The sequence below is a fragment of the Dermacentor variabilis genome, chromosome 11 (genome assembly GCF_050947875.1).
Source record: "Dermacentor variabilis isolate Ectoservices chromosome 11, ASM5094787v1, whole genome shotgun sequence".
Taxonomy (NCBI): Eukaryota; Metazoa; Arthropoda; class Arachnida; order Ixodida; family Ixodidae; genus Dermacentor; species Dermacentor variabilis.
In genome coordinates, this window is record NC_134578.1 from 15,238,785 (window position 1) to 15,527,142 (window position 288,358).

At 45.7% G+C, this 288,358-nt stretch overlaps 3 protein-coding genes across 9 annotated transcripts in view; 2 read left to right on the top strand and 1 right to left on the bottom strand.

Moving 5' to 3' along the window:
* Positions 1-59,033: 59,033 nt before the first annotated feature.
* Positions 59,034-160,879, bottom strand: Mbs (Myosin binding subunit). Of its 4 annotated transcripts, XM_075673587.1 has the most exons (19): positions 160,533-160,879; positions 132,615-132,745; positions 130,942-131,060; positions 127,462-127,621; positions 123,510-123,729; positions 121,698-121,887; positions 119,821-120,137; positions 115,232-115,362; positions 110,791-110,881; positions 109,249-109,452; positions 107,570-107,762; positions 102,279-102,400; positions 97,853-97,933; positions 79,011-79,145; positions 77,729-77,833; positions 73,928-73,963; positions 70,689-70,739; positions 69,672-69,763; positions 63,583-63,671 (listed from the first exon to the last, which is right to left on the bottom strand). In XM_075673587.1, the coding sequence occupies exons 1-18, from the start codon at positions 160,782-160,784 to the stop codon at positions 69,677-69,679; spliced, it is 2,625 nt and encodes an 874-aa protein (XP_075529702.1). In that variant the 5' UTR covers positions 160,785-160,879; the 3' UTR covers positions 63,583-63,671; positions 69,672-69,676. The 4 variants fall into 4 exon arrangements, with proteins under 4 accessions (XP_075529703.1, XP_075529705.1, XP_075529702.1 ...); XM_075673588.1 differs by lacking the exon at positions 69,672-69,763 and having other exon boundaries at positions 59,034-63,671; positions 160,533-160,878; XM_075673589.1 differs by lacking the exon at positions 73,928-73,963.
* A 346-nt stretch (positions 160,880-161,225) lies between these two features.
* Positions 161,226-190,002, top strand: LOC142564318 (CCR4-NOT transcription complex subunit 2-like). Of its 4 annotated transcripts, none has more exons than XM_075675271.1 (14): positions 161,226-161,375; positions 168,081-168,141; positions 171,586-171,847; positions 172,231-172,332; positions 172,443-172,469; positions 173,388-173,515; positions 174,290-174,400; positions 175,742-175,825; positions 177,394-177,428; positions 177,570-177,672; positions 179,141-179,297; positions 184,294-184,355; positions 186,050-186,200; positions 187,236-190,002. In XM_075675271.1, the coding sequence occupies exons 2-14, from the start codon at positions 168,084-168,086 to the stop codon at positions 187,435-187,437; spliced, it is 1,482 nt and encodes a 493-aa protein (XP_075531386.1). In that variant the 5' UTR covers positions 161,226-161,375; positions 168,081-168,083; the 3' UTR covers positions 187,438-190,002. The 4 variants fall into 4 exon arrangements, with proteins under 4 accessions (XP_075531386.1, XP_075531387.1, XP_075531388.1 ...); XM_075675272.1 differs by having other exon boundaries at positions 172,231-172,299; XM_075675273.1 differs by lacking the exon at positions 171,586-171,847 and having other exon boundaries at positions 161,237-161,375.
* Positions 190,003-199,040: 9,038 nt separating this feature from the next.
* Positions 199,041-288,358, top strand: part of LOC142563107 (large neutral amino acids transporter small subunit 2) — a 144,413-nt gene continuing 55,095 nt past the window's right edge. Inside the window, exons 1-2 of the mRNA XM_075673633.1 lie at positions 199,041-199,781; positions 219,936-220,138. Coding sequence (XP_075529748.1) covers positions 199,489-199,781; positions 219,936-220,138 — 496 coding nt within the window. The 5' untranslated portion in view covers positions 199,041-199,488. The remainder of the gene's footprint in view (positions 199,782-219,935; positions 220,139-288,358) is intronic.

Here is a 288,358-nt window from a genome sequence, read left to right on the forward strand (position 1 = left end):
AAACGTCGCTGCGCAGTTGGAAAGCTCTCCGACGTTTCGCCGTGCATTTGCATCGGATTCTTTTTTTCTTTTACCTTGCAGCCGCCAGCGCGACACTCGAACGGTGTGCATTACCACCTCGGATCGCGTAGTTTGCGAGTATGCACCATCGATCCGAGCGTTGTAACGGCGGTCGATTTGGTCGAGTTCTCGCAGCCAAAATTAGTCAGAGTTCAGGTGAGTTCACCGCTTTCTGCGAACCGAAACTGGCGCGATGAGATCGCGTCAACAGCGCCGCAGTGGTGTCAAGCAAGTTTGTATTTATACCGCGTAGCCTTGCTTCCGTAAACGTAGATATCATTTCTGTATATCGAAAATTGCTGCGCTGATGCACTCAAAATCTGCAAAAGGGGAGGCAGATGCTGCGAAACTTTTACACAATGTGGTTAAAAATTTTAACGCCATTAAGAAGCTTTAGCTCGGGCTCAACTCCGACACAGCCTATTCAAATAAACGCAACACGCAAAAACGTTTTTCTGAGATAACCCCTGGACTGATTTTAATTCCCTTTGTTGCATTTGAGATAGAAAGTTAACTTCTAGTGATTGTTGAAAGCGGAATTTCGAGTTAGGGCGTCAATTTTGCTAAAGAGAGTTTCAAAAATTCGAAAGTTTGAAAAAAAAATAGAAGCCCGAATTCATAAATTAATAGCTCTACATCAAGAACAGATATAGCGGTTTTGTAAACGGAATCCTCTAGATCATTGAAATCAGACAATTTGATGTCGTTTGATATCTTACGTGAATTTCTTACGTTGTGTACAACGGTTCCGCAAAAGCTGTATTTTTTGAGATTCATGTGTAACATATCAATTTTGTTCGCTTTACATGTATTATTAGATGCAATTCACATATTTGTTACATCATTTTTCTTTGCTGAGTTACAGCGTTGTAAACTTGATAGTTTCGTTTTCTGAAAACTTTCGATTTTTGCCACTTTTTAATAAAAAAATTGACAACCTAAATAAAAAATTTGAAACCAACAGTCACTAAAGCTTCCTGGAAGCTTTAGCTCGGGGACTCCTATCTAAATACATGTAAAAGGAGAATTCGTTTTTCTCGGTAACCACTGCACCAAATTTGGCGAAGTTTGTTGCATTTAAAAGAAAGATTTAAATCTAATGAATGTTGGTTTAGAATTTTCGATTTCGGTCGTCAATTTTTTATTAAAATTCGGCAAAAATCACAAATTTTCAGAAAACGATACTATCAAATTTAAAACTCTGTAACTCAACAATAAAGAATGATACCATCTAAAGCGGACAAAATTGACATGTTTCACATGAATCTCGAAAAATTTAGTAATATGGGAATAGAGCTTTTGCAGAACCCTCGTACACAACGTAACAAATTCACGTAAGATATAACTTGACATATCAAATTTTTCCGCTTTGAATGTTCTTATAGATACCGTATACAGAACCGCGATATCTGTTTTTGATGCAAAGTTATTGATGTGTAAACTTCGTGCTGCTATCTTTTCGAAGCTTTCGAATTTCCGAAAGCCTTCTTAACAAAATTCAGCCCCTAAATCGAAATTCCGCTTCCAACAGTCACTAGAATGTAACTTTATCTCTGAAATACAACTTAGTTAAATTCGGTCCAGGGGCCATCTCATAAAAACGTTTTTGCGTTTTGCATGTATTTGGATAGTCCGCGTCGGAGTTGGGCCCGAGCTAAAGCGCCAGTGTCACAGAAAATCTGGCATTGGCGTCCCGCGTCGACATCGGACGTCGCTTCGGCAAAAAGAATGTCGAACCTAATTCCGAACCACTTCTCTACCGCCAAAGTTGCTCTTACCTTGTCTTTGATTCTTTACAAAGTTATTCCTCGGAATTTTGAGAACGGAAAAATAAAACACCGACAGCGCATGTCCTTCATGATAGCTCTTCTCAGACTGAAATATTAGAAGTGCGAAACAATATCAGGAGATCGACCCACGCAAGAGGCCGCGTTTCTACCAGAAAGCTCGCCTTCGTGCGTAGCGTTCGCAGCCAGCGATTCCCGATAAACGTTACGGTTACATAATTGCTGCAGTTGCCGGGAATCATGAAAAGCAGTAAGAGGTTTTTTAAACGCTATCGCGATCCACTCTTAAAGGCGAAGCTTAAGCGTCCTCCAATTTCTTAAAATTTTTATTTGGAACACACTTCAGTAAGAAGACGAAGCAGGGGTGACATAATACAAAGAAAACTAACAAATAAATTCAGACAATATACAAAAATAGAAGTGAAAATACGGTTCAGTAGTAGAGCACACTGTAGTAACTATATATACAGGTAAAAGTCATGCAACACAGCAAAGCACTAATTTGACAGCCATATAGTTTGAATTCTGTCGTCACAAAGAAAAAGATACATAATCTGCAAAGTCACAGCCTTGTAAAGATTTGCTCACGAAGTACGGTTCAAGGGAGTGAGGATGTGTATGTCTGGTTTGTGTAGGATGTCGGCGTCTTACGTAGTTTTCAGGACTAATAGCAAATTTACGGAAGTATAGCGAGTGAAAAAACTTTAGTTGTAGCTCTTCGGTACTGTAAGACAGGAATGTTGTCAGTACAGCCATGAACGTTGTTGGTAAATCATTCCTCTGATAGGCATTAAAGATGAAACGAATCGCTTTTCGTTGCACCATTTCAAGTTTCTTAATGTCTTTCCTTAGATGTGAGTCCCATTTGCATATTCTAATTTGGGTCGTATAAAAGCATTTTAGGCCACTAGTTTGATGTCGGATGGTGGTGTTTTTAGCCTGTGCCACACAAAAAAATATGAAACCCATGTATTTTCGGCGCAGATGAGCAGGTTTTATTATTATGGCTGGACCATGTCAGGCGATGTGTAATTGTGGTACAAAAATGTGTGTACTGATCGGGCCCGAGTCGAGGGACAGTTGTCAACACACGTCAGCAATTCGCGACAGTGACACTGACAGGAGAAATGAAGGCAGAGTTCTCAAAAGCTAGTAATCGGAACATACTACAAAAAGTCCATATTGCACACAACAGTTAATGAACAGTCCAGGAATAACATGTCCAAGGGCAAACACAGGATTCGCAGAAACACCGAAATTCTTGCGGCCGCATCTAATCGTAGTTCCGCCACCCGACGAAGCTCTGACCACATATGCGACGAGGCACATCGCCTCATGGATAGAAAGGTGACGCCCGGAACTTTCAGTCCGTCTACCCACTGAACGCGTCCTGCAGGGAGGCTCGCGCCGTAAGCCCCAAAAGGGCATCGCTTTACTCTTGTCTGCATTCAGTCGAGCACCGGAAAGGGATCCATGCTCATCGAATAACCTCCCTCCCCCCCCAAAAAAAAAGAAGAAAAAGAAGAAGAGAGACGTCATCTACGTATGCTGATACGCAGATGACGTCTATATAGACCCGGAAGCGTGAAACTCGACGACGCTCCACGATGCGTCGTAAGAGGGAATCGAGATACAAGGTGAAAATGATATGTGATAGCGTACATCCTTGTGTATTTTCACGGGTAAGGGTTTAAAAGACGAGCTCAGTTTGACCATTCACGTGTGGCCGTGCAGACGACACACTGTCATATATACGGGCGTTCTATCATGGACGCAATACTGGGAGAAAAAAAAAAAACTAAGCAATGCAGGAAGCAATGTAGAGCCCTAAAAAAGGTAACATCTGTTCCACACGATCAAGTGTCTTTGAGTGGTCCAGAGAAATGAACCATCCGGTGATACCAGTTCGAAAAGCGTATGCGTGAATAGATCTCTATAGTCAGTGAGAGGGACGTAAAAATTGTACTGCCAACGACACTGCAAATGTTTGGGCTAAACTTACAATCTCCGGCAACACCGTGTTTAATCGTTTCGCAAGTCTGGGGGTGACTCATTTGTAGCCTGTATTCAGAGCGTTATCGGGAGCATTTAGTACGCAGATGTGATGCAACACCGCCAGGCTTCGACAGCAGTATGACGCGACCTTCCCTGAAGGAATCAGGCCGGAGTCCATCTACCAGGAAGGCGTTTACCACGGAGAACTGGGGCACCTTTAATCGCAGCAAAGAAAGTGCGATAGCAGCTTGCTGTACCAGCAGCATTCATGCCTCGCACGTTGTCGCATAAAGCTCCTCAACAGAGGCTCAAGAGCATAGCAACCAGTGAAATTCTTCAGACACAACTGGAAGACCTTCACAGAAGGACTGTCCTCGCGCGTCAAACTCCACGTCTCCGCTTACAAGACCCGTCAGAGGAATCAGCGAGCGAGAAAAACGTCCCTTAAATACTGAGAGGATATCGTCTGCCCTCGCACTCTCAGCACACGGCAAAATCACTGTCTCCGAGCTGAGCAGGTATTCTATAAGAGTCCACCTATAGTGGACATATGTCCATTTTGTCTGCTCTTGAAGTCCCGCCTCGCTTCCAGATGCGCCAGCCCAACGCAGCCATTCAGAACTTCAACAGCAGACGAAATGGACATGTGCACTAGGTGGATTCTCACAGAATACCTTCCCTGGTAGCCTCCAAGTGGCCGGTCACGTTCACGTCTAAGTACGAAATTATCGGCAAGCGGTCGACCTCGTAACAGAGCAATGCTCACCGCTCGAGACGACTGCCGTATAACAGCAATGGCGTCGCGCCCTCAACTGATTCACACATATAGTCCTGCATGGCGAACGTGAGCGGCTCCGTCACCTTTAACAACGCGAAGTCGGCGGAGCGCATTGAGCAGTTTTTTTTTGTTCCGTGAGGCGAACGTCTCGTGTGCGTCCCCTCGTGGACTGAGAGCTCGCGCCATCGGGTTTTGAGTACGCGTCCCAAGCCACGGGCACTGACGCATAAGCAAAAGTTTCGTCAAGTATGTACACGGAGGGCAAAGACACTCTCAGGATCACGCGACGGTGCAGAGGGCCACAACGCATATTTCTATTTTGCCGGACAGAGACAGGGTATGCGGTCAGACACGTGGGCCGTGACAGGGAGGGAGAATGAGCACTACACTATAAGCATCTTTTTGGATAATTTGCTTCGCGGATATTTAGGAGCGTATCCTTATCGGACCGCCAGGAAAATGCCATTCTACTAAACCTACAAAGCTGCCCTGGTCATTGCAGTATATATTCAAGTATATATATATTCCTGCGCAAAAATAAACGGTCGACCAATATAAAAGCATGCTACAATTATTCGCAGCGTAACTTTTTTAAACTAGTATCTCTAACTGAAACAAACAAAAAATGTAAAATGCGATTACGTGGTCTCCATTATCGTACGTTGTAGGGGAGGCCTGCAAGTTGTCTGAGGCGAACGGAGGTCGCGGAAACTCGAGGCGATGACATTTGCGAACGCTTGCGCATATTAACGCGACGCAGAAAATCCGGTGTCGGTTTCGGCGTCCCCGTGAGCGAAAATTCCCTTATATATTTAGGCATACGTATGTACCACGCCTTGCTACGTGAGGTGCGTGGTATATGCGTGTTGCAGCACCATTCTATCGCTAAAGTTGCTCATACCTTGTCTCGCATAGTTCTTGACACAGCTATTTCTTGGAATATTCAAAATGACAGCCCGCAAGACATGTACATTTATGCAAATGTGTGTTTAGAAAAAGTTTATTTAAACAAGGGACGATACGAACACTGAGTCACAATCACGGCACAATTCCACCAGGACGATAACATATTCAAGAAACGAAGGATCGACTGTATACATGACACGTTCTCAAAGCAGTGTACAAGTCCTCACTCATTGACATATAACATAGACCCACGGAAAAGCAGTTAAACATGAACTAATTGTCACATGTATAAAATGATGTTCAATATATACAGTGTACACACACAATGGTTATGTGCATGTTAGCGCAAGCGAACATGCAGCGTACCATGCAGCGTATCCGTGTATATATATATATATATATATATATATATATATATATATGTGTGTGTGTGTGTGTGTGTGTGTGTTTGTGTGTGCAAGATGTACTATTCAACCACCAAAGTTGCTCGAAACGAGTTCTTAAGTTCTTGACGGAACTATTCCTCAGAATTTTCTTAAAAGGACAGCCCGCGCACAAGTAACGACACGTCGCATTCAGAACGCACGTCTCTTATCTTAAATCTTATCAAACTCTTAAATATCAGAAGCGCAAAACAATATTAGCGCTCAAACCACGAATGTGACGCAATTTTGACTGGCGCCGCTCCTTATACGGGCAGCGCATCGGTGCCTCTGCGACGCCATTGCACAGGCCCTACACACACGGCGTGTTGAAGCGTTTAAGCATGTGCTATAAATTTTGGTGCATCTGCGTATAGTTTAAACAATGTCGTCCGAGAAGTTCCAGCGCAACGCTAAACCTTGCCATCGCAAGTCTGTGCTTCGCTCTTCGGGCGAAACTGTCGATTTTGTTTCATCACTCTCCTTTACCACGGTGACAACGCATACGATCACCTTTGAGTCAGCTTTTACCGGTTACGCTCGCGATAGTTCGTTCAGCGGCTCGCAGTGCTTGCGTCGCGCATGCTGGACAAAAAAACGATTATGCGTTATAGGCGCTGTCGTCACCATCGCATCTGTATGAGTCACGCGGAAATATATCCCGCGATGTTAGCGAGGCGTCGCAAGCGAGCGCGTGCGTGTGATCAGCTATAGCTAGGCCATGCGCGCGGGCTGAATGAATGTTAGTCGTGAATTCCTAACGTATTCTCGTATGCGCCCCACGCTGGGCTCTCTAAGTTACATTATCCTTGTGCTCACATGTTTGCGTTAAGCTCCTCATTATTATTATTTTTTTCCTTGTTCGTGCTTCTCTTTTAGTAGGAACTTTCTTATTCGTCACAGATTGAGAACTGTCTTCATTTCTGGCTGGAAGCCAAGGCCTGTCTACGAGACGAAATATAACCTGCCTCCCGCACGAAGGATATGCGCGAATGCGTCTTTGTTCTTACAGGCCTTTGTGCAGTGCAGATGGTCATAGAGAGTTTGCCGCGAAAATTGTACGCTATAGGGGAAACTCTGGCGCTAGTGTCTGTGGCAGCTGCGAGTATTGGTATAGGGCACGTGGTTATAAGCCAGAGATTGAGAACGCACTGGTACACAGATTTCGTCTAAAGTTCGTTCTTCCGGCTTCGAACTATTTAGTTGCTTTGTAAACCGACAATAGATAGGACGTCCAAAAAGTGGCGTCTGTATGACGCGTTTCCGGCCCTGCAATTGCTTCCGGCGAATACTGACCCACAAAAGCATAGCACCTGCGAAAATCATACGACATCCAATTGCATCTAAAAAAATGTATTGGTATCACTAACGACTGAACGGAAACGCAACAGAATTTTAAATTTCTATAATAGTTCCTTGCGATAGGCGTGCTTATTGAGATTAGTTTCTGTTACTGCTAGAGTGCTGTTGCTAAGCCCTAGATTTGCGCGATACATTTTTCAACAAAACGTTGCTTTGCAGCTGCAACGGTCCGTAACGAATGTGTGAGTGCACAGAAACGTATTGGCTTCGTGAGTTTAAAAAAAGATGATGTTTTATTCGATATTTACAAAGGACGGCGCAATAAGATCGTCTGGAGCCACAACCACGAAGGCAAGACAAATCAGTGCGTATTACCCACAATTCTCTTGGTAAGCGATCGCAGCGCCAGATTTTCCTCCAACAAGCTTCGTAGGAAACTGTCGGTAGTGACATAAGCGTCCATACGGGGTGTGCGGAAAGTTACTGCGCGGTGAGAAAAATAAACGAAAGTATGATGATAATTGCGAACTGTATCGCGGTTCTGTGCGTGATGTAAATAACGTAAGGCCTTTAGTTCGTCCGATAACGTCTGTGAAGTGCACTCAAAGGACATATGTACAAAAACACATACTGCAGGAGATACAGTCAGCAGGTATACCCAGCGCATTATACAGATAACGCCAGCTAGCCTATACACCGAGTGTTTAAAAACGTGCAGCGCCGTGTTCAGACATGTTCTTAAGCGTGTGGTGGACATTTCCAGCCTTTCCTGTACGGCTCACCGCACTGCCTCATGTAAACTTCAAATCTTAAGGTCACCATCTCCACTGCGCAGTTACCTCTCGGACACTCACTACTACTACTACTACTACTACTACTACTACTACTACTACTACTACTACTACTACTACTACTACTACTACTATTGTTATAGTAGTAGTAGCAGTTGTTGATGTTGTTTTTGTTGTTGTTAATTGTTCATTTTTGGTTCCACATATGGAGAACTTCTCCAGAACTGACGTAATAGTTAGATTAACGCTTGTGCCTATCGCATTTCTGTGTGCCAGTATTTTGTAAGAGCGCTTCACGCACAAACGCATACCATCTGTACCACTATCGCGTGACCCAGACAATAACGGGGACAATTTGCCTTTGCAGAAATCACGCGCGATGTTCAATTGAATGTCAACAGAAAGCGTATCGTGCGCATCACGATGTCAACAAGAACTCAACGTATCTTCTCTAAAGAAAAATGTAATATGGAAATAGTAAAAAGCTAAATGGGACACGGGAGTCACGCAGTGACAATAGAATCACACGTGACACTTGCAAGATACAAATACGGGGCTGACGCTATAGACAACACCGATCGCGCTATGGCTCACAACGGACGCACAGAACCTCTCAGCGTCCGGGGCGGGAGATGAGTCAGAGGCATGCCCTCACTGCCACGATTACGGCGTGCGGAGACATTTCCCGCCTCGGTGTGTCTGCATGCCACACACTTCGTCCGAACGCCATGACTGCCGTCCGGCGCACCTATTTTCGTACCATCGTCTGTCTTTATTTTCATTTCCCTCACTACGGTGTGACGCTCGTTTTTCAGTCATTCTGCGACGCCTCCTTCACCCCACACCCCCCTTTTCCTCCTCACCCGGTATCTCATCTTCAGGAAGGCGGGCCGAACGCGTCGGTGCATATGCTCACTTATAGCAGAGGCCGGACAGTAAGCACCACGTGATCGCCCCCGGTGGTCCCCATAAATGGCGGTGCAAGCTGTTCGCGCCGCGCTTTTGTAGGCGTATACCTATTTCTTATGGTATACGGATCGTCCTAGCTCGTAAATTACGCAGCACGGCGTAAAACACGGGGAATGCGGGAGATGGAAATTCAAGACGATGAGCAAAACGTGAACAAGGTGAATGCAGGAGCCAACGTTTCGACAAGTGGACTTGTCTTCTTCAAGGCGACGCACGCTTTCCTCGCCACAGTATATATATAGGTGGGGTTCTTCTAAAGGGGAGAGGGTGTGAGACGGGAGGGTGCGGAAACGAGGGAACGTGTGTCAGCGCAGCGTGTCATTCGAAATCCACATGCACAGTGTTTGCAAGGCCGTGTACCGGGAGTTAATTTTTCGGGAGGGACGTTTCGCGGGGACAGCGGCGACCGTTATGACACACACACACACACACACACGCACACACACACACACACACACACATCATATATATATATATATATATATATATATATATATATATATATATATATATATATATAGAGAGAGAGAGAGAGAGAGAGAGAGAGAGAATGACATAATGACATTATGTAACTTTGTTCTGAACAGTATATCGATCGCAGCCACAATGTCGAGGGTTTCCTAACCCTCCCCCCTGGTTACGGCCCTCAGTTTGTGTAGATGTTTCACGGCATACCTCAAACGGAGTGACATTTGTGGGTGTTTGTACCCGAGTGCGTGCGCGCGCGTGCGCGTGTTTTTGCTATAAGGATCGCGCAACGACCATTGGCACAGAACACAGCAGCCCAGTTAGGCCGAACGTCAAGAGGCGGAAAGGCGCCGGAACGAACAACTACCATAGCAAGCGGATTGTACCAAGCTGGTATTCCAGCTGAAAGGACAAGCAGTACACGCTGCATGACGCGTAGGTAAGACAATTGACTGGTGGTGTGCTTTATATAGTAACAGAGAGTTCGTATACCAAGGGAAGCAAGCGCTGTAGATGACGTCATGCAGTGGCCTGATGCCGAGTCTATATACTGACGAAAGACGGAGGTAATCGGAAATTGCTGAAAAAAAAGGTCTCCGTCTTGGCACTGTACGTTAAAAAAGGCGCATGGTTGATGTGACGACGGTAATTCCGGTGTCAAGTCAATGGACCGAAAATGCGGCCCCATATCATACTTTGCAATGCGAAATCACCGCGGGTGCACTAATTGCGTGTACGAGTGTGCGCGTTTGCGTTCTTATTTGCTAATACTGTTGTGGTCGCACCGATGGTACGACCTGTTGGGAACTCGGCGCTGACGCCCGTTGTTGCACCTGGGTCGCAAGCCCCAAGGGTAGCGTTGGCCTGGCGGCCTGGGCTACAACTGGAAGCATCCGAAGGTCCCGGCAAAGCATGAGTCGACTGGTAACAACAAAACAACTTGTTTATTTTAACATCGCAAAGAGTTGGCGGTCAGGTTGACCGAAGTAGAGAGACGGGAGAGCACTTTACTCAACAGAAGAAATCGGAGCCCTCCCTTTTGGCGTCCGGGGGCAGCTGTTTTTATACTCTCGCAGTTGAGGGCAAGAAGGAACCCCTCTATAGACGAGCACGTGACTGTACAATGGGATAAGGTGACGCATACTGTCGTGTCGCCGCCGGTCGGGCACAATGGGGAGGAGCAGGTGGCTCACACTGTCGTGTCGCCTCCGGTCGGGCACAATGGGGAGGAGAAGGTGACTCAAACTGTCGTATCGCCGCCGGTCGGGCACAATGGGGAGGAGAAGGTGACTCCTACTGTCGTATCGCCGCCGGTCGGGCACAATGGGGAGGAGAAGGTGACTCACACTGTCGTATCGCCGCCGGTCGGGCACAATGGGGAGGAGAAGGTGACTCCTACTGTCGTACCGCCGCCGGTCGGGCACAAATGCACACACACTCACACACGCACATGAAGACACGTGGCATCGGAACATGCCTGGACGCGCTTGGCGGGGAGGCGTAGCGGCGACGCCGAACGGGCCAAAATGTCTGCCGCTTTGTTGCAGTCGCGCCGGCTAAACCGCGCGTCGTAGGCGAAACGTAACAGACCGCCCCGCCGGGGGAAGGAGATCCCGATGGACAGGGGACTGCATCCGCTGTCCGGAGGGATGTCGCTCGATGATGCTCATAACCGAAGTCGGGCGTCCCTCGACGTTTCTTGAGCGCAGCGCACAGAGAAGGCCTCGTTCTCTCGTTCAGGTTCGCGCTCTTCTTTTTCTTTCTGCTCTTTAAGTTCGCGCTCCTGTTTCTCTTTTTGCTCTTTAAGTTCGCGCTCCTGTCTTTTTGACCTCTCCTCAATAGTCTCAAGGCATTCCGACAGCTCGTCATCCTCAGCCTCTAACTCAAGAATAGCCTTTAGCAGTTCTGGTTTTCTGAGTTTGTCCGAGACATCCAGACCCAACTCTCTTGCAAGCTCCAACAATTTCGGTTCGCGCAACGACTTCAAATCCATGGCTGCTCTGAATGCTGCTTTCTCTACTGCCTATTATTGTCTTGCCGCAATCTAACCCGGCAGCAACGACAACCACAATTACCAGCTCTGTTTCTAACACTAACAAAAGCCTGGCAAAGCTCAGAAGAAGAAAGTCCCGCACTCACCAAACCTCGCAGCCAAGAGTTCAGTGCAGTCGTTCCGCTGCAGGCAACCAGTCATCACACAGGGCTCGTTGCACTGCTCCCGGATCGTCGTTGAGCTGCTCAGCATACAGTCAACTGCATATCTTCGCTGCTGGCCTCCGTTGTCGCGATCTCACCGCTGGCAGACAGTTGTTGTGGTCGCACCGATGGTACGACCTGTTGGGAACTCGGCGCTGACGCCCGTTGTTGCACCTGGGTCGCAAGCCCCAAGGGTAGCGTTGGCCTGGCGGCCTGGGGTACAACTGGAAGCATCCGAAGGTCCCGGCAAAGCATGAGTCGACTGGTAACAACAAAACAACTTGTTTATTTTAACATCGCAAAGAGTTGGCGGTCAGGTTGACCGAAGTAGAGAGACGGGAGAGCACTTTACTCAACAGAAGAAATCGGAGCCCTCCCTTTTGGCGTCCGGGGGCAGCTGTTTTTATACTCTCGCAGTTGAGGGCAAGAAGGAACCCCTCTATAGACGAGCACGTGACTGTACAATGGGATAAGGTGACGCATACTGTCGTGTCGCCGCCGGTCGGGCACAATGGGGAGGAGCAGGTGGCTCACACTGTCGTGTCGCCTCCGGTCGGGCACAATGGGGAGGAGAAGGTGACTCACACTGTCGTATCGCCGCCGGTCGGGCACAATGGGGAGGAGAAGGTGACTCCTACTGTCGTATCGCCGCCGGTCGGGCACAATGGGGAGGAGAAGGTGACTCACACTGTCGTATCGCCGCCGGTCGGGCACAATGGGGAGGAGAAGGTGACTCCTACTGTCGTACCGCCGCCGGTCGGGCACAAATGCACATACACTCACACACGCACATGAAGACACGTGGCATCGGAACATGCCTGGACGCGCTTGGCGGGGAGGCGTAGCGGCGACGCCGAACGGGCCAAAATGTCTGCCGCTTTGTTGCAGTCGCGCCGGCTAAACCGCGCGTCGTTGGCGAAACGTAACAATACTTTCATGCCATTTCTGTATATTCATTAAACAAAAGAATGTTACGGCAAAGCATGGTGACTGATTGTTGCCGACGTTTTAAATATGATCAAATAAACCAAATCAGTCGACGCGCCTTTTGATAGATTCCAAGGAATGTCGCCGTTTCTTCGAGTGGCTTCAAGGAAGCAAGATGGCGGAGTTAAGCAGCGAGAAATTCACCCGGTTTGACCTCTATTATGGTGTCCGCCTGGTTTCTGTATAGCATACATGGCTGGTCACACTGTTTGCATCTCTTCTAAAGTCGACAGCCTATATATGTATAAAGTATAGTAAACACACCGCCGTCCAAATAGAACGAGAATTTGGAAGAATGCGCCAGTCGATCGCTTTCGCTATTTTCCTTGGCCTCACCTATCCCGGGGACTCTCTATGTTTTTGAGCCCAGAGTCACAGAGAGCAAATGCAGCGCTGTTTTGTGGGCTCGGCTTGCCCTGAATTAGATTGGTCGCCGAGAATTGCTTGACATCAAATAGTGATCTGTCGAGAAGCGCTGAAAAAAAAAGAGGAATCAAGCGCGGTTGCTGTTTAGGAATATATTTACCATGCTTTTGGGGGTGGTTATTTGTGGCGATATATGTTGCACTATGTGTTACGGGTGGAGCTCCCCTTACTACGTCTTATACCCGTGGGCCAACGGGTACTTCGAACGCTATGCACTTCCCCATGAACCGATCCGGGACCCCGTGCAGCACGTTCGACTAGAGACGCAGCGTCCGAACGACAGCGTCTCAAAACGCTAGCTATCACGAGGGAAAAATGTGAGACCGCCCCCCTTAACCCCGATGCCACCGTGCAGTTTTTACAGCTTTGTTTGCTCTATCTTCGGCATCGGCCCACGACAATGGCGAGACAAGAAAAAATCGCAGTTAGATCACAAAGAAAGTTAAACGACTTAAGCTGATGCAGTACATCTCGCTTTACCATCTTCCTAGAGGTAAGCAGAGGGAGCCACGTCCTCAAAACAACGAAGGTGCGCTTGACGGGAATGTAGGCTGGGCGCTTACTCCCCTCGCAGCTGCATACCTATACCTTGACATCAAAAGCCGCAGTTGGCTCGCTGCCGCATATTTTATAGGCGCGCACGGACTGACACCCTACGTGGCGTAATCTGCTAGCCCATACGGATCACGATCTTGGTTGTCGCGGTGAGGCCGGGAATCCCCTCTTCCCGAATGCTCGGCAGCGCGTGAACAGACGGCACCCTTCCAGGACGACGCCAAGATGGCGAAACGACAGAGACGCGTAGCAGACGACGGTCGTCTGGGAACTCATTATCCTTGTCTGAGTAAATCCATGCATTGCAGCGGAAGCCTGGGTCCGCCCATTCATCCACTATTGCATTGCCCAGTGGTGCCACCTTAGCAACCGCTGCGAGCTAAACGAAATGTACAGCGTTGGGGCGCCGTGGGACGCGCAGAGGCACGCTGCATGAAAGTGAGTTGAAATGGCTTTGTGCGTTTGTCAGTCGTAATTTTCGTTTTGTGCGGCTGGACGCTTCCTGGGCAGGACCCTGAGGCCGACAATGGCTCTGGCGTGACTGACAACCGCAAGTCGCGGAAATGTGATGGCGGGCTTCAGTGCACCGGTATACGCTGACAAAACCAGTCACCGTGCGACTGGCCGCTGAACGAAGACATCGCAAAAAGCGATTGCCACAGCGCCTACGCTTGTATTCGTATTATTCCTACCTAAGCGTGCTCAGCACGAATCCAAAACATGCTTCGGAAGTTGAAATGCACGGACTGCTGCCCTCGCCCGCCGCCCACATCAAGTTCTAGCCGTGGTCGATTCCGCTTGAATAAGGACACTTGACTAAGAAGTTTTCTACGAAGGCTGTGCTTAATACAGTCGTATTCAACTTCGCGCATACAATCGTATTCAACTTCTCACAACGTGTTTCCGTAGCGTGGCCTTGGTGGCTTCTATAGTTCTGCCAGGGCAGCTGGCTCAATTCTGACCCGCTAATTAGACACGCTCATAACACTCTAGAGTGCTTGCATACGTAATTTATTGCGAAAGCCCCAATTATCTATCTGCGTTGATATTTACCTACACATCACTCATTACCCCGTCCCTTCAGTCACGGACATAAAGCTGTCTTATTTAGTTTAATGAGCACACGGGGCGAACCTAATATATCACGCATGATAAAGTAGTAATAAGGGGGTTCGATAATTCTTTGTAACGCTTCAAAATAAGCCACAAACGTTAAAACTACGCCACACAATGCACTTAAAATGCTACCCATTCCCTCAAATATTAGATACATGAAACCCAGAGTCCTCTTGGGACATTGGGAAACCATAACTAATAACAGCAGCATGATACTTTCAAACACTTGCTTACAATTTTTAAGGCTGTATTTGATCAACGCGCATTTACCATTGTGTATAAATTTGAAGTGTTGTTCCCCATATGTTCGCAAAATTTCACCTCAGTTGTTGTTGCATATAAATATGCCAGCGCAGCCCTCTTAAGTTTTACACCAAACGTAACACAGGCGATAATAACGCTTTGGTCCACTTGCATATATATATACACTCTACTGGAAAAGGCGCATTCAACCCACCCATTTGGAACACTGCCTACACATTACCCGCACCGTGCCCCTAATTCCCCCTAGATGTAAACAAGATGCCTTGTTTAGTTCACCGAGGACACCGGAGAAACAAACTACGAATCTCGTATGATGCACGAAGACACATGGAAAAACGAGACTTAAGTAATTATCTGTAACACTTGCATTTAAAATAGGAAATTGAAAGTTTTACAACGCAATGCGCTTAAAATTATCCCTATTTTCGCAGAATTTCAAGTCCGTATCTTGTCCTTTGTTTTAGGAATCAGGGAATCATTTCGATTAGTGGCAGTATGACGCCCTGGAACTCTTCAATGAGTAGCTTTCTAAAAGGCTGCAATGAACCTACAGATAATAAATATTTATCACTCGTCACTCAGAACATCGCTTCGTACTTGGAATAAATATTAACACCATGCCCTGCATAGCTTACCGAGGATATCGGAGGAAAACCCCTAAATGCCGTGTACAACGCATAAAAATTGCGACAAATTAAGCGAGTATTCATTAACTGCTTTCAGAGCACACAAGGAACCTACACAGTTGAAAGTTTCGACACCACAAGCGCTACAGCTTTTGTGGTGTCGTCTTCTGGTCTCGTGTCCCTTCTACGTTTTGCGCTGTTAACACCAGGATGGAAAACCAACAAGCCCAAGCTGCTATTCTAGAGATAAGATACTGAGACTGCAACACTATGTTGGCTATCCCTGGACGGAGATTGAATAGTTCCAGGATTTGATAGTCCAACGGTTTCATGCCGTAAGACACACCATTCGTTCTGCGCGCGGCTGATTCTAATACTTTATCCGAATGTCCCACTCTCCCGCAGGTTAAATATAGCAAGCTGCTTGTGTTTTCAAATACGGATATAGCAGTCCCTCCAAAAAACTGGGTATGATGCAAGTAGCGCAAGCGTTTGTCAAGGCGGTAACTGCCCAGCGCCAGACCTCCTCTGCAACTCGAGCGTGTATGCCGAATGCTGCGCGTCATCTGATACATTTCGTTCCGAGGAGGCACAAAAGGCGATCTCCGCTGCCCAGGCAGGGGATACGCAGTAGAGAAAAGCACTACCTACGTGGTCACTCAATTAAGAAGGACAATTTAGCTTCAGCTGTAGTTTCGTTTGTCTTCCCAGTGGGCAGCCTAAAATGCCCGCTTTCAAAAGTGTGTGTGTTTGAAGGGGGGGGGGGGGCAGGAATGGCATACGTTGCCCCCACCCCACTACTTTTGGCAGCGGTGTTGTGCAGTGCACTTACACACCGAGCGTGTTAACCTTTATTCGTTTTTTCTTTCCTTGCGGTCCTTTCTCCTTACTTCATTTTTGATTTTCTCCTCAGTGTATAATAAATAAATAAATTTATTTATTGATGATGATGTTTGTGTCGTCTCAACGGCTAATTCACGCACTCCCGTCGTCTAGTAAACATGTGCATAAGCAACAATGCTCAATATACGTTCTCAGGAGAAGTGTAACAATCCGCACAAAATGAATCGCGAGAAAAGTGAGTTCAGGGAGCCAGTAAGGGAGTATATGTTCGAGGTCGTAGATGGAGTGCGGCTGGCATGTTTAATGTTATTCCATACCGGGTGCCGGGACAACAACGTGTGCCTCAACTGTTTACATCGCCGTGCATCATCGCACAACGATGTGTAATGCATATGCGTCACGAGTTGCCGCATATCGTGGAGTGATCGCGTTTGATTTCAAATGGAGTGACACTCCCCAATCGTGTCGTCTGGATACGAAAGCGAAAACAAACGACGTCGCAGCTCGTGAAGAAAGGTTCCACCGGTTGTGGAAACTGGGGCGCTGTAACGTAAAGCTATTCCAAACTTTTCTGTTCCAATTCTGCATTCAGCCTTCCGCGACTGGTCAAAAAACTTTTTTGGACCACCCCCACTTCGCCTGTCTGTCATGCGACGTCACGCAAGTCGCGATAGCTCCCAATCTTACATGACGTGTACACACTGATTATGCATCATTCGACCGATAAAAGAAAAATAATTATTTCTGATTCGACCTCTTTTCGCCATTAAACCTCTGCTATTGGGCAAAAGGTTTCGTGCTGCACCCACTTCACCTGTCCGTCACTTGACGTCACTAAAGCGCGAAAACTCATTGCGTCAAAGTGACGTGTATACGTGTTAAAGATGCGTTAATATTCCGAGCATAACTGTTTTTTTTTCTGAATAGTCAGAGGCTGCCCCGTTCGGAAAGGAACAGAAGGTGGCTGCCGCCGATCGCTCAGGCACCGGCTACTCGCACCTGCTGGACTGCATGGGTTTATTTGCGTATAACAAATTTTTATGCGTGGCCGTGTAACGTTATCGATCCCTTTCAGCACGTATACGACATCTCTCTGCCAACTCTTCAGTTTCAGTTTATTATTCTTTAAATACAATGCATTGGTAAGATACAATATACAGACGAGGGTCCCAAAGTCAAAGACTGCAACGGGACCCTCGGTTAATAATAACAATGTAGTGATGGAGAGCAAGCTAACTAAAGCAAACGAACACAATCGCCAAAATACAACGTAGAAAAATAATATAAATGAAAAGAAATTGTATGTATATAAGCCTATAGTACATAAAAAAACTATCAATACATACAAATCCCAAATATAGTGTAATGAATGACGTAAACTTAGTTACACATATAAAACAGCTTAAGGACATGACTAAATGTATGAAAGGTTGATGATTTAATGCTAACGGGTAAACCATTCCACAATTTTATAGCAGCGAATGATGATGTCATTTTCCATAGTTAGAATGAGCCATAGGTAGTAGAAAATTATAGTTACATGCAAACCTGGTATTATTGTTATTGATAAGGTGCCTGGAATCAATGAATTGGTATGAGAGCTGTTTAGTAAGTAACTTATAAAACATAATTATTAGATGATATTTGAACAAGTTCGTTACAACAAGGATGTTATTTTCGTGAAGTAGAGGAGTAGCACTCGTGAGAAACCCACTGTTAGTGATAATGCATATTGCTTGGTTTTGTAAGTGCTGAATAGATGAGATATGACAGTTATATGTGTTTCCCCAGGAAAGAATGCCATAATTAATGTGACTGTGAATGAAGGCAAAGTATAATGCTAATAATGCAGCTTTAGAGAAGTATGGTCTTGATTTGATTAATGCTGTAATGCCGAAGCTACACTTTTGCTTAATGAAGGCAATGTGTTGAGAAAACTTAAGGTTAGAATCTAATTTGATGCCCAAAAATGATACACACTCGGAGTCGGGAATGTGGTGACCATCTAGAGTTATCTCAGGTAAGCCAGGTAGTATTCATTGGCTAGATCGAAAAAATCATGAACTGAGTTTTTGAAGGAATGATGGACGAACAACAAGCAGCAATATGGTCAAGCTCATTGTTTAGTTTAAGGATTAAGGTTGTTAAATAATTGTTACGCAACGAGATAGTAGTATCGTCTGCGTACAGTACACAATGTGCCGACTTAAGACAAGTGGTTAAGTCATTAATATAAATAATATCTTAATATCATATATATACTAATGTAGTTAATTATTAATCTAATAGCATAATAATATCTCTGCTGAGAATCCGTTTTAGTGTCATTCTTAAGCTTCCGTTGCATGCCGCCGCGATTTTAGACAAGCCACCGCAAGCAAAGGGAAGCGGACCAATCGCAGACGCCGCGGCACTTCCCCTTTCACCTGGTTATCTATTTTCAATGTGCTGGCTCGGCCCCATCGAAACCCTCTCCACTTGAACGTGCTCCTCGCCTCTTGGCAGCGAATTAAATAAGAAAAACCGCTCAGTGTAGGCAGTGTTATTCGTTTCCAAAGCAAACAAAAGTGACCTCCTATAAACGAAGAGAGCGTATGACTGGTCTGTTCAGGCAACGCTTCAGGTCACCGCCCGATGCTTGCGTCGGCGGTTACGTAAATTTGATGTCAGGAGCTTGGAATAAAAAACACATTGGAATAGTTTTACGTTGTAGGGTCCTGTTTGCGTACGTCTTGTTATATAGGAATTCTTACCGCTTACGTCATCGAGGCTGCGAATTTTGTATAGGCACAGTATATAGCGTAGCGCACGATAAATAGCTGCCATTTTCACCTAATCCATTATGTATAAGCGGCCGTGTAAAAGCTGTGTTGTTGCAGAACGGTGTTTGTGACGTCACGCGGCAGGTGGCCACACTGCAGGATCGATCGAATACCGGGGGGGGGGGGAGGCATAAGCACTGGCGGAACCAGGTGCTACTTTTGACCACCCACTCATAGTACAGTGAGCACTACATGCATCCCACAACGGTGCAAGTTTCCGCGAGAGACGGGATTCCGAGGTCAGACGTGTAGGTTGCATGGCTGGCGCAGAAAATCGTAGGCCTATTTTACACGCCGATGGTATCTCAGGTGCCGCGTTCTTAGCACTCCGAGCACGCTGGTCGGATGACCACACACCGGGGAAACCCCCGACAAGGTGGAGTTCAGCTTCTGCGAATCCGTGGAATTGGCGCTCGATCAAAGGCACTCGTTCGGCTACTCAAGAGGAGGACAGTCTCGTGCAGGAAATTAACTGCTCGGTTACCTTTTTTCTTTAATTCTTTATGAATTAATTTTATCGTTGCTTCGGGTACGCGTGTCCAAGTTTTTTTCTTCGTCGCACCTGTGTATCCGTGTAGACTGGCGCATTTCGATTATCTATTTATTTTATTTATTTAAGAATTTACTGCCAGTCTGAATGCCAGACTTTCGGCAGAAGTGTGGGTGACACATTGGAAGCAACACAATGCAAAAAAGTTCTAAACAATACAGAAAATTTATCTGCATAAAAGGAGCAATGTGAAACGCAGTCGAAAAGGGATCAGTCGTTCAGAACAAAAGCTCGAATGAGATATAGAGATATCGAGTAAAACGAAGTAATGTACTACTACGGCAACAGAAAGTTGCCACTTTGCTGGTATTCGGTGGACTGTGTCAGCGGAACTGTTTGCTTCGGTTGCTCACTTGTGTGACTCAGTAAACCGATGAATGGAGGATGGAGCGCCATTCTTACACGTAATCAACCGAAGGCTCCGTATAGCAGATGACTTATGGTGACTTCTAATGGCATCCTCATTGAAGTCGATGCGGATAGCGATAGGGGCTTGTTGGTACGGTATATCTTCATTTTGCTGTAGCGCAAGCCGAACGACAAGGACAACAGAAAGGCACGTCTGACACACACAGCGCTAAGAAATGAAGTCAGATGTGTGTCAGATGTGCCTTTCTGTTGTCCTTGTAGTTCACCTTGCGCTACAACAAAAGTAGGATATCCTCTTTGAAACTGGGCGGTGGCAAATAGTCGCCATAGCCCACTCGAGCTATTCAGGTTTCGTTACATTTGTTGCAGCCTAGCATTTTGCCTATCTCTCCTTTATCTTCTCTCCTTACATTAAAGCGTCTGTCTGTGTACGGTGCAGATTGCTTTACTTGTAACGAGCCCGGCTGACGCTGCTGTCAGCATTAGGTGTCAATCGAAGATCAGTCGGCAACGAACGCTGTGTGTACTCTAAAAATAATTCACACCATTAGAAGTGAACAGGGGTGTAAATTGGTCTGTAATTCACACCCTTAGACCAAGTAAGGGTGTAATTAAGTCTACACAGGCCCTTACCCCCAAATAGTGTAAGGGTTTGAGTTATAAATTGATTTACACACATTTAAGGATAAGGGTGTTAAGTACAAACTTAATTACACCCTTATATAGTGTAAGAGCGTGAGTTGTAGATCATGTTACACCCTTCAGGGTGTAAATTATCTTGCTGCGCGAAATCCCCGAAGCGTTCTCATGGCCAGGACGTCGGTGAGAGTGCCGAGGCGGCGTCGGTAATGAATCATCATAATAATTTCCAACAAACAAGCACTAAGTACATCTGAGGAGCGTGATAAGTCCCTTATACAGCTTCTCTATCGTTGATGTGTCAGTTACCCAAACTGCTATTCGTATTTCATAGAGTCTTTTTCTTCTTGCCTGCACCAAATACGACGGTAGCGCCACCGCACCTTCGTGACGTCACAATCAGTGCAGCTCGTCTACGCCATGGGGCGCCACCGCTACATTTATCTTTCGTCGCGCAGCCATGATAGGGTGCATACGTCCTGGGAAATGACTTTTCATGCCGTAGAGCTCATTAAAAACATACGAACAAATAAAAAAAAAATTACCACAGGAAAATCCTGGTGCTGCAATCGTACACCGCTACCACGGGAATGACGGTTAGCACATGGTTAATATTGTTCGTTTGTTTGTTTGTAATCTGCCCAAAGTGAATTCATCCCTCAGTAACACTTGATGATGATGATGATGATGATTGAAGTTTATTGGCGCAAGTGCATCTAAGGCCAAAGAGCGCCAGGACATGTGCTCTGATTTAGCAAAATTGTGAGTTTAGAACTATGACTTAAAATAAAGGCTGTGTAGAGGCCTACACGTAAAATAGATCTATATAGATATTAGTGCGCCAATTCTAATATAATTACTAAAGTAAATATAAAGCCTTCAATGCATTGGCTGCAGGCAATTAAGTTATTGTGGATTGTCCGAGTCCCTTGCTGTATACAATTCCAGTAACACTTGGGTTTGTCTGACAAGCCTCACACCCGACGACAACTTTCTGTGGCAGCACAGCCAGAGCTACGCGCACGCACTCTCACCTGTGGAGAAGTATAGGCCAAGTAGTGCGGACGCTTTGCCTGCGGTTTAAAGGACTAGGAAAACCAGACATGGACACTTGAAAGCCAGATAAGTGGGAACAACGATAAACAGAAACCCTTATCCTAAGCAAGCTTTTTATTTGTTACGAAATGAATATTGAACAAAAAAACTAAATATAATAAGTGGTATTTTGTACGGTTTGTTTTACGCTACCTAGCTTCCAGATGCTTACATTAGCGAACTGCATGCAGGTGCGCCGTAAAAAAAAAAGAAATGTGTGCGTCGGCTTCGTTGCTTTGGCTGCGCTGCCACAGAAAGTCGTCGCCGGGTACAGTAACATTTAGTTGTGGTTAGTCCAATCTTAGCGGTTAGTCACGCCCGTGGCGACCAACGTTGCTGTGATATTATCCACTACTATTTATCTCTCCAACTTTGTAAGGACTCATCGTTTTCTAAGCGCAGCAAGGTAATTATAGTTTATGCCCACACGAGTATAATTATTGCAAGTGGCGGCATTTATAACGCAACATTTCGTTGAAGATGGTCTATTCGTAATCAGGCACAAAGCCGCGTAAAGCCAGGAGGACCAAGTCTGGGCGAACGCGTCTAAGGCCCGTAATTCCCACGTTGGCTCAACCGTCGACTCCCATCTCCCGTAGACAGCTTGCGCCAGATTTCCCTCTGTTAAGGTATGTAAGAAACTCTATATATCCCATGCACGGCGTCCGAGACTGCCACGGCGCAGCGCCGGTGGAGGTCACGGAGGCCTCCGCCGGCATCTCGGAGGCCACGGTCTGTGCAAAAGAAGACACGAACACATATAGCGGGCAACGCCCAGGAAGCTCGTTCAGTCCACATGTTTTAAAGCGAAAGTAACCGCGTCGAGCCGAGTTTCGCCGTCGCCAGCAATTTGACCTTCATTTGACCGCAGCTGCGCCGTAGCCTTGGCAACGCGCCGCGCCGAGCTCCGCCGCCGCCGCCGGCTTGGCGCATGCGCTCTCCGCAGTCATGGGTCGCCGCCTGACCACGTGACTCACCGCGCGCCGGGCTAAGAGCGCCGCTCTCCTGGTCAGCTCTATGTGGTCAGCGCGAGCTTAGCTATGGAGGGGGACGAAGCCGGGCTATTTCCTCTGAGCTTTGCGCGGGAGCGGGAGGCTTTGGGCCGTCGTTGCGAAGCGGCGTCTGACCAACCCGCGGATATCGCCCGGCGAGCTGCTTCACTGGAGAGGGTCCGGAATGCAACAGGCGTCGCATGGTCGAGATCAATGTAGTGTTCGCGACCTCTCCGTTTGTGCTTCGACGCTGCGCATGTTCGCGGCGTCTCTTTGCATGCCTAGCACCTTCGCAAATTTCACTGTGGCACAAGAGGCGTCGCACCGTCGAACGATGCGTGTCTATCCAAGCCTAATCACAGTTATGCCTAGCCACCGACCTAGACACCGCTGTCATACCTGGCTTAACGATGATTGTATATACCCAAGTATAAAAATTACAGCTAAATCAAAGGTTAACCGAGTGAAACCGAGACATAACCTAGGCTAAACCAAGCTTTCGCCTTGCATATCCATGGTTAGCTGAGGTAAGCCGCGGCCAACTTTTTGTACCAAACCGGGCGCTCCGGAGCTGCAACCGTACTCTATATATGCTGCAACAGTAACGCGAACGCGCGCGTGCTGCACTTAATAGCGCGCAAGGCATTTGGAACGCGGAGGTTGGCGGAGGAGTCGCTTATGCAACGCTGCCGCCGCTGTGTGCAAATCCCGTTCGTCGACGCAGCACGCCTCTGCAAACGCTGTTACGCGTTTAAGAATAAGAAAAAAGAAGCTACGTGAATAATCGTCGGTAAGCGGTGCGGGTTATCCCAAAGCTTCTTCCTTCTCTTTCTCCGCGGGATCTGTTCGGAGAGAGCCTCTCGGGTGCAAGAAAAAAAAATGCCACGGCTCGGCGTCACGTGTTTCTTTGTCAGCACTAGCCGTATGCGTGGGTGGAATTTATTACCTGCACCCACAGAGCCTGGGTGGCATTATTGTGTGGTGGGTAGGTTTTGCGCCCTCGGGAACGTAACTTTTAAAAAGCAGCCATGAGCGTCAGACGGCCACAACATCAAACGGCCGCGAAGCATTAACAGAGCTTTTACATCCGCGCGCTAAATTCAAACACGCGAAGAATCACTGGTTTCAACGTTCAATGTTTTCAATGTTCTCGAAATTTCAGTTATCGACTATTCTCGCGGTGGCAGACTAGGAATTCGGTGCAAGCTCCGCCAACAACACTTCTCCTTCGCCTAATTGCACGATTAGTTGCTGCTATTTAATCAGCTTTTAAAATATTAAGTTGAACCGTGCTTCGCCGGCTTTACTTCAGTCTTGGAAAAAAAAAACTGCGATGTAGCACGCATTGAGCAACAATTTTTCAACATGGTCTACGATTTTCTCATTGATACTTTTGCTCAGAATATAATATTTATATAGCTGAATAATTAATAACTGATCATGTAATTAGCCGAAATACAAAAGTCTGAGTTGATCCAAAATAACGGCAAACAGCATTATCTTGGTTCTGTCCAGCTACGTGGCACTTTCACATTTCAACGCGTTAGCATGAGAAGTGTGAAGTGGGACAAAGTGTATGTGAAGTGGGGGAAGCCGGTCATATATATTTGTTATCTGTGAGTGTGCAATAATGTCCCCTCCTTATGTAATACCCCTGTGGGGTCTTTAAGGGTACTGTAAATATATAAATAAATAGGGTGTGTGTGTGTGTGTGTGTGTGTGTGTGTGTGTGTGTGTGTGTGTGTGTGTGTGTGTGTGTGTGTGTGTGTGTGTGTGTGTGTGTGTGTGTGTGTGTGTGTGGTGTGTGTGTGTCGATACTCTGTTTAAATCATGGGTCCGGGATCTCAAAGAGATGGGACGTAATATGCTAACGCATTTCTATCGCATTTACCACTAAACCTCCACTGAATCATTGAAATTTTGGCACAAGTTACGTGGGACACACCACCAGCTGCGTGGGGAGACTCATCGGCTCCGTCACACCCAAAATGACCACGTGATGCCGTGCGCGACGTTGCACTTGCTTGTATATATATATATATATATATATATATATATATATATATATATATATATATATATATATATATATATATATATATATATATATATATATATATGTGTGTGTGTGTGTGTGTGTGTGTGTGTGTGTGTGTGTGTGTGTGTGTGTGCGCGCGCCGTCTTTTACCAGAGCCGAGCACCGGTTGCCTTCGTTTTGCTGGATTACGGTAGCGGTCGCAAACTGGCTAATGCGCGTAAATACGTTGGGTAAAAACCGGGTTTCCCTACACTTTCGTTCAGTCGCAACTTCTTTTCCTTGTCGTGTTTTTTGACGCGGACGGCGTGCATACTAGATCGCTCCGCTGCGTGCGTCTGTGCGAATGCCGCCAGACATTTCATAGAAGTTCGTTTTCCTTTTTCTATACGGCGACGCAGCTCTCGTTTTATCTGGATGGAAGTGTGGACGTCTGTGATATGCGCGCGCGCTGGTCGACTCGCACACGTATACACATCACTCTGTGACCCGGAGACAGAACTATGGACGTAATCGCTTTTCAAGTCGGTTCGTTTTAATTTTTGGCCTATGTTACGAAAATGAAAAACAAAAGACGTTTTTGTTTAGATGCCGCGGTTCGATGGCAAAATGAACGTGTCCAGGCGTGTAGTACGGGGCTCAGCGGTTGAAACGCGGTACTCGAAGCATGGCCTCCAAGATCGGGCGGCGCGCGCTGTCTTTACAGCGCGCGCAACCCAATCTCGGAGGCCATGCTCGGAGGGTGTGGCTGGCGAAACTGTTTGGATTTTACAGCGACGCCTCTATAGTTGGTCGGGATTTTTCGGCACGTCGTGCTCACGGAAAAAAAAACAACCTTCAAGCAATTGAAGCGAAATGTGATTCTTTGATATGCATACAGCATCAGCATCCGTTTCAATAAAGAACACGCCCAAACAAGCATCCAAACCACATAATTGATAATAAGGCGCTCCTGCTAGCAATGCGAACCACATATCCCTCCCTGCGTACGTTTCCCGGTAAATATTACTGTTGTGCAGGCTGCCACTGCGACGGCATCTTGCGACGTCGGGAGTGACGTCACTAGCCTTTCACATGTATAAAAGAACCAGCCTAGCAACTGATTATGTTGTTGTTGCAGCGCCGCTATGGGTCGGCAACGCATAGTTAGGATTCCCGACAAGCAGCATGAATACGAAGAGCGGCAAAGGGAAAAGAAACGGCAATATACGGCCAGAATTCTAGCAAAGGGGAAGTCCCCACGTCCGCATTCTCCTGAGGCTAAATAATGCGCCGAAGGAGAAATTGAGCAATGAAGCATTGCGTGCCCCCCTTCAGCAGTCGTAGTGGTGGTATTCAACAACTTAATTCGCTGGACACTTTTGCAGAGCCGGAATGGCGAGTCAGTGTTTTTTTTTTTGTATCAGATAAAAACGAGGGGCCCCTGTGATCACTTGTGACTTCATTCGGCCCCCTCAGCGATCACCCACTGTTCACTGGCGGCCCAAAAAGTGGCCACCCGCCATGTTTTCCGAATGTCGCGTTTCAATCGCTGAGCACTGTAAGTATGTAGACAAAGGGACCACCCGGCTGCTCACGTTTGCTGTGGTAAAAACTGATTTTCTTAGCCTAAACAGAGATACGAAGCTACATGTGTAGCGCTGTGTGATTCGTTGGAACGTTGAAGGTACAGTCCGGTCCACAGTAAAAGGGAACACTCTATGTATATGTGCGGCTCTCACTCTGCTGGTACTGCGGCTGCGCGTGCATGCTGAAGCTATCTATGTCAATGCACTGCACCAGTGTGTAGAAAGGCGCCGGCGCCGCCAACCAGAAGTCGTCTTCTGCAGAGCGGGGTGATTGCACACTTGCCAGATGTGAAAATTCGCACGGGATTGACATTCGCGTGTTCCCTGTAACGGTGGACCGCACTGTATACATCACAGCTGACAGTGTCATCTCGCGGTATTCGAAACACGCTTCATGGTCACTTTTCGTCTTAACGAAAAAGTGCGCCAAAAAAATACGCAGAAGGGAAAAGAGAAACGATCAACACGGACGCTACTACTAGGCAAACACGAACGCCCGTGTTTGTCGTTTCTCTTTTCCCATCTACGTCTTTTTTCGCGCACTTTTTCGTTAAGATAGAACCAACACCAACTCGCCCAACTCTCAGTTTTCAACACTTTTCATCGTCTCTAACGACACGGCGGTCTGAAATCAAACTAGCGTCGATTTTCACGGAAGCTGACGTCAAGGATATGATTGAACCCCTTCGATACATCCTTCGATGCGCCTGCAGCTTTGCATCCGGCACGAATGTTATACACGTAATCGCCTCCTCGGTTTAATTTCGAAAAGGACTGAAAGCAGCGGGGCGATATGTAGAATGTACAGGGCGTGTCTTACGCGTCATCTCTCCTCCGGCGCGACTTCTTCACGGTCGCGCGACCATCGCGTGCGCCGCTTCGTTTTGTGCGACGCCTGCTTCTTTGTAACCAGCGCATGAAGAGCTGAACGCAATTAGTCAGCAGAGGCAGCCCGTACATGGCGTGCACGCACACACACATACGCGCACACGAACGTCGAGTCACACTGGTTGCTGACACGCGCGCACAAGCTTTTACCACCGCAGCGCCGACAACTTTTTGTTTTTTTACCGCGACGACGAGGGTATTCCCCCAAGGCCTGCGGGCAGGAGGGGGGGTAAGGGCACGACGTTAGGCATGACTGGTCTTGACGTCACAGCGCCCAAGCAGTCGCCGTCGCGTCGCTGCGCTCGGCTGCACAGTGGACGAGCGGCATTTGATGAACGCGTGTGGGTAACAGCGGCGACGACATCCTCCCCAAGCCTGTGTCGCGAAAAGCGTGCGTTGCGGCGAAAGCTGCAGCGCGTGAGCGCGTCATTCGAGACGGCGCACCGCAGCGTGGGGCCTTCGAGGCGATGCCGACTGCAGTGAAATTTCGCGTCGGCCAAATTTATTTATTTATTAATTTTCGATACTGCCGGTCTCCTTCCGAGACCATAGCAGGCGGGCATAAGGATTGTGCATGCAGGTATAATAATACATTAGCACCAGACGCTGAAACAGAAATAGCATTCCAATGCAGCGACAGTCACCACAGAGGTATAAGAGCAAATGGCATACACAATAAGTTTCCTTAATGGTAATTAGGAATTAATGCCGAGCTGAAATTCTATGAACACAATTGTAACGCTTATAGCGTATACAAACTTATAGAAATAATATAGAAAGCACACATTTATAGCTTCAGATAACACAAAGTAACCAACAGCAAAAGATTGGTTATAAATGAGTAGCCCATATACTATTATAGAAATACCTGCACGCACGCGCGCAGCTGTTGTTCTGTGTTCTTTGCTTTATTCTATTTTGGCTTCGTAACGGTGGTTCAAAAAAAAATTCCGTCGAGAATTCTTTTCGCTGTTAGCAGAATGCAACTACTCGTGGGTGAGCTGGTGCACGCAAACGATAGACCGCGGTGTGTTGACAGCAGCGATTCTTGCAGAGTAGTAGCGGCGGTCATCGCGTCTACTGACTCCGCGCGAATGTTAAACTCTGTAACCGTAACGTTTGTCGAACTCTATTGGAAACAAATGGGTGTGGCCCTATCGAAATAATTTGTGTGCCCAACATACAACTATTCCAACATACGGAAATTCCATATAAGAACCAGAATATTCACATATATCATGTGTGGTATGTCTTATACGTCGGACGTGCGCCACACACACACACACACACACACACACACACACACACACACACACACACACACACACACACACACACACACACACACACACACACACACACACACACACACACACACACACACACACACACACACACACACACACACACACACACACACACACACACACACACACACACACACACACACACACACACACACACACATGTGTTCAGTTAGTAAGTACATAGTTCATATTCACTTAGTAAGTACAAGTAATTTCTCCTATGTTGTCCTTTGTGTATTTGTTGGCTTCGCGCGCGCACACACACACACACACACACACACACGCACATGTGTTCAGTTAGTAAGTACATAGTTCATATTCACTTAGTAAGTACAAGTAATTTCTCCTATGTTGTCCTTTGTGTATTTGTTGGCTTCGCACGCACGCACGCACACACACACACACACACACACACACACACACACACACGCACGCACGCACGCACGCACGCACGCACATGTGTTCAGTTAGTAAGTACATAGTTCATATTCAGTTAGTAAGTACAAGTAATTTCTCCTATGTTGTCCTTTGTGTATTTGTTGGCTTCGCACACACACACACACACACACACACACACACACACACACACACACACACACACATATATATATGTGTGTGTGTGTGTGTGTGTGTGTGTGCGAAGCCAACAAATACACAAAGGACAACATGGGGGAAATTACTTGTACTTACTAACTGAATTAACGAAATGATAAATTAATGGCAATGGAGTGGATGGAAAAAACAACTTGCCGCAGGTGGGGAACGATTACACGTCTTCGCATTACGCGTGAGATAATCTAACCAACTGAGCTGCCGCGGCACGGCTTCCCCATCCACATTCCTGGGCATTTATGTGTTACTACTAGAACAAACCTTGGGAGCGTTAGCCAGCGCCTCCCAGAAAGATCACGTACTCGTGACGCCTGCGGCAGAAAAGCTGCAGTTCCACATCCGCCGCCAAGGTTTGTGATTGGTGGCGCTGGCTAACACTCCCAAGTTTAGCTCTAGTAGTAACACACAAATACCCAAGAAAGTGGATGGGGAAACGACGCCGCGGTAGCTCAATTGGTTAGAGCATCGCTCGCGTAATGCGAAGATGTGTGATCGTTCCCCACCTGGTGTTTTTTCATCCACTTTCATTGCCATTTTTTTATCATTTCTTTAATTCAATTAGTAAGTACAAGTAATTTCGCCTATGTTGTCCTTGGTGTCCTTGTTGGCTTCTCATGATACGATTAATAAAAATCGGGCCCCTCGGTTAACGCCTTTCTTCTCGTTCTTATATATGTGAACACACGAGTATTTATACGGGATGACCATATGCGTTCGTATAAGATTATTGGATGGGGGGCACACTGGTATGTTTTTCTATGGGTATTTATGCGTCAAAAAAGCAAGAAACTATCTGCAATAAGTTGTACCACGTATAACCAGTAATCCACGGCCGAATACTGTATTTGTGTTCATTATTGGAATGGACTCATAGATGCAAGTCCTAACGTCACTCACTGTATACACTGTCTGCAGCATATTTGAGCGCATGTACCATTTACAAGAAATCCTGATGAATTATTTCTTCATGAAAAATAATTGACCGTGCCTAAATGGAAATCATATGTTCCATTTAACACTGGCCTTGTGATTTCAGGCTCGAGCCGGTTGCCCACGGACAAGAACATACCGGAGAAAATATTCAGAACTAGACGAGGCATGGTGCATGGTTCAGCGAAAATCCGGAGACCACTCAGCACATCCCAATGGAATGCGAAAAGGTTCACTCAGTGAGAACCGTAGGTAACGTACACCTTCCAGAAGCGCTTGGGTTTAAAGTGGGCGGAAGCGTCAACCGGTCGGCAGTCGAGACAAGAAAGGGACGTTTAGAGTATTGGTGGAAAAGAAAGCAGGGAAGAGATTGATACGACCGCATATCTTGTAGTCATAGCTATAGCGGCACAAGAGGTTTTGATGAAAACAAAACAGATTAAGGAGGTGTGTACAAAAATGCTAGATAAAAGAACTGTGTGAACACAGGCTAGGCGACTATTTGTGACAGCCCCGTTTCAAAGGGGATGCCGTTGAATCATCATCATCATCATCATCATCATCATCATCATCGTAGTGGCGTTTGAACGACGACAACGACGATGAATATGACATTATGAGTGTCTCTTTTGAATCAGGGTCTATCTACCACAAAACTCGTTCTTTTAGCCGTTGTGCTGTATCGAAACCTTCCAATTCTTTGTACACTAAGCAAAACCATTCAAAATAGAAAGTTCACTCGATGCTCTACGCATGGATGGATGTTATGAGCGTCCCCTTTGGAAAGGGGCGGTGGGTTGCGCCACCAAGCTCTTGCTATTATACTGCCTAATGTCCTGTCCAAGTTAAACAAGAAAAAAAAAAGAAAGAAAAACACTATGAACTCCCATAACCACATTTTCTGACCCCCTATTGCAAACTTTGCTTTTGTACGTCTCCGTTTTTTGTCGTTTCTCTACTTTTCTTCCACCAATCTTCCAATCGCCTCTTACTAATCTCTATTGCGGACATGTTTACTTTTCCCCTGCTCTCGCTGAACCCAAGGGCTTCAAGGAGGCCAGTGGTGCCTGAATCGACCGCTGGGCAGATGTCTTCACATTCTAATAAAACATACTCCATCGTTTCTCTAGCTTTACCGCAGCAAGCACATGCTGCTTCTTCCTTCTTATATCTCGCTTTGTAGGTGCGCGTTCTAAGGCATCCCGATCTCGCTTCGAAAAGTAATGAGCTTCCCTTTGAGTTATCATAAATTGTTTCTTTCCTGATGTTTTTTCCTCTTAAGTAGACACTCATGGCAGGTTTCTTTTCCACTGCCGCCACCCATGAGATTATTTCAGCCTCTCTGACTTTCCGCTTGACGTTCTTTGTTGCTGTGTTGCCCACCCTACAGGCCGCATACTTGCTGGGCTGCTAAGCTTCCTAGTTCTTTTCCTCCACTGTGCATCAATGTTTTTCCTGTACAGATACCTCAACACTCGCCCAGCCCATTGACTTTCTTCGATATTCCTCAGTTGTTCTTCATAATCAATTTTACTGTGAGCTTCCCTCACTTCAAAACTATTCTAGCCCATATCACCCTGCACAACTTCATTTGTACTCTTCCCGTGAGCGCCTTATGCGAGGCGACCCACTGACCTTTGGTTCCCATCGAGTGCTGATTGTACCCCTGATTTCAAGAAAACAACCGCATTTGCAAAAGTAAGTCCTGGAACCACTACACCTCTCCACATACCCGGAGCACATCGTACCTATTGTATCCTCATAGCGTTCTGCGCTTTCATTATGGCTGCATCTCTCTTTCCCTTTACTGTTATTGTTTTTTCCTGTGTTTCCATATATCTATTGCTTTTGTTTATCTATATATACCAAGGTATTTATATTCTCTTACCCGAGCTATTTCCTTGCCCTGTATTGCCACTGTCTGTTCACTGTTTTCATTGAATACCATAACACCTGATTTTCTAACACTAAATTTCAAACCTAAATTGTTGCCTTCCTGTCCACAGATATTAGCCAGACGTTGCAAATCACTTTGCTTGTTAGCTAGCAACACAATGTCGTCCGCATAAAATAAACCTGGGAGTTGCTGCTCTACTACTGTACCCGCCTGTTTGTATGAGCGATTAAACCCTACATTACTTCCTTCTAGCGCCCTCTCCATCCTCACCATGTACATCATAAACAGCAGCTGGGATAAAGGGCACCCCTGCCTCAGTCCCTTGTTGATATGAACTTTCTCCTCGCTCCTCATCCCTTCCCATTCAACGCAAACGGCATTTTCTAGGTAAATCTTTCTCAAAAGCTGTAGACAATCGTTACCTAAGCCTTCCCCTTCCAGCCTCAGCCTGTTGAACGCCCTCTCGTGGTTTCTGTAGGAAGCTCGGCGGTTCTCTCTCGTAGCGAAGTAGTCTCAAGGCGAAACTGTGCGTCGGTCCGGCCTATTGAGACGAATGGGCAACACGGCAGTTTCACCAGCGTGTTGCAAGACGAGGATGCTATCGGCCGCCACCACACACACTCTGCCCGTGTGCGCCGTACCACGTTTATTCGGTTATAGTCCGCGGCCGTGTGAACTTCCAAGGAGCCGTGTACGGAAGTTCACTCCCATGGCTACTTGAACAAAAAAATATTCACTGCCCCATTTAGAAAGGACATAGCCGGAACATTTTGACCCTCTTCCACATAAGTTCTACCGACTAATCGGAACACATCCCAAAGAGTGTCTCAAGTGATAGCCTAATGAAACGCCGTTATGCTTTGGTGATCTGATGAAAACCGATGTACTCAGCGTGACAAGGCGGATGGCCAAGTGCACATTCGATTCTTGTATGTCATTTAAGCTCTACCCCGTTTAAACTTTATCAGTCTCACGATCGAGTATCGAAGCACAAATGAATAAAGTTGTCGGGGCATAATGATGTTGCCAAAGGATCCCGACAAGACATCCATGGTACATATATGCACCAAAAGGCGGTACGTTAAGAGCGCAGCAATATCGACAAAAATAAACGTAATAGCCCAAAATGAGAATTAGAACGATCGAAATAAATAAAAGAAAAATCAGAATAAACATCACACCACCAGCAAAAAACAACAAAGTTTGGCACTTTAGAACTAGCAGCTTTTAATAAGTGAACGTCTATGGCTTTTCCATAACATGCTGTAAGAAGGCGCCTATATTTGACGCTATTATTTAAATCGTCCCACGTTTCAGTACTCAAAAGTTCGAAGGTCTGGCTACAGCAGACTACAGTGTATTACACAAGTGAAGTATTGGACTTGTTGGTAGCGCACTGCTTCGACTCACACGCAAACACACGAGCGACAACGCAAGCTTGTTTGGCAAAAACGAGCTAAACAACCTCTTGTTCGGCCGCCACGTACGTTCAAGCCGACTTCCCGCCTTCTCTGCGCAAAAAAAGAAAAGAAAAAAAAAGAAAGTGAAGGCCGACACACTACGTTCGATGGTATACGGTACGCACGTAAAGGCCGCGGGACGCCAATTTGCCGTTTCTCGGCCATTTGCATAACTTGTCCAGTGAGAGAACACGGGGAAGGTTGTTAATGAAGAGAGCGCGTGTGTCGGTGTTGACCGGAACCTCTCAGTTGGAGACTGTATGTAGAAAGTGTTGTTGCAGGACGCGTCCGAAACGTGAAAACGGCTCTGTTGGCTATACCTGCCGGCGAGTGTCGACAAGAGTACGTAAACTTTACGGGCCGCCTGTTCCATGAACGTGGAGTCGCGAAGGATTGAACTACCGCGCTGGCGCGAAGTCGAGGTTCATTAAACGGACGATGCAGAAAATTATTGGGTTAAGGTTAAGGTTATTGGGTTAATGGTTAAGTACATTGAGGGATGGGTTACGGGAGTACTGACGGAGTCTCTATCAAAGTAAGGTGGGCAGCCACCTGAGTACGGAGGGCGAGAAATCCAGTCAGGTGGTAACAACTTATTCACCTCGTTGCAACGCGGCCTCAACCTTCGTCACTTAGACATCTGCCGGAACTGGCGCAGGTGAGGGCGATTCGGTAAACAACGGATGTCGGGCGTTGTACGAACTTGTTCTTGTGCTTTCTTCGGCACATTCTATTTTATCTGTTATTTGTTGGATTAGCTTTCGAACACAAGCGCTTCGTGCGCGGCCCCCTAGTTGTTCTTCTTCTGTCACTTGGCCTTTTAGCGTTTTTCATGCACGCATAAATCACTCTCCCCCGCCCTCAGTGTGTGAGGAGGAGGAGGAGAAGCTTAAGAGGAAGCTTTAGCTCGGGCGGCTCCTATTTAAGGACATGCATGAGAAAGGAGAAATCGTTTTTCTTGCCAACCACATGCACTACGTTTGATGAGGTGTGTTGCATTTACAAGAAGTTGGAATCGAGTGACTAGCGGTAGCGAATTTTCGTTTTAGGCCTTCAGTGTTTTAATAGCAATTGTTGGAAATCGCAAATCTTCGGGAGATGAAATTATCAAGTTTACAGCTCTGTAACTCAGCAATAAAGAAACAATACTACATTTCTGCAAATTGTGCCTAATACTATATATATATATATATATATATATATATATATATATATATATATATATATATATATATATATATATATATATATATATATATATATAGTACTTCTAAAGCGGACAAAATTGATCTATTATTGCATGGCTCTCAAATTGACCACTAGAATGCGAATGGGACTTTTGCAAGGCCCTTTTAAGCAATGTAAGAAGTTTACGCAATATATACATTGGTATATCAAATTTGTTCGTTTTGGAGGCTTTAACGGACGCATTTCATAAAACTTCGATATATTTTCTTGGTGCAGAGTTACGAATATGTAAACTTCGCGCTTCTATTTTTCTAAGCTCACCAATTCTCAAAAAATCTTTTTTGAATACATTCAGGTTTTAAATCAAAATTTCGCTTCCAACAGTCACTGAAACCTAACTTTCTCTCTCAAATGGAGCAATATTCATTAAAACATTAAAATTGGCCCAGTGGTTATCTCACAAAATGTTTCCGTGTTTTACGTGCATTTGCATAAGCGCCATCGGAGTGGGGCCCTAGCTAAAGCTTCCTAGCTCTTCAGTCGGTGTGCAAAGAAGGGCAGGAGGTCAAATGGTTTAAAAAAAGTGGGGGATGTGAAGGGGAGGAGGAAACACAGGGGGCAGCGCTGTTTAGTTGTGTCTGTCCTTGTGTCGCTTGTGTCCTGTCCCTTATACTTTGTGGTTGCATGTGTTTGCGCTGTAAACAGTTTTCATGTCAAGTTTAGTTGTTATTAAAGCCCCTTAAACTTCGCAAAGTAGCGGCACGCCTTAAAGAATGCCGCCTCCTCCTCGCGCGCTCTGGCCGACGACCATTGGCCTAATAGCATCACGTGGGCCCTCGCGCCGTGCGTCAGCGCCATTTTTGCTCGAGAAGCGTCTACGGAGTGGCGAGGAGCGCATGTTGGCGCCGTTGCTACGCTCGAGCGGTGTAGGCGGCGCCACGGTCGAGGAGGGAGCGTGAAAGAGAGGAGAAACGAGGAGGAGTGAAGGTGGAGGAGGAGAGTGTCGCTACTTTACGAATTTTAAGGGGCTTTAGCTGTTATAAAGAGGCAACATGTGCTGTTGGTTCTTCGAAGAAGCAGGGATGACTAATCGGAAACGAAGCCACTCGTGCGGGCAGGCGCCATTAATACGTTGGACCCAGTCTTCCCGGAAACAGGAAATAAGATGTGCTATATACTCACACGTTTGGAACGAAAAAAGAAAGAAACTGAGTAGTATAAAGAAGCGTTCCGGTTGAGAGTACACAAGCACAAATACACGTCTTGTAAAAAGCACAGGGGAAGAGAAACGAGATAGGTTGAATAATAAATAAATAAATAAAACAATAACCCTAAACAATGTAAGAAAGCGAATTAGTAGAACACGGCTTGTGAGAAAGGATAAATATAGCGACGTAACGCAATAATAATGATGACGCGGTGACGTCCGTTCTGGACCAGATATTCTGTAGTTATTGTGTGTTCTTGTGTATGCTATGTGCGTGCGTGTATACTTTATATGAAAGCAATGAAACTCCCCTCTCCCGTTATCTGCGTCTCTCAAGTCATAGCCTCCGAGATATCGGAGGCCATGTTCAAGCCATGAGGTTTGTGAGAAAAATTACTGGATGGAACGCTAGCGCTGTAATCCTTCAGCTAGCTTCCATGGGAGTAATGGTTTCTACATAAATTTGCCGAATATTCGCACTTGTGGATCAGTACGTTCTTGTGGATTCATTTACTGCGCTTTAGAGGCCTTCATTGGACAACATTTCTAAGCGTTTCTGTTCTTTTAAACGCCAAAGGCAATAAAAACTCCGTGCACATGCATCATCCTTCAAAATTATTGCACATAGCACGCAATATGTTGTCGAATATGGAAAATAACGAATTTGCTATGTCATTTGAAGCCAGAAGGACAAGCTTTATAGGTGAATCCATGTATTGCACATTATTTCTCATGCTGGCTGAACCACCATGTTTACATCTCCGGTAGACGAATGCGACAGAGTTTTCGCCAGTAATTTATCAAACCATCTCTTATGTTGCAGGCCACAAGGCCTCCTACATTTCTTCAATGCCTACCCAGTGACGGCAAGACCGGTGGTCAACGAGAGGGCGCCACTTTCCCAGTAGTTGGTCACAGTCTATGGGGGAGCATTGCTAGGGTCATGTCAACCAGCTTTCGTCACGCGTGGTCGCCCGTCATGCAGAAGGCAAGAAACGGGTGGCACGGAGCGGCACCAGCGCCCAGCTAAAGTTGTACATAGTCTACCAACAACAGGTATAAAAATGACGAATCGTGTTGCCGCCGCAGTGGACAGCAGAGGGAGATAATAAACATTTATTTGGCAAAACAAGTAGGAAATCTTCCTCGATGAGTGGGGCCCCCAGTCCAGGGCTCCATTGCCCTGTGCTGGAATGGGTGGAGAGAGGAGGAAACACAGGGGGCAGCGCTGTTTAGTTGTTATTAAAGCCCCTTTGTTTTAAGAGAGAGTAGCATGGTGCCTTCACTCAGTGAGTGTATATATATATATATATATATATATATATATATATATATATATATATATATATATATATATATATATATATATATATATATATATGCTCACTGCGTGAAGGCACCATGTTACACTCTCTTAAAACAAACTGTTGTTGTCTATCACCACATGAATAAGGTAACGAGGAAGATTGTCGAAGCAGCTGATATGGTTAGAGCAGGTGACCATTGTGTTAGCACGCCGTCTATCCTTTTATCTCAGAAAGAGCTTGAACTTTTTGGGCATAGTAGTCACATAACTGCTTTTTCTTTTCTTCGTTCCCTTCAGTGTGTCTGTTGCAGTGGCTTCCCAGTGAGTATATATATACACTTACCAACTGCACTAAATCAATTGTTGAAAGTCAGCGCTCGTCCCGTGTTCTTGCTTCGTCCTTGTGTCGTTCTTGCGCTATGTATCACAGTTTACGATTGAACTACCAACACGCCCAAACTTCTTCCCTGCTAAAGCCATTGAAAAATATGGGAGGCTACGCTCGGGCTCCTTCCGTATTACCACATAGCGATCTTCTCGATCGTTCCTCGCCCCGCCCTTGCGGCTCGGTCAGCGCGCACGAGGAAAGAAACCGTTGCACGAGCTACGCGTGCCAAGACCTCGTCGTTCTGGTCGCGCAGGTGCCCGTGCCAGCGGGAACGTCCCGGCGTGGCGATCGCGTCCAACGGCACGCGATCGCGGCTTGGCACCACCGTGCCTTCTGGGGCGCCCCCACGCGGGACGCAACGCAACGATCGGCATGCAAGGACGCCGCGCGCCCGCTGTGTTTGCGTGCGAGACGTGTGTCGCCCACTTGCTTCCTGGCACGCGTCGAACTCGTGTCTTGTGAGCAGGTCTGCTGCACGCAGCAAAAGAATTGCCAGGGGGAACCCCGCGGCACCGATCGGCAAGCGTGATGGTTTCAGCCAGCGTGGGAATGCTGGGTACAGCAGGCCCTTGGATCGGCCTATACTTTACTTCTTACTTGCTAACGCTCTCCAAAAACTGGACAATCCGCCGCTTTCCGTGCAGGTGCTACTGGAACACCGCCCCCATCGCTCGTCGGGCCATAAAGCGGTGAAGGCTCTTTTGTGCTTCTTGAGGACGACGGGCATGTGTGAACGTCTGTGACTATTAATGCAATTTCTATTAGACCACACGAGTCAGCGAACTCACCGCACATTTCCTTCTTTCCTTCCCTCCTCTCTCTCTCGGTCATCTTTGTTTTCCCATTTCCTATTCCCCCGGTGTAAGGCAGCCAACCAGGCCTTATTCTGGATAACCTCCCTGCCTTCTGCTTTTCTCTTTCCTCCACCTCTTCCTTGCGGCTTCAAACGGCTTTATGACTTCAAAATTAAGAATTTTCAAAAAGGAAAGATTGCTGGAGGAAAGTTCATGAAAGGGAGAAACTGCAGAACTGATTTGCCATGTTCAGTTGTCCCAGTGCTTCAAGTTGTCGATTAATTCGCCCTTGCTCTGTGATCTGACGGCCTCGTGGCCAGCTCATATACGAGAGGGCGACCGCCGCGGTATAAGGTGTTGGCTCGCGAATTCGAATCCCGAAGCAGGACGAATTTTTCTTCAACTGCCAAGCTTTCTTTCTCAGAAACACGTACGAGTTTCCTTTGTAGCCTTGGCGTAAACAGGTGCTCTCTCTCAAATTAGCTCCTGTCTCTTCGTAAAGCGTCAAAGAGAAGCCCTGCGGCTGAATTATTCTGCGCAAGGAAAACAAAAAAATTGTGGTCCGATCATTTACGTGCCTGGCCTTCGAACCGCGTTCTCCGTGTGTCGATTTCTCTCCCTTCCTTTCCACTTTGGGTTCGTAAGGTCAAGAGCTCGGCGATTATCACCGCACGCGGCGATCGGCCCGATAGTTTTCGGGCGACATTTGCCGGCAACAGATGTTATCTGCATGCCACCGCCATCGCGAGAGATTCAACATTGGATGCGCTGCGAATCCCCGTATGTGTGTAGAGCTTAGCGTCCGCTTGAAACCGACGCATGTGTGGGCTATTTATAAATTGGGAGCTGATCGCTTCGTGGTATTCTAAATGAAACAGCGACGCGGAGTCCAACCCCTGTAAACAGGCTGTATAATCCTTCGAGACCGAACAAATCCTCTGGCTTAATGAAAAACAGCGTTGTAGGAATAAGGCCGCGTGTATATTGGTGAGACGCGATCGAGAGCTATATATACAGGCATGTTTCGTTAATATGGACCCCGTTGGTGTGGACACCCCGCTTTACGAACGAAATTTTCAGAGAGCTGTCGGTGATCATGCATTTCTGCAACGTTAATATGTAGAAACTCGCAGTCCGGTCTATGGACGGTCTTTTCAAGAACAAGATTGGAAAATACATGCATTTCTGTCTCGTTATGATGGACACTGTTTCATACTGTGATGGAAGACGCGCACTGGAGAGGACAAGGAGAAGAGAGAGACACGTAGACAGAACGCATGCTTACAACAGGAAGGTGGGACAGCTGGGAACAAAATACGGTATCTGCTTATAGTAACGTCACGAACACCAGCAACAAGGGTGACCACAAAGTGTGTGACCCCACCCACACTTCGCCCGATCGTTTCACCTGTGCTGCGAACATGTGCTTCAAGTAGCTGACGTACGTGTTGTGTTTCCTGGACACTGAAGTAGGGTCGTAACCAATAACACTGTCATTACCTCAGTTTAGAGCGCAGCTCTTACGCGCGCGTTCCCGCGGCGAGCGTCGGCGTCCTCAGCGTAACCGAGCGAAGGATGAAAGAGCGAACGCGGAGCGCAGCGGAGGATGAAAGACGGCGATAGCGAAGAGAGCGCGAGGAGGAAAGCGGAGGAGGAGGGTATGACGAAAGCGTGAGAAGAAAAGCGTAGCGCCGCGCAAGACGGGCTCTGCGGCGACGATGGCTGCGAGATGGCGCCAGAGTATAGTGCACGTCAGCTGTTCACCGATGACGCCACCGTTGCGTCGCCTGGCAACCGTGTGGACGGTCGCATCTGCGCCTCCAAGGGGAGGTCGCGTACCCCGAACAAATGGCGCAGAAATCCAGCTTGCCTTTTTCAACCCCTAAACGCTGGTTGCGTTCGAAGGTGCCTCGCATTCTTCGCCAACGTGAGTAAAGCGCTCGGTTTCACTTTGCACTCACATCGAATAAGCACAGACACATGTTTCAGCATTCCTTATCCATGGGTTTACGGAAAGCTTCGCTGTATATGGGTTACAACAGGGCATGTCGGATCTGCTGTATTTCTTTTTCAATCCTTTGCCACCCCGTATTTTTAACACTTTGAACAGTCTTTTTTCACGAACGGAATCTATTTTGCGTAAAACTTGACGCAACAACCGTAAATTCGTAGAAGGAGCCCAAATTCGTAACCCTCTCGAAAAAAGAAGAATGGTAGAGTTGGCGATTACGAGTTGCGGAGAAAAAAAAACGCGCTTTCTTCGCAACTTGTTTGCTTCCCAGCCGCGGCCACGCTAGATGACTTGCCGGAATGCGAAACGCGCGCCTCGACGATGTTCACGAGGTCGACGTGCACAGTCGAAAGCCTCGAAAACGCGACGCAACATATCTCGCGCATTATGCAGGACTGCCTAATGGCAGCACGCCATGTATGAGGAAAACAAATCAGACAAACAAACATATGTGCAAAAAAAAAAAGAAGCGTCGTAATGCATGCGTGCGCATCCTAAAAGGCATCTCGTGTCGCCAGCTGCGATCGACGCGCCGCGCAATAAACAAGGTTCTTTGACTTTGAAGGGTACGTGCAGCGGAGTTTCCGTCTCGATGCGTCCTCGAGAACGATGGACTCGGCGAACACGCTTTTCCGCTTTCTCGCTTCCCGAGCATGTTCTTTTCTTTTATTACGCAATTTTCCTCCCACTTACGTTTTCTGAGTTGTAAACCTTCCCGTACGATCGTCGCCAAGCGCGGAAGGCAGCCCCCTGGCAGCACGCGCATAGGTAAAAATAGAAAACGTGAGAATTAAAACGCACTTGGCTCCGTCTACCTGTCTGTGCATCGGGGCAGAAGTCATCCGTGCCGATGAGGAGGCCGTTATACCGGGATTGACTCGTGTGCTGTCGCTGACTCTGTCAACAAGGACGAGTGTACCATCGAATCATGAGCAAAGCGTACGGCACGGCTTATCCTAGCAACGCGAGCCATTTTGGCGCGTTGCCTAGCGACCTCCATCGTGTAAGCAACTCGTGATGATGATATAGCTCATCGCGTGGAACTTTTCGCATGCTTAAGTAATCTGTGAGCACGAGGGTGGAAGCTCGACCGACTTCCTTTGTCCGGTGAAAAACCCCACGCTTTAATGACAAGGCATTATCGCAGTTAAGACACGTGCTCAATGGTAAAGCGGTATACAAGCGATCTTCCTGCAAGCACCGCAAGGACCGGATCCTGGGGACGTTGTTCACGTTGAAGTTCACGAGCGCGAAGGGAATATACATCGTTAAGTGTATTGCTTAATTCCTCCAAATTTCGCGGCCTTTCGCAGCTATCATCGTCAGCACGCTTCCGCTGACGGAAACGAACACAGGAAACGCAATAGGGGCTGGCGGGAAGTGGTGCTGGAATGTTCACGTGATTTGGCATCATTGCAGTCTCCGCGGATTCGGAGATTACGAGTATATTCGGTGGCCTCTAAGATTCGCACCTCGAGTTGCGCCGCTGCAATCTCCAAGGCCACGTATATCGGAACAAGTTTCAGTACGCCACCGCTACCGCAAAGCATGCCGGTATACTAGGAGTCATAAGAGGGCTGGCTGACGGACAACGAAACCCGATCAGATACAGCGCTTTTTTTTAAAGAAATAGATGCATACTGATTGAAGCGAAGATTTATCCCTACTTTTCCGGGCGCTGCTGCTGTGGTTTGGGTCGCGCGCGCCGCTGGGTTCCTTGCAACAACACCAGATGGGGCTCGCCTCTGCGCATCCTGGCCGCCGCCGCCGCGGCAGCGTTTCACACTTTGTGCGCATGACACGTGCTTTGCTTGCTTGCTTCGCTATGCGACAAAACTGCAGGCGTTGAGCTGTGGCGGCCGCCTGCTGTGCTGTGGTAGTGTAAACATTATACGTTGATGCATGCTCTGAGTACGTGCATTCTGGTGCTAGAGTGCCGTCAGGCAGATCACATCTGCCTTTTGCCCTTGCATCCAAGACTTTGTTGTCCGAAATAAAGAACTGAACTGAAATGAAAACGCTGGCGTATCAACAGCGTGCTGCAGGAGCACGTAAAAAAATGTGAAGGCCCAATCCACTCTGTGAAGGGGGATTGCCAGCGAAGCTGTTACCATCCACTCAACATATTCTAGTCTAACGAATGAAATGAGTACGTGGGCATACGTTGTTTCTTCTTTGTTCTTTGTAAAATTTACAGTTTGTATTTGTAAGTAACATGCAGTGTATCGTACCTCTCGGTACCGTTACAATACCTTAGACAGCTTTAGTTCGGCGTACGCAGCATCCACTGGGCTTTCTTCCGCGTTTCTTGAAGTTACTGTGCAAAGGGTATTACTTAACAATAGAATACTTTCTGAATGTAACAGAATACTTTGGCAAAGCCGAGTGGCTTTGCCAGTAGTACGTACCCGCTCTTGAAAGGAAAGCTCGTACAATTGCATGGTGCAGTGTATGGAGCCGAGTTTTCTGAGGACCACCACGAAAGAATCGCCGGTTGGTAGATGTAAACGGCTTCGCTGTAAAACGCGCCAGCAAAATGGCTCCAAAGCGCGCACTGAGACCCGAAAGGAGCGTCGCGCGGAACAGGAGCGTCTACGCAGCGAAACATGGTGCCCGTCGCGAATGTATGTACACAATGCATACATGCAATTATAAAATGAATTGAATTATATACTGTCCCACAATTCAATTAGAGTTTGACACTTCTGCCACGTCAGTGAAAGCAAACAGCATATACATAGCTGCGCTTGCATCGATTCCCACCAACGCGTGGGATCCGCCAATTTTTTACTCCCGATTCAGGTGTGAAGTTCATTTTTAATACGAGATCTGGGCTGCGATGACGTAAAACTATTCCACTCTGTTTCTGTTCCAAGTCCGCCACTAGCACTACGTGATTGGTAAATTTTTGACGATATCGGGCATAAGTGCTACAATATTTAGGTTGCATAGTTTGCTTTCAAATGTGCTTTTCTTTTGAAATGTCTTTTGTGCTAATGTCGTGAGCAAGGTCTTGCACATTTATTTGTACAAGCAGTTTGTGAAACGCTGCCTACGGTGTGCTTTCTTTTTCCTTACAGTTAGGTGTAAGGTGTTGTGTGTCTAGTTCTCTAACGACCACATGCTGAAGACTTTAAAATAGCTCAATGTACTGAGCGCGCTGTATAAATTGTTTGTCTGTATCTCGGTCTCAATGAATGAATGAATCACTCACTCAATCAACTATATGCTAAGGAGCAAGCTCTGTTTGTTTCGTGACAATTATCCCTCGTAATCAAAAGGCATGGAGGTACGACTGTATACGGCTCTACCCTTTTAGGGGGCTCGAGAGTCGCATCCTCACTTCCCTCTCAAATTTACTTTAAAAAACCGCTCCTATATTCTTACCGCCACTTTCTTTTCTTACTTGAAGGAGGTTATAACTATATAACCTCATTGTTTTTTTTTCGGACCTAATTGGATTTACCCGAAAACGCAGAACCCTCGTATACTATAGTTCATTTGCAACAGCGATGATCATGACGAAAGTATGAAACCGACCAGCGCCTAATCGAAGTTCTTAATCGACCGCAAAGAAATTAGTAATGCAAGAATCGCACGAGAGGGCTGTTCTAAATCGAGACTGAAGTTTCGACGAAGAATGAATCGATTGATAACTGAACTACTTTGAACTACAAAAATAAACGGGTGTGCGAAGGGCGTTTTGTACGGCAACGTAACCAGAAGGTGGGAAGTGTTTAACAGCGCGGCCTTCATACTGGGAAAGTTAGTAGGGTGACAGGTAAATCTATATTGTGATAAATAAGAGGAGCACCACCACCACCAGCATCGCCAACGTTACACAGAAGAAACAGCCGTTTAAGCTTAAAGACAGCCCGCTGCCTTAAGCTACCGCTCAAGCTTATGTAGGGCAGCTCGCTGTCTCCTAGCTTCAGCGTCAAGTGCTCAGCGCGCTGTCTGCTACAGCTTTGACGTCAGCTTCTTCTGATAGTCCTGTCTAGCCTTGGCGATGCGTGTTGGTGCTACTCGTCTTCATCACAATATAGATTTACTTACAATACAACATGGAACTGTGTGTTGCCGCGCCATGTATCAGTTCTCGTCTTCCACTATCGATCGATCGTCCAATCAATCAATCAATCAATCAATCAATCAATCAATCAATCAATCAATCAATCAATCAATCAATCAATCAATCAATCAATCAATCAATCAATCAATCAATCAATCAATCAATCAATCATATAAGCGCTTTACTCGTTCGTTCGTTTACCGCGGTCAGCGTTAACCATAGCTATACTGCTGTTTCCGATGCCCCTGAAAAGGGCATAAAGCGACGGCACCGGAATCGTCGTCGGCGTCGGCGTCGTCGTCTCCAAGACGGGTTCCCTCGGCCGCCGCGCCTTGCGTCGGGAGCCAGCCGCGTCGGCGAAGAACTCGCCGATCAGGCGCCACGCGAGAGCGTACGTCCTCTCGTCGTTGCGCACGAGGGCGAGCACGATGCAGGAAGCCGAGGCCAGTGCGACGACCGCCAGGCACGACATCAGGCAGCAGCAGAGCACGGTCGCGCGGCTGGCCCTTCTTCTTGGCGCCCGTCGAGCGCGTGGCCCTCGCGACGGCGTGTTCGAGCTGTGAGGCCAGCGACGCGAGGCAGCGCCCGTCGGCGTGTCTGCGTGCGATCGGGCCGCAGAAGGACTTCGAATGGAGCGCGAGAATGGGCCAGAAACAAACGGATAATGACCGACAGGGTTAAGAGGAAGCTTTAGCTCGAGTGCTCCTATCTAAATACATGTAAAAGGAGAATTCGTTTTTCTCGGCAACCACTGCACCAAATTTGACGAGGTTTGTTGCATTTAAAGGAAATAAACTTAATATCTAGTGACTGTTCGTCTTGAATTTTTGATTTAGGTCCTCATTCTTTATTATAAATTGGCAAAATCGAAAATTTTCAAAAAAACGAAACTATCAAGTTTACAACTCTGTAACTCTGCAACTAAAATGATAATACAGTTCTGTGAATCGCATCTAATAGTACATCTAAAGAGGACAAAATTGATGTGTTACACATAAATCTAGAAAATATTTGTAATACGGAAATACAGCTTTTGCAGAACCTTTGTACACAACGTAATGAATTCACGTAAGCTGAAGAATGAGATATCGAATTTGACCGCCTTCAACGGTCTAATGAATGCCGTTTACAGAACCGCGATATCTGTTCTTGATGCAGAGCTATGAATTTGTAAACTTTGTGCTTCTATTTTTTTTCAAACTTTCGCATATTTGAAAATTTCTTTCATAAAGTTCAGGACCTAAATCAAAATTCCGCTTCCAACCGTCACTAGAATTTAGCTTTCTCTCTCGCATGCGACAAATTTCATTAAAATCGGTCTACGGGTTACCTCAGAAAAACGTTTTTGCGTTTTACATGTATTTGAATAGGCCGCGTCGGAGTTGGACCCGAGCTAAAGCTTCCTCTTAAGCGGTAGCTTCCAGGTAGGACTATATACCGAGGTGTGCATGCGGAAGACACGTCTACTTGGTTAGCACGATTAGCTAATGTTATATCTGCCATGAGGGTTCTGTGACGTTTGCAATGCCTCCATGATCGTCTGACTTTACAAACAACATGATAACTCTCACGCGGCCTGTACCACGTACGCCAAGGCATCGGTATTGACCCATCAAGCCAATCCTGATGGCATTTGATTGCATACTGCTTCCGGGATCGGCCCAACTTCGATTACGCTATCCCAGTGATCGACCTAGTTTCCTCTGTCAGAGTCGAGACACTTGTCCACCGAAGTGAGACGAAGAGTCGAAGAAAGATTCCCGTTAACAGCTTTTTTTTATTGCGATAAAGACTTGTCCTTAAGGCATAATTCTTGATGCGTATATGTGTATTATATGTGTGCTGTGAGGCCTGTGTTGTGTATGAATTGAAGCGGTGTTTTGTGGAATCTGTTGTCATGTATCCAGCGGTCATAGCTGGTTGTCACACTGTAGCGGAGGCCGGCTTGCAGTAGGAGACGCGAGCGTTCCGATTTTAAACCCGTACATGTCCATTATAGGTGGTATGCATCTGCTTCCACCACAGGAACGGAGCAGTATGGACACGTAGCACCCAGTGGTAAATGCGACCAGTTCCACCTTGAGACAACAGCCGGTGTAAGGGCCACCCCGGCCCGAAGCCTCCTAAGCCCAACTTGCTCCGCCTATACAGTAAGGTGAAGGGGGAGGGAGCAGACACACGGTGGGATAAGAGCGCGTGTGTCCTGCCGGAGAAAGTTTTTACGGGCTCGTTAAGCGGTGCGTATGCCGTCTAGAAGATGAGCAGTGAATAACTAAACGAAGAAGGAGGAACCTCTCACTTATGCGGTCCCACTCCTGTCTGCGATTGGCATTGCAGTCCGACAGTGCGAGGCGAAATAAATCGGCAACTTGAGGTGCTTCGCCACCAGCTTGGAACAGCTGGTAAATATGAAATAGCAAACCTCAGACGGTAAATCTGAGAGAGAAAGGCGCAGACAGTGAAGCTTGGATCATGTGGTAAAGTTGAGGTGATAAAGCTGACACGGTAAGCTTAAGATACCAGCGCCGAGAAGGTAAAGTTCAGACAGTAAACCTCAGATGGCAAAACTCGCACAGTAAAGCTGAGATGCTATAGCTGAGGTCATAATAAAACTCGGATGGTACAGCTGGAGGTGCTAAAACTCAGATGGCAAACCTCAGGTAATTCCAGTGCTTGTAATTCTGTAGAACTACAGGCATTTGAAGAAATCGCAAAAAAAATAGGGAGAGATTTAACAACATTTGCGCAACATATTCCATAGCCTTTTAGGTGACTGCCTGTTGTGCAAGTCAGTGAGATTGATGACTGGATGGAATCAATGAAATGTGGCGTTCTTTTTTCCTATGTTGTACTCTGTAGCGTACTCCTCCCACCTGTCACACTTGTCGCAAGGGCCACGGCTGACACTTCCCCGCCATGGTCAGCACTGTTCTTGACGTGTTCCTCCTGATCGCCGTCAGGTGCTGACAACAGCACAGGCCAGGGCTGCGTGAAGACAGGCTGACCTTCTTGCATTGGCGGTGGCTGCGGACGGTTTAGCGCGGGCAAGTATGTTCGAGAGCTGTGCATAACTTAGCCGAAGAGGATACTAGTTGTCGTTGCTGACCTGAGTAATGATGATGATGATGATGATGATGATGGTGTGGTGGTGATGATGATGATGAAGCCTCCATTAACGACACAAACCCACTGTGGGGGATAGACTTGAGTGGTCATGGCGCATACGCACAAATGGTTGAATGATCATCTTCTTCTTTACAAATAAGTGGATTGCGGACGGCAGCATTGAATACATACAGACACAGCAGGACTCCTTGATTGAACGCAGGAGCACGCCAAGCTAACTCCTGGTCTTACGCGAGTGACTATTTCGAGCGCATTAAAGATAGAGGTGAAATGGAACGCAACAGACAGATGGAGCACCGTGATCATCCACTGCCGGCATTGCGGAGTGGGGTGGAGTTTGCGTACGCTCGCACGCTGGCTGCCGGAGCGGTGAAATAGCTGAAGCAGCGGGCACTGACGCCCCATTTGGCGACCGCTGTGTCGGACAAACTGTCTCGCACCTGCGACGCTCGTGCTAAATCAGTCGTGCGGGACCATAGCCTTCTCGCGCCTTACGGCGGCATGTACCTTGGAGATGTTTCCGTCGGAGCAGTAGGGACAAGGCCGGGCCGCATATATTGAAAACCTAGTCGTCAGAGCGCCTTAGCGACCGCGTTTGAACGCAAGTGGCTGAAAGGCCGCCGGTGATGCTCGACGCCCCTGCAACCGCTATGAGAATACGTCGCGCTACCCTAACGCCACTTAAGGTAACCCAACCTAACCTAACATTAACCTAAGCAAACGTGGCCGAGACGAGAAGACAATATAATCCTCACGGCGTAACCGCTATGAGAATACTCCGCGCCACCCTAACGCCTTTCACGCTAACGTAACCTAAACCTATGCTAACCTAACCTAACGTGGGCGAGACGCAAAGTCAATAATTCTCACAGCGTGACATCCGGCACTGGCGTTCAAACGCGGTTACTAAGGCGTTGGGCGTTTATTTCCCTCAAAGGGGACCACTCAGACATACCCCCAAAAACTCGCGGACAACAGCGTACGAAAAGCCTGCCAAGAGCGAAGATACTGCCCCAGGAGAGCAGACCGGGCCTCTACCGCGGCCCCTACTGCTGTCCTGAAAAGATCAGTGATGTTTTCTTCGAAGGTAGATCACCATACGGGGCAAGAAAGGTTTAATCCGGCATGAATGACTCAGCACCAGCGCGGCAAGCGCGAGAAAGTCTGTCCGACGTACCCTCAGACACAGCGATCACCAAATGGGGCGTCCGTGCCCACTGCCTCACCGCGCCAGATGGATGGCGGGCGATTTGAATTTCGAAAAAGGTGTTCGGACCCTTCAGAAGCAGTTTCCTCGTAAACTAAGTCTTTTCTTGGCACGAAACAAGCGTTACGAGCTTTCTGGAATGGTATTTGAACAGTCCACGCCGACTATAGTATTTTCCTTTGATGTTCCTTTAACGCTACCGCGTTAAAACACCCGTGTACCGTGCATTGGGTGCACGTTAAAGCCCGGGTATGCCCGGGTGGTCAAAATTAATCCGGAGTCCCCCACTACGGCGTGCGTCATAATCATATCGTGGTTTTCGCACGCAAAACCCGAGAATGTAATGTAAAAGAAATGTGTGACTTCACGTCTAGGACACACAGGTGCGACAACCTAACGGGCATGGGGATAAGACAACACCAGGGCGCAGTCTTTCACACATCACGCCACGCTCGGCCGTGGAAATTCAGTCATCTTAGGTACCGCCACAGCTCTTTTTTTACGGTGCTGGCCTAAGCGATTGCCTGCGTTTTGTGCGTACAGGCGACAGCTTGTGCGCACGGACGTTTTATTTGCCGTCCTTTCTCCCACAGCGAGGCCATGGATTCCCGACAGCGACTTCAGCGTCGTGGAAGGCAAACCTGGATCGAAGAGGAAACACCGCAGGTGGACAAAATACGTGTGTGAGCTAGTCGTCGCAGGATCGCATCCTCTGATTGGCTACGTGCCTCTCGACCCCGCGAATAATCTTAGTGTTATGCACAAGCAGATCAGTAATGCCTACGTTAAAAAAGTGGCCCCTGAAGGGATCAAAGGAGTTCGGTTAAATATCAGGAAGAATTTAGGTAACGACGCAAGCCGCCCTGGAAGAACTGACAAGCGTGCGCATTCTCGGGCATGTGGAAGTCCGCTTGTTAATTGTGAATGGTAATTGGACTAGGGCTGGAGTCATCATTGACTTCACTGGCTCCAGTTACGCCAGTCCAGCATGATGTGGTTAAGACGACTTCAGATGAACTTATATCGGTGACGCACAAAGTGGACAACACCAACGAGGAGAACGAGGGTGCTGCGCGAGACGTGGCCGTCGTACTCAGTAATAAAGGCGATGCTGCGACAAATAATTGACGCCCTGTAGCAGTTGGTATATCGCTCAAATACACCTCTGGCGCGAACAACTGTGCAAATAATGCAAGCCATAGACGGTCATCCTGTTGCTGGCTAAGCTCCAGTAGCCTGGACCCCTCTCAGCCATGGTGGATGCGCCATGAAGCATACATGTGCGGGTTACACACCAACAGTAGGCGGTGTAGCTGCAGTCTTAATTTTCGCCACACCCCCTTCGCCTTCCTACCCTGCCTCTGTTGTTCCTACAGGCCCCTTCCCCAGCGTGGCGTAGCAGACTAGAGTCGCATCACTGGGGCAGACCTCGCGTCACCTTCTTCTTATCAATGTTTCTATCTTTCACACCACAGCTCAGTTATGTCGAGATGTACAGAGCCAATCAGCTTCCAATTAGGTTGCAGTGCAGTTCACTGTACGTTAGACTTGTCTTTAGTACACGAATTGGTCGGAATCAATACATGGCCAGATTTTCTTTCTGTGAAAAACAAATCATCATCAACAACTAAGCAGTGCCCCTAGCACCGCAGTGGTAGAAGAAGAAGCATGGACAGCCCGCTTCCTTCTGTTGACAGAGGAGCGGACTCTCCCGGAACAGACCGACCCGCACAGGGGTCTGCCTCTAGGTCACAGTCGGGTGAGTCATCCTCCAAAGCGTTCTTGCGACTCGTCGACACGGCACCACGACCGGGGAGGGGCTTATGAACACATATCTCTCCGTTCGCAGGTCTCCTGAGCAGCGGACCGAACGCGACCGTAGAGTACCTGTCGCAACCGGTCTGCTTCGCCACATGCAGTGTCGTCTGCATCGTCTGCACGATCATCTACATCATCAAGACGAGGCAGGGCCCGCAAGCATCGCCGTCGATCACCCACTGCGACGGCCTCGCCTGCGCTGACCCGCAGAGGGCGCTCGATTCGCTCCTGGACCACGGCGTACATCCGTGCGACGATTTCCACGCCCACGTGTGCGCCCGCTGGACTAAAAGTCGACGAGACAACGGCTTTCTCGAAGAGTCCGTACTCCAGTACATGGCCCGGATGCGCGACGTCTTGATCCCCGACCCACCCAGGGACGCGGTCAGCGAAAAAGTTCGAGAAGCTCTGGACATGGGCAGCGCACTGCTATCCGAGTGCCTGGCGCACATGGCCACCGGGCAGCTGGACCTCGACCAGGAAGTGACGCTGCTCTTCCGAAAGTTGCGCCTGGGACAAGTCTTGAACGCGACGTCCTCGCTCGATGCGATGGCGGTCGGTTCGGAGGTGTCCTTCAGGTATGGCCTGAACGGACTCGTCAGGCTTAGACCGCAGAGGGTCGAGGCGACCGCAGTCCTGTACGCGCTGAGAGGAATTCCGTTACTGACGGCGTTCCCCATCAAGGCCGTGCTCACACACTACGTCAAGAGAATCGTACGCGCCGTCTCCAGGGCCCAACGTTTCGCCGAGCTCATCTCCCCGGGTGTCGTGTCCCTGGACAACCGCGTCTACGCATCATACCGCAGGAGGGAGTCACCTTACCGGAAGATCGCCAACAGAAAGCTGTACTTAGAGCCGCCGGCGCTTGTCGCCGTCGCTACCGGATCGATGGAGCGGTTTGCGAGGCGGTGCAACTTTAGCAGCGTATTCCTCCTCGTCCGCGACTACAGCAACGTGGCGGACCTGCTAAGCTTCTTCCAGCAGGACGCGGCGCCCAAGGTGCTGTCCTGGTACGTGGCACTGCAGCTCCTGACGGATCTTCTACAGTTCGACTACGTCAAGAGATTCGAATTGGGAAGCGGCAGTGGCAGCAACGAGGCGGCAGCTCTTCGAACCTGCTTCGAGTCCATGAGTGCCGCCCTGTCGCCAGTTTGGACCGTGATGTCGAGGCAGCTGATGGTCGTCGGAGGCAACTCCTCCAATGGGAAGCCGGACCCAGTGGACGCGCTCTTCCAAAGCGTCAAGAAGGCGCTCAAACTTGGGAGAAATTACCTGACGGACTTGCGGGCCGATCCGACGCTTCGGCGACTCCAACAATCGCTCGGCTCCGTAGCACTCGTATCGAGCGCGAGGCTCGCCGACGGTGGGGACATCGCGTTCCGCAGCTCGCAGCCGGTGCCATCGGGCGTCGGTTTCATGCTGGATTACATAAGCGCCCGAGCCCAGGTTAGGCGGCAGTCGCAGTTCAACCCGCCGGACTTCGCTTGGGACGTCTCCTCGTTGTTGGAGTTCAAGACCAGGGCTTTCTACCTCGCCGAACACGACTCCATCTTCGTCCCCACCGCGTTGCAGACGCGTCACGTGTTCCACGGGGAAAACTCGACGCGACTTCTAAACTACGGCACGCTCGGCGCCATCGTGGCCCGGGAACTGGGCAAGATTTTCGCGCCCGGCGCCATACACGGCGGTGACTTCAGTGGCCTCTGGACTCCCGAAGCAGTACGCAGTTACGAGTCTCACATGAGCTGCTACACGTCGCTCGAAGCGCGGACGACAAGGAGCTCCGGAAAGGCCGCGGAAATCCAGCTCGAGCTCTTCTTGTGGCTTACGAGCGCGCGCGCGGCTTATTCAGCGCTCAAGGAAGACTTCTCGACGCTTTCGGACAGGAAGGCCAGCTGGAAGTCCGTGCAGAAAGAGTTCTTCCGCAGGTTCTGCTTCACCGCGTGCGATTCGTGGAACAAGACTACGCTCAGTAGCCGACAGAAGTGCCTCTGGCCCCTGTTCGATATGCCGGAGTTTGCGGACGCTTTCGACTGCCCGGTAACGTCGTACATGGCGTCGAGGCGTCAGTGTCACGCTTAGAATGACGCTTAGACCACGCGGTGTGTGGACACACTAGGCCGACGCAATATTGAACGAGGAGACTCGCCGTATTTATGGTATAACTGACGGAAGCAGCTTTTGCTCGGACTCCGCATACATATTTTAGGGGACGTCTGACAATGTCTTGTCACAATTTCTGACAATGTGTGTTAAAGGCAAAAAGGGAGCGAAGTCGACGTGGCGATAATAGAAATATATCGCATAACGCTCATCATCGTTGGCCTCCCTGAGCCCGACAATCCTAGAGTGTGTGTTCCTCTGGTCATACTGTTCAGCAGTTGTCACCGCAGATCTCCGTTTTCAGCGTTCAGATTAGTGTTCAAGGAAGCGTTGGTGTTTTTTATACCCATATTTTAACGTCAAAACAACGATGCATTGAGCGTTCCAGTGGTTCTACTATAAACATGGATCGAGTTATCTCCGTTTCCGCAATCATTTCTGTCCAGAATTACCCCCATCAGCCGATCATAATGCTTTATTTCTGCATTTCACATTGCAAATGCTATTTGACGAGGCGTTTAGTTTACTGCTTCAGTGGCACAATTATAATGCATCCTACGTTGCGTATAGGCTAGTGAACAGGAATATATAGTAAAGGTGGCTCACACGCATGTGGGAATCAGTTAAACGAAACTTTATTTGATGTTTACTAAAATGTCGTCCCTTCTATGTAGCTCAATTAACATTCCTCCCACAGTACATGCTTTGGTCCCGTTTTAATACGATTACCAGTCTGGAAACTTAAAACCAGTTTGCGGTACGAATTTCGTATGTAACCTCTTTCACGCCAGCTTCGGTCACTGGATATGTACCGCTCTTGATGAAATAAACTTACCCGGTGCTGGGTGGAATCGCGCGGGTTTCTCAGGCACGGTCGTACTCCCATGCTTTAGCTAGCTGCGCCTCGAATGCTCGCGGCCACAGAGGGAATTTCAATGTTCACAAGCAGCGGCGCGCCACGCATCTCGGAGCCCACACGCAGGCTTCCTGTCGGCGGCGCTAGATGGCGTAGCGTGTCCAGAGAGAAGCACGAACGAGGACTACGGCTGCAGCGCGCGGCTCAAGCGCACCGGCGCGTCACCGGTGTAATCTCGGAGGCCATGCAAAACTTTGCGGCAGCGTCGCTAAATGGCGCCGCATGTTTTTTTTTTCTTCTGCTTACACAATTCGTTTAAAAGGAGAAGCTGCACGCCATCCAGGTCGGGAGAAGGACGCCGCTTCAACTTAAGGCACTTATCCACTTGACCGCAGCCGTCGTCAACCTCTTCATCGCTACAATGCACATTCAATAGTAGCTTGTTGTTCTGCAAAGGCAAATACTCATCCAGGAAAAGACTTGTGGCTTCCTTAGTAACAACGAAACTAGAGTGTACTGAACGAAACCATCCCACCCAAAGAGTGCGGCTTGTGTGGCGTCTCATTCACCGCATCGACCTGCAAGCTGTCGTAAAGTCTCAACGCTTTTAAACGTTAAAAAGTGGTGTATCTATTCTATCATCGAATAATAATAGGAAAATTCGAATATTTGACTAGTTTCCATGTTGTTTTTATTTAACGATGTTGGCATGGTTACTTCGTGAGCAGGGGAAACCTTGCGGCATCGCCGCGACGGAAATCGCGCTGCCGCAAACGCATATGTGAAAGCTGTCAGCGAAAATCGCTCTGCGACGTGCGCGGCAGAAAAATTTTTTTTTTCGCCCCAATCGCGCCATGTGAAACAGCCTTGCGGCGGCTGCTGCGAATCGCGCCCACGCGCTGCTTCTCGCTATCTCCGGATTAGCAAGGCAGTCGTCTCACACTTCGCTGCGTTTACAACGTGCCGAACGAGATTGTCCGCGCCAGTCAATATATCGCTAAATGAAAACACGTATAGAGTTGTGCTCAAATATTGCATTGGGAAGTATCGTGATCGTCGAACTTTTTTGGTAGGATTCGGCCCACATGGTTGTCGGACCTTTCGCGTTTGGTACGTGGTAACTTTTAGTGGCACCTGACGTCACAGGCGTCGAGGCACGCAGGAAGTTTTCACCCCTTTCACGGCGATCCCATGGGCGCTGCCATGTTTGATCACGCAGTGATGTGGCCATTGCTTGCCTAAGCTTCTCCGTTGATTCTGTGCTTACAATGGATGAACACGACGCCGGCATGGCTCAGCAAACCACTGTTTCGGTGGGTATTGTAACGGTAACTGGGTCGACGACAGCTTCAAAGGAAATGCAAGCGTCTTCGGAGCTCATTACGCTTTGTCCAAACAGCGCAAGCAGCATATATGGCGCTCGTATTAAAATCGTGGCTAAAATGTATTCCAAGCTATCCTAACTTTCCGCTTCTGCATTGAATCAGTGTCAGCGTGCTTAGCTCTTCGCAAATACTTTGATCGGCGGCTTGTCGCGTTTCCGACTCGGCAAAGTTCTGCGGGTGGTCACTATCCGTTTTATTTTCTGCCTGATCGCTCACGGGTGTGCTCAGTTCCGAGAGGTTTGTTCTTGCTGAGCACAAGGCTTGTAACGTAGCTGTTGTGCACGCTGCAACAGCTCGTAGCAAATGCGTGTTATCGCTAGTTACTCGCTTACTGTGTGGACCACTACGAAACATTCAACTTCGAAGATTAGTGTGCTGTCGGTGTAGTCGCTGCCACCCATGCTTCGGCACATTGAGTCAAATGTGCTTGAATTAGAAAAGGCAAGGCGCAGAAGACCAGGACTCAAGATGAAACACAAACGACAGGACCGGCGCACTTTTACTCAAATGTGCGCCCATTCACTTATTCTCGATAAGTTGGCGATAGGGTAGGCGTAAGTTTGCGTGCGAATTGGGGCGAAGGAGTGTAGATAACGTGCGAGAAACTTACTATATGCGAAGAATCGGCGCCACTTCCTTTGTCACGGTATAACGAACGGTACTCACTCGTGCAGACATTCCGGTGTTGAAGTCCTTTCCTTGTAGGTTAGCGCTACAACGCTGGAAGATGAGTGACGTTTTTTTTTTATCCTTGAGGGAAGCCATGCAACGTGAAGAGCCGCAAACACGGGCAGTCCTTATGTATCAGCGGTCCGTGAACTTGGACGTACCGGTTCATTGCTGTGCCAGTCACAATTTTTGCAGCCAACTACTTCACACGTCTTCACTTCGCCGCTCCACATTTTGCAGCATGAATGAAAGCACAGTGCGTTAGCGAAAACGCAGTTGCATTTCCGACAGCTGGTCGCGCAGAAGCAGGGCAGAAGAGGTAGTGGTTTCGTATTCGCGCGCTTTTGTCGAGGCAACGCACGTGCGGCACGTCGCTGAAAGCGCCATCTTGTTTCCAGAGCAAACTGCGTCTCGAAAAGTGTCAACGGGTAGTCGGGGTAGTTTTTTTGCTACCGCGCGCGTCGTCCTTCGATTCAAATGCGTTGCCTTGAAACGTGGAGAAAGAAATGGGGCGCCTGACCCACGACGACAGAATTTTCAAAGCGTCACTCGCGCTTAATTACCACAGCGGTTAGTGGAGCTGCCAGCGCTCTCGCCTCGAAACCTGTCCAGAATGCCCGAGCGCGGTCTGTTGTTTTGCAATTTTTGTTCCGCTGGAACAAAATTTCTTTTTGTTCCGCTATGTGGAAAGACATGAGATGCCTTGCGGGATACCTTTTGCCACGTTTTAGCTAGATAAAAGGTTCTGCTGTGCGTCTTTCGTTGTGAGAGAAATAAATAGCATGAGCCTGCACTCTAAACGCCGAAGTCATCGCCTTTCCTCCAGATTTACGTGCATTATTTCGCAAGGTCGTGTGGTGCGTTGTCGTTACACAGTTGAGTTCTCGCCGGTCTAAGCAGAACGACAGCGTCGACAGGGACCGTCCGCCTTAATGGGCCGGCACGGTGTTAAATATGTTCGTGGTCCCCGGCTCGCAAGTCAATCCTTGAGCACAAGAAGCGACCATTTTTTTTTGTTTCCCCCACGGGAAAGCAGTCGCTGCAGACCCTAGACGCTCGCTTGATCGCCTGCACATGTTTGCGGAATTTAGGCATCATTGCTTACCAGAAGACGTGGCCCAACGCAACGAATCGCCGTCAGAATTAGGGTGGCTTGGTTGTCTGCACACGTTCGTAGGGCGAAGGATTTCCTCGTTTCCCTAAAACCGCCCCGAAATGCGATCAGTCATCCTTGAGATGGTTCTCGCTGCGGTCATCCGACACCTTCGTTCGAAACAGCCTTTGTGCCTGTCGGCTGCTTAAGTGCATGGTGAGCCGAGTCGAGGTAACGCAAGGTGGTTCGAGGTTCGGTGCGTTAGCTGAATGACATAACACGGACTCGACTGCGTCACACGCTTCAACTTTCACTGACCTCGGCATGCGGATTCGTCAAGCCTACCATGTGCGCCTATTCCGAAATCCCCCGCTGCAGATGCAACCAACGCGAGCCGAATAGAATGTATTGGTCGTCTATCACGTGACTAGGGCCTACTCCATTTTTATCAATTATACGGATGCATTCCAGACGGGTTTCTGCCGTCGCCGTGAGGTTCCGTATGAGTGAAAGGGTGCGAGAAGGCGAACGCGGTTCAGTCTCGCGCGCCCTCTCCTGTGGCGCACGACACAGGGGGGCGAGGCGATGGAGGAGGGGCGTTCTCCGGCTGCTGCGACGATGTCCTCGCCCGCCGCTCCATACAAAGTGGACACAACCGCGGCGTCTACTGCGACGTTGGCCACGCGAATCGCGGACGCCGTAGGGACGCGTTGCCGGCGCTGGTGTCTTGAAAGCGATCTGCGACGTGGCTAAAGTGCGCACCCGCGCGGGCCTCATCTTCAAAGCGACGTTTGCAGAGTGCGCGTAGTGCTGGTAGCTTCGTACGCGTTGAAGCGACAGATGCACGGAGGTCAATTCGCTCGCGGCTGCTGCCGCGATTGCCAACTCCAGCAATTTCACAGTTACCGCCGTTAAGCGATGCATGTTCATGTTTACATATCCACGTGTGACGCCATGCTGGTTAATTTAGTTAAAACACGTTGACGGGCTAGTTGGTTTAAATCCATGATAGAATGTGTAAGTGCGACTGAACAAGGATGTAGAAAGAAGCAGACACACAAAGACAGTGATCTCTTTCTACATCCTCATTGAGTGACGCTTACTCATTCTATTATTGTTAATTTAGTTAGTAAGCAAATGTTTACAAGTTTATACCGCCAATAAAACTACTACCCTTACTTCGTACAGCTATCTACTAATTTGCTATCGCAATCAGTGCTTCACCGATCCGGCGGAACTGCGAACTTCTACGACTAGGCTTCAAGATTGTCCTACAACGTTGCATTATTTCCGCCATGCAAAAGAAGCTACGCTTTCAAGCAGTGGCTTGGTCAAGTAGCTACAACGTTGGCTTTTGGGAATGATTCATTCACGTAGAGCACGTCTATCTGTAAAGACGCACTTCCACCACTCGTGGATAAAGGAAGTCCAGTATAAACTGCGTAACTTTTGCAGCAGAATCAATGGTCGAGATAATGTAGCATTTCATTCTAATGTTAATTCTGTCACTTCATGCAGCGAGTGGTATAAGTGGCAAACCACCTGTGTTATCACCAGGACTGGCTGATGGTGAAAAGTGGATAAGGATAGTACAAAGCAAAAATGAGTCCTTACATTATACAAACCCTGCAACATTTAGTTTCAAGAATGGTAACGGGACCATTATGAGATCTATTGATGCAACCATTACTAGAATACTCTAGTACACTTTAGCGTTGCCCAAAACTATGGATGATTTCTACTGACATGCACTTTGAACTGGTGTGGTGACAAATAGGCACCTAGCCTACTTGAGCTGATCGGGTGTTATAAAACACCTATGGATGCCTGGCATTTTGCCCGTCTCCCATCTTTTATCTCTTTATTAAAGCCTCTATACTGCAGTTACCCGTGGCTGTAACTACTTCAGCTCTCTCACTGTCTCCCCTGCTTCTCTGCCGGCACAGCCAGATTGCGCCATCTGACAAAGAACTGCTAGACTCGTCGCTGTTGTTGATTTGAAGTATCCATGGCTAGTTGTCTTTAAATAGTTTCTTTCTACCATCAGACATTATTAAATATACTGTCACAGCTAAAACTGCACGACACATCCTGTACTAAAGCTGACGCAGCAAAATTCAGCGCCCAGCAACGATTCAGTCGAGAGAGCTAGTCGCAAAGAAAAAAAAAACTTTTATTACAAACATTCATCTGAGAGGAGACACTGAAATTCCTTCGCAGGAATGAGCGCCCACGACTTCAATAAAACACTTCGTACAACACAGGCACAGCGAAGTTCGTTCTGTCCAGGGAATATATCAAGCGACAGGGAAGGGCAGAGGGTGGGTGGGATAAACTGAACGAAAAACACAGCATGGGTAAAAACACTGCAGTCCACATGTGCAGGCGCTTCATAAATAAATATATTAAACGTCCACGTCGAAAATGCTTCACTGTCCTGTTCTACAATGCGGAGAAGTCTGCAGTTTTACTTGAGCTATGCCTCAACCTCGGCACGTAGCCGCTTACAAACCGCAGCATCACACGCACATACACACACATTCTTTGCAATCAGAACAAATAACTGTAGTAGGCTGAGAGAGCAGCCACTGGCGAATGCAAAAGCAAAAAAAGAAAAGCTCTGCCAACTACCATATTTGCGACTCTTCAAAAAACACGACACTCTGTTGTACTATGAGTTACACAAAACTTCGGTAAAGGTGCAGTCTACAAAAAAGACACTTTAAGTAAAAACGGGCTGTAATGCTCAATTGGCTTTGTAGACTCCAAGGCACCATAGTGCGCAGCATGTCATGATGCGACATGATGCAGTGTGCAAGATACTGACATGCTGGCCAGGCAGGAAAGGTATGTACAGAATAGAGAGCGCATTGATGTGTGGAGTTCGGAAAGACGACCTGCGATTTATTAATGTACTCCTGCCATGGCGTCGTGTTTTGTTCTTGACAATTACCCAAAGGCTGCAAGTGCTTAGACAACTAAAGTGACACACAAGTGCGTAGCGCTTCTATATATGTTTTTCACATCCGAGCGGTCTGTGCAGCCTGAAAGTACATGACATATAGTGTTGCACAAACAAAGACACGTGCATGAGATGCGCTGGACGAGAAAGGTTGGTGTCGACATCCAGTACATTCTCTCCAATGGCTCATTTAGGAACAAATATTTCATGGCACTAGGGTTTGGGTCTTGCAAGTAGAAAAAGCTTGTCGTTTGGCCGCTTGTTGTTGTTTACTAGTCAGGTGTCCAGAAATGTGATAGACTGCCCTATGTTGCGACTAAGGCAAATACAATGATGAAGCGACCTGAACAGAGTAACCAATACTTCATTAACACCCGTCACCTTTCTTCATTTCAGTGCAGACTATTTCTCAGTGCGACAGAATTATAGCATATGACAGGCACATATTAGCCTCACAATAAAATCTCACAAGAGAACCTAGAAGAAAAGTAAACACTCTCCTGTCATGTGCACAGGTCTTAAAATTGGGCTTTTCATCGATTCATAAAACAAGGTGCCTCACCACTGCTTACTAATTTTCACATACACATACACGCACGTTTTACCAGACCTTACAAATTAGAAAAAAAGAATTCACACATTTTCTGTTACAACCTCTGAAAGAAAAAAAAAATATTTGGGCTACCGTAAGAATGCCTAAAGGTGTAGACGTTCCTTCAATGCAAATAAAGCCAAATGAATGACACAAAATAACAATGCTTGTCAATTCCAGCGTTGCACACAAATCTCGTATTAAAGTAGCTTGTGCCAAAAACAGCAAAGCGTGGTGTGGAAAAAAAAAGAAAAAAAAAGGCACGCGTGTGCATGACAGCACTCGGGGTAACTTTTCAACCAGGGAGCAGCACAACTGCAGGAGCAATTACAAAGTAACATCCAGCAGAAGAATGATGATTAAGCATAATTTTACAACTCTGACAGACAACTTCGACAAGTACAATGTTGAGAAGCAACACAATGTCTCTTGTCATGTATGGCCAACAACCAAAAAAAAAAAAAAAAAAAAGTTTGGGGTTTATAGGCTGTTATTAAATGGTTGCCACAGAGAGTCTGACTTTACAAAATGCGAGCGAAAAAAAAAAAGAACTAAAATGTTGACTGAAGAGTTATGGCTGGGGTGAATTCTGCTACAAATGACCGTGCTTGATTAGACACCAGACGTGAAACAAGAGTTTACCAGTGTAACGCAAGCACAATGCAAAGGCCCTGGCTGTAGATTCACTTTTCCAGGCGAACTGAAGTCATAATGGCCGCCATGACCACACTGGTGCCACCATTTTCGCGTTCCCACTGTCTGTTTAACACTGTCCCAATCAGAAGAGATGATTGCATCACAGCAGCTAAAAAGCAAGCATATGCCCTAAGGATGAAAGTTGTTGGGCAACAGATGAGCAAGAGTACAAGCAACCCATGTACATCAGACTAGACAAAAAGGAAGAAATGAAGGGTTGTGGCTGTAAAACTCTCGTCAACGCTGCTTCTTTCATGCTCTGTGCAGGTGAAGGACCAGACTTTAAGCACTTCTGCACTCTGTTAACATCGCATGCGCTGCAATAATCTGTCTGCCGCCTATTGAGTCACGCGCCTCGCATTTCCACAGTTGCATCATTGCAACTCGATACTTACTTCATTAAGTAAGACAGGTCTCACCTAATGTAGGCTGTGCACAACCAAGATTGTCTGGCTTATTCACACCTCTCAGCACGTTTTTCACGGTCGCTTTGCAGCGAGGGTCTTATTCAGTGAAACTGTGCCTGACAAACTATGGTCTTACAAAGAAATTTGTGACCACATGTCTAGCTGGCTCGCATCTCGGCTCTTCAGGCTCGGCGAGTTGTCTCCGAAGCTGTCAAGAAATACACTGAGCCGCTTTAAATTCAAATTGGGCTCACTTCACAGCAGTTTAGCACTGCACCAGCTGCAAGCATTCGGAGAAAAAAAAGCTATCGTGACAGCAACTTGCTTAAATATTCAGCTAAAACCTTGCCAGTCTAGCGAGAACTTGATGCATGCGCGATCTCACCTTAACAGGACTGAGAAGCCCCTTGCCGCATTGGTTGCAACAAGGACCACTGTTGAGGCCTTGATGCAGGACTGCCACATGAATGCTCTATGGACGTCAGTTCTAACAAAACTGCAATCTCGCTTCAGTTATCACAGGGCTTTGAATTTGTTCCTACTGGCCAGTACTGGGTCATTCGTTACAAACACCGAACGAAGTTTCCAACCTGCTGGTGCAGACGATAGGAAAGTGACAGCTGAGCACGGCAAAATGGTGCTGCACTTGCTTGGGTGCGCAGGTACTGTCTTCTCAATGTACTCACCCGGCAGTGACCAGTCACGCAGCTAAGCCCACTTGCAGGCAGTGCTACCATCTTTGATTGCCAGTCAGCCCTCTAAAATCAACGCTTGAAATCCACTAAATTGAGCTAAATACTTTTGTGAACATGTGAAGCAAATTTAGTAGTTTGCTGGGCCAGTTGGTGCATGGTGAACATATAACGGTTTCCAGCAAGTACGGACACAAGCACAAGTAGAAACCGACAGGGCAACGCTGGACTTACAACTTATTATTTAGTGCTTTAATGTTCAAAAATCCCGCCTTATAAGTCTACTGATACCGACTTCATGCCAAGTTTGGCTTAACAAAATTTACAGTATATGCTACTCAGGCTTTTTTCACCCTGCTTAATCTGGTTTGCCTCAAAGGGAGTCAATCAGCCATCAAACACTAAACAATGACAATGTATTACCAATGACAAGAACTCAAAATCAGGAATTTTTCTGGCAGGGTTTCAGTTGCCAAACAATCATTTGGAATCTGCTACGAATGATGAAAATACTGGAAATGCACAACAAAAACCTACCTGCTAAAAACGCTAAAACCATCTTTCTTTCCCCGCTAAACAGGTTTAAAGTCAGCTAAACTGGCAGCACTGCCTGCAGGAGAGGTTAGAAGTTTGAACAACGAGCAAGGCAGAAGTGAGTGGCGGTGGTGTAACCACAGCCAGTGTACAGGAAGAAGAAAAGCAGAATTCCAAACATCACCTAAATGCCACACATGACAACGCACTTGAAAACACACTTCAGGCATGCCAACGTTCCTGGGAACTGTGTGCCGACCCGACCGCTGTACAAGATACTGTACACTAAGAAAATTTTGCAGCCTCTGGGGTTTCTCTTGTCGCCAAATCGTTCACCAATCTTGTGAGCATTTCCTTTCTTTAGCACTCTGTACTCACGACTTTCCTGTCACGCATGCCATGTCACGCTGCCATGTGCTTGCCACTTGTGACAGAAAAGAACTGAGTGTGCTGTGTTGAAGAATGTAAAGGCATGCAACATGGATGACAACTATCATTGGCGACAGGATGAGCCCCTGAGGGTGCAAGCTTTCTTTGGAGTGTACAGGTGGCTCAGATTTCTCTACACACAAATTGCTGAGGCCGCTGAAGCATTCGTTCCAGAAAAGGTCACTCGGTGTGCCGATTTAGGCCGAGAGAAGGTCGAGTCAAGCCAACAACAAGGCAGCAGACAACAAAAACGACGGCGGCCAGCGAAGAGCAAACAAGCGCTCAGCATTCTCTCTTTCCCGGCAGCGGAGAGATGGATCGATGGACAAGCGAAGACGAAGTTTTGCGGGAGGACGACGGTGCCTCTGCCAAGGGGTAGGGAACGGGGAGAGGGTTACTTGGACAACTTGCTGATGACACGTATCAGGGCACCATTCTCCTCACGGAGCCGTGCATTTTCGGCTCGCAGCTGTTCCGATTGCTGGAAGGGAAAAAAAAAAAGGGCGAGGTGCGACACTAAGCCTCTGAAAAACAGATTAGAGCATTTCAAGGGAGGCACTAAGATGTTATATAAGGTGTTGATATCTATGCGCTCTTATTTATTGTACTGTGGATTAGTGTTTTCCCTTTCTTGTATCATATTGCAGTATATGCACATGAATATTTTGCATCTTCGCCTAATCCAAACGCAGGATTACATGTACTTAATGCTGTGTTATACGCTGCTGAACTGCATAGGGCTCTGAAGCCTTACCAAGCTCAGTTGAGCTTTTACCTTCTGCTTTTTTTTCAGAAAAGGAACTAGAGTGACTGACTGACTGTGTTCTGAAGACTACAGAGCTTCCTACTAAAATTATTGGAGGGAACTCCGGCGGTTCGATCATTCAGCTATACCAAAGGAATGGATAGCAGTAGTACATGGATTTGTCTAATGTTTGTACTTCCGGCTTGAGACGTTCATGTAGTGTCATTATGGGTTGTTTTTCTAAATTTCCAAGTCCTTAAATTTTTTTTAATTTTCCAAGTCCTTATGTTTCTAAATGCATGTAGGCAATGAAGTCCGTGTGCACATGTATAATTACTGTGGACTTTATTGCATTTATAATGCAATATCCTGTTGAAAATAATCAGCTTGCAATGTCACGAAGTTGTTTGGAGCCAGAAGGACAAAGCTTGGACAAATCCATTAACTAAACATCATTCTCACACTGACTGAACTGCGATACCTGCAGTTCCCGTAGGCAGTAGTGGCAGAATTTCCTAATCAAAATTTTTTAGAAAAATACATGCCAAGGAACACAGCAAACAGGACTCTCGTTGATGCATACTTGTGCTTCCAAGCTTGAATACTGCCCTCAACGATGAGCAAATGTGTTTGTATTGCACTAAAAAAATGGTATTAAGCACAAAATATATATACAGTACCCACAATTAATCCTGAGCTTTTACTCAAAGCAACCTTCAAGCAAAATGTGATAAAATCTTTGTGAATGCCACTTTTAATGTGGCCGTCTGTTGAAAAGTTGCTACCTCCTTCGTAGACAGCTTCACTTTCGCTTTTGACAAAGGAATTACTGATACAGCAGTTTAAAGAAAGTTTTACTTAACAGACTTCCTTTTTCTTCATCAGAAATTGCCATCAATGTCTCAAATATTAAATGGCTAAGAATCCATATATGTCCATGTGCTGTTGGTGCCTGATGAATTTGAGTTGAAAGTCGGAGAACCTTCTTGCTTAGACGAATTGCACAACTGTGAATGTACGGTAACGATCAAATGAAACATGAACACCAGATTACAATGTAAAGCACCTTTTGCAAGTAATAATTCAAGACCATGATTAGCACCACAAGTTATCTATTCTAAAAAAACGGTAGTCAAACCTACCTCGTTATAACAATGTCGCATTCAACACTGAAATACCTCTGTTATATATGCTACTCATTAGAAGCATACATGTTGATATGAAAGAACATAATTCACAAATATTAGAATTACTTCCTTATATCTAAGAACATGTTATATCTGTGTTCGTTCCATAGATGTCTAACTGTTAGTACTCACACTAAAAGCATACAAGCTGAGGTCATGCTGATATACATGTATTAGAGAAAGCAGAAACAAAAGAATACATTCCACTTATTCCTAACTTGTTCATATTTGAATTGTCTGTCGTAGTACAGCTTTGGATTTACGCACACAGCTGGCACCCCAATACAAATCAGTGAAGTTTGTATGCATAGTTTCACACAGTTTCATGTTTTTGTATGCGGACGCAAATGGAGAACTCATGTGAAGTCATTCTCATTTTCAAGCACGAAAAAATTTACCAAGCTGTGAGACTGAATACAGAAACTTTTTGGTGATCAAAAGTGCTCAATGAAGAGATGAATACACTTAGGGCTCAAGAGTTATGAAAGGCCCAGTAGCTGAATTGTTTGTGCTCTTTTACACTGAGTTCTCCCAGCACACTGAACTAGTTTTGTGGCAACACAGTTCATGCGAGTGCCGAGCCTTTCATCCTTCTAACTTAATCCTCTCGGAACAGAAGCAAGCCCGAAAACATAGTACGTGGTCAGGTGTTTAGAGTGGCCTCGCTGGATATATCATCTGTTTCAATGTCAAAGTGATGTGACTGGATTGTCAGTGGCAAGTAGACAGAACTCAAACAAAACAGTGAAGAGGATGTTCACTGCATTCCATTCATGGTTTCTCAGTACAGTAGAACCCCATTGATGCATTTTACAAGGCCCCTAACAGCAACACCGGAAAAAACTCTGAATGCGGCCAGCACGGTAACTAGACGTCTTGGCTCTCGTATTCTGACCAGAGACTGCATGTGCGAGCATTTATAATTAAGGGACACTAACCCTGTTATGCGACACTGGCCCCTTTCCACTTTGTATGCTTTACCACAATACCTGGTGGGTTTCACCGCATAACATATCTACAATGTGACGAAGCTGACTTTAGAAAAAGCGGCTAAACTTGCAACCGTGCTCAGCCACGCTTTTTGAGACTGACGATTGTGTACTTCCAGCATTTCGGAGGGAGGCCACGGGTGAGGCTTAGCTGCAAGTATACATTTACCGTCTCTGTAGCAATGTGCAAGAGTAAATTTGCTTCTGCACTGCTAAATTTACGCGACTGCTTCACTCAAACGCAACACAATATGCAGGAACATTGCAGAATCGAAGCATATAAAATGCGAACATATACATAGAAGTCATTGGTCGTGAACATGAAAACGCAAGGTAGCAGCTGGGAAAATGCAAGAGTGATGAAAGTATCAATGAGGTTCCACTGCACTCATCCGAACAACAGGAACAATGAAAGCAGCAATCAATAAACAATACACTACAGCACGCAGGAGATGAAACACCAGTTTGCAAAGCACTTTGCAGCCTGGAGCAAAATAATGGCACTGTTGTGCCCATTTCAAGAAAGGATTAGTAGATGTCATCTTGTTCAAATGTATGTCCTGGCATTTCTGACAGGTTAACAGGGTGAATTTCCGATGCGTGTGGCAGATGAGATGTCCGCCAAATGTTAATGTCATACTTAAGATGCCTTCTCACTACACACTCTTAGCACTATCATCACATGAGTGTTCAACACACAGGGGGCATATCTACACATGCAGTTAAACGTGCACACCTCTAAGGCAAATCACACGGTGGCATTCTGAGAAAAAAAGCAGCACTACACGTCATGGCATGGCAATCAAAAGTGGCATCTAGTGTCAATGTTTTTGTAACCTCCAGAAAACAACATACTCGTTCATTAAAAATATAAAAAAATTCACTGCTCAAGACTAACTCATGTTCTTGGAAACGAGAAACCATGGAAGTTGTACTTAAGCAGTGAAGACAACCATTTCACTGACTACAGCTTAAGCCCTGCTAGTCACATTAGTGTTATACACCTTGCACATTCGTTTTCTGTCTGGCTTGTGACAGTCACACTTTACAAGTCACACACTGTCACAATGTGAGAACTACAATGCAGGGAGAGAGTACTTGTCCACACAAATGGTTACGTTAAAGAATAACTGCAACACATATAAAGCAGGTTCTGAGTGCTTGTTTTTTTTAGTTCTGGTAGGGTGAGGCACACATCACAAAAAGTTTACAAAAAACCCAGAGACTTGGGAACAAACCTGGAGGCTGAGATATATGTAAAAAAAACCTGTCAACTCTGCTTCATAAACACAAAACGTATACCACACAATTTCGCTTATGAAAGAGAACACCTAGGACTGTTTTAAAAAAGGCGACCATCCAAATGAGGTATTACTGCCAACTTGTGGCCGCAGAATTCATGTACTATTTAAACACATAGAGGGAACATGGGCTTGTGTGTGAAGATTCCCACAACTTCAGCTCCGTGCGGAAAGACATGTGCATGATGAAAATGCACTTTCCATATTCGCAAAGCCCACATGTGTTGAAACATTGCAAATGCCATTGGCATTCACTGATAGCACACGGAGACATGCTCTTGTTCATCCCATAAAATGTTATTGTTATTAAGATGTTACACAGCTGACCTCATCTCATCACCCTTTCCACACAGTTGAAAAAGGTCAGGCATTGGACTGTGCTAAAGCTGCATCTGTCTCACAAAAGTTTTCAAAAGGTTCAATGGCATTAAAATGCCCAATAATAGCACCTGTGTGTCTTGATGTGCGCAACAGCACCATCCACAAAACAATCACAAAAGGCTTTGGGGCAGTGACCACTCTGGTCAAAAACTCCTATGCAAGATGTTGTGAATGGGCATGTCTTTCCCAACAGTTCAAAAAGTACCCTGTGCAGTAACAGGCGATGTGTTTGGAGTTATGACGGTCGTTTTGGATGAATACTTCATGCCTGCATCTTGGTCTGATGAAACGACGAGTCAACATTGCAACCAAGCTTAGATTTCAGGGCAACACCATTTTCTGCTTTAGGAACGCCTTAATTTTTTTGTTATGCAGCAAATGCCATGCATGCAAGTTAAAAGCACACATCCTCTCCCTCCCACACCACTTCATAAGTGTGCAAGTTTAAAATTTTTCCTTGGCTATTAACCAACTACTTGAAACGAAGGAATGGCAGCGATGACTAATAGCTGCAGTTAAGAGTAGACTGATGCTCAAAGCCGAAGGTTCCTTAAAGCACTTTGCCACCACTGTAAGTGCAAACATTTTATCAGTGCAGGCCCCTACACCTAAGCTAAATGTTCACTGGTAAAAATGCTACAATAAGCTCATAAAAAAATTTTCACAATTCACACACTATATGGCTCCCCTGAATGTATTAATTTTCGTACCTCTGCGAGCATGTGCCCTGATAGCAGCACCTTCAAATTGCTACCTCAATAAAAACACTCGCACCTGTTCTAAATTATACATAAATTAAAAACCTTACACTCAGACAAAAACGCACAGGTGTCATCAGTTAAGGAACTTGCACCTGCATAAGGAAATGATGCAATACTGCCAGAAAATTACATTCATCATCAGCCTATCCTTATGTCCACTACAGGATGGAGGCTTCTTCCAGAGATCTCAATTATCCCTGCCTTGCTTTCATTTCATCACACCACCTAGTTCTCAACAGCCCTCCATGGCGTCTCAGTTTCCTGGGTGCCCACTCAGTACTAGACCACCAGTTATCTGCCCTGCACATTACGTGGAACCTGTCTGCCAACTTCAGTTCTTCACTAAATCATCACACTATCTCCACTGAAGATTACAGGCTACCCCCGTATGTTCTCTAATCCACATTGCTGTCTTCCTGTCTCTTAACATTACGCCTATCGTTTCTTGTTTCATCGGTTGTTGCATAGACCTTGGCTGCTTCTCAAGCTCCTTTGTTAATCTACAAGTTTCTGCCCCATGTGTTACTACAGGGGGTATGCAATGACTGCACTTTTGAAGGCTACATACTTGTCAGTACATGCCACGTGGGGTTCATTCCATTTTGCCCTCTTGAGTTTGCTTTATATTTTACATTTACAAATTATACTCGGAGCACGGGAAATGACTTCCCAACGCTTTCCATTTACCTTTGTCCTGTGCGTTCCATACCCTCTTGATGTCTGCACACTCTGGCAGTATCATCAGCCTGCAAATTACCGTGTTCTTTTCACTTGTTTTCAGTGTGTTCACGAATTACCCGATCCTGCCTCGTATTCTTTAATTCCAGCCACCGCACCTGCTGCTTCCAGTGGCTGGAATTAAAGGTGCCCAATTCGAGGCGAATTCTTCACCCAAAGCAGAAAAAATGAGCGGCTGCCCTTTTTGTTCCCTCAACGTCTCGGGTTTTTTTCGCATCGTACACAAGCCCCGAGTCGTTCCACAACAAGCTGTGTAATGAGCTGCACTAGTCACGCCACTCTGCAGCGCATGGCAGGCCGAGTGAGGGAGTTTGTCAGAAGCCAGGCGCCACTCTTGCCAAGATGCGTGACCAATGAGAGCGGTCGGGTTTTTTTTTACCTTCCTCATTTGGACAAGTTTGACACGACGCGTGTCAGCGCACGATTTTCGGCCTTGAGCTTGGCGTTCTCGGCCTTGAGCTGAGCCAGAACCTGCAACAAGACGCCCATGGTTGTCAAGGTGGTGACAGTAGTGCCGCGAGTCGCTGAAAGGAAAAATGTCTGATGCCTCGTTGAATCCTGGGTGATGTCTAAGGTCTGCCTCGGAGGAATGGTCGTGGCAGGATGCAGCCTTGAAAAAAGATTTGTCTCTGCGAATGGTGAGTGTGGCCATCTACTCAGGTGTCGCTGGAGTTGCAACCACTGATGCAAATGTGCACTGATACGATGCGGATACGCCGTCACAAATGCCACGATAACACGGTGCCCACCAACACTGCTTCCGCACAAGCACGAGTGAGAAAGAGTGTCAGATAATCGGGACTGTATCATTTCGCAAATAGTATCTTCCTTGAATAATGAGACACCTTTACATTAAGCTTAAAGAAAAGACCCTTTAACCTAATCTAACTCAAATAATCGGACAAACTTCAGCCTGCTTAAGAGGCATCGCAAACCTTGGCCGAGTGAGAGAAATCGTTTTTGGGTCTTTAAGCTCTGTAAGGTATCGTGAACAACAATTCCATCACAAGCACATAAAAGTCTTCCTCGGGGCAAAGCAGATTCAAGTTTCTACCACAGCCGGTCTTTAGCAGGCATTGTGCAACGCACACAGCACTGAAACGAAACCACATTAACAAACGATAATGTACATTGATAAGAAACTGAATTTCACTTTAGCTAGGTATGTTTAGACAATCTTAACTTAAGTAGGTAAGTGCTGCCATCATGAAATATGCCAGCCTTGCCATGTGCCACTTGCTGGAAGCCAATAGTGTGCCTCACTTTGAAGGTCTTTGTTCATGCGGTGTTCCAAGTGTTCTTTGGATAAGACTTTTTTTGCAGCACACTAGTATGTACTGCTTGATGATGAGATAAATAGCTGCGAAAACAGGCAGCACGGCTAACGGTCATGTACCTTCAGCTCCTCCTCCATTTCAGAGATTTTCCTCTCGAGTGCTCGACGTTCCTGTGTGAAGACAACACAAAATACAAAGCAACTGAGAACCAGACAAGCACCTATTAACACGTAGAATACAAAAGCAAGCATGCATATGAAAGCCCACCAAAAGGCTGCTGAGACAACTTCAATGATAAGAAACAATAGTCAAGTATGACAATGTGACAAAATTACCAGCAGTTATCGCATTCTTTCTACAGTTCTGGGGATTAACTTATATAAAGTACTATTCTGCCATAGCTTTACCACTTAATCATAACCTTGAACGATACTGCTTACCCCTAACTGTGCATGCGCAGCTGGTGGTATTGGCAACAGTTAACGATGCCACTTTCCATGACTGTGAATGTGCTGTTGGCAGCAGGCAGTGTTGGAAACAATATAGCAACAATGCTATGGTAAAATGCTTTGACATCACTGAATGTGCAGCCTTAGGACATACAGTCTTCGTCAGAAGTCTGGAAGACACTGCATACACCACTGAGCCTGCAGTCTCTCTGTGCACTCAGAGTAGAACTATTGTCACTCCAACACCCTCTATTTTAAGAGTTGCAATAGTAAGAGGATAGTGCTTTGCAAGAGGGCTACGTGACAGAGGATGTTTGCAGTGTAGCGTTAAGGGGCCCTGAACCACTTTTTATCGAAGTGGACAAAGACATTTGAAGTGAAGATAGGCTATTTCAGAACCACTTTTCTGCAAAAAGTACTTCAACGCGTTCAGCAGAAGCGGAGTTATCAGCAATCAAACACGGCCTCAACTGTGCTCCCCTTCCTCCTCCAATGCCTTGCACTGTGAAGGCTACGGCTGAGACATCACCGTGGCGCGCAGTTCAAATTTCCAATTTGGTGCCTATGCCGCGATAAACGTAAGCCAAACGTGGTTTTCCTCAGAGAGCTGCAGTGCGCTTAGCCACTGGACTCATGGCGGCACTTAGCGGCGGCCGCGGTGTAGCTGAGCACAGCAACCAATAGCAGCAACGTATTGGAGTGTGCTTTATGATGAAAGAGCACACAGAAAAGAGCGAGGAGCATGGGGTTTTTGAAATGAGAGAGTTTGAGAAAAAGGTGACTTCGTGCTCTGCTTGCGAGCTCCATGAACCGCGTGTACAACAGCAGAACTTGGCTGAAATGTTCACAACAGCATATGCTACCTGCGGACTATGTTATTTCACCAAGCCCGAGGGGTGGTTCAGGGCCCCTTTAAGAAACTTTGACGAGAACTGTAAGCCTTCGTGAACATTCTAAGCCACTATGTGCGACGGGCACTATAGCCACAGTCTGTGGCAGAGATGAAGATTGCATGGAATTCACTCGTCTTTTCCTGTTCCAGTCGTGCCATATAAGGCAGCACAAGAACACTTTAAATTTGTTGTGAACATTTTCCTACACAAAACTGACAAGAAGAAATAAAAGTTAATGGCAGCACCACTCTAACTTCACTGTCCAGAACACTTGGCAGGCTCATGTAGTTTCAGTACATAGTGTGGAGAAATTGAGCGGCAAAATCCTAGTTTCTTACAGATGAGAAACATTCTGCTCTGAGCTGCCAACATGCTAGAGCAGTACCTGTGAGTGAGGTGACACAGAAGCATAACATAAAACAGATGCCACCTCACGTGTGACCAGAGATCTCACCAGACTGCATATTACATCCTGAATGCACTTGCAGCATGAAACGAAACAAGGACAGAAGAGAGAAACAACACGAACAACGTCGACTTGCAACAGATCTTATTATTCCAAGAAATACCTCTTATATACGGACCGTTCAATTAAAACGTGAAAATTGAAGTGTATAGAAGCAAAATTGTGACCTAAGTGCACTACAGGCAATTGCTGGCTTTTTTAGATCTCGTCAAAAGGTTGTGTGATGTTCATATAATATACTGGCGAACACAGTCAATGGCTCGGATAAAGAGATTATTTCAACATCACGTGTGCCTTTGATGTGATGTAAAACAGTCAGCAATTCCCTTTAGTGAAATTAGGCGACAACTTTGCTTCTGTCCATTTTGATTTTGTCACTTTCATTGCACAATCAATATGTAAATGTTCATTCTGGGAATAATAAGCTCTGCTGGAAGTCAGCATTGTTTGTGCTGCTTCTCACTTCTGTCCATGTTTCATTTTATGCTGCAAATACAGTTAGGATAATCAATCAACTAGCCCGAGCGTTTACTTTACACATTACAATTCAGATCCCCGTGAAATCCATACCCAGATATAGATGGGGGCGAAATGCAAAAACACTTGTGCACTTAGATTTTATGAGCACATTAAGGAACCCCAGGTGGTCAAAATTAATCCCGAGTCCCTCATTATGGCTTTCCTCATAATCAGATCATGGCTTTCACACATAAAACTCCAGAATTTAAGTCCATGCCCTGGCAGCACACACTATTAGATGAGGAAGCCTAAGTAGCCAGGTGGGTACTACCACAGCATGGAGCGCCTGCTGCTACTTATAGCTAGTGTTAGCAGAACCGGGGTGCTTTTTTTTTCGGGTGATCATTTTCAGATAGCCTCACTTTCATGAGACCCAGTGCTGGATATGTCGAAGTACACGACCCAGAGCGATCTTGTCATTGTGCGAACATAGTGAGCTTGGCCCAGTGCCAGAAATGCTGTTAGCCATATACGTGGGCACGTCCAATGTCGAGTGTTGCGAAAGTGAAACCATCTCAGAAAGTAATTGCCCGAGAACACCACCCCTGTCCTTCACAGTCCCTTGAATTTTGAGTTGATGCAAATGGCTTGTAACACTGCAAGACAAAAATACCAGGAAGATGGAAGCTTGAAGTGATTAACAGTGGTCAAACAACTGATGCAGACGAGTCCCTGTGTCGTAACGTTAGCTCTAGCGACATTCCTTGTTCGAGAACCGTTATTCACTGTGAAGACTCCTGTGATCTGCTCAGCTTGGTTCACCAGGGGGCAGTATTCTCGGTCAACTACTTTTGGGGGATAGTCTCACTTTTGCCAGATTTCATGTTACTAGCACCGGAACCCTACTGCCTGGCAAGAGCTGTAGCCACACGCGTAGCAAACCAGAAGCGACTGTTACAGACAGGTTCTTCCACACCACAGCGACACCAAGTGGGGTGTGTCAAGAGCAGGGCAAGGAATAGCAGTGGAGAACAGAGATAGCAACAGAGTAAGAGGGTTAAAAACGTGGGATTTTTTTTTTGTACACTCACCCTCTTCTCAGCATCGCTGAGTGAATTCCGATTGTTCTGGAAAGCATGCGGGACCACAACATGGTGAGACAGCACAAAACGACTGGGTGAATATTAGCGAGAAAACAACAACAACATGGCAGACCCTCATTGGCGCAAACAAGAATAATGTCAGTTCTAAGAACATGGCGGGCTACCTAATTTCATCGTGACACTTTTCTTCTTAGTAGCAGCTGAATTTGGGCTTTTAATATAGTACTACTATTACAACTCTACTTGCAGTAGTAGCAGCAGACCTTTCAGCTAGTAGTCTTTCCCCCATTTTACTGTTATCCACAGTGCTAGTAATCTCCTACAGCCATTCAACTTTTTATACTCAACAACTGCTTTATTATAGTATTACTTATTCTTTTTTATTACTTATTACTATTATTTATTACTATTACGCAATTATTTATTATTATACTATTATTACTTCAGCCCTCAACGGCAAAGAATGAATACAAAAGGTACCTCATGTGGTGGTACTACGAAGCATTTCAGTTGGCTCAGTACCCATTTCCTTTGTAATTACACCCCTTCGGCATGATTTATTACTGAAGCACTTTGCCAGCCTTGACTTTGCCCTAACGAGGGTCTGTTAAGAAGGGGGCTCAGAGCCAACACTTACAACCCCTTGCATAGCACACAGTTACCGTCAAAACTAGAGTTACAGCATTAGAGAAAGACAAATAAACATGGGTAATGCAAAAGGTAAATTAGCACATGTTTTTTTTTTTTCTTCTGACAGCACACTGAACACTTACAAGTCACACCACACAGCACAATTTAACATCCTCCTGCCAAGAGGTAGGCAAAGCTCAGCGAGTCCACAAACGCAGAGGAAGGAAAGAAGCTAACGTAAAGAGAGGAGACCAATATCGAAGGAAACAATCACTGCTCAAGATGACTATGCCATGTCTATACTAATGTCGAAGAACAGTGTGTCTAAGGAGATTGCTCTCTCTGATCTACAAAATTCTAGTCCCGACATTTTATTTCTCAAAGCTGCAGTGAGAGCTATGGGAGAATCCTTGGATAGGAATTCAGGAATTAAAATTTTCATTTCAAGCTCCAAAGCCAAATGCCATAGCTGCCAAGCTATGTGGGTACTACAAAATTAGTACTACAAAAAATGGTTAACTACAAGTGGGTATGCTGTTCATGCCAACAAAAAACTAGGGCTGTTCAAATAGTGAAATTTCTTAAATCATATAGTACTGCAAATATTTAGGGACAATTATGTTTGCACATGAAATGTTTTCTAATTTTTAAAAGCAACTTCTAAAATTTGTGTGGAGTTAGCTCAGCAAAAAGTTAGGCACATTTACGTTATTTCATATTTGCATGTAATGCCATTCATAATAGGATATCCAGTTAGCTGAGGAGCTTGTAATAGAGAAACAACTGCTTTCTGCAATCTGCTTTCTGCTCTTCTGCAACCAAGTCATTCAGAACAGTTTTCACTAGAATCCACCTTTCCTTCAGTAAGTCTTATATCTGCATCTGAATTAATATATACTCAAAAAATTCACACAGTGAGTACTTGAACTGAATAGGAATTGAAAGGCAAGGACTCTGACTCGTATTCAAATTTTTTGGTATTTGTGCACCCTTAACACAATCCAAATGAAAATGTGGCTTGGCTGCCATGGTCTGCAGTCCAGAGGCTCAGAAAAAGAAATCAGGTGATAGCTGAAGAAATGTGGTTACTGGATACTCCAGACAATGTGATCAGAGTGCTAGCTGAAATCACTCCAAATGCATGAGGTAGAACTGAGCTAACAAGGAAGAAAGTCCACCTGTCAGATTTACAAAAAGAAAAGGACAATTTATTTTGGTACTTACACAACCAAGGACCACTTCAGTATCATGAAAGAATGATGATGAGGTCAAATCTGAGGAACAATTGCCTATTTAAACATCTAGACTGCTGTTCCTAAAACAAGAACCACTCCAGCTTGGCTATGCTGTGTCACAAGGGCACACGTTGAAGACCTGATAACGTCGTTAAAATTTAAAGAATTATTCAAGATGACAATGCTTCATGTTTAAGTTGACAAGTCCCAGAACCACAACAGTTTACACAAGGTGCAGCGAATGAACACTATGCACTGAAGCCACCCAGATGATGGTCAGAGCAGAGGCATTGAGAACTTGACTGCTGGAAGTTGAACAACGAAGACACAAGACCCGAGAATATTAGCAACCACACATGCAGTTGGGAAAAAGCGACACCATGTTTTATGAGAAACAAGATGGGCAACAGAGGGACAAAAAAAGACAAAAAAGGGAGCTTAGACTAGGGTACAACATGGGCCTTTCAGTAGCTGCAAAACACTGGCAGGATGCATGAATACACAGAAGCTGCAGAGGTGGACTCACAGATGGGCCTGTAAGGTCACCGAAAGCCAGCGGATCACATGTGCGCTAGTGTCATTCACACAACGGATGAGCAATACCAGCAAAGTTGAGCAACACAAAAGTTTAGGCAAGCTATATGTTTTAATTTGTACAGTCTTCCACCTCCAAACAATCGGCGAGAAACAAGCAAGTATGCATGCTTCTCATTTCTCTTCCTACACGTCATCTGGTATTAAAATGCGGTATCAGAAGAGCAGATGCCATACAGACTGAGCAGGCTAACTCTGGACAGAAAGACTGGTAAAAAATTCCAGTCATGGCCAGGTGTGCTAGGTTCATGTTATACGAGGCTGGTTTAAGGATGCGCTGCATTGGCACAGCAAGCAAGCACAAATGTCATGGCTTGAGCTGTGTCTGTCAGACTGAATGCCAATTCTGATGCAGCCAAACGGAAACCACTTCAGTAGCGAAATGTGGTACGAGAAATGCCTTACTGCCACCAGAATCCCAGGTACTGGTACAAAGCTCCATAAATGATTTTGGACATTCAGCCAGCTGATTTCACTGCCGCTGGCTACTGAATTGTGACATGGTTACACAAAGAAAGCTCAATAATAAATCAACTTTACATTGCTGTGGAGCTGCACCCAAAGGAAAAATTTCGCCCGAAGCAACAAGCACGAAGCTTAGACAAATCTACGTACAGTAGAGCCTCGTTCATATGTTTTGGGAAAACGCATAAGAAAAAAATGTGCTAACCAGGAAAACATACGATCCGAAGTCACACAAAAAAAATTTTGCCGACTCAATCATAGTTGACATCTTCGTGACACGAAGCATTGCACAAATCGTTGCAGCACTAGATGCCATTACGCTTGGGGGGGGGGGGGGGCAAACAGCCCAATATGAACACATCGTCGTTTTTGGGGCTTCAGCAAGTGTATACATGCACTCCTTGAATTTGACCTGGGTCAGCAGCTTCCTTGAGTGGGGTATTTTGGTGGGAATTCTTGATGTGCCCAATCAGTGATAATCATTGTGGCATGAGATGTTGAAGTGCATCAAGCAGGGAGGCCAGTGTTTTCAGAAATTGTATTAACTCGCTCTCGCTGTATTCTCCCTTGTGAATGCTGGCACTGGGAAACTGTACAAAATGGGACCGTATTAACGAGGTATTACTGTATTGCTCACTGTAGACGAACAATTGCCAGTGGCAGAGTTCTCTCTCGTAGCTTTTGCAGAGAGCTTATACCTAGCACCCTCCCAAACTGTTGCAGCAAACTGAGTAACATGATGCACCTTATATCACCTCCTAGTGCACAAGATTTGTTTTCGAAAATCAGAGGTGTGAGAAAAAGCAGAGGTGAATAAACTCCCCTCCACCCAAGGCAGCATGATCCCAATTCCTGTCGTGCTCACCAACTGTGCCTTCTCGAGCTGACGTCTCGTCGTTTCAAGCTCGTCTTCGGTCCGAGACAGCTTGCCTTTCAGTTTGCTGTAGTCCTCCTTCAGTTCAGTGTAGAGCTGAGTCAAAAAGAAAAAAAGAAGCAGAAACCGAGGCTTAGAACCAAGTGTGAGCAGTAAGACTGAGTACAACAGTGTTATTTTTAAAATATGCTCTGGTGTTGATCAATGTGTATATAAAAATGGGAGCTGTATATGTAAGGAGAACATTAAACCTAACAGCCGGGAAACCTGTGAACACTTAATAAAATCTCACGAACATAACACCAAAAGAGGAAAAGCAGGCCCCTTTTTTAAAGTTTGCACTGAGCACATGCCTTATGAGGAACACATGTGCATTTTCTTAACATTGATTCACCTTTAAAAAATTATGGGGTTTCAAGTGCAAAACCAATTTCTGATTATGAGGCACGCTGTAGTGGAGAACTCCGGAAATTTTGACCACCTGGTGTTCTTTAGCGTGCACCTAAATCTAAGTACACGGGTGTTTTCGCATTTCGCCTCCATCGAAATGCGGCCGCCGTGACCGGGATTCGATCCCGCGACCTCATGCTCAGCAGCCCAACACTATAGCCACTGAGCAACCACAGCGGGTATTGATTCACCTTAACACACAGAACATAAGCAGCAGCAAACTTAGAACAGCAGAGATTGACAAGCAACAAAATGTTTTAAAAAAAGATAAGTGACATTTCCAGTAACTCTGGTGTTGCCAATTTCACCTGCTTCAGGAACTTCCTTGAAGCAGGAACCCCTCTGGTGTGCTTTCACAAGTGGAAGACTTCCGAGGGTGCCGTCAAAGACCAACGAGCAAATATTTTTAGCGAACAGAATATTTCTCGCAAAATTTGGTGAAAAATTTGTAAACTACGGCAATGTGGCAGTCGGAGCACATTGGTATTCTATATTTAAGAATTGGTTCAAGCGCATAGAAAACACAGATGAAGAAAGGTGCCTATGCATGTGTGCCTTTATTCGTCTGTATTTTCCGTGCGCTCGAAGCAGTTCTTAAAAATTTTTAATGTAAGAGGAACAAGCCCAAATTTGTAAGCATTACTAGAAAGTTCAGGAGAGTTGGACGGTGTGCATATGTAAGCAACATATTTAGATGAAGTAACATGCTCGTTCTGTGCTGATATTTTGACAAGCCAAGCCACATATACACGGTTGCTTTGAGGGGGCTATCCACTCAGTGGCCCGAACTTGTCCGGTCATCATGCCAGTGTTTTGCACATACCTTTTTGTAGTCAAGCTCGTCATCGTCCTGAAGGCTGGCTGCACTGCTGCTGAGCCGCGACTCTGTCTCGGATTTGGTGCTGTCCGCTACGGAGCCTGCGGATCCACTGCGACCCCGAACCGTGTCTGGGGTGCTCTGCACAAAGTTGTAATGCCGTGGAAAGCCATCAGACACACCCGACTGAAAGTAACTTGTTCTTGGCCTAGCTGCTCTTGACTAAGAGACCTAACTACCATTAAAAAGATGAAAGGCATAGAGGAACAAAAACCACATGTGGGGTCATTTTTGTTCCCCCCTGTGTTTTCGATAGCGGTGATGTCCTTTAAATCCTTCCGTGCTACGCGATCATCCCAAATTTCAACCAAAATTTGCCTAATTCTTAAAAAACACCAGTTACTAACACGTGTTGCCTCCTTGGAAAGAATAAATTCACTTCTGCTTGCGCTGTCCTATGGAGTATGTGCTGCCATCTACCAAAAGCCTGACTAAACACTCACACAAAGCTAGGATCACCCATGGCATTGGCAGAAAATGCAAAATACTGCTGATGAACTGAGCTGGTCATTGGCTGTTTTCACCAGAAACCTGTGGGTGAGCCTAGCATGTCCAAGGCACGGAAGGGGTTAACCAGGCGCTACTGCAAGCAGAGGCAAAGGTGAGCTCTTGCGCTTTCTTTTTGGAAAAGAACGCTACGCTTGTGGACAACTTTCTGCGTCAACAAAGGGGAAGTTACAGGAGTGATGCTTCTACACATGTATTACTGCACAGTAGTCTGATAGAGTTTGCAATGCTTCCAGTTTACACTTTAGACAGTACACACTGAATGAGCATAGCTTGCTGCTTGCGACATTTTCGCATCTGCCAAAATGTGCCACAGTAAAGCTAAGAAATAAAATTCAAATACAGAATAAAACTGAGTTAGGCATTTTAAAGAGAGTTTTGGCATGTCCATTATTCTGGTAAAGGCAAGGGTGTTTGCCTAATGCTGGATTACCGGACACTGCCAGCAACATCTTGTGATGAGAGAGAGAGAGAGAGAGAGAGAGAGAGAGAGAGAGAGAGAGAGAGAGAGAGAGAAGGAGATTCTTGAATATGGGAAGGAAAGGTTGGGGTAAAGTGCAGCGCAGTAACTGTCTCTCAGCAGAGGACACCTCTTGTGATGATTCATCTAACCACAATGCCTGCCTTATAGAGAGGTTTTCTTCGTTTTATATTCTTGTCAAAAAGAACATTTATAAAGGCAACTTGTTCACGATTATGCCACTGCTGCAAATTTACACCACTGGCGAGGTAGAATACACTTGGTTACCACAATATTAGCTCTGTGCTTGTCTGCTTGAGCTCTGCATCAATAGGTGGTGGCGCCAATCTGGCCGCTCCAGTTTACATCTCTTCTAGCCCTGTGATCAGCTGTGTATGCTGCAATACCGGACATGCTAAAACTCTGTCTTATTTCAATATAAGCATGGCAGTTGGATGTTCATGTTTTGTATTCACCAGAAAACATAAATAAAATGCAAACGAAAATATGGGACTATATTCAGGTGCACTGTCACATGTACGCTTCACCTCCATTGCTTTAGCTTTTACTTCATCCCCACAGAAGGTTGTTTGCAAGTAGATTTTGCATACTTTGTTCCTGGGAACTAAAATGCTTTTCCCAAACAGCTGATTCTGTAAGCACGCAAATTGATGCCTGTGTGCCCAGCTGTTCTGCTTTTGACAGACAACAGCTACAAGGAGCTTTCATAAACTTTGCAATATCGGCGCAAAAATTTTTAACAGGCACACACGATAGGCATCAAAACAAAAATGGCAGCGTTCAACTGAAAAATATGGTCGAAAGCACAAGCAGTTATCCACTTTCTGCATATTAAGGGACAGAGAACAAAAGAGATTCATGCCAAGCTGGTGGCAGTGCAGAAGTCCACAAATTGGAGAAAGGTCCATAACGAAAGATTACACAAGTGCTCCAGCAGAATTACCACATTCAGTATCCCAAGTGCTTCAAGTATTCAATCAGTGTGGCCTCACTCTGGCGATCTGCTATACTCATGGCATAAGCTCGGATGGTAGAGCAACTACCCTGGAAAAGCATTGGTCCGGGATTCGATCTCCGGACCAAGACAAGTTTTTCTTCAAATGCGAAGCTTTCATAATGTGAAACCTGCACGGTTCTTTTTTTTTTCAGCTTTGTGCTACAGTCGGGTGGGTGACAGTTCTTTCCTTTTGTGAACTGTAGAGTTGTCACTGAAAAAAAAAATAAAAATTCGCAGCGCAGTTGCCCAAAACTAGCCCCTCGACGACTATCACTGTATAACCTTTATACCACAGTCATCTGTCAGCCCCTTTCTTGATTTTGGACTGTATAGAGAAGGCATTCCTTTGCCATGGCACGCGCACGCACACCCACACAGGCACGCACGCAAGTACACACACACGCGCGCATTCACTCACGTATAGCGTGGCAAGGCCTCCGGTGGCCCTGCTGGCACCGGTGTAGCTTCGAGACAGCGTCGGACTGCGCGAAGGGGACATGCGGGCGCCGGCAGCTGTGTAGGCGCTCAGGCCGGCGCTCGACCGCAGCGGGCTCCGAGGCCTGTCGACGCTGTACGACGCAGGCGACGGCGACAGCGACCGGCTCAGCGCCGTCGGCGCGGCCAGCGAGCTATACGGCGTACCCAGGCCAGAGGAGTAGCCGCCGTAGCGGCTACCCCCGCCGCCGCCGCCGAAGAAACCGTACGACATGGCGGCCGCGGAAGGGACGAAGAACCGATCGTCAGACCGATCCAGACAGCCGCGACGACCTTCAGAGGCCCGCTACCGCCGTCTGCGGGACACCGGGATAACCACGGGACGGCGGCGGTAGATCGAACGACACGCACAACTGCTCTCGTCCGACGCTGCAGGGGTGCGGTGCAGTCCGCGGTACCGGCTAACTGAACCGTACAAGTCAGCCCGGAAAGAAAAAAATCGATTTCAAGCGGCGATCTCAACGAACCGCACGCCGTCTGCGCCGCCACACCGATATATCGCGGGTCTATCCCTGCCGGTGAGTGAACAAAACGCGCACGGCGATCAGAGTTCACAGCGCACTGGAATAACCACAGAGGAGTATCCAAGTCACGCGCAGGGTTGAGCAGCAATCACGAGCTTTCTTCCGAGATCCTCACGGGTGTACACAGCCTCAACCGGACGAAAGCCAGGGAAAAGAAAAACTTAATTTCAAGCTGGTGGCCAGCAAAATAAGACACCGCCTGCCCTCCCCCGTTGGTCTGCAAGTGAAACGCAAGGACATCGGCGCCTATTTTTAGTCGGCGAAAAAGCACAGCGTCTCCCACAAAGGCAGACAGAAGTGGCGGCGAAGCAGGGTGTTCGACAGGTTACGCGCCAAAATCCTGCGGGTCTTCCAAACGTCTGCAATGTGTACGTACTCGAAAGCTTGTTCTTCCAGAAGCGTGGCTTCAGAGAGCAAAGAAGAAACAGTAAAACCAACCGTGTTTGCTTTGGCGACCGACAGCCGGTGTCGCAAGGGGGTAAACAGCGATCCACAGAGTAAACTGAGAACCGAAAGCTGTGTGTTGCCCGCTTCGCCAATATCTGCGCACGACAGAGATAAACGGAAACTCTTGATGGACGGAAACGTTAACCGTAATATGCTCGCGCACACAAACCCCGGTCTGCAGAACACTAACAGACGCTGTCACCGAACAAACCACTTGAGATCGGTTACGTCAGCAGTCGACGCGCCCTTTCCAGCAGACGACGAGGGTAGAGCAGGCCACCGGTTGATCCGCATCGAAGTTGCAGACAATGCCAGCGGGCCCACGGCGAACGTGCTGAACACCGACGATTACAAACAAGCGACTTCAGCCCGTTGACTTCTTCAGACGGCGCACTTTCCAGCAGACGACGAGATCAGTACCAGACGTAGATGCCCGCCGAACTAGCAGACGATGTCACCAGGGAGACGACAAATGCACGATTCCGACTGCTGCCTTCTGCGATTTCAGAGGGGCATTACTCGCGAGAACCCGGAATTGCTCGAGGAGGCAGTGGGGCTGACCTTCATCCGGTTATATCCGAGAGCACACACAAAGGCTAGCGTTGTTGCGGTCACACGGACAGCGCGGGCGATGGAGCGCGTCCTTCTTTCAGGATATCTGACGCGCTCAACAATGAAAAACCTGGCCGGCGTGATCGCGCGGCCGTTGCCTGCGGTACTCCCACGACGCGCTTACTTTTTCTGCGACGCCGTCAGCGCAGGGGCGCGAGTCAGCAACGATGACTTTGTGCGCGTAAGCGCAGGAGTCTTCCGAACTATCGTCGAAAACGCAAATCTACAGCAAATTTCTGCGCTATAATCTTATCGCTTTCCTACCGCACAGGTGTTACGCAAGAGGTCGGCAGACGAAAAGAGAACAAAACGCTGTGTCACACGAGACCCTTCATTGTCGCCGTAAATTACGATAAAGCATCTCGCGGACAATGCCAGTATGAAGAAAACAGCACCGTCTGTCCCGTATGTTCTTTTGTTGCTCAAGGTAACGCGCACGTCTTGAAACACCACTCGGACTTCTTTGGTTTGAATAGGCACAGAACGGAGGCTTCGGACCCCACGTGAAGCAGAAAACACAAGCGTTCTATACAGTGACGACAGACAAACTTGGTCCAGAGACGCAGACGACGAACGTGGCGAGAAAGGGCACAAGCCTGGGGCGGGGAAGGGGCGTCTTGCTTCACAGATGCGAAAAGAAACCGGAACCTTCTCAAAGAAAGATCGTGCCGCGCAATTTCTCACGGACCGGGCACATTTCTCCACACACACAAAGAAACGGACGCACGGCGTGTCTTCACCTCAAAACCGACGCCGAGGCGCGAAAGAAATTTCCCGCGCGGCAGCAGACGACGCACACAACGGTACGCAAGAACCAGACGACGAAAAGGAAGTCCAGGCGAAACTGGGAACAGCAGACGGCGCTAAACAGAAAAGACGCGCCAAGCCGCGACGTCTGGCGACGCACAAGCGCGAAAAACCGCAGAAAAACAACGCGCAAAGCAGTCCCACAACGCAAGCGCAACACCGCGTGGACAAACAGGGGGTCGACGCTGCTCTCACTTTCGACACAATTAATACAACAGTAGGTGGAACATGATCGCGAGCAGTTGTGGGTGGGGGCTGACTGGTGGCGCCGGTAGTTCAAAACACGGTCGGACAAACGCGAAGGACCGACACAACGCCTGCGAGCGAGGCAGCACGAGTTTGGCGGGCGCCAAATTGGCTGGAATATGCAGCCGGCGCGCCAAACCGACCGGCCGCGGCAAAGAGCGGAACGAACGAGCAAGTAAGCAAGCAGAAAAAGAACGACGTTGCTAGAATAAGGAGTTGAAAGAAGTCGCCTGGCTCTTCTGTTGGGATGACTCCGTTTTGCCGGCTCGCTGGCTTCTTTTCCCTTGTTTCATCTTTTTTTTTCTTTGCGTTCTCTCTCTCTCTTTCGAAATGTCATTCCTCCTTCCTCGTGGCGCACACAGCACTCTCGCCCTTCGTTCACGAAGTCTTTTTCCGACCCTAGCCAAGCGAACGGCATTCTGCCCTAGGCATACACCGCAGAAAGCTCCTTTCGGCCCGAGCTTCCTTCATCACCGCACCACGTGCGGCAAACGAAAGCAAAAGAAGAACCGATGGGAGGGCTAAAAGGTTATAAATACCACCCTCGCCGTGCCAAAAAGGGCCCATCTTTCTTTTACTTTTAATGTCCTCCGTTCTATCCGTCCACCCCTTCACATGCTTCGGAGGCTACGGGAAACGCGGTCGCACCGAAATATACGCCGCGGCTCCGGTCGCGCGCACCGGCTCGACACACCAGGAGCCCCTGGTTTTCAGTAGATGCTGTGCAAAAAAGTGCAATACAACGACGCAAGCAGAGACAGGGCCACCTAGGAGTAAGGGCGAGACGGACAAGCGTCCACAGCTGCCGCCAATGCGGAGTGAGGACTCGAGCGACGCGCTCCGAATCCGCTAGGGTCGCTGCCATCATGAGCGGGCTAAAAGCAGACGACAACCAGCGGTGCCAAACGGACGATCGCCTTCTGATCCGTCGCAGACATTACAAGGCCGAAGAAGAATGGACGTGACACGGTTTTCGGGCCACCGAGGTGCTCGTTAGAGCGTCTGGGCCGACCAATGCCGTTCACACCTTGTGTATGGTTGTCCGAGTGCAGTGACGCTACGGCGGAACTCCGTGATGTAGATGACGCCGATGACACACAACAAACACTGGATGTTATGAATTTGGAAGTGCCCAATGGCGAATGCAGGAGGGAAGTCCCCCAAGCAGACCGTGACGGGCACGACCGCCTCAACTGCGCAGTGGTGCTCGAACGAAGCCCCGTAACTCCGCAAGGGTCGTTGCCAGCAGTGGCAGACTTTAAAAAAAGCAGACGACAGCTTCAGGTGCCAAGACAGACGATGCCTTGTTGTGTCGTTGACACAACAAAGCCTTAAAGACTTGTCGCGACATGTCACCATGGCGGTGATTAGAGCGTTTTGGCCTAACAATTTACGGCTACCACTGACATCGTACGAGGTTGAATAACGTGCAGAAAGATTAAACCATAAAAAATTAGTTGTAAACATGTGGTACTATACACCGTTCAATATTTTGAGCCATTCAGGCTCTCATTTTGCAAGCAGACAAAATCCAACCCTTAGATGTGCAAATTTACACCCTTGGAGTGCATTTTGCAATTCAGAGGACACAAATTACATCCCAACTGAGCGCAATAACACCCCTTTAAGGTGAAGCATCCCTTCGAATGTACTAACACACACACACACACACACACACACACACACACACACACACACACACACACACACACACACAGCTAAATATTTGCTTCGGGGTACACTCTAAACAAAGCTTGCGCATTTTGGAGTGTATCTCTGCCACACAACAATTATCATCTGCCTTGATGAGTTTCCGTTCTTGAAAACGCTGCGCCCGCTACTATCCTGTCGGGAATGCTATGTCATGCTGACAACGCGCATGCCGTTTGTTACTAGAAAGTACCGGGCTCGCAGCGTTAAAGAAAGGAAACGCAACAAGGCAGATGACGATTATCGTTGTGTGGCAGATATACACTCCAAAGGGTGCAAACCTTTTTAGAGTGTATAATTTCGCCTACACTTAAAACGGTAGCACCTTTTGGGGTGTATATTTGTCCCACAACGATAATCGTCATCTGCCTTGTTTGCGTTTCCTTTCCTGAAAACTCGCCGCTCGCTACTTTTCTGTCGAGAATGTTGCGTAACACTGATAACGCGCATGCCGTTCGTGACTGGGAAGTACCGGGCTCGCAGCGTTAAAGCAAACGCGGGCAAGACAGATGACGATTATCGTTATGGGACAAGATGCGCCCCAAAGGGTGTAAATTTTTCTAAGAGTGTACACTCTTAAAACGGTAGCGCGCTTTGGGGTGTATATTTTCCTCACAACAATAATTGCCATCTCTCTTGCTTGCGTTTCCTTTCTTCAAAAACGCTGCGCTCGCTACTTTCCTGCCGAGACCGCTCTGTCATGCTGATAAAGGGCATGACGTTCGTGACTTGGAAGTACCGGGATCGCCGCGTTAAAGAAAAGAAATGCGGACAAGACAGATGATTATTGTTGTGGCAAAAGGGTGTAATTTCGCTTAAGAGTGTGTAGTCAAATATGCGCCCCAAGAAGTGCAACCGTTTTAAGAGTGTAGACACAATTACACCCCAAGCTGCGCGAAATACACCTTTTTGAGTTTACAAGCAAAACTACAGCCTAAAGGGCGGCACATGACAGGTAAACTTCCCACTGAAAGATATTACGATATTACACCCTCCAGGGCTAATATTGTCCCACATTACACCCCAAGCTCCACAAAATACATTCTTCTGGGTCTATAAACAAAACATCCCAAAGGATGACACTTGATGGGTAAACTTCACATTGAAAAACATTTACACCGTTTGAGGCTTATTTTGTCCCACAACAATAATCGTCATCTGCCTTGCTTGCGTTTCCTTTCTTGAAAACTCTGCACTCGCTACTTTCCTCTCGAGAATGCTGTCACACTGATAATGCGCAAGGGGTTCTTGACTTGGAAGTACCGGGCTCGCAGTGTTAATGAAAGGAAATGGGGGCATGACAGATGGCGATTATTGTTGAGGGACAAGATACGACCCAACGGGCATAAACTTAAAGAGTGCGAGTCATGAACTGCTTGCGTGTTATCAGTGTGACACAGCATTCTCGACAGGAAAGTAGCAAGCGCCGATTCTTCAAGAAACGCAAGGCAGATGACTACTGTAAGACAAGATAAGCCCTAAAGGGTGCAAACATTTTTAGGAGTGTTTATCTGCACTCTTGCTCATACCCAAATGTTTTTTCCCATATCAAGAAAGCTATGTGGTGTCCGAGTGCCCTAGAAAATTCTGCAGAATGCCTCACATGCCACTTAGCCATAAGACAGTTTCCGAGGGTGACTGCAAATTGCCCAATTTTATGCTCCGCTGCTCCGAACTTGCTAAACATGAGTTATGGTCCTTCGCACAGTTATATCGATTGCCCCAATCATGCAACATCACAGGAAGAAGAGTATGAGAGTGACAATGATGGGAGTTGCATCACAAAATTATGACCAAAGGGGTGCAACATATTCAAGAGCACAGAGTCCATTACAATATTCCAGACAGGAAATTCTGAAGCCAAGCTTCCTTTGCAACTTATATATTTGCTTACGCCACCTCCCATGCATGCTAAATAGCATCTATTGGCTAAAATTCTTGTAAGTTGTGTGACATCAGTTAAATGAGTGTTGTGGGTCGCAATGGCTGCCTCACAAAACATGGCTGCATAGCATCACACTATCAGGCTCCTTTCTTAACTGTGCCATTCACTACCGAAACTACAAATACTGCACATAACATTGGCATCATGGCAGTGTTTTTGGGCTGCAGAAGTTCAGTGGCTTGTCTGTTGGGCTTATGCACATTTGCCAAACGAAATAGTGTGACAGGAATAGGAGAGGGTATAGAGGCCTGTCCCCCTGTATGAAATCCAGCAGAACTTAAGAAAAAAATGTTTTGAGAGAAGAGACAGCTACGCCCTAGTGACAGCGAGGAACTTCTGAGGTTTGTGACAGTTCTTAACTGGCTATGACAGTGACACAAGCTTCCAACACGAGTGGTGGAATTGCAACATGGGTTGAGGCTACGAGCCCGAGACATTGCCAAACTCCCACTTTCATCCCCTCATCTTTACTTTCTGTACTTCCTTGGCTGCAATCCAAGTGCCTCGGCCACCGTCTAGGTCGCAAATGCTTAGCAAAAAGACACACCGGCTAGTCCTTTGAATAGAACCTTATGACACTTCGACAAGGAGTCAGATTTCATTTTTTAGTGCACGCACACAGATGAATAAAGGCGATATAAAAGATTTGGTGAACAATGAAACTGCACTGTACCACTCGGGCAAGCTGGATAAATGTGGTGCACTTTGGGTACGAATATCTGCTGGCATTTTCCTCAAGAGCTTGCATCTGGGCAGAGATCTTTAAAGAAATTCCATGTGTCACCATTCCCCACCAGATGGCGACACACAGTCCAACATGCAGTACCTTTCGGAAGACCTTTGCAGGAGAAGGCTCTGAGAAAAGATTTCAAGGTAACGGGTGCAGCAGTCCAGATATGTTATTTGGCCCACATAAACCCAAATGCAGTTGACTACTGTTAATTCTACTTTCTGATTAAGACGAAGCACTGAAGAGTCCTGGTGAGAAACCATACATTGCTACGCAAGGAAAACACATTTAGTTTGAATGCGAAAGCCTGCACCTTCGGTTAATTCATCCCTCCTTGTCAGCACCCTCTCATGCATGTGGCGCTTACTAAAAGCTTGAAAACACAAACATGTAGCAGAAAGCGCTACTGGCTCCCTAGGCGATGACAGTGATGGCAGCAACCTGTCCTGCACTGATGAAGACGACTTGTGCTGCGTCTCGGGCGATGTATCTTTTGACGAGTTTGCCATCGCCAACGATAGTGTTGACATGTATAGCTATAGTAGTACTGTACTGACGTATGTTTGAATGCTTTATTTATACAATACATTGCCTGGAATGTAGGGGCTAAAGGCAGATGCAACTGCCTGACAAAGGCCCCCTACCCGTACATTTGTCTGTTGATGATGAAAAACTACTTCAAGAAATAAACAATTAAGGATTTGAATCCTTAATTTCAGAGTTGCTTGTTGATTCAATGTTTCGGATAATTTGACTAAAACTTGCAGTCCAAGTGTCAAATTATTAATGGGAGTTGACTGCATAATATAGTATGTTCATGCTAAAGTTATGAAACAGTCGTTACATATAATGTAGCTGTACCACAATGAAATAATTCATGGAGATGGATCCTCATAATATCGACTTTTTCATCTGACAGCTGCTGCAGTGAAAGTATCTTGGTCCTTCTGTTGACTAAAGACCAGTCACTGTTGGCTAAGAGCAATCACCTATTGTTTTACTTACTCTTTTGCTTGCCCAAGTTATTCATGTTGAACTTTGTTTATTTATTTATATATATATAATATTATCGCAAAAGAAGTTCTGCTGATATCAGTTTTATGAACTGTAACTCCCTAGATTGTAACGCCTTTGCATTACAGCATTAGGACGCTGCAGTTATAGGAACATCTGACACCTCCATCAAGAGATGCAAACCTCTCCTTTTCTTTTTCTCTGTTCTGCCAGGACTAACTATTTCTTATACGTGCTCTCAGTGAAACAAACAAAAAATTTGACCAGTGTCTTTTCATTGTGTTATCTTGTGTTTTTCTTCACACCTGCTTAAAATTGAATCCTAACTCTTTCAGCTTCCAGTTTGAAGAAAATTTGTAATGCACTCGTTGTGCTTGCTCTTCTTGGTCTTTTGCGGCTTTGTGCCCTTACCAAATACACACCAAATCAAAGTGCCAGCTAGCTAGCCAGCATGCTTGCCTGTGCACCATGATCATCATAATAAAAACGTGCTTGCATTCAAGTTCTATTTGCTCCCACCTGTCAAGCACGTGGAATGGTGAGACATTCCAGCCATTTTGCTCAAGGCCAGAATGGTGCCTTTCTGGAAGCATCTTTCTGTTCCTGCGCTGATGCATGCACAGCACCAATGCTATCAGGTTGCAGGCAAACACCGCTGCACTTCCCCAGTGGAAGACGACGGCCAGCAAAATTACGACTGGCTCCGTTAAGACAACACCGCGGGGAGTACAGAAAAAGAAAGAACTGTCGCTATTTTGGGAAAGGCAGTGCAAAGCTGTGGGCAGAGCAGTATGAGGAAAAGGAGGTGGGAGGTTCAAATTATATAAACGTTTTCTGAGGTGCCGACTGAAGCAACAAGCAATTCAAGAGGCTTAAAGCATGGAGGCGATGCAGGCCCCAAACGCTCTAGCACCTCTACCGTGCGTGCAAGCCACCCACTCAGAAAGATGCAACCCAAAGCACGGCCGAGGACAGAGGGATGGTTGGGCCGCACACTTTTTTGTTCACTTGCTGTGAAAGTAAAAAATGAATCAGATGAAAGGCAATTTCTCTTTAAGAGAAAAGATGAAGAGAACATAAGCAAACATGTATGAAAAAGGAGCACATTAAAACCTGCACTGGTGTAAAGACAGAACACGGAGGTAACAGACGTTATGGCACTTTCAAGTAATTCCCCAAATTATATCCTAAAGTTAATGAAGCTGTATTTGCATTCAGAACCTTCATTACAATGAAAATTTTGCTAAATCAAGGTTTCCATGTTTTAGTATTGCAAATAACCTGACTGCTTCTGTGTGAACCCTACTGGACAACATGTCACGAAGACAAATGCTTCAAAAATGAGCCAGAAATTCTCAGGCAGTAAAAATAAAGATACGGTAGAACTCATCTCCCAATACCTGTCTATGGCAATGCAATTAGCATTTGAACAATGTAGAGACACTTAAGAGGAATGTAGTGTCTTCGTTGCTTCAGCTACATATGACACACATAGTCCGGTATCATCCCACTTTGCTATGGCACTTACTTTCCAAGGTCACCCTTGAGTATGGCGTCATGACCATATGACACCGACAAATTGAGGACAATGGAATGACCAAGAAGGAATGACAAAGGTGGTATGACGACAATGGCATGAAGACAATGAGATGGCAATTCTTACATGAAAATTATGACAGCTTGACGAAAACAAGAGGACAATGACAAGGTGTTACCAAAGTGACATTTTTGAATTCCCTAAGTTTCCAGGTTTTGCCTGAGGGCCTTTGCGAAATTACCTGAGTGATACAGAAGTTTGTTTTATGTAGAGACAGGCTGACACCATGTCGTCTGATGCTGTTACTCTCTAGTAGCCATGTTAAAAAATAAAAATAAATGACTTAATTCAGTTTGAATGCTAAATAGTGTCTATTTTACTCAAAAAGAAAACAGTCTATTTTGTTTAAAAAGAAAACAGAATAGAGGGTTTAGTAAAACGCAGAGCGAATAAAATGTCTTCAAAACAAATTGGTAAAAACTATTGCAAATCGCATCGAACATATTCAAATAAAATAAAAAAGAAGATTCACACTAATGCAAATATTTTCGAATATGAGCTATTCCTATCAACTGACAGCAAGCTCACTGGTATGAGGCCCGAACTTTACTGCAAGTGAGATTCTCAGCAGTTGGAAAGTCAACCTTAACTGTCCTGATATACTCTCAGCCTGTGCACAATACCTCAGTATTGCATTTCACTGCTTCAAGGAGTTTATTTGGTTTGGGTGAGAGACACCTGCATCTCAACGTCAGCCAATACTTTGTTTTTGAGCTCAAGCTCCTTCAAGAAGTGGTGGCATGCTTTCTTTCCATTCATTCCTCGATGCGTCGGTCCTTTATATTCTTGTCCTCCTTCTGCTGCACGTTCACCCCACAGACCATTTGAAGCATCCTCTGGATCAGTTGTACAGGTACAGTCAACATCTGATTTTTCAGACTCCCAAGGGGCCACGAAAGCGTCCGGAAAAAAAAAATCAATGCAAGTCTTTGAGTGCCCTTAGGGGTTCCGATCGCCACAGGGCATGTCCAAAAAAGCTCTGAAGGCCTGCCAGTACACTTATTAGGGATATCGCTGCTCGTACTATGACAGGAGATTGCGGGTGTACGCGTGTATAATTAACGAATACATATACTGTGTTCCGTGACAATTGCCCCTTCCTACGCTTAAGCTTCAGCGCAAGACTTTGCGTATGCTTCACCGCATAACATCGCTGTGTTGAGGTGAAGCTGACTTTCAGGAAGGGTTATAATGCAACGCGCTGTGCTTTCTAAACTTCGAAGCCAATCGCAAGGATTAAAAAAGCCAGAGTCAGTGCAACTGCTGACAGAGGAGAATTCTTTCAATGGAAAACACTGAACCTAACCACAAGAAACTTAATAGTGAACGTCAAAGCAGCTCGGCCTAGAATTGCAGCAGTGGTGGTTATGGCTGTCAGCGGACTTGCGCGCGACAGCACCGGTTTGAGGTGGCGAGATAATCAAAATGGCGGCGGTGTTGGTGGCTCTGATTATTGCCATTTCGGACCTGTGATCAGGGCAAAAGTCTGGAAAATCGGATGGCGAAGGGTTCTTGCGTCCGAAATTTCAGACGTTCTTATGCACCGACTCTATGGGGTATGTGGTAGCGCCATGAAGCTGTCCGAAATATCAGGCATGTCTGAAAAATCAGGCGTCTGGGAAATCAGTCATTGACTGTACAATGGCAACTCCTCCAGCCAGTGACACGGCATCAAAGACGATTCGTTACGATTCCTCTCTGTTACTCAAGCCAGCATTAGTGCGACTTTCGCTCCCTTTTAATAAACTTACAGCTAATTTTCCCTGATAGAAGCACAAATTCTCTGAGTATTTCCGGACTATTTAAAATCCCTGAAAATTCCCAGTTTCCCCGGTTGGTAGGCACCCTGAATAAGATGACGGCGAGTGCAGGATAACAATGCCATGAAGACCACAGTGCAGTAAAACCTTGTTAAACCGCACCCGCTTAAACAGTAGTTTCATTTTAGAAGTAGTAAAGTCAAGTCCCCGACTCCACGGCCATTGTACAAGATGTGTTTTGTATCCGCATAAACCGTACCAGCTTACTGCGTACGTATCGGTGAACACTTATTGCTTCCACTTTCCGTCGCACAAACACGGCGGTGCGTCGTCTCCATCAGGCGGCCTGGCAGAACAAGCCTCTGAGATCAGAACAGCCTCCAAGCGCCCTGTGCGTCTGAGCATGAAGCCACATCATTTTGGCGCCATGCCAGAGAGCATTGTGGCGTCGTGTGAACAAGGACTCTCATCATACCGAAGTTCGAATAAAAAAGACACCGGGTGCTCAGCATAGAAGAAAAATTAGACATTGTTCGTGCTATCAAACGTGACACGAAGTCGGCGCTGGCACGTGACATAGATCTACTGTCGACCACGGTGTGTGGCATTTGGAATGCGAAGAAGTTGCTCGGCAGCGCTGCTGCAACCGCGAAGAGATGTCGGCTATGAGGTTCAGCTTTTCGCCATCATTGCCTCTGTAGTTGCCGAAGTGTCACCTAGCGACAGTGATGAGAATGACATGGAAAGCAACACAGGCGATTCAGGGCCGACAGTGGCAGAAGCTGCACGTTACATCAGCTTCACGAATACAATCATCGCGACAAGAACAGCACCCTGCAATGAAAAGGTCCCACAACTTCTGTAACGCTACCTTGCCTGTGCATGGAGAATATGCAATTCCAATGAGGAATCTGCGATGAGAGTGTTTGCTGAGAAGAGGGGGCTGGCTGAAAAGCTAGCTCGCAGCTTCAGTAAATTTGAGGCCGCTGTCGTCGTTGCTAGGCCGCGGCGGCATCAAACGAAAATAACACTTTTGTCGCGCGAAGTTAATAAATACTGCATGTTTTTTCCTCTTTCATCGCACTCTCTCCAAGTTCCGTTTTTGACAGGTAAGTGGGCGATCTCATGCTATTTCAGTTAAGCAGTACTACCATTTAGTATGTACTTTTTCCAAGCTTAGGCCAACTACAGTTTAACGAGGTTTCACTGTATGACAACAACCCGATGAAGCTGGAATGATGACAATGATATGACCAGGGCTCCATGACCAGGACTCCGTGACAACGATCATGCGACAATGGTGCTATAGTTGCAATTGGTTGATGACAGTATGATAAGCACAGAATGATGAAGAAATGACGTCAACGAATCGATGAAGGCGGTATGACGATGATGGCATGATGCAAATAGAATGATGTTACTGAAGTGATCACAATGATAAATTGATAGCGTGATGACGATGACATGATGCAATGGTATGACGATGACTGTGGACGACGATGGTATGATGCTGATGCAAAGAGTTGGATCTTGAATCAGAATGACAATGATGAAATGAAATGTCTGTGACAGCATTACAATGATGGTATGACTGGGAATGCATGATGACAACTTCATGAAGACAATCGCATGACAACTGTATTGCAAAGCCTTTATGACATGACAACGATGGTGTAACGACGATGGCATGACGACAGCAGTATGATGAGAGCCAGATGAGGAAGCTGGATTACTATAGCACAAGAACGGTATGGCAGCGGATGCATGACGACACAATGACGACGACATCATAACACCATAACCTGAACTGAACGTTAACACCTAATTATGATAGACTGATGAAGGATGGACATCGATGGAACAATGATGGCAATGGGATGACGTTAATGAAGTGATGACAACGTGAAATGACAGTGTGATGATAGTATGACAACAAATGTATAGATATGTTGCGATGACAATGGTATGATGAGAGCTGGATTACGAAGTTTGTAAAAGAACGATGAAATGACTCGGACGACATCATGATGACAATGTAACAGTGAATGCATTATGACTGTATGATGGTGAATGTGTGGACACAATGGCGTGACAAGAATCATGTGATAAAGCCTGAATTATGATGATGAAATGGCCATGACAGTCTCACGCCCTATTGAACCAAGTTGTTAGGCAACTTGGCCCACTGCATCGGCATAGAAGGTGGTATGACGATGACATGATGAGTTTCAGATAACAAAATTGAAATGACGTCAATGGAACGATCATGACGACGTCATGACCTGGTGGCCCAAGCTGGTACAGCTTGGGCCACTGAGTCAGATGAAGAGAAAATGGCTGAAGTAGGCAAAGAATGCTAATCACATTAAAATGACACACTTTTATGATTTTTTTTTTGCATGTGCGATGCATTACTGAGCACGTACTAACTTTGCAAACACATAAGCCAGCAGAGTTGACTGCCATCTCGAGGGATGCAACAAAAGGCACAAGGAACAAATGAACTGATTAAAGATCGAGAATATGGGAAACTTCCGTGGCTGCAGATGATCAACTGTTTGAATTACAAGCCGCTGCTTGTAAACGCAACTCTTAAATCGCACGGTGCAACTGTCTAAATGAAGCAGCGTCATGTTCTGTATAAAGTCCAAGCCCGATAAGCTCGCATCTTTCTGGTGTACGGTAATTTTTCCTCTCAAGATCCTATCATACCCAGCACACTGTATGTCCTCGGTGCAAGTGAAAGCATGCGAGGTTGAGCTGAGAAGAATGGTGGCTTGATGAGTGCAGTCTTCTTATGTGAGCAAAGGGAGAAGGGGGAGGGGAGCGAGCTTGCAGTAACACGATAGAATATGCACGAGGGGAGCGAGGCAGGTCAGCGCGAGTCTTCTTTTCTAAAGCGGCAGTGCTCGGGCATTGCTGTCAGCGCAGTTGAGCACATACGCAGCTTTGAGGTAATCTTTGAGGTAATCTGCCACGTGTGCAAAGAGTGGGCGTGCCGAAATGCATGTGATCTGTCTGTATTGTAGGTTCAGTAAACTATGGAGGATGTGTTGAAAAAGTCAGATTAAGCATTCGTTCCGCGCTGCCAGCGCCTTTCATGACATTGTCGTCCTACTGCAGGCGACACTACCTGTTTCGGGGGTGGAGTGGGCGCAAAAGCGTGGCTGTCTTCGCTTTGTACTGCTGATGTGAAGATATCGTTGACAGGGTATGAAACCGTATCTTTTGTTGCCAACTCTAAAACTTAAAACAATTTTTTTCGCATTCAAGTTTGCGTTTTCTGATTGCCCAAAAATTTGGAAATTTTGTGGCTCCTTCTGCGTAAACGAAATCTGCCAGGTGCTGTACTTAATTGCATAATGGTTGAATTATATTATAATGAAATTATGATATAACAAAGCCAACTGCCGATGTTAGCGACTGTACCTATTTCATTAAGGTACCACACTGCTTCTGCAGCAACTGCGGTTCTTGTGGATGTCGCCAAAAAACAACCATTCCGCTCTTATATGTGTGTATTATATAGTTAGCGTAAACAAAATGTTGAGTGTTTGCAAGCCCCTCTTCACAACTTTATGAAAGTGCACACCGTAAAATTCCGGGCAAGCGCCCTCCCTCAAGGAAGTCGAAATTACCAGCAAAGTGTGTGCGTGTGGGGGAGGGGGGGGGGGGCTATCCCGGAATGGCACCAAAATTCAAGACGGCGACGACAAAATTTTCCCGCAAGAAAAAGAAATGCAGTGGATGTCGATTTAAAATTTTATTTAACACGAACTTTATTAAGCCAAAGATTTGTTAGTGCTGTTCATCACTCTCAAAACCATCAGAAGACTCCTCCGAGTAGGTTGCAAAGAAAAGCTTGCAGCATTCCGCTTGAAGTCCACGGTCAAACGTTTAGCACTAACAACAGAGCCAGTATAAGTCGAGCTCGGCTGAAGTGTACGGCTACTGGCGGCAGACAGCAATCCGTGGCTTGGCCATGCTCGCATCACATCTGGCGGCGCCGCAAATATCAGCATCTTTCCTTCTTTTTATGAAATTATTGCAAGGAGAGGGTAAAGCAGCAACAACAGTAATAAAACGTTGCTATTGGGAGCATCGGTGGTTCATTCTGAAGCGCCGTTTGCTACAGATTCAAAGTGAGCCGGAAAAGGCCTAGCAACAATATTGGTGGCGAGCGATCAGCGGCGATGAGCTTAGCTGCGACCACTCCTCGGTCGCTGAGTGCTCATGTCGCTGTGCCGCAGGGAGATCCTCTGTACTGTGCGACAGGCAGATCTCGCCTTTTGCCAGCAAGACCGCTGTCGGCCGGTGGTCTGTGAACTCCAAATGGCGTGCGGAGAGTTGCCGTGTCGCTAAAGGATCGCTTATACTAGGCCAACCCGACACAGATTTCAGTCTGCCGACTGTCAGCAACAGCATTTTTTCCTTCAAGTTGGCGCATTTGTCACACCGTACTAATGCCAACAATCTGCCGACGGTCGGCGGAAGCTTGGTGTCGGTAAGGTGTGACAGAGGCGCCAACACAAAACTAAATAACGTTGTTGCCGACAGTTAGCCGACCGAAATCGGTGTCGGATCGGCCTAGTGTGAGTGAGCCTCGCCTTAAAAAAAGAAAAAAAAAGAGAAAAGCTACGAAAATTTCTTTTCGTGAACTGGGCGTGGCAGGCCAGTGTTACATGGGCGCGGTGCGTGATAAGGGCACGGAGGGGGGGGGGCTTTCCCAGAACAGCACGGAAATTTGAAGTTAGCAGTTGGGTGGAGGCGCTTTCTCGGAATTTTACTGTGCTACATATGCTGCAACCTGATGTAGATCACTACTAAAAGCGAGGCTTTTTCTTGGACTGGAAGCTGCTACTGCTCTTTTTTGGGACTTTAGGTGCAAAAGAACTCTGTACAAGGACATCACTGACCTCTGCGTCGTTGGAAAGGTCGTTGACAGCGCCTATTCTCAGTTTATCCCGATCCAATCCTTCCTGGTCTGCCGAAGATTCCTGTAACATGAAACACGTACACTTTGTAATTTGTAACAGCGCTAAAGTCAGTAAGTCACCGGTTCACTTCTCCCTTCCTTTAATAAAAGAAAGTTTTAGCATAGCACTATTATTAGAGGTGTGCAATTATTCAAAACTTTCAAATAACAAATCAAACAGTGTCCTATTCGATTAGGTCGTTGAATAAAATAGTCCCTATTTGTAAATGCGAATATTTGTTAAATACTTTTACAATACTTCAAAACATCAACTGAACTCAATTAAACATAAGATCGGAACAAATTATTGTACAGTTAAGTTTTTATCCTCGTGGGCATAGCATAGACATACTATATCCATTCGCATCTAGGCCGATAGTTTTTTTTCAAATAAGTCATATACCAAAGTCTAGGGTCGGCTTAGAGTCAAGGATTTTAAGAAATGTGCCAGTTTTTCATTGAAATTGATAAATATGGTGCATAGCTAGCGCCATCTAGAAAAGTCAGCAGTGCAGCTGCTGCTGGCCAGGCCAGAAGCCAACTGAAGTACACAAGCGACGTCACCATTTTGACCTGTGTCATATCAGTGCGTGGTGTGGCGTAATCGCAATGGCATCAAACAGGCGATGCCACTGTGCTGCTGCTTTAAAACAAAGTTGTGCTAGCCGCAGAGGAGTTGTCAAATGACTGAGCTGGGCGAGGACTTCAGCATCGATGAGAAAACTGTCCGTTGTGGGGGGGGGGGGCAATGGGGAAACGCTTTTTGCGTGAGCTGGTCGCGATGAGACGACAGCAATAAGGAAGATAGCGACGTAGAAAGAGCTCGGCATATTCATATTCAATAAATGCTGTTTTCATTTTGTGAATGCTGTCCTTGCTTTTTTGTTTGCCCTAGATTTGAGGTAAGTTTTTAAAATTTCTCACTTCAGACTTTTGGGGGATGGCCTAGAATCAGGGCCGGCTTAGATTCGAATAAATACGATAATAAATGAGAACTTACCTAGTGGGGCAGGCTACACTGCTTAGGCACCTATCATTTAGGCTACACAGCGATCATTTGCACTGTCTGAGGAGTTCTGTGCATGTGAAGAAACTCATTGCTTGCTCCTAATGCTCCATTTATGCTTTTATTAACTAGCACTTCATTATCAGTCATTGCTTAGTCTCATCTCACACTGAGAATTAATCATTAATTCGAACTTCCGGTCTATTCAAACTGACACTACGATACTGCCAAAATTATGTGCATTTCAGTGAAAATGCTCAGTAATTTGAATGCTTAAGCTATAGAGTTTCATACAATAATTACTAGAGAGTCTGGTACTAGTGTCTACTGGAACAGCAATCAGGGTGCGCTTCGGTCTGCGTGGGAATGATCGTTAGTATATGGATTTGCCTCAACTTCATCCCTCTGGCTTCAGATGGCTTCCCAACTTTGCAAACTTATCATTTTCAACGAAGTACTGCATTATAAATAGTGAAATAAACACTAATAAAACTGTCTGAGGGCAGGATTCGAACACAGGACCTCAAGCACAGAAGCCCAATATGGAAATCATTAGGTCACAGACACATGCGTCGACAAGTGGCATAGAATACCCTAAAAAATTTCTCGCGGGCAAGCCAGTGCGTTGAGACACGTAGTGCATTTTTATTTGACCACCTTGACAGGCGTAACTGCTGCATTTAGCAGCAATTATACATGTTTGCAGAGTCTTATTGCCTTCTGCATTTAGAAAAGTACGGACTGCTTTGAAATTTAGGACAATAAAGGCAGATAAAGCTTAATATACGAAGCCACAAAAATGTCTGAAGCCACAAACCCAAAGGTTAGACAAATCCACGTACAACCGCAGTGCCGGAATTCCCTTGAGTGATTATTGTAGGAAACCATGGCATAAGCATTCGCAGCGGTTAATTAAGACATACCACGACCCCGACCCTGCTGTCTGCAGTGTACGGTAGTGCGCCGGCTGCTGCTCCCATCTCTCGTTGCAAGTACCGTATTTTGGTGCTTAAATTCTGCACCAAACTTTAAAAAATCCAGTCAGGGAGCAGGTTATATGCAAATTTTGCCTTGAGGTGTGACTTTACAGCAGCAAATTTCGCCTAGTAGTGCCACTTCACGGCAGCACATGCTGCATTACCATGTAACTGCAATTCAGGAACTTGTCCCTCATGTTAGCTCAGTGCAGATGCACTGCCTAATGCAGTGCTGCACATAAGTCCTCCATTTTATGAGCTTCAATGAAGTCCTATTTTTCATGTCAATGAAGTCCGCATTTCATTTCAACGAAGTCCTATTTCATCTCAGTGTTTCATCTCCATGAAGTCCGTATTTCATCTGAATGAAGTCCGTATTTCATCTGAATGAAGTCCGTATTTCATCTGAATGAAGTCTGTATTTCATCTCAATTAAGTCCGTATTTCATCTCAATGAAGTCCGTATTTCATCTCAATGAAGTCCGTATTTCATCTCAATGAAGTCCGTATTTCATCTGAATGGTCCGTATTTCATCTGAACGAAGTCCGTATTTCATCTGAACGAAGTCCGTATTTCATCTCAACGAAGTCCGTATTTCACCTCAATGAAGTCGTATTTCACCTCAATGAAGTCGTATTTCACCTCAATGAAGTCGTATTTCACCTCAATGAAGTCCGTATTTCATCTGAATGAAGTCCGTATTTCATATCAAAGAATTTATTTTTTCATTCGAAGAAATTCGTTTAAATCTAAAAGATTTTTGGGCCCTCTGAGTTCGAATTATTGCACTTTGACTGTAGAAGCAATGTTATGACGATCCTATAGAGAGTTGTTTGTTTACATTGATGCTGCTAGGCCTAGAGAGACAGCACTGTGGCAGGAAAGTGTGTCAATTGATGCCGAATAGATGGCACCATGGCATTTAGCATTGTTCAACGCTCTGCAATGTCCTGGTGCCACCTGTTAGCGGAAACCGATGCACTTTCCCGCCTTGATGTCATTTCTCGAGGCCTAGCAGCATCAAAACAAAAACTTATCTCAACAATGCCAGAACATCACTTATACTTTGTCCTCAGTGCGAGACTAAGCAATGGCTGATTTTACCATTTACTTCTTGCTGTCAAAATGGTGAGCAAGTAACACAGGCGAATTAGGATCGAAGCAAACAGCCTAGGCACTCATGCTGGTATGTATTTGGTGATGTTGCCAGCATCGGTAATGGTAATACAGAAAAGGTTTAATTCGAATTCCACGGGGATGCTACGAAAAGGTTGAATTATACAAAATTTGATCTAATGAAAGTCAGAGAAAAAAGATCGCTCGGTTAAAGTGTGTATACAGTCCAACATAGTGCGAGCGCGTGCGCGCACTCACTACTAACGTCTTTAGCTCAAAGCACTGGCGCAGCCAACGTAACCGGACGCAGTCCAACATGCTCAACACTGAGATGGCTCTTGCTACATTCACGCTTTTGTTGCGCCGACTGTATCGACCCACAATGCATGGCACAGAGAAAAAAAGGTGCCCATGCCGCTCCGCTGACAGTCGCAGACAGCCAATGTAAGTGTTCAAAGTGGCGTGCAGGTCAGGGATAGTTCTGCACATGCTCGTTCTGAACTTTTACTGTAGTACGACGACAACGTCCTGCTAAATATGCACCTGCTTGCAGGTGTGCCCAATGCTGAAGGGAATCATTGTCAGCTTTAGCATGTTTTTTTTGTTCCCATAGATTTTCATGTAAAGAATGAGAACCTCATTACACTTGAATATTGCGAATGACAGTGATTTCAGGGGATTAAGTTTTACCTGGCCTTGTGTCTAGCGGCCTAGGCCAGGAAGAGTTTGATTAAGTGAAGTTACCACAGCACCTAAAATAACTGTGCCTAATTTCATGTTATTCTGTTTAGTCTTGTGAGATGCACGAATGAAAAACCAGAACAGGCATGCAGCTATCTTATCGATAGTGTTTTGGTATTCTTTATGTGCAAAAAACTGCAAGGCGATTGAAACTCTAGTTGATGTCGATGAAAGACCATGCCTTCCTGAGCAAATGAGGGGGGAGAATATGGCGGAGTCACTTCGCACAGCACTTTATTGCGTCACACCTTACGTGAAGGGAGTAGGAGCATCGAACTGTTTATATATTTTGACTGCACGACCTTTGCGATTGGCCCACATTTGACACTGCGCTATCTCAGAGATCAGCCAACAAAAAGGGACAGAAACTGACATACCTGATTTGGAAAAATAGGGGTAACTTGCGAATGAAGACATTGTCTTCAAAACAGATTTCCAGCCCATTTTTAAGGATTCTTTGCACTGTACCTACCAAAATTGATATGTAGGTTACAGCTAGCGTTGCAAAAATCTTTAATCAACCTACCTGGCCACCAATATTGTCTCCTTCGAGGTATACAACGCCTGTCGATCTCCGCTTTGGCCGCCTTCGCCTTGAAATCGCCGACTGAGTGTTGGTCTTGGTATCGTCCTTGTCTCCATCACCCACTGCATGCGAGATTAATGGATTATAATCTTTTTTATGAGAACCAAAGTGCACCTAATGTTCCCAAACAGTCAACTGCAGTATTTATTTTTCTATGTGAGAGTATTGACATTACAATTCCAACCTGTCTGTTTTTTTTTTTTGTTACACAAAGGTCCAAATGCTCTCAATCTAAATCCTTGAAAAGAAATACCACAAAAGCATTACACTGTCATAAATATTTTACAGTAATACAGTCGACTTCAGTTAACGCCTCATTCCTTCCGTATCCTTCGGGGCGACAGTAAATTTCGTTACATTAACACACTTCGTTATATTAAGGTTCTATGGTTCTCTATGGACAAGAAGGCATTAAAAGTTGAATACATTGTTATGTTAAGAATTCCATTATACAGTGGAACCCACTTATAACAATGTTCAAGTGCCATGAAAATGCCATTATTATAATCAATAATTGTTATAACTGAGTTGCATGAAAAAAAATCATAATAGGGTGACGGCAGAGCTCATGTGAGAAAGCTATATTGGTGGGGAGGCCGTTGCCCCTCTCCACCACCTTCCTCCATCCAGCTGCTCATTGTGTTCACTCGTTTAACTGCTTCTTGGGCTTTCTGATTGCATGTAACAAGCCGCGTCTGTCGGCGTTAAAGAATGGCACTGCTACAGTTGGAACCCGCGATAACGAAATACTGCAACAACGAAATTCTCATGACAATGAAACATTTTCGTATCCCCGGCGAACGCCCATAGGATTCAATGCATTTCGTACCTCTCGGCAACGAAATGTAGCTGTACTGCAATCCCGCATCAACGAAATTTGCCGGAATGTAACTCCGCATATTGCATAAGGCTAGCAGGCTCCAAAATGTGCTCAAATGCGATTGTTTTGCATTAAAATTGCATAAAATACCACCACATTACACTTGTGTGGGCGGCGCCATTTTTGTTCACAAGAACAACCAAGCGCCAGAAGCGATCAGTGTGCTGGAAACACGTCATGGCCGCCATCTTGTTTGTTGATCGCCCGTTTGAAGCGGCACCATGAGCGGCACGCACGCACGTTGCTAGTGACATGTGACGATGGTGTTTGCATGCCTACTAGGCGAGGTCGTAGATCGTTGTTTGAAACGCGCGTTCATTTTGCATTCCCCGCGGCTGATGACTCGGTAAGGCCTAGGCCAATCAAGTGAGGCGAGACTGAACGTAAACTGGGCCGGTATTTTGTAGCAATGCCTTTTCGGATTCTATGCTTTTTCAGGCTTTTCGCACTTGGCCACTGGTCAGAGCGACGGTCTGCCCACATTATCAAAGCGATCAGGTGGCCGTGTGTGGTGGATGATAAGAGTAGCATAGAATAAGGCGTAAGGCATCGCTACAAAATAGCGGCCCTGGACGCGCGTTTCGATCACGGAGAAGCGCGGGCGACTAGATAAGGTCACAATTGTATCTGTCGACGGGGCAGTATGGAGTGGCGGCGCCATGCGGCGCGTCATAGAAGCCGCAGTGGAAAAAAAAAAAAAAATATGCAGCGCCCGGGCAGGCGGCTCCAGCGCGCTCTCCGGCCACTTCCTCTGTGCCCTCAATAGAAGTCAGGCGCGCGCAGCCGAACGGGAGCAACACGCTCGACCGGTTGCCCTGGCAACCGAAACGGCGGTAATTTCTTTCCAGGCCGCCAGCATGATAATGGCTCCGCGGGCTTGTGACCTTTTCTGGTCGCCGCAAACAGTGGAGTTTCCACTCCTAAATGTTTCTTGCTCCGTGGTTTCGAACAACAATCCCCGATCGCGGCAGTGCACTGCGTAATGTGCGCCTCAGTGAGAAAAATGCAGCAAAAACCAAGAAATCCACGTCCCACCCACGTGAAATTGTTTATGGCGCTTGAGATGGCGGTCGCAACATATGAAGTGTCACGCATGGGGTCATGGTTGACCGATCGTCCGGGAATACGCATCCCTTGTTTCAAGAACGCTGGTTTTGGTGACACTCGACAGGCGTCGTGTGCGGATTCTATGCTGGATGTAGATTTGCGCGAAAGGGCCATTATCTCGATCGTTTGCCTTCGCGTACACGAGATACGATAACTTTTGCGATTGGCACTGGCCGCGTCGGCGCCTACGAGCAACAGCGTGCGCTGGAGATATGCTGCTGCATGCGCTGTTGCTCTGCGTCCGGTGCCGAGTTACGCAAAATCTCGGCAAGTGATCGCATCTCCGAAAGCAGTTGACCGAGAATTCTGAGCTATGGCAGCACTGCCACTGCTGGTCGACGCATGCGACACACTTTGTACTGTCAACAATGCGGTTCTATATCCTCGAGCAAAGCTTACAAAGTAGGCTAACGGAATTTGGAGAGTTAAGTTTTGTTCTGCGAGGCATTACCTATCTGTGCTGTCTCTCTTCGCAACAAAATTCTCGCGACAGCGAATTTTTCGTGTTTCCCGCCGATTTCGTTATTGCGAGGTTCAACTGTATAACAACTGCAAAGAGGGGTAATGGGTGGCACGCGATATGTGAGCTCCGCCGAGGCATTGCTTTAGTGGCCCCAAAAGGGGACATTTAAAATATACGAGGAGGTTGCTATGGCAGCCTGTCAGCTTGAGAAATACAGAAGAAACGCTGAAGCGAGGTTGCCACAAGCATCTCGCCACATACTTCTCACTGGCTTGCACAAGAAAACCCTACGTCCGTCAGCCTTGCATGTTTTACATGAAGCTTCCAGACATTCTCCTCCAATGCATCCAGGTGCTCCACATAATGCAGTGGAAAGTTCCTCACAAAAACGGAGCCCCGGAGGGACTGAATCATCTGCCGGGCCTCCAGTGAGGACAACTTTGAGGCAGCCTGCCCTACCGGGTCATCGCTGCCATCGTCGCCGTCGCTATCCGATTCAAGCACGTTCGTGACGATCGCCTCATCAGTTAGAAGAACTTAGTTTCTAAATCTATAGCTGTGCACTTTCTTTTCACTGGCAACGTCGTGCATTGTCGATGATCAGTGGGCGGATCAGCCATCTTCCCGAGTTTTGGCAGCGAGTCATACAAGGGTGAGAAATCACCTCGCCAGGGACTATTTCGATGCAACCAACAAAGACGAATGCAAGCAATAAAGCTGTTTGCAGAACTGCGCTGAATAAGCAGCCAGAGAGCAATCTGAGAGCAGCTCAGTTAGCGTGGTCAATTCGTGTTTCGGAGGGTGGCGCAGCATAGAGCTATGGGCACAGCCCATTTGTGTTCGGAGGGGTGGAAGGGTAAAAGGAGAGAGGCGTGCGGAGCAGGCTGGAAATTGAGCGTGCGGCAGCTGTTGGGGCAGTGGACCATCGTGCAGCGGCTCGAATTTTTCATTTTATTTTTTTTTTCTTTTCACAGATTTCGCATTTCACTAGATTTCGGCATGGACACTCAGCAGCCAGACTTGATTGTTATAACCGATAATGCAGCGTCGGAGCATTGAAGTAGGTGGATTATTTCACCATGGAAAACATACAAAAGGTGACGGTGCAGCAGCTTCTCATTGTTACAGTGGAATCTCGATGATACGATCACGGCTAATACAAATTTTCGTATGACACACATTTTTCTGTGGTCCTGGCCGAGCCCCATTACTTTGCAATGTGCTAGAGAACAGTTGTTACGAATCAATTTTCGACCAGCGTCGGTTGATACAAAAATTACCGAAGACACCTAGGAAATTCTAAAGTGCGCTTGGTGAAAGCCAGACGCTGCTGCCGTCTGCACTCCGCTTCCCTGGCTTTGCTGTTCGGTGAAATGGCCAGTCGCTGCTGCCGTCTGCGCTCCAACTCACTCGCTTTGGTGTTCGGCGATATCACTTGTCGCTGCTGCCGCTTTCGTTTTGCTTCCCTGCCTTTGGTACCCAGCGATCTAATCAGTCGCTGTTGGCGTTTCTGTTCTGCCTCCCTTGCTTTCGCATCTGGTGACATGTTCAGTCGTCACAGGCGCATTCACTCCTTGTTCATCTGGCGTTTGGTGTTGAGGGAATCCGGCGTCCGCTGCCGCTTACCCTAACCGCTTGGCGCGCAATCACTGGGCCGCTTCGAAGCCATGCGTCACACCCACTCGACTGCAACGAGATGTCTGGCAAAGGAGCGGCGGAGCGCCATTGCAGCCGCCACCGCTGAAGCGCGCGCGCTCGTTCTACTGATACTGTGTGACGTCACGGTTGCTATGCGCAGCTGCGCCTCCCGCTGGTGCGCCGGTTGCTAAGGAAGGGAGGAGGTGGCGCCGCTGTGCGGAGAGGCCACAGTTGGCACGATTCCAGCGTACGGACAGACACAACTGCCAGCATGAGCCCCACGACAGCCGCGAAAGAGAACAGCACGCACTCACGCGATTTCTCCCTTTCTCTTTTGGTGCGGGCACGACGTCGGACAGCGTGGAGGCCACGATTGGGCGCGAAGAGTTTGATGCGGTGGCGCTTTTGTTGCTTTTGTGCTTTTCCTCCTTTTCCACGTGCCATTGGACGGAGTAGCTGCTGTGCTTCGGACCGTGTTCTTTGCGTTAGACGTGGGTGACGGCGAAGGACCACCACTGGCGGCTGAAACGCTGCAAGCGCTCGAAGTTCTGAGGCGTGCTATGGCCGCGGATGAAACTAGTGACACGTGCACGCGTTTTTATGGATTCGAACGGTCTGCTGAGTGACCTGACAAAGAAAAAGAAGCAGAAGGGCATTAGAGACTTTTTCTTCAAGAAATAAATGCTTTTTACGTACGTGTGCCTGCGTGAGTTCACCTCTGACTCTTTAATTTAGCTAGTTTTAATTGTTTCGATGATACGAATTTCGGCTAATACAAATATTTTTTGTGACCCCGTGAGGTTCGTATCAAGATTCCACTGTATGACCGATATATTGTTAAAAACTGGTATTGTTGTAAGTGGGTTCAACTGTATTGAAATTTGACTGTAAGTATGGCCGTAAGTTAGTGTCAGTAAGTGTGAATGGAAGTGACTGGACATGAGTGGGTGTTGGTGAGCAAGACTGGGAATGCGAGTGAATACCAATGAGTGTGAGTACGTAGCCTGAAAAAAATATTTGTGAGTGAGCCCTAGCGAGTGTCTGCCTATTCTGACGACCTACACAAAGAATTCCCACAGAAGACTACCTTGATTCACACTGTTAAGTTCACACTTCAAGCTCTTGTTGACCAAGTGGGCGCACCTTCCCTGGCGGTGATCGCCGTGTCGTCCACGATGCCCCGTGGCCGAATGGGGACGGTGACTGTGTGGCTGACCTCGGGAGCTGGGGTAGCCGTCACTCCCCTTTGACTTCGCGCCCTGGGCATGGAGAACGTCACCACCGGAGCTGTTTCGGGACTGCTGGGTACTACTCGGACTGCGGGCGGTTCTTCCTCCTGGATGAAAAGACAAAAAAAAAAAAAAAAGGTCGGAAAATGGTCTTAAAACAGAAATTCAAGCTGGTTTGTCCGGAATAATAGATAAATCGGCGCATTAGACAAGGAACGACTGCAAAGACGTAAACGCACTATGCACTTTGACGTCAGAACTCTCTAGATTTTGTTTCTGCAACCGTCACTTGTCTGGTGTGCTGTGCTTTAACCTTGCCTTCACAGGGTAGCAGACTGGACTACAAGAGGTAAGGTTAGGGTTTGCTGGTTCTACAGTTGAACCTTGACGTAAATACAGTTAAACCTCGATATAACGAACTTCAATATAACGAAATTCTCGATATAAAGAGGTATTTAACTTTTCTTAACCACTTGTCCATAGCACACCATTTATTTATAGCCTCAATATAACGAAGTGTGTTTATACGCGATTTCAACAGAATGGAATTTCACTGCCGCTATAAAGGAATACAGAGACAATAAATGGAAATTTCTGCAGACACAGATGGTCAAATGGCCGAATCACAAGAGACCGCTTGCAAACGCCTAAGTGGAGCTGCGTCATGTTCTATATAAAGTCCAAGTGTGATAATATATATCCTATTGCGCCCCACGCAGTGTGTACTTTAGGGGAGAGTGAAAACGTGTGAGGGTGAGACAAGAAAGATGGTGGCTTCACGAGTGCCGCCTTCCTGCGCCAGCAAAGGGAAAGAGGGGGAGAGGAGTGAGCTCGTGGTAACACGTTCAAGCATGCACTAAGGGACGGAGGCAGTGGGGGGTAAGCTAGCAGGCATCTCGGCCGTGCCTGTGCGTGGGTGTAAGCACGGCTGAACACAAACGCAGCCACACACCCTGCTTTAGAAGTAATCTGCTGCATGTGCAAAGAGTGGGCATGCTATGACAGCGTGGCATTATGTACACTGTCTTCCCGTGCGTGTGGTATTGGAGGTTGAGCAATCTCTAGTTTCAAAGACCCGTTGAAGCGAGAGGCAGATAAAGCATTCTATATCTGCTGCTCGCACAGGGTCCTCGCTATCAGCTGCGGGGGCGGGGGCTGCACAAAAGTGGAAGTGCGCGCAGCAATGAACTGACCCCTTCTTCCTTGCACAGGGGCCTAAAACGTAAATAAAATAATCTTTTTTTTTGGATACATTCATTTTTTTTTGGACATCCTATAATTCGGACTCCCTTACATTCCCGGTGGAGTCTGAATTATCGGTCGTTGACTGTAGAAACTTTATGCACTTCGATGCAAGCGAAAAGAATATAAGGGCATTCAATGGGCTCGCTTTATTGTTGCTGAAAACCCCACGAAGAAAAGATAACTCTATGGGTTTATTGTCAGTTTTCTTCATATGTGTGTGCTTTGATATGCTTTGTCAATAACATTCAAGTTGAAAATGTGTGTGCAAATGTAAATGCAGCCCCCAAGGAGGGGGTTAACCCCAGCGAAGCAGTAGTGGGCGGTGCCAGCGAGGCATGCCCGCGTTACCTTGTCCCTGTTCCTCCAGGAATGCCGGCGCACCAGCTCTTCTGTTGTGGTGGTAGTGGTGGTGGTGGTGGTGGTGGTCGTGGAGACGGGCGCCGCGCCTATGACTGTTGGCGGGGGCGGCTTGTCCTCCTTCTTGTCCTCGAGTTCCTGCTGGCGCTTCAGCAGTTGCTGCTCAGCCGATTTGACGTCCTCTAGCGTGACGCCCTGCAGGTGCAAGGGAACGTGCAACCATAGAATTATATTCATTTGTGAGAAAGGGGTGTGTGCGAATGCTATTTGACATTTCAAATATAGATAGGATAGTCCCCCATGCTTTAACTGGTGATCGATTGGGACAATCTGCCATTTGAGATTTTCGAGCATATACTTACAACCAGGTAAGTTATAAGAGTTTATGGTGGCTATCAGTGCATACAGGGAAGGATTAACGCTGTGTAATGCACAATGTATCATTTCTGTTATGCCAGGTTTGATGCCTCAAAATTCTGATTTAAGCATGTGAAACTTAACACACAGCCTTGACATATAGCTTAACCCGCATGCTGGTGAGTAGTGAATCATCCAGCAACTTAATTACTAAATTTTTTATTCCAATTAGGTTTTTATTCAAGTAACACTAAATTGTTTTTCTTTTGTGCAAATGTAATAGCGAGCTGGTGCAAGAACTTCAGGGTGGCATCAGCACCTGTTTTGCTGTTTGTCTTCTTTTCTAGCTTACTAAGTGCCATCTCGTGGCGAAATAAAGTTTTTTTTGTGTGTGTTGCAGAAGCAGAATGCTATTACAGTTTCACTTAAGGGGAGACATTGCTTGTTGGACCAAAACTTGGCCCAAAAAATATTTTCCAATTTCTTTGCTCCAGGTTGGTGCAGAGCACTTATTTTGCTTGATTGGAATCCTATATCAACCAATTTAGCCTTTGCCATAATTACCATGAACACGTCATGAAGTATTTGTTCCTGTTTTCTCAAAACAGCATTTCTGATAGTGCCATAGTTTTGGAGTGATGATATCTCCAGTTCAACTTATTCTATTGCAATAGTTTGTTTTTGACACAAGCGTAGTAAGAATAAAGTATGAACAATTATTATTACAGACATTTTCAATAAGATATAGTTCCTCGTAATGGTTGGCATGCTATAGCTTTGGCCCAAACAAGTCTAGAACACTCATTCTTCTAGCACTTCAAACTGTAATAATTCAAGATCATTTTGATATGCCACTCTCTTTCATAGCAACCGACATTTCATGGAGCCCACCTCCAAACTAGTTCATAAAAAATAACAAATTTCTTTATATTTAAAGAACTACTTGATGCACACAAAAATCAGTTGCACACTTGAAATAGGCATGAAAAAATATACATATGGCGCAAGTTAGATCAAAATGTATGTATTAATAAAATAAAAGACAATCATTTTAAATCGGCTGTCCTCCTTGGCTAATCCTCTTAGGGACCCCTTAAGAACACCAGGGCATTATAAGCAAACTGTGTAATGCACAGAACAGGTAACTTGTCAGTTTCTTTCGCTGTTATGTCTCACCTGCGTCGACCGTCTCGTTTCTCTGACTCTCTTTGCATGGGCCTTCCTCTGTGTTTCAGATTCCTCGTCCCGTACTGGGAGCACAAAGGTCCTGCTTATTGGAAGAGAGGCAATGGGAAAAGAAAAAAGAAAGAAAAAAAAAATCAAATTAATCCTGCTAGTCGGTAATTTAGGTTTAACACATTTGCTCTATATTCAGCATCAGTAAGTAATACTAAGGAACAGAACGTATTAGGAATTTAAATTTTTCAATGTTTCATTGTATCCAGAAATGTGAGCCTTAACTTGTGTAAGTACCTCTACAGCAATACCATGCACAGTGAAATCGATAGAGTTATTGCTTAGAGGGACATATAAGTCAAACCAACATAACTCAACATGCATTGACAAATGTGCAGCAGAAGTCGATGCATGTGATGCATGATGTGATGCGATCGTAGGGCTATCAACCTTGAAAGATGAAAAATACTGCTACCATCGAAGCCTAGGAAATATACTACAGTTCGGTGAAAAATACGAATTGTATTATTACTTATGATCGACCTAGCGTTGATAAAAACATTTAAGACTTATTTTCCAATCAAACCAGGTTACTGCAGATGCTGCTGCCACTGAGTGCTATAAGAACAGTGAAAGTAGTCGGAAATTGGTTTGCAAGTACAGCGGAACGTCAATTATGTGTACCCCGGTCATTAGGCTACCTGCATTTTACGACGAATTGGTTCGGTAAAACACCCACAGACATAATATCTTAAAACCTCGAATACACGATGCAATTTTACGCTGACCCTGCCTCGTACGACACTTCTCTGGTACTGTCTCAGAAAAAAAAAAAAGAAAAAAAAAAGAGCCCTAAGCAGGCGCAGGCTCGCAAGTGAGCACAGTGCAGATGGCTGATAACAGTTTTCATTTGCGTTACATTCGAATAACAGCAAAATTTACAATTTTAGAACGAATATCCTAAATTCCGCGGTTTTTAGCATTATGTTGGCAACCTGAACCTTGACATCTCTATCCAATCCATAGACAAGTTGACCGAAGTCAAAACTTGTCCTTAGTTGAAATCGACACACCTTCGCTCTACTTGTGTTACGGTTACGGCGTTACAGTACCCTGTGGTCCTTCGTGCTTCGAATCTTCTTATTCGCGATGTTATGGTGACATAATGCATTCGAAATGACGCCCACTTCGAGAGACCAGCACTTTTAACGATCGAGAAGGAGGGAAACTTCGCCGTGGCTCAGTGGCTCGACGTTAACTATTCAAGGATGGCAGGACCCGCAGGAGGCCCTCTCTCTTTAAATGCTAGGATGGTTGGAAGGGCGCTGTGGCCCTCGTAGTGGCCAGGTACCTTCCCCGAATCAAATTGTGCGGCCTTTTAAGTACTTAACCTCAAACAAGATTGAATATGACGTGTACTTGTGCGATCACTTACGAAGATAGTTTTGCTTTCATGAGACTCAGCTCGTCCCGGCTCCGAACAGATCAAACCTCTTGAAGTACATGGCCGACAGTGCTCCTGGCACTGGTAACGAGCTTGGCCCAGCGCCAGAAACACTTGTGGAGGACACTTTCGGTGTCAAGTCACGTGAAATTTCGCGAAAGAACTATATCTGAAAGGGATCACCACAGAACAGCGCCCAAGAAAAGCTGTCTCTGCCTCATACGACGACAATAAGTGAAGAGAACCTGTTTCCGAATTGTCCATTCGTTTAAACTTAATGAACATGTTGCGCAGCGCCAACATTTGCTGGTTTGTTTGTGTTTGTTCGGTTTGGTTGATGTTTGTTGACAATGTTTGCCCCTTACTGCCAGATGTTCCAGCTCTCAAGAGGAAGCTGATACATCATGGCATGGCAAACGTCCATAAAAATATCACCTATTTTTTTTAAAGGCGAGAATGAAGATTCGCTCACACCTCCTCCAAGTAACTGTTCTGTTGTAATTTTTTTAAATATAATTTTTCTAGGTTCCTTGGAGCAGAGCAGGTTTACGCCACGGGGTTATTAAGGGGGTCTGTACCCGTTTTTGGGGCAAGATTGAACATCACTGCCTACATTCTTAGCTTTTCGATTATATGACGCCAGGATTATGGGACGGTTTCGCATGGTCCCCTCAAAGTTATCTCATCGGGGTTCCACTGTATATGGCACTGAAATGTGTATTACCCATGATGAAATAGTACATTACGGGAGCATAAACTAGAAGGCTACATAATATTCAGCAATAAACACGACAGAGCCACCACCGACCCCGGCATCTAAACCTTCAGATGCCACAAATCTCTCGCGCGAGAAACAGGGGCGTCTTAAAAAATTCTGCTGCAAAAAATTTGCAGACTGGGTCCCATAAAGACGTGAAAAGGCACTGCTTAATAGTCGTAGCAAAGATGATCAGCACAACAACAACAACAAAAGACTATGTCCTTGCAGCTTATTCACAAAATAGTCACGCAACATTGACCAAAATTTTGTTTGCTTTTATTCATTTTGTAAGCACAAGACACATGTAAGCTCACATGTAACCCTGAATAATCAAGCCGGTCTGAAAAATTCAGCTCTGGAAAAAAAAAATCTTTTTGAAGTCGGTTTTGTCTTAACCCTTCCAGGGTCAATGACGTAAATACACAGAGCCGCGAACAAGTTCAAAATGGCTCATGCCGTATATTTATGGTGCTGTCTGTACATTTAAAAAGCACGCCGATTCCCTAACTTTTTCTTTTCGGACATGTGCTGCCACTATGTGGGAATACAGGGAATTTTTTTCTCGTGCCTCTCTCTCTCTCTCTCGGTTTTCGTTGCATGGTTTGTTTTAGAGCTAGTTTGCTCCCGTGTGTCAATATACTACCGCTCATGCATTGGCGTGCGCACAGGCAGGCAGTGGCTTGCGTCTTGTTCCGCAGGCGGTTTCGGCTTCTTGCGCTTGAAAAAAATGATGGCTATCTCGTTACTAATTGCTCAAAGCACGACTGCTTGTTTCTCGCTTGTTTGTTTTTCTTGCTCGTTTGTCACTCGTTTAATGCTCACAGGGGTGCGCATAGGAAGGATGCTGTCGTGCATGCTTTCCGTTGCTTTTTTTTTTTTTTTTTTGAGAATCGCGAAAACTAATTGCCTTTATTTGGTGATAAGATGATTAGCGGAAGTTTGTCACACGTTTTGCTTTTTTTGATGGGCACACAACCAAACAGTTTTCTTGAGTGGGTGCACCTACGCAGTTCGATTATGCTATGGATGTACATATTAGTGCAAGAGCAGGAACATTTGAGTCTTGCGAAATATTCTTGTGTGCACATTTTCAAAGCCTTCAACTATGTGTACAATGCACCATATTTTTAATTCTTATAAGTTTATTTCCTTTTTTTATTGTTTTTCATGAATGAAAAGTACATATATACCAACGCAAAATATTTTTCTTACTTTACGGTCAGCCTAGAAGAATTACGGTAAATTTTTTCAAAATAAGTCCCTAAGAATTGGAATCTATAATAAAAAGAAATCGACCCTGGGCGGTCGCATATGGCGAAAAAAATCGACCCTCCAAGGGTTAAAACTGGTAGGAATGAAAAACCGTAAAATTACTGACATCAACCGATCAAATACAAACAAGTTCCAAAAAGTTGGACATTTCCCAATAAAGTTGTAACACTTGGCAGGTAGGGGCCAAGCAGACGTCTAATATGGCAAAAAATTATTACCAATGTCTTTTGTGTCAAAAGTAGGCTGTAATTATTCCTGGAAGGTAATTTCGTTTTTCCACTTAACAATAGACCATACTGTAGACTGTACTCATAGACCATACAATACTGTACAATAGACCATACAATAGACTGTACTCAGAAAATGTCCAGATTTCAATTGTGAAATCTGCTTGACAGAATTTGACTCTCAGCTAAAACGTTTCATTAAGTAATCTACACTGTTTCATAAATACAGCAGTAATAGTTTAGGCCTATCAAGTCATAGAAGCCTCCTACAAAAATTCCTCCGCAGCTGCTGTCCAGATACCACAAGAATAATGAGTAGTGCATGGATTTGTCTTAGCTTTGTGCTTGTGGCTTTACACTTCTTATGTTACTATTTTTTACACTTTATTTTTCTATATTTCCAATAAATGGCATCCTTTTAAACATGTGAGGGCAATAAGTCTCTGTGGCACGAACAATCACTGCAAATTGCTGCTTCTGCAACCGAATAGTTTGTTGAAAATGGTCAATTTGCAAAGTCACAAAGTCGTTTGAAGCCAAGACAATAATTCCCATGCTGGCTGAACTGCCATGTTTGCAGCTCCCACAGACACTAGCGCCACCTATGTTTCCCCGCAGTGAATTTTTTTCTGGAAACCCTATGCATAAAATTCCCCACACTTTGATCCCTTGTACGAGACACGAAGATTGCATCATAGCTAATTGCACAATCCGCACGTTGCGATAGTATACACAAACCTTTTTGGGGTGTTGTCGGTGGGCGGGGTGGATGGTGCAGAGGTCGTAACCTCCGTTACCCCGCTGTCGGCGCTGACCCGGAGCGGTTTTCGAAGCGTGACAATTTCTGCAGGTGGTGAAGGCTCTTTCTTCTGCAAGACCAATAACAGGAATTTCCACAATGGCCCAAACTGGACACTATTGTAAGGTTCCCATGCGTTAAAGTAGGGTACATAGCTGCTTGTAAGTTTTCCTTTCTCATCTGAGTGTTTTTTTATTTATTTATTTATTAGTAAAAATACAGATAATTGCATGTGCGTAGTATACATAAGGAGGTCCCATAGTCAAAGACTGTATCGGGACCTCCTGCTAAAGACACTCATGATGTTATACAATGTATAAAGCAACAGTAGTACAGATGAGAGCGAAGAGTAATATCAAAACATGTTTATATCATATGAGTAATAAGAACACTTGTTAACAGCAAGACGGTATAAAAAAAAACGGAATAAAATTAAAAAATAAAAAAAAAACTCAAAAACAAGACGAAAAAAAAAAAACAAGGAGAGTTTCAGTAAGTATTTATTATGAATGATTTTAGTTCTCTTTTAAATTGGTATAAATTTTTTGCATTTTTGATGATAGGTGGTAGAGTATTCCAAAGCGATATTGCGGAAAATTCCGCAGTCTGTTTACCATAGTTAGTTCGTACTTTAGGTAGAAGAAAATTATTATTGAGTGCAAATCTAGTGTGACTATGAGCTATTAGGTCACAAGGTGAGAAGCAGATTGATGGTAGTTCCTTAGTCATATATTTGTAGAATAAAATTCCTAGATTATATTTGGTGAGTTCTGAAATGGTTAGGATGTTGTTTTCATGTAAAAGGGATTTTCCGTTAGCAAAGCGTGAACTCCTTGTGATTATTCTTATGGATTGGTTCTGGATTACCTGGAGAGATGCCAAATGAGTGTTATAAGTGTTACCCCAGCATAGTATGCCGTAGTTAATATGAGAGTGAATGAATGAGTGGTATAGCGAGATTAATGTGTTATGTGTGAAGAAGGGACGAGTTTTAATTAGAACGCGAATACCGTATGCTATTTTCTTTTTGATGTGAGAAATGTGATCTTTATATTTCAAGCTACAGTCAAGGGAAATACCAAGAAAAGATGAGCATGGACTGGGAGAGATGGAGTGTGAGCCGAAAGTTAAAGGGGAGAATGCCGAATGTTGTTGATGTGAGGAAAATACAACAAATTTAGTCTTGGTGGCATTAATAGATAACAGGTTGGCATTACACCAACTTAAAACATTTTGTAGATCAGTGTTTAGCTTGTTAATAAGAAGTGACATGTGTTTATCAGAGGAAAATATGGTAGTATTGTCAGCGTACAGAATGCACTTAGTAGACGTCAAACAGTTAGGTAGGTCATTGATATAAATCAAAAACAGTAGTGGTCCTAAGATGGATCCTTGAGGGACGCCAATGTTAGTGGTTTGTTCTCTTTGATAAGTAACTTTTGAATAATGAGAGCGCAGGACCACGAACGCCAATAGCCTCAAGCTTAGCAAAAAGAAGAATATGGTTTAAGCAGTCGAATGCTTTTGTTAGATCAATGAAAACTGAACCTGCGAATAGACCATCGTCAATTATTTTTTTTAATTGGTCAGTTAGATGTATGAGTGCCAAATCTGTGGAGTATCCATTACGAAAGCCAAATTGGCATGAAGAGAGAATATTAAATTTAGTGAGATATTTGGTTAGACGCAATGCGATTAATTTCTCTAGAACTTTGCCGAAAAAAGGTAAAATACAAATGGGGCGGTAGTTATGTATTAATGTACTGTCACCTTTTTTTAGAACTGGAATGACTTTACCGCGCTTAAGCTCGTTAGGAAACACACCAGTCTTGAATATCAAATTAGTAATATGAGACAAGATATCAGAAATTAGGTGGGCAATCATTTTAATGGTAGCAGGTAGAACTTCATCTATTCCAGCACTGGTGGGTTTTAGGTGACATATAACGTTATATATTTCTTCTGGCGTTGTGGGGAAAATAAAAAATGTGTGAGGGAGACGATTAAGTTGAGTTACTTGTGAAGGAGAGGGTGTGTCATTATCAAAAAAATAGGAGCTGAAGGCATTGGCTATTTGGTTAGGGGAGTTATACTCTGAGTTATTGTATATAATTTTTGATAGCTGTTCTGGTTTAGAATTCCTGTTTAGAAAAGAGTTGATGATGTTCCATTTCAATTTGCTGTTATTGCCGGCTTGTAAGATTTTTTGTTCAAGATATAATCGTTTTGCCGCTTTTAACTGGTTGTTTATAGAGTTACGTAACCTTTTATATCGGGCAATTAATTTGGTATTAAAAGGCTGGTTTTTAGTTTTTTTGTACAGGTTGTCGCGTTTACGCAAAGCTGCTAATAACTGCTAAGCTGCTAATAGTGAATGGGGTGGGAGTCAAATGCAGAGGGTTTGATATAGACAAGCATGACTATTTCCCAACTACAGAAGAACCTTATTCATCTTTCGTCACGCCGCAAATCTTCCCGTCTCTCCCTTTTTCACAAAGTTTTTCACTTGAACCCCCTTTTAAGAGAGACCCTTCTTGCACCTCCGTCTTACATTTCTGCCCGCACTGACCACAGCCTTAAAATCGGGGTGCCATTGTGCCGTACTAACCGGTACAGTGACTCATTCATCCCCAGGACAAGCACGGACTGGAATCGCCTTCCCGCCTCAATCGCACTCATCACCGACCCTACTAACTTCAAGACCGCTGTTCAGAATGCCTTGTGTTAGTATTTTTTGTTAATACTTTTTTTTTGTATTTTTTACTGCATTACTACTTGTTTTGACTCCACTCCTTTCTGTAACGCCTTCGGGCCTTGAAAGTACGTGAAATAAATAAATAAATAAATAAATAAATAAATAAATAAATAAATACAATCTCAGTATGTGACCCTGTGCCAACGTTTGCAGTCGAGAAAACCAAAAGATGCCTCAACACAGTTATGTTTCTTTTTTGCCAATTCATATGTTCCCAGGAAACATGCTCTTTTGTCATGAAGGAGGGCCACACGAACAAGAACAGTAGCTGGCAACTGCAACAGCTACCTCGCAATACTTGCCCGCCCGTCTCATGTGAAAATGCTGGTGCGCATTCAGTTTCCAATTTCGGTACAGACAAATCCCCTCCCAGGTCATTTCACGCCGCATTCACAGCTATCACCACTAACCTTAATGCGATAAGCATCTATTCCTATCTGTTTCACAGCACGTGGGGTGTAGTGCCGCTGGGAGCACACTGCACACTTTTAGTAGGCGATAACCCAATCGCATCGCCATTCCCTGCTGTAGGTGATACGAAATGAGCGTCATGTTTTGCTGTGGCTGCATCGTAGGCATTATATCCCGACGTCATTCACCTGACTGATTTTGTTTCTATTTAATGTCACTGTTTTAGAACACTATGCAATAGGAAAATGACTTGTGGCTCAAGCTGCTGAGGCCCCGCCACCGCAGTGTGGTGTCGTGGCGTCTCGCGCTGCAATGATTTGCGCAGCAACAATTCGTGTAATGCTTTGCGTTGTGTATATGTCAACCACAGTTATGTCTGTCAAATCTTTTAGGGACTTCAGGTTGTATGTTTCCCCGGTTAGCATGCTTTTCCTCATGTTTTTCTTTCAAAACCTATGAACGAGGTTCTACTGTATACTTGTTTCATCATGTTACACAACACCAACTTGAACAGCTGTCCTCACTTTTGTCGTACACCATTTTATACACAGCAGGTAATGCTAAGAAGGCTAGAGAGACTACTACTCTCCCGACCCACTCATAAATCAAAAGATAGTGTGTCACACATGAAAGATATAGGTATGCATCATGTGACTTGAGGTAACATTAGGTCTCATACTTATGTGTCGCAAAATATCATCCAAATATTATCTGGAAGACGTCGCAGATCTGGGCCTATTTAGCACTGGACGAGCAGAGCGACACATTCCTGCGACCAGTGGCCATAGTGCACCGCTCAAGCTCACGACCGAAAATGCAGCATGTCACGGTACTTGAAGTGCATAAACTTCCATCTACAAGTTGTAGTTGCAATATGTGAAGTAGTCAGGAAAGTGTGGCAAATCAAAAACAAATGGACTGCGAAATGTGTGACGAGAGACTTCTACAATTGTACTGCCTGCATAGTGTCTGTAGAATTGCCTGCTATGTATGACACAGAGTAACCACAGCAACAGAGGGCTGCAACAAATTTGTTGGGGCTTTGAATATCTTCATTTACTTTTTAATTAATGTATTTCTTTATACTTCCACCATGCCCTTCCCCACTTAGGCTAATAAACCATCCTGCCAATAAATGGACTATTCATTTACTCCCTTCCAAGAAGGAATTCTCATTTCATAGACAGAGGACATGTTATGGTAAACATAAAGGAAATAAAATGCAGCTGGTTTATCAATGTCCTCAATCCAGAAGGAGCTTTTCGTTGTGAAGGGTGGTTGCGGTGGTCAGCGAGTCGCGTTACACGCATGCAGAAGCAACTAAACAGAAGCCATGAAAAAGAAGAAAAAAAGAGCGCTAGCCTTGTCGTCGATGGTGATGGTTGCCACGGTGACGGGCGGTGATTCGACGCTCCTCGGGGCCAGCCCGGGGTGGGTGACCGTCACCTCCGCAGAGACCGGCTCCGCGTTGTCGGGACTCGGCCGCCGCAGCCGCCTCAGTGCCAGCGTCACCTCCTCCTCCTTCTCCGGCTGCAGCTTCGGCTTGTTGTCCGCAGCGGCGTCGGTGCCCAGGTATGCGTTGCTCACCGCCCGGTTCACCTCATTCTTTCGCGCCACCTGCCGCTCCTCGGGTGAGCTTGGGTGCAACCGGATCTCCCGCTCCTCTGACTTGCGCTCAGCTGCACAGGATAAATGTCCACCTATGAATTTGTCTTAATCGCAAAGTGCACAATGTGCAGAGGGCCGGAAGAACCAGAAATGAACTGAAGCATAACTGCGAGTCGGCCTAGTTGGAACAGATTCATCTTAAAACTTTTTGTGCGCAAACAAATAGGGATGCATTTCCTTACCAGCAGTTCTGGTAAGCGCTCGTCCTTGTGTTGCTCCTATTCTTCGTCCCTGTTTGTTTGCGCTCAAAAAGTTTTAAGCTGAATCTGTTCCAACTAGGCCGACTCGCAGTTATGTATTACTTTCGATGCGCTGAGTTTGATACCTCGAAGATGAATAAATCCAGAAAACTTTATTTAAAAGCTTACAGTAGTGTTTTCTATGTGCTGGAGTGGAGTTCCAGTTGTGGATGGTCCCGAAAACCAATTACTGATCAACTACATTGAAACCTCATTGATGGGTTTCTTCACTGTTGCGTTTTGCCGGCTGCTACATCATATTTTTGTGGTCCCGATCTAAAGCTCATTGATCTATACTTATTATGTTCCCATTCCGAAATGTTCCTACACCTTGAATTGTGTTTACGCAGTGGTCACACAAGTTTAGCGGTGCAAAAGCAAATTAGCTCTTGCACGTTGCTATGAAGATGGTAAATGTCATGGAAAGTGGCATGGCCTCATTCTTAACCCCCCAAATGCTGGCACAATATTCAAAAATACCTTCAGAAAATGACATTCCCTTTTATTGCACATCTGGATAACAACTTTTCTTTTGCAGATTCTTGATACACGTGATATAGGGGTAGTAAATTCACAACTTGTGTCTAAAAATACACAAATTTAGGCGTAGGTGGAAGGTTTCGTACATTTAACTTCATTCATTGCCACGCTGTATCAGAACTATCGTCGCAGTTGGCTACATCAGAGTATCTGGATGTGCCTATAGCAGAGAAAACACTGCTATCACTGTCAATGCTTTCATGCAGAAGCAAGTCATCTTCAGACCTTGATGACTCCATCAAACAAAAGCCGTGCTCTCACGACAAGCGCCGCAATACGCGACTGGCAGCTGCCATCTTTTAAATCTTTACTGGATGAGCGTTGACCACATAGACGAAAGGAGCCTGTAGGCCCCCTAGTGGCCAAAGAGGGAACTTGCCAGAACACCAAAATGGGTAGGATCGGTTTGGCCCTTTACTGGCACTTAGAGCATCCAAATACATGGACAAGCCACACATCTTCAGCACTAATGGTGAAAATAAATAAATTATTAAAAAAAGAAACTAATTGAGTAAGACTCGTCTATGGTTAACAACTTCTTATGCAACCTGACACCCATGCCAATTGTGTTAAAGCACTAGTCGGCATTAGCACGCAAGAGATCTGCATGCGTCTGTGTACTAATGGGTAGAGCACTGGGCATCCGTGGTTCAATCTCATAACTGGACAAAGATTTGTTTTTTAATTAAAGAGGCCGAAAATGATGCGAGACAGAAGCGCCCCTGGCTACCTAAAGCAAAGTTCCTGGTATTAGGCAATGAATTATTTGAATTAAAGAAACAAGGGACTGACCCTCTTCGTCGACTTTGGCGAGCAGGAGCTGCGACTCGATGGCGGTGCGCTCAGACGAGGTGTCCTTGACCACGACGCTGTTCTTGTCGGCCAGACTCATGCGCGTGACGGATGTGCGACGTTTGAGGGGTGGCGGCCGCTGCGCCTTACGCTCCAGGATCTCCTGGATTTCAGGACGCTCCTTCTGCATCTGTGAGCGGTAATGAAAAATGGCAGAGGCTCAATCTAGACAGAACTGCTTTTGTTTATTCGTAAGGTTGCCTTGGGGGGCATAAAATGATAGAAGTGTAACAATGATGCTACGCGAGCAAGCTTAGCACAAAGCAAGACTACGTTACAATGGTCGTTGTGACAGGAAATGCAATTCGTTATGAAATGGACGGCACTTCATTAAAGAGCTCATAATGCAATAATTGCACCGAAGTTGGAGTATTTCTCAGTGTTATGGGACCCTCTTGCTACAAGAGACATCTGCTTAGAAATGGTACTCAGGAAAGTGCTATGGTACAGTTTTAACAAATGCAACAGGCTATCCAACTAAATTCAAGCATGTGACATACCTACACCCGTGTTATGCAGAAAAAAAAATTGAGTGTGAAATTCTTAATGTATTCTATCTGGATCAGTCAGTTTATGTCAACCCTCGGCTCTAAAATCCTCCGACACAATGTACAATCCGGCCTACTACTCACGAGCACTCACTGAAGTCAATTTTTGCAGAAACCTCAGCTTACGAAAATATTTTCTCCCGTGTACAGAATCAAACTGGAACTCTCTTCCCGAGCATGCAATTGATGCAGCTAACTCTGGTGGAGTCGTTGAACTGCCTCAACCTTTTTGAACATCTTTTCATGTTTCATTTTTTTCAGTCACTGCTATAGAGTTCTGCCAAATGTTTGTGTTTTTATTATTTCTTTTAATGTGTGCTTATTGAGCATATTACATGTAGGTGGTGGTGGAAAGTTTATTTCTGTCCGGCAAGTTAATAGGTCAGGCTTCATCCTGCCTGGGCATCTGCCATGGGCCCTGGGGCTCTGGCGGCGTTGTTGGCCCGCTGGGCTGTCCACAGTTGATCTGGGGTTGAGTTGAGCAGCACACAAACGTGTGGGGAAGCTTTCGCTAGAGGCTGTCTCCCCGTTGCTACTCGTCAGCGCATTGCATTCCCAGAGCATATGCTCAAGAGTTGCTCTTGAAGCCACATAACTTCCAGTCGTTTGTCTTGTATATATCTGCATAAATTATGTGTGTCTGAATTGTTGTTACACTCCAGCCTGGGCCACTAAGGCTTGCAGTATTGTGAAAGAATACATAAAACAAACGAAATAAAAAAAGTGGGAGGCCCATGACTGAGCTGCAGTAACACACGTTTGGAACTAAAAAAGTGCAAGAGCTTGCACAATGCATACTGAAACAGAGCCCCATTTCTGCTAATACCTGCATTTCTGCTGATAGCTGTCAGCAGCTGCCTGATATGTCAGTTATCATAGCGTCACAAAGTCAGTTACTATGAAATGCCACCAAGTCAAATGGCTTTCACAACTGCATTTAAAGCTTCAGATTGAAAAAAAAAAGCGATGTCTACGCTGCACCAAGAAGCCTCAAGAAAATTTCCTGCTTCATATTTTGTACAAAGCGGTGTTGGCCACCCCTGCATTTCAAGTAGTCCGGTCTAAAACACGGTCTCTGCAGTTGGAACAACAAAAAGTGTTCAGTACAGATATACATTTAATATAGAACAATGACTGCATAAGGGTTAAATGTGCAATCTTTGTATACGAATCTAATATGCTGACAAGCAGCAAAGTAACGCACGCTGTCCTGCTTCTTGCGAAGCTCCTCTAGCACAGGCAGCACTTCAGGGTCGGCAAGGTCGAAGCATGTCTGGCCCACGTAGTTGGGCAGCGCCATATTGGCCAGGTTCTCGCAAAGCAGACGACAGGCTGCCTTCTGCCCCCAGTGTGCAGCAGCGTGCAGGGGCGTCCAGCCGTCCACATCCTGAGCGTTCAGGTCCACGCCCGCCTGGATCAGCACGCTGCGAGGAGGACGAGAAAAAGAAAGAAGACAAAATGAAAATGCACGCGCAGATGCTGCTATATTGGGTACCAGCCAGATGTAAGGCACAGGGAAGATGGACATAGCAGGGACCCTCTACACTCTTGTGTCCACCAACATTCATCTATCCTGCACGATGCTCCTGATGCTCAACTTTGCTGCTCTGACACTCAGGCAATGAATGGTGGGAGCTGGTGTTATAGTTAAGTAGCTATGACAAGAGATGCTGTTAGCGTTTCGACACTAGTGCCACCTGACAGCATGAATAGCTTAAGTACGAGAAGTTCCTACGTCCTCTTTGGCTTTGGGATGCGGATGTGGGTGCAGATTGGCCCGCCCACTTTTAGGTGTATTTTGCAGGGCTATCCCATGGAAGGCTTCCCAGTTGTGGTGATCAGTGCAAGGAAAACAGCACACGAGAAGGAAGGACACCAACCAAGTGATGCAAAAGTATCAGTTAATTGATAACCGATAGTATTGATAGCTTTCTGAACCTGTCAATGGTGCAAAAAAGAATACTGATAGAACTATGGATAGCTTTTGCTATGGTAGCAGTACTATCACACTGCTGTAGTAGAACTACTGTTTTAAACACAACTATATCGAACCTGCTTACATTGACTTATCCTTTATATAGAAGAATTTCCAACACCGTAAAGTTGCAATATAGAAATACAGCAAGAATTAGTTATATCTAACAAAAAAATTATACGGATCCCACGCACTGTAGAAATCGATGTAAGTGAAGGTTTCTGTGCTGTTTACTTTGATTGACAATAATTAGCAGAGATGTTGACAGTGAATGTTTAATTTCTTCATCGTTTAACCCTTTGAGGGTCAATTTTTTTCGCCATATGTGACCGCCCAGGGTCGATTTTTTTATTGCAGATCCCGATTCTTCTTAGGCACTTATTTCGAAAAAAATTTACCGTAATTTTTCTAGGGTGACCGTAAAGTGAGAAAAAAATCTTTTACGTTGGTATCTTCATTAATGAATAACAACAATAAAAAAGGAAATAAAGTTATCAGAATTGAAAATTTTATGCATTTTTATGCGCATAGTTCAAGGCTTTAAAAATCCGCACACGAGAAATGCAAGCCTCAAATGTTCCTGCTCTTACACTAATACGTACATCCATAGCACAATCGAACAGCAAAGGTGCGCGCGCGCACTCAAGAAAACTGTTTGGTTGTGTGCCCATTAAAAAAAGCAACACGTGTGACAAACTTCTGCTAATGTTCATTTTATCGCCAACCAGCTAGGGCAATTAATTTTCACCAGTATTAAAAAAAAAGAAAAGAAACGGAAACGCATGCACGGCGGCAACCTTCCCATGCGCACCCCTGTGAGCACCAAACGAGCGAGAAACAAGCAGTCGCCCTTTGAGCGATCAGGAATGAGATAGCCATCAGTTATCAGACAGCCATCAGATAGCCACCGTTTATTTTATATTGTGTACCATACAATAATTACACGCAAGCGAATGCGCAACATACAGAACAGCTTCAATCGCGCAACACCGTTATCACAGCTGCTATAAAAAAATATTTCTCCATGCAAAAGTGAAACTGATGTGTTGCAATCATATTTGTGGTCTACTCGGCAACATGAACCAACTAGCCCAGCAACATGTACTTCTGAAGAGTGCCAAGGCTATTACCTCGTTTTGTGGCTGTGTTGGTTCCACAATGCTTTTGTGGGGGGTCACAGATAATTACAGCTGTCAAGAGGCTAATGCGGTGACGCCCAGGAAGCTCCAGAGGGCATTGTGCACATTCAACGCAGTTGCAAAAGTCCAAACGAGTTTCTCGCATAGCCTTTTCTTTCTGCTGTGCTCCTGACATGTGCACACATGTTCTGCACCACCCCCCGATGTGGTGTGCCAGACAGCAGCAGCAGCAGTGGGAAAGTCGAAGGAAGAGGCGAAGAAAGCTTCATTTTAATAACAGTTACTACCAATATATCGAACATCAAACAGTACGAGACTACCATGGAAGTTGCCTTTCCTACCCAGTAGCTGGGCAAGCTGCCAAAACCCCCAACAGAAACGGTAGTTTAACCCGGCTGCACCTCTGCGGCTCTACCGTGCAACCCCTACAAATACCGTATTTACTCGCAAAATGATCACACTCGCGTAATGATCGCACCCCTGAATTTTGTCGTCAAAATTCGATTTTTTAAAATTTCCTGTGTAAGGATGGCACCCTGAACTTGCCGCAGCGACATGTCGTGTGCCAAGCCCAGCTAATAATGATCGCACTTACCACCTGTCGAATGCTAGGCGAACGATTCTTCAAGACAAACCAAGCGGTCTGCATGCACCAAAACATTCTTAAGCAGATGCCCCATTTCACTCCTTTCATAACTTTCCGCACTTCCATGAAAAAAAAAAAAAGCTGCAATCAAACTTGCCTTCATTATGTGTAGGTTTTACGATGGTTGTGGTCAACAACAACAACAACAAAAACAAAAAAAAGCCGCCTTTCGATTCTTCTCATCTGCACTCGTGGGCACGCAACATATCGCGAGTGGCAATGATAGTAGCCAGGTTTACATTGATACGTTGGAAGTGTACCCTACTCATACGCAGACACTTGTAACACAGCTAAGATCTTCGCCCCTCCTTAATGGAAACGGGCCGTATTAGGATAGTAGTGAAGACAAATGGCTGCAATTTCCACAGCATGCCCACCATGTGTTTTTATGTCACTGGCAACTAGCACACCTCTCTGTTTCTGTCCTCTCAAAATGGACATGGCTATGTTATTGCCGTAAACTTCCCGATATTAATGATATTATTCATTACTGATACGGAAGAAACTGTTTCAATGCACATAATGTACTCACTCGAAGAAAAAAATCGCATTCGGCTTGCTCCACCGGCCGCCATTTTTGTTTTGGTGTCCCGCACTACATAGAGCGGCAGCCACCTATTTATTCACCTGTTGTCATCCTGCAGCAAACGCGGGATGAAAACAAAAATTCTTTTTCTTTTCGCGGGAAATTTAACCCACGTAATGATTGCACCCTTGAATTTTCGTAAATTTTTTTTGACAGAAAGGTAAGGTCATTATGCGAGTAAATACGGTAATGACACTGGCCTGCCCTGCAATGCTCGTTCACACAAGCAATCAGTTTCTTGTCATTGCTGCACATTTGAGGCTTGTTTGAGCCACCATTTCGTTGTGTTGCTTTCCCACATGTTGCCTTCGTTTTTGTGTGATGCTAGTGAAGTGCTAGTTTAGTGTGAAGCGGCAGAATCTGCCATTCACCGTGAAGTTTGAAATTATAGAGTCGAACGTGGACAGAAACAAACTCTGACATTGCCACAGCATTTAGGCTGACATTTAGGCTGACATCACTTGTTGCACGATCCTAAGCTTATTCTGAAGCCTCTGTTTTAACCTCCAAGTTTCTGCCCCATATGTCAGTACCAGTAGAATGCACACTTTTCCTTTCAAGGATAGCAGTAGGTTGCTGGTCATGATCTCGCAGTGGCTGCCAGATGCATTCTGACCCATTTTTATCCTTGTGTAAATTTTCATCTTATGATCAGGGTTCCCTGTGTGTAATTGGCATAGATAAACAAACTCTTGCACTGATTCTAGGGGCTGGCTGCCGATCACGAATTCAGATTGTCATGCCAGACTACTGAGCAATACTTTAGTCTCACGCACACGTGTGTACTGGTGTGCGGGTGTGAGCACTGACCTCATGACCTTGAGGTAGCCCTTGGCAGCCGCCACATGAAGGGAGGTGGCGCCCGTCTTGGGGTGCACCTTGTCCGGCACCCGGTTGTTGTTCAGCATCTGCTTGGCGTCCTCCAGCATTAGCCGCTCCTCCTCGTTGCGAGCCGCTTCGCAGTCCACATCTGCGTGCACAGGCAGATCGGCTACCCATAATCCAGACAAATGGCCGCAAAGATCCGATGTGCTGCTGTGGTTACCGACAGTCGAGAGTAGTGCGAGTGTACAGAAGTAGAGAGGGATTTGATTTTATTCAACTCAATTAACCGACTGGTCAGATGATTTATGCGGGGGAATGTACAAAGTCGAGCATTCATTTGATTTTCGCTGCTCTTCAGGGCAACCACCATGTGCAAATGGTTCTTGCTTGAATATGAATGTAATTCAGTTCACCGACTGACTGAGTGGTTGATTGGTACAGGGATGGCACATAAGCATTCACTGTGCTTTTCCCTGCTTTTTGAAGCAGTGACCAGGTACAAACAATTTAGTTTAAATAAATGTAAATCAGTTGATTGATTGATTGATTGATTGATTGATTGATTGATTGATTGATTGATCGATCGATCGATCGATCGACCGACCGACCCACTGCAGTGCTCAGTGGCTATGGCATTCTGCTCTAAGCACAAGGTCGTGGGTTTGGCTCCCAGCCACGGTGGCTGCATTTCAGTTAGCACCGAAAAAAAAAATGCTTATGTACTTCAGCTGCACGCTATATGATCCCAGGCGGCAAAAATTATTTGAGCCCTCTTGGCTGTGACACCTCTTACAACTGACAGCGCAGTTTGGTAATGTTAAGTCCCATAATTTAGGTTGGTTGAATGACTGACCCACAGACAGAAAGTGCAGTTTGATTGAGTGGCTGAGCAATTGGACAATTCATTGACTGATGCAAGACAAAGTGCAGTTTCTTCGATTGAGCGATTTATTCGTTGGGTCATTCACTGGTGCACAGATAACGTGAACAGAATGTGCCAAGTTCAATGGAGAGAGATGCTCATCGTAAAAAGGAAAAGATGCGAATAATCAGTTGCCTCATTTGTTGCAGTACGGTGGAAAGCGTTCGTCCTGTGCCCTTCCTTTTTGTGTTGCTGCCGTTTCCTGCACTGATCCAAAGATACTCCTTTGTTGACACCCTCTCCCTTCAGCCTGTGCCACAGGGGCGTTCCTGTTCACGCTTTTCTTCCGGTTTCAACTCAGCCCTGCAGCATTCCTCGCTGTCAAACAAGCTACCGCTCCGCCCTTGGGGGTCACATCGCAGAACATGTCTCTCGCGAGGGATGCTTCAGCCACAAGGCCAGTGTTGTGGTTGCTAGATGCAGGACGAACACTGGAGAATGCCAGGGGGCGCACAACCACGGAAACAATGCACCCTTCCACTCTGTGCTTGCAACGTAATAAACAAGGGTGCAAGAGTGCTTTCAAAAGCCAACATATAAAAAGTGCCCCTGCAGTGGCCTTCTGGCAGCAACACCCTTTCGCTGCGGCTCGACAACACCCTTTCACTGCCCTGACAAAACAGTGACACCAAGCAGGGGACGTCAGACGAATGCTGAAAAATGGAGTACAAAAGTATGCAAAGACAGAAAAAAAAGAAGCGGTGCCACCCACATCGTGAGAACACGCGAGAAGGAGGGCGCGATGCACGCACGCTAACCAGAGATTTCGTTTGCGACTAGTTGTCAAGTTATTCTTGGCGAAGGATGGGGAATGCGTGGGTATCAGAGAGGGGGCGGGGGGGGGGGGTGCGGGGGAGTGAAGCCAAGAAAAGGTGCCAGAAACCAGGGACATTCTTGAGTGGCTTGAAATGAGCAGGTGGAGTACACGTGGTAATCGGAAAAAAATTTGCGTTAAATTCCAATTTGACTCTTAATGAGAAGAAGGGGGTACACAATACAGAATCTAAACAAAGAAGAAAAGAATTGGAAAGGTCTCACATTCCACAGCAGCCCAGTGGGTTACTATAGATGCCATAAAGGAAGGCCCTGGATTATTTCCGATTCCGTGGGTTTCTTCATTCTTCTGTGTCATAGATGAGCTATGTTTGTCCGTGTGTTACTAGTAAAAAGGCCATGACTGAGCTCAGCTCTTCGACGGCACTTTTCATTTTCATGCAGTTTTAATTTTCTAGTCAATGATGCTTCTTATTTTCTTTCTTGAGCTTCACTTTTACAATAAATATTTGGGATTCTAAAATAAATAAATGCTCAAACTATCGTCGACATTGCTTTTTTAAGTTATTTCAGACTAAAAAAAATATGGCCACTTTTGGTCAGGATTCCGGACATGGCAGAAAAAGGGTCATGTATTTAAATTAAGCCCATGAGTGGAAGTGCGGAATATATTGCTGCCTTCGTAACGCAGATTCTGTTCAAGAGACCAACGAAATTCCACTTTGGTTGAATTTGCTTAATGATAAGCAATCCTGGCAAAGCAGTGGGGCTGGTAATTGTCTGATGATCTTATCAATAGCCTCTAAATATTTTCCTCTCGGCAGAAGACACATGCCACCAGTGCTACCTTATCTTGGAAGTCATGCAAAGGAACTGGGTGGGTTCTCAACATTCTAAGTTCTGCGAGTGGTAATGGCAGCATTTCTTTTTATTTCGATATCAAAAACATATGTCTTTTACTGTATTTTGTGACACATCCGCACATACTATTTCAAACGTAAAATTCTGCACTGAGGCTGCTATGCTACGATATCTATTCTATCTATAACTACGCTTACTACGCGCTCCAAAATTTTGTTGCAGTTGACCATTGCAGTTAGTAAACAATTCACGTCAATTAGCTTAGCTTTGTCTTTTTCAGAGTTGGTTATTTTCTATCTGCCACTCTGACTTCTATATTCCTTTTTCTGCAAATCTATGTTTGCATCTAAATTTTCGTCCATTCATGTAACGCTGTATAATTCGAAATATTGTATTGCTCATTGTATACCATATTTGCACACCCCCTCTCTAATCAGAATTTAAATTATATTGTGTGGTTTGACATGCCAATACCATGATCCGTTTCTGAGGCACACTGTAGTAGGGAACTTCACATTAACTTCAACCAACTGAGGTTTCTTAATGTACACTCGCATTTAAGTACACAAGAGCTTCTGCAGCTGCAGCTTCTGCATGCAGCTGCTACAGCTGTGATCGATTTCGTAATCTTACACTCCCATCTCTAATGTCCATATGCATATACCTCTAGGGCATAATAAATAAACAAATAAATTAGCAAACAAGCAAACTATTGAGTACACTTGCCTTCTGCCCCTACCCAGTGCAGGGTTACAATGGTTGGGAGTCAAACCCATGACCTTGTGTATGGAAGTAGAATGCCTTAGCAACTGAGCAACTGTTGGCGTGTTAGATGGACACAAAGTTCAGCGCTGCAGGATTTGCAGAGGCTATATATACAGAAATCTTGAATCTCGGCATCTACTCACTGAGCCTGTCAATCTCGGCTTGCAGCAACTCTTCCATCTCCTCGGACTCGGCGATGTCAATGGGCAGGTCACCATCGTTGTTTACTCGGGAGACGTCTGCTCCATGCTCAATCAGGTACCTGTAAAGGATAAAAGAAAAAAAAAATTTATGCAGATCCCATGAATGCAAATCCAAGAATCAATGTTATGCATAACATCCTGCAGGTAGCTGGCTACACAGCATTGCTGTAGCTTTGCAAGGCTTTAGCAGATGGACTAATAAATTTGTGTAAGGTAAGCAATTGTGTATGCAACACAAGCGTGTATGTGTGTGACGACAGCAGGTAGATAATGACAACAGCATGACAGTGATGCCTGGATACCAGCACACCGTCGAACACCACTTTTCCTTTCAGTGAAGGGGCACGAAACAATACGAGACAGTAACCTACCACGAACTGTTTCATACAACGCAAGGAATGCTTTGAATTAAAAGAGCAATAATGCCCTGTTATGCTGACTTTTGCAGGTAATAAGCCTCCACTTCTAAGAGTAACGGTGAGAGCAGTGCGGCAAGTCGCATGACCAACTAGGTTGCCAATGGGCACTTTGGTCAAAAAAGCAACTCCTTAAGGTCAGTTGCTCGCAGCTTAATTTTTCAGCTCTGTGGCTGGAGTCGCAAAGCAGCCAAGCAAATGAGCAGCACACAAGCAAGACATGAAAGTGCGCTGATGGTTAATTGATGTAGCGATAGTGCAAACGAGTGGATGCAAACGGCAAGCGCTTGTCGGTGTGAACATTGGTTGTTGCGTATGGCTCCTTGCTCACCAGCCGTGGTCAGATGAACTACCTCTGTCAATTGCCTATATGAGTGCCACCAAAGTCCTAATTGAATCCATATACATATTGTCCATATCCAGTCCATATCATTAACAATGCTAAACTGACTGCTGGCCCTTGTGATACAGTTAACCATTAAACCCTTCTCCTTGCTGCTATTAATAGCAAATGGTTACAGTTTGCAGTCATCATAGGATTTTGAATGCAAAGATGTTGGTTAGACAACCCTAATTTGCATGTTGCTATTCTGTCCATTCATGCTGTCTGCAAACTGGCAAAGCAGACTTCCATTTGATACATTAATTATACAATAAATTAAGCCTTTTAACAACTAAGTATACTTTTCGAGGACACTAACCATTTCATTCAGACCTTCTAAAAGAAATTTTATTGCGAAGCAATACTACTTTAGGTCGCACTTCAGCCCGTTCCGTGGCGAGGCGGTAGTAGGCACCATTGACCTTTAGCGTGACCTCGCTGCGTGACGTCACACCACGTGACCTAGAGTGACGTCACACCAGCTGTGTAAAAACGGGGCCCCATCTCACGCCGTCGCGAGGCGAGGCGGTAGCCACCAACGGCGGCCTAACTCCCGCTCCTCTCACCAGGGGCGCTAGGATAATGATACATCTCACTCCTTTGAACAGGGATAATTGTCTGAACAGGGATAGTGTACACTCCTCTGTGTACACTATTGCTTCGCAATCACCAGGATTAACCAAGCTAAGCCACGGCCGTTTCTTTTGTTTCCTTGCTATAACAGGTAAATAGGCATCTTGGCTCAGACTACAATACAAAGTGGCTTTGTTGCTTGCAAGTTCATAAGCATGCAAAAATCAAACAACACACTTTACCTGGCCACGCTGACGAAGCCACAGGAGGCTGTAGCATGGAGCGGCGTCCAGCCCTCATTGTCACCGAGGTTGAGGTCGCACCCGTGCTCCACAAGGAACTCCACCATCGCCATGTTGTCATCGATGCATGCCTGCAACAGGGTCAACAATGAAACACATGATGGGGTTAGAAAAATGCCAATGCTTGGTGAAGCAGCAACAAGTGCTAAAAATAGAAACACAACAATCACATCCAGTGCACGAATCATCATTGTATTATAGTTTGTGGGCAAGCGCCATCTACATGTCGAGGATGACTTACTTTTTCAGCAAAGGCACAGCAAACCAGTCAAGGAAGAATGCTTTAAGTTAGAGCAGCACACGAAATACTGCCAGAAAGAGACCAGACAAGCACAGGGCCTGTCTCTTCCTATCTGTCCGTGTATTGTGCACTGTTCAATATAGAAACAGTCTACTTAGAATAAAAAGAAAAATGGAGCAACTGCTAAATTGTCTTACCGGGAGCTGCCTCTCTACGGCCTCAAACAATGGTAACTCTTACACTAAGCAGCATATTAATAGTACTGACTGAATCAAATGGCCGTTGCAAATACATAATGAAAACAGTGCATTCATCACACTCCTTGTTGAAAGGGAATAATGTCAATATGGGCAAGTGTCGTTTTGTGTTGGAGATGCTAAAAGAAAAAATAAATTAGTCAAGCTGTGTAAGTAAATTACCCTTCCACAATACCAAGAAAGCCACTCTTACTGCAAGAAGACGCTTGGTACGCCAGAAAAGACGCAAATACGAAAGACTGGTGGCAATGCCACCGTCAAAATCCTAGCAACAGCTAGCTGTGGCGAATTTGGTGCCTGTTTGCTCGAGCCTATTAAACGTTTATCAGTAAAAATGCACCTTAACATTGTATTCTGAAAGAGCCAAACACTCGAATATAGAAAGTTTCAAGAACTTTTAACGAACCACAACAACAAGAATGCGAGAAAATACTTTGCAATATGTGATACACCGACACAATGACCCGGGAGTTTTGGCATGAAATTTAGAAATAAGACGGACCGTCATTCTCCCTTCTCGTAATCAACCTATTACTGTGAAATCAATGGAAATAGAATTCTTCAAGAACACCTTATCAATCTAAACTGATTCAGTGTTTGTTTAGTGCCCCTTTAATGTGCTTTGCAGGCAGCCAGATAAGAACACATAGTGCAGATTAATAAAGGGAAAATCAGACATGTCTGATTTTCCCTTTATTACTTCTCTCCACCTTGCAGGTTTCCGCAGAACTACTACGTCATAGTGCAGATTGTGTTAGCCTTTTTAATTCCTGTTCAGTCTACTTGCATTAAAACTTGTAGAGAGCCACAAATATTACTTCGAGTTTTCAAAAGTTTGATATTCGAGGCCAAACAAAGCATTACAATATAATGACCATTACAAGTAAAGGTATACTAGTGCGGTCGTCTTCAAAAAGATAGCTCACTGTAGGGTGTCAATTATGTCAATAGAAATTTTACTTTTCAGATATTCCTTTTATTGTCGACATAGATGAAAGCATGTAGTACCAGCTAAACATGGTAAAATTTTAAATTTTGCAACACGTTTTGTTGACAGATGCCTTGACTGTTCATTGAAGTTACAGATGCTGTAAATGCTTCAAGCTTAAATGTGTGCAAGGTAGAAGAACCGAACAAAGAGTTTCAAAAACAGTGCAAACTGAATATACCTAAGCATTTCATTAACATGCCTCCTATCAAACCCTGCTATTAAAATAACAAAAGAACATGTTGCACAACTGTGTATGTAACAATACCACCGGCAGCTGTGTTGATGTCTATTTTCTCGTAATCCTTTTTTTTATTGTGATAGCAATTATAGGAACCCTCCAGGCACACCTTTGCTGTCGTTGTTGCCATGATGTTTCATATAAAGCCCAACGGTGATAACACAGTTGCCGCCACGTCGCATGCTGCATGTGCGAGTGAAAACACGTGAGGGAAGTCGACGATCGCGGCTCAATCTGGTGCGCGCAGAGGAGAAAAGCGGAGAGCAGTGAAAGCGCCGTCTGGGAAGGAGGGAGGGGGGGCGTTGTGCTCCGACAGAAACTGCTTGTTTCGCAACTGGGCAGAGGAGGAGCCGACTGTTGCAGCTGAATCTCGTGCGGTAGGGAGGAAAGTGGGGAGGCAGCGGAGGAGGGAGGTTTCAAGGCGGCTTCAAACATGGGCTTCAAGTTAAGGTGCATTTCTGAAGCCATTTTGCTTGTCATATACTGCACCATGCTTGACAACGTTCCTTGCACGTATGAAGAAAATGCTGAAATCTAGAGACAGTGGGGAGCAAATTTTTTTTGTTTAGGTCACCAATTCTGGTGCAAAAATAGTTGAAAATCCCAAAATTTAAGAATTAATTAAAGCATCAGGCTTACAACTCTTAACTCGAGAATAAATAAAGCTACATAAAGTTTGCAAGCAGCATCTATTGAGACATCTAAAGCGGACAATATTGCTGCTGTAGCTCGGTGGCTATGGTGCTTTGCAGCTGGGGACAAGGTCGTGAGTTCGACTAGAGGCGGCATTTCGATGGGTGGGAAATGCAGAGACACTCGTGCACATGGATTTGTGCACACATTAAGTAAACCGAGGTGGTCCAAACTACTTGGGAGCCCTCAACTGCTGCTTCCCTTATAACTCACTGCGTAGCAAAAAAAGACATCAAAACTTGCAATTTTAATTTCGAAATTGAGGCATTACACACTGCTCGAAATACATTGCCGACTGTTGAGTAGGAATTTCGGTAAAACGTCAACATAGTAAAAATTCCATGTACAGTGTAAACTCTGTGTCTAATTTTACACGCTAGATGCTTCAACAGATGTAGTTCACAAAAATACGACATCTGTTTTTAGTGCATAGTTACGGATTTGTAAACATTGCTCTTCAACTTTTTTTTCTTCTATATAGCCTATTTTCCACACTGTTGTATATATATAAGGCTCTAAATAATAATCTGCTTCCTACAGTGGTTAGCACTCTGCTTCCTCTGTTGAATGCAACAAAGTTCATATTGGTTTAGCATTTGTCTACCAAGAGCACTTCTGCATTTTACATGTATTTGAAAGAAGCAACTGGAGTTGGCCCTAAGGTAAAACCTCCTCTTACGATGTACGCAACATACTTTCGGCATTGCCATTTTCGACGGTGCTTGTAATGCTTGGCACATGTGTGCGCATTTGTGGACTTGGTGCCCGAAGGAGATGCACAACAAGAGCTAGATTGAGTCGAATCAGTTTTGTGGCAACTGGGTCAATCGTGGCCTTTCATAGTCGCACCCGTCAACATGCAACGCAGCTAGAATATGAAACGTCAGTGCACCTTCACCGCCCCTGTATCACAAGTGTCTTATGGGCTATATTTTGCCATGTTTCACGCTTCTCAAAACCCAAAAAGTCCAATTAATTCGTATGAACTCAAATCTTCCTACAACTTGACTTTGTTGCACTGCCTCAAAATGCATTGACAATGCACTTGGCTAACCAGTACCTCGAGATTTGTATTTACGAGCTCAAGTTAAATGTACTCTAGGGTACAACTGCTGCATGACTGTCTGAACTAAAGCAATCATAACACATTCAGTGGGTTAATCGAACCCTCAAAACTTGTTTTTTGACTTATAGGACCTTAACTGCACTAAATGACTACTGCAAAACCATTTGAGTAGTATTCATGATTTTATGACACTACTTTGGAGGCGACGAAGGCTTGCTGCACGAACATCCCTCTCCTCCGTTCTGCACTGGGAACAGTCAAGAGCACTTGTCCTGTAAGGGGCAGTCTGCACGTGGCCCCTAGAACAGTAGCACAGAGCTCCACCTCCCGACGCAACCATGATGCCTCACAGAATGTGCAATCAAAAAATAGCAACCAGCCTGACGTCCGAATCAACCTCCCCAACAACCCTTCAACAACGCATTCGCTTAAACAAACAATCACTCCGAGCCACGACAACAACTTCCTGATCCCTACTCGTTCTTCCACGAGGCAGCAAACCAATCAACGAAAGAGAGGCAGAAAGAAGGAAACAACTGCACCACGCAGGGGCAGCCGTTACACACAAAGAACACAATCCCTTCCTTCACTAGCCAGCTTCCAACTCCACCCGTTCCTTCCTGAATCGTCAAAGAGCAGCCCGCCGCAACCAGCGAAGAGGAGGCCGCTGCACGCGACAGTGGGTGGCAGCGGGGAGCATTTCATCATCCTCGGAATAGCAGGCCTGTCGGGCAACGCGAGAAGGTGGCCTGTGTTTGCACGAGCTACCGCCCGGGAAAGAAGAGGGAAGCATGTGCGTGCGTGGAGAAGCCTGGCAAAAGCCAGCGCAATACGGCGCCCGAGGGCCGTGCCGCCGAGAGGGAAGGAAGGAATTCTAATTTTAGCCGATCAGGCTCCCCCCAGGGGGTGAAGAGAGGGGTGGGTGTGAGCCCGGGACGAAGAAGCAGGGAGGCTCTGAGCCCACCGGCGGCAGTGGAGAGAGCAGTGGCGAGGCAATGTTTGGCCGCTGGGCCGAGATACCGACGCTGCCACTACTGTTGCCGCCGCTGCCTCTGCTGCTGCTGTTGCCAGCGACCCAAGCCACCGTGATCTTCACGGGATGCTGCCCTTCCATGACGAATTCTCGTTCACCATTGAAAGTTCCTCATCAAATTTTAACGAGCTGGAGGGTACGTTATGTGTGGCCTTTTCAATGACATGCAGAGGAGGGTGTGCCCATTATATTTGTAAAGCAGACCGCCACACACACACACATGCGTGCACAAAGATAACATTTTCTTCGGCAATGAGAAGAGAAGGTGAAAGAAAATTGTTGTCCATTTGATAGTAGCACGAAAATGCAAAGAAAACCCCTACGCGTTTCTCACAAAGAAAGCTGAGTAGCTTTGCACTACACTGTTGAGTAGATGACAATTTCCTTTTCATGACCCTTCTCGTGCCTTGCAAATTGCCATAGAATGGTCACAATATATTTATTAGAAGTAAAGCAATGCTCACACAGTCATTGTTGGAGATCGGATGCTATGCACCTGCACTGGTGCAAGGAAGTCGACAATGTTGAAAAGTTTGCTTGCTTACAATCCCTTCAAAATGACACATGGTGATAATCCTTAACTGCTGTCCGAGTGTCTCACAAAGTGAGGAGCGATTTTCAATTCCCAATTCAATATGCAGACGGAATCTGCCAGCCAATAATGCAGATGGCTAACAAATCAAAGCAGCAGTTTGCCATCCTTTTTGACGTGCACCGTGCAGACGGGTCTCATCTCGCTCATAACTCTCAACCTGTGCAGTGTGCAGTTTGCTGCATGTTGCACGGCTTCTTTTGAGCTTTTTTTTTTTTTTACAGACGATGCCATGCTGCCCTTTCACTCACACTCAACACTACAATTGCAATAACAGCAATGATAACTTCACTACTACTATTGCTACTAGGAGCCCAGTCAGGCATACCTTTAGCTCTAGCACCATGACAATCATGCTTTCATCATGTGTTGTTAGATACGCAAAGAAACTTCCTCACTACAGCTACTATTGCTACTGCCACAGCTACTGCTATTGATAATGATAGAGATAAAGATAGTCTGGGCTTAGGCGATTCAGTGCACCCTCAGCAAGGCTACCAGGTAACTATAGCTTCTTATGTACTGGAACAAGGGGCGCAAAATATTGATATCCACTAGCAAACCCAGAAATGAAGCAGAGGACAAGATGCGAACACTGTCAATGTTTAAGGAGTTCCCTGGTCTCTACCCAGTACAAAGCAACTGCAACTCTCATTAAGGCCTTTAACCGGGCAAGAATACAGCAGACGTGTGAAAGTCTGTGTGCAGCCAATGAAAGTGTGCGAGAGCCATGAAGAAACCGCAGTCACAAGTGAACAATGGCCAGTCAGCCATAGCACATAGGCCAGAGAGAGTGAGGGTAATAATGACTGCTCTTACAAGGACAATTTGAACTAATGCAGTACATTTTTACAGAGATACCAGAATGTTCCAATTTCTCTTTTCTACTTGTGGACAAGGTGCAGTCAGCCACAATAGCTTACAGGACACACGTCCCACAACAACTGAACATCTGCTCTGTTAAAGATGACACTTAATTTAATGTATCGCTCTGTAAATCGTGAGGACTACTCGTGACAGAAACTCTGAATTTAAGAAAATGTGCCCAGGTTTAGCAGGAATTTCATTCTTTTTGCTAATTCCATGTCCTACAAACTTTTGTGGCCGACTGCTAAATCGGCAATATTGGCTTCCTCAAGCATAAGCAGAGGCAAGGCAGATGTAGCAAGGTGTAAACAACAACATCGAAAATTTTGGCTTCGGGCAAGATACTATCTACTTGCCAATATAAAACAAGCGTGACTCTCGCCTCTGTCATTAATTGAGGGGAATGCAATGGAGGCCAAAAGCAGTCTACAAAGTGGCACGGCACCAGCCAAGAAGACAGGAGCCACCAGGTGAACAATGATCTGTCAGCCGTCCCACACAAGCCAGATGGGGTGCAACAGAGGGATGGGTGAGGGGAAGAGAGAGCAGCAGACGACGCGGGAAGTGTGGCAGACGACGGAAACAACGCCCCCTGTTGTCACTGGCTTATCAGACGCAGACGGCTGCTTTGGACTAGAGTTGGAACCCTCCCTACTCTCCTGCACACTTGCCCCTTGCTACTTCTGGAAACTACGCGCTTGGCATAGCGTCTCTTGTCGGCACGGAGGCCTTTGTAGTACAACACCTGCGCAAGAGGCCCCTGTTGTTCAGCCACCGCGTGCGATGCACCCGCTTAGACCTGCGACAAAACTGCTGTGTCCTGCACATAAAGTGACAGTTTGCAAGTGGATGTACTGACAGCCCTGTGATGTCTTCAACTGGCACCTATGGTACCATCTACTTTATTTACGATACTGGTGGAAATAAGGTCGTTACAGAGTGGATTTTAAGGCATCACAAATACAAAATTGGGCGTTACAACAATAACAAGTTGTCAAACATACAAACTATGTGTTACAGCAGTAAATTACATCGATTAAGCGTCAGTCATAGAAAATGGGTAAAAGTTATCATTTGAACAGCAGTTAAAAAAGAACAGCAGTTCACGATAGGTAGCGAGGCACTGAAAGTGGTAAGGGAATACATCTACTTAGGGCAGGTAGTGACCGCAGCTCCGGATCATAAGAATGAAATAATCAGAAGGATAAGAATGGGCTGGGGTGCGTTTGGAAGGCATTCTCAGATCATGAACAGCAGGTTGCCATTATCCCTCAAAAGAAAAGTGTATAACAGCTGTGTTTTATCATTTACTCACCTACGGGGCAGAAACCTGGAGGCTTACGGAAAGGGTTCTACTTAAATTGAGGACGACGCAACAAGCTATGGAAAGAAGAATGATGGGTGTAAGGTTAAGGGATAAGAAAAGAGCAGATTGGGTGAGGGAACAAGCGCGAGTTAATCACATCATAGTTGAAATCAAGAAAAAGAAATGGGCATGGGCAGGACATTTAATGAGGAGGGAAGATAACCGATGGTCATTAAGGGTTACGGACTGGATTCCAAGAGAAGGGAAGCGTAGCAGGGGGTGGCAGAAAGTTAACTGGGTGGATGAGATTAAGAAGTTTGCAGGGACAACATTGCCACAAATGGCACATGACCGGGGTAGTTGGAGAAGTATGGGAGAGGCCTTTGCCCTGCAGTGGGCGTAGCCAGGCTGATGATGATAAAAAATTCAAACTAGGTGCTACAACAGTAAATTACATCATCGAAGTGTCAGTCATAGAAAACAGGCAGACTAAGAATTTGTACAGTAGTATAACACTCTGGCAATTAATTTCGAAATGACATCAATAACTTGAAAGCAATAAAAAGCTAATAATTTAACAGTAATAATTTATTAACTAATAATAACTAATAATTTTAACAGTAATATCACACGTTCGCAATCACTTTTCCTATTCACAAAAAACACTCAAAATCTTAAAACAGACGACGCACGTTATATGTACTAGCTGATACATCTTTTTTTAAATGTATATGTACAAGAATGGAAGCAATCAAATGTTCAGGTTTGTATTGCATTTTTCGTCATTACGCATTTTTAGACGGTTTCAGCTGAGTGCACTGCATAACTGATGATAGCAAGGCATTCCAGTCTCTTACAGTTCGAGGCAATAATGAATATGCACATGCATCAATATGTCGCTGTGGCACAACAAACATTGAGTCATGCTTTTTCCTGAGAATTCGTTTTTTTGGGGGGAAGCTGCAATGTCGATGTTAAAATGGTGTTCAGAAATTAAAAATAAGAATTTTAGTCTTGCCACTAGGCACCGCTGGGATAGAGGTGGTAGTTGAAGCAGGTTTAACATCTCTGTTACCAAGTTGGCAGAGGAATATTTGGACAAAAACAGTGCAGCCCTTCTTTGTACCCTTTTGAGTTCGTTTATCAGATCCCCTTGGAAGGGATCCCATATAATGCTTGTGTGCTATAATTTTGGCCTCATAGGTAAGAAATGCGGTTAGTTTGACAGACTGAGGCATAAGCTTCAACTTCCTGCGTAGGAACCAAACATCTTTTTCAGTAGTGCTCTTGATATTTGTGATGTGCGTTTTCCAGCTTAGGTTCTTGGTGATAGTTATCCATGCGTATTTGAGTGTATCAAATGTAGTGAGTATTCGGGAGTTCACAAAGTATTTATGATCTAAGGCATTCTTTACCTTGTTGGATACCCTGAAAACACCTGTCTTTTGTTCATTTATCTTCATTTTCCAGTTTTCACACCACATTTCAATGGTAGCAAGAGCGCCACTCAGCGATTTGTGGTTACTGACAGCCTTAATTTCCCAGTAAAATATCACGTGCCTACAAATGTACGGTGATGTCTTTACTAATAACGGAACTGATATCTTTAATGGATGCCAAAAATAAAACAGGGCCTAAAACAGACCCCTGCAGTACGCCCAAGTTCACAGTTAGGATGGTTGATTTTTATGCCATTCACTTCCACAACGATATGTTATACCGCATGTACAAAGTTACAAGGCTGACTTTGACGGGGGTGGTGGCACGCTTGAAAGTAGAAAAAAAATGAAGTGCGCTCTGCCTCACACACAGGGCAAAGAAGATTACCGTTACCTTTGGCCACAGCATCCTAAGCAACCGCAGCTATTACAGGAAAACATACAATCAAGTACATTGCGTAATCAGTTTACGGCCACAGAAGTGGCAAAAGGCAATCCTGCGAATTCAGATTTTAGATGTACCACCACTAAAAAGACATTAAAAGCTTTATTAAGGCCCAGCACACACAACATCATACCAGCAAGGCTAAATTGACAACAAAAGCAACACAGAAAACGTTGACTTCTAAGTCATTTGGAATGATAGCACATTGAAATGATAGAACTACAAGTCGTCACCGAGGCGGGTGTTTTTCAGAAACAGAAACTGCAGTAGCGCACAAATGCTTTTCTGCGCCATCGACAGATGTGGAAAGGGTCCAAGAATTTTTCTTTCAGAAAGTTTTCTAGAGTGCCGTCAACTTAATGCAGTCTGTAAAAAAATGCGGCGGATGTCGTATTGAGGGCAAGTGCACAACAGGTGTTTGATAGTTTCTTCCGACTCACAATTGGCAGCCGTTAGTGTATCGGCCATTCCAAGAAGAATAAGTGTTCATAAAATGCCACACCCAACCATGGGCAGTCCTGCTGCGAATGTGCAGTGCTCCCTCTCCCTCTTCATTTCCCCTTTCCCCCACCCCCAGTGTAGAGCAGTAAACCGGACTCTCATCTGGTTGGCCTCCCTACCCTTTCCACCACTTGTTTTTCCTCTGGATTAATATGATATATGTGGCTCACAGGGAAAAAAAAAGGGAAGTGAGGCAAAGGAGCAAAGAAATGAAAAAAAAAGAAAACGCACATAAAATCTGCAAGACCAAACAACAAAGAATACATGAAATAAGGACGACAAGAACCAAGTGAGCCATGAAGCACTTCGCTCAACAAGGCCTGACACCAGAGTCTTTGTAGTAGCAGCTGTTATTTGTCTGTTCGCTCGCCACACTCAATGGAAATCAACAATGAATGCGGGGACTCCAACAGGCTGTGTCTGCTGCCTTACGAGTAAGCGAGCGAGACAATGGGTACATGAGCATCTGTGTTCGAGGAGTGACTCAGGGTTTTGGCAGCACTGCTGCAATTATGCTGGAGGCACTCAGATTGCCACACAGAAAGGAAGGAGGCATGCCAAGCTGGCAGGCTGGCAACCGGCGCCGAGGCTAGAAAGATCGAAAGGGCGCTCCTGATGACAGGTTTTGCCCAGTGGCACACCGACAGACTCATGTGCACACGCTTAAACGATGAAGCCCAGTTTCACTATTAAGGTTGCCCGTTAAGTGTGATCAACAGTGGTTGAACAACAGTATTTGAACAACAGTAGTTTCAACCCAGAACCGACATTCCAACAAGGGGACTTGCCTCCAGAGAAAAATTTGTTTGTCGACGCACTGGCTTTAGCATTAGAGATCCCTTGTTCTTCAAGACTGCAAACCCGCCTAAAGACCCAACCATGCAACCAGACTGTGTAATGCTAAAATAGATTTCAATTTTGTGCTTTTCTTTTTTTGGAAAAAGGGTGGGGAGGTGGAAGGGTTAAAGGGATACTTAACAAAAACATGAAAAATTGGGGGAAGCATCGAAATTCTAATAAACGCGAGTGTTCGGATATGCAGTGTTTATTTCACACATTTTTAAGTGGATGGCTGTATTTTTGGAGGATTGGGAACTCTGGTGCGGTAATCGTTCAGCCACCATGGGAATGACGACAAGTATACATGGATTTGTCTGATCTTCGTGCTTGTGAATTCAGACTTGTGGCTTAAGTTCAGTAGGCTTTTTACGACTTCACTGTTGTCAATTTCAGAGCAATCAATACTTTTAGAAGTGCAGAGTATACTGTGAACATGCACAATCACAAATAATTGCGACAATTCAGCTTGTCGAGGTGGACAAATCACAAAGCACCAAACATCTCAAGGCAGTGGCTTGCACGAAATAAATTCACAAGGGCATTTTATGTCGTTTGTCAGTACATGCATCCATGGCGTAATGGTTTCAATATCGGGCTTCTGTACTAGATGTCTTGTGTTCGAATCCTGCCATCGGAAAGTTTTAAGAATGCTTACTTGATTATTTATTACACAGTATTGTGTTGAAGATGAGTTTACAACTACACGAAGCTGTTTGAAGCCAGATGGATGAAGATTATGCAAATCCATGTATAGCTGCAGCAGAAAAAGATTAGCATTAGCACAAGTGAATGATGATGTGAGCAGGTAAATCTCAGCCCGCGACACTGTTGTTGCTTAGCACGCCGAAAACGAGAGTGCCGGGCGCCCTCCTTCTGGAACATGAATCTTATGGCTATTTAGATACCAGTGAGTACAGGAAGAAGAGCATTGCGTACCACAATTCACCTGCTCCGGTCATCGGTCACTTGTGCTAATCTTTTTCCACTGCCGCTGTACTTCCCATAATTCCCATTCTGGCTGAGCTGCCCCCATTGAAGCTCCCATAGGCATTAGTGCCAAAGTTCCCTCTAGTAATTATAGCACGAAGCTCTATGGCAGCAACAGAGGTGGGCAGCCGGTACTTGCCTGATATCCATGCACTTTGCTCTTTGCACTCATGTTGGCTGCGATGAGCCCACAGCGCAAATCCATATCCTCTGATATGGATTTGATACGATATGGCCCTGCTGGAAAGGTACGACTCTGGCTGTCCTGCTCGACAATACTTCTCTCGCACCCTTGCGTGCAGCAAGCGTTGTGCCAGGTCACTGATCACATTACAAAGCAGCACACAACACAAACAGCAATTTGGAGGCTTGGGCACATGCTCTGCTTGCGAAGACAAGTATGCGGCCACGAGCAACTGCGCGGTTGACACATCGTTCGGTGCCATCGATACGAGTGGAGAGACGCAGGTGGTGGCTGGCACGTTAGGATCCAGCACAGACAATGTCACAGAAACGTCACTTCCTCTAGTTCAGGGCGCAGTTGTCGGACATGGTATTGTGCAAAAAAGGCGTTAACTTCATTATTTTCTGCTAATTTCTGGCTGAAAACAAGATTGTGTCAACGAATTTCAGCACCCAAGCTTCCATTTGGGCTAAAAACCTCGGTGGTAAAAGTTTTGTTCAGTGTCCCTATGAGATAGCACATAACTAACAAGCCCTGTAAGAATTGATGAGTAACTAAAGAATTAACAGTTGAGTCGGAAAGTAACGAAAGACAAATTTGGTTATATTAAGGTGAACTGGTGCCTGCAAAGACTGTCTTCACTGCATTGCACGATGCAGTGAATTAGAAAGCAAGAAACAAAATATTATATACATTTTTTCACTTTTAAAATAAATTACAACTGCATCGAAATGAGTTGTGCTGCATCGTGCTATCAAATGAAATAACTCCTGCCCTTCAACCTAGGCTGCTACCACGTGCATTTCACAATGAAAAACACAAATTTTTTTAAAATTAGGAACTGCTTCTCATATACCACTTTTTCTGCAAGCAAAAACCCTTTCTAAACATACCTGAAATGTACAAGACAGCTACAAAGAAGTACTAAAATAGCTTGGATGGATTCAACTATTTTGCAAGCAATTCTGAAATCTTCGCCCATAATTTACTTTCTCATCCCACTAAAAATAAACAGAGACATCCACTACTGAGGGCATATAATTAAAGGTCAATGGCTCAATATAGGGTTCCCCAAGCTTACACTAAGATGCACAGTCTCCCTTTTGTAGAAGGAGAAAGTGGAGATAGTCAAGCCCAATGCTTCTCGAGTTTCACATGGGATGACCCTAAAGCCTTAAATAGAGGTGCACTTTACTCAGAAGTAATGTCACAGTATGTTAATCACTTTTTGCTGACTTTAAAAACAATACAACTTATGTTTGTTAGGAAAAAAATTTTAGAAGGTGAAGAACATTTGCCATACAAGCATGCAGTTGAGTAGAAAATTGATAAGGCAAAGAAATGCAAAGCAGTATGGATCCCCCTTTTTATACACAATCAATAAAGTCGGCTGAATAAATGTTGATGTGGAATACCATCAAAATGCAAATGAATATACCCTAATAAATTCAGTAAATCCACTTTAGTACTGTCAGCTCATCTTGGTTAAATAAACATGAAAGAGAAACAGAAAGTTTAAGACTGATCAAGTATTGATTAAAACTATTCATTGATCAAGTATTCATTTCTTTTTCGCTGCCTTAGGTTCATTATTAAAAGAGAACACAAGGGTCAAAGATTAAACTTCTAACATAGAAATTTCACCATGAAACCCTAGCACAAGTACATTGGTGGCGTCGCAGATATCAAAACATTTTTCCGTCCTTGGGTCGGTATGGCCAAGTTAAAGTTTTTGCAACTTGCCAAGTTCAGTCTCTGGCTCTTTAAAGAAACAATGGTGTTCATCTCTACCAATAAATATTAACTAGGCACAAGCATACCCAGTCAAAAAGCTGGCTCCAGAGGAAATTCAAGGCGGCATAACCATATTTAGTTTATGCATCTTTTCTGGGTTAACAAGCCTCCCTCATGCATTAAGAAATACTTTTTTCAAAAATAAATATAAGGGTAACTAACTAGTATAGATCAGCTTAATTTTTCATTTAGCATCCCTTCAATATTTGAGAAGCTATAAAGAAATGTAGAAAAAGAAATTAAATGGAAGTAAATAAGTCAGATGTGAGAACCTTAAATATTTAAAAATACAACAGTCGAAGGCAAAAGACACTAATATTTAGTGAAAAAAAATCCAGATATTGCTCTACTAGACAAGATTTCCACTGCCTATTAAAAGATTTGCAGATCCTGTACTCTAGGAATGCCATATAAACATACTCTGCTCTACAGTCTTAGCTAGAATGATCCTCGCGACAAATGGAAATAAGTAGCCAAGCTAATTCACAATATCTGTGTTACAGTGGCTGAAGTTTCTGCTGCCGTCGAACATTGGTTCTAGGCAGTAGTCAGCAGTGCTACGGGAAAGTCCAAATAATGGAGCAGGTTCGAAAAACAGGGATCTGAAAAAAAAGAATTGGTCGACAACCGTTTCCATTCCTTTTGAAGTCAGCTTTCCACTAAACTGGCCGCAAGTAAAAATGTAGTAAATTTACTGTTTTCATGAAGACAATTGTAAACACGCTAAACAAATTGGGTACTTTGTGACAGAAACAAAGAAGCTAGCAACTATGTTTCTGGATTAGTTTAAGATCAAAAACTTTCTAATGAGCAGTGAACAACTACTATGAAAATTATACGAAATGCCCAGAAGGAACACCGTCTTTGCTGGTGGAAAAGTCATTTTGGATGTTCAATAGTCTAACATACAGGTCAAGTGAACAGACCAAGTTTCAGAGTTCTGAGAGGCCATAATGCAACCTATCTAAATAAAGGGACTCAATCACTACAACATGCCACCTCTGTAAGAGATGATCCACGAAGATGTAAAGGTTAATAAACAAACTTGCACTTTGTGAAACGACCTCTACGAAAGTCCCTTTTACCTCAGAACCATATGCCTACTTTCTCGGTCTAAGTAAGCCCACAGATGTTGCCTAAAGTCATCTTATCTGTGCAATCTTCCCAGCCCCTTTAAAGAAAACACCGAACCCTTCAAAAAAGATTTGGCAGAGTGCTTAGCCGCACTTGCAGGGCAACCACTCTCAAGAATTGAGTCATAACCTACTCCTCATCTATGCAATCCCCCTCCCCCTTCCCCGCAAGGTTGCAGAAACCAGAAGGCCTAGGCTAAAACAGTAAAAACAAACATAAATTTAAATGATAAAAGACTAGCAGGCAACTGCAAGCAGGTCTTCTTGAAAACAGGGTGAAGAAACAGACTATAAAAAAAGAAAAAAGAAAGGAAAAGGAAACAGATAAACAAACAGCACTGCAAAGAAAACAACATCAAGTCCCAAGCACAGAGCTATTTCACCCCTCTGCACACGCTCAGGTTCCCCAGCTGGGATGCCGTGTGTCGGCAAAAATTAATTTGTCTCACAGCCCTGCCGTGGGGTGGCAGCTGTCACGCACTGTGAATCACAGTGTCAAATTTAGAAGCCACCCAAGGGCGTGATATCAAAGTAGCAACGGTCATTGCAGAAAATAAGGGGGGAAAAAAGAAAAAAAGAAAGCAAGAGGCGCACGTTGGCAACGATGTGTGTTGATGGTATGCAGTGTTAGCAGTGAATTGCTGTCTTAATCCATGCCAAGCCAAATTCCGTCGGAAATTGGCTTCTGACAGACTTAAACTGCATCTCCAGCATCAGTAAAAAACGCACAGCCAAAGAATGTATTAACCCCATGAAAGCGAGTGGATCGTTTTTGCTGATGTTGACAACTCAAAATTCCTATTTAAGTGCAGGAAACTTAACACAAAGTGGATACAATCGAATCTCGGTCAATTCAACTCTTGCAGGACTGAAAGATCTGCTCGAATTAACAAGTGGTGACAAAAGACTTCATACATTTTTTTTTTTAATTGAGAGACGTCTGTAATGTCTTCTTGCTCTTGAACGCGACTCAGCCAGCATGACCCAAAAAGCCCCAACATGCTTAAATGCTGCCTCAGCATGACACAACAGGAAGCCAGCATCAGCCACTAAAAGACAAAAATAAACTTAAACTTGCTTTGCATCCTAGAAAAGCAGCAGCACTGTCTGTGGAATTTCTTCCATATTCAAGCTATCAATAAAAGCTGTGCACGCACGAAAGGACGCCAGTGGGGGCTGAACTAACCGAAGCAGCATGCTTTTGAGTTCAAACTAAACATGTTTTCCATCTATATAGCAATGTATGGTTTTTCACCCATAGGTTCCCATTGCATTCGAATTAACCACAATGTTTAGTTAATTGAGGTAAAATTAATGGGAGCCGAATGTAGCATTTTTTATATGCTGGAGAGAGTTTAAGTAGTGGATAGTTTAGTAAATGAATTACCAATCAATATTTTAAAACTTTTACTTGGCTAACATTTTATTATCATTCTAGGTACAAATGTACCGCCCGTGGCCAGAAATAAAAAGAATGAAATTGAACAAGTTGTACTTATTTTTTCTTGATGTGGAATGGTGTTTGAGAATTGTGGGATTAACCCCTGAACTGCCAATGACGAGATAACAGGATGGGTGGATTGGATAAGGCTCGATCAACCTAGCCGTGACTAGTACCGTATTTTCGCGATTCTAAGGACCCCCCCTCTATTTTCGCAAGAAAGTTAGGAAAAAAGTTTGCATGCGAATCTAAGCAGCCCCCTATATGTTAGGCAGAGCGTGTAGCCAATGCCGCCAAATGCGCTTGCTCACTCTGGAATCATTGCTCGGCAGACCTGCAGGCAAGCGGTGGATTCCTCTGTTGGACGCGTTTCGCGGCCATCTCTGACCCCGGAGATAAAGACAAAACTTCGGAACATCAATAGCGACGTGGTTGTGATTCCGGGTGGCATGACGCCAGTGCTGTAACCCCTCGACGTTTCAGTCAACAAGCCCTTCAAAGCCAATCTCCGACAGGAGTACGAAAAGTGGGTGCGAAACCCTGACAGGAAGAAGACGCCCACGGGAAAGCTGCAGAAAGCATCTTTTTCAATTTTTTATTAAAATTGGCAAAAATCGGAAATTTTCAACAAACTAAACTATCAAGTTTACAACTCTGTACCTCAACAACGAAAAACGATAATACAATTTTGTGAATTGCATGTAATAGTACACGTAAAGCGGACAAAATTGATATGTTACACATGAATATCAAAAAATTTAGTAATATGGAAATACAGCTTTTGCATAACCCTTTAACCAGCGCAACAAATTCACGTAAGATGTAAAATGGCATATCGAATTTGTCCGCTTTGAATGATCTAATGAATGCCATTTACACAACCGTGATATCCGTTCTTGATGCAGGGCTATGAATTTGTAAACTTTGTGCTTCTATTTTTTTCAAACTGTCGAATATTTTAAAATCTTTTTAACAAAATTCAAGCCCTAAAACAAAATTCTGCTTCCAACAGTCACTACAATTTCACTTTCTCTCTCAAGTGCAACAAATTTCATTAAAATCGGTCCAGGGGTTATGTCAGAAAAACGTTTTTGCATTTTACATGTATTTGAATAGTTCGCGTCGGAACTGAGCCCGAGCTAAAGCTTCCTCTCAAATACATGTAAAACACAAAAACGTTTTTCTGAGATAACCCCTGGACCGATTTTAATGAAATTTGTTGCATTTGAAAGAAAAGGTTAAATTCTAGTGACTGTTGGAAGCGGAATTTCGATTTAGGGCATTATTCTTGTTAAAACAATTTTCAAAAATTTGAAGAAATAGAAGCACGAAGTTTACAAATTAATAGCTCTGCATCAAGAACACATAGCGCGGTTGTGTAAATGGTATCCACTCAATCATTGAAAGCGGAGAAATTTGGTATATCACTTTATATCTTACGTGAATTTGTTACGTTGTGTACAAGGATTTTGCCAAAGCGGCAGTGTATTTCTATATTACTAAATTTTTTTTTAGATTCATGTGTAACACGCCAACTTCGTCTGCTTTAGATGTACTATCAGATGCAATTCACAGAATTATACTTTTTCATTGCCGAGTTACAGAGTTGTAAACTTCATAGTTTCGTTTTCTGAAGATTTTCGATTTTTGCTACTATTTAATAAAAAATTTACGACCTAAATGAAAAATTCGAAACCAAGAGACACTAGAATTTAATTTCTTCTTTTAAATAGAACAAACCTCGTCAGATTTGGCGCAGTAGTTGCCGAGAAAAACGAATTCTCCTTTTACATGTATTCAGATAGGAGCACCCGAGCTACAGCTTCCTCTTAACATGAGAGGGGGAGAGAGACAATCACGGGGACGCAGATTCTCCCGTGCTGCCCACTCTCGCGACGCAGTGCGCGATTTTCGTGCGAATCTCTGCACGCGAAATTTTCGCCGAAGTGTCCGCCTGCGTTGAGAGCGAAACGCAGTCCCCCGGGCCAGGTGATAGATGGTTTCCGCGAAGAGTGATGGCGCAAAGCAGACGGCGACAACACCCAGGAGCCCGGCGGCGCGTCCTCTCAAGTTTTGCGCAACCTCCATCTTTTCCTTCGGGAAAAAAAAAAAAAACTTGCGTTAGCCTCTCCCCTAACAACGGGGCTCCATTCTAAAGAAAAGAAATAAGTGTGCACCCTTTGGGGCGCCATTTGCCTCCCAAACAATTTGCAATTGTCATCTGCCTCGTTCGCGTTTCCTTTCTCTTAACTTATGCCGCTCTCGCTACCTTCCCGCCAAAAATGCTATGTCACGCTGTAAATGCGCATGCCGTTTCGTGAGCCGAAAGTACTGGGCGCGCAGCGCTAAGGGAGGGCACGCAACAGTGATTCGATTCGATAATCGTTATCAAACGGCGATGACGATTATCGTTTGGAGACAAGCGCAAAGGGCGCGAACTTATGTTGAGATTGTACGAGCAACTATCGTCCTGCAGCGTAACACGTTCGTGCGTCACTGTTCATGCAAATTGTGCAGAGGTTACACGTCCGAAAAACGGCTAATCCGATTACGTGGACATGCGAAATTCTGCCTTACTTCGGGATCCACCACCTTGACAGCTCTGATTGGCTCGCGAGGCGGCTACGCCATCTCCGATTGGCTCAAAACGATAACATGGCGACTACGATGACATGTGATGAGAACTCGCTAGCAGCTTCCTTCCTGTAATAATAATAATATTTGGGGTTTTACGTGCCAAAACCACTTTCTGATTATGAGGCACGCCGTAGTGGAGGACTCCGGAAATTTTGACCGCCTGGGGTTCTTTAACGTGCACCTAAATCTAAGCACACGGGTGTTTTCGCATTTCGCCCCCATCGGCAGCTTCCTTCCTCCGTGCTCGCTAACATATACACATAGCTGCCGTGGAGGAAAGAAAATAGGAGAGGCCTTGACGTCACGTTTTTGAAGCCGGAAACGCAGCCATGTTGGTAAGCCATTTCTCTTTGCGCCTCCAATCAGCTCGCCGGAGCAGACAGCGCGAGCTTTGAACTTGCATTGCTACCAGCCTCCGGAAGTGTGTGCTGCCGACGCGCGTCAGAAAAAAGCCTACGAAACTTACATAACAGTTCGAGCGAAGCAGACGCACTCCCGTGCTTATCCATGGCACATTGAAGACGAAGGCGTGCGCCGTAACTACTCGAGGGTCTCTGTTGCTTGATGACACTAACAGACCCTAAACACAGCTTTCAAGCTTACACGCCACGCTCCGAACTCAGCTTGTCTAGTGAACGGAATGTACTGCGAGATAGACACGGGCCGAAAAATCTTACCTCACTTTCCAGAGGCCGAGAGCAGCAGCGAGAGCTACTGGAGCGCGGTTGCTATGGCAACGTTTGGTGTACCACTCCCAGTGCTCCTTCGCGAAAAAGAGCACGCGACTTCTGTCACACTTTCTCCAACACGTCCGTGCTGGCCGGGGCCTCTCTACAGTGTACTAGAAATGTAGCCTATTCTACGCTTTCCTTTCTCCATGATAGCTGTAGATATACGGTTACCGTTACCACCATACTGGTACAAACTAGCACTATATCGGACCCAAATAAATTATATAACCTCTTTGGTCATACCGCATGCGGAAACGGACCGCGAACTTTCTCTTTTAAATGAACTTGTGTCAGAAAAAAAAAAACTCGCCTGCGGTCAGATAATTTTCGCTGCCTTGGCCGTGAGCGGCACTGGTTAACACTCCCATCGTTACTCTTGTACAGGCAAATGTGCAAGTGAATGAGATCATCATCATCAGCCTGGTTACGCCCACTGCAAGGCAAAGGCCTCTCCCATACTTCTCCAACTACCCTGGTCACGTATCTATTGTGACTATGTTGTCCCTGCAAACTTCTTAATCTCATCCGCCCGCCTAACTTTCTGCCGCCCTCTGCTACGCTTCCCTTCCCTTGGAATCCAGTCCGTAACCCTCAATGACCATCGGTTATCTTCCCTCCTCATTACTTGTCCTGCCCCCCCCCCCCCCCGCCCAATTTCTTGTTCTTGATTTCAACTAAAATGTCATTAACTTGCGTTTGTTCCCTCACCCAATCTGCTCTTTTCTTATCCCTTAACGTTACACCCATCAATCTTCTTTCCATAGCTCGATGAGTCGTCCTCAATTTAAGTAGAACCCTTTTCGTAAGCCTCCAGGTTTCTGTCCCGTTCGTGGGTACTGGTAAGACACAGCTATTATACACTTTTCTCTTGAGGGATAATGGCAACCTGCTGTTCATGATCTGAGAATGCCTGCCACACGCACCCCAGCCCATTCTTCTGGTTATTTCAGTCTCGTGATCCGGATCCGCGGTCACTACCTGTCCTAAGTAGATGTATTCCCTTACCACTTCCAGTGCCCTTCAGCGAATTAAAAGATGGCGCCACATACTACTGCATACGATGACGTCAGTAGTGATGTTCGAACGCGCATGTGCCGCGAATGGGGGATGCTAGAAGTGACATACGTATGCAGTGTGTCCTACTCAAACAAAATGAAACGACAAAAAATTCGCTTGCTGAAAGTTGTAATGCCAAAACCTATTGGCGGCGAGCACTTACGGAGTCGCCATCTGTCGGAAGCGCCTAGCTTGCGTAGCATGAGGGATAACGCGATGCGTTTCTCATAGGTCTGGCTGTCGGCGCTCAATAAAAACACCACGCGGGACAAGAGTGGTGTTTTATTGAAACCTCCTGGACATTGCTGCTTTAAGAGAACTCTCGAAACGACAGGGGTTCTTCACTTTCAAAATAATGATCTTGGGCATTGAGAAAGCACTGAATGGTTTACAGACGCTATATGTTAACCGAATACATACCGTGTACGCCCACTGCGCGCGGTCGCCGCGATGGAGTCCCCCGAACCGGTTTCTTGCGTGAAAGGTAGGAAATCACCAAGAGCAAACTATGTGAAATATGCTCTTATAGTGGACTTCTCTGTATAACGAAATGAATGAAGAACGAAGCCTCAATGCAGCGATCGCGCTGGTTCGCAGCGGCCGAGTGCGCGTCTGCATGCATGTAAGCGCACAATGTTTCGCTTTCTCTGCGAGCGCGTTGTCGCGCTGTGCCGTGAGCTTTCGGCCGCAGAATATGAGCATTGACAGTACACAAGAAACCATTGTTGCGTGGGCGCTATCAGAGCTGTTCAAAAATAGTGTTATTGTAACTAGGGATTTGGACGCCTACGGCGATTTGTGATGCAGCCCTCGCGACGGCGACGATTCGATGTATTTTTTTTCGTTTCTCCTAAATTATTGGACGTTTCCATATCATATTTTCTCAAGTTCCATCCCACTGTATGTTTGTCGGTCTCCTCAGCGAGCAATATCCAGCTACTTTTTTTTCTTAATCCAGTATACATTCATTGTTTGGGGCTAACACAAACATGAGCATATGCCATGCCTTTCTTTTTCTAATTTAATGCGCTTCCTACCATCTCCTTTCCATTCCAGTGAACTTGCCAGTAACTAGCATCATCAAGTTCATAGATGAAAGCTTCAAGACATTAGCCGGGCAGCACGCGCGGGCGAGCGTCTCAGTGCGCACTTTGCTTGTCTGTTTCAAGTTTCGCGATGCAAGCTTCAAACAGCCACTTTTGCCACAGGCTGACACCGGCTCCCTTGCGTACGTCCAGCACTGGGGCAACGAGCAGTAGCCCACCATGTTGGACGTCTTCAAAGGTGGCCACTTCCTATATAGTGCTCTCAAGTGTTGTAAAGCAGTACCCTACCAAGTTGGACGCCTTCAAAGGTAGCCACTTTCTATTATAGTGCTTTCAAGTGTTGTCAAGTAGACACCCGAAGCGGGAAAACATCCCCACTTAATTAGAACCGCAGCGTAAGCGGGACTTTAAACCTTCGTTTTCAGCTTCCTTCGGCGCTTCCGAAGCAGCCGAGGCGGCCGCTGTGTCCACGTGATCCCTCATACCACGTAACGCCGACGGCAGCGCCAGCTTTTCCAGTGGTGGAGCTCGCCCCCAATGCAGATGCAGCTGAACTGCCGCATTTGCATCTAATTTACAGGGTCCCAAGCATTGTTTTTCTCATATACAACATAATTGGATAGAATTCCTCACACAATGCCTTCTCATCAAAAATTTTATGAGAACATGCTACATTTCGAGAGGGAGAACTTGTACAAAATTGTGCGTAGTGCTAGCTCTCAACTTGCATTCCACAAGACCATTTATCACTTTTTTTTTAATGCAACGGTGAATGCCTCCGGGCATACAGGGGTATGGGATGGGGGTGAATGAGGATGATTAAATGAATGAAAAAACATTCGCCGACCTAATGAAGTTCAAGAGGGATCGATAATGCGGTCCCTGCATCCAAGCAGTGTAATTGCTCGAATTATGCGGATTTATCACTTGGGCACAACGTGGTCACTGACATTTGCCATTTCTGGTCAGTTTGAATGAGGATGTTCTAGCATTCACTTCTTAAAAATTATGGGTTTTTACGTTCCAAAACCATTTTCTGATTATGAGGCAAGCCACAGTGTAGGACTCCGGAAATTTCGACCACATGGCGATTCTTTAACGTGCACCTAAATATAGATACACGGGTGTTTTTTCATTTCGCCCCCATCGAAATGCAGCCGCTGTGGCCGGGATTCGACCCCACGATCTCCATGCTCAGCAGCCCAACACCATAGCCACTGAGCTACCACGGCGGGTCATTCATTTCTTTCCTATTAAAAAAATTTAAGGGGCTTCTCAAGTGCACTTTACGATTACTTTGTTTAATGTTACTAAGTTTAATGAAATGCTTCTGCTTTCTACAGCACACATTTGCTGCAGTTCAATATACAAACACTTGAATTCTGGGGTTTTACAAGCCAAAACCACATTTTCATTACGAGCCTCGCAATAGTGGGGGACTCCAGATTAATTTTGACCACCAGGGGATCTTTAACATGCCCCCAAATGCGCGGGCGTTTTATGCACAGACTGCAGGACTTTGGGAAAGTTGTTTTTCCGTTACACATAATGAATACATGCTACATATCAAACAAGTCCTTCGTGTCTTAAAACAAAGTACCACATGAAAACGACTGATATTGCGAAAGCATCTATACCCCAACCGTTTTATGGAACAAAACATGCAACTGCATTGAAAGTCACAGCTGCTCACACAGTTCATTAATAAAGCAAAATTTCCGGCCAGCCACGTAAGAATGACAAGCTCATGTCACAAATATCTCCCTTGGGACAGTTCCATGTCCAAAGTATAAATGGCCATACCGGCCTTGAGTGACAGGCTCAATCTACAACCGACGTGGATGAGTTCCATAACAAGACTTAGAATGCGTCATGGCAGAAGCATGACCCTGCACATACCGGTGAATGTCACGACCAGCTGGACGAATTCATGGACTCCCTGCCAGTGCTGCTATCAGATGTTTGCATTGAAAATTTTATATGCTTTTTACTACCTGTACCAATTTTTCATAGCCAAATAATTCAGTGAAGAAGTGCGAGGCAATTAATGGCACTCAATTGAAACAATCCTACCACGTCACCTTCCTTTCTTTTCTGCTATCCCCTGTTATCAGAGTGCTTTTTATTCACCTACGTGACTAGTATTTTCTGAAATATGAGAATCGTACTGAACCAAAAACTGGCTATACAAGCTCTGACCAAATTACAGGCTGTTTCTACACAACAGAAATGACCTCTGATTGAAGTGGTTGCTGTGCTTTGATGACATTCCCCAGCGATCTCTGTACGTGATAATACTATTATAATATAATATACTAAGCATGTAATATACATAGTTTTCACTTCATTGAATGATTCAGGCCAGAGAGGGCTAAACCACGAAGCTTTCATCTTGTGAAACCTGTATTCAGTTTCCTTCGTCGCTTAGTGGTACAGTCAGGCGGATGACCATTTTGTCATTTCCTTTCCCGATACTTCCATGTCCACACTGCAGATTTCTATAGAATTCATTTGTTATGTACACTCGGTGTTTACTACTGACATAAGCTCAAGCGTAGCAGTGTTTTGCAAGCAGCTCTTCAGAGTAGGAGCTTCAAATGGGTGTTGCTAAAATGATAATAAATAAATTGAAGAGTGGAGTGGTGTGTTCCTGCTGTGCTCTGCTTGGCAGAGTCGAGGAAAAGGTTGGAGTGGAGGCTCATTTGTCAATATGATGATATTCCAAATGGTTAGTAGCATTTCAATAACACTGAAATATAAAGCACTCAAACCATCGTAAGTCATGTACTGGTGGACCCAGCACAAGGACGCTAACAATTTAGGGGCACTAACTTCACTGAACTGTACTACAACTATAAATTCCAGTCTCTCTTGTTCCATTTCTTTAGCTTCTTTGTTGTTGTTATTCAAGTACCCACTAGCCCAACAGCAAACTTCTGGTATGAAGTGAATATCGCTCTTTCGTTGTTTGTTTCTTAATGCAACACATCCGCTTAACCGGCACCTCACATTATGTCGGCAAGAAAATTTTCAAATAAATAGTAAAAGTGTGAGAATAGAGTTCTAGTTTCCCAACGTGATCTTGCATGTATATCAATAATATACCTGTGTGATTAGAGCCACGTTTTCTTTTCAGAGTGTTTATGACACCTGCATTTAATGTCTTGGTGAGAATCTATATGTCAATATACTTGCAAGTCTTCAAAAGAAATGCAAGACATAAAATGAACTAGTGATTTTCACACATTGTGCAAGTCACAACGTAGAAAAGTTCTGAGTTTGTTATTGAAGGTGCATTGACGCTGGACAGAAGTGTAGGACTGATGTCAATGTACTTGACCTTTAGCACAATGCAATATGAAGGTCACTAAGTGTTATGCGCTCATAAGTTGTCACTCAGTCCTCTGGAGTGCACTTATCTTGTTCTTGGATCTCAAAAAACACAGACACTACTTAACAGGTTATCAGAAAGGAAGCTTTGACAACAATGGGTGCGATAAGAGAATACAGGCACAAGCCTCTTTGCCCGTAACATGCCGACACTTTACTGCTAACAGTTTTGAGTGTGCCACTATTTTATGATCTAACTTTTAGTCTGAAGCGCATTCTGTTGATCACACCACTTGAATTCGTTTTAATTGCCAGAAAGCACAAGGCATCACGAAAGCAGCCAGGGGAGTCTTTTGGGAGTCGGGACACTCCTAACTTTATTCTCCAAAGTAATCATCTCCTTTCAGGCCCCTATACAGCTGCTCTCCCCACCCCCCGTAATAACTTTTAAAAATTTTATACTCATGGAAATATCATCTCAGCTCTTGCTTACAATGAAGGTGCCAAATAAGACAACGGACAAAGGAAGGCGACATGGCACAACAATGCATGTGGTTGTCCCGTGTCACCTTTTTTTGTCTGTTGTTTTATTTGGCGCATTCGCTGTAATCGTGTATTACCAACTCGCCCACCAACACGTGCTCAGCTCTTGTGCCAGAAACCTCCCATCACGAACATTATAAAAGATACAAGGATGATTACCGTGAGGTGACAAAAATGCTCCCGACAGAATCAAAATATTTTAGTACGTTAAATAATAAAATCGAAAATTTAACACGTTAAAGTTGACTAGCTATGTACATGACTGAAATAAGAGCTATTATAGGATGCAAATTTCAGGCACGCTGACGGTACACCCGAAATACTGTGATTTCCTTTCGTTTTCCCGGTCGTGATGTCTGCAGGGAGTGATTAGATAAAACGGCCAATTACGCACAGCCTGAACAGCGGCCGCCTCGGAAATGAGTCAGCTGGAACAAGAATCGAGGTGACGTCATCAGAACCTGCAAGCGGCAGCTATATTGGCAGCACCTGACACGATTACGGCACAGCGGATTCCCGACGACCTGTGGCAAAAGAACTTCTGTCACCACGGATGATCATTCTTCTTACGTCACAAGCACACACGTGTACGTCATCACCCGCGCTTTAAAACAAAAGGACGAGCGAAACGACCCAGAAAAGACGGCACCGACATTCGAAATCTTGTCGAGTGCCAGCTGAGTGAACCGACTTTTTTTTTTCTTGGCAAAAATAAAACCAAAGAAATGCAAGCGCAGTTCACCAGACTGCGTCTAGCCAAGCGAGATTCCAAAGGGAGAGGGGTATAAAAAAGAAAAAAAAAAGCGAGAACGGTGCGGTTTCCTTCGCCAAAGACTTTGCCCCGCTCCCGTAGCGGCCGAGAAAAGGGGTTTTCGGTGCGCGCTTCGAACGGTCGCAGCAGACGAAACGTTACAAGCCGCGCCGGCGGGTCTGAACCCAGGGGAGCCCGTTCTTTCCCGAGCCGCTGGCGAAGCGAGAGCGGAGCTCTTTCGGCGTGCGATGGCACAACCGCCTGCCAGCCAACCAGCCTAGCCGCGAAGGATCCTTCCGACCGCAGGCACACAGTCGGGAGACGTACTCGCCACCATCAACCCATCCCCCTCACCAGAAGCCCCCCCCCCCCCCCCTGGAGCTAAATATAAACTAAAACACAGTGCGCGAGCGGGCTTAAAGTCCGGCCGCGCAAAAAAGCGGCGACTTCGCGCAGCCGTCGCTGCGTTTGGGCGAGACCCCCGGGTCCGCCAAAAAGCTCCGCAACGAGTTTTCCCCAGCGACTGGCCGACTCTCTCTCTTTCTCCAGAAGCACAAAAAGGAAAAAAATAAAAATCGCCTCCCCCGCTATACCAAAACCACGATCACCACCACCGAGAGGGAACCGTTCTTTTCAACGGGACGGTGGAGGTCAACCCTTCGAGACACTGCCCGGCACTAGCTGGGCCCTGTTGCTTAGCTCCCCACCGGCCCGAAAAAAAAATAATAAAGGCGTTCGCTGACAAGCACGCGTCAACGAGGGCTGAGACAGTGTGTGTCGGTGGGGAACGATATCACGCTGCCTGCTGCTGGTTGCCGTTTCCTTCGAGTTCGGAAACCTGCCGGCATTCAGAGGAGGCGAGAGGGCGAGAGAAAATAAAAGAAACAGACTCCGAGCAACAGCGCCGGCCGATCTCGCGACTCTCGGGGCGGGCTAGGCTTAACAAGCCCGACCCAGGACACTCTGCACAGACGCACATATGCACAAACATCCCCCCCCCCCCCACCACCACCACTTCATCGTTATGCAGAGGGAAATAAGCGCGCACACGCTAACGTACACCGCCAGCAACAGAGCCCATATTGAGGAGAGAGAGAGAGAATAAGTAAAAAGGCGTGTCGGTCATATGTCTGTTTTGTTCGACGCTCGACTTTGCTGCTTCTATGCGGGGATCGGCTGACAGTAGTTAATGGTATACAGCGAGTCAGACAGCCACTCGAAACTATTCTTTTTCGAACAGAAAACGTAAAGCCAAGCCGCATTCGCTCACGCTGAGAAACCCCTCGAACCACCCGAGTAGAAAAAATAAAAAGTAACGGGGTGTCGCCGGAAGAGAGACGGCGGCGTCTCCACTTCAAAAGTTTTCGAACGCTCCGAGACGACATCGCAGACTCGGAACTCTGAATGACACACACACACACACACAGCTACCAGACATCGCGGTAAACACACGCGCACGCACAACACGTCGGTAACACACCGCGCAAAGACGCCCTCCCAAACCGAACGGTAGATGAGGCGGTGTTGGTGGTGGTAGTGCCGTGTTCCGCCGTCTCTCGAGAAAAGACCTCCCCCATTCACCTCCCCCTACATCCAAAGCCTGCATGACCCCGAGCGGCTTTTCCGGGGCAGCGAAGAAGTAGCGCGGGGTTTACGTGTGGCGGACGAGGTTTCCTTTTTTTTTTTTTTTTTCGTTCCCTCGCCGTAACCGCGTACCTGGTGCAGCGCGGTGAGCCCGTCGACGTTCGTCGTGTTGATGTCGGCACCGGCGGCGAGCAGACGCTCGACTTCGGCCGTATCTCCGGCGGCGCAGGCGGCGAGGAACACGCAACCATCGCTGAACTTGATCCGGGGCGCCTTGTCCGGCGGCGGCTCGGCGCTCTCGAGGTTCGTCTCGGAGTCCTCCCAGCGCTTGAGCTGCTCTTTTCGCTTGAAAAGCGAATTGCTGGGCCGGGATTCCAAAGACATAACTCGCCACCCCACTTTATCCGCCGTCTCGCCTCGCACACCGCCGCATCACAGCCTCCCACACGACCCGCCAGATGACAGCACCGCGGAGCAGACAGCCGGAATGGACCCGTTATTCCGAAACTCAGTTGCCGTAGGAAAAGCAAGTTGCCGCGCTTGCTTTCTTTTATAAAAACATTCATAAAATGCTGGTAAGTACAATTAGATATAGTTACAACTGTCTTCAGCAGAGCAAACGAACGAACTCTACTTTTTTTATTTTCTGTGTTCATAAATCTGCAAGGTTGTCGGAATAAATTAAAGTGAATAATTTAGAGTTACAAAATAAGACAAGATGTATCCTATGTTGCAAGCGCTATAGTTTTATAAATCATGGTTTTGCACCAATGAGCTTCAAAGCGAGCAGTACGAAACTAAAGATTCACGACAGCAGTTTGGACACTTGTCCGCGAGAGGGCGTGAGCCGTCAAATCGCCATGTTTGTTACCCGAGTTGGTGTTGTGTGAGTGACCGTGCTGGCCCAAAAGTGTACAAAAATAGACCGGACTTCTAGCGTTGTTTAGGATAAGTTAACACGGATTGCCTCATCAGGTGACTACCTCACTTTTTCTCCCTTTGATAAATCTCTCCAGGTTTCGGGCGTACGTCGAAACGGGCACCCGACTCTTTGAGCTATGCTGTCCTACACTGACGCTTGCGGCGGCAGCGGCGGTAGTCGTGTGGGGTAGCTTGTCAAAAAGTGCCCGAGATTGTGGCGTAACGGGCCAGCCTGGATCGGAAACGTATGTCGGTCAGAGACGGGAGCTGCGCACTGGGCACACGTGTTGCCTAGTGACTGGTGTTTGAACTACGGCTAGCTCTTCCCGCGTAACCTATCCGACACAGACTGTTACTAGTGTCTCTCGCAGCCGACTTTACGGGTCGGCTCGTTTCGAGCACTTCGGCCCGCACCCGGGCAAGCGCTGTGTGTGTGTGTCCACGCCAGCGTGTACGAGAGAGAGCCACTTTGTTTAAAACACTTACATTTCCCGCTCCGCACGCGTACTCGTGCGCGGAGTTTGTTGCTACGACTACGCCAGATACGGTGGGAGGGACGGCAGGTCGCCCCGGTGCTTTTGTGGGGGGGCTAACAAGCGTTGTTGCGCTGTATGACCTCGCGGTGTTATTGCGAGAGCCCGAGGGTTGCCGTAACCAAGAGGCGTGTTAACGCCTGGCCAACGTTTGTGTAACTGCCGCAGCGCTTCGGAAGTTGAGCCGAGTACGGTCACACCTCCTTCGAGATGACTTGGCAGCGCATGCTCCCCGAATTGGCTAATTCTGGACGTCTGCTATGCTGGAACCTCCCCGATACCTCGTTTCGAAACTTCTGCGTAGGCCCGGAAGCTACCTTGACGGTCTTCGAAAGGTTCTATTCTTTTCGAAAGGCCCGTTGCAAGATGGTAGCTAGCGCAACCCCCATTGTTCTAGCGGAATCGAGTAGGGCCTTTTTTTGCGAGCGGTTCGCTCGAGTATGATTTGGCCACCGTTTGCGACGTATTGCCGCCACGGTTTGGTGGATTACGACCTCAAAATGGTCTTATTTAACTGTCGGAACCATAGGTTTTGTGAACGTAACTACAGTAGATTTCCACAGCCTGCTTTCTGTTTACACGTATGGTGATACGAAAGCTGGTGACAAGTTTTGCTATAGCCTGTCGGTGCCTGCGTAGATTTCGACCAGCGATTGATGGCTCAACGTTCCAGATAACCGCTTTGTTTTACTTGCGATTTCCTTTTTTATACACCCATTTGGCTGAATACGCTGTGTATGCCCTTCAAAAGTCCATTGGACCCTCGTCTGTACGTGCTTTCTGTGCTCATATACCTCGCAATCTCTCGCAACGGCTCCCCTTTATAGTAATTTTCGTTGTTCATCGGCCAGGACATTCGGAAAATGTGAAGATGAAGTGCTAGAACTCTAAATTGCGAGTAAGGACAGACAAAGACAACAGCGGTTAGTAGTAATGCACTACATTCTCGTGAATTTCAAACTCGTATAACTCGAAATTCCGGTTTATTCGAGTATAAAATATGGTAATTTCAACAGATCAGCGGTGTTTTCAATGTGTTTAGAAGATGTGTAATTCCTGCAACTCTCACAAATATTTGTTTCTTCAAACACCTTAGCTTTTCAGGAGCAGAGGAATGCAATGAAAACGAGAGCTGATGAGGGCATATTCACTAGGCAGGAGTAGTCGGACTGTGCCCACGCTTGATATTCAGACTGCGCCAAGGACCGAGATGGGTGCTACTGATCCAAGCTGCTTCGTTGCCACTCGGTTGTTTATATATTTCCGTCCCCCCCTCATATATTTCTGTGTGCGTAATTGAGCTTGCCAAAATAACGCATGAAAAGCAGTTGCACTGATGAAAATGTTTCAAACGTGTCATGCACATCTTGAAACACACCCTATTGAACCGTTGCTGCAAGTTTGAACAGTATGTGTAAAATGTTTCAGTAAAATGATTAGAAAGATCGCTGGGCGTTTGTTCTTGGTCAGTTGTGCAGAGGGTTCACTTCTTTCATTGCTTTCCTTCTTTTTTTTTTTTTTTACATCAGGCATATTTGCCAAGGGGCTGGATAGATGCTTTCCAACTTCGCTAGTTCACATTCCGAAAGGAAGTTCTCAGATTGAGTTTGCATTCTGTAAACTTGACAAAACTCATTGAAGAAATCGAAATTCGGGATCTAAAATTTAAAAAATTATGGGGTTTTACAGGCCAGTACCACAATCTGATTATGAGGCATGCCATAGGGGGGGGACTCCGGAAATTTTGACCACCTGGAGTTCTTTAATGTGCACCTAAACCTAAGTACACGGGTTTTTTTCGCATTTCGCCCCCATCGAAATGCGGCCACTGTGCCCAGGATGCAATCCCGTGACCTTGTGCTTAGCCGCCCAATACCATAACCACTAAACAAACGCGGTGGCTAAAATTCCTAATCTATACTGCAGCTGCATGCCTTTCATGCTTCTTAAGATTTCATAAATGCTATGCACAGAATTACTTGCAACCTAAGGGGTATAATACAATTCATTTTCTTTATGGTTTCGCTGACTTAATTGTGCGATCACTTCATATGATCGACTAACAAAAATAAAGTTTAGTTCCATTTAGTTTCGTATATATGTATATACATAAATAAAAAATCAAGTTCTCGTGCGACAAATAAGGCAGACGTGCAAAAGACATTCTGTAGGTTGTATTTTGTATGGGTGTACTCCGTACATTTTTAAAAAACTGAGTGCATGTATGTTTGTGTATATACACATAGTAACCCATAATTCATTTTGAGACCATATTTTATTCAACTTGGAAGAGTTCGAATTAAAATCTGCAGTCCCTAAAAGTTTGAACATATGTCAGTTAACTTTCACTTATACAAGTTTTCAAAGCATGAGCCAGGCAAAATAATGGAAATTTTCTCGCAACCATGCATCCACTGCTGAAATGTATTATGCTGTCTGAAGATAGCAGGGTATATTATTCTGCAAGTGTCGCAGTATGCTTAATATGTAGGATTAAACATTAAAAAAAAAGTTTTCTGTTCTAACAAGTGCCTAAAAATTACTTGCACTAATCATTGATAAGTTAGGACGTTTGTCTTTACCTCATGTAAATCTTCTGACCACACACTAAAGACACCATTAGCACAACTGCATGTTGACACCTCACTTTGCCACAATTAATGCACTTATGTATTCTTATTTCCTATGAACGGTTTATGACTGGAGTGAGTTACACGGGTATGTCATATTTTCCAAAAGCACTACAGAATTCGTTACACCGTGATGGTGTACAATAGCCATGCAAGTGTTGGCACTTTGGCACGTCATCTCAACCTTGTAATTTTTTTACCTAATTAGCTCAAAGTTAGAGGGTGCTTGACAAGCTCTTCCCAAGGCGTTTGTAGCATCCTACTGAAATCCTTGAATAAGTGTGTAATCAAAGCGTTCTGCCAGTGGTAATTTGTAGGGAAGTAGATTGGAGGACTAAAAAGAAAGAGCTAAAAGGGAGTAATAACTTTGTGATAACAAAGGAATGGAAACCATTAGGTGAGCCGTTCAGGCATCGAAAGATAGCAGTGTGGATTAGATAGCAAACACTGGGAGCTGATGTCCTACAGTCGAAACACAAATGTGATAAACCTAATAAAGTGAAGCATTCTGTATATGGAATAAATGACACTCGCTGACTGATAGTTGTATAAGGTAACTCCTTCCTAGAAGGCTGGATATCAGGTGTATTGAACGAGGGAAGTGCCCACTGCCGTCTAATCATTTGCATGCCATATTCAGAAGATACATTCTTTCCTTTGTGCTTTCTTGGAGGAGTTTTTCACTCTCAGCGGCCAATGTGGCTGCACCCATATTATGTTCACTAAACTGGAGCAAGTCTGCACAGTCTCGTGCATCAAGAACAAAAATTACCAACTCGCTACCCACACTTTTGCTTTCCTAAATAGATTTGTTCGTTGCTTTGTTTTCTCTGCTTGAAATGAATCTGCCTACAATGAACCCATCACAAAAGATTGCTTTGTCCGTTATAGGCGGGTTTCGGCATGTCAAGTTACGTGATGTATCAATTTTTTAGCACACAAGCCTGTTCATTATTGACGGGTTTGATTGTAGATTGATTATAGATTGATTATAGATTGTAGTCAAGGTTAGGGGGGGAGGACAAAGCAGAGTTGAGCAGTCTATAATGTACTGACCGTGTAACCGGTGATCTCTTATTGAATGAAATGAGTCTCAATAAAGTAAAACACAATCGAGAAGCTGGCAGGTGATTAGCTGGTGCAGTGAGATTGGGCGCAGTATAGACTGCTATCGCGAGGAGAGTAATCGGCAACTTCTGTTAAAGGCCTTTGTCCTCGGTAGAGATTGTGAGTAGGTTGTTGATATTTATAATAACTTGCTGGTGGACTAGACATCCAAGAAAGTAGTCCAACAAAGTTGGGGGACAAGAAAGCGATGCATGCAGGTGCTGATGGATGGTGATTGGCAACAGTGCATTCTGCTTTCTTTTTTTTCACAATGGCTACAGGCTGTACAGGGCTGCATGCAATTTCTTTATGATGTGAATAAGCTTTAGCAGCCATTATCTTCCTTATCGAAATTCGCGGGATGTGCAAACATGTTCACTTAAGGAATCACTGGGCCACTTTGTTGGAAATCCAAGAGAAAAATATTCTAGTGGCTGTCAGAAGATAATTATTTGTTCCATTCTGCTATCATCTTTTTTCAAGTAACAATTGGACCGTTGATCTTCTACCGACTTCTGATAATATATATATATATATATATATATATATATATATATATATATATATATATAGTCACAATGATATGAAGCCAGCAGTCAATGAAACCAATGAAATCATGGGAAAAGTGCTTGTTTTCATTGAAATGTAAACATGGTAAATGGAAATGGATGAATATGAGTATTGTGTGTGTGTGTGTGTGTGCGCGCGTGCGTGCGTGCGTGTGTGCGTGCGTGTGCGTGTGTGTGTACACAAAAAGAGCAAACTTGTAAATAACATATAAAGTGTGCAAAGCTTACTAAATTAGTGCATTACTTCTCACTCCTGCAAGTACTGCTATACTGAACGTGATTTTTGAAGGAAGTTAGTATTTTACAAGCTTTAGTTTGATATCCAAGCTTCTTCATTTTAAGCACTTTCTAGTGCACACACTGATCTCCACTAGAGGGCTGCATTCCCTTTAGAGCAGCCTTAATGGACAGCCCAATGCCTTGTTGCTGGCAGTGTGAATAAATTCACAGCTTTTCATAGCTTGGTAACACCCTGCAGTAGAGGCATCAGCTGTCTGAGCCTGTCCTCAATTGCTCTACTCGAAAATCAACTTGCACGTTTGTAATCCTTGTTAATGTGCTGGTTCTCACTTGTGCATTTCAGTTTAAGCCTCATTGTTTTATTGCCTCGTGTGTAGCATATTTCCTTTGTTGCAACAATAAAATGGGTTGTTAGTGCCGTGTGTTGTCTGTTCTTTCCTGTTCTCACACTTTTGTGCATATTCCACTTCAAGTATGCAGGTTTGAGTGATGCGGTAGCGCAAGACTGTTGAGTGCGCATGATGTTTTATCGGTCAGTCTTGCTGCCGTGGGTACACATTTACATTTGTAAACGTATGAATCAGATTCTTTGTAGTTGGGCACATATTTGAGACACTGTTCTCACAGTTTCTGTGAGAGCAGTAGCATCTTTTTGTGCATTTGTAGTACCCTGGCCTTTTGAGCGAGAATAAAAGGTAGAATTCACCTGTGTGGGCTCAAGTGTGGTGCACTTAAGGAGAGCTAATCTTTAGCTTAGAGTACAACTGGTAATTGTAATAATGTACACACAGTAAGGCAGTGGAATGCCCACATAATGAGCAAAGGAAGGCAGACGTGCAAGTGCCCGCACTGCAGTGTACTGGCTAGCCCATAGAGTCCATGCACAGGTCTAGTTTTCTTTTTAATGAGCTGTTTTAGAGCAGTATTTGTATTGTGTGCCTTCACCCCTCAACATGTCTATACATTTATCAATAGACTAGACCAGAAAAGTATCCAAGTGAATCTATCCATAGGCAAGACCACAAATATATCTAAATTGTGCAGCCTCCCTAGTTGCCCGGGTTACCTACATGTTGATTGTCTAAATATTCCTTTGGTGTTTGTGGCTGCCATGACACACTAAGTGTAGCAATAAGGTATGTTAGTGCAGGCATATTATTTTTAACCTAAAATTGCTGTTACTGCACATGTATGCTCTATGTAGCAAGGTCATTGAAGTAAAAGCAATTGCAAGGGCCACCAATAGGGAAACTCCTCGATTGTGGTACATGAAAGAGATGTTGATGGGACTGAGTGGTTGCCTATCTTGTGTGGACAGTGGGACTGCAATAAAGCTGACTAATTCCACACTAACTGCACCACACATGCACCTTACATACATGGAAGCAGTTATGAAAGGAGAATTTGGAATAATAAGAGGCCCTGGAATAAGTTCTCAGCAGCACCTTAAACAGCAGAAGCTAACTTCCTGCCTGGCTTTGAGGTACACATAGGGTTACCATAAAGACAAGGTATAACATTGTGACAACTCGTGAAATGAAGTCATTGGGAAAGTTTTATTTAGGAATGGATGGTTGCTGTTTATGCAGCACCTTCAATGAGCCCTCATGATTTTATTTTGCCTGGCGGTTGTACCTGACATGTCATACAATGCTAATCACTTCACCACTTTGTCTGCAGATTATGACATCGTCGCCATCACAACCATTTGGATATGGCCAACCTACAGGAAGCTCACTCAGTAAGTTGTCCCTCTGAATCCCCTTAGTCTTCAGTGTGTTATAAAAATGAACAGAACCATGTTTTCTGTTATTTTCATATGAAGCAGTAGTCTTTACTGGGACCTTCACTAGCGCCTAAGGAGACGGAGACAGAAATAGAAACAGCGAGACATGATGCATATGAAACGGTGCTGCATGTTGTCTGTCCCCGTCTTTTTAAGCACTGCTGAAAGTCTCTATGACAAACTAGCCCCAAATCAATGCCTTGGTTAAGTAGTCTATAGATTCCCTAGAAGTGTTGCTTATTAGGCTGGGAGGCCATTCACCTCAGTGAAAAACGTAGCAGTCTCATCCAAGGCCTGAACAGATAACACAAAGCTTGTAATTTATATGAAACACTCGAATGGGCATTTTAATGTATGGTTTGCTTGTCATATTCATCTTTGTAGCTTGTTCAAATTTAACAACTATAACAATATTCGATTCACTTTTTGCACTATTTGATGATCGTTTGATTCAGCCTCAGAAATTAATTGCGTGTGCCTAATTACTTTTCTTGTGCTTCACTAACTGTTCAAGTGCCATACTACAGTATTCTTGGTGCTGCTGCATACCCCTAGCCTTGCGCAATTAAAGCAATGTCACACACGCATGGAACAATCTTAGGCTGATTGTACCAGCTGTAGAAAATTCAATTGAACTAAAATGTTATGGCAGTTTTTTTGAAGCATAAAGAAAAATAACGAAGGTTAGCATGGATTCAGTGCGCTTGAGTAATTAGTATAACTTATGCAGGAAACACAGTGCGTCATCCCACTGTCCAAGGCTAGAGGTCACTGATGTCTATCCCATTTTTTTTTCTTCCTCTCTCTTTTTTTTCATTGTTTATTTCATGTGCAAAAGAGTGCTATCTGAAGAACTCTAAAAGTACTCCTTCCATTAGGAAGTCTGTGATTTCAGCTAAGCTGGGCAAGATTATCTGATAGCATTATCTGATAGCATTATCTGATAAGCTGAGTAGCATGTAGAGGCCTGTGTTTGGTTTCCAGCAGATGTGTTTAACCTTTGTTTTGTTTAACTCCTGATAAGACAGATTTCCACGATTCCTTCAGATTCCTCTCAGAGGGGATGCTTGTAACTGAGAAAATATCTGCAATTGCATGTGTGCATGTCACATTTCAAGTTGGCTTTGTTTCTACCATGTTCTGTAAGTGTTATCAATCCTGTGAACATGCACTCCATTTTAGCAGCTTTGTTTTTCTTTTTTCTTTATTAATTTTAAGGTTTTGTTTTTAGGCTGTTGGCTGAACAAACTTAGAACTCTATATGCTGTGTCTGAATGCCCAGTAGGCAGTGGAACAGAATATTATAGGCTTAACGTTAGGGGCATGGTAGCCTGGATTAGAGAGTGAATGCAAGTAGATGGTGTTCCAATTCAAAGGTAGAGTCAGGGAAGGTGCGTAATGCATAGAGAAGATAGCCGGTGGCCTATTGGAGCAGCCGGCAGGGTGCCAAGTAGAAGGGAAATGCAGTATAGAATCATTTGTCTCTGTTGTCAATACAACAGCAGGGACGCGTAGGGCAATGTGCAGAAGGTGGTAGGCTTACCTGTTGCAGGTGGGACCTCCTATGTTAATGCAGGAAAAAAGCATTGTAGCGAACATAAAATATGCCAGAGGATTCAGTTATGTGACGATATTAGGGACTCTGCGGCTGTAGGGCAGAATCAAATGATGCGGGGCAAGTGTAATTAGGGATTTATGGAAGTGGCCTTGGGCCTTCTGTTGGGTTAGTCAGGCTTGTGATGATCATTGTCGGGAAGGAGTATGAAATTGAAGTTCTTCCCCTTAGAATCCGACAAAACAAGGCTTGGTGTTACATTTATGAAATGCGTTTGTTTATTTGTTGTACCGCCTAGTTTAGGCAGAAACACAAGAAAAAAGTTCTTTGAGAAAACGCATGCTAGACAAAAGTTTCACAGGAAAATGGAGACCAGAAGTGATCATTAGGGTCACATGAGGAAAGCCTCAGAGTGGAGCCGATGATTTGACAAGGAAATTTGTCTTTGAAAGCACCTTATGCTTTTTGGGAAAACTACCTATAAGCCTCGTCAAATTCACATAGCCTCCTTAGTTGTCATACTTGTTACCTATATTCTTTTAATTACCCTTATTTTAAAGAAAAGCTGCGGCATGGCCTTCCTGCCATCTCCTTAACTGTCATAGCTTATCCTTATTTTTTAGCACTTCCAGATTCTTAAACTTCCTCGTGCTTTACCAGGAGGCAAATGGCTGATTCTTGTAAGTTACACCAGGTGTAAAAAAAAAATTTGCTAACTGAACTATTAAACTCAATATCGGCGACACTGTGCTGCTTTTCAGCAGCATCTGTGTCTTGTGTTTTACACCTCTGGAACAGTTGACTTTTATTTTCTTGCGTGTAAAGATGAGCAGTAATTCCCACTGTGTTTTTGCATAAGTTAGTCTGCTTGTATTTGCCTTAGCTGCAGACTCCGGTCTGGTCCTCGACTCTCACTCTATATTCTGAGTGCACTCACTTGTTTGATGGTCTGCGTGGGCTGTCGCTTTTTCCTGAATGTGCTTTTCAGAGAGTTGGTTTCATTGCATTTTTCATGCATAAGAAATGCATCCCCACTCTCCGCATTATTTACGACACAGGTCCTACTTGATGGTGACTTGCCACACAAAAAAGTCGGTTGCAGAGGCATTGAGAGCCGAGATTGCTGTAAAGACATCATCAGACAGCAGAAAGCGCATGCCATGGGTGCAAGTTCGCAGCACTTAAAAAAAAGAAAAACTTTCAAGAATCGCTCTACTTCTTGAAAGATTGAGGAAACAAAGTTGTTGGGGAAAATGTAAAGATTCTGAAATTCTCAGCAACCATGGTCATGTGACAGATAGGACTGCAGATATTTGACGGTTTGTAGTTTGCTCCATGCCCACTAAGTGGCAGCATGTACAGTCTCCTCCTGCCTGCAGGCTTTTATGAACGCAGTCTGCAGAGGGACCAATTTGTCCATCTGAGAATCCTGGGATGTAAGAGGAGTGTTTCTGTGGTCACTTGGAGCTGTTGCATTGGTGCTGTGTGCACCAGGTGGCAGACCTTCTACATTTCCATGCATCACCACCTGTCGCTGCATTTTGCTGTCAGCGCTCAGCCTCACCTCTGCCACCACGTGGAGTGCGTGAGCAGCTAAGTCTGCATCCTCCTCTCTCTCTCACTTCGCATTCCTCCCTCCCCTCTCTCTGCTGTTGCCCTCCGCTTTCGCTCTTCCCTTCCGCTTATGCTGTTCCAGTGGTTTAAGAAGCACATTGTTTTGCTTACCCTGTGACCAGCTAGTCACTGTGCTTGGCACACAGCAGTGACCACCACCCGAGTCTGCGGCCTCTCCCTTTTCGTTCACCGTTTCGTTCACTCTCTTCCCCTCCCCCACTTCTGCGCAGTCCCCTTCTTCCCGTCGGTGTCTCAGCAGCAGCAGCCGGGGGTGCTGCCTGGCGGCGGGGGTTCCCGGGGGGCACCTTTTCCGGACATGTTTGGCGCCGACAAGGCGACCAGCTCGTCATCCTTTGGTGACCTGGGCCTGCGGGGCACGCTCGGGGGTGCGCTGTCTCAGTTCCCACCGTCGGTGGCGAGGCCACCTCCGACGAGTCTGTCGGGTTTCCCCCCTGCGTCCCTGCCGCCACCACAGCAGGCATCACCAAACAGGTTGGTGTGCACTGGGCTGTTGGGTGGGGCTGGCGGCGATGGAAAACTCGCGTGCCTGGACTTGCCTGTTGGTTTTTGCCTGTGGGTCAGGACTTGTTTTGTTTAGTGGTCTCTCACTGTCCTCTGTAGCTCTAGTGGTCTAGCATGGTGTTGGGATTTGGAAATCCCTGAATTGGCTATTGTCGGTCCTGTGCATGATTGAGGTTTATTTTGGTTGGTAAAATGGGCATGGAGGCAAAGGATGATGGCTGGATAGAGTGGTTTGCTTGTCTTGCTGCGGTCCTCTGGTATGTAATCTTTTTCCTCCATTCTGATTATTTGAGATTTATTTGCAGAGACATTTGCAGTAGCATGATGCTTTCCACTATTGCCGTTCCTTGCAGCCGGACTATGCTGACAATTGGGTCGAGAGCATTGCCAGGTCAGAGGCAAGTCGGCCCCGACATCAACCGGTTAGTAGGTTTAGGAGCACCACCTCGAACAGGGTGAGTCCTGAAGTGGAAGCCCCTGCCTATTTCAACCTTCGCATTGTTTTTGCTTGTCTTTCTCGCCTAGCACGTCTCTGACTGATGACCTTACTTTCTTTTTTTCACAGGTACACAGACCAGAGTTCATTATGGAGGTAAGAAGATAACGATAATAATAATCTTCATTACACACATTCACATTAGATACATATCCAGCCTGCATTAGCATATTGCTTGTGTGCGAGGTTGGGCAGTCAGCAGGTAATACGAATAGACAACGGGTAAGTAATTTAATAGAAAATAATAAAGGTGCTTGTGTGCCTTCCCTACCCTTAGGTGAGAGAGAGAGAGGTTAAAGAATCAAAAGAAAGATGGGAAGATTAATCAGAGGATATCTCCTGTTGGCTACCCTGTGTTGAGGAAGGGGAAAAAGGCAGGGAAGATCAGACAAAAGTGAATGGAGGAATGAACACTATGAAATGTGTTTGAGAGGACTGTCACTCAGTCTGTGAAGGTGCCATGTAGTCCTGCAGTGCCATGCAGTTCTTAAGTTTGAGAAGTAAGTTGAACCAAGGGGCTAAATCATTTGTCAGTAACCAAAACAAGAAGTCGGCAGACAATAAAACCAAGGAAAGCATAGGATTGTAATTAAATATGTGCCTAAAGAACATTGGGTATAACGAAAGTATTATTGCATTGGGTAACCCTTAATTATAACAAGTTTCAACTGTATACAGAGAAATAAGAGGCTAAAACAAACTGTTGCTAAGCTGTCAGTATCTGTCCCTGTTTGTTCTTAGCCCATGTCTCACTTTTGCGCCTTGATATTCATGATTCTGGAAGGCAAACTAGCTCGGTCCTTAATTTTACTCAGCTGTTAATATTCCGTGCCATAATAAGAATTCAGCTTTGCAAGTTCGTGCTGGCTGAGGTGGTGGTGTTTTTCCAAGTGTCAGTGTCACAGTACTCAATGGAGTGCTGTCCAGTTGGTTGTGTGGCAGAATATTGTCAGGTAGGGTAACTTATGCTGGTGTGCTCTTTTTTTTCTTTTTTTTTTTTCCCCCATGAACCAGGAACAACGTCCCAGCATCTGGAGGTGGCATATCAAGCTTTGGCATGTCGCACAGTTCTCGTAGCTTCCCTTCATCACAGTCACTCATGGGGAACAGTCTTCAGAGCCAGCTGTTCAACTCTAATCCAGGTACTTGCCCTGGGGTGATTGACTGGGTGGTTGATATGTTCAGCTGTAGTACATAACCAGTCACTGATTGATTGATCCAGTCATTGATTCACTGACCTGCAGCTGATTTATTGATAGATTGATCCATCAACATTTTATCTCTAATCCAGTACTTGTAACTGATTGATTCAGTCATTCTTCAGCTCTGATCCAGGTACCTATGGCTGATTCATCACTGGTTGATTGATTTATTGATTAACTGATAGGTTCAGCTCTAACTCAGTATTTGAAACTGGTCGATTAATTCATCAGTTCAGTTATCGACTGGCTCACTCTAACCCGTGTGCATGTAACTGATTGAATGATTGACCGGCCGCCCTACTTATCGATCACCCATGACTATTTGACTGAGTTGTTTCCGATTGGCTGTGGAAGGTTCTGTGATAACTCCTAAGTTGATCTCCGTCACTTAGTGCAAGAACTTTCTACTTTCTCAACTAGGCCATTGTGCATTAACCTATGTGCTGGTTAATTCCTTGTTCCTTTTGTGAATATCATAAGATTTTGATGTATTTTAAAAGTTTCAGTTTATTCTTAAATGGAATACTTGAAATAAAGTGTACACTTGATTTGAGTGTATGTTGTAATTGCCGTGACATAATGAACTGGAACTAGCGTGAGCCAAGAACATGTTGATGTTGTTGTGAAGCTGCACACGAGGTTGACTGTGTTCCGGAAACAATGTGTTCTGGCCAGATGAAAAATCGTGCTCCCCGCTCCTCCTTTCCCTGGCAGCGTTGGACCTCTCCGAGTTTCCATCGCTGACGAACCGGGGTTCCCAAGAGGGGTCGGCGCAGTCGCTGAGCAGCAATCCCATGGCGGGGAGAGCGGCGTACGGAAAATTATGTGAGTTCTGGTGACAGAAAAAAAATTGATGCTTTGAGCTGTGTTGCTGGCAGGCTGCACTCAGCAGCTGGCCTGGATTGGCTTGGCAGAGCGAGCTGACAAGCCTCAAGGCGTTGCTGCAGCAAACCGGCACTTTATGGTGATTAAAACTCAGTCAGCCAGTTTCAAGGTTGAAATCTGCTGAGCAAATGGTTAATGGTCATGACTCGAGTACTGGCTAGCAGTTTCAGTATCTGCTCAGAGGTTGCTAATTAAGTTCCACTTGCTCTGTTTGTTAAGCTGCTAATTGGACCTTATCTTCCCAACTGTGTGGCACTGGTAATTGTGTGGGGATAGACAAACATACGTTTCAACTTTTTTTGTATTGTGTTCTTTCGTTCCACTAGAAACAGGTTCCCTGTATGGACTGCAGTACTTGCAGCATAGTGCAAACAAAACCAGAATGCAAGAGAGAGACACCAATAAACACACTGTTCGTTTGTGTATGTTTGTCTTTAGCCCCGTTTCTATCTGTGCTTTGGTGTAGCATAGCGTTGCATAGTATGATGGATAACAATGAGCCCTCCTTTAAAGGTTAGGTGTGCTGCCACCTAGGAGCGGCTTTCAAAACTAGAAACGTTTCAAAAATTGGACGGTCACTGTTGATCTGCTAGACAGTGGTTCACAGTCTCCTGCAGCAAGTAAGGTCAGCCAGGTCTTGCTGTTAACCTGGCATGCAAGACTCGTTCACACGGAACATCTGCCCTGAGTCACATCTTTCATAATGCACGAGATTCCCTTCACTTTAAATAGTACTAAAGATATTAAGCTGTATTTGTAAATTAAGTTTCTGCAATAGCGGACTAGCAGCTCATACTGTAAAAGGAGCTTTGGCAATCAGAAACAATGCAAGAACGAAAAACAAGGGGCAACATTGCTCATGTTCCTACAGTACCTCACTATGCTGTCATGAATTTTGACCGCATATGCACAGGTGATTTACTTATTGGTAAAGGACTGCATCACATTCTAAGTAGAATGCAAGACAGCCTGTAAAGTTCGAGAAATTTGCCTTCGCCAAAACGGCCCGAATACTAGAAACAGATACTCGGAAATCCATGGTGTCGCTGACGTACTAGCGCTGATGATTCGTGCGGGAAGTCCAGGACAGCCAAGTTTGGTGTACTTTTTCTCCAATATCATAGTCAACCTTTTTTCCGGAAAACGAATGAAAGCAGAGCATATCGAAAGAATACTTTACGAGACTTAGTAAACTGACCGAGTGTTTCTGTTTAATGTCTCTTCAACAATTAGCCCCAACCTGGCCAGTGAAATCTGTGCCTTGTTCTTCCCAACGTGCAGTTGGCATGGTCAAGCAGCCCAACAACGACTCCAACGAGTTCCACATCCACAACGAGGACTTTCCCGCGTTACCCGGCTCGCAAGGTGAGCGCACATTTCGCCAGTTCCTGCAGTAAAACTTGTTCTTTTGGCTGCGAGTTGGCAATTTTCCGGTTAGGCGGTTTGTAAAAATTATGGTATTTTACGTGCCAAAACCACTTTCTGATTATGAGGCACACCGTAGTATAGGACTCCGGAGATTTTGACCACCTGGGGTTCTTTGACGTGCACCTAAATCTAAGTACGGGTGCTTTCGCATTTCGCCTCCATCGATATGCGGCCGCTGTGGCCGGGATTCGATCCCGCGACCTCGTGCTCAGCAGCCCAACACCATAGCCACTGAGCAACCACGGCAGGTGGTTAGGTGGTTTCTGAAAAGGAGCTAATGCCATTTTCAAGAAGACACTGGGAAAAAAGAAGGAACGTAAAGAAGAAGCTTTAGTTGAAAAGCTTTCGTTAAGTGCAGAGAACGGAGAAATAAATTTTCCAGACAACTGCGGCACTGATTTTGACTAGGCTTGTGGCATTTAAAAGAAAAAGTTTGAATCTAGTGACTTTGGAAGCAGATGTTTTGTTTAGACTGCCACTTGTTTTATCTTTCCCACCTTCTTTTTTATAATAGAGAATGGCAAAATTTAAGAAAACTTGACTAACAAGTTCACTCTAACTTGGCTATGAAAAACGTTACCACAATTATGTAAGCTGCAGCTGATGATAGATCTAAGCCAGCAAAATTGCTATGTTATACACCGCTCTGAAATATCGTAGGACTTTTACGATATCCTCATAAACATTATAGCAGTTTTACTTCAGGTGTAAATTTATACTGTTAGATTTGTTTGCTTTAGATGCTCTAAATGATTCAGTTTGCAGAACTGCAATAGCGTCTGCTTTTTGATGCAGGGGTACGATTTTATAAACCTTGTGCTTGAAATTTTTTTAAGCTTGCCAATTTTTGGGAATTTTCATAAACCATTCCAGCTTCTCCATCAAAATTCTGCTTACCTAAAATTGATCATTCTCTCTCAAGTGCAACCAATTTCATTCAATTCGGTCCCGCAATTGTCTCGTAAAACATTTCTGTTTTACATGTGTTTGAATGGAGAAATCTGAGTTGCGTCTGAGCTTAACCTTCCTCTTAAGAGCAAGCTTAGGCTTCTGGCCTGCTCCGATTTATATTCTTTTAGTCCATGTCAGACATTGAAACGCTCATGTTATGCAGCCACTGAACCAGTTTGAAAGGCTTGTTCTAGTGACCTGTCAAAGGCAGGTGTCTAATTTAGGCCCTCGGATTTTGTTTACGGAAGTAAGCTAAGTATTAGTAAATCGAAGAAAATACAAATTGAGCTGAATGGAATAACTTTACTGAAAGGTCCTGCGAGCTACAGGCACAAGGCCCTATAGAGCAGCCTACTCCCACGTTGGGACCGGGAGTTGCCAAACTTATAACTCCGTAGCTCTATGCCAGGGACAGATGAGGCAGTTTACCTCTCAATCAAAGTAAAGTAAGGATATCAGTTATACCATAGTTTCTTGTTCAATCATTGGGCTTGTGTCATTGCAGTAGTAGCTACAGCAGTACTATAGCTTTTTCTCTTTTATATTCCTCACAGGCCAGGAGAACAGTCAGGAAAGCTTAAGTAAACAGGTGAGTTGAAAGACACTGCTGTTCTTGCTGGTCAAAAGCAAGCTATCACACATGCATGCACATATACAGAAAAAGAAAATAGGTGTAAACTCGCTCGTTTTTTTAACGCCTGGGCTCTGATGACGCAATGCCTCCTTTCAGACGAGTAATGCCAGCAGTGAGTCGTCGAAAGACAGCAGTGGCTTCTCTAGCGACAAGGTGGCGTCGCAACCAGTCAAGCGGGGCATTCAGACATCAAAAGACGGTAAGCCAAATAAGAGGAACCCAGTAGCTCAATCTTTGTTGTTAAGTTACTGAATAATGCCACAGAAAGCGTAGGCGAGATTGACTGCTCTTACTCAATTGAGATGTACAAATAATGAAGGAATGGTGAGAGGGAAGTGCATGAAAAGACAACCTGCTACTGATTGGAGCCAGAACCACATCGTGCACATTGCACGTGACATCCTACCATTGAACTGCTAAAGTGGTCCCATCCCTTCTTATATTTACTCGGGTATGTTTACTCGGGTATGTGCATTACGTCCGCCATATCTACTCAGTTCTCAGCTGACTTCCCAAATTCAGTAATTCAGAAGACAAGAAGAAAGCTTTCCTCAGATGCAAGCCGTCGAGGTAATAGTAAGCAACATATGGCATTTATTTGAAAGTCCAGTGCCAGCCATGCGCTTGCTTCAGTGCACCACAGGCACCGCTGTACTGACATTGTGCGCTCGGTGCCAGCGTTTCAGTATAAGCAAAATTCAAAGAAAAAAAAATGACCATGTCTGCACTACATGCAGTCAATGCGGTCAAAATAGTGTACCGCTATGGTGAGCTATGGTACTGCGCGGCCGTGGCATAGCATACTAATGTCTGTAGTGCTATCTTTTGGCGCTGGCATTAGCAGTGTCAATTTTCTAGTTTCGACGATTCCTAATGAAATCGTCGAATCTGTGCCGACTTAGGAGTACGTAACTCATACAATGTAATCTCGATTATACATTCCTTGCTGTTGTTTTCCAGGCTACTATGTTCTTTGTTTTTACACTCCTGACCTAATGCCTATTGGCTGCTGTGTATTATGTTCCCATTTTTATACATTGCTATTCTGTAATGTTCCCTCATCCTGTGTTGCATTTGAATGCGATGGTCACATAAATTTAGTGGTGCAGAGGCAAATTCAGAAGTGCAAAGTACCAGATGTGTGCGTTCGCAGTCCCAATAAGTGTGCCATAGCATGACTGTAGTTTTTGCCATCTCCCTGAAACCAACTTCGCCGCAATACAGTTGTGTTATGCAGTGAAACATATTAAGAGTAAAAAATGGCCACTGTTTTGGAACACATTATGTGTCTGTTAATTATCATGTGTACCGAATCGTTTCTGACATTGCTGTGGTGACTTGGGGCCTTTTCCATTGTTAAATTTTCTTGGCTGTTACATTTTTTTTTCCTCGGTCCCTTGAAATATGTATCAACAGGGTTCTACTGTACTTAAAGAATATATATCTGCCTAGATTTGAATAAATACGGTGACCCTGGGAGTGTTGGCCATGGTCACTCATGGCTGTTGTGGTGGACATTTCCCTTTTCCTTATCATTTCTATATTTCAATTAAAAAGAATAATTTATCCTGTGCTTTTTGTGGCCTCTGCATCATGTGGTCATCTGAGTATCACGTTTGTACCCCGCGTGCCTGAAAGGTGTCTGTCCCCGTCTGTGCTTCCCACAGGGACGGTGACGAACATCCCTGCGGGTATGGTCACGGACCAGTACGGCATGGTGGGGCTTTTGACGTTCATCAGAGCGGCGGAGACGGATCCCAACCTCGTCTCGCTGGCGTTAGGGAGCGACCTCACGACGCTAGGGCTCAACCTTAACTCTCCCGAGTATGTTCGTCATGCTCTTGCTATTTGTATTTGGGGTCCTGCAATACATCCAAGTTTCCAGAATGCCAAAAGTGTGGGCCGATGCCTCTGTCACTGCTGCTTTAGCGTGTGAAGTAGCTAATTTCTTATCAACTATTAGTATAATGAAAGTAGCGGGACAGTGCTACCGGTTACCGCTGCCATCTTGATGACAGTGGCAATGACTCTAGCTCTGACGATAGGCCAATATCGCAAGCAAGGTTTCGCATCTGGTTGTTGTAATGTGCAGGCAGCTTCCTGACCCAATTTTTTGAAGTATATCTGGTATGTGGTAGGTTCCTGCAGCCAGAAAGGAGGAAACGAGCACCTTTCGCGCCTGAGATATCCATGCCGTCAGGTGGTGCTAGCACCTGAGTACTCGTGCCATCTCTCATTGTAGCCATGTGTTTGTGGCGCTAGCTGCTGCTGTAAGCCGAACACCAGGAGACGCGGTAGCTGCGCAGCAAAGACTAACATTAGGTGAGGCAAGTGAGTGAAGCGCGTCCTGAACACGTCGCAGCTTCTATGCCATTAGTAACAGGAAAAGTGAACTAAGAAAGGAACCCACAAGGGTTTGTGTATTACACGTGCAGTGAACTCTCATTTGAGTGAACTGCAAGGGACCCAAGGAAATAGTTCACTAAACTGAGTATTCACTAGAATATAGAACAGCAAACATCGAGTCAAAAGTGGGAAATGCAATTTATGTAGTTATGTGCATCAATATATACGAAGTGCGTAACAGCTATGTTGCTGCATATGTCATTTTGAAAAAAAAAATGTAATTTTCATTTGCATTGGTGCTTTTGAAGCATACGAGTAACAAGCTGTCCAGAGAGTCTATATTTTTTTTTCACTATGTTTTTTTTAATCTGCCTCTGCCATTGCATCTTCCTTTTCGGGACGAACACTGGAAGCAATTTCCAGATCTGATAGTTCAGCACAAGTAACGCGTTCACTGTCACTGCCTATAGTCTTCAACCACACAAAGAGGGAAGGCCTGATTTATGCCAGCAGTTTCTAATTGTAGGTGATGTTACTGTCCACCAGAAGCCTCAAGTTCATTCAGCTGAAGCATTCGCTATATGGAAATTCGTTTAAGCTCAAGATTTTTGCATAGAATGCATAGGAAAACCACCATGAATTTTCCAAAAGTTCGTAATTCTGAAATATTGCTTAAACCAGCGTTTGTACAGTTGACAATTTACTGTATAGACATAATAACTCTGATACTCTTGCACATGTAACATATACATACATATAACATACAATACCTAGTCAAGTTTCTCTCAGTAGGATTCGGTAGTGGTGCTGGTATAATGACTCTAATTAAAGTTGGAGTTGAACAGTGCATTCCATAAAACCACTTTATTCTTTCTGATATCAATTCACTGTCGTGTCTTGCATGTTAAGCTTACACCCTTTATAAGGGTCGTTGAGCTTGTATTATGCACATAGAACTTGGGAATCTGCTCGTAGCATAAATTCATCTTAACATAGTTATATACAGTAAAACCTCGTTAAACCATACCCGCTTAAACAGTAGTTTCGTGTTAAAAGTAGTAAAGTCAAATCCCCGACTCAGCGGCCATTGAACATAATGTGTTTTGTATCCGCACAAACCGTACCAGCTTACTGCATACGCATCGGTTAAAACGTAGCGTTTCAACTTTTCGTTGCGCAAACACGGCGGTACGTCGTCTCCATCGGGCGGCCTGGCAGAACAACCAGCCTCAGAGATTGAAACAACGGCCTCCAAGCGCACTGTGCATTTGCGCGTGAAGCCACATCAACATCAACATAATTTTAACGACGTGCCAGAGAGCGTTATGGCGTCGTGCAAGCGTACTCGTGTCATTCTGAAGCTCGGATAAAAAAGACACAGAGTGCTCAGCATAGAAGAAAAATTAGACGTCCATGCTATTGAATGTGACACGAAGTCAGCGCTGGCATGCGACAGGGATCTGCTGTTGACTACGGTGTGTGGTATTTGGAATGCAAAGAAGTTACTCGGCAGCGCTGCTGCGACCGCGAAGACGTGACGGCTACGAGGTTCGACTTTTCGCCATCGTTGCCTCTGTTGTTGCCAAAGTGTCGACTAGCGGCAGTGATGAGGACGACACGGAAAGCAACAGCACGGGCAATTCAGGCCCGAAAGTGGATAAGCTGCGCGTTACGTCAGCCTGATGAATGCAATCGTCGCGGCGAGTACAAGGGTGTGATAACGTAACTCTATTCAAAACGGAAAGTATTCCAAACTCCGGCACCCGCAATGAAAAAGGCGCCCTCGGGACTTCTGCAGCACTACTGCGCGCATGCGTGGAGAATACGTAACACCAACGAGGAATCTGCCATGTCAGTGTTTGCCAAGGAGAGGGGGCTGGCTGAAAAGCTGCCACGCAGCTTCAGTAACTTTGAGGCCGCTGTCGTCATGCTAGGCCGCCGCGGCATCAAACGAAAATAACACTTTTGTCGCGCAAAGTGAATAAATACTGCATGTTTTTTCCCCTTTCATCGCACTCTCTCTCAGTTCCGTTTTCGACAGGTAAGTGGGTGATCTCATGCTATTTCGGTTAAACAGTACTACCGTTTAGTACGTACTTTTTTCAAGCTCCGGCCAACTACGGTTTAACGAGGTTTCACTGTATTATCAATAAAATGCTAGCAGCTTCTTGTTTCTCTGTTTCTCTCTCTCTCTGTGTTGACTGTGGACATAACATCCTTGCCTTACACAATTTTTAGACCTTTTAGAATTGTCACCTATGTATCTGTTGTGATTTGTGAGGGCAGAAATGGTGGCAGTCAAAGCAAATTTGAAGAACTTTTTTCTAGTACTTGTGACAGGATGCAAATAAGCAGCTTTAGAGTTGTTTTGCGTTGTATAGTAATGCTTTGTATCAACAAGCTATTACAGTCAAACCTTGATATAACGAAGTTGGTAAAATCGGCAATTCGCTTTGTTATATCGATATTTCGTTCTAGCGGAAGTCAACCTTTTACGCTAATAAGTACAGTTGCCGATTGATTCTTCTTACAAGAAAAGGGGCCGCAGAATTTTCCGAATTATCGGGCATTCGAAAAAAAAAAAAGCTAATTCGGATGGGCAAACAATTCATTTTGATAAATTTGGGAGTAGTGACGAATGATACGGTTTCGTGGCACGTACGTCGACGACATCTTCTCTGTGGTATGAATTAAGGCAATCCAGCCACGCTTTCGCGTGCACTCCACCCCCGCAGCTGATAGTGTCACCCACTCTGGGACGACGCCATCAGGAAAAGCACAGGCAGCGGGGAGCGAATGCTTCGTCTGCCTCTTGCCCCAATGGGTCACTGAAACTCGAGATTACGCGTACTCCAGGTATTAAATGCGGCGTAAGACAGCTTACATGGTGCCACGCTGTCTCGGCACACCCTCTCTTTGCATACATGGCAGATTACCTCTAGAGCAGGGTCCCTGGCTGCGTATACGCTCAGCTGTGCTTACAACCATGCGCCGCCATGGCCAAACGGCACCAACTTACTTCAACTCCGCCCCCTCGTGTGCACTTGATTGTTCATAGTGAAACATTTAGTGCGCACAATCGACAAAGACACATTGATGGAGGACACACGAGCGCTTCACTTTGTCTTTGTCGATTGTGCGCACTAAATATTTCACTCTGAATTCTTACCAACTCGCCCAGCTATCAGTTCTGCTGCGCTTGATTGTGTTACCGCAAGCTCGCCCCCCTCCCTCTCTTTCCCTTTGCCTGCATGGGATGGCGACACTCGTGAAGCCACCATCTTTCTTCTCTCCCCTTTGCACACTTGCACTCGCGCTTAAAGTGCACAGCGCGCGGGGCGCGATAGGATCATGTCGCACTTGGACTTTATATGGAACTTAATGTGGCTCCACTTTGGCAGTTGCTCTTGTTGCGCCGTGCATGATTCGAGAGACGCGATTGGAAACATCCGCTTGTAATTCAATCATTTGACTATCTGCGTCGGCGGAAGTTTTCATTTATGGTCTTGCCATTCCTTTGCAGCGGCAGTGAAATATTTTTATATTGAAATGGCATACAAACACACTTCGTTATATTGAGGTTCTAAATACATGGTGTCTTGTGGACAAGAGGTTCTGGAAAGTTAAATACTTCATTATATCGAGAATTTCGTTATATTGAAGTTCGTTATATCGAGGTTTAACTGTGTTGTGACAGGATGAAGGGAGTAGGCGGCTGCTTACGTACAAGTAAGTATAATAAATCTTGAAAAAAGAAATTTTTTGTAGAGCAAAGGGAGTGTGATTGTGCCTGGCAGTTCAAATCTTATAAGGATAATTTTAAGAGATCAGACTTTAAGAGATCAGACTAAGCTTCTTGCAGTTGCATGCAAGGTAAAGTTGGCAAGTACAGCTGGCATCGAAAGTTTACGAACTGCGAGGTCTGAGAAAAAGCTCGATATTTCTGCAGAGTGGGCAGGGAACTTGATATACCAGCTTTCGGCCTGTTCAGTATATGCGAACAACATAGTATATGGTTTTACTGGCTACAGTCACAAATTGCTAGGAAACTTGGCATTTTCTGAGTTCCTGAAGTCTGTAAACTTAAGACAGTGAGTGTACTTGATTATACGTAGCTTGAAAAACTACGAAGGAAACTTGTGCAGGTTCCTTGACAAGAAGTCGCAGCCAAAGAAAAAGTTGTCCTGGTCCAGGTATCAAACCCAGGACCACTGTTTCTTGGGCAGTTGCTTTACTAACTGATTAACTGAGAGGTTAGTTGTTTTGAGGCAAGGAGCACGAAAACTTGCCTCGAGAATGGAGTACCAACTCCCCGCACAAACTACTGTTCTGGTGGTGGAATCAACTGACACCCCAAGGAACAGGAACATTGAATAACCTGCTCACTTTTGCATTTTTTTTTTTTTGTGTGTGAAAGAGACGTGTCTATGTTGGCTGACTCTGGAGAGACATTGTGTTCCTGTTTTTTGCCCAGAAACCTTTATCCTGTGTTCGGAGGCCCCTGGGCAGAACAGCCTTGCAGGCCGCAGGACATCGGTGAGGGAGCATTTCTGCTCTTTTGTTATGTGCGCGCATGCATTATGGTGTTGCACTAGCCCCCACAAAGACACCAGAACTTGGGTGGGGGAGAAGCATTGAAGTGTTGTTGGACATAAAGGGTGCTATCTTGTACACGTTCCAAAATCGAACGGAGGCGGTCCGTTGTTTACATCACGAAATAGGCTGTCCATTGCGTTGCCTTCGTCCGATAGCAGATGACACAGACCAATTGACAGCAGATATCGCGTCACAATTGACGTCATGGCGTTTGTCACGGTTAAAATTGACCAATCGTGTGCGGCTCGGTGGAACGGACCGCCTCCGTTCTATTTTGGAACGTGTACAAGATCGCACCAAAAATGTATTGAGTATGGTAATTGGTTTTCTGAACTATCCACTACTGAAACTTCACTCCAGCATGTAAAAAAACAATATTAAAGGGTTTGTGTTGAGTTTAGGGTTAAATAAAGATTTTGAGGTATCAAAACAGTTTGGCTGTCTGGGGTTAACTAGCAGAAGTTCCCAGAGTCTACGGAAAACCGAATAGAGGTTGCTAAACTGCTCAGCTTAATAGCACTTTTGTGTTACATTCAAATCTTGATATAACGAATTGCGCAGGACCACCAAGAACCATTCGTTATTCTGAAAGGTCATTAGTGAAAACCCCAAAATTAACCATTCCGCTCACCAACCCATTAGTTCATAAGTTGTCACCGTTTGTGCTATACATGAAAACGTTGCTGTTGGTTCTCGGCCCGTGCTGTTGCTATTTTCCATAGGTTCCATCGCCACGCACCACCAAAGCGCCATATAATGAGAGTGACGCACACAAAGCAGATACTGATGCTGAGAAAACTACTGACAAAGTAAACCCCATGTCGCCTCCGAAACACAGTGTTTCTTGTTTGTTTTTCACATTCCTTACCTAGACACCTCAACTGTCTCACTCAAAGCGGACACCTGAACTATTTCGAAGTGCAAGCGTGTGTAAACAATACCGTCTGGAAAGTAGAAAGTGTGACCGTGTGGCATCCCCTCGAGTACGAAGGTTACATTTGTCTCCGCATGTAGCTAGCATGGCCGCAGAAGGAAGAGTGAAAAATGGAAGAGACGCACCTCTGTTGCTAGGCGACACTTGCTTGGATGGAGCATGCGCTTGCAAAACCCGATGCATCCTCACCTCCATAAAAAATTTACAAAAAAGAAAGTTCTCTCCCGCATTTTTATTTATTTATGTTATTGAGCGCCATCTCAGGTTTTCCGAACCCATGCGTCACGGCGACCACTTTCTGCGCCTTGTCGTCTGCTAGCCTAGTGTTTCAGCTGCCATGAAGGAGACACGAAAATCTAAGAATCCCCACATTATGGAATATTAGTTCTTAGTACTGAGATGTTGTTAACTTGACTCCCATGGGAACTGAATAGCGAGCATTATTCTGAAACGTTTGGCATTCTGAAGTTCGTAGTGCTGAAATATTTTTACACTGAAACCATTAGAAGTAAGCAGAGATTTCAGGAAAGTTCGTTAATGTAATGCGTGTAGTAGAAACGTCTCACTGTACGAGGGAGTCTTCTGGAGTATCTTTACTGTCAGAAAGGGTTTTTAACAACCGTGCATGAGATGACGTGTATTAGGTGCTTCTCACTCCTCCAATGGCGCCTTTTTCTATTCTCGCTCTTTGCCATTGCAGACTATCATGTTCCTTCCGAGTACATCATCAACCAGAGCATCAGGGACAAACTGGCAGGCATCAAGTTGAATCGATACGGCGAAGACTTGCTCTTCTTCATCTTCTACATGTTTGGGGGCGACCTATTACAACTGCTGTCCGCTGCTGAGCTGTAAGTGTCTTTTGCCCGCTTTTGGAGGAATTCGTGTAACAGGCAGGTTGCTGCATGTTGAAGCTTGTGTGTCAATGGGCCCGTTTATTATTATTTTTTACCTACACTTAGTGCAGGCTTGTGCAGATCGGTGTAATGCTGGGCAAAGGCTACCAGATATTGTGCTGCATTTGGCTGAATGAAGTGAAGCCAGTCTGAACAGACTGCTAGTTTTCTGCATTAGCAGGCTAAAGGTGCCTGCCTTCGCGCTTAGCACTGATTGGCTGTGTACGCCTTTGCCTGAAATTAAATGCCGGTGTACGACTTCTTCAATGACAAATCTTATAGGCTGCAGCTAAATACATCACAAATGCGCAGCGCATGACAACTTCTCTGTGCATATAATACAGCCTGTATATATGGTGACCTTTCACTCAAGGAAATAGTTCACAAGAATATGGAACAGCACAGGGCACACCAGATGTCAAGTCATGTGAAATACAATTCACAGAGTAATGTACATCAACATATATGGAGTGCGTAACAGTTACTTTGCTGCCAATCTCATAATGAAAAAAAAATATATGTATATATGTATAATTTTCATTCGCAGTGGTGCTCTTAAAAGTGCAAAAAGTAGCAAAGCTGTCAAGAGAGTCCATGTTCTGTTCTTTTTGCACTTCCTCTGGCACAGTTTTCTGCTGTCGCATTTGTCACATTTATTAAGCAATATTTTGTGGCATACAGTCATTTGGAGAAGGCGCAAAGTCATTTAAAGCCAGAAGGAATAAGTTTGAGGCAAATCCATGAGCTAACCGTAATTCCTAGACTGGCCGAACTTTTGTACCTGTGCTCTCGTAAATACCAGTGCCAAATTTCCTGCTAGTACCTTTTGCAGGAAACTCTACGACTGTAGCAGAGGGGGCAGTGAAATTGCACTAGTATTAGATGATAAAATCTTGTACCTGCTTCCACTTTGCCCCTCACTGTAAAGCTACACATTTTGTTGGCTCCATGTGCATTTGGTATATGTGATGTTCCGTAATCGCACTACAGGTACAACCGGGACTGGCGTTTCCATAAAGACGAGCGGGTTTGGATTACGCGAGCGGGCATCTCACCGACGGAAAAGACGTCGACGTACGAGCGCGGGACGTACTTCTTCTTCGACCCGGTCAACTGGCGGAAGGTCGCCAAGGAGTTCCACCTTGACTACGACCGGCTCGAAGACCGGCCGCAGCAGTATCCGCCCCTCTGATTGGCAGACAGCACCCCCTCCAGTCACGTCACCTGTGGCACCCCGGAACGCTCCTACTGGGCCACACAAACCAGGGCCGGGGCGCAGAAGTCACCCGGAGAGACAGGCCTGACGACGTTGCAAGTGGCAGTGAGATGGCAGGCAGACGACGCCAGCGCCACACTGTGGCAGGTTTGGGAATCACAAGAGGAAACGTGAAGCTTGTGGAGACGGTTCTAAGACAGCAAGAAGAGGCCCTTGTTCCTAATGGGGAGCCTTCACTGGGGTTTTCTGTGCAAACGGCTCTCTTGAGGGGCCCGCTAGGAGCATCCGCATCATCCCGGTTGCGCCGCCGAGTTGGCCACAAGAACACTGCGGTGCTGGATGGCCAAGGGAGAATAGAGCATCTGGGCAGACCGCACAGGGACAGAGGGTCACCTCACTTCAACCCTCCCTTCTCTCCTCGCAGACTCAGCAGGGTCAGTTGTGTGACAAGCACTCATCATTGACTTGATAAATGTTAAGAGCGTGTTGCGACAGCTTCTCATTCAAGTGTAGAAAGAACGGTAAAGTTTTTTATTAAGTTCATGGCTTTTTGCCAGCAACTCTCATTTGCCTGTAAAAAAACACATTCCTTCACCATTTGTGCTGAGAGAAGACTGCTTTATTTTTTTTAATTTTTTTTTGCTGGGCCGAACACTCAAGCGTGCAGTGCCACTGTTTGCAAGTGTTTTTGTTGTATGCCAAATGAAAGCATTGTTTAGGGCGGACGTGCTGCCCAGAATGAGATTCTTGTCCACCTTAATTATCGCAGAGCAATGAGGGAGAGTTTCGGGTTTGATCATACCTTGGATTGCCCATCATGTGCAAGTCTCTGCCCACACAAGTCTTGGTTTGCATAGTGATCTAAATTAGAATGCAAAAGGCTTAAGCACTGTCTATGTATAGCTTTCTGCCTTTACCGAAAAATTTGATCAGGTTGGCCTTATGTGTTTGCCATTTTTTGTTCTGCTTATGTCGTTTCGAGCACAAACGCTTAGAAGTTTCTGTAATTAGGAAGCACTGGCACACATCTGAAAGACGCTTGCGGTGATGGGCCATTTGGATTTTCACTGCACCACGTCTGAACGCCAGTCTCGTAGCTGACAAAATGCCAAGAAAAAGAACAGCGAGGGGGGGCGAAAATTTACTGCCCTGCAAGCTTGTTTAGTTACAACACTCACTGCCACGAGGATATGGAAGCAATTGCTTGACGTTGGCACCGTGGTCTGGAAAGTTCCTAGGACATTTTTTTTTCCCCTTTCTTTGTGAGCGCCTGCGAGTTTCGGGAATTAAGCTGCAGAGAACAAAAAAGTTAGGGTGCCGCAAATGCACGAGGAAATTAAACACTGCCGCCCGCCAATCGCGCACACACACGCAAACAGAATGGAAAACCCGAGAAAGTGGGCCTGTATTCTGCCTGACCCTAGAGACTGGTTGGGGGGGGGGGCAAGGGATGGAGTTAGGGATTAGCACGCCCCTCTAGGGGCACCGGACTTCCGCGCACACAACGGTTGGGTGGGTGCTTGGGAACGCTGGATGACTTGTGAGAAATGCGACGGCACAAGGACCGAGCGACTAGCTGCTTGTGACTGGCTTTCAGCCCCTGTTCTTGGCGCCTTTGTGACATTGCTTATAACTAGCCTGTGTTTTTTAAGGCTGATGTAAGGATAATTTACATTGTTCTTTGTTGACGTTAGATGTGGTGGATTTCTGTTTTATTAGACAGGGTCAGTGTTTTCTTCTATTTTTTTTAAACTAATTTTCTTTTAGGAGAGAAATGTTGCATATAAAAAGATCGATGGCATTGTGCAGAAATTGCTCTTTTTAAATGTACTTATATTTTTTATATTTCCTTATGTCGTTTTTTTTTGCAATGCTGCACCTTGTTTTCGTGCAGAGCAAATGTCCAAGCATAGTACAGATCTTGAAAAGAATTCTTCATGAAAGTGTCAACAAACCCGATGGGCTGGTTTGTTTTGAAATGTCTTGTCACAAAGGTCTTCGATATTGCGGTTTTGTTGTGAAGCTAACTGTTTTCCCTTGTACATGTGTAATGTTTACATCGCGGTTCAGTTTCTTTTATTTCCCCTCTTTTTTAATATTGTAATTTTGTTAGGAAAGTGATATTCGTCGAGCCAGTGCCAGGAGCCATCCTTGTTTGCACCTGAAGTGATATGGCTGCGGCATGGTTTGTGTCGTGTAACGCGCAGCTGGTTGAAAGTTGTGCGAGGAGGTGTTTCTGCGAGGCTGTCTATGCAACGAGAGGGCCGTTCATTGTTCATGCCAAAAAGAAATACACAAAGGTGGTGTTGTACAGTCGGGGGGGAGGGGGATGTTTGTGTGTTTGGTCACGGTGTGGCCAGGAGTCATAACGGCACCAGCCAACCTAGCGGAGAGGAAACGACGGTGCTCCTAGTGTTGAAAGGTAGCTCATGGGACAAAAACTCAATGTACATAAGCCTTCCTTAATTATTTTCAAAGTGTACAAAGGAGCGGCCTTGATACATAGTTGCTTGTCAATAAAAACGATCTCTAAAGCTGTGACCTTTTGTCAGTTTCATTGCTTGTATGTTCTGCAGGCCTGAGGTTCACGAGCGTCGTCAACCTTTTATGAATGACCATTGCCTACAGGCAACACCGAAAAATACTGGCAGAACCCATCCCATGATGGTTGTCTTAAGTTAGCACAAGAAAGAGTGTGCACACAGACACACACTTATTCAGCTTCCATTCTATCATTTGTCATGCCCATGACAGCAGTCGGGGGACGGTGAATGCTAGAGTGTGATGCTTAATTCAACACTTTCAAATGCTGTATACCTCTAGTGAAGACAAGATCTCTGGCACCTCTTGTCCTTGCTGTAGGTATGAATTCTGTGATGTGGATTTCTAACCCCAGTGCCTCCTTCATGACCTCTGGAAACCAATATTTTGCAGGAATTGATATGTGAATGTTGAAGTCCTCTGTCACCATCAAAAGCATTGACTTGTCTGATTTTATTTGTAGATGTAAAAGCAAAGGCCTCCCTATTCGAAGAAGGCAAAGTTGCTCGTGAGAAGCACTTGCTCATCTCATACTTTGTTTAACTTTTCTTCCTAATGAGATAAACTTCAGGTTCGATTTTGTAAGTTGCCTCCTCAGTCTCGCATGTTAGCATCCTTTCCCCCAACTGTTGGCATGGTGCCAAGGAAAGATACTCGCTCACCACACTGGGCACGTGTTCAATTCCTCGTAGGGGACTGAACTCTCCTAAAACCGTTTTCCTTTCACACAATGGCCACCAAGTCGTCCTATCGAGGCTGGATATATTGCCAGGCCAAAGTGGTGGGTCGGGGTAGGCAACGAAATGCTCTCACATTTAATATTGTCTTCTTGCCAAGTTTCACATTTTAGTGTGCAGTTTCTGCATGCTGAAATTTATGCGGTTTGTGCATAATTTCTGCATCGATGCAAGATGCTTGGCTGTAGTATCACACAGGTAATGGCTGAAACTGGTATGACGAAGTCCTGTGACATGAAAATATGTTCGTTGTATTCAATATTTTTTATACGCATATATTTCGTACACACTGATGTCGGTGAGAAACATTTTATAATTACTTCGCTATATACAATAATTTGTTATATCTGTGTTTGCTGTATGGAGGTTTGACTTAAAGGCAATTCAATATAGACCTCTGTTCCACATACGGTGAGAACTGTGTGTACAAGTTCCTCACGAAGCCATAAGTGGCTTAGGCTGAACCTGACCTTCAGTGTTCCACCTGGTGTTGCCCACCTGTTGCTGAGAAAGTTGCCACAAAATATTTTTTCTCTTCATTTAATGTCCCTATTCTTGGTTTGCACATTTCGGTGAAAAAAATGAGCATTCCCTTTGGCTGTTTTTATGCCTGCTCCTAAATAGGTTAAAGAGACAGCAAGAAGCAACTCTAAATGAGCTCATTATGGCAAAGCATCATTTCAAAACTATATTTTCATAACTTGATGGGAATATGTTGATTATTACTGCTGTAATGAACACCAAGTTCTCTTTTAAAAAATTTATGCCATGCGACCACATCACTCCCGCTAGAAACACCACCTGAGCTCTCCTCCAAGCTCTGACAGATGAATGTTACAAACATCCCCTTTGAAGCGAGATCGTGCCAGCCCCCATCGAGCTCGTCCGAGATGACTCATCGTTTTTATCTTTTTGCAGCATCTTGTAACAGCTCCATCACTTAAGATCCGCTGCTCCTCTCAGAAAGGTACTGCACTGGCGGACAGTGCCATCGCCTCACCGTGACTTCGTGTTTCGTGATTTGCATGAATGGCCCAACGAATGTAGATCATAGCAAACATACTAAACAACACATTGCGACGATTACTTTCCGCACTGTCCCAAAAGCGGCAGGGGACTCTGTATTCACGCTGAAGGCAATAAGAATGTTGCATCGCACAGGTATAAACTTTGAAGCTTCGATCCAATGGGAACAGTATATGAATATAGGAATACCCCAATGGTGTAGTATGGCACCCTCGTGTCTTTGAAACATGCAGGTAAGCAAACAACTAACGGCCATTTTTGCTTTAATCTCACATTGTCTATGTATGCTTTCATGCTGCCCTGGCGAAACAAAACTAGAGTAAGCCATATTATTTCCATTGCTACTGCTTGCTGTACCCTACCGCCGACTACGGGCAGGTACAGAGCAGCTTCCATGGGGGAAGCCCTAACCAAAATATGCAGAAAAGGAGGGGTGGGAATTGGGGGAGATGTGGCTTTGTACCTGCGGAAAAATATCCTTCACAGACGTACAATTTAAGACAGCGGCAATATTTCAATCAAAGACAGCTAAGTTGTACAAATGAGATCTTGCACCTTTCAGAAGTAGTGCTTCTTCATAGGGCTTTATTTGCTGATGCACTTTTGTCATTGAGCCACTTTAATTGTAGCTCCCACACATACTGCATTCCAGTTTGCTTTTTTTTTTTTTACCGCAGCCATAAACTCCTAGCTGACCTCCAACGTTGAACCGTTAAAATTCGACACGAGTAATAAAAATGACAAATTACTGGCTAAAAGGTTGGTCTCTAATCCACGCTGTGAAGGTGGCTGGTCTGCAAAGTTGTCGTATCACCTGATCCGATTGACCAATGTGACATAGTCATGTAGACTTGAAGGATGAATTGAGTAATGCACTATATGAACTGATTGACAGGAACACAAGTAAATTCACTGTACATTATTCCTTGGCGTATTTTGGCTGTGTTTACTGCTTCATGAAGTTCTGCATTGTCTTGCCATGGTGAGCCTGCTTTGCAAGAACCACTGTGTCCTGCCTATCCTGAGCATGATACCTTTGTGCATATTGACATTTCTGTTCCCTTTGATGCTAATGGTATTTGTGCTGCTCCTCAGCCGTCCTAATTGTGCGTGGCTTGCTTTAGACAGGAGCCACTGTTTCCTGCCTAGCCTGGTAATCCTGATTATCCGTTGTCAGTTTAATGTTAATCAATCGAAATGAGGCTTAAGTCAACTTAATTCTGATTAGCCTTAATAAATTTTATGTTGATCAAATTTACTCTTCCATAAACTGAAGTACTATTAATTACTATTGATTAGGCTTGTCAATTAATTAATAAGCAATAATGAATTAATTGTTAATACCTATTATACTGCTATCACATGGCCGCTTTCGAGTGCGATCATGTCCGATCTGGATTGAAATTATCGACCGCAATTGGCTCCCTCACGCAGCTTGCGCAAAGGAACCAATCGCAACCGAGAAATGCGATCCGGATCAGGCTTGATTGCAAACAAAAGTGCGCCGCGTGACACCCGTATTAGGCTTTCTTACCATTGATTAATATTACGGAGCCTTATTTAGCCTTAATTAATTTCATCATAATTAATCTGATTATTCTTTTATTAGCTGAACTTACCTCTGTAGTACTCACTACATATATGTCGTAATCATAAATATCAGTGGTCATATGTAGTCGTAAGGGATTCGCATATGTGCCACCATATGGGAAACTAGCGTTGCCCGGGGGGCCTTCGTGGATGGATAGACAAGGCTGAACCCTTTAAATTGAACGCCGGCTCACACCGCCTAGCCATGACTAGTAATATGTATGTATTTATTGGTACTGCAACAACCATTACAGGGGTTTTAGCTGGGTGGGTTACAAAGTAAAGGAAAATGCAACATAATGGTACAAGGTAACATGCAGATGTTACAAAATCTGCATAAAACAGGCAAGTTATTACAAAAATAACTACTCTAAAGACAAAAAGAAGACAAAATTACTCTGAAAAGGCTACACACTATGTTTCAGTTATCAAAAAAAGAAATAAAACACAGATAATGAACCTGCTTGGACAATGGTGCTGCATGCTAAAATTATTTCAGTCACTGACTGTTTACGGGAAAAAATACTTAAAGCAGTCATTACAGGAGCGAAAAGGCGTTATTGTTAGGGCATGTCTCTGACGTGTTGGAATAACCAAAGGAAAAACAAACCTATTAACTAATGTTAACTTTATAGTGCCCTTTAATTCGGATAAAGGGGTTAGGTTAGCACATGTGAGAAGTCAGTAACTGAGCTGCGTCTGAAATTGTTATAAATTAACTGTACGGCTTTTCTTTGCACTTTCTCAATTTTCTTAATATTAGCTTTTGCATAGGGATCCCATCTATAACAGGATAGCCTAAAATCAGGAGGTTAATAGATTTATAAGCTAATCTTCGAAGAGCGGTGGTAGCTAGGGTTCCCTAAGGTTCCCAAGGTTTGGGTTTCTCCCAAGAAAAATAGCTTATGGTATGTGTTAGCTGTAACATATTCAGTATGTTCATTCCAACTAAGATCATTAGAAATCCATAACCCAAGGTATTGCAGTAGGACACTTCAGATAGAAACAAATTATTAAATTGGTATTTAAACTCCATGGGGCATCTTTTTACGAGTGATACACATAAAAACAGTTTTGACGAAATTTATACACATCTGCCAAAGCTTGCAGCATGAAACAACATGATGAAAATTCTCATTTAACAATACCTGGTCCGATTGACTGTCTACCTCTGTGTACACAACACTGTTGTCTGCGTACAGTTTTATTTTAACAGGGGTGTATTATACTATGTCATTTATGTATTTGAGAAAAGTAAGTGGCCCTAGAACTGAGCCCTGTGGTACACCTGATTTCACTAGTTATTGATCTGACTAATGACTTGTGAATTGAACGAATTGGTGGTGATTATTTACGTATGCTGAGATCCAGTGAACAAGACACGTATTTATAAGCAAAATACGCAATTTAAGTATTAGTTTTCTTTGTGATACATTGTTGAAAGCTTTTGAAAAATCCATATAAAACGCATCAATTCGGTTTAAACTATTTGTAGATTTGACAGAATCATGAACGGTGGCAACTAGTTGTGTACAAATCAAATGCCCTTTCTTGAAACGATGTTGAAATTTGGTCAAGATGTAATATTTATTTAAGAAATCCAAAATATGTTTATAATGCATTATGTGCTCTAATAGTTGGCAAGTGTTGGAGGTTAAATAGATTGGACGGTAATTCTTTATGCACTGTTTGGCGCCATTTTTATGAAGTGGTACTGCTTGGGCTGCCCTCCAGTCATTAGGAAGTTGTCCTTCCGCTAAAGAACCTAAAAACACAATGTGCAAGCATTTAGATACCCACTCGGCGTACCTTTTCAAGAAAGTGTTAGGTATGCCATTTATATACTTTGTACTTAGTGGAGTGTGAAATCTTCAATCTTGCCTTGATTTTAGCCACTAATGAGATAAACTCCGCTTGGTTATTTCCACCGAAAGTCGATTTTGCCTCCACTGTCCCTAAACCCCAATGCTTTAAAAAAATCAACCCTGTTGCTTTGAACTGCATGGCGAAGCAGAAAAGTATCAGGTGTTCAGCCATTCCCTCCTCCTCTCCACATGCACCGCATAATGTGTCTATCCCTTGGTACTTGACTCGGTACGACTTAGTCCTCAAGGCATACTCCCGTCCCGGCTTCAAACAACAAATATCTTTCCCTAGAAACATTGTAGCGAACAAGAACAGCGAAGGTTGGAAGACGCGAGTAGGAAAGCGGAGGAGGTGGGGGGCACGACGAAAGCGTGAGAAGAAAAGCGTAGTGCGGCGACGATGGCTACGAGATGGCGCCAGAGTAGCGCGCAGTCGTCGGGGAGATCCGTCTGCGGCTGCTGCTGCTGCGAATCGCGCCCACGCGCTGCCTCTCGCGATCTGCCGATTAGAGAGGCAGTCGCGCCGCACTTCGCTCCGTTTGCAAGGGGCCGCGCCAGACAGATTGTCCACGCCAGCCAATATGTCGCGAAATGAAAACACGTACGGAGCTGCGGTCAAATTTCGCATTAGTATCGTGATCAGTGAGCTCATTTCGCCTAATACATAAATAGGTAATAATAATAATTAATCTGCTGCTTATATCAACTGCACTTTTACGTGTGTCGCGGACTTTTTTGCAGGTTAGGAAAAAAATAACTTTAACGTAGCACGTATTGAGTAACAGAAAGCTGGATCGGAAATTTTTCAGGATGGTTGACAATTTTCTCATTGAAGCTTTTGCTCGGAATATATTTAATGAAATTGCTTGATTAATAACTAATTGTGTAACTAAGCAAAATACACGAAATAGCTTGACTCGCTACAAGCGACGGCGAACAACATTACATTGCATATGGTAACCATTACTGTAACAACATTACATATCCAGGAAAGTGGCACTTGAATATTTTTTGAGATCTGGCACAGTTACGTGGAACACACGGCATACTGGGCGTTTTTTAGCGGCGCCAATTTTTTCAAAATTGCCTGGGTATAGATAGCACAATTGTAACCCTTGATCTAAATTACTCCCTGAGGCATATTCATTTCTTCTACGAGAAATCAAAATGCTTAATTGAATAATTAACATAATAACGCTAATGAACTTTTTACTTACCTTGCGGCACATATTTCAATCTACGGATTGTGAGTATGCAAGGCAAAAGGACTTCAAACAAATTCTAAGGACTACGCCACTTCCGAGATATTACTTTTCAAAGTGTCGGACGAGGTGCATTGGCGTTCCAGTTATTTTTGTGCTTTAGTGCACACAAAGCGTTTTCTTTAAAAAAAAGTAAGTGGGACAGCAGTGCATTTTTTACCGCAAGTTTGACGGCGCATACCTCAAAACTGGTGCCATCCTCAGAATTCGTTCCGATATGCCTTGCCTACTCACTAGCTAGAATTCGTAGATTGAAATATGTGCCATCATGAAAAAGTTAATTAGCATAATTATAGTATATATTCAATTAAGGATTTTGATTTCTCGTCGAAGTAATGGCCGCTTTATCGAGTAATTTAGAACAAGAGTTCGTGTTGTATATTATCAGCCACAGGCGATTTTTTAAAAGTTGCTTTAGATAAAGAAAGTACCCGGTATGCCCCTTAAATATTGGCCCTTGAAAACACCTTGCCTGTTTTCAAAACAAATCTCATTTGCCATTTTATTTATATTGTAGTAGAGTGACACGGAAGCATTTAATTGTTTCCCAAAATTATTGTTCCTTCTTTCTGTCGTCTTCTATGTTACACGGGATGATATATTATTGAGGCGCGTTTTCATTGTTCGGTGTCCGATGATGACGAAAAATCGATTTTGTTTAGGGTGCCATCGTTAATTTAAATCTTTTCCATTAGGTCGGTGTTAACGTTTTGAAAAGGTATTCTTTGCACGCTCCTGAGGCTTATTGCTTTTTTGACGCAGGTGTCGCGTGTAGACACGTCGCGTTCAGACAGATCTCTTTCTTAGCACTTGTTAGAAGGGCATTTACCATTGTCCAATTAAATTAGCCTTGTATACCAAAAAAATACATGTGCGAGCAAATTATCTCGCCTGGTCACTCCATCTAGTTCTCTTATTCATTTGTCTGCACCCCTTACTCACATGTCGTTACTCGACCACCAGTTAATCCCTCTGGCATTCAACCTGCCCTACTCTAGTTCTTTACATAATATCAACTCTCTGTCAGCTGACCTCCGTTATATGCATCCCCGCATATATACTGACACTTCTGGTTGCATTATGCAAATTTTGTTCATGCTTGCATCATCTTAATCAGTGCCGTTGTCGGTCACGAAACATGCCTTCCTGAGCTTTCACCTACGTTATCGACGTAGCAATGCAAACGTTTTTAGGCCTTCGGAATCATTGCCTATGAATTGCGCACGAATGCGGAACTACAATTTACTAGTACAAACTACAGTGTACTAGTACACTGTAGTAGAACGTAATGCGCTGCGCCCTGTCGCGCCTCAGTCCGCAGCAGTATCGACGCAACTCGAGTTACAGTGGTTCAGTGCTTTCAGGTCGGCGAACCCCTGGGCAACGCGGCTGAACCATTTCATTTGTCCACTCTGATTCTCGTCTGCAGCGAGCCGCCTGGCGTAATCCTATCCTACAAACAATCTTTTAGGAACTTAGAAACTGGCAAGCATACAGCTTCACGCAGATGTCCTCTCATAAAACAGCAAGCTATAAATGCCACCTTTGAGAAAAGAAGGCTTAAATAATTGCACTTTAAATTGAACGTTTTATTGATATATTAGTTCACCTATTAGCTCATAGGTAGCGCGACAATCTTCAAGTTGACGTTTGGATGTGAGACTATTGGAGGGTTGGAGGGTGGTGGGTTTCGCAACTGTATGGTAAAGCTGGCTTCGCCGCCATGCTTTCTTTCGCTTAGATTTTCGGTGCCGCACTCTTCCCATAGATGCTGTTTTTTCCATTAACGGCTAACATGCGCGATTTTGTGTAAGCAGTGTTTAAAAAGTAGAACACGTGTACGGGTAACCTCCGCTTCTTATTTCTTTAGCAATTTGAACATTTAGGTTAACTAGTTACTAGTTGCTTTATCATTATAACCTTTTTTAATGCGACGCTGTGCAGGGAAAAGCTGTGCAGTTATTACGAACTTGTTTTTTTAAGTGCACATATTTTTGAAGCATAAGCCGGCAGAGAGCTTAGTAACTTGTATATGTCCTTACGGCGCATATTTGTGCTCATCTCTAGCAATAAATTTAAAGCACTAGTTTCGTTCCTTACTCCTGTTACTCCAAACCAGTGCCCCAAACGTAGTAATGACCAATTTTTTGGGCGCAAACAGACACAATCGCCACCTATCGCTGAAAAATAAAAACGGTTTCTTGTTTTGCATGAGAATATTGCGTCGTATAGTTTAAAGTGTACCCACAGGTGTCCCGACAATCGTGGATTTATGTTTAATGAATTCATTTTGTTACGTTGTCTTGAAACGAAGGTGTGAAGAGTTTCGCAACCATGGCGAGAAAAGTCGGCTTCACTGCCATGCTGCGCTTCGGTGCCGTACTCTACTCGTAGACGCTGTTTCTGTGGATATCTCATTCTCTCTTCTCCGCCCAGCCAGCGCCAGCTGTCGGTCCGCCGGAAACGCGGGATCCATAAAAAGGGAAGTCCGCAGCTCCTTCTCTCTTCCTCTTGCGTAACGGAGGAGGAAGCGAACGTGGAAAGGGAGTCAATACTCTCAGCTTGCGGCTGCGTCGGGCTTCGCCGGTGTTCGGGGGCTTCGCACGGCGCCGCACACCATTCGCGACGTAGGCGCGGTGCGGGAAGGTAGCAGCCGGGGCCCGTACACCGCGGCACTCCAAACAGACGCCGGGCACAGGAGGGAGAAAGCATAAAACGACGCAGACGGCGCAGCAAGGAAGAAGCAGACGACAAAGCCTTCAAAGTTCAACCGGTGCAGACGACAACTGCAAATCTGCGCGCCTGCTACGAGCGCTGTGAAGCTGCCGGCACGGCGAAGCAGCAGCAGCACACGGCAGACAACTGTGGTACAGCACGTCTGCTGAGCGTCAGCAACGTCGCCGCTGTGTAACATACAGTGGGAAATTAACGGTCGATTTTGGGGGGACAGAGGACGCTCTTTAACATTCCCAGAGGAGTGAGTAGAAGGCACAGACGACAGAAAACATGGCCGAGGCAACGCAATACTCCGAGGTTCCGCAGGCCGAGCCAACCAAGCCCGTCGCTCCGAACAAAGCCGGCGAGAGCGACGTCGTCTGCTTGAAGCCCAAGATGAGTTTGCTCAACGGTATCACCGTGATCGTCGGCAGTATCATCGGTTCGGGCATCTTCGTGTCGCCCCGTGGAGTCTTGGCCAACACCGGCAGCGTGGGAGCGTCCCTCATCGTCTGGGTTGCGTGCGGAATCTTTTCCATGATCGGAGCATACTGCTACGCGGAGCTTGGATGCATGATCACAAAGTGAGTCCCACCGAACCCTTATCTGGTGGCGTTGTTATCTCTGTTACCGTGCTCTTTGCGGAGGTTTGGTATAATTCTGCACTTGACACCGACAGAAAACCTGTAGTCATTCATGTCCACGAGGTACTTTTCCCCCCCTTCCCGCCAAACACCGCAGCGTTCTCACCCCTGCCAAGCTGTCTTCTCCGCAGCGCTCGTAAGCGGTCCACGCGGCGTCTGCTGCGCTGGCTGTGACGGAGTTCAGGCAGCGTGCTTTCTTTATTACCAATTTTTAAAAAAAGCGTTATCGTCAGGTATAACGTCGTATAGCGTATCGAGCGTCTTTACGGCTGTGCTAGTCCACCGCAACACCACAACGATTCAGCATACCATAGATAGCAGCAGAGAGGACTACGTCCTGCTAGAGGTTCTGCCCAAAAGAAAGGACGATAAGAGTCATTTGTTCTTAATGTATACTGTTCTCCGAAAGATAATGAGGTGGGCTTGCCAGACCTCTTGATAAAGACGCAACGGCTAGCGGCTAGGGCTCAACTCATCGTGGTGCGCAGGAGGGTCAAATGGCTAGGTTAGTTCATTAGTATCCGGGCACGACTGGGGAGTTCATTCAAGAACTCCGAAGTCGTTACATAAACGGCGAGGCGGGCGGTTGCTTGCCGGATTACTCGGGAGAGGAAAACCTCGAATTGGATGCGGACTTTACGGTGGCGGAGGTGGAGTTTGCAATGGGGCAGCTTTGTACTACGTCGGCAGCGGGTCCGGACGGGGTTACTAATAAAATGCTGAGGAACCTGGATTTCAAGTCAGTGGGGGCGCTCACGGACTTGATGAGCAAATACTGGGCGGCCGGGGAGATCCCGGCAGAGTGGAAACATGCTAGGATTATATTTATTCCTAAACCAGGGAAGAAGATCTGTATTGAGAATCTTCGTCCCATCTCGCTTACGTCCTACTTGATCAAATTGATGGAGCATGTGATCCTCAACAGGCTTCAGGGTTATGTGGAGGACAAGGAGTTGGTACCTAAAACGATGATTGGCTTCAGGGCTAATTTATCAACGCAGGACGTCATGATACAGCTCAAAAAGGACGTGGTTGATCCTAGTTACCTCACAAAGGCCTTTGACAATGTCACCCATGAGGCAATATTAAGGAACCTATCGGACATAGGACCGGGGGGTAGAACCTTCCGATACATCAGATCATTTCTGGAGGATAGGACTGCGGAGATTGTAGTCGGAGAATTTAAATCGGACCCCTTCCCGTTGGGGGGCAGGGGGACACCACAAGGGTCGGTTTTATCGCCGTTCTTGTTTAATCTCGCCTTGATCCAGATACCGCCGAGGCTGGCAAGCATATCGGGACTTGAACATACATTTTACGCGGATGACATTACTCGATGGGTAACAAGGAGAAGCGACGCACTATTGGAGGAAACTCTACAACAGGCAGTGGATATTGTGGAGGAGCTAGCGGCGGAGGCAGGACTCTCGTGCGCTCAGCCCAAGTCCGAGCTTTTTGTGCTTAGGGATAAACCAAGAGGGATACATGCGAGGCATTATGTGTCGCCACCACCGGTGAAGGTGAAAGTGGGGGGTGCACCGGTCGCTGAGGTCCGAACGATCAGGATCCTGGGTCTGTATCTGCTGACTAGCAAGAAGAATAGGGAGGCCTTGGAAAGGCTTAAAAATACGGTTAATGCTACCGTGAGACTAATCAGGAGAATCGCCAATCGTAAGCGAGGGGTCAAGGAAAAGGGCTTGTGTAAGCTGGTACAGGCGTTTGTGCTCAGTAGAATAGTGTATGCGACGCCTTATATGAAGATGGACGCGACGGAGAAAGGCAAGCTGCAGGCTATGATTAGGCAGGCGTATAAGGCGTCCCTTGGGTTGTCTAACAATACGTCTACCGAAAGGCTGCTGAGATTAGGGATGCACAAAACCCTGGAAGAACTGCGGGAGGCACACTTGGTGATGCAACTCAGTAGGCTTTCCAAAACGAGAGTAGGGAGGGATATGTTGGAGAGGACCGGCATTGGAGTTGATCCTCCAGCCGGGGACATGAAAATTCAGGTGAAGCGAGAAATACACAAGGTCTTGTACGTAAAACGTTTGCCCAAAAAATATGCATCCCATACATCACGAGAACCGCAGGAAGGCAAGAGCCAGAGCTTTACATGCTAAGTACGGGAAGTACAACGGGGCAGTCTACGTAGATGTCGCCGAGTATAAGAACAAGGACGCGTCTGCAGTTGCGGTGGTGGACGGGCGGGGACGCTTAGTCACCTCGGGATCAGTCAAAACCCGCTCCTCAGAAACTGCAGAGGAGGCGGCGATAGCGCTAGCTATAGGTAATACTAAAGCTGACCTGATTTTCAGCGACTCTAAAACAGCCATCCGAAATTTGGCGAGGGGCAGAGTCTCTGTCACAGCGGCAGGATTGCTAAATCGGGCCACGGGGCGAGGGACTACGGAGGTGGAAATTGTCTGGGTGCCGGCACACTCTGGCAACCCTGGGAACGAGGCGGCTCACATGAATGCTCGAGGTTTCGTCAGCCGAGCAGGTGAGCCGGACGTTCCGGGGAGGTCCACGAGTGATGGGCTGGTGTCCTTTCACTGGCCACCTATGACCACATATTATGGAGCTTTAGCATAGCGCCGCCACCGGCGGATGTCATGCGTGATCCTCCTCTCGAGCAGTGGGAGGCCGTGTTGGCCAGCTCAGACCCGGTCGTCCAGACCAGGGCCGTGGAGTGGGCCACCCAGGTCGCCGTCAGCCATGAGCTGATGGCCATCTAGCACGGAATCGTCCGCACATGCGTTCTGACGAAAATAAAGTTTTTCCATTCATCCATCCATCCATCCCGAGGCAGGAGGGAGTCGCTTGCTTGAAACCAGCGACGCGAAGTTAGCGGAGAACGTTCCCAGTGAAAAAAAAAGAAAGAAGTTGTCAGTTTTTTTTTTCTTTTAAATGTTAACACCTATTCAAAACGGTGGTTGCATATGAATCCAGCTTCGGACAAAGGTAAAAAAAGCATCTGGCCCGACAAAATGTTTCTGTACAACGACCTCACGATGGCCATAGTCGTCAGCACTGGCATCTTCTTTCTGCTCTGGCACAGGAGAACAGTTAATATATATATAGGAGGATAGAATACACCGGAATTGCGGAACGTTTCAGACACCACAATTACAACTGAGTGGTGGAAAGGGTTCCTATATAACGCAGTATTATATAAGTAATGCATGTAGCAAAAAAAAAAAATTATTGATTGTGCAAATCTAAAATCTACTGATTACAGAACGGGTACGTAAACTGCTCTTACAGAATATAAGCAACTAAAGAAAAGTAAAGAGCGTCTCGTGTATTGTACCTTTAAAAGAAAGTTGACTAAAAAACACTTAAACACATACACCACATTTTCTCTCGGTACTTTCATTTGAAAGTCAATGTACTTACAGCCTCTACACGCATTGCCGGAATATAACTGACGTATACCTCATCCATATTCAAGAAAAAATAATTGTTGATGTAGACACTGCATGGCCATGATGTAGTCCTGTGTGACCATAAAGGGTCTTGTATATTCATTCGTTCTTCAAACGATTAAATAATGTTATATCTTGCCCAGTTCCACAGCAATTATTTAGTAACACCCCGCGGACCTTAAAGGTACTCTAATAAACAAATGAATGAATAAATAAATAAACCGTATGATTATATAGAATGAACATATTTAATATTTACTTTTTCGTTACTTACATTGCTTCGCGGGGGGGGGGGGGGGGGTTACAAGGACAACAAGATTAGGTCCGGCCAAAGTGGCACAGCTCATTGCATCGAAGTGGTACAGATGTAAAAGCCACATTATCCTTAATGAGCGCGATACATACCTAAGTAGCTCCCAGGTTACAAATGACTCAGATTGATCAAGAAAGAAACATCATACTTGTGGAATACTGCTCACCGTCCGCACCGACGTCCGAGACGCGTGGGTTTTAATTTCATTCGATCAATTTTCTCTCGGGGCGGAGGCATTACAGAAAGGAGTGGGCAGTACCGAAATGCGGGCAGCTGCGCATGGATTGAGCGAGTGTCAAAGCTACAGTCTTCCGGGCTAACCTAAATTTCCGTTGAAGTTTAATTCATTGCTCGAGCTGTATCTCCCTTCCTGACGGTGCCGTGGATCGTGGAAACGTGGCCATAACTGTATCTCTTTTCATTTCTTTTTTTTTTTACCCACGCATGACATTCGAGTCACGTACGTCCGTAATAGAGCACCGGCGACGCATGTTTTTGTTTGTTCGTTCTTTCTGACCAATCCGGTGAGTAACGCCTTCCTTCCGAAAACGCTTGCTCCCTCGGGAAAGCGGATCGATCTGGTTTCGGCGCTGAATTGCGTAACACTGTTGCCTGCAAACTGCACCGACGTCCCCAATAATATACGCGTCTGCAGTGACCGGCCTGCTTGCACTTTCCAGTCACTCCTAGCTCGCATAACCGTACGCGCTGCAGTGACCAGAATGCAAGCATCTCGGTCGTCGCATGCGCTTCGATTGTCAGGAGGCATCGCTGGCTCCGTCTACATCTTTCGCAGCTGTGCATGCCAGGCTTTGAAATTTTAGTTTTTGATTATAGCATGGTACGTGCTCACTCGTAACACAAAGTGTCCTAACACGGCGTTATTAATGCGTAAAGCATTGTATGTCCCGCGAAGCAGAAAATGCGGCGTTGTCCGCAACGAGTGGTAACAAAAATCGTGATCGTCACTGACGTCATCTGCGTCTTGAGTGATGTCGACAGTAATGCAGAATTAAAGTTGGAACAAGTTAGAGTAAGGTGACTTAAGGTGGGTTAAGGTTCCTACATATTAAAACAAGGTGCGTTAAGGATAGTTGTGAAGGAGACGTGACATCACGCATCACGAACGCAACCAATTAGAGAAATCATTACGCTTCCGCATTCAAATCACGTAAAGACACTTAAGTGCCTGCGCCAATTTTGTCTTACCGCTACTGATACCGCGGCGACCATGACTGCGCATGCGTGGAGTTTAACTGGCTCCGCTAAGTTTACCGGAACGGCTCCCGCCGGTTACCGTGATTGCGTAACAGCATAGCAGTGGGCTGAGGCCGCGCCTGCTTCGAGTGGCGTCGGCAGAATTTGTTTCTGTCTAGAAAGCGTCTCCCTGCCACTGGAGACCATTTACTGGCGTTTTCAGAGCTCCTGTGTTGCCTTCATCCGTCTAGCTCAATCAATCAATCAATCAATCAATCAATCAATCAATCAATCAATCAATCAATCAATCAATCAATCAATCAATCAATCAATCAAATAGTTATTCATTTGAGGACTCAATGATTGAATCAATCAATCAAATAGTTATTCATTTGAGGACTCAATGATTGAATCAATCATACAACCACTGCGACAGAGACTTAACGAACCAATCACTCATTCTGCCAATCAATGGTTCCCATCCAATGAATCAGTCGATCAGCGGATCAATCACGCATTCAGTCAATCACTCATTCAGACTATCAATCGTTCAGTCAGTCAGCCAACCAGTCAGTCTGTCAGTCAGCATAGGAACAAAAACTAGGCGATTAGGTACGTTTTGTGACACATGCCACAAAACGGCGGGAACTACGCGCCCTATGGCTCCCAGCCTTTGTCAGTCGGTAAACCGGCCAGCAAATTGTTCGGTAAATCAATCAAAGGTGTGCGTTATAAATTTCCAGTGTCGGCACGACCCCGAAGAAGCCGCGAGTTCGCAAGACGCGCGACCAAGAGGAAGCGGACGCAGATACTACACGACGATACCGCGTAAACGCGCTTCGCTTCCTCAGCGTAAACCGGCAACAAAGGGGGAAAGAGAAAACGAATAAAAGGCAAATCAAGAGGGCGTGCCCGCTCCCGCTTCCTCCTCCTCCTCCTCCTCCTACTCCTGTATATCGAGCGGCACGGAGCACGTGTTCCGACGAAGGTCCTTCGCCCCCTCTTTCCGTCGAGGGCGACGAGCGCGAGCGGCAGCAGCTTGCAACGCGACCGGCGCATTGCAGCATCCCCTCGCCGGTCCCGCTAGGCCTAAACCCGGCGTGGTCGGCCGTAGTGTACGCGCAGCTGTAATGGCGCACTCGTATCCTCGAACTGTTAACGCTTGGCTGGCGTAGAAAACAACGCGTGGTTGTTGCTTCTACATTGCAGCGGTGGGACCATCGAGAAGACGCATTTGTGAGACGCGCGCTGGATTAGTAGTTGTCTTTAAAATTAAAATAAATTGCCGGTTTCGACGTGTCTCCAAACTGGGAGGACATATAGTGTTATAGGAGGCGCGACGTTGTGGAAAGCTCCGGAGTAAATTAGATGGCCTGGGGTTCTTTGTAACGCGCACGCAATGTGCGCCGCACGAATCGAACCCGCGACCTCGTGCTCAGCAGCGCTATATAAGTCTGTAAGGCATTCATGCTACCGCGGCGGCTATATATTACAATCGAACTTTACTTAAACTTAATGCTGATTAATAATATTTGGGGTTTTACGTGCCAAAACCACTTTCTGATTATGAGGCACGCCGTAGTGGAGGACTCCGAAAATTTTGACCACCTGTGGTTCTTTAACGTGCACCTAAATCTAAGCACACGGGTTTTTTCGCATACTGGAATAGCACGTGCTACTTAAATTAATGCCACACATCATCCCTAGCTGTGTCTGAACAGAAACTCGCCAACTTTGAAATCAGCAGGACTTTTGCATTAGTGACAGTGCAATGAAAAGTTACATGATTCTCCGGCTGGTCAATGACAGGTTGTGTTCGTTTATCTCCGAGGCGGCGACCCGTCTGCCGTTATATAACTCTAAAAGCGACGGCAACTAAAACGCGTTTTATAGACTATACTTCGACCTATACCTTGCTACTTTTACCACTGCGTACTACTGCCCTTTCAAACTGTTACTACTGCCTTTATTTCACAATTTCCAGCGTTCCATCTGTTCTGTTTCACGCCTCTTAGTTCTCAAAAAGCGTTGGAAACGTTCAATATAATGCCGTTTACAACAATACCAAATTTTGTCTGTCAGGAGATGGATTTGTACAGTGCTTCCCCGACTTCCCGTTCTTTCAACCGTACAACTTTCCGAAAATAAATTCCCCGAGTGTTATATATCGTTCCTGGAAAAGTCATTAATTAGGTAACATTCATTCTAACGTTCAAAACAAGTCTGTCGTCATCGAGTCGTCGCTTCTGCTAGCGTTCTTAAATGTACGTGCACTCGAAAACATTGTTCAAGCGCGCTAGAAAAAAAAAAAAAAAGAGCAGTTGCCGTGAACAAAGCACTTATGAGAAAATGTGATTTATGTATGCCTCTGTTTTTCTCCCCTCGAATGTTGCAGTTTTGACGACAGCGCAGAAATTACTTGCGTCAGTTGAGAAAGTGTACGTGCAGCAACCTTTGCAATAACCCTCGCACGTCTGGCCATTTCGAATATTATATCCCTGTTTTTGTCGCGAACACGTCGCTAATGACGGAGTGCGCAGTATAATGGAGCGGATGCGAGCAACTTAGCATTGTCGTGAGCCCGTCACTCCCCGGTATTTATATTTTTTCTCGCTTACCAACCACTGGCTTGTTTTTCTCTTTTCGTCATCGAAAGCCAGCAATAACGCTAGTTTCGATCACACCTTGGCAATCTAATGAACATTCTAACAAACAGCCTAATAAACAGTATTTTTAATCAGCGCATTTCTTTTTTCAGTCATATCTATCTATCTATCTATCTATCTATCTATCTATCTATCTATCTATCTATCTATCTATCTATCTATCTATCTATCTATCTATCTATCTATCTATCTATCTATCTATCTATCTATCTATCTATCTATCTATCTATCTATCTATCAGGTGCCTCTCGATCACCGAGATAAAAGCAACAGATGACTATGTGTGGCACACGAAAGTTCCAGCATTTATAGCTGCTTACTATAGCACCCTCAATGACTTAGGTTCGTGGCGGCATATGCGCACACGGCTGTGCGTATTTTGGCGATGTATATTAAAAGAAAAACTATACCACAAAAAATAAGCGCTGGACATAGTTACGCAGCTATAGCCCATTAAAGGCAGGTGAATAAAGGCCCCACGCCTGAGAAGTAAAGGGGAGTGTGTGTGTGTGGGGGGGGGGGGTGCAGACTGCGAATTTTGTCTTCGCAATAACGAAGCCGGGCAGGCCGCGCTTCCATCAACGCGCGCGTCCATTGTGGACAGCGGATGCGGACGTCATACGTCACACATCCGGTTGTGCGCCTCGGACCGAAGGCGGCAGGCCTCGCTTTGTCTGTATAGGTCTGTCTGCAGCGGGCCTGCCTGCCTGCTCGTCCGTGGGTTGTCAATTATACGCACCGCTTCGCTCGAGCCAGTAAACTATAGTTGTGCCAACGGCGAGGAGCCCTCTTTTTCGCGGGCAAGCGCATGCAGATGACGCTGCTGTATGCAATTATCTCGCGCGTGTTTGCCGCAGCGAAGTTTGGAGACGATTGGGGGCACACTGTCACGGGAGGCTGAGATCTTCGCCCGGGATGGACCCGAGAGAACGTCCACCTTCCGGAAGCGTTGAGATTCAAAGCTGGTGGTAGCGCTAACTGGTCAGCGGTCGAGATGAAAAAAAAAAAAAGACACCCGGGGGTGTATTCTGTAAGAGTCCACCTAGTGGACTGTTCATTTCAGCCACTGCTGATTGGCTAGGGCTCCTCGTCTCCTTCTCACTCGTAAAGCTGCATCCAATTAGCAGCGGCCGCAGTGGACAGTCCACTAGGCGGACTCTTACAGAATACTTCCCCCCTCCCCCCCTCCCCCCCTCTGTCCACTGCATATCTCCGGGAATGTTGCAGCGGTCGAGGCAGCTGGACAAGCGATTGCTACAACAACGTCACATCTGGACTCCGGCCCTCCAACGCAAGGCGAATGGCTGCGTACACTGAGGCAGGTTCCAGGCCCTGGTTGCAGAGACGACACGGTTCGATCAGAATTCAAAATCTTCAGATTTGCTTGACACTGACATTTCGTTTCAACTTAAGAGGAAGCTTTAGCTCGGGCGCTCCTGTCTAAATACATGTAAAAAGAGAATTCGTTTTTCTCGGCAACCACTGCACCAATTTTGACGAGGTTTATTGCAATTAAAAGAAAAACTTAAAGTCTAGAGACTGTTGGTTTCGAATTTTTGAGTTAGGGCGTCAATCTTTTATTAAATACTGGCGAAAATCCGAAATTTCCAAAAAACAAAACTGCCAAGTTTAAAGCTCCGTAACTCCTAAAGGAAAAACGATAATACAATTCTGTGAAATGCATCTAATAGTACATCCAAAGCGGACAAAATTGATCTATTACACATGAATCTCGAAAAATTTAGTAACATTGAAATACAGCTTTTGCAGAACCCTTGTAAACAACGTAACAAATTCACGTAAGATGTAAAATGACATATCGAATTTGTCCGCTTTCAATGATCTAATGGATGCCGTTCACAGAACCGCGATATCTGTTTTTGATACAGAGCTATCAATTTTTAAAAATTGTGCTTCTATTTTTTTCAAACGGTCAAATATTTGAAAATCGTTTTAAGAAAATTGAAGCCCTAAATAGAGATTCCGCTTCCAACAGTCACTAGAATTCAACTTTCTCTTTCAAATGCAACACATTTCATTACAATCGGTCCAGGAGTTATCTCATAAAAACGTTTTTGCGTTTTACATGTATTTGAATAGGCTGCGTCGGAGTTGGGCCCGAGCTAAAGCTTCCTCTTAAAGATCGCGTCCACATTGGATGCAAGCAGAACCTTTGAGACGCTCGTTCACCGCCTGCGGCTCGGTAGTGCGCGTGAAAAACACTTTCTGCACAAAATTTCACGAGCTGATAGTCCGCAAAGAGCTCGTGGCCGCGCGGATGAGGATATTCTGCCAGAAAAGCCCGCGACACGACGCATATAGAAAACGTTTAACACTCGATTTAATGGCAGTGCACCGCAGGCTTTTCAACCTCAGGAAGATGTTAGGTCAACGGCCAGCATATTCGTTGCACAGACGACTGGGGCTCCAAAGATTTCTAGAATCGAGCGATATTCTTGGAAACTATTGAGTAGCGTATATGTGCGTGATTAGCTGGCTCTACGTGTCTGATTTGGCCCGACTTTCTCCCACTTCATTTCCTGGGTTCATGCGCCTTCGCGTGGCACCCATTACGTGTTTTATTATGTGCCCTGACTTTAGTGTAGCTATGTGACTGGACTTAGTTTTTACAATGTTTCTGAGTTGACTTGCAGTTCTCGTGCTTTTAAGTGATGTCTTTTTCTTACCTGCCGACTTTAATTGTGCATATTTATGTAAAAAAGGAGTAGCCGGTGCCAATTAAAGGCGGCAGCATCTTTTAAGCACCATATAATGTAAAAGAAAGAATATGTAAATTTTATTGAAATAAAGGCAGAGAAATCGACGTGAGCTAGTGCGATCCATCCTGATACTCTGCACGCATGTGAGAGAAGAAGGGGAATAAGATACGGGATTAATGATAAAAATGACAGATCAGAGGGATTCCAGGTGCACGACTTTGCAGAATTTCTAATGGCACGGGCCCACATCGATGTTATGGAAATGCTCCAGAGCACCCCTGAATGAACCTTATCGCATCTCTTGCCAAGTGATCACTGACGCAAGGGAATGACTCCAAAGACCTGCCGGACCATTGATATACGCATCAAAATGATTCACTGGTGGCTGGCATTCATTCGCGAACGTACGAAGACGGCATTATGATGTCCATGCTTCGCAAGCTGTTACAGAGGAGCTGAAATGAGAAGGGCTGCAGTACGGCAGGCACCTGTAGAGTGGATATGGCAGTCGGCGTTTGGCACTCAGAAAGAACCGCGCCCATAGAGATGAGCGGACTTTTTGGGCATGCTCTGAATTAATTCGCCTCTTTGTCGTTCGTTTCAGTCTCTTTCTGGCTGAGAGCGCTACATTTGTCAGCCTGTTTGTTCTCCTGGTTGTGCAAAGGTTCGGGGCAGAGTGGGGTGTGGCTTGCGTGGGTCTGGAGGGCAGCGAAGGTCATTGCACGCCCGAAGTGGCCGGTTGCGACGAGTGACTATACCTCGCGCCGTCTTTGTATGCACGTGGATTAAATTAGGTTTCGTTTAGAGTATTGGTGAGAAAAAAAACAGGAAAGAAGTGGGTAAGTGTGCAACATTATTAAGAGTATTTAATGAGAAATTCCAGACTGCGAATAAAGAAGTTAAACTTGATAAGCTCGAGCAGGCTATAGGTGACTGCTTCTCGCTGCCCCGTTTCAAAGGATATGCCAACAGAAATTATCACCGCCATCATCGAGCCCAGAGGTCCCGCAAAAATTACAGATGAAAATGTGGCACCTGGCGTCTGCGCTTTAGTCAGCATATGAATGATGGATTTGCTTAGGCTTCGTCCTTCTGGCTTGAAATGACCCTGTGGCTTTGCAAGCCACCGAGACAGTTCCGTACGCTGTGCAATAATTCCGCGTATTTTTTCCTTACGCTTAACACATAATTCCTACGAACTCGATGTGGATGTGGATTCCGCACAAATTCCGCGGAAATTTTATAGGAATCGTACGGGAAACGCGCAATTATTTGATGGCATATACGGTACGTTTTCAGTGGGTAAATCTATCATTTTCAACAAGATATTGCGTTGTAGACGCAACCATTATTCCCGTGCGCATACAGGCGCTTATCGCCTTCATGTGTTTGGAAACGTATTACTGCTTGGAAATTTAAAAAAAAAACATACACCGTGATAAGTAACGTACTTCACAAGAAAATACATCTGGTGGCACAAGTACAAAAATTAGACGAACTTAGAATTTCCATGCCTACTGAACAAATGCAGTGCCAGTTCCCTCGAGTGAGCTTAGGTCGAAAATCTATGCTTACTAGGGGAGTTGACGTCGGGGCCAGCCTGAGGTTTTGTAATCTCACAGGGTGGTCCCTACGTCAACTCTACTTGTAATCTCTACTTGTAATCTACTTGTGCTTCTTATCTACATGTAATCTACTTGTTCAGCGTCTGGTAGACCGCAGAGGGTTGTACGCTGTAGTGCAGTCGTTTATAAGCTGCTGTAAAACGAAGTAAAAGAAGAAGAAGAAGAAAGAGAAAAAAAAGCCAGCACTCGGATTGCGACCTTGTTTTCGCAGAACGACGACGTCATCATAAACTGACGCTAACAAGTATCTGATTTTGCGCTTGGGAAGGCCGGAGGTTAAAGCGATTTGACATCTGTTGGATTTTGCAGCGTCGTCTGCTCTGCAGTAATGCGGGACAGACGGGACTCAAACAATGAACGTCGCTCATTTTGTGCCTTTTCTTGTATTTGCATTGCGCAAGCCGCGTGTCGCGTAGTTTGTAGCAGCGAATTCGTACGAACTCTCCCATATGTGAATTTATTTTGGTCTGCGAGAGTGTTCAGTGAGAGTTATGAAAATAAAAAAAAAAATATGCCGACGTCGTCGTCTGCGCGTACCTGCATATGTCGTCTGCTACTGAGGATGACGCAATGGCTCTGCAGACAGAGACCGAAGAAATGTCGGCGTGTCTTTGGTTCTGTTTTGCGTATGGCTATTTCGACAGAATCGAGCGCAATTACTTTGACATAATCGTTCGGCGTCAGGCGAATGGCCCCTTTTACACAAGACGGCGATTTGTATCCATCAATTCGTTTGCAGCAGACTTGTTTGCTGGGGGGATTATGCATCAGTGAAATTTATGCACAATTATCTGGTCGGGTGTATACTGAAGGAGAAAAAAAGGATATTACGCAGCTACTGTTGCTACAACTCCAAACCTAAGATCGAAACGCACGTGCTGCTGAATTTCAGCGCTTTGATAGCGTCATCACGGCACTTGGTTCTCAGCATATGCTACGTGAACATGTGCGCTTAGTGCGCCAGACACAGCCCACCCTCGCTGATGATACAGTCCCCGCCACATCAGACTGCGTGTGTCGAAATGTAGGGCAAACAACAAAGGACAAAGAAGGAAACACACAGGACAGGCGCGGATCCGCGTCTGTCGTGTGTGTTTCCTTCTTTGTACTTTGTTGTTTGCGCGGTTACATGATGCATTCTAATATCGACCACCAACTAGCACGGCTCTCTCTGTTAAAAAGAAATGTAGGGGTAGCTCTTACATAAACTTACGCAGTTGGGCAATATCCACTTAAATATAGAGCTACATGTTCTATGTAAAGTGATCGGTGGTTGCGAAATGACTTTCGGTAGGCTGTGGAACAAATTCACGTTCGGTGGAAGTGGCTTTGTTACATCGCTTTATATAACAATAAAGAGAACCCCTGCGACTAATGTCTCAGGACCATGGGAAAGAAGAAACAATTCTTGCTGACCAATGCTTCATCGCAGTAGCGGAACGCAGACTTTGAGCGATAATCGCCACTACGATTTTCAATGAACGAAAGCTCACTAATTAACTCATTTAATGAAGCTTGTAGGGAATGCTGTAATAGCAGAATTGAAGTCATCCAGTGCTGAAAGCACAACCTTTTTTGTTAAAAACTCAGTGCCTAGTACCTGTTTCGAGAAATGGTACAGATTAGATAAGTGCAGTGAAGTGCCTTGTTGTTCCAATTGACACTTTTCTTCGCTATACTTTTTTTTAGCACTGCGGAAAAACGTTTACTGGAACAGAGTTCATATTTTGACTTGCTCTTTCTCGAAATCCGTGCTCTTCGGGCGCATGTTCTATAGCAAAACAGGTTATGCAAACGGTTAAAAAATAATTAAATTATGGGGTTTTATGTGCCGAAAACACCATCTGATTATAAATCACGCTGTTGTGGGTGACTCCGGATCATATTGGACAATCCGGGTTTTTTTAACGTGCACCCAAATCTAAGTACACGGGTGTTTTTGCATTTCGACTCTGTCGAAATGCGACCGCCGCTGCCGGTATTTGATCCCGCGACCTCGTGCTTAGCAGCCCAGCACCATAGCCACTAAGCAACCACGGCGGGTGATGCAAAAGGTCGTGCCCTATAATTCAATCCTGCTGTGACCCCATAAACTCATTGATAATTACGTTAATTCGCGAAATATTGGCTAATATTAACCGTGTATTGGCGATAATCGGGCAAGTTCTGATCCGAAGATAGAGTCATCGCAGGAATACGAGATACAGTCGCTCTGTGCTAACCACCTGCCAGTTTTTCTCTGAATATACATTGTCCTGGGGGTATTCTGTAACAGTCCACCTAGTGGACTGTCCATTGCGGCTGCTGCTGATTGGCTAGGGCCGTTCGTCTCCTCCTCTCTCGCAGAGCTGCACCCAATCAGCAGCGGCCAAAATGGACAGTCCACTAGGTGGACTCTTAAAGACTACCCCCCTGAAATCAATATGTGCGAAATTAGTTAATTAACCCAATAACCTTGACTAATTATGCACTTAAAAGGTTAAATAATAGTGTGATTTGCTCCATACAACATCCAATAATATACATTTGGTCGTGTCCTCTGTATATGTATATCGATCCTGTCGACTGCGCCAATTTTGCGACAGAATCTAAAAGCGACCAGTCCATCATGCCAGCAATTACTGTTTGTGTCCACGATACATCATCATCATCGTCATCATCATCATCAGCCTGGTTACGCCCACTGTAGGGCAAAGGCCTCTCCCATACTTCTCAAACAACACCAGTCATATACTAATTGTGGCCATGTCGTTCCTGCAAACTTCTTAATCTCGTCCGCCCACCGAACTTTCTGTCGCTCCCTGCTGCGATTCCCTTCCCTTAGAATCCAGTCCGTAAACCTTAATGAACATCGGTTATCTTCCCTCCTCATTACATGTCCTGCCCATACCCCCCCATTTCTTTTTCATGATTTCAACTAAGATGTCATTAACTCGCGTTTGTTTCCTCACCCAATCTGCTCTTCTCTTATCCCTTAACGTTACACCCATCATTCTTCTTTCCATAGCTCGTTTACATACATACATACATACATACATACATACATACATACATACATACATACATACATACATACATACATACATACATACATACATACATACATACATACATACATACATACATACATACATACATACCCAATCTGCTCTTCTCTTATCCCTTAACGTTACACCCATCATTCTTTCCATAGCTCGTTTACATACATACATACATACATACATACATACATACATACATACATACATACATACATACATACATACATACATACATACATACATACATACATACATACATACATACATACATACATATACATATTTGCTCGCGTCCTCCTACAGTGCTGAGGCATACTAGTAAACTTCGGCTAAAGTTAGCTGGGGCACACTGTATATGTATCGCGTCCTCCTACAGTGCTGAGGCATACTAGTAAACTTCGGCTAAAGTTAGCTGGGGCACACTGTATATGTATATCGATACTTTTTTAATTTTAATATTTGGAGTTTTACGTGCCAAAACCACTTTCTGATTATGAGGCACGCCGTAGTGGAGGACTCCGGAAATTTTGACCACCTGGGGTTCTTTAACGTGCACCTAAATGTAAGCACACGGGTGTTTTCGCATTTCGCCCCCATCGAAATGCGGCCGCCGTGGCCGGGATTCGATCCCGCGACCTCGTGCTCAGCAGCCTAACACCATATATATCGATCCTGTCGACTGCGCCAATTTTCCTACAGAATCTAAAAGCGACCAGTCCATCATGGCGGCAATTACTCTTTGTGTCCACGATATATATATATATATATATATATATATATATATATATATATATATATATATATATATATATATATAGTCTTGGCCAGACTTTGCGTGCTTTCTTTTCGTTGTTTATTCGTCTAGCGCTCGACATTTTCTTCAACTCTCGGACGTCGTTCGTTGGGACTGACATTTCGGCGGTAACAGCGCGCTAGCGCCTTTCAGGCGCCTTGACGTTGTCGTCGTTGCTAATGGCAACGCGACTTCGTTAGTACAGCCACTTTACTGTCATGCTCACCTTTAGCATTTTCCCTTTATTTTTTCGCCTCCGGCGGTTTGCCTCATGCACGTCTATGCGAGGGTCCGGCGGTGGCGACAATTATAAAGAAATGTCGCGTTGGCTGCCACGCCCCGTCCGCGTTGCAAAATACAGGCTCGACGCGCCCATGGCCTGGATGCAAGCAGGGTGCTTAGGTGGAGCGGTTTGAGCTCTGATTTCGTGGGCTTATCGTATATCGTGTATATATATATATATATATATATATATATATATATATATATATATATATATATATATATATATACATGGGATGTTAAGCAGTCAAGAGTACGCTGTACTACCCTGTAGTGGGGGAAAGGAGAAGGGGGTTGGGAAGAAGGGGAGAGGTAAGTGCACGGACAGCGCTATACAGAATCAAAGGCGCTACAGAGTTGAGACGTAATGCTCGTTTGTCTTGCATTTACCGCTAAATCGCCGCTGAATACTTTTTAGCAGCTTTATCTTTAAAGCGGTGAACGTCAGACGCTTTTGCGGCAACCAAGCGCTGGAAATCCATCCGGCGACGATCTGTTCACTTGGTTAGAGTCCTCACACCAGCCGCTAGCGCGCATTCGTGCATCCTTGACGCTCGTCCAGTTTGGACTTGCATATGGTGCTTATGCAAAGGCTCGTCGTAAAGCCATCCTCTCGAGCCCGGCTCATTAGCCTATACGTCGCCAGATAAAAGAGGGCTGCCGAGGTCGACTGTGATAACGATGCTGACGTTGTAACCCGTTTACGTTGATTTAGGTCGTAGTTTTCTTTTTAGCTTCTTTTTTCTCGCTTACACGAATACTGTAGGCTTTTGTACACCTTCACTTCGCTACTATAGTTTGTTTTGTAAGTGTGTTTCCCACCCGCCGTGGTGGGGTAGTGGCTACGGCTTTACGATGCTATGGGTACGAGATGGCGTAGTCAAATCCTGGCCGCGGCTACTTCATTCTAGTGGAGGTACCATGCATCGGGGGCACGTTATGGAACCCCACGCAGCCAAAAATAATCTCGGAGTCCCACACTAAAGCCAAACATACGTGCTATTTATTATTGCGAGTAAAGATGGACGTACGTACTGGAACTATGCAGAGTATTGCGAGCACCGGATGGGGCATGCGTAATGACCGAAGAGCGAGCAGTATACACTGTTGGCGCAAGATGTGCAGGGCACGCGAGTTTACCGACAAGTGTTAAGTTCTGCTTTGTTAAAGATTCTACTGGGTCTCTGTGCAAATCGCAAAGGCTACTGTACGATTAGAGGCTATGTGCCTAAGCTTCTCAGGAATTCAGCTTTCCTTTTGGTAAACTCCACCTCCCGTAAGCTTTTTCTGGGCGGCTTTGCATACATAAAAAAAAAAAACAACGTCATACATATCAACTACCGCACTGAAAGCTAGAAGGAAACTAAAGACAAACAACTGATCAAAAGTATGAATGCGGTATAGATTGGCTATCAGTAATAACCATCATACGTGTCTTTTAGGTGCCGAAAAAATGACAATGATGCGTGACGCCATCTTGCTAAAAACATAAATTAAGCGCCACACAAAAATGCGTTAACCTCAATTTTTGCCGCGCTCATGTTAGCTACTACCCTCCATCTGGTAAGGCTTCCGTGATTTTTCATGGCAAGTCTTCCGTAACTTGCGTTTTTCGTATGACAGCCAAGTTCATTGGTGATAACTAAAGATCATAAGTACATGTTATCACACCAAACGTGACACAAGCCACGCAGGAAGCGTGCTTCTAGGGGCTACTTTCCCATCCTCAATGCAGCGACGCGGGCATAACTTCGGGGCTGTATGACGTCAGGATTCCCAAAGTCTGATCTGGGCAAACGATGGTGGCATCTATAGTAAAGTAGGCCCTGAAGTTGGTGCCACTGGTCAACCAATGAGAAACAACAGCGCAACTGCAGGAGCGACGACATGGCTGAAGGCGGTTTTTGGGTTGTTTTCTTAGGCAGTGTGGGAACAGAAGGAAGGCTGCATAGCTGTTGGAGTTAGGCTTAGCGTCAGGCGGTCCGAGGATTAGTCTTTATCGGTCGCCAACAGGCAGCGCTGCGGGCTTTGCGAAATTTAGCCGTTCGGCCGGCTTGCCACTGTTCGGCTTGCTCGGTCCAGACGAAATCACAATGAAACACCAGTTGAAAGTATATACTGTACTAGTTCGAAGTTCATTGATTTCTGGCTGTAACCTCGGCGACTGTGTGCGTGTGTGTATTGGAGACGCTTTTCCTATAGTTGTAGGAAAAGAGGAGAAACGCAGTAATTTTGAGCCTAAATGTATAACTAATACGCAGAAATGGCAAATGATACTTGAAGAAAAGACTACATAGCCGAACCCACAGCCTCCACGTATCGCGTGCGATACTTCGAAATCCGCGCCTCAGGCCACTTTCTTGTTAATGTGTGTTTGATTACTAGACTTAGCCCCTGCAAGTGTTAGCTAGTGCCACTCACTGTTTTGTTTAAGGCCTTAGAGCCTTAGGTGTCTATGTTGGAGGTGACCTTGGTGAAACTGCGCCGTGAAGAAAAGATGTCACACAAAGAATTCACTAGAGTGTGCGCAGTGTTCTTAACCATTTTGGAATGGATTTCGTCGATGCCGGCCGAGGATGTTAATTTGAGGCATTCTATTAGTTTGGTGACACCGTGTGCCTCAAGTGTTGTGTCTGGCATGGTTTGGTGCAGGCATGTGCCCAGCCCTCCCCCACCGAAATTAAGCGGCATAACCCCCCTCCCCACCCATGCCACCACTCCTTATACATATTCCTAGAGCGCCGCCAAATCTGACTTGACAGCTATTCGGCCGTCAACACTGGGCTGCTGTTACAGTACTATTATGGCCGAGGCATGGAAGCGATCCCTGATTGGGTCAAATAATAATAATAATATTTGGTGTTTTACGTGCCAAAACCACTTTCTGATTATGAGGCACGCCGTAGTGGAGGACTCCGGAAATTTTGACCACCTGGGGTTCTTTAACGTGCACCTAAATCTAGGCACACGGGTGTTCTCGCATTTCGCCCCCATCGAAATGCGGCCGCCGTGGCCGGGATTCGATCCCGCGACCTCGTGCTCAGCAGCCCAACACCATAGCCACTGAGCAAACACGGCGGGTTCTGATTGCGTCAAAGGAAAGGACACTGAACTGAGGGCTTGAAGCATATTGATATTCTATACCCACTAAAAAATGCCGGAATGCTTTCACATTTCTATTTATTTCGATGGTTGTTGCGAAATCTCAAGGTGCTGCCGCTGGAAAGGCCCCAGTGATATCTCTTCAACGATTTACCTTTCAGAGCCATCCCCCCAAAATTTAAAAATTTCAATCACACCCTGCAATAACCGTTAAACCCATATGCAATGTGAATGTCACCCATTACCTCGTTTGGTTTTTCCCTAATTGCACAGCACTTTTTGTGCAAAATTGGCAACGGGAAACAAGAGTCGCAAGGGGTTGAGATACTAAGCAATCTACTAAGGGAGAGAGCCGAGGCAACAACCAAACAGAAAGGAAAAGGCAACAAAATGTTTGTGTTTGTGAAAATATTTATGGATCAAATTCTTTTTTTCTTAAAAAGGAACCAGAGAAAACGCCGACGGGGGGGGGGGGGGAAGAATGATTCCGTGTGTTTTGAATGACGCTCCTACAGTCCTACAGTTGTCAGTCGAGCCAACCGACGTAGGCACTTCTCTACTCCAGTTAAGTGGGTGTTTTTTCTACCCTTCCGCGGTGGTCGCACTGCGTCTAGAACAGCAGCGCTTGCGCTCTACGCGGTTGTACCGGACTGGCGGCCAGGCTTCGTTACGCCAACTCCCAAATAAGCTATATTAGTCGTTCTTGGCATTTAACTTGGCGCAGCAGTAAACGAGGGATCCAAAAGAACTGTGATAGTTCCACAAATATATATTTCTCTATAATTATTCGAGAGCTAATTAAAAAAAACGCTAGTAGAAATCTTTATTTTACACTATCGCTTGTGTACTTGTTCTTGGCGGTGCCCTTCTTTCCGGCGCGAGTCCATTTGAAGTGGCTATATAAACACGATTCTGTCTGTCCCCTCGCAGGACCGGTGCCGACTACGCATACATCATGGAAGCATTCGGGCCATTCGTTGCCTTTCTCCGACTCTGGGTGGAGTGCTTGATCGTGCGGCCATGCTCGCAGGCCATCGTGGCGCTCACTTTCTCCTTCTATGTGCTGCGGCCCATATTCCCCGACTGCGACCCCCCGGACCCGGCGGTCAGGGCCCTCGCCTTCGTCTGCATCGGTGAGTTCACGTCTCTCTTAAAATGGCGCCCTTCGGGCTTGTGTTGGTTGCCACATTCTTCGGACTACTACGTGCGTGAGGCAGACATGTAAACAGACGACACGTTAAAGAGCAGACGACGCGCACCTGCGTCGTATAGTCTTCGAACTACTATGTGCGTGAAGCAGACATGTGGAATAGACGACACGCTATAAAGCAGACGACGCCCTGTTCTCACTCGCTTGGTGTAATTTGGATTCACGTCTATACCGAGGTGTGCAACTTGAAATAGCACGCTGCTAGGCAAATTGGCTCATAACCATCAAAATGGTAAGAGCGCGTAAACAGGTGAAGTGAAAAAAAGGTACATGCAAGAAAGTCAAAAGTAGATGGAGCGTGCGCTTTAATCGCGCTTCGCTGATCATCTAATTTGCGCCAGCAAGGAGCGTATATATTATATATATATATTTACTCGCTCTTGTGAAAGGCCTCCAAGTATGCTGCAGCACGGTACCGTTGCGCCACCTACAGCATTCATTGGGGAGTTAAGGCTGCCTTCGAGATGTCACTGCACACTTCGGCGTTTTCCCGCCTTTCTTTTTGTCGTTTTTTTGCAGGATTAGACATATGACACACAAGGGGCTTCAAAAAAGTTCGCAGAAACCTGTGCAAACACTTTATCTTCTATCTCAAGTGAAGCTTTCCTTGACTATACATCTCGGAGGCACATGTGACGCACAAAAGTATTCAGACAAAGAAGCTTCACGCACCAGTGCAAGCGCTGTGCTCTAAAAGAAATACTCCCCTTCTTGGGGGCCTTGTTCCTACAAATATAATCGTTTTCAAAATGGCGTAGGCTTCTTTTACTTGACGATCAGCGTTCGCTAGTTTTCCTGTAAGCAACGCTTTGCCACGCCGCTCGTTACCTGAACATATACCGGGAGTGCAACGGCAGAGCAAGGAAAATTGCGTAAGATGGTTATTATTGCTCTGGGACGAGATAATCCTTAACGGCCGCATTTTTTTCTTCCATATAGAGTGCAACTCGCTTTCGAAAGTGAAAGAACTTGCTGTAGCACGTTCGGCAGCGTTCGGAAGCTCCTCGGCCTAGGCGGTGAACCTGTCGGTACCTGACATCAGACACCGTGCCAGAAGCTACTTAGATAACGGAGCACGCGATACGGCCTGCGTCTCGCTGCCTACCTAACCCCATGCCGTGTGGCTTTCCCCTCGACCTCCACACTATCGTAGCACGCTCTTGCTCGTGGGCTTGAACAGCACCGCCGCCCGCTCCCTCGTCGGGAAGGTCGAGGCTTTCATCTCGCAAACCTTTCAGTCTGGACACGTCCCACGCACTGTGTACACAGTTGCAGTGCCCACTGCTTGCTTGCGGGAGCTCTCCTGAGTGTCCTTCTACTCGAAGCGATAAACATCACGCCTTTCCCCCCGCTTGTCTCTCGTTTTAGCGAACGCCTCGGTGTAACGGTTTTCGTTGTTATCGTACGCTAACCTCAGCCGGCAAGGTCGGCCACATAGAGTTCGCCTTATATATAGCAAGTCTGTGTTTACCACGGGCACGTTCTCGGAAGGGCTGCTTCCAGCGTTCGCGCCGAACGAGATAGCGGTACTCGAAATGCTTTCAGGCAGTTTTACCGTTTTGTGGGTGCTCTTCGTCTCGCGAAGATCTCCGGACATAGTGGTGTGGCTTAAACAGAACAATAGATACGCTAGTCTACGCCACGAAGTTGTTGATTGCTTGATTGATTGGTCGATCGACTGATTGATTTGTCGATTGACTGAATTGGTCAATCGTGAATCGTTCCAAAGCGATGAAACAATTGCCGCGGTAACAGGTTGCCTATGACATTGCGCTGCTAATACTTATAGGTCGCGGGTGCGATCCAGGCTGCCGCGTCAGCATTCCGATGGCTTGCGGAATGGAAAAAAGGAAAGAAAAAACGAAAGAAAGAGAACGCTCGAGTGCTTAGATTTAAATGCGCATTGAGGAAACACAGGAGGTCAAAATTAATACAGGATTCCTCACCACGGCTGGCCTCACAATCATATCGGAGTTTTGGCACGAGTAAAATAACCTAGGATTTAATTTTTACTTAAAGCGACGAAACGGCTACGGGGGGGAGAGGAGGTAGGCGCCGTTTCGGGGATGACGCTGTGGTGTAGTTTTGACAGATCGACTAATTACTCAAACGGTGCAGCTTGCAGGCAGAAGCGCGAATTTCGCTCGTTCGTGTGCGCATTTCAATTCCTTCTCGCACTTTTTCTTGCGTTCTCTTGTACACGATAACTCTCCCTAACTTGTTACAGTCTCGTCATCTCTATAAAACACCACAAATCGAACCGACAACTTTGTCGTGTAGAGCAACTTGATAAGCAGAGGGCATTCAATTCTTCGTGCAACTCATGTTCGATTCCTGGGCGTCACCATCGACAACAAGCTACTATGGCGTGGTGCGGTCGAAAGTGTTGTGGCTGCATCGGTGCAATGAATCAACGCACTTCGTCGATTGGCAGGTGTACGTTGGGGCTTAAACTGCTTAAACTGCTTAAACTGAACGCTGCACTGATAACAAGCCGCATTCTCTATCAGCTCCCTCTGATATCACCGTCATCGAGTCAATTCGAGCGCTTGGAGGCAGTGCACAGAAAGGGACTTCGCTTGGCGATGGGAGTTCCAACGGCGGCTTCAAACAAGAAAGTCACTAATGAGGCAGAGTCTCTTCCACTCCGCCTCTTGGCATCTCAGGCCTTGCTGACGCAGCTATTAAGGCTGGGCGAGTCACGCGCAGGCACGGCGCTTCTCCGGCGGCTAAGATCAAGAACTCGCTCACATTTCCATGCGGCGCTGAACACCTTCCGATTTTTAGGATTGGAATGGCCTAAACGAAGTCGCCTTGGCCCGCCATGGTCTTTTCCGGACGTTACCTGCAGCCTCAATGTACCCCACCTACCGACGAAACGCACCATTTCAACTGCCGAAGCCAAGTTTATTGTGTTGGACCACTTGAGCACTTTGTTTCAAAGCCATCTACAAGTGTACACAGACGGTTCAGTGTGTGCACAAACAGATAGCTGTGCAGCGGCATTCTGCATACCATCCCTTGATGTGTCATGGTCTGGCCGGCTGGATCGCGTAGTTTCCTCTACAACAGTAGAAAGCGCCGCAATCACCGCGGCTTTGCGGAAACTACGTGCCTTTTCTGCACGAGATGTCGTGGTGCTGACGGATTCCAAGTCAGCATTACAAAGATTACATCGGGGCCTACCTCTAGAGAAATTTACAAGGCAGTCTCTGGCACTGATTGACGACTTCACGAGCAAAGGATTTAACATAAGGTTTCAGTGGATTCCATCACACGTAGGAATTGATGGAAACGAGGAAGCTGACGCCCTTGCACGCCTAGCGCTGACATGTGTCCAAAAAGTGAAAGCTCCAAAAGCTTTTCAAAACCCTAAGGATGCAATCCGCCTTCACTTTAGACAGATGCACAAGAATCCACACGAATCCTGTGTGACTCATGGATTTACACGCGAACAAGCGACGCTTTTATACCGCATCAGGACCGACTCCGCATACACCCCAGCTTGGTTATTCAAGACTGCGCTTCGCGCTTCCCCACTCTGTGTTTTCTGTGGTGACATTGGTGACATCGAACATTTCATTTGGCTATGCCCACAGTTTGACACAGAAAGAAAAGCGTTGGTCGACAACCTGCAAAAAAGCGGTCTCACGCACAGGACCTTTGAAGACGTTGTTTTCCCCGGAGGGCCCGCGGTATTCAGGAAGAGAGCGCAACGCCTGCTGATAGCCTTCCTGCGAGACACGGGGCTCATCGACACCTGGTGACACATCCCTGATCTCAACTTGAAGGAGGATCAGGCGGAACAATTGCCGGCTATGTATGCCAGGCTAACCCCGCCTGCTTCAACATCACCACCACCACCACCACCACCAACTTGATAAGCACTGAGCCATGGTGGTATAACCCAGCTAGAAAGAAAGAAAGAAAGAAAGAAAAAAAAAGAAAGAAAGGATCCCTAACTTGTTACAGTCTCGTCATCTCCAAAACACCACAAATCGAACCGACAACTTTGTCGTGTAGAGCAACTCGATAAGGATAAGCACTAAGCCATTGTGATATGCAACCCAGATAGAAAGAAAGAATGAAAGAAAGAAACAAAGAAAGAAAGAAAGAAAGAAAGAAAGAAAGAAACTCAGCAGCCGCTTCCCTAGTGTCCAAGGCATAAGCACCGTATGCAGGCAAAGACAACAAAAACGCGGCCGCATTCAGTTTCCGCGCCCCCACGCGCGCTGTGCGAGGCGACTCCGAGGCTCGCGGACAATTGAGGGGTGCTTAGTCTAATTGCCGTTCCTTCTACTCTACCCCTCCCCCCTCGCCTCGTATACCTGCCCTGAGGGGAGTCCACTTCAACCGTTCGTGTCGGCCCACAGCCTCGAGCTATGCGTGCACACACACTCTCTAAGAACATACGTGAACCGTAGGCGTGGCGGAGAATGCGAGGGTCATTGCGGTCTGCGGTGCTCAGTTTCAAGCACACTGATACACCCTATGCGATACTGCGCACCGTATTTGCTCAAACATTTGCATCCCACCTCTTTTCTTCCTGTCTTTCGTCTTTTTAACTATACAAGCCAGACGAAGCTCCTTATGCCACTCTTATTTATGTTTTCTGTGATGGACGTCATTAGCAAAGGGGTGTTTAACTGGGCTAGTCGGTTCGTTCTTCGAGGATTGTAGCAGCAGGACTTAGGAACACGGACACAGAAGGAACGACTGGACGAGGACGCAGCAGCTGCGTCCTCATCTAGTCGTTCCTCTTGTATCCGTGTCCCGTGAGTTCCGCTGCTACAATCCTCGAACAACGTCATTATACCTGGCCTTACTTCTGGGTGACGTCACCAAATTCTGCTCTTGTGCACAGATATATTTGTTTTGTGCAGGAAGTTTAGTAAGGAACGCTAGAAGGTGAATGATTGCATCCGCCTTACAACACTTCTGTGGTATTCTTCCATGTTATAAGAAGACTGGGCGGACGGGAGCTACAGCGAAGAAAATACGGTACAAACACTTTAGTCCCACGCAGACACAAACGTTAGATAATTGCCGTTCCCGTACATTTCAACGGCCTGGTTGGATGTAATCGACGCCACAGTAAACATAATACAGGGACAAGTGCGGCGATTGCGCTTTCCCATATGAGAGCCATATGGGTGCGGTACAGCGGGAGCTACGAGGCGTGTCGGACATTCGGGAAGTGTAGTTCGGCATTGTGCTCACTTGGGCAGGTTCACTGGTACACGGCTTGTTTTGAAGAAACAGCACGAAGGCGCAACACTCGTATAGCGAACACAACACACGGGATACGGCACACACCGTTTCGTTGCGTCTGTTTTTCTTTTTGCGCTCTGCACTGTAAAATAGGTTACACCCTTAAAAGTAAATAGAGGTGTAAATCTGTCTAAACTCCCACAAGTGAGTAAGGGTGTAAATCTGTCTAAACTCCTACAAGTGAATAAGGGTATAAATCTGTCTAAACTCCTAAAAGCGAATAAGTGTGCAAACCGGCCTATAACTCTTAAAAGGGAGTAATGGTGTAAACCCGTCTACACTCACACCCCTACACCATTTTTCTGGATGAAAGGGTGCGGGTTATACTGATTTACAGCCTCATTCAATTTAAGGGTGTACATTATTAAGGCCAGAGGGAATAGAAAGATAAGATAGAAAGAGGGAGGGGGGGGAGGAAAGCCGCGGTGAGCTCGCGCATGCTTGGTATACTTAAAGAAACATTTAAAAGCTACCGACTGTGGGGAGCAGATTTCGGACGTTGGCTGTAAATTTGTTTGACAAAATAATTATTAAAGGTCACAAATCTAAAAAATAAAGCTGAAGCACGAAGATTGCAACTTTGTAACTGGGAAATCAAAATAAATAAAATTAAACGATATCGCAGTTATGTAAACAGCACCTATTCCAACTGCCAAACGGAACAAAATGAACATATTGTACATTGCTCTGGAGTATGCCACTAATGTGCGAGTAGACGAAGAGAAGGGAGACAGAGAGACTCGATTTTTGTTAAATCCCTGCCATATAAAACCCGCAGGCAATGAGCCGAGGAAAGCACGTGGGGTAATTAGCTGTCAATATGTTTGAAATGCGAAGGTTGTGGGTTCGGTCCCCGCCTGCGACAAGGTACCTTTTCGTCCACTTTCATTTCCCCTTCATTACTTTTTTTTTACATTTCAGTTACAACCACAGCTAGTTACCCCCACGCTTTCCTTGGCTTCATTGTCTGCTGGCTTCGTATGGCCGGGATTACTACGAGAGTATAGGACTACTGTGCATCTCTTTCTTCCCTACTTTATAGTTTTACATCGTTTTCTTATTTCCCATCTCCGGGAAACTTTTAAGACTTCGTCCACCTAGCGGGCATCCGCAGAACTCACTCAGTAGGCGTACTACAGCCTACCCGACGGGATCCGCAAGCTTTTCCAGCACTGCGCGCAATTACTGAGGCGGAGTATAATAGAATGCGACTTTTTTTTTTCTTTAATGTTGCTGGAGAGGCGGAATCCGATACGGCGTTAAGGTATGCATCGCCTTGATTCACCGCGCGTGTTTGCATTTGAGATCTCGCCGCGCAGATATCGGCTCTCGCCACTCACGACGTGACGATAATGACCGGAGGCGAGATTTCCGAGTGCGCGCTGATGGGCTTTCCTGTAGTGGATAATTGACGCCGGCAAAGCGTGCATGGCGTTCGTCGCGCGGTGTTGCTATCGTGTCAGCCGAGGCGGCAACGCGTGAAGGATTGCGGCCGTTGCCGGTGCGCCTTGTCGCGATCTGCGGTATTTTGCGACCTGGAAAACAACGTCCATGCCGTGGTTTTCCTAACCCGACACGCTCGCCTGCACGTCGCAACGAATGTGTGTACTGTCGCGCCGCCACTACGTTGCCCGTCGATTCGAGCGCACCTCGGACGCTACGGGTGTGCTCGTCATTTAGGGAGTTTTAGAAACACTGCACCCAAGCCTCTTTCCTTATAACCCAATGCCCCATGCACGGCCGGCTTGCGTTCTTGCTGCTCTCATTTCTTTCCCTTTCCCTTGTACACCTGGTGGTACGCGCCCCGTAAGACAGCTTCCAAGCGTTCTTTTTGAGAAACCAGTATGTTTTTCATATTTAGTTTCGTACTAGGTTTAAGTGGATGGCAATGTTTACCCCTCGTGAAACCACAATTTATTTATTTGGTTAGTTAATTACTCTCAGGGTCGTTTAGGCTTCACAGAGAGGAGTGGGAATGAAAATATATATATTCACAACGTACACATTACAAAAGAATGAACGGTAATTGCGAACTTGGAATCATCTCGGTCCATAATGGAGAAGATGGTGGTGGGAAGGTGGTTCCAGTCACGGCTAGTCCTTGGGGTAAACGAGTCAGAGTACTTGTTAGTCCGGCACGATGGAATGTCCCCTTTCATGTGGTGACAGCGACATGCTCAGATATATAGTTATATATAAGAGCAGTAAAAAGACCACGCTTTAGGTTCTCGTTAAAACAAAAAAATAAAGCTTGTGAAGAAAGACGTGCACGATTAACGAGACGACGAGTGGAAAGATTACGGAGGCTTGATGTTTTTTTTCACACTTGCAAACACTGGACATGCGAGAATAGTCGGTGAATAGAAGTGAACGAACCGATTCTGAATGGCTTCGACAGTTTTAGCGAGCGATTGCATACGCGTATCCCAAACGAATTAAGCGTACTCTGCAGCTTGGACCATAAAGCAAGTTTTAACGGCGCCGGAACTCGAGAAACATTTCGGCGAAGCTTACCGTACGGTTAGCATTGCTGCAGACACACTCGATGTGCCTACGCGCCCAGCTCGTGGGCTTTTGCAGAAGTGATTTGCTACGATACAATCGTAATGGACGCCAACTTCGAGAATTATGAAAATAGTAAGACAGAAGAAAAAAAAATCACGAGCCATTCCACTCTGTGAAGAAGGATGACCAGCGGAGCTGTGTAGCACACGACAAAGAGGGGACGCAGAATTTTGGTTGGTGGTCATCGCGACGAAAGCTTATGCACACACACTTTCATACGTCCGCGTTCATTCGTGTTATGCATTCGTTATGTGCATTCGCGTTTCCATTTCGCGATATATTGAGGCAAGGAGTTTTGAAACCGAAATCACCGCACCGACGGGCAGTGCCATGGGCCAGTGCCGCCAGCGCCTACACAGAGGGAGGGGCAGTATGCGAACGCTGACATGATGAGCGGCAACGCAGCCAGCTGTAGAAGACGGCGACAAACACGCGAGCAGCTGGCACGAGCCATTGCTGACGATAGTGTTTGCTCGCGCAGGTTTGTTTACGGACACGAAAAGTGCACGGAACCCTTATATAGCCATAAACAGCTTCGCTGTAAAATAGTCCAGACTAAGGCTACGTTCACACCTGGGAAACGGCAAGCGGGCGGAAAAGCCAAAGCGGCCGGAAAATCTTTTCCGCGCGTGTACAAGACGTTCACACTTGTTTCGCCACTGCAGCGGAAACCGCTGCCGCTTTCGACCACATCCATAGAGTTTGCGTACGTTTGTCCGCGTGGTGGCGCTGTTCATCGCACTATTTCAAGACATACGTTCATTAATTGACCCATCAGTTCCTAAAAGCTATCATTTCGCGCAACTGCGCGTGTCGTTTCTAACTTTCGTCTACCATATAAGATAAACAAGACATAGTTTCGATAGCTTTAGCTAGTTGCTTTTCCTAAAAATAGAAAATGAACGTCGGAAAATGTTAAATTTTACGACCGGATGTTTACATGTTAGTGCAGCTTCCGGTGAAGCGGAACCGTTTTCCTCTTTGCCGTGGCGAAAAAATCGGTCCGAGACCGATTATTTCGCCGCGTGGTATTTCGCCCGTTTTCCCGCCTATAGGCGGGCGGATTTTGTCAAGTGTTTTTCCGCTTCCGCCTGCTCCGAGACCAAGTGTGAACGTAGCCTAAAGATTAACGTCAGGCGCCCAGGTAAGTGCGCCCTCCAAACAAAGCTTTCTCGGAAGAGCGAACAAGACCAAGCCTTTCAGGAGTGGGACCTTCACATATCCCAAAGCAAACGAAACATCATGCTGTTTTATACAAAATTTACTGGACGGAATTCTGGCGCCTATGTCCTGGGGAGCTGCATTCATGGTGTTCCAGCCAGCACACAGGAATGATGGTTAATAGGTGGACTTGGCTAAATTTCGTACTTGTGGCTTCAAACGGCTTCGTGACCTTACAAATTGAATCTTTTTGCAACAAGAGATTGCCTTCCCGATGACCACTCATCTTCGCGGAGACTTATGTCCTTCACGGGTTTACACAACAAATAATTGCTTGGAAATTTAGAAACATAAAGTATAATAAATAACGCAGCAATAATTCCTAAAGCCTTGCGAGCACGAAGACTAGACAAATTCATGTACTACAGCCTTCATTTACACGGCCTTTCCATCGAGCGGCCGTCCTAATGGTATAGCCGAATGATCGCAGCGCCAGAGTTTACCCTAATAACTTTATATTAGGGAACGCTGCGGTCGCAAGTATGCGCGCGATGTCATGGCCACCAGTTTACGGACGCCATTTATATACTCTGTGTGCCGGCATTCAACGCCGTCTCCATGGCAACGCGTGACCTTGCGGGTTTTCATCGCCCACCCGTTTTCTTTCGCAGCTGTTTGCCGACAAGTCTGTAAGCACCGGCATCTCGCTCGGAGCTCGCACCCGTATACGAGAAGTTCAATTATGTCCCCGATGGAATCGCCATTATCCTCCCGTCGCACCGCCTTTGACCTTAACCACCTCGCTTCCTACTCTTCGAGCGGCCGTGCAATAAACGCGTCTAATGAGATTCCCGGAAGCTTTGTCGGAACTCTCCCCGATTACTTCGAATTTCGTTGGCCGCTCTTTCGTCGCCCCCTTTAACCATCGTTTGTTTGATCTTGTTTGGTTTTTTGTTTTTCAATCAAGTTTTACCGCCACCAAACTCCTATTCTATTCAACCACGCCAATAGCGCCGAAATACTCCGAGAAACCGCGTCGAGAAACATCATCACTACACACGTAACACTCGGTGCCTAACGAGTGATCCTAATGTTCTACATTAATAAAGGGAAAATCAGACATCCACCCGTTCGTATGTGGTGGTGTATATTGAGTATGTTCTACATACTCAATGTTACTGGAACGGCGAAACACTCTGGCCGTAAAACTGAGTCGGTTTAAATGGTATACCAATGGCTTATGTGTAAGCATAAAAGTATATGTTTCTATAGTGACTGATAGAAATAGTACAGTTTGTAATTTAGACCTAGAATTTCTTTAAAAAGAAAGCGTTGCCAAAAAGTATGAAACGAATTTCTGAAATGCTTCCTTGTAGTTTTCGTGGGTCCCACGTCGAGAACGTGTTACAAATTTTACAAGCTAGACATCTTATACATCATGTAAACTAGACGAAACTGTCCTTGCTTTATACACTTTCGTACTTATGGCCTCAGGTTATACAGGTGGCTTCCGGAAACGAAGGCACAGGCTACTGAGCGGAATAAATGTTTATACCAATTTGGTGCGATATGCACCAAAGCAAAATAAGCGTACGCTACCGTTTCTCTGCCACCCATTCAGTGTTTTATTTTCTGTTTAACCTCCCTGGCTTCCCTCTAGCTCTTCGCTTTCTTCTACGCTTTCTCTCATTTTTAGTTTTAATGTCAGGGCAGATGACAAACGTCGTCTGCTGCAGCGCAGCAGACGCTTCTCCCCGCTAGCTTGCTCTGCTTCGGTGCAGCTCGACGAAGCATTCTCGGAAGCTCGCGGTCCACGCTGTCACCCCGACCATGCGACCCCGTGTTCAGAATAGATGGAGCGAACGGGAAACCATCGAGGCCAGACTCATCAGGCGCTTTGCCTCGGGTCGCCGCCAGGAGCGGTGGCCGTCCTCACAATAGAGGGCTGTGATGGCCACTAGCAGACGATAATCGAAAGTGGCACGGCCTGCATCGACCTTCGCGTTGTCATTTTGTCTTCTGAATTTGTGTGATGCCAGCGTTTAGAAAGAGACTTTTCTTCTGTTTAGCCTGTCTTGAGAGCATTTGAGCCATTTTCATCTTTCTACCTGTCTTCCCTTTTATTCACTGAAAGAATTGAACGTGTTGACAACTGAGCAAGCTGCGTTGAAAACTTATATAAGCTCTTCTATCTTTCTGCTTTAAGGGGCCCGCATATCTCTCGAGTTATTTTTACTGCGATCAATTATATGGACGCTCCGGGCGGATTTCTGCCGTCGGCGTCGCCGTGATGTTCCACATAAAAAAACCAAGGTCGATAGCATCGTCGCCACGCGCCGTATGCTGTATGTATGAGTGAAAGCGTGCGAGGGTGAGCCGACAACGGGGGTTCAATCCTGCACGCGCAAGGGAGCAAAGCGGGGACGAAGCGCGCCCTCTTTCTTCGTGCGCAAGGCACACGGGGGCGGAGGGAGGACTTAGGTGGCGGCTGCGTATGACGCGGCCGCGCGGGCCCTGTATTGAAAGCGACATGCGATGGGGGCAGAGTGCGCCCTGTGCTGGTGGCTTCGTGTGCGCTGTGTCCTCGCCGCTTAGTTCGCGTTGAAGCGAGAAGCAGCGCGAAGGTCATTTCGCCCGCTGCTGCTGAGTTGTTTTCGTGTTTTCCCGTGCCCACGTGACGGCATGCTTGACAATTTAGTTAGTAAGCGAACGTTTACGAGTTTAGACGACCGATGAAACTACTATCCTTACTTCGTATAGCTGTCTACTAATTTTGTTATCGCAATCGATGATTCGCCTTTCGGGCGAAGGTGCGACTTTTTTTTTTCTTTTTGACATCATTTTAGCAGCCGTCGTTGCTATCTTTATAATAGCGAGTTGCGTCTTCTGTATTCCTGACGTTTCCTTTTCGCTGTGCCTCGATGGCGTTTTTTCCTTCTGTGCATTCCTGCGCATCCTTGTTGCTCTTTATTTTTGTACGTGTGCCCCTCCTGCATGGTTTCCTGCAGCGTCTGCTGTAGTATCTGAATAAATAAAATTTGAAAAAGTAATTATGTAACCTAGGAAATAAAACAAACAAACAAGCCAGTAAACAAACTATATAACTAGATAAACAAACAAACATTTTCACTGTGCTTTTCTGAGTGTACTATTGCCTGGCGAGTACCTATATACCGGAGCGCATGGCGTCAGCGTTTAAGCGTGACACCGAGACGCAGAGGCTCTCTCTTACGAAGTCTTAAGCGTGCAAGGTTCCGCTTGTCACACGCGTCGATCCACGGTCGGCGCGGGACGGCGACCGCTACCGCTCACCCCGTGTTTGTTAGCTTCCCTTATCTAAGACCGTGTGGGGGCGCGGCCAAGTGCTCGCTCTCAAGCCTTTCGCCGCACAATCTCGAGTGGCAACACTCGAGGCGTCGTCGATAAGCGTGATTTAGCGGCGTCTGTGGCTGAGGAGCGTGTCTTTAAAGGGACACTAAAGGGAAAAGTTATTTCTTCTGCATCAGTAAATTACCGTTCTACAACACCAAAAACACGCCCGCCGCGGTTGCTCAGTGGCTATGGTGTTAGGCTGCTGAGCACGAGGTCGCGGGATCGAATCCCGGCCACGGCGGCCGCATTTCGAAGGGGGCGAAATGCGAAAACACCCGTGTACTTAGATTTAGGTGCACGTTAAAGAACCCCAGGTGGTCGAAATTTCCGGAGTTTTCCACTACGGCGTGCCTCATAATCAGAAAGTGGTTTTGGCACGTAAAACCCCATAATTCTTTTAACACCAAAAACACCACTCTTACAACGATAAGACGTTTGGCAAGCCAGAAAAAGCGCAAGAACGAAATACGGGTGGCGACGCCTACTTAAGTTCCCGCACCTGGGGGTTGTGACGTCTTGGATTTTGATGGCATATCATCTAGGGCCTGCTAATTATATATAGCGGTACAGATTGACTACATCGTGCTCTAAAGGGACCAAATATTAAACATGGCAAGTTTTGGGAACCTTTATTCAGCCAACGCGGCCCAAATGCGAAAACAGACTTTGGAATCCCTGACGTCACGCTGACGTACCGGCGCTTGGGTTTCGGCGCGAAATTCAAATACTGATACTTTGACCTTCATTTTCTCATCTAATAATTAAAGTATTATTTTGAAATGATGCCTGCAGGGTTCTCAAACAATGCTTCATTAGTCTAAACTGCTTTATTGTTTCGCTTTAGTGTCCATTTAAGACAGTCTTAGAATAGCGTTCGCAACCAAACGTAAACGCATCACGCGCGCAAAGAAATAGCGTCGTTCTCACTGCGCGTGCTCCGAACGTTACTGAGTTTCTGTGGTTTACGTGCGCTATGATAACGCACGTTACCTTGCGAGTTTAACGCTCGCATTGTTTACGGACGATAAGCAATAGCGTCGTCGACACGGCAACACCCATGGCTCCTGCTTGAGAGTGAATTCTGGTGATAGCTACTCTCCCACTCGCGTTGATCGCCAGTAAGTATTGTAATGAGCTTTCGCTTTCTGTAAACTCACCTGAAAGGATAGTTATGAGCGTATAGCGCGTCCATTTTCTGAGATCGTTCGGCGGTTCTGGCGCCCGTAGGCCTAACGAGACGCGTCCACATGGCGACAGCAGGATGGTTGCTAATGGATCGTCTTGGCTTGGATACGCTTGGCGCCGTTGAATAGCGTCTTGTTTGCATTTGCGTTTCCATACGGTAAGCTACAATCCTTGAAAGGACGCGCACCGTAGTGTCCCGCGAAGGTGCTTACGTTTAACGTACGTAAGGCGACAAACGCTATTCTAAAGCTGTCTTGTGTCTCCCCTCTATGCGCGAAGCGGCTGCGTACAATTCCCGTTAGGCTCGTTTTTTTTTTCGAAATTAGAATCGGAAGTGTTGCGACGCTAATGCCAATATAGATTCGGTTTTGGTGCGGCAGAATAATAATCAAAATAAGGGTTTAAAACGAAGCGTTAATTCGAGGCTAATTTCAGTTTCCTTATTCAAATGCGTGTGAAACGCGGTATTGTATGATCTCAGTAAACAATAGCTAACTAACCTATCATCTTGGAATGTATCGCATTTATATTGACAGAAATATTAATTATACCAACTGCTGAATCAGAATATTGATTTGAAGCCGCATAGCTTTTTTTAAAATGAATTGCCGAAAATACCAAGTTACAAAAAAAGCTCAGAGTTTACAAATCTGTAACTAAAACATATTTGAACATTGTAGGAACTGTGTAGCCGTTTCTTTATTGTTTACTCCTAACCGCAATTCTGGCCTTCTTAGTTATATATTTTTATGTCATTAAGAACAAAAGGTCTCGTTGCAGTTTCCAATTGTGGGAGCTCTTTCTGTATAACATCTCCTGTATACATGTCCCACTAACGAAACGATAAACTTCAGTCTGAATCTGCACAAAACAGATATCGTAGTTCTGTTAAGTGCACCTGTTATCAGTGTCTGTTGCAGAGAATATTGACACACGAGCTTGCAGATTTCGCGAATTGCTACGACGCCTGCCGTGGTGTTTTAATGGCTATGGTGTTGCGCTGCTAGGCACGAGGTCGCGGGTTCGAATGCCGACCACCGTGGCCGTACTTCAATGGGGGCAAAACGCAAAAACGCTCGCGTATACCGTGCATTGGATGCACGTTAAAGAAACTTCGGACGGTCAAAATTGATCTGGAGTCTCTCCAATACTGCGTGCTTCTTAATGAGATCGTGGTTTGGGCACGTAAAACCCCCAGAGTATATTTAATTAATTTGCTACAACGTTTATTAGGGACTTGCCAAATTCCATCTCGCGTGGAATATAATTGATAGCGGAATTTAATGCATAATTTTTTTTTCTTCGCTTCAAACCCCTCAGCCGTTACAGCTTACAGAATCGTTTATATCGTGCTTCAGTGGAAAGTAATAGAGAGGTAACGTTTATTCTCCAGTTTTTTAACACTTCTGTCTTCAACAATTTCAATTTGAATAGAATATGACATACATAAGCAATCAATGCATTCCGTGTATATTTTTTTACTTCTGCTTTCGAGTGCAAAAACCTCATCAAAATCTTTGCCGTGGGAATCGAGGAAAAGCTTTTCTCTTTCCATGTGTTTAGACAAGGACCTCTGCGGTAAAGTAGCTCCTTTATGGTTACATGGAGAATGAGAAATAGTTTTTCTCAGGGGCCACTGCACGGCTTTTAAAGAGGTTTCTTGCATTCGATAGAAGAATTTAAAATGTGGGTACTATAAAAAATTTCTTATCAATTTATGCCATCAGTTTCTCGGAATAATTTTGAAAAATTGCAAAATAAAGAGAACGCAGTCTCTTATATCAAGTTTACAATTAACTCAGCAATCGAAAAGGATATCGCAATTCTGTAAAGGGCGTCTAATAATGCATCTGTGGCGGTCAAAATTGATGTATTACGCACGGATCTGACATGGCAGCGCTAATTTGTGATTAGGACTTTTTCATAACCACAACTGACAATTTCACATAAGCAGCAAACTCATGTATCAAGTTTATCCCCTTGAGATGCTCTGCACCGATGCAGTCTGCAGAACTACGAGATCTTTTTTTGGTACACAGTTACGTATTCGTAAAGCTCGTGCTTCCATTTTTTTAATGTCTACCGATTTTTTACAAGTAAAAAATATTAGAGGCCTTAAACCAAAATCTTACTACGGCAGCTTTAAGCATGGTGGTTCGACCTGTATGAAAATAATGGGTAGTGCTTGGATCTACCTAAACTATTATTTATTTATTTATTTATTTATTTATTTATTTATTTATTTATACACAAGCTCCTCTCCTCATTGAAGCATCGGGTAAGGATGTTACACGACTAATTGTTGTACATATGGTGTCAAATGGGCTAAAAATAACCGATAAGATACATATGTACACGAAAAGCATTCCAGCATAGCATTCCAACATGACAGTATGTCCTCCTGGATTCAAGTGACTTTGCGACTTCGCAAATTGATAACGTACGACAAAACATTGCGTCATAGAATCAAGAGTTCGCGATGACTATGCATGTGAGCGCACTCTATTTAAACGCGCTTAGAATTTAAAAAATAAACATTCGCGGCGTAGTGGAGGAACGTGAGTTTCTTGAAAATTCATGCTAATTAAGGCAGGTGAAGCGTAATCAATGAAGGCACAAGAACGCCGCCGCCACTGTCACCCCTCCCCCCGCCACCACCACCATCATCATCATCATCATTATCATCATCATCATCATCATCATCCAATAATCTCCACTGTAGGAGCACAAATGCGGAGCTTGTACGAACTCCCTTATATTACCACCACCATTTTCGTTAGATGCACGACCGCAGCATCCCTATAGCAAAATGGAAACTTCATTAAAAGCATGGCCTTCGAGATTACGCGCGCAGCTTGCGTCGCAAGATCTCAGAGGCCATGTTGGGACCAAGTCGGAGGTCACATTAAGTTACGGGCACTATAAGCTAGTGATGCATTGTAATCGAGTGATGTGACTAGCCTGCTACTCTACCCTAGGGAAAGAGCTTGTGGGAACGATCGACGGAGACAGGGTGGGAAGGCGAAGGGCGCACGGTAAAGATGGTGACCTCTGTGATCGCATATGCCAACGCCCAAATTATGTGCCGACTCCCTGCTTTGAAGGGCTGCATATCTCAAGAGATTTTCACCCGCCGCTGTGTTCCCAGAATTAAGATGGAGAAAGGCGTCGAAGCGTTCGTGGATTAGCGGATGTTCGTGTGTGTTTGCCGCCCGTTTTCCGAGAGGTCGCCTCCCCAGTACGTGCTGGGCCGTCACAACATCCATCTTCATCTCGACACCGCGTTCTGCCGCTTCCCGCGTGATGGATTGGCGGCGTATCGCACCTTTTACGGATTCGCTTGGCTCATTGCCGAACCAACACACGTGCTCCGCCAACATGGCCGACTGCCAGCTCCTCACACGCAGGTGGTCATGAAGTAAGCCGATGAAAAAAAAAGAGGATGAAAGATCAAAAGCTTGTAAAACAAAAAGGCGAGAATTTTTGCTTTTCTAGACAGGAAAACCGTCTGCGCCAGCTCTCGCGTGCTATACGCTACGGACTTCCGGTTCCTGCTGGTCGATGCCGGCCAGGATCTGTTCCAGACGACTTTTTATTATTCTCTTATTTCACTTCTGTCGCGCTCATTCTGTGCAGACGATAGGCCGTGCAGACTAAAAGATTTCGTCTGCCTCGTTCTCTTTAGTTCTGTTCACTCCGTAATTTAATGTGGCGCTACGGGCAACCTCGTGGTCCCGCATTAGCTGACCGACCTTTCATATTTGTTAGGGATGTTCGAATAATGGAAATTCGTATCTGAATACAAATATTCGAGAAAAACAATCTTCGAATGTCGAGTATTTTATCATTTTTCAATAAAGGAAAATATAAAATTTTAACGGAGTCCGTTTGAAAAACAAAGGAATGACTCTTTACCTTTACTACATAAATGTAATGCCGTTCACGACTGTACGTCAGACCCCACGAAGAGCTGACAAATGAACATGCGTTCTTAGTAATGACTGTGACAATGTCAGTAATGGGACAAGGGGAGCAGCACGTCACGAAGTGCACATGTTTGTGGAGGAACAGAACACGTGCACTCTAGATTACTTAGATTTAAGTGCACGTTAAAGAACCCCAAGTAGTTCAAATTTCTGGAGTCCCCAACTACGGCGTGCCTCATTAATCAGGTCGTGGTTTTGGTACGTAAAACTCCATAATTGAATTTTAACTCCCTCGAGATGAAAGGGCGAGCGGGTGCCTTAATTCGTTTTTTGAAATTCCAGCTGTTCTCGCGCCTTGCAGTCGCTTGGTATTTAGCAGACATGACTGCCAACCGCGTTGCTGTGTTTGCAATGCCCCAAATCCGGCGAGGGGTTCCTTGAAGAAGGCGCAGCCGGTTTGCAACAACGAATCGTCAAACTTTAATCTTACACGAGCGTCAAGAGCAGCCGAGCGAGCATATGTTACGGATCACGCTTTCTCAAGCCCAGGAATTCGAGCAGCAACCCACGGTCAGCGCGCGACTCTGCACCACACCTGAGCGACTGCGACGAGCCGTCTATATTCAGCGCCCCCTGCTGTGACTTAGCTCAAAACGCGACCCACCGTCGCCTCAAATAACCGCCAGGCTTGAATAAGGCCGAGAGGAGGCAGGCGCGAAGACAGCAGCGGGCCTGAGGGCTTCTTGGCATGCTTTCGTCTACACGCACGCAACCCACGAGTTTCCTTCTCGCATTCCTTCCCCCTTTTTTATTGCTTTCTTTTTTTAAATATTTATTTTGGAGCCGCGAACAATTATTCACTGCCCCCCGGACGCCGGTGCTCGGTCCATTGGGAAAGCAGCTGACGAAAACATTCGTCGAGGAACTGGAGTGGTGTTTCTGAAGTCGGCGTCCACACCGAGGGTTCTAGGTTAGGTTTAGTTTAGTGGACGGAGCTACCTCAGCGGGAGCAGCGAGACAAAAACAGAGCGGTCCGAAGATTGACTGACAGCGAGATTTACGGGACCAGCTGGGAGCTTGGCGCTCTGCGCTTGCCTTCTCCTGCATGCGCGGTTAGATTTACCGTCGCCGCTCTCGCGGTAAATCTATTATAGCGGGAGGTGAAAACCGTTGTGATGCGAACAGTGGAGCACTTTTGGGCCAGACGACGAGAAAATAGTTTCCCGTCTCTTTTGGAATTCTAGAGCATTGCTTTTCCGTTCTTTTCCATCCCTTGGCAGTGGAAAAAGCTAGACAGAGGTCTTGACCTTGAGAAGCGTGAAGGTCTGCATTAGTGTCTTGTGCTTCTGTAACTAGGAGCAGCTAGCGAAGAAGTTGATGGAAGGAACGAACCGACGGCGCTCAGAAGTGATTGTTTTTGAAACGAGTCGTTCAATGATGTTTTTTTCATTGTGTATGTTGATGTTTAAAGGGACACTCTAGAGAAAAATAGGTTAACCTGTACCAGTAATACCCGTACTAGTAATAACCTGTATTAGTATTGGGTTGACCTGTATTAATATTCTTTCTGCAATGCCAAAGAATTCACTGTTACCGCGAGAAGGAGTTCGGTAAGCCAGATAATAAAAGAAAAACATGTGGCGACGCCACCGTGAAGTTCTCGCACTAGCGAGCCGTGACGTTATAGACTTTTATGGCGTTTGCTGTAGCCTAGTTAATTTCTTTATCGACAGGGAATTACTGCGCTGCGTCATTAAGGAGTTAAAGACTGAATTCAAGAAGTTCCAAGAACATTTAGTGGCACCGCAACCGGAACCAACGCGCGGGAAAAAATACTTTGAAATTCGTGACGTCACACTGTTATAGCGGCGTTGGAGGATTTGTTGCGGAATTCAGAAAAAGGAAACCTGACCTTTACATTTTCTCTCCGGTAAAAAAAATAAGCCCTTTCCACCCTTAAATGAATGAAAGGGCTGTTCTGAGACAATGTATCAACCGGCACAATTGATTTGGAGTCCCTGCTCACTTTTATTCCTGGCGATGCCATGCGCATATGTTCTATCCGCGTGGTACTGGATAGGACAGACTTTAGCTGTAAGGTGGCTCTCAACAGCCGACGCCGCAAAAATAAACGACAAAAAACGTAAAATAAGAAGGAAATATAAAGAAAGAAAACATTCAGCCAGAACACTTCCCCGCATTGAAGTAGTGAAGCAACACACGTACCGTGTTGCCGAATTATTCACTTGTCTGCAGTCGACTTCCTCAACCTTCTGTTACCGACATCTATTTCACTTCTCACGTAGCCGACTTCATGAATTTCCTGTTGCCGATCGAGTTCTTCACCTCTTGCCTCTTATTCTGCTTTTCTATTCGGGCACCTATCCAGTGGGGCGCGCCCGTTCTGGAGAATTGGCCAATACGTGCATAGTGGCACATTCCCAATTGCAAACATACAGCGGCCCAAGTTTTCTATTCTTGCTCATACCCAGAGGCACATTCCCAGTAGCACATACCCTATGGTTCAAGTTTTCCATTCCCAAGTTGTCTATTCGGACACAAACCTTGTGGCACAGATTGGCGTGAAAAAGGTTAGAAACGGAAACCATATACCGGCAAGTGTGTGGGAGAGAGAAAATAGGGAAGGGTAGGGAGGTTAACCAAGGATTCGCCCGGTTTGCTACCCTAGACTAGGGAAGGGGAAATGGGGAAGAATAGAAAAAATGTGTGAAGCCCCCCTCCCTCAAAAAAAGAAATTTAAGTCTCTTCGCATAAGTGCACCACCACCGACTGCCGATCTTGCAATAAACTGATCGCGTTCTCGCTAATTGGGCCACTTTTTCTTCCGGTGGCTCAGCCGATCAGACTCCTGGATTTTCGTTCTTTGGGCGTCCTTCGTTGCTCACCCGGACGGTTGAGGCCACGACGCTGCAGACCGTACCCCTCATTCGCAACCGACGCCGGCTCGCCTTCTCGGAATCTCGAATAAGCCGTAAAACGACACGATAAGACTGAAGATGAGGCTACAACAAGGAGCCAGCTATCGAGCGGAAGAAAAAAAAAGAACGCAAATTGGGAGGGAAGGAGACCGTTTTCGAAAGAAAAACAAGAATGAGAAAAGGCGGCGCCTAAATGTTGTAAAGCAATCCACGAACGCTGAGCTTGCTACAGTTGCTCGAATGAAGAAAGAAAGAAAGTTGGAGACGAGAGGTGTCGAAATGGACTGAGGACACACGGCGGGTGGGGGAAGAACGTCGCACGGCGGTCTGTGAAAGGGGTTGTTACGCGAACGGCGTGTTTCAGAAGCCGAGACGGCGCGGCATTGCCGTTGGGAGAAGCACAGTCGGCCGGAAAGGCGGGGCAAGGCCAAGGCCTTTCCGCCTCCTCCTCCTTTTAGCGAAAAGGAGAACGCGCAGCGGGAGAGAGGGAGAGAGGAGATAACACACGCACGCACACGTTTATTTTTCTTTCTCGCGGCTTTTTTTTTCTTTTCTGTTGCGTCGTTCAGCGTTTGGAGAGCTGAGAGAGAAACCCAGTTTTGTGGTAAGGCGCTTTGTAGACTACGGTCATAAAACAACCGTGTCTTTCTTAAGAACTTCTGCATTCCGCTTTCTTCTGTCATTTTTCGTGAGGAAAGTATACAAGTTGATCTAAAGAAAGAAAAGGAAGAATCTACGGGGAGAAGTGGAAGGCCCGGCCATTTCCAATTGGTTTATATTCGAGGTTAATAGATTGCGAGATCACGTTGATGGAAAGACTTACGCATCGTTTTGTAAGTCATGCTTGCATCAGCTAACAATACGTTTTCCGATTTAGGTCATCTGTTTGTCTTAAATATACTAAAGAAAAAAATATCATTTTTCATGCTCGCAATATTAAATATGGCTTGGCACAAATGATGTGTCGCAATGTTATAAAGTGTTCTGCTGGAGCGTTCAAAGCGCTCCAGCAGCTCCAGGTGCATTGTTACATGGTGCTTTGGTGTTAAATAGGTATACTGAAATGCGGTTAATTTGACCCTGAAAAAAAACATTGTAGCCGAGAGACAGTTCCGTTTAGACCTCAATTTTATTTTTTGCGATGACTTTTTTCTATATTTATTTAGATAAATTATACCCCTTTCCGTGATTTCGAGGCAATTCAGAGGCTGAGTTCAGTGTTAGATTAAAACGTCCTACGTTTCCCAACCTCCGCATTTGCCAAATGTGATCATTTTATTCGCGAGAAGCACGTGGTGCCATTTATACATACAACTATATCCAGCTGTAATCGCTGCAGACACTCAGAAGACCGTGTTGTGATTCTGCTAATAAGACACGCTAGAAATAGGATAAGGGCGCTGTTAACCGATTTGCACCCTTAAGCGTGCTTTATCTCTATACCTCACATCGTTACGCCCTTTACTGGATGGAGTTGTAAACCGATTTGCACCCTTAAGCATGCTTTATTTCTATACCTCAGATTGTTACACCCTTTACTGGATGGAGTTATAAACCGATTTGCACCCTTAAGCGTGCTTTATTTCTATACCTCAGATTGTTACACCGTTTACTAGGTGATAGTTATAAACCGATTTGCACCTTAAAGCATGCTTTATTTCTATACCTCAGATTGTTACACCCTTTACTGGGTAAGAGTTATAAACCCATTTGCACCCTTAGCGTGCTTTATCTCTTTACCTCACATTGTTATCCCCTTTACTAGGTGAGAGTTATAAACCGATTTACACCCTTAAGAACTCTTAATGCTACAAATCGGTTTACAGTAAGCGCATCACGACTGGACAAGTTTGATACTGTTAAATTAATTCAATTACGAGGTTTAAAGGCTGTGACACTGAAAATAAAACACTTAATCAGGTTAAACTGGTAAGGTATATTCTTTCTAAGCTCTGTTTTTCGTTCATTTCACCGCAGTATACGTTGACTACAAAAACAAAAAAATGCGTTTCAAAGTTCAATGTTTCAGCATTAACTTCACACCATCCGGAGTTCCTTAACGCTCACGTAAACCCAACTTCTGACAACACACCCGCTCCCGAACCTCGTTTGAACCGCGTTTGAGTTTATTCTCACATTACGAACATCGGTGCAGCTAGCACGTGTCGCGCCTCATCGGAGCTCGGCATAGAACCAGTCGCCGTGCAACTCGGTGTTCCGTTTGCATCAGAAACAAGCGAGGCAGCGCATTCGTTCAGGGGGAAAGACCGAGCAGATCGGTGGATCAAAGCACCTTCCTTTCTTCTTCGTTTGACGTCTGTCCAACGCACTCGACGAACAGCTGTGTGCGTTGAAAAACGGGCGTCGCGCTGATTCCAGGAAGCGGTGCCCGCAGCGACAGTGGTTCGGGCATACTTCAACGACAAAGGTCACCAAAGTTCAAATCAGAATAATGGACGTTTATTATCTTTCTATCTCTCTCAATGCAGCAAGGGGACAGACTGCAGGGAGGAAGATGTATTACAATTATTCGACGTTGCCGTTCGATGTTTCGGCATGGTACCCGGCCGAAACGTCGAAATATACGTAACAATACAATCTTATGAAGCCGACAGACAATAACACCAGGGTCAGCTGTCTTTTTTGTTCACTTTCATTTCCCTTTATCATTTAATCATTGAAATAAAAAACGAATGATTTACACTGTGCTTTCCGCGGTGGGATGTCTGCTGGCTCTATACGAGAGCGGCTACGAAAAAATCGGGTGGCTCATGATTTTTTGTTTACTTTATTTGTTTATTTCGAGGTGTATCACACACAAAGATGGTCTCTGGTGACAAAGCTATAGGCAGTATTACTGTGTCCGCCGTAGGCCATGCCACCCATACATTGCACAACGAAGAGGCTGCATACATACAAAAACATGAAACATAATTCACTTTTGCGATTCACACGACAGCGAGTGCGTAATGAAAGCAGTTATACATTCAAATATTCAAAATGGAATTTCAAATTCGAGAGTTTATATTATATATATATATATATATTGTCGATGTTTTGGCCGCCGAAATGTCGAAAATAGACTTCTTATGCTTCTGAACGTGCATTTTTTTCATATAACTATGCAGTCAGCAGGAACCATTGTATTATCTTTCGACTAATATATATATATATATATATATATATATATATATATATATATATATATATATATATATATATATATATATATATATATATATATATATATATATATATATATATATAGAGAGAGAGAGAGAGAGAGAGAGAGAGAGAGACCTTCGTTTATAATAGTCAACTTGGTAGATGGGTTCGACCGAGACGAAAAATAGACGACCTCTAAGGGAGGAACAAACACACACTGTGCCGCGCGGAAGTTTCGCAAGCAACGCGACAGCCGAAGCGACTTCGCCCGCAAAGGGTTCTCACGCGTTTGTGCACACTTATGCAAAGGCGGCGCCTTTCACAGCGGGTGTCGGGATAGGGCGCCGCGTCCGCAACACAATAGCGGCGAAGGCGAAAGCCGTGTGCAGGATGCGCATCACAGCTGCAAAATCCTGCTCGTTGCACTCGACAAAAGAAGAGATAAATAGGCTGAGGGTCGAGTTGCGTCATCATTGCACGCGGTTTCGGCTTTGCCGCTCCGAACAATTGAAGAGAGATCCGTTTCTTCGGTTACATGTGCGCCGAGATTGTAGAAGCATTCGCCTTCCGGTTTTGCACGTGGTCGATGGAAAGCAAGATATCAGTGCGAGTGGGATTAACGGCTCGACAAGCTCGTTTCGAGCGTTACGGAATAGCCGAACGCGGAGTGATTTGTTAATAAGCGAGTCTTAGTGGACCTGACTCGACCAGTACGTGTGTCTGGTGTCGAAACAGGAGGCACGATCCACGTGTCTCTCGTGGCGCATTTCCGATCCAAAGTGAAAATAATTTTTTTCTTATTCCAGCATCCGGCACAGAAAGTACACGCTGATGCCGGCAGGTATGGGTTACTTGCGTGCTGAATAAATTAAGGCGCTTAGCAATTATACCATGCAGCAAATGAAGGGAACAAAAATGTCCACGAAAAACGTAATGTTGCATAAAAGAAGTGTGTGCGAAATTGTGTTACATCCCTATTAGAAACTTTGTAGTGGGCTTCGCAACATCACCCTGCATGCAGCCTGCATAGGGTGGTTAACATTAACATGCACCAATGAACCCTGCATCGGGTGCACATTAATGAAGCCCAGGTAGTCAAAATTAATCCCGAGTATTTACTCCGCTATGGCGTGCCTCATAATAATATCGTAGTTCTGGCATGTAAAACCCCGGAACATTATTTTAATTAAAAAAAAATATTTTTTGCCTGAGTCATGTGGAGTGGCATCTGTTTATTTTTTTTTTTTTCAATTTTTCTGTCTCTGCAGCCCTCGTTATTATCCGTCTAAAGCGCATGTGCCAGTGCCTGGAACATTTCACCGATGGCCATTGCCGAGAAAGGAATCGGAACGCGATAGTCAGTGCGACTGGCAGCAGACAACTCGAAACGATTATCCGTCGGGATCGACATATTATGCAAAGGGGGCAGCGTAATAATATTAGCATAAAGTCCGAGATAGCCACGGCCGTGCCAGCCGCACGGCCGGGCGTAACAGTGACAGGCGATGTTATCTGATCGAGGACTACAGCCACTCGGAATGCAAATTAGCTCTGTTTAAAGTGCTTGCCAGCAGTTCCCGAAGCGAAAGATCCACCATGATATATCGCTCTCCGCTCACTGACCGGTGTCGATCAGCAACGTGATGCGTCCGTTCAGCAGTGCAATACCTATAACGGTGTCCCCATTCCGAAGCAAAGACAACGTACAAGCGAAAGCTTGGCCGGCACAAGGTCCGCGTTCTCGGTGCGGCGGATCGATTATTAGGGAGGTTGCGTCACGTGACCTTCGTGGCGGGTCACGAACGATAAAAACGGATCATTGCGCCCGTTCCGAACACGCCTTTGTGTAACGCAATGCCCCTAGGCTCCATCTCACCAATAAGTGCGAGTCGAAATCGACGCCCGAGCGACGGCTCCCTCTGCGTAGCAAAACCGATCTCGAAGGCCACGCTTTTGCTGACTGCATACGCCGGAAACGATTGTGGAGCCTGCGACATGTATGTAGAGTTCGAGTTTTCGACGCCTCCTATATGTGCATCTCCCAAAATCTGCACGTCAAAAGCGCGAACAGGGAAAGGAAGAAGAGGTCAAGAAAATTGGCCGCCATGCACAAGGTAATTGAAGTGCAAAAATACCACCCACAGTCATAAAAAAGAAAGCGAGGCAAACAGAGCCGGTAAATTTGATGCAACTGATGGAAACAAAGAAGACCGCAGATGTTTACAAGAATGGCAAGAAAAGAAGTCGGGAGAGAAAACCTGTGCGATAATGTAAACGGCTATTTGAGCCCCGAGCTGGCTGCCTGAGGTTAAAAACATACCGGAGCAAATGCTCGGAACAGGACGAGGAATATGTCTGCTGCAGCAAAAGTTCGGGAATTAACTACTCGGCACATCGTAATACAATGAAAATTGAGACCCGTAGGGAACTTCTACCTTCCAGAAGCGCTAGGACTCGGACGGGATCTAGGCATTAACCGGTGAGCAGTCGAGATAAGCAAGAGACGTCAATCGTTGGCGAAGAAACAGCAAGGAAGAGATTGATGGAACCGGAGTCGTTACAGGTGCAGAGAGAGAGAGAGAGAGAGAGAGAGAGAGAGAGAGAGAGAGAGAGAGGCAGGGAGGTTAACCAGACTGAGTCCAGTTTGCAACCTTACACGCGGGGAGGGGGATGAACAGGCCTAGGGAACCGTACAATATAAAGATAGAGCTTTTAATGAAGAGGGAAAAGATCAAGGAAAGATAGGAAAAATGCAATATATACATGTGTACAATGTATGATTGGCTCAAGCAGGCTAGGTCGCTGTCGACGCACCGTTTCAAAGAATATGCGAATAGAAATGATTATCACCTTTGAGTAAGAAGGGCTTGATGCGTTTCGATCTGCTTCATAGAAATGATGCTGTGAGCATAATGAAAGTAGCTCATTTTACCCTTTAGAGACTTTGATGTCGTGTTGTTAACTTAACGGGGAATGCCCTGCTGGTTTTTCGTTGATTCAGTTATTTTTCGCCAGGGTATCAAAGCTAATATCGATCGAAAAAAAATTAGAGTAGGAATTGACGGGGTCAGCTTCGCGGGGGCACCAGCGTTCCCCTTAATCGGGATAGCCCTTAATGCCTCGCGTCGCATTTGACAGTACCAGTACATTGCTGTTGTAAATTTTACTTCGACCAAGTTTGGCTTCGTTCAGGACGCGCTGCTGGACGCGTCGGTGCTTACTGTATGGCTATAAAGAGCTCGCAAAAGAAAATTAAGCCATAAACATCAACACGTTACGTTACGATAGTTTAATTTACCAGCGTTACTTTCACATTGAAACGTGGCAGTGCACATGTTCTTCTGAACGGTTATAGTCATTCATGAGCACAAAAAGTTGGCGCTGCTCTCAGCTTTACAGCTGCAGTGCCTGGTTGTTCACATCCTCGCGGCTTCTGCGGCCCCCGCTCCATTTTAATGAGACGCAACGCACTCACAAATTACTTTTAACCAATCTGCAGACCCTGCTGCGTCTGGCCGCCGGTGAAAACTGGTTCGGGAAGCAGCAGTGCCAGGGGGTATGCGGATGACGCAACTGCTGTGGCTATTGCAGTATATAGAACGTGGCGCGCGAGCTTCACGCAGATCCGTTTTCGATGAAGACCTGACGGAGGGCTGTACAGCTATAAACGTGTCTCCAAATAAGCGCCTCCTTTGATGCAGATAATGGACCCCACTGAGTTCCATTATCGACTGATACTGAAGTGGCACGCGACTGATGCGCGCACGTTCTGGAGTGCGAAATTATTGTAATCTTCTACAGCGATACAGTGAAAAAAGATCCTGAAACGCTTCCTTTTTATTTTGAGACGCCTGTCGCAGGCGTCGCCAACATACTTATCATATCATCATATTACATCATCACATTATCGTCGCATAAGAGCCGCCAGAAAACTTCGTTTGTCTTCACAGTTTTTCTGCAACAGTGATAACTATCGCTGTAAAAAGAACGGAGCACATTTATTTTTCTTGACAGCTATTATCCTGTGGTTGGTGTTATATTTTTCCTTTCTGTAATGAAAGTCTGCGGGAACGCAAGAAAAGAAAACAACGCAAGTGTCGATAAAAGCAACCGACTGACATTGTCTACCAGGAACTTGGCCGCCGCCCAGAGGGGCCTAGCCGCGACGAGGACTTCTGAGTGACATTTTATAAACGATGTCTTTGCCGTCACCTTCTCGTTAGCCGTTTTTTTGTCTTCACAGTCTTTTTTTTTCCTCCACCAGGAAACGGTGACGACTGGAACGGGTTACGGAAAGCCGCTACGCCTTTCTGACTCGCGGACATGTCTTTTTCTTTAGTTTTCTTTTTTCGCTTAGCCCGGGGCTTCTCCTCACCATATTTCTGTATTCTTCTGTGGTTTTACAGGTTGTGCGTACATGTGTAATGGACCGTGTATCATTTCATGCTGTGCTGTAGAAAGAAAAAAAAGGAAATAAAGAATAAGAGAGGAAGGAAGAGCTTGATGCGGTACGATCATGGCGTGGAGAACACCGAGCAGTATAATATAGTACGCTATAGTGTGGTTTAAGTTGGTTACTTGGTGCGGGAACATGTTGATGGGGCGAAAAACAAAGATTGGACTCCAGTACTGTAGTAAAAGCATGGTGACTTAGCGCTAAAACAAGAATACAGTACTCTCTTAGTCTATTGTCACGCTCTTTTTACTTGGTTTTTACTCTCTCGTTACTCCATTCTCAGATTCAATCGTAGCGTTTGACTTACCGTACACTCCTCCTGACTCCCCTCCTTTCTACGGTCATAGGGACGCTGTCGCTACTCACAACGAGATTACTAAATATTTCTACATGTCCAGAAAGGTCTTTCCACCCTCTCACCCCAAGTTGAATAGGGCGCAAGCCGTTTCGCTTAGGCTTCTACAGACCAGCACATATCCGCGTCTGTCCGCTCTCCACGAGGCTTACCCCGACGTGTATCGCGACGACGCCTGCCCGTCCTGCGGCCAGACCTCCACTCTACCTCACATGCTCTGGGAGTGCGGGTCGACATACCCCAAGTTCATCAAGGAGGAGTGGGACTCGCTTCTGCGTAGCCCCGCTCTAGAAAAGCAAATCCTGGCCGTCCGGCGTGCCCGCGACCGGGCCGGTGGGCTAGACCTGCCGGTCCCGGCGTGGGACTAGCCGGGTGCGCGACGAGTTCGCGTCCTCGCCGGACCTGCAATAAAGTTTATTCACTCACTCACTCATCCAATACGTGATGCATGATAACAATGATGATGATGAGCTATTGGCATCTATTTTGAAACATGGCGGTGTCAAATAGTCACGTAGCCTGCTTGAGTTAATCAGGTATGTGCTACACATGCTTTTCATTCTAGTATTTTTGTATACATATCTTTAATCTTTTTTTTCTCGTCCTCAGAATTTCTCTAGCTACCTTTTATCGCTAGCTATGCCTGGAATGGATCCTGTCGTATCAATATTTTGCCGGTTTTTTATTCACCACTACTCTAAATGTCTATTGCTTATCTCAACTGCTGACCGGTTCTTGCTTCCGTCCACTTTTAATCCAAGCGCGTCGGGAAAGTGTACTTTAACTACGGGTCTCATTGGTCTCACTGGCTGAATACCTTCGCATTCCATTAGGCTGTGCATCAGGCTGTGTTGCAAATATGTTTGGCTTGCCTATTCATGTATATATTGAACCGTTGTCCCGGAACAAAGCGATTGAGTATGAGATGACGCTTGCCCTCAAAGCAAATAGCACTCGCACGGTATACATGTCTGTGGCTTCATTCGCCCAATCAACTAATAGAGCTAAACAAACCAATGAAGGAAGTGAGCGATGGAATGAACGGGGCGAACAATCGAGCGAAAGCGAACAAACAGATTGAATGTCAAACGAGCAGCGCATGAGCAAACGCGGAGCATGCATGTGCTGATGTTGCGGCGTCGTTAGCCTCTTTGCCTCTTGCAATTCTAAACTAGCGATGCGCTTTTGTCGCGACTAATTAGCGACCGGTTCAGAACGGAGTGTATATTGTTCCCGTTCAGGTGGCGTTGCCATGGAGACGGTGCGTTACGCTTCTCACCCGTCAAATAGAGCGGCGACTACAAATTAACGATTAAATAGATGTCTTGTTACTGTGTTATATTACTTCACCTACCATATTTATATCCTCCCGAGACTATGTTCGCTGCTTTGCATTCATTTTATGTCACTGTTTGTAGCTGCTGCTCACGCTGCGGCGGTGAGAACCCGTCAAGTCTCTCGTGAGAGTTCCTTGAGACAGTCGACAGGAAATCAAACCTTTTGTCTATAAGGTCAATGTATTGTCTACAGACGAATCATATCATACTAGTCTATGACAGTAGTCTGTGACAGTGTAAGTGTTTATAACCTTATGCATTTTATTGACTATTCTTTATAAAATGTATATAGACAAATATACGTGGACTGTCTACATACAGGTACTATTGGCTATTCTATAGACAATGTAAGAGCGCGCGGCTTTACACTCTGTAGAATGCCTATGGACGAACGCTTCAAACTGGCCTATCGAGAGTCTATAGGAGTTTTATAAAAAACGAGTAATTTATGAAAGCGCAAGGCAGTCTATAAAAATTTATGCACAGTTTATAGATTGTTAAAATTATTTTTGCAAGTGATTGGTTGAAATGAGCTGATCACGGTCGAGCAGACGACCGAAATCGCGCAGACGTAAAAACCAACGAAGACACCTTCGGTGCCGATTCGCGCTGAACATCGCTGGCGCTTCTGACTACAACCTGCGCCGAGTCAGCTTAACCCGATCCGTGTAATCACACTCTCCGCCCGCGCCTAACGTGTTTAGCTAACAATGCTCTGCTTCTTTCAGGTAACGTTGTCAACTATGCTAGAGCCTCTCGCCTTGATTACTGCGCGTGTTATTTCCTGTCTCTTGCGTACCTACCTACTACGTACCTAGTCTGATGCATATATAAAGTGAATGAATAAATTACCCCTGCACTCGAGCACCGTTGCATAATTACCGAGAAGGGTTTCCCTCTGGGAGTGTGGCAGCTACAGAATGGCTCAGAAACAAAAACGCACAGAACGTAGAGAACGTGCGGTCCTCGCTTTTTTTTTCTACTCCAGGGGGCGCTGAAACTCCCGGGGCAAGCTGAGGATTAAGGAGAAGCGGAATGCGCTGCTGTGACGAAAGAAAGAGCACTTTAGGGCTGCAATAAGTATGAGCTGGCATTCGGCAAAGAGTAGTAGTCCTAACTCTGACGTACAGGCCAACACCGACCTATGTTTAATATCACAGATTTTGTCGCATTACAAATTAATCTCAACGACGGTGTGCCCATCGGCATCGGGGGCTCACGATATAGCAGGCAGTATATGCAGGGCGGTGACACGGGTTCTTTTGGAACCAGGAAAGCACCGAGAAAGATTATAGTTTTGAGAAAAGACTCAGGAAGATCCGTGGATGAAAATATACTGGGCTGCTATAGATTGCATAAACGTATATATTTGAAAGACGTGGACACCGAATAAAGGAATTGGTTAATAAAGCTGGCAGCCAAGGGCAGGGTAATTGGAGGTACAGGAAGGCAACCCAGGGTGATCAGAAAGAAAGTGAGATAATTATAGACAGTAAATTTGATGCAAGATATACGAACAAAATCATTTTTTTTTTCAAAGACGGTGGGCAATCTGATCAGGAAAAAAAATGTCCTGAGGACAAGAACTTACAGGAGAAAATATTCGCGACAGTACGAAAAACCCTATAGGGACGCCTCAGTAAGTTGCAATGGAATATCAAGAGATTCACCAATTCCCAAGAGGGTGCTACTTTGGAAATTGTTCAATTTCGCCGTGCCGGCGCATTGAGCCAATCAGTGATGCTGTAGCATTCGTATGGGCCAATCAGAGCTGACAAGATGAGGGAGTGGAGGAGTTTGACGGCGTCGTGAGTAGTATCCCGTGCCCCTCCCGGCCCCCCTGGTGCACACATAGCTGATGGCCTGATGCCGTTATTGGGGCTAGAATTAGATATATATCAACCAAAAAATGCCGACTGGCTTGCCCGTCGGCATTTCAAAGATAGCTTCGAAGGGTCAGTAACCCTCGCTTTCTTGCGATGGGCGCTAACGATGTTTTTTTTTATTCGCGTACGTTTTCTTGTATTGCGTGCACGTGCGTATTGTGTGTTTGTTCCCCTTTGCGGCTGCCCTCCGACAAATGAGAAAGTAATTCCGATTCTGTACACAGCGGTACAAGCGTCGTGGCGGGGCCGACGAACTTTCATCGATTGGGTTTGCCCCCTCTTTGTCCAGTTGGTCGCAGACAACGTGTCGGCGCAGGGTTCCTGCGGTGCCCCGGCTCGGCGCTCTTTGTAGAGCCTGTGTCACGTGTCAGAAAAGCACTTGTGCTCAAAGCGCGCAACGATCGGGATCGTCTGTATATATATATATATGGTCGGCTGTACGAGACGCTGCATTATTAATGCGTCGCCATACCGCCCTGACGTGCCTCGGCAACTGCCAAACGGTGGATCTAGAATGAGGAACTCTCGCGTTGTGATCGAACTTAGAGGTCCGCTCCATCGTCATCATCAGTCGATTTTATGTCTGCTACAGGTCGAAGTCCTCTCCCTGCGATCTCCAATTTCCCCCGTCCTGAGCCAATCGGTTCCAACAAGCGCCTGCGAATTTCCCAATTTCATTACCCCACCTAGTCTACTGTCGTCCTCGACTGCGCTTCCCTACTCTTGGCCCCCATTCTGTAACCCTAATGGTCCAACGGTTATCTATCCTACGCATTACGTGGCTTTCCCAGCTCCATTTCTTTCTCCTAACGTGAATTAGAACATCGGCTATCCCCGCTTGCTCTCTGATCCACACCGCTCTCTTCCCGTCTCATAACGTTACGCCTAACATGCTTCATTCTGTCGCTCTTTGTGCAGTCCTTAACTTGTGCTCTAGCTTCTTTCGTCAAGTTACCCTGGCGTAGCTTTTTCCTGCAACCCCTCCATCTGTATTGCAATATGGGAAAATAAAATAGAATTGAATCTGTCAAACTCGAATCTTCTGCCCAATATGTTGGCACCGGTAGAATGCGTTGATTGCACGCCTTTCTTTTCAATTATAGTGGCAAGCTTCGAGTCAGGATCTGACAATATCTGCCGTACGCACTCCAAGCCATAGCTTACAAGGTGCCTCATTTTGGTAACCCGCAGAAGGGTTAGGAAAACGACGCGTTCGTTTGGTGAAATTTGAAGAAATCGAAGGCGTGTAGACGGGCTCTAGCCAAGATCATCATACGTTCCATGTGCAGTCTTCTGAGTCAATTTAGTGGGAAATTGAGTGAATTTTTTAAGTGACTCGCGTTTTTTCATGTTTGTGAAAATAAGTACCACAAATTACTAAAGAATGTAATGTGACATAGATTTGTACGAGACGCTGAGCATCTTTTATTTTTACAAGAACTATGATACCGTAAGAGGCTTTCGGCAACGAAATGGACTTTAGACAGGTGGCCAAGGTGGCCACTGTCATTGGGAAATATATTGAGTACATGGCCGTTCAGGAAACTTGCAACACCATGTTGCATGCGTAAGAGAAGTTTCCTGAGGAGTCAGGAATATTAGGAAGTCACTACGTCTGATTATGACCTTTCATTTCATTTTATTTGTCGATGCAATTCTTGTTCTTCTGAAGAAACATATATTCTTATTTTCGCGTTTCTTAGTGTATTCATATTTCCGCGGTTTTTCTGCCCGTGTTCGTGAGTGTTGTGTGGGAAATATGGCACGCTTAAATGGACGCATAAATACGGCGGAAATACTCGCATGCCGTTCGTAACCTAAAAGCAAATACTGGGCGTGCAGAGGTACACAAATCAGTCACGTAGGGTAGGTGACGATTATTTTTTTTTATCGACACAACGAGCCCCGAAGGGTGCGCGCTTTTCTGACATTGTTCCGTAGTAGTTGCCTCCGAGACTGTTCGACTGCTTGACGGTGTTAGCCCCCACCAGTCTCGGAGTCCATGCTTCTCCAGTTGCCCTCCGAGGAGGTTGCCTAAGGTTGGCCGCGCTCTGCCCAATACTCTCTTTCTCTCTCTCATCTCTAACCGTGCCAGAAATCTCCACGACGCCACGATTGAGGCGCCGCACTGTCTCGAAAAACAAGGTCGAGCCCTCCCCTCTCCCCCCCTCCCCCTCGCTCTTTCGCGCCGGGGCTCGTGACGACTTGCGAGACGCAAGTCACGGGTCGCGCGCGCCGCTCTGCCTAGACAGCGGACATCTTTCCCGACGCAGTCAAACGCGCCTTGCAGTCGGCGGCCGGCATGGCCTAGCCGCATCACGTGGCCTCTGCCCGCTCGGAGCTATTCTTCGTTCTGGCAAGGCGCGCTCGTCAACAGCTGTGCTAACCGGCGCGTGCCGCCCTCTCTTCGTATTGTTTTGTTTTCGTTCAATCTCAGGTCGGGCGATGACGGCGAGATCGCATCAGCTCCCAACGCAGCTGCGAGCTCGTGTGCTTTCGCCGGCCAGGGTAAATAACAATGCTCCTGCTCTATTGGCTGCCTTCTACACAGTCTGTAGGTCGGGTCACCTCGGCATCACGTTTTGCCTCGGCGCCGCCTCAACAACCGCGCGGCAATCGGGCGCAGTTGGATGTCTTAAGGTTTGCGCCCTTGTTAATAAGCGCATACAGAAAGGTTCACAAACGGAGTGGTGCGCTTTCTAACGTTGCCCATACGAAAATTCCTAGAAGGAATTCAGTCGCTAGCGTCTGCAGAAACTGCGAGTATGGCGCTTCAACCACCTTATAGTGGTACCCTGGAGATTGTCAAGTTCTGCTATACTGTCAAAGTTGCTATCTTGCCAGCTTCGATTGGCGCAGAGGGCTGCTACGGCCTGACTGGCTCGAAATACCGTGATTACAAAATTCGAAAATATGGCGGAATTATACGATGTCTGGACTAACACTCATGGAAGCGATGACTATATAGTACACATGGATGTGCCTAAGCTTCGTCCTTCTGGCTTCTAATAACTTTTGGATTTTGCAATATGATCATTTTTGACGAAATATAGCGTTATACGTATGCAGCATTCCGCAATAATCACGTATGTGCGAATAAAGTTCTTGCCTTATGTGTTGAGAAGTATACATTCTTGGTAATAGAGAAAGGCAAGGCGTAGTAAACTACGGCGCAAGAACGCCTGAAGCCACAAATATGAAGAACGTACAAATCGGTGTATTCTAACCATCGTCCCTACGATAGCTGATCTAGCTCGGTACTTAAAGTAATGTAAGCCTCTAAAGTAATTTTCGTGGCAAGCTCCATGATGTATTTGGCTTAATGGACGCGTCGTTTTGTAACGCGTCTGCACTGCGAGCGACTTAAGCAGCAGACGACGCGTGCTGAATACATAGTGACAACGTCGTCTGCACTCAAGTAGGTCTGCAGCACCAGCGTTGCGAAAACGGCCTTACATGCAGACGGCGCAGAAGTTATTGGATTTTGTGTGTGTGTCGTCTTCGCCAGCATATTTGATGCAGGTTGCCAAATGGTAGACAGCATAGATAGTAATCGTCTAGTTATTTTAAGCGGAAGATGGCGCACATTCAACACTTGGGCAACATAGGCGAACGCAGAGCGATGTCTCTGCGCACGTACTGCGGCTGCACGGCTGACAGCTGGCAGACATGAGTTCACGATGTTTGCGCAGCGAGTATACGCTGACAAATGGCGGGATGGGAGCAAGAGTGGCGATCGTTGACACCATTTTCCTGCTTTCGTTTCGTTTTGTTTTGTAAGAGAGCAAAGTGATAAACGGAAAACTATGTCACCTCCGTTCTTTTTTGACAACGTGTCCCAAATGAGTTTCGGAAACGTCAATAAGGATCTGAAGTTCATGAAAAAAAACGGAGTCGTGTTTCAACTCTTCGTTAGTACTGCGTCGATTCTCACCACGGTACCGGTTTTTAATTCGAATAATTACGAGCAGATGCGCTTTTATAACAAACCAAAGCGTTTTTCACAGCGTTGTTTCCTTTTAATGCAATTTAAGCAATTAGACTTTATACAATTGTACAATTAAAGTTAAGCAATGATACCGACACTCCAGCCATATTCATGGTGTCACCGTCATGCCCAGGCTTTGGTCAATGAAAGAAAGAAAATAAAAGCAACGATAGCGTTCGCACCGTGCTTTGCATGTATACGGTTTCCTACAATAATTAGGAAGCTCTGGCTCAAGTACCTTCGGGAACTGCAAGTTTGGCGTTTCAGCCAGCTCGGGAATGTGGATTAGCGTAAAGATTTGCCGAAACTTCGTCCCTGTGGCTTCAAACGGCTTTGTGAGTTCCGGAATTGATCATTTTCAACGCGCCATTGTGCTGCAAAAGCAACAGCTCCCGATCATTGCGCACGTGTTCGGAGACTACATACTCGCGGACAACTTTCCGTGGCTACGAAGGGAAAGCTACGGAGGCAGAGCTACGGAGGCAAAGCGCGCACAAGTGAGAGAGCGCTTCTGAAAAGAGTCCCGTGTTTTCGTGCACGTTAGTTTAAGGTGGAGAAGAGAAAACATGAACACCTTATTAGCTACAGTTGAATAAGACAAAACACGCCGCTGAATATAAAAGTTTACTTATTTTGCGGCTTCTCCCTTCCGCGTCTGGGCATACGCGAAACCGTCGCACGTGGAAGCTGCGTCGATTCGGCGTCTGTTCCGAGCAACCAAAAGCACTGTCAAACGCTGGCGCACTACTTGGCGCAGTGACACATGTGCAGAAGCTCCGCCCCCGTAGCTTTTCCTTCATAGCCACAGAAAGTTATCCGCGAGTATAATCGCCCTTTTGTGTCTAGAAAAAGAAATTTTTGTGCTTAGGAATTTTGAGAAACAAGTCAATTAAATAACGTAACACGCACGTTTGAAGCCATCCACGCAGGGATCATCATTTCACGGAAGAAAGGACATTAAACTAGGAGGGAGCATGCACCACGCAGTGAGACTGGTCAAGCGAACTCTCCGTGAAGCCGTTCCCTTCGCTTTTTCCCTCTCATTGTCGGCCCAACACGTGGCCTTCAACACACGGCGTATTGGCCGATAATGTTTTGTTCTCGGTAGTTTTTAATCGGAGCGCACTCGTTCGGCTTTCCTTATATTGAGCTAGAATAGGGCCGTATTCTAGTTTACTATAGCTTTCCTGCCCTAGCTTTGCGGGCTGAGCGCGAGCATTGAAACCTACCGGGCGCTATGACGCGACGATAACGTGTTTGGCCGACTGGTATGGCATCAGCGGTGTTGCCAACGCTCCTTCCCGTGGTAGCTTATAGCGATCGCAGCGCAAGAGATACTTCTCGTAATTTCTGCACGAAGCTCTCGTGTCCGCTGTACAGCTGTGGGCACACCTCCAGCATTATAACAAAGAAAATGCAGTCCGCGAACGTCGCGGCGAAGGAGGTCGCTAACTGCGCAGAAAGGCGGAATCGACGCGAACGGTATGCCACGCCGAACTCTCTCCTTTCGCTGTGCCCGCTAGCGCCGATCTCCGATGCGAGCGTTCCGCCTCCGCTTGCCTCTGGAGGTGGGCGGGGTGCAGTGACGCAGACGGCGCGTCATAGCCGGCCTTCGTCGGTCGTTTTTACTCGCTCCAAGGGCATGACGTCCCCTGGCGGTGCCCAAGCGGGGCAGATGTGACGCGCGCGTGACGTCACGGTCTCTTGTACTCTCTTCCTCCGGGGTGCTTTCACCTTTTTCTCCGGCAGCAGTTGACGACGGAGCGGCTTCGCTTGCCTTTTCTGATTCTTTCTCTCGTGAAACGCCGATGCTGCCGGCACAACTCTATTTGTTTCTTTCTTTCTCCTATAGTTCTGATTCCTATATTATCGTCATCATCATCATCATCCCGTTAAGTACACCGGAGGGTGGTGACCATTTCCAGCGATCCTGTTTTACCAGTGGCCCGTGTGAGATGAACCCATCTGACTCCTGCCAATTTCCTAATCTCGTGACTCGGTCTAACTCTCAGCCCTCCCCAACTGCATTTTCCTCCCCCTTGGCGGCGATCCTGCTACGCTCTGATAGACAACTGATTATCTGCTTTGCGCATTACACGAACAAACCAACTCCGTCCTCTTAATCTCAGCTAGAATATAGGCTGCATGCCCGCGCTTGTTTTGTTAGTGCCATCTTCCCTCTTCCTATTCGTCAACGTTGCGCATATTGTTTTCCGGTCCGCCGCCCGTTGAGCTGTCCTTATGGCGTGCCTTCCAATTTCTTTTTTTAACATCCAAGTTCCCGCTACGCTGGTAATAATTACTGAGCGGGGTCATTGCTAATATACCCTATAGGCAGTTTCCCGCTATGCAGGCCGTTTCCTTTGCACAACTTTAAGTTTTCTTTATGCCTTCTTCATTCGTTCCCTCTGTCCCCACATTCCTTCCTCCCCATGCACTCGTTTGCCCCTTCCTCATTTCTCCTGTTTCTTTCCTGCCTTCATTTTTCGTTCCTACCTTCGTTCATTCCTTTCGTGCCAGTTCATTCTGTGCATCTACATTATGCGCTTCTCGAGAGAGAGCGAGTCACAGTCCTCTCTCCCGTCTGCACGAATTCCTCCTTTTTTCCCCACGAGGTGAGACGCGCTTCGCGGGTGGGTATGGATCCGGGAGGGGTGTCTGGTGCGACTCCGCGGAGCGCGCGCTGGGCAGCGGGCGGCAAAAGAGGGATCTAGGAGAGGGCACGTCGTCGTGTGCGCGAAAAAGGTGGAGCGCGTCGACCCGGATCCCCATTTCTTGCTTTCCTTCTCGGTTCCCCTGTCTTTCGGCGCCAAACGCGCAAGGTCGTTCAAGGTCCCGCACGCTCCCCATGGCTAGAACGAGCCGATCCGAGACTCGATCCGTTTCTTGGGGAGTTTTCGGGACTCTCAGCTCCCCAGAATATTGATCCGCGGGGTTTAAAGTCCCGAAAGATCACAGAGGCTGTAACAGAGATGTCCATTTAGCGCCCGAATTAGCTTCGGCCACCTGGGATTGTGTGACGAGCACCCAGTAGTTGATGTATATGCGAGCCTCCCTTTCTGCATTTTGGGAACGCAATTAGGAATGCGGTCGTTGGTGATGGGATTCGAACTCCTCACTTCCGACTAGGCAGCAGATCGCTATAGCCCCAGAGCTACCGTGGCGGACAATAATCCACTTGTAGAGTTGGGTCGGCTTACAAAGGGAACACGTAACTGGCAATAAATCCACGATAATAATAACTGTTCACAGTGTTTACTCCTTAAAGTAAATAGATCTATAGGACATTAAATATAACTCTGTATTCCCTATTAAAGAAAAGGAAGCGATATGTTCCGTGCCTTTCCGTACCCTATGCGTGGCCACTTATCATGCGGGATTATATGGGAACATACGGGTTGTCATAGAGGACCCCACATGATCATCGACACGAAGAATGCTTTTCTTCTTGAACAGCTAGTGAATGCGAGGTTGGCACTTCATATCACCTGTGATCGATTACTGAGTACTGAGTTTTCGTTCCATCATTCCATTTTTATATTTATTGGTGATATATTCTTGAAAGGCAGGGGGGGGGTCTGCCATACTTAAACAATGGAGGTGGGGTCCTTTCTCTAGCATATCCTTTCTCTCTCGCGCAAATATAGATCACGTGAAATTTTTTCTTCTCTTTCTCTTTTTTTTTTGTTAAGCGTTTAATGGTAACCGAAGCCGGCCTTTGTTACGACGACGCCCTCCCCCCTCCCTTACGGCCCCGATCGATAGTGGTTGATGGAGATGGCTTTCAGGTATTTACCGTGGAAGGTGATGAAAGAGCTATCGGCGAATGAAAGCGAAAGTGTGAGTTAAAGAGCAGCGAGTGGTTGGATGAAATCAATCAACCAATCAATCAGTCAATCGTCTTTCAAGATCTTGCCAATGTTTCGGGCACGACAAAAGGCCTGACGAGGCTTTCCTGGGTCTCTGTCCCATAAACGTGTCATACAGGGGTGTAGCAAGCTTAGAGGCGTACAAATTGCAAAACAGCAGACAAATATTGTAGTGCGATAAAAAACAAGAACAAAAGAAGAACAGATTAAATCGAAATGGAAGCAACTCCGCCACTTTTCTGGCGCGTGCAGACGACGCGGCTGCGTACGCGGAATTCAAGCTGGAAAATATGCTCATGTGATCATGTTTTTTTGGAACCGGGGATGGGAGCAGGAAGTTGGCTCTTTCGGGGCGCTTTTTCCCGTGGCGCCGTTTGCGCGTGCGTCGGGTATACACTATAAAACAATTTACAACCTTAAGAGTGAAAAAGGGTGTAAATGTGTCCATAACCCGCACCGTTAGGGTGTGATCATAATTTACACCCCTGATAGCGAGAAAGGGTGTAAATGTGCTCAGAACTCCCACTCTTAGGGTGTGATTATAATTTACACCGTTAAAAGTGAAAAGGGTGTAAATATGTCTATAGATCACACCTTTAGGGTGTCGGTTATATAAATTACACCCTAAGAGTGTGAGTTATAGGCACAATTAAACCTATTTCACTTTTAAGGGTGTAAATTATTTCACAGTGTATCGCTACAAGGCACGCAGCTCGAACGACGCTTTCGAAAAATAACTGTTCCGGTGGCCCTCGAGGAATTTCCGGATGGCTCGGAGGATATACACGGCGAGATTTAGCTACGCGACAATATCTGATTATTAAAAAAGTCGGGGAGTCGAGACAGAATTGTGAATTTGTGTCGACCAAGCTTCGTTATTTTTTTTCCGTGGCGCAAAACAGAATTTTCGCGATAATCTTCCAAAACGGATAATGAGTGACATACTTTAATAACTCACTTTTCGATTATTAACTTCAGGAGGCATTGAAGTGGAGCCAGCCATATACTCAAACGAACTCAAACATAGGGGGTTTGCTAGAAACTGTGCACTTTGCGCAAGTTTCCTGCAATAGGTAAAAATAACATGCACTGCTCTTCCATTCAACCGTTTTCCGCACTGCATTTATTTTCCCAGAGCGCGGCAAACGTATTAACTGGATCGGGAATACGTTTCACTAGTAGCGGAAGTGAACGCATTAGCCAGCTTAAGAACTGCATAAGAACTGCGCGTTGAAATCTTATGCAACGATACACCCAGAGTTTTGACCAAAAGGTTCGGCACCATGTGAGGGCCCGCACCCCATCAAAATCGTGAACAAAAAAAAAAGTGCGGCCCTTACACGAGTCTACACGGTAATCCAACCGTAAAACACCGAAACGTAGACCATATGCCAACGAGCCGAACTAAACTAGCACAGTGTATGCTAACAGCACGACTACAACGCTAAACCAGCAAACAGGCTAGCTTTGCCCTAGTAACAAGCAAGACCAAATAAGCTGTGCAACGCCAAGCCAACGTACAAGTTTCGGCGCTCATTTCCAGCTGGGGCGCAGCCAGCTGTACGTGTCGCGTGTTCGTTGCAGCGTCGGTTTGTGCGTCCAATACCTCTACGCAGCAGCCTCGTTGCTGGTCCGTAATTACACTGTCACGTCAGTGTGCGATAATTCCACGGACGCGCGACCTTTGTTTGCATGGCGTGTCCATCGCCTCCATTGATTCGCATTACGGGAGAAGTCTGTTAAATGTTCATTAACGAAGAAGAAGATGAAAATGTCCATTTGTTGTTAGAATTTGTTGGCAGCACTGTTTGATATGCGGTAACAGGTAATCATGAAGGTAATCACCGGTTGATGAATACTGGTGAAGGAGAAGACTAATTCAGTTTATATCGTAACAGGTGATCACGAAGATTGTCACCTGCTGATGAAGACTGGTCAAGATGAAGGGAAACATAAGATATTATTATACTGATAACAGTACTCTTTCGAAGCTCTGTTCTCACTAATTTCGAGGGAATAGGTTGATTATAGTAAAGAGAAAAATAGAAGGTCAAAGTTCCATTTCTGGAATTTTGCGCCGAAACCTCTTCGTCAGCACGTCGACGTGACGTCACGGACTCTAAGCTGTTTTCTCGCATTTGGGCCATTTGCGACGTAGCAATTGTTTTGGAAATTCGCTAAGTTCAGTCACTGGCCCCTTTAGATTCGATGTAGTCGAACTCTCCTTACTCTCCTTCTGCTTCGCTTTTTTCTGATTGGCTGTGGCTGCACTGCACGAAGTTGTGAGATGAAATGTGACCTCCGAGATTGCACCTGCACTGCAATCTCGGAGGCCACGAATGGAGTGTTCAACTGACTACACCACAGACAGATAGGAGGTCAGGAAAGAGAGCGAGTAGACAGTTCAGAATAATCACGCTCGCTAGGCAAGTAGTAGCGTGGCTACATCCGGGCATTCGAATCTGTTGCCTCCAGTGCGCAGGCACTGTAAAGAACTCGTGAGGCTTTCTGGGCTGATGAAGAACGAAGTCAGCTTCAGAGAACTTTATGAGAACTTGTCCAAGGGCTAGTCGCTTCCTACATCAGTAAGGTTCATCCTGCCACATTTCCTGTGTCCGTCTTGTTAACGCTACGGTTATTGCTCTCAGGACCTCACACCGTACGGACAGTCTGCCGTTGTTCGTCGAAGCGGTAACAATAGCTGATGAGGTTCACTGGAAAATGCACTCTGTGGGAAATAAGCCCCGCCACTCCTATACCAAGGACGCAATCTCGAAACAGCGCACTTTCCGGATTCGCCGTTGGCACGACCTTTTGACCAAAGGCCGTTTTGCTGCCAGATAAAAGTAGCCGGCAGCCACCGTGGCTTCTTACGAATACGGTGGCAAGAGAACGATGCGATAAGCGAGAAAGGTCGTTTTGCACGTTTCATCACCTGTCGGATACAACACACACCGCAATCTCCCCACTCCTATCTGTACAAACACGCCAGCAACATCAGATCTCGCGAGATTTCATCGAAAGGGTGCGCGGCTATACCGGACGGTCACGACCAGCCCCCGCTTTTTTAACCTGGCGTGGTTGTTGTTGCGGAACCGGTAGACAATTTGAACTAAGGAGATCTAAGAAGTGAGGAGGGTAGGGGGGTAGAAGTCGAGGTAGGCGTCGGTTCGTAATGATCCATGAAGTGAGGCGGGAACAGGGCTGGAGGGTTCATAAATTATTCATGGCGCTCCGACGATAAGCCCCCGTGTTTTTCGCCAGGTAATAGGACACTTGAAAAGCCGTGCGGGTCAGCGCTCCTTCATACAAAGGTGTTTATGGTGATAAGCAGGACGTCTGTTCGTTAAAATGAAGCAAAAAAAATTAACTTTGTGGCTCCTCGAACCGGTTTCACAGACGCCACACCACCGTCAAGTGCTCTTCGAGCCGCAGACCGGTGCAGACGACGCAGGCGCATGCAGAAGACGCGAAGCAAGAGGCTGTGCGCACCTATTATCGCCATTACGTTAAGGGAAACTGCAAGTCCTAATGTCTCGTGTCAGTTGGTCTTGCTTTTGTTATTCGCAATGTATTCTGTGTACTAATCGTGGGAAGTATTTACTGCACCGAGGTGGAAATTAAGTTTGCTTCGGTGTGTCATCTGTGCCAACTTAATGGCGTCCCTTTCTGGTTGTCGTCTGCACCGTCTGCGTCGTCTGTCCTGGAACTCGCGTTCTGTGGCATGCATATTTTAAAGGACCGAGAAAGTTCGACACGCATTAAGCAGGCTTTTGGAATCGCCGCTAATACGCGGTATCGCAAAACGCTAATTGAAGAAATTGCGTTCCAGAAGTTGCCTTTTTAAAGGACGATCGTTATGCAGGCAAGCTTCTATTATTATTATTATTATTATTATTATTATTATTATTATTATTATTATTATTATTATTATTATTATTATTATTATTGCTCGGGCGTTTTACTTCGATACGTTTTCAATTCGTTCCAGCCGAAACGTTGTGCATTTTCCATACTTCGTGGAACTCCTTGCTCGGTCCGCGTTTTTGGAGATATTTCCTAGTAGCTACTGAGACGGTGTGTTATTGATGAAACCCAACGTCCTGCCACCGAAAAAAAAGGGAAAAAAAGTAAAGCAAGAACGTCGGCAGGCTTCATCGATTTCTGCCGCTTTGAACTGGGTCAGCAGTATACGCTCTCAGAGCACAAGCCGCCATATTCTCGAGAAGAGCTTTCTTTTTTTTTTTTTGCGATGCTCACAAAGTCGTCCTCGTCTACTACAGCGTCGTCTGCTGTGGCCTCCGAAATACGTGCGCATATAGCCACAACTCTCGAGGTCCGCGTGCTGCACACAACAACGCACAAACTGTCACGTGTGATACGCTACACGACAGCGCAGTGGTTATCGCGCTTGCCTTTCAATTGCCTGCAGGGCGCGATTTCGATCCCCTGTGGTGGTAGCGGTGCGTAAAATTTCGTTTATTTTTTTTTTCACTTCGCCATACTGCGAGGGTGAAGCACAGAATCAAGGAGCTGCGTCCTGATGACGACTGCGTAACGTAAGATACAAGCAGGCAAAGGAAACTCGGCTTTTGAGTCACCAATTACTGTCGCAGTGAAACAAAACAGCAATAACAACAACAAAATGAGCAGTCCAAGATATACAATTGTATTTCCGAAATTTTCCAAGTTCGGCTTCGTTGTTCTTTTTTTCTTGTGTGTTTATAGCGGTGCCCATTGTGTTTTAACTGATGTCCACTGTTCCTTTACGCGATACCGTGCAAGCGGCATTTTAAGGGTTACTGAAGTGTCATGATGATGATGATAATGATCTTGAATATAACAACGGCTGCAGCCTGACAGGGATGAATGAATGGTTTCGCACGAGTGTTCGCTCAACTGGAGCTTCGCTGTTCTCCGATGTCCCGTATACCGACAGACCGACGGAAATGACAGCTGTTTTTTTTTTTTCAGCGCTGAGAAACGCAATCCGCGTTCGTACTTATACTGCGCTTGGTGCACCTCTGTCGCGAAGCCTTTTCCGGCGCCTCGTGTGAGATCGCCACGGCACCACATTATAAATAAAATTTAAATAAAGAAACTGATAGAACAACGCGGGCTCTTTTAACTAAGCAGTCATCCTTCAGTGCCACGAAATAACGTGCTTACGGACGTTTAATTTATTCTATACAGAGGTTAAGCTGCCGGCTACGATCAGGTGCCGAGGTGGATGGATACACAGCTATAATAGCGGCACGAGAACGAAGGAAAAAGTTGAGCAAACATCGCATATGTCTCCTTGACAGATGACCACAGTGAATTGACATAGCGTGAGTACTGTGCGAATCAAAGTAACACGTATAAGGTGTACAACGAAGCAGACTCTTGCAAATTCTTGCAATTAGTTTTGCTAAGAGAAAGAGAAAGCGTAGGTGGAAGTTAATTGTGGCATGAGTCATTAACATGTACGATCAAACAAACGAACAAGCAAATGAACAAGCAAACGAGCAAGCACACGAACGCGCAAGCCAACAACCAAGCCAAGAAGAAAGAAAGCCAGCAAACAAGCAAGCAAATAAGGAAACAAGCAAACAGACAGATGCCGATTCGTCATGGCACACTTTCCAAAGGCACTTCTATTTTTGATGCGAACGATGAATGCTTTACGGTGCCCCTCGAAGGACCCCAAGTGGTAGAATTTGATCCGGACTACCCCACTACATCGTCCCCCGTATCCTTTTAAGTTGATACGGGACGTTCAATCCTCTAACTTTAATGTCAAGTATACATCACGTGTACGTGTCGCGGTAAACAGGCAGTGCCAAGTATACCACATACCGCGCACGGTTTCAATCTATTTTTTTTTGTCATGTTTCTGCCACGGCGGCATGGTCGTGAGCCCCTTCTCCGGCAGAAGCTCCGGTTCTGTTCACGGCGTAAATACAAAAAAAAGTCAATCACCAACAATACCTTCGATGCCGACGTCAATACTTCTGCTACAATTAGGAAACTGTGAGCGCGTTATGCAGCGCGTCACAAACGATTTAGGAGCGCCTTCCTAATCCAATGGGTGTTCGTGGCTGTGCGATATGTTATTATTATTATTATTATTATTATAATCGTCGCCACCAGTCGTGACTACGACATTTATGTCGTCGTAATAATAATAATAATAATAATAACACCCTTATTCGTGAAAACAACTGGTACAATGTATACTACAGAGTGCCTTTTCTTTTAGCTGCTCCAAATTTAAAAAAATATTGCCTGTGGGCGATAGCACAGTCGATGTAAATTACTCGATGAGACGGCCATTACTTCTACGGGAAATGAAAATGCTTAACTGAATAATTAACCGAGCAGCATACCACTAATTGGCTGTTTAGTTAATTACTTTACGGTACATATTTAAATTTACAAATTGTACCTAATAGCATGCAAAGCGTACCGACTTGGAACAAATTATTAGGACGATGCCAGTTTCGAAATTATTTTCAAAGTGTCCGATGAAATGCCTTGGAGTTGCAGTTAGTTTTGTCCTTCAAAGCATGAAACGGAGTTTTCTGTAACAAAAGTAAGTGGAACAACAGCGCATTTTTTACCGCAAGTTTGACGGTACAAATATAAATAACGGCGCCATTGTTAGAATTCACTCCAAGTCGATGCCTTGCATACTCACCAGCTACAATTGGTAGGTAGAAATATGTGCCGCAACTAACTAATAAACATCTAATTAGCGCGGTCATGTTTATGGTTCAGTTAAGAATATTGATTTATCTAAGAAGTATTGGCCACCTTATCGTATAATTTAGGTGAAGGGTTAGAATTCTGCTATCCGCCACAGGCATTATTTTGAAATTTGCTGCATCTAAACAAAAATATCCCTGTACAATGCGCGTTTCCGTGCTTCGCGTCCGTTGCAGAGAAACGCACACATATTCCTGACGTCTACATAAACACACATTGTTGAAGTAGCTATGTTCTCAGATCTGACTGGTTCACAGGGCGTCACCTTTTTGATTGACTCAAAATACCAACGTGATGAAATCCGAACAACGTATCGAAATTTGCCAGTGCCCAAGAACAGAACGCGTCTTCACAAGCTGACCCAACTTCTAGCCGCGAAGTTCCGTTTGGAAGTCAGCCATGGATCGAGTTGATGGTCGCACTTTCAGCGTATAAAATTTACTTGGGCGGCCGTGGAGTAAGGTGCCATTGGAGTAGCGTGTCCTGGTCTCTGTCCACGAAGATGACGAACATTTAGTGGCATCCCCTTGAAAGGGGGCGATGACAGTCACCTAGTCTGCTTTGGTTAACGAGGTACACTCTACAATGCTTTTTCCAAAGATGGCGGCTCTGCGCCATCTGCAGAACGGCTGCAGCACGGAGCTAGATGCTGTCAGTGGCGTGGCGTGGCTATGGGGTCACAACGTGAGTCACGTGACCCGCGCCTTACCCGACGACGCCCTTTCTTTCGTTCGTGTTCCTTTCCTTCTCACTTTCCTTATCTCCTTCTTTCTTTCATTATTTCTCTCTTTCGTATTCTCTTCCTTTCCTTCCTTATTTCTCTCTTTCGTATTTCTTCCCTCCCTTTCTTTCCTTCTTTCACTCTTTCGTATTTCTTCTCTTCCTTTCACTCTTTCGTATTTCGTGTCTTCCTTTTCTTTCTCTCTTTCCTTTTCCTTTCTCTCTTGTTTTATTATCTTCCTTTCTTTCCTTCTTTCTCTCTTTCGTTTTCTTTCTCTTCCTTTCTTTCTGTCTGACTTTTCGGGCGTTAGTTTCTTGAGGGCGGGCACCGTTGAAAGGGCCAGCAACCGCACCATGGCAAACACCGCGAACGCGCGGATTCATTAGGGCACGCCTATCCCTCGACCGCCGCAAGCGCTTCATTATCAATTTCTTGCGCGCGCAAAACACGCTTGGCGCCGTTCGAAATTGCCCGCGTGGCGCCGTGCCTACGCTAAATCTCTCGTGCGTGCGCAATTTGTTGGCTGCCTCGTCGGGCGACATCGGAGCACCATGACGTTTTAGCGGAGGGGTTGCCGGTGTTTCGGCAGCGCTCTCTGGCCTATACTCGACGAGGGCACCTGAGCAGCTGTGACGCAGCTCTCTCAGTCATTGGTTATTCGATACGAGGCATTTGGTATTGAGAGAGAGAGAGATAAAGAAAACAAGGAAGGAGCAGTGAGATTAACCAGACGCACCTCCGGTTCGGAACCCTGCAAATGGGGGAAAGGGGATGAAAAGTGAGAAAAAAAAAGTGGAAAGGAAAGAAGCACTATACAGTTGTGCACCGATTTTATAAACGTCCGCGGAGACCTGTTTACTTGAGCTACTGTAGCAACGATAATGATGGTGGCAGCGGTGGCGATGACGATGATATTGGTGAAGAGTAACGAAAATGTGCGTCTGAAAAAGAAGAAACGCGGTCAACGACCAAGGCGCTTTCCCCCTAATGTACCGCACTGGAAGTAAGCTTGTATAAGGGAACAAGCGCTTTTGGGAACCGCGAAGCTTTGCAGGGAAGACAAATTCAAAGAACAGAGTACAGTGTCTGTTGTTGAAGACGATAATACCGCCTTAGGCACCCTATACACAATATAATGAAGCCTGTAGGCTCAGGGCCACTGAGTTGAATCCACGGGGCATTGTTTTCCACAGCACCTGCCTGTCAAACGTCTAAAAAATAAAGAAAGGCACATCGTATTTTCGCTTCCCATCTGTATATTTTCCTACACGATGAAGAGATAATCTGGATGTATTGTATGGAATGTATTTTATACGCTTACTAAAGTACAGGTTTGCTGCAGCTTGTACAGGGCAGTCGGGTTTATGGTCCTTGCAATATTTTGACCGCCAACACAACCATGCTTAGGACGGACACTGTAGTTGGAATTTTTTTTATATTCGTTTGCCTCTGACAGATATTTTTCTGACGCTCGCCAATCATGGTGAAACCCCGTCAATAATTCAGAAACACTTGAATTAGGAGTCCAAGTTATTGGGCTGGTTGGCTTGGATTCGCTGTTCAAGGATCGGATCGAGTCGTAGTTCTTTCTTCGTCGCTTTCGTTAGCATTGAGTTTTGTTTTAAAAAAGAAACACGAGTCATCCAGATCGGCAACAGCTGGTGCGACCATTAGGACGGCGACAATGGCAAGAAGGCAATAAAAGGGGACAGTGCAACGAAAACCCGACAGCAACACGATGGCTCTGCAAAGACACCCATGTACTTAGATTTAGGTGCACGTTAAAGCACGCCAGCTGGTCCAAATTTCCGGGTCCCCCACGACGGCGTGCCTCATAATCAGATAGTGTGTTTGGCACGTTTAAAGCCCAATAATTTAATTTTTTTTGATATCCTGGAATTGTGCTCGTGCCCTCAGTGGTGATAGAGTGAAAGTTGTACTGATATGAAATTTACGAGCCTTCTTTTTGTTGCTTTAATGTCTCGTACCTCTAAACACCAGGGAAAAGACTTTGAAGACACGCAGTTTGCGGCCTAAATAATTCAATATAACAGCTTTTCTACAACCATGCAATTTCGGTTACTTTTCGACTGCGTTGTGACGTCGTGACGCAGCATGTGGTCACGTGGAAGCAGTGCATTGCAATGTGTTGACGCTACATCGGCAATAACAACCTCACAACGGGTAGCAGCATACTAGACACATGACCACATACTGCGTCGTGACGTCAAAACGTGCAGTATGCTGATGGGAAACGAAATCGAAAGTGGCTGTAGGACAACTAACACATCAAAATTATTTAGATCAGTCTGTGGCTTCTCAATATTTTTCTAGGGCCTAGAGATCTAGGACCTTAATTTAACGCAAAGAAATGAATAGCTTAAATTATAGCGTCAGTACCCCTTTAAATATTATTTCCTTCTAACTTCTGGCATCAAAACATCTTGCTGAACATGATGATGATGATAATAGTAGTGGTTATGATTATGATTCCTGCGAGAGCAGACCACTAAATTTAGACCAAGTACGTTCTTAGTGAACCGCTGTCGCTGCAAAACTGCGAGATGCGATAGAGAAACCGACCAGCTAGGAAAGGTTCATTTCGTTCAGCGCTCAGGGAAACCTGGACAACGCGAAGAATAAGAACTGACTAGGGGGCGCTGCTGTCCCGTTACGAACAACATCTAGAGGAACAAATCAAGTGGAGACCGGCAGTATAAGTGCGGCAGGCCGATTGTTCAGACGCATTCTTACGCCCTTTCACCCACGTTTCGACCTCCCGTAGAGTCCGAAAGGCGCCGTCGGGCCCGTCTTGAATTGCGGCGCCACAACGGAACCGGGAGGCCGTAGAAAGGCGCGGGGGGTGATGTCTAGACCGTAGGGGGCCTTTTTGGGGCAGTGGAGACCACGATGGTCGTCGAGTAGGGGGTTGACTTTGCTGATCCGGACGTAGAAAGATGGCCGCCTCGCCCAGAGGGCGCGTCCTTTTTAAAATAACATAAAAGAAAAGTGGACCGGGAGTGGACCGTATGCCACGCACGAGGGAGGTCGTTGAACTTTCGCAGAAAGTGTAGGAGTAGGGTTCGAAACGGATAAAAAGACATAACGAACATAAAGTTCATGTGATGAAAGAAAGCTAGAGTAACGTGAACCACACGTCCTCTCTCGCCGAACGGACCCCTCTCCGCGAGAATGCGCTGTATGTGAACAGTTGCTGATAGATGGTCCGTCGTCTGCTGGAGTTGGTCCGTCGTCTGCTCGATAGCTGCTCCGTCGTCCGCTCGATGTTTCAGACCATAGCGACGTCGCGTGGAATGGCGACGCTTCAAAAGCGTGCGATGATATAAAACAATGTTGCGTATGAATTTTGCGTAAGGTATTTTGTGGAGCTTGATAAACGATTGATAGGCATAGTGTCACACAGGATTCCGAGGACTTTGATAGGATATTTGTCGGCGAACATTGGCCATCTTGGGGAAGTCGACACAACAGCTTGCCTTCGCAAGGTGAAGGAATTGAAGGGGACAGAGGCAGAACAGTTCACTATACCAGCACTGAGTGCGGCGAGGACTGTACCAAAAGTTGTTAATCACGGAACGGAAGCTTAGTGCATGTTTTTAAGGGCCTGGTCTATAAATACTTGGGCGTCGGTATACGTCACTAGGGCGTGACGAATTTTCGTTCTATTTTCTCGCATTCGGGTCGTTTTGGCGCGGGAGAAGTTCTCGAAGGTTGTTCGGTCGAGCCCTTGGTTCGCTCAGAATGCAATGCAAAGCTCTTCTTCACCAATGAACAAATAACAAAATAAACCCGACGCTCTCTCAAAGTTAATGACGTCACGGCGAAGTTGCGCGCGAAGCCTGACAGTTGTGCCACCTCGCGTCTTTGACATTTGCGTCTTCCCAGGCCTGATCGAGCATTCACTAAACGGTAAGAGTGCCCGTTTAGCTGTCGGAAAAGCGCAATTTACGATTGCACTTCAACGGGCTGTTGTCCCCTCCAGCAAGCGAGAGAAATACTTCTTTGCAATCCTCCCACGCTATCCTCTCCCCTTCGCCGCCTATACGCGCCGTTGGTCTGGGCAGAGGTCAGGTCAGCATCTCGTAGCCGGTTGACCGACGGGTCGTTTAGCATTCTGTTCGTTCGCGCTTCAATTAACGGCGCGGTCAACAGGATCCGGCGTAGGCGTCTGGAGCCAGCTGCTGACCCCTGGCGGGAGACTGAAAATAGAATAAAATATAAAACGAGGGGAAAGAGGGGAGGGAAAGTGCGGGGCTGTAGTTGAACTGCGAACAATGGGATTGAGAATGGCGAGCTGCTTCGCTATGCTTGGCCAGTTTAAAAAATTGGTCTAGAAACTCACGCGTAGTCTTTGTGTGTGACAGTGAGAACTCATGAGCTCTTAAAGCACACTAGCAGCGAATCCAATCATTGTATATATGGTTTAAATCTTGATGCGCTGTTAGTTTAAATGTTGAAACTTCACTTAATATCACATGCAGAACGTTATGCCCCAACCACTGGCACGCGCCGAAAGCTTCGGCGCGCGCTGGCAAGCGAACGCGTCGCTTCGCTTCGGCTGGAGGGAAAGGGCGCGCAACCACTGGAGACAAGCTCCGACGCGCGCCGAAGCTCGCTCCTCGGCTGCGGCGCACTGTTGCTGGACTATTCCGTCTTCATCCGTCAAAGTCCGGCCTAAAACAGCCTGCTGTAAACTAAGCTTGAAACAATAAGGCTGTGATCTGTATGTGCTTTTAGATACCAAAAACACGTTTGCATAATGAATATACACCTGCCGCAACAGTTCGTTTTTATTTTTGAAGTAACAATAGTGTACGAAATATCGACATCAGCGCTCGCGCGTCGTCTGTCTGCAAGATCGCTTTGCGAATACCTGCACGACGATGCCATATATCAAAAACTGTTGTACCATTTCATTTTTTGGTAGCTTATTGCACAGCCAACTATGCAAGAATTAGGCGTGCAATGGTATAACTGAAAAAAATCTGTGTTGGAAATATTGCCACGTAGTAGTGACGGTAAATAAATAGTGCCGGCTCAATGGCAACGATAGCGGCGAGCAATGTCGGCAATCGTAGAAAATCTCATCTGCGGGTCAAGCGCGTCGGTTTGCATACGTCAGTCGTCGAAAGTTGGCCTATTCGCTAGTGCCCGCGCGCCTTCCAGAAACTACAACACAATTCGTGTCGCGTATGCAATCAGATTAGCAAGGTTCGTCGACAACAGACACAACCATCGATAACATTCGCGAAACTTCCGATACGTTCAGGCGCATCCTGCACCGAGCGATAACGTTTTAACATCTTTTAGCCGGTGAAATACGGTAACCGGATACAGATAAAGCATCCGTGTCAATATAATTATGCTTGTTAGTGCATGAGAGAAACGTGAAAAAGTGGCTTCTGAGAAAATCAGCAAAACAGAATTGAAACACCTGTAGCACTCACAAAAAAAAAAAGAAAACTAGAATAGCTAAAATGTATGTAATTCGTATCTTGTCTCCCCCCAATTCTTGATTCTGCCAAATCTAGCCCATGGAGCACCTCTATTATTCTAGGTTGTTTTGATGCATCAACACCGCATCTGGAGGCCTTCGCATTGAGTTTATTGCTACAAAACATTTTCACAGTGTAAGGGCCATGTTCTATTGTAACTGGTTTCCACATATCAAGTTTGCCGTTCTTTACATTAATGAAATGACATACCGTCAGATAATACAAGCTTGAGAATTAGAGGGTTTTAATAGGAGTCTTTCGTTGCCCTTTGCCAAGTCATACTATTGAAGCACTTATTCGCATGCATGGGAGCAGCTCATTTGCATAGTATAAGAAATATATAAACAGGTTATTTTCACAATTTATACACTTCGTCACCACAAAAAGAAAAATTGCAGTTTATTGTTTTCAGCCTGCTATGATGTCTTGACTGAGAAAGATATATTCAATTTGTTCTGCGAGGCACGCAATAATTGCTGTGGCATATTTTATTGCACAAAACTGCATACAGTAGCCAGCCATTATTAAAACTCAGAAGAAATTAATAGCACAATGCATATGATCAGGCACATAGCATATTATTGCACTTTCCTAATTCATGCCAGAACGACGACCACAGGCGTCCTTCTCTAACAAGGTCAGCATCCATCGTGCCTCCTAACCTCCCTACCTTTCATTTATCATTTTCTCTCTCTCTTCTTAATTCATGCCCTTTTTTTAATTGCACAAAAGCTACTGCACTAAAATAGTATACTAGTACATACTTAAAAAGCACAATTTTATACTACGATAATAATCAATCATTCAAATTTTCATTGTAGTGCCCAGGAACAGCTAGAGAGCCTTTGCACTGGTGCACTTAACGAGCTTTAAGGAATGTATAATGTCATGGACCACCTTATACAGGAACAAAAGGTGCGATTAATTAAGACTTGAATCTAGAGGTGCGAGTTGAAGTATATTTGAGAAGGCTCAACTGTGGTTGCCAGAATGGCAAAAGTGGTGCTTGAAGATAGACATCATTTTATTCTGGATGCGTTCAATGAGGTCAGAAATAGATTTGCACATTGCACCCCCCTCCTACAGAGGCATACTCTAGTAGTTGGAGGCACACAGCAGAATTTCAGAAACACAACAGGTGAGTGGAAATCATGCAATATACGGCATACAATTCTAAGAGCGTGAAGGGCATGTTGTGTAATTATCTATGTAAAGAGAAGAAGCTTAGCATTTTGTCGAAGTACACACAAAGATCTTTCATTTCATCGACCCTAAGGAGTGGAGCATCACGTAGGGTGTATCAAAATTTCACATGGTGCGTTTTGTGCATATAACTTAATGCCGTAGTGTTGGAAGCATTTAAGAGTACTTATTTTTTCTGCACCAGTTTGAGAGTGAAAAAATGTCTTTTTGAAAGTCGATGCAGTGGTGAACACTGTTGACAGTCTGAAATAGTTTTTAAGTTGTCGGCACACAAAGTCATGCTGTTCATTTATTAAAACGCTCTTAGCACTAACAGAAAGCGAGGAATCCCATATCGATTCAAACACCTGACGCACTGAAGAGGATAGATATAGGTCGGCAGTTAGTAACTGCACATCCAGCACCTGATTTGTGCATGGGCAATGCTCACGCTACCTTCCGAGTGCTAGAAGAGGTACTAGACTTTAGGGAACTATTGAAGATGCTTGTGAGAATGAGGAACAAGTATGCTTCCATATGTCTTAACCCTTTCAGACACCACTTTATCCCGTTGATTGAAAAGTTGCTTTCACCACATCTCTTGCATACTCAGAATCGTAGAAAGTGTACAGCTGCAGCAAATATTAAGAATTTTCAATTGTTTAGCGAGTTTTGTCAAGTTTACAAAATTTCGACTCCATGCGAAAACTCACTACAGGAACACAAAATATGAGAACATGTACTATATCGTGTTTTGAAAAGCTTGAAAAGCACTTATCCAGCCACTTGACAATTATGCCTGGTGCACGACATTGTAAAAAACAATGAAAGAAGTGAACTCGCTACATACAACGTACTGACACAGAGTAACAACACCCAGCCGTCTACCTTCCCACTCATTTTGTTAAAACATTCTGCACGTTATTCAAAATTGCAGCACAGTTTTAATAATAAGTGTTTCAAGATGTATGAAACACATTTTAAATACCATTACTTTCATCAGTGCTTTTGCTATTGATGCACGCTCCTGCTGTGCCCAATTGTGTAGACAGCGTCGCAAAGGGTTAAGCTCTGTGGAGGAAATACCATCAGTACCACAAGAAAGGGAAAGTTTAAGGCAAAGTTTAAGGCACTTCATATACTTGGAAACGAGGTTTTCATTGACTGTTAGCATACACTGCGCCATACTGAGAAGGAAGGTTACTTGAAGCATATTTCACACCATATAGCAAACAGAAATGTTCTGCAAAGGCATCAGCAGTGTTCGAGACAACACCACTATTTTCATGAAGAAGACGTACATCTTTGGCACTCTTTTTAGAAGGGAGAGCCCACAAAGCTCCAGAAATATTTTGAATTATGTGTCACGCTGGCTTCAACACAATCAACGTGGTCAAAGTGATGATTCTAATAATAACAATAATAATAATAACAACAATAATAATCTTAGTGGTAACTTGGCACACTGGACTAAAAAGAAGGCTGATGCCTGTATGTTAGAGCATCTGATAACCAGCCATCTAGAGCAGGAATTTGCAGGATGCAGAAGACACTTCCTTCCTCTCCATGTGCACACACACTTGCTCAATAACACAGCATGGCACACACGCACACATTTCACAGGTGCACAACACACAGGAGTGCCATTTCAGTCTGGTTCCAAGGAAGGAGAATCCAAATCGCCAGGGGGGTGGAGAGAAAGCTCTGCATGCCAGATATAATCATGGAGTTGTGGTGTCGGGCCATAGAGGCACGATGAGGGCTCAGACTGTGCTGACCACTTGTTCAGACGAACTGAAGAAATATTAGTGCTGTCCAGAGAGTCGTCAAGCACCCTGCAGTATAGACTAGTGCAATGTTGCGCTGGTATTGCAGGGTGTGCTACTTGAGGGGTTTGAGGCAATCCTCGAAGGCTGGCATGAGCTTGTGACAACCGAAAAGACGGGAGTAAAGGGTGCGTATTGTCCGGCGCTGAACAAGCTTGAGTTTGTTAGCGTCGCGAGTTTGTTACGGGAACTATACTGATGAGCAGTACTCAAGTCGTGACAGAATGATAGAAGTGTAGAGTGCTCGGAAAACCTTAGGTCATCAGGGAAGGGAGACACGCGACACAAACCCAAGAAAGGGCCGGTGCTTACATACAGTGCTGGTGACATATGCGGAAAAGTTGAGAGAACAGCTAAATGCTACACCCAGAATGGGAAGGGCCCGAACAGTCTTTATAGAAGTGCCTCCAAGGAAGAAGGTTGGACGTGCAGCAGTTTCGTTGTGGCTGATACGCATGGCAGCACTTTTTACGGTGCTACTACAAAGTTTGATCCCAGTCGTTCACCTTTACGGAATGTATTTATTGTAAGCACATATGCTGTGCATCGGCATATTGTTGTTGTGGAAGCGTTAACTTGTTAATCAAACACATTCTGCACAGATGCATTAGTAACTTGGTTTTGAGTAGATCTTTGTCCTGACTACAATTTATAGTATCGCAGCAAGAAACATTTTAGTAGAAGCTGAAGGGATTCCAGCAGTTTAAGCATACTGACTGCACAAAACACTGACGACACCTTTTCACCTTCCCCACAATGCACTCACACCATCTACACTTTCCATAAGCAAAAAGTGAGATAAAAAATCAATTACAGTTTCATTGACTCAGTACTTGCTGCTTCTGAAGCGGGCATCGAAGCAATCGTGGTATACGCTGCTACACGCATAGGTCTTGCATGATGCAGGTCCTGCTATGCACTGCACACAGGGCACACGTTGCAAACAGATAATTTCTTTTTGCAGTACTCAACTATAACGACACACTGACTCAAACATGACTGCATTGTCACGTATGCTTCAGTGCGTCAGTGTTCTTGATTGCTACACGAGCGATTTATGCCCAACTAGCCCAAAAGACGGACGCACTAGAAAGAAGTGAGTGAATGAGTACAGTGAACTTGTACTGAACTGGATTCACATGCCGAATAGAAGAGCGCAGTGTCAGCTGAAACAGGCGGCACGGCTGATTATGTAAGTACTTGTAATAGTCCGGCTACTAGTGTATTTCGCTTTCGGAAGTTATCTTTACCACTGGAAACAGCGCAGAGCTTGGCCGTGACACTTGAGTCAACCGACACCACACGAAACACGCCGCGGTTGACCAACCCAACTTCCACACGGTTCATTCACCACATCACACATCACACGAAGTCAGGAGTGCCATATTTTAAATCACTGCAGCACCAAACGGACCTGAAAATTCACTTCCTTCGACAGAGTTTCTTAGCTGGCCTCGTTCACTCGTCAGTTACGAACTCGATGGACCCGCTAGGCCTACGCGTAACGTAAACAACATCGGCGATAGGCGTGTGCTGATTATCCAGACTTCGGAACTCGTAAACATGTTTCCATTCGTTTTGGGCACAACAAAATACACACACAACAAGCACAGACGTTGCGGTAATCGTGATTCGGTTGGCTGTTTTAGCAGACGATCGCACTGAGCCCGGCGGAACCCAGTGGGCAGGTTGGATTAGTCGGCGTCGTTCGAAGTCGCTTCGGATCCACGTCGCACTGCCACAACCCACTGTCGTCGGTCGGTCGGTCGTGTCGTTGTCGGCCTACTATTACAACACTGTCTTTTAGGAACACTGTCGCGCGCGTCGTGCGTCCAAAAAACTCGGACGATCGTTGATGCCGGAGCCTCCGCTTGGGCGGCCATTACAGGCATAGCAGCCGGAGGCTGCGCAGCCTTCGATTGGTTGACGCGTGCGACTCGTCGCAGCCTCTCATTGGTGCACGCCGGCGCAGCTTCGCCGCGCGTCGACAAACTTCTAGCATCGGCAGTAGACATAATCGCTGCGCGACGTTCCGCTTCGCCGCGTTTCCGACCGACGCTTTGACGCATTTGACCCTTCGGCGCGCGCCGAAGCTTTCCGGCGCGTGCCAGTGGTTGGGGCATTAGGCGGTCGTGTAGACAGATAAAAGGGTAAAAGTTCGTCTGCTCTCTTATCGTAGGGATTTTTGCACCTCTGCCAGCTTCCGAAAAGCGGCTACAGATGGCTGGATTTCGAAGTGAGTTACCGACATGACTGATTGATTGATTGATTGATTGATTGATTGATTGATTGATTGATTGATTGATTGATTGATTGATTGATTGGACTTAGGCTACAGAGGTTGACGCTTGAACTTGCCTGGCTTGGCGGTGACGTCATAGGATGATCTCTGGATGCCACTTTTTCTTGCATGAATATCGCTATACTGTCGAAAGGAGCAGAATGTTTTCTGTGTGGGAGAAAACTAAGTTTCTGCAATCGGCAACAATGACTGATAACACTACGTATGTTACACAGCGCGTGTGGAGAGTGGACGAGAAGAACACATTACAAGCGCTGGTTCTGTCTTTCATCCGTTGTCAGCATCCCCTGCCACAACAGACGTAATTATATCAAACCAATTATGTCGCCTGCCATCACAAGCATCCTCATGATAAGACGGCTTCGGAGAGATGACACGATAGAAATATCGCTATCTACCTGGTAATCTTCATTAGCAGTGAAAAAGAAAGCACGATTATTCTGTGCCAACATTTTTTGCTCCTCATAGACAGCAGCCGATAGGGCCGTCTAAACCACAATGATTTAATGAGTTATTAAAGAAGCTAGAGTAACAAGTTGTTCGATACAGTGTGAAAAGAAGCGAGTGATACTGGCCAGACGAGTATACTCGCCGAAATCGAGAGACCCTAATGTAAGCGCTTCTACTTGCTTGCTATGAGTTGTAAACAACGACCGAAGAAATGGTCATTGGAGGAAGAGCCCAGAACACCACGAGACAGGCGACCAGAGAGGAAGACAAATTATTCTAGGCTTGCCGTTGCGGAGGTCAAACAGTCTTCCTGTGTGGAACTGTCCCTCCCCCCCCCCCCCCAGCTACACTTAACTTTACTACTACTTCAAATAGTGTATAGAAATTGGCCTCCACAGCTCCGTCAACAGCCTTCCTTCGGCGAACACGCTACTAATGTGCTGCACCTGCATGGCGTGTACGATGGCGCGGGGTATTCGAGCCACAATTCAACGTTCACAAAGCAGTTCCAGCGCTTAATGACTTTCCACCGCCGTCTGCTCTGCCCGCTCGCCTTTATCGCTTGCGCGGTTCCTTTTTAACTTTCATTTGGTGTTGGCTTTCTTTTTCTTCGTTCCGTCGCGAAAATACGCCCTGATACACGTACTTCTGGCCGCTTTTTCAAAAGCAACTGCTTCTAACCGCCGATACCGGAGAGGCTGCAGCTGTGCAACAAGAGTCGTCTGCTAGCCGGTTTTGAGCAGAACGTAGCAGACGATGACCGTCTGCACACACTATAGCTCCATCATTGACCCGCCCACCGCAGCGGCTCCTGCCTCTGCAGACTATTTTTGTTTGCTTGCCCTTTTCAAGTTTGTTTTATGATACCCACTCCCCCGCCTACGCACTCCCCTACGGAACCTTTATGTTATTTTCTGGGCTATTATGTGCTCTGCGCATTTTCTTTCACAAACTTGCTGGGCAGGTAACTACTCGCAACGAGGTGACTGAATGAGCAGACGACGGCCGCGGCCGAGAGCTCTCGGCAGACGAAACAAATGACTCGCAGACTGCGGGCGTTTCTTGGAAGATAACAGGTTCAGCGCCTTCCATAACGCAGTAAAGATGGCGCCGAGTCAGTGGTCAACAGATTCTTTACTGACCTGCTGCAAACAAAGCCACCTAAGGGTCAACAACAGAAAGAAAGGTAGTAAAACAACACAGTAAATATACTTGCACGAGATAAGTACGCAGGTTGTCCTTGAGAGCCACTTCACAATAGCTGAGGCACGTGCAGTCAATATCGCAGTGGTGCATCGAAGGTGAGCTGCTACCTCTATGCAGACGCCATTAAAGGGCAGGGATCAGAAGGAAGGGAAATCTTGCTCAAGAGCAGACAACGCCCGTCTGCAACCGCACTTTGTGCAATTACGTTCGCTACATATTACGTAACTATACACTGCATGCGCACAGTTATGCGCAGAATAGCCAACTGAGCAAGGCTGACGACCCCAGTGCAAAGTAGCCAACTTGACAGTTACTCTGGTTAGCCTCCCAATTTTGTTTTTTTTTCTTTCTCAAGACCATTATATTGTAGTGCTCAATTATCTTCTACTCAGCAGCTCGACCTGAAGAATAGTAGGGCTATTTTTTTGTCTAGACTTCGTGCAGGCTCCTGTAGACGAGTAGTGTTTTTTTGGACAGATGCTATGACGTCGTGCGCTGCACTTGACTCGCTGCGCTGTAGCCAACCAGAGCAGAGAGCACGTCGTCTTTCGCATCGGCAGACGAAAAGCGCCTGACACCGCACTTCGTCTGACTTCGCACTTACTGACCTCATATATGCACTTGCTTGAAACTAAGCGCCAATGTACGAGTTTCTTTTCATCAACAAGTCTACACAAACTGCTGCGAAATACATCGCGAATGCACAGTGCACGAATACAACTTCAATATGCGTATAATACAGCGCGGAGTCTGAAACAGCCCGTACCATCCGTAAGTAAGATAATTTTATCTTCTTGAAACATTAGGTCACCTTCCTCTGTGATACATGGTCACACCAGCACTTCGCTACCGTCATTGCAGCGAATATTAAATATCGTGGCTATATCAGTGCCGACAGTCACAGACAAAATGGCGCCCCGCGTCTGCAACGCCAGCCTGCATACTTGTTTTTCGTCTGCTGCCTACACTAATCGAAACCGCAGTGTAGATTTCATGCTACACTATAGCTATAAAAATGGCTTTGTGTAGGTGGACAGAGCTACACTTTTCTACACCAAGTAAAAAGAACGGCGACTTCCTACATTACCTACACTCGCGTAGCCAGTGTAAGTAAAAAAAAAAGTTGCCCTAAGGTCAATGAACGCTTGTGTAAGGGCATTGACCCCGCTATGTTCGTGGGGGCGTCGTCTGTTTCTAGGTGCATCGTTTGCTTCCACTTTCCCGTCGGAAGTGCGAAGCCCAGACCGTTGCAGATTGGGCTCCGAGATTGCGCCAGAGAAAAGCATTTGCTGACGCACTATTTCAACGCATTCTCCTACTGGCAAAGAACACCAAGTACACAAAGAACGGCACGCCAGGAATTCTTCGATGCTGCCAACTAACCGTCATATACTTGCAAGACTGCGTGTGCGACTGCTTTTGAGAAATTCAGTTGCTAGTCCAGGCTAGTTATATCCTCCACGCATCGCTCGAGCATGACGTCTCCGTGATGAGGGGAGATCAGAAGCAGAAGTATCCATCACGCAGACGACATCGATCTCATCAAGAGAGATGTAAGCAGAAGTGACATGCAGACGGCATCCCTCTGATCAGGAGAATTCAATAGCAAAAGCCTTGTGCAGACGACAGTGGTAATATACCTATGTTACCTAAAGAACGTCCTACTCAGCTTCAACATGCTATATGAAAATACAATAACCGTTGCTAGGGGACGTTACAAATGCACCGGCCGCGTGATGAGGCAGTCATCACATTTTCAACTTCACCCTCTGTTTCTCTGCATGGATTGCGAAGCGCGGTCGGCTGCATATTTGGCACCAAGATTACTGGCGTGCAGATGGTGGCGTTTGTTACACAAAAGAATGGGATGCGGAATGCCGCGGAAGCACGTGGGCGGGACTTCAAAATTTCTTGGCGTCGGGGCGCATCTGACGAGTCCCGAGATCACGAGGTTTCAAATTGAGGGTTCGTTGTCCTTTGTTACTGAGCGTGCCTCTTTCAGAGCAGTCGCGACCACGCCAAGAATTCTTGGGCGCTGCCAACTGCGCTTTGAAACCCTAATTCCTTGCAGTCCTACTCAAGCTACATATCAGCTAAGCTAGCTGAATATACGGACGGTGCTCATAAGCGGCTGCGTCGTCTACTTCGCAATGCGGAAGCAGACGACAGTGCTACAAACAAAGCGTAAAAAACGATAAGTGAAGATTAGATAATGCTTGGAAAACGCACGCATACACGGGCTGCTTAGAGCGACGTTGACAAGAACGTGCAAGGGAGTGGCGGCTAACATTGTACCGCACAATACATCCCACTGCCATCTAATGCCGCCTGTGCAAGTCCCGTATCCTCCACAAGTGTGCCCGTGTTTCTGCCGACACAAGGTATGACATGTATACATGCAGAAGTGAGACGATGCCATCGTTGTTTTGCAAGGAGTGCTCGAAACATTTCGTTGAGAGGGCGTCATCATGCCCGAGAAGGAGCTTTGAGTTGACTGAAAGTCGAGACAAAGTGGAATCTCTCTAACTTGACAATATATATAAAGAAAACGACATCACAGTTCTGAAAACCGCAACTATCGAGACATCTAAAGAGGACAAAATTGACGTATCATGCGCCGCTCTGAAATACGCCCTTGATTTGTGAGTGCAGCATTCTTGTAAAACCCTCCCCCGTAAACATTGTAACGACTCCGAGCAACTTGTAAAATATACGTCACATTTGTAGGCTTGCGGACAAATGCGACGGGACGCTCACGGTATTTGACCTCGTATATGCATCGTGGCATTGAACTGTGCTTGTCTTTTTTTTTTCTGACGCAACGTTCTCACACGACACATGAGGACGCAGCGGCGGGTCTGACATCGAAAACGAATTGCCTCGCCGCTCCCGCAAAAGCATGCCGACGCGATATCCGAGACAATGGACTGCAGTGCAGGGCGACTACAAGGCGCCGACGAAACCAAAGGATGATGCAACGTCACAGACTGGGAGGCGGCTGGCCGGAGAAAGGGGTGCGACGGGGAAGAGCGAGCGACCGACGATACATATCCTGCGACTTCATTTGCTCTCTTTGCACACGGCACCGCAAAGGAGAGCCCGCTCGTATATACCGTATTCGCTCGTGTTAAGTCCCATCGTGGTGCAAGACGGAAACAAATCTTGGGTAACAATAAGAAAGCCAACTACAAGAGAATGTATGTAAAAGCGATGAACGCGCAGGTATCTAACAGAGAAGGATCGAAGGAACAGCTGGGCATAATAAAAAAAAAACACACAGTAAACGTAAGAGGACAATAATGAGTGTTTTCGAAAGGGTACGATACTACTACTACTACTACCACTACTACTACTACTACTACTACCACTACTACTACTACTACTACTACTACTACTACTACTACTACTACTACTATGTCATAACAACCAACAAAGAGACACCAACGAGAACATAGGGTAAATTACTTGTACTTACTAATTGAATAAAAAAACACATTACTTTGTGAGTGGTGGCGCAGGCTAACTCTACCAGGATTAATTCTAGCAGTAAAACAAATACCCTAGAAAGTAGACAGGAAAATGGCGAGGTAAGAGCATCGCACGCGTAAATGCGAAGACGCGGGATCATTTCCCACCTGCTGCCAGTTGTTTTTTCATCCATTTTTATTTTGCAATAATTTATCATTTCCTTAATTCAATTAGTAAGCACAAGTAATGTCCCCTATGTTGTCGTTGGTGTCTTTGTTTGTTGGCTCCTTATGATATGATTAATAAAAATCGGGTCCCCCGATTCCCTTTCTTCGCGTTCCTACTAATATGATAATTCTATCTAATTTCTCAGTTCAGATATCTTTATATAAAAGCTCTTTTGGTAAAACTTCCTCTTAGTGAAGCTTACTAAAAATTCTTCGCAGTTTATTAACTACTAGCTGCAGACTGTGTGTAGCAATCGCTGCAATGTTCGCGGTGTCGACGACGAATCTGACTCCCATAACGCCCGCATCGTATCTATACTGCAAGGGGAAAAAAAGTACAAGCGCATCTCTTACGTGAGTAAAAACGGCAACCACCGCGGTTCCCACAGGACTTGTGCTTCCGGCGGTGAAACCGCTCCTCCCTTTGAACTCGAACCCCGCATCGCTGTGCACGTGATTCTATTCTGAGGCTCACAGCCGGGGTAGGATGTTCTCGTACACTCCTAGCCAGGGGTTAGCCTTTCTCCAGAAGCCACTTCTCTCCCCCCTCTTTTTCTCCTTCCCCTCGCCAGTCAGTTCATGTGTCGGGCAAATCCTCCCCCCCCCCCCCCCCATCGGCAGACACAAATAGTTTGCGCTCGTAGCCCGGTATACTTCGGAATTCGGTCGGCATGCATATGCTCGTGTATTCGGTTTCACGGGGGCGCGCCCCCGACGACGACGACATGGCATGACGAAATGTTGCATCATGTCTGACGAGCGACATGCCCTGTTTGTCTTGACGCACCTAGCAAACCTACGTTGACGCAAACAGCTAGGGTGTCACGTGACATGAGACAACGACAACGCGAAGGCTACGGTCCCGCGAAGCCGAGCAATATCACCGGATAAATTAAGTGTGTTTTTTTTTTGGTTGACGTGGCGACGTAATAAGAGAAAGGAAAGTGCTCGAAAAGATAACCGTGCCTCAGGTGGGATTCGAACCCACGTCTTTCTCATAACGCGTGCGATGCTGTACCACTTAGCTACCGCGGCGGCTGTTCTTCCGTTGTCTCCTTGTACCCCGCTTTCTCTCCTCTTTTCCTGCTCTACTCTCCAGACTGAGTAGCAGGCTAGATGATATTATTACCTCAGGCCAACCTCTCTGTCTTTCCTCAATAATTGCTCCTCGCTACGCTGCAGTCAAGTTAGCCCTGATGATCGTTTCTACTGGCGTCACACGTGAGACGGGGCGGCGACAAATAGTCACATGACCTGCTTGAGCTAACCAGCTATTATATACTTCTACTGCAGTCTATCACTCTGCCTATATCGCCCTGATCGTTTCTCTCTTCGTAGGGAATGTTAGCCAGCGCCTGCCGTGGCCGTGGTGATGGATGTGAAACGCCCATGGCAGTACAATTGAAAGGGACACTAAAAAGGAAGATCTAGTTGGGATGTAGCAGTAAATTAGGCTTCTGCAATAACAACGCGGCCACACTGAACGTGAGAAACAGCTTGATTAGCGACATAAAAACAAAACAAAAAAGACGCATAAGAGATGGTATAACGACGCCGTCCCAAAGTTCCCGCATGCTGTGACGTCACAGATTTTGACACCGGGTCCACACGACTCTATTCATTCTTCTATCAGTTACAAAATGACTGCATTGCGTTATAGGAGAACCAATGACTCCACCTAGCAAGTTTCGGGAGCCTCCTTTGCCTAAGTCAGAGGGCCCAGCATGCGTTAACGTACTTTTCGAATTCCCGACGTCACTTCAACGTCACGCGTGTCACGGCATACGTGTTTCTGCCGCTGAGGTATCGCAATCAGTTGCTAAAGATTAAAAAAAATACGAACCATTTTCTGCCGAATGAAAAAAAAAAGAAAAGTTGAATTGTGAAAGGATATTTTACCCGTTTAAATTGATTTAGTGGCGACCTTTAGTGGTCCCTTTGACGTCTCCTCAGACATCCCTGTCAAGACTGCGTCATTGAATTAAGGCTGCACGCAGTGGCTCAAAATGTTTCGAAAGTGGCTCGACCACATACGCGGCGCGGTTCTGACGAAATCTCGAATTACATTTCGCTTTCAAACTTGGAATTGGCGGAATTGTACGTCTCACATGACGACAGGGGCAGAGACAGAACTTCTTGCAACGCCCCCCCCCCTCCTCCCCCATCCCTCGCGTGCCGCAGTAGATCTGTTTCACAAGAACTATCGCGAAAAATGTGCCATCTCTTTGGCTGCTCAAAGCGCGCCCTTCATAGCCTGCAGCTGCCCCCCACATAGGGTAGGCAACGTGCGACTATCCGTAAATCCGGGTGATTCGGGATTGCGCGTATAATAAAACATAGTAACCGAGATCGGCGGCTCAAATCCCGAGCGAGCAGCCCGATCTCGCAGACCATAAATAAGACAGAGTTTCCTAACAAAAAAGAAAGGAAGAAAAGCACATCCAGCGCACATGTTGGAATCTGCATTTACAGTCAGCTCTCTAAAGCAAAACAATAAGTGTATGTGCGCACACATAATCAATTGCAAATTGTTATGCTTTTATAACGCAATTATTTGTGAAAGGTGGTCAATTTGCAAGTCAAAAACAGAAGGACGAAGTTCAGGAAAGTCCTTGCGTAACTACCCATAATTCCCAGGACATCAATAAAACATTTTCGCTAATAAGAAATTACCATGTCTCTCTACGCATTTCTGCGAAAAGCACCATTGGACTGCCGTCTATACTTCAGAAATTCCAGAATGTTTACCTCTTTCATTACTTTTGGAACACCTATTACTTTGGTCTGCAAGTGACTTCAGGGCGAACGCGATAGAGTACCAACGCAAACCGATTAGATGAGACGTCGGCATTGAATCAGGCCGTTCGTTCATTCATGTCACGCGTAGCTGCGCACTCACTGACATCCTGCGCTGACAGGCCGTAGCGGCTGTTGACCGACCCCCCGGATCGCTGGCCCTGCCTTCGGAGAAGCCGAAGGCGTGGGCACAGCCAGCGGCCAACAGAAGGCGTCGCGCTGTGAAAGCGTATAGGCCAGAGGTCAGAAGTCAAGTTGAACACAAAATGCTTTGCGATTGCGTCTTGCGACTGCTGCTTGCACTGCAAGACTGCTGCATGCCTGCAAAGGGAGGCGTCACTGGCCCGTTCGAATATACGACCTCACACGGGCGTATAAACGAGTCGTCGAACGATACTTGTAGTCAAGCGCATTTTACTGCTGCTTGATCGGAGAGAGCGCGCTCTTTCAAAGAGCGAGCGCTGAAACAGGTCCGCCGTACATGACGATGCAGGAGGTCTTCTGCGAACTGTGAACACGTGACAGAAGAATTGAAGCATTTAGGCCTAACATAATGGTAGGGACCACAATCAATGGGAGAGCCGTGGCGCCTCCATTCAGCTTGGCGTTGATTCAGCAAGGCGGAGTTGCTTGAACGAAGTGGTTCACACGACATGATCACACGCTATAGCAAGATAGGAAAGATACTTCTCAGACAAAAGTACAATGAAATCATGTAGCACAGCCATTGCTTAAACATGCAATGTCGGTCCTCTCCGTGTTTGCGCAAGTCGATTGATCAACATGATGGAACCTTTGATCATGTATTTGATGTAGATTGAGAACTTGCCAATTAAACAACAGGAATTAGTTCGATCCCTGTGCAACTGTGGTCATGATCTCGGCCGTCTCCATCATATCGCGAGTCGTTTGAACAACTTCATTGTCAATGAAAATCGCGATCGAGTCCTTGATCGAATCTTTGATCGAGGCCTTCACAACGTGCCAAGTAAATCACTGCAATAAGTTCGTTCCCTGTGCAACTGCGGTCGCCTTTTGAGTCCCGCTGACCTGTGGCAAAAATTATGTGGGACAAGCAGGCAAATGAATGACAGGCTGCGGAAACATAATAACAACGTGAAAAACGGCTCATCAGGATTCCTAGAAAATTCCACCGCAAAGGGTGCGGATGCCAATCCAGATTTGACCAAGGCAGCGTAATCGGCAGGAACAGTCATCAAACTCGCGAAGTCTCGGAAACAGGTAGCCGTGATCTGGGTATACGCAATGGCTGTAATAGCACGCCTTCATCATGCTTTTGCCTGTAAAAGAAATTACCATTCTTGCTAGAGTGTGACGCTGGTGTCTTTTGGCGATTGCGTGACTTTGAGTTTGTATGGTTTCTTTTGAGTTTCACCCTCACTAGTAGGTTTGTGCATACGGCATCCTGTGATCTCGTGTTACATGCTTGACTGCTCTTTTGGGGGGTTTCATTTTGCTTTTAATTCTCAGTGAAATAAAAAATTAGATGTTTTATTCTTGCTTTCTTTACACGTCTCTGTATAAATTCTACGCACACGTTTATTAAAGACATTGGAAGCACAGCTCACGTGTCCTATTACCTTGCTGTGTTTAAAGAAAGTATAATTGTACTTTTAAATTTACCGAGCTAAGACCCAAAAAGTGACGCCGCAAGAATGTCTGTTGCGACATACACAACATGAGACAGATTCTTTTACTACACGTAATTTTCATTCCAGCCGAATTTCTTTGGATAGATCTCGTTATGGTAGTTTAATAACTGCAGACAAATGGGAAGACAAGCGCAACATTAAAGCCGGCTGTCCCGAAGCAATCAATAATTGAAACTACCCAATTCCTCACAAGCCTACATACCACAAACACACAAACTACGCCTACAAAAATAAAACGCAAATGTAAATTAGACAAAAACAGTTTTTTTTTCTCAACCACCCGCGATAAGCAATAAGAAGTTTATGTTCAATGTGCAAGAACAAACACTGTCGTACGCGTCACACACGAATGTCATGGTTCAAGCAGTCTTGACATCAAACACACAATATATAGAGTTCAACACCGTGACAACAACACCCAAATATTTAGTTCGTAATAATGTACAAATTCCAATTAACTTGCTGTCCCCAAGGAAATTCTGTAGGGCCATCGCGTTCCCTCTGGTAACGTTCTTCAGAGACTCAATGTTTTGTAGCACTGTCTGGAGAACGTT

Excerpts from the sequence above, each read along its gene's own strand:
- Mbs (XM_075673588.1), bottom strand. The coding sequence starts at position 160,784 with ATGTCTTTGGAATCCCGGCCCAGCAATTCGCTTTTCAAGCGAAAAGAG. Across the intron at positions 110,882-115,231 it reads ACCGACAACACCCCAAAAAG|GACCTTTGTGCTCCCAGTAC; the intron begins GTTTGTGTATAC and ends TCCAATAAGCAG. Across the intron at positions 79,146-97,852 it reads ACCTTTCCAACGACGCAGAG|AGCACCCCAGACACGGTTCG; the intron begins GTCAGTGATGTC and ends AACTTTGTGCAG.
- LOC142564318 (XM_075675271.1), top strand. The coding sequence starts at position 168,084 with ATGACATCGTCGCCATCACAACCATTTGGATATGGCCAACCTACAGGA. Across the intron at positions 172,333-172,442 it reads GGAGCACCACCTCGAACAGG|GTACACAGACCAGAGTTCAT; the intron begins GTGAGTCCTGAA and ends TTTTTTTCACAG. Across the intron at positions 179,298-184,293 it reads CTCAACCTTAACTCTCCCGA|AAACCTTTATCCTGTGTTCG; the intron begins GTATGTTCGTCA and ends TTTTTTGCCCAG.